The 288,358-nt window shown below is 39.6% G+C and overlaps 1 protein-coding gene across 1 annotated transcript; it reads right to left on the reverse strand.

Moving 5' to 3' along the window:
* Positions 1-53,571: 53,571 nt before the first annotated feature.
* Positions 53,572-221,975, reverse strand: ATP2B2 (ATPase plasma membrane Ca2+ transporting 2). The gene is given in 24 exon segments (XM_008506197.2): positions 53,572-53,883; positions 70,118-70,300; positions 73,968-74,075; positions 76,210-76,421; positions 79,466-79,679; positions 87,584-87,775; positions 88,476-88,582; positions 95,527-95,614; positions 96,639-96,818; positions 101,467-101,573; positions 101,576-101,700; positions 102,597-102,780; positions 102,783-102,837; positions 122,842-123,084; positions 124,490-124,704; positions 126,904-127,068; positions 128,754-128,795; positions 134,782-134,841; positions 136,326-136,358; positions 138,062-138,187; positions 144,575-144,700; positions 146,034-146,291; positions 168,491-168,688; positions 221,777-221,975. Coding segments are annotated over 24 exon segments (3,732 nt in total).
* Positions 221,976-288,358: the final 66,383 nt, after the last annotated feature.

Raw genomic sequence — 288,358 nt, forward strand, 5'->3', positions numbered from 1 at the left:
AGCCTTTCCTGTTCTTATTAGTACCAACACAGCACATGTCAAACCTATATTGTGAGTTGAAAAACCTCCAGAGGTAAAACTATGATAAAACTGCAGAATTCTCATTTTATTTTTAAAAAGCATGATCCACAGATACCATTACCAGAGCTGGGCTTAGTTTTGGCTGGTCTGTTTTGTTGTTTTATTTGTAACGCAGCTGGTATTCATTATCTGAGGATGGAATACATTAATTTTTCCCAACCTGGCTTTGTACAAACCAAACTTAACTTTGAGGGGTTTTGTTGTTTTATTTCCCCAGCCATTTTCAGCAGGGATCAACACAGGCATTGTTTTTCTATATCTCTGCCAGGCTGAGCAGGCTCAACAGGAAACATTTAAACATCAAAGCTGAAACAGAATTCTCATTTCATTCCTGAAAGTAATTCTAAAAATGGAGGGAAGCTAAGGGACAGTAAATATTTGTCAGATGATTCAATACATGAGAGACACCAGTTTTACTAAACTAGATTTATGATACCAAAGTGAAGGGGTATGCTCCAAAGAAGAGTCTTTAGAACAATGGGCAGATGCAAAAGATGGTTAATCACTACTGATTTGGTCAGTGCTTGAAATGATTCATTTCTAAGGTCAAGTATTTTATCCACTGCTGTATTCTTGCACTGATGCCCATTCAGTCTCCACCCACTAGAAGGGTTTATGAAAGTAACTGGTAGCTGCTAATCTTTGTGAACACTTTACTGAAAAGCAGCCCAGTGCTTGTGACATAAAACTTCCCAAAATTTAGAACAGGTTGAGAACCTGGAGGCTCCTCCACTGCAATGAAAACAAATTCTCAGATCAGACACTAACCTAGCATACCTCATGCTCCTCATTGTGAATTCATGCTTCTGTCAGTCTGTTGGGACATCCACATGCAACCAGAGCTCAGCTCAGGGATGGGGATGAGAGCAAACCTTGCAACATGGCTGCACTGTAAGAAAAGACCCATGTAGTTACCAGTATGAACAGGCTGTGACTAGAAAAAACAGTATCTACTACTAAAACATTAGTTAATTAACTAAAACATTAGTGCATATTCTGTAAAAGAGCTGGCAGCATCACATATCTAGTAATCTAGTTATGTCCAAGTAGATTTCTTCTGCATTGTCTACTCCATTCCTGACGGAATAGCACCAGTTCTTCAGAATCCTCCAGCCCACTCATAACCAGAAGTTTCCTGGCCATTCCTCTCAAGTCCCATATTAAAATGATGTGACCTAACAGAGCAGTTTAGGTTCTGCCTTTTCCAGATTTATCTCCACACTCTCGAGAAAACCACTAAAACTCTGTAGAAAGCTGACAAGGATGGGAGTGGAAACTAGACATTTCTGCTAGCCAAAGGATGATGCTGAGAAGTACCAAACACTTTAAGGGAACATTTATTTAGATTTATAAACTAAAGGTAATAAAGATAAGGAACTGATATACAGAGTAACTTGAGGGGAAAAAACCTCCAAGAAAAAGCCCTGTGCCCACTGGAATCTGCCAGGATGCTGAAATACATGTCCAGGGAATACACACTGTACCCAAGCTGCTCTGGTTGCCACCAGAACCCCCTTCCAGCCTATACTTCCCTTTATTCTGTCCTGAGACTGTCACCCCCTCCATACTCCAAGACACAGATACACAGAGCATTAAGATATACCAACACACGTGGAGTATTAACTCTTTCTTCCCCCCCTAGTGCACCCCTACACACTCCAGCAGGCACATGAAGAAAACTGCATGACACAGTCAGTTTCCTTTTCCTGCTTTGAATGTATGACTTTTCTTGGAAATCAGGACATTTTCCTTATTCTGCACTTTGGATCTTTGTTAGGATGCTTTATGTTTTGTAGAACTACAGTTAGACAAGACTGAAGCCTCTGCTACACTACGTAATCTTTTGGCCCATGCATATGCCTGATTTTTTTTGCATTTTTCCTGACTAAAGCAAACAAGCAGGCAATAAATAGCTGTCCAAAAAAGAAAGAATTCTCATTAGGATTAGAGCTACCATGAACATAGGTGATTTCTTAAAACATGCATGTGAGTGTTGAATGTGAGCAAGAGTCATGTTATCTAACTTGGGGAATAAAAAGGCTTGTGCTTGGCTCCGTTTCTTCATAATAAACCACAGTAACTCTCTGGATTTGTGTTCTTTCAACCATACAGAAATCTGGGTAAGTATAATTGAAGGGACTAAATGGATGAGGAACTAAAAGGCCTCTCCAGATTTAGAAGCTTTCATTTAGATTTGGTGTAAAGCAAAATCTGCACAAACTGTGTGTAAAGATTTCCCAAAGTCAGGCTCTTTGTGGGTAAATAGCTACACAAAAGAAGAAATACAATAAGAATTCCATTAGTGATAGTGATCTGACACAAAATTTTGGATCAAAAACCTAAGCTCATGAAGCAATGAAGCAATTTGTGAGCAAGTAAAATACCTTATGCTATGCTATTATACACTTGGACTTAAGTTAAACAGCAACAGGCTGTCAGATCTGTCAGATTTGTGCCTCATCAGTTTTCTGAAGAAAAAAAAAAAAGAATTTATTTGTTGCAGGTAAGAGCTTAAGCTTAAGCAGCAATTGGTTGTTGGGATTCTATTTAAAAAGAAAGGCTTAGAAATTATCCAATGTACCTATCTCTCAAATTTATTGCTCATGGCTCACAATGGTTGAGATGCTGAATTTCAGAGTTCAAAAGAGCTCTGAAAACCACTTTTTCATCTATTGACATTGCCCCTTGGTGGCCTTCTCTAGTCTCTTGCTATCATCCAAGATCCATGTTATCTTTCTGTTACATGCATTTTACCTTCCAGTCCATCTTCTCTTCTAAAGAGGGGTGGGTGATACACTCCACATCATAGGTTTTCTGCTCTAGATGTGCTAATGTGGCCCTCCTCTGAGGCATCCCACTGTGAAAGGATCTACTTCAGTTCCCTTACAGGGTTCCTCAGGGCCTTTTGTCAGACAGAATTTTGTGGTAGTTATTCAATGACTGCTTGTATTTTAATCTATGACAAAGGTGAGCAGATGTCTCATGAAAAAGCTGGTACACATCAGGGGCTCCTCCTGTTGCCTCACACATGTAAGCACCACTCCCATTGATTCATGGAGCTACTCCTCTGCTCATGTGGCTAAATATATCTAGAGCTTCCTAAAATATGAGTTTTACAGACAGACAGACAGCACTTGGAAGGAACCTGCAAGTGGGGCTTAAAACACAGCTTCCAAGAGTCAGCAGTCACCTATCTGAACAGAAGAGGCCCTTTATGTTGTGTCAATCTACTGACCTAGCTAACACAAAGCATGTTTGCTAGTACTTGCAGCAGCAAGGAAATAAACAGTAAGCAAGAAGTTATTTTTATAAAATACATCTGCATGCCTCTGATAGTAAACCCAGAGGCACTGTACTTCTGAGAATAAGACCACATGAAGTCTATTTCTACACATTGACAAAAAATAACCACCCTGTGTGGTGGGCTCAGCAAATGTATGCAGCCAAGGTGTCCAACAAGACAAGAGTGAAAAATGCACAACTTTTCAAATGAAGAGGAAAATATCTATGCATAAAACCAGCAGCACTACAAGAGAAGATTCCTATGGAATGATGCTTTAATGTGACTTACAAGTGAGACCAAATAGAAGCAGTATCAAATAAAGATTTCAGAAGAACATAACAGCACAACTGCCTTACTACCAGCAGTTAGCACTCGAGAATTCTTCCAGATCCAAACCTGCACCTCCAGTTTTCCTGTAGCTATGTACATCACCAGTATGGCCAACCCATACTGGCTGAGAAGTACTAAAGTCTTGGAAAGGAATGCACTCTGAGGAAACTCCTGCTCAGATCCTCTGTATGTGTTTTCTACTCTATTAAATTTCCAGAATTTCTATTATTAAGTATACTCAGTGAATATTACAACAGAGGCAGAACTGAATTGAGATTATAGATGTCCTCTGCAGGCCCCTGAAGTCCTTTGTCTTATCCCAGACATTGTCTTGCTGTAGAGGAAAGAGTAGGGCAAAGAGCTGCTTCATGCACTGCATGCACCAGGTTTATGTGGGGAGAGTATTAGGATTGACCAAGCTCAAAGAATTTAACAAAACTCTACATCCTGGGTGAACCTGATAGCAAGCAGCATCTCCCCCAGCCCCTACATTGGGGTCCTATTGCTTTTTTTTTTTTTTTCCCCCCCCACACACACATACAGCCCATCTAGCCAGGCTTTGTGTTAAACCACTAATTTTAACACAACTCAGCTTTCAGGCTTTAGATTGAGCCTACAGAACAGTAATTCAAAAAAGATTTTCCACCTTATTAATGAAGGTGATCATCAACAGTTGAAGTAAATAACCACACAAATGTTAATATCTTGCAATTCCACACCTTCATAATCTTTTTTTAATGTAAAGGAACACAAACATTTCTCAATTCAACACCTCAGTATGCTCACCTAGCTTTCCTACTGCACTGGCTTGGGCTGAAACGGAGTTAATTTTCTTCAGAGCAGCTGGTATGGAACCATGTCCTGGATTTGGGATCAAAAGAGTGTTTATCATCAAGGACTCTTCTGTCTTTCAGGTTACCCCAACAACAAGTAGGCTGGAGCTGCAGAAGAAGTTGGGCCTGCTGACCCCAGCTGACCAAAGGGATATTCCATATCATGACATCATGCTCAGCAATAAAAGCTCAAAGTGAAGAGGGAGGAAGAGAGGACAATGATGTGAGTTGTCTTCCCAGTGACAATTCCACATGGTGAAGCCCTGCTTTCCTGGAAATGGCTTGACATCTACCTATTGATAGGAAGAGTGATTTCATTCCTTATTTTGCTTTGCTTCCACATGCAGCTTTGTGTTACCAAGCAAACTGCCTTTACCTCAAACCATCTTTTTCACTTTTGCCCTTCTGACTTTCTACTCCTCCTCCTCCTCCTCGGGAGCAGTGAGTGTGCAGCTGTGTGGCACTTAGCTGCCCACCACCATTAAACCAAAGGTCCTACCCAAAAGCAAAATAGCAGTGTTAAATCTTGAACACACAGTGGAGTCTCCAGCTGTCCCTCACAAACATGGTAACCTATGAAATACCCCTGCTGAGAAAAGGGTTGCAGCAACACAGCACACAGATTACCAAACGTTGCTTAAAATACATCAATACTAACAACTGCAAGTTAACATAAGAAATGCAGTCATAAGGTGTGAATGAGGCAGTGGTTTAGTTCAGATTCAGATCTCAAATAGGTGAAAAGCTCCAAAAGACAGATAAACCCACAGGGACTTAGTTTGTTCCAAGATACAAAACAGCAAGGACTACATATAGGGCAAATTACCCCCAAAATTCTGCTCAACTCAATCACATTTTTGGTATTTTATATCTTTGAAAATAGATTGCAACATCAGCATATTGATTCAAAATTTAACAGGCCCCTCCTGTTTTCAAAGGTTTTTCCTTTATTGAATTACATTTGGCTGGTACTGCATGTTATTAAAACAAAGTGATTATCTGAAAATTTTTGATGAGCTTTTATCAAACACACCCTATCATAATCCCTACTTGTTTACATTTTAACACCATAAGATTTTAAGCATTGGAATATCTAGTTTTAGACAAAGTGTTGTCTAAAGCAGACATAGTATATTCTTACAGACACTGCTACTGCAACTGCTCTATCATATAAACTACATATGACAACTTAGACTAACTCAGCAAACAGTTCTGTCTTGAGATGTCTGCTGGCACATTACTAAATAACAATTAATTGTCTCCAACAAGATTCCTGCAGAGCAGATGATGTGATACTGCAAATGTCTGAGCCAATCTGCACTTCCATGCTCTGCTGAGAAAGACCTAAACATTTTTACTGTTTTGCTTTTTGTCTTTATATTTTAAAATAGGAATATATTTATTTTGTTAAGGGTTGTTTTTTTCTTTTTAAAAAACATTGCAGTATTCGAACCCTGAAGAAACTCCTCTTCCTAAGGTATTTTCTTTACAGCTTTGAAGTATCATCTGTTAACTGACATCAAGCCAGCACCTGTAGATTTATATTCTGTAATTGGGTTAAAATGGAACTTAGATGGTGAAAAAAAACATTATGGCAAAACCCCCATCAAAGTGTGCCCTGCAAGAACAACATCTCTTTTTTAAGAGACCAAATACATAATACTCTCAAATTTTATTATATTTACTTACTGGAAACCACAGCTATGTGCAAATCCTGGTGCATGGACTGCTTTGTCTTTCACAGCTGAAGAGGGACTCTGGTCTAATGCACTGGAAAGGCAAATGGAGAAGACAGGAGGGCACTGGATTATACTCAACTCCCTATCTGATGAACAATTATTTTCAAAACAACGACAAGAAAATCAATGACAGAAGAACTTCACAGCAAACAGGCATACATCACATTTATGTACACAAAGCTATGTGCCTAGAGAAGGGAAGAACAGTAGGTAGCTTTGCTGGCACAGATTTCAGAAGCTGGATAATGGGTGGGGTGGGAGAACACAAGAAGGTGTGTATGAATTGCTACTGCACTCCAAGAAAAAGATGGGCTCTATTCGAGTGTTATGATTCAGATACAGAAGACAAAATGGGCAGATTCTTTTGAGTGTGAAAAAGCTTTCCAGAACATGGTGTTTAAAGCAGAGATGTGAAGAATATTATTTAAGTTGTTCAGAATATTTCTAATAGTTGCTGTTCTACCTCATCCTCTACTCCTATCCCATTTACAGGAAAGCTGGAACTGATCCTACAGTGTTTCATTACATTGAGAAGAGAAACTTTACATACACTTGTATCAAATTATTTTCCAAAAGTCTGGTACTGGGCAGAATTATACTACCAGAAATGCTGAGCCTAAGCCATAGAAAACCAACTGCATAAGAAGAAATTTTGCAGGTCATTTCATGCATAACTTGTGCCAAAACCTTACGTTTGACTTCCTTGGCATCTTAATGTTTAAAGGGCAAGTTACAGGCAAGGTATCATGCAGACAGGAGACAGTTCATATTGAGACATGTAGTTCTTCTGGTTTCAGAACTGGAGGAAGAATGAGAAGTCTGGCTCATTTCTCTTTGTAGTCTGTAATAAGAAAGGTGATAGAACTCAATGGAAGGGTAAGGGAATAATCAAGTTGGTATTCTGTGCATTATGCTTTAGTTTAGACACAACATCTGATGACTTCAATCTCCAAAGTAGTATCCTACTTAAAACTCCTTCTCTAAACTGTCACTGCAAATCTGTAGCCAAATGCATCTTTATTCATTATAATTTTTGGCAATGCTCACACTCTGAAAGCTCAGAAAAGCACAACAGCACCTCTTATTATTAGCAAGGTGCCCAAACTACAAATACAACCCTGATTTAACAAAAGGGGTTGAATCCTCACTGAAGCTACATCCATGCTTTATTCAACATCTTCTGAGAAATGGCTGTTAGCATGACATGGGCTAGCAGGTGATACTGTGATTCTCTAAACTCAGCTGAACAGATCCCTGCAGGGAATGTTTTCTGCTGTTGAAATGGAGAATAATGAGTGATTGATTTCTGGAATGAGGGAGCAATATAAATGTTAGAAACAATAATGCTCTATTTAGGATATAATATATCCTAAATTTAATAGACTTAACAAATCTGGGAAATCTTTGAGAAGAAGAAAGTCAGGAAATGGGTGGATCTTTTAAATATTTAATATATAAAAGGTTAAAAGTTTGGAATTTCAACTGACACAGAAATGTCTTGTGAGTTTGTAATTCATCCTGGACTATAATGTAACTCTGCTAGGGTCAGAAAAATTATGCCCTGAATTAATCTGCTCTAATAGCTATAAAAATAAAAATGTACTTCTCTTTTCCTATAGGAAAAAACTCCTTTATGCTGAGGAATGCTAGGCATCAATTTAAAAACCAATTTGTTAAAGTTTAAATTTTCCAGAATATTGTTCTAGTCATCATTTTTCAGTGACTTTCAGTGTCCAGTTAATTAAGATAGGATGAATACTTATAAAACTCTCACCAGCAGCTTAAGGTTGCCCTACTAGATGTCAGATTCTCTACCTGTCCTGCTCCAAAAGGAAGTCTTTGCTGGTGGAGCCAGTGCACACAGATTAATATTCTCTGAAGTTTAATAGCATGAGTGACAGAGTGACCTACTGACAAGTAACAGGTCTTCATTGGCCCTGGGATGCACCAGAATACAATTTCTAAGAGCATAATTTTTTTTTTTTCAATCAGCTTCTCCATCTGTGACTGAGATTGAATATAATTTAAGAGTAGAAAATTGCATACTGAGGACAAAACCAATTAGATCTGCAGAGGCTTCTGTATTCACAAATTTTCAACTTTTTACTACCTACAAAATATGCTGCAGGTAAATACTAAGAAGTTTTTGACAAAATTTACATCATTTACATTTACATCATTTACACCTTTCAGCCCATTTAAAATTTATTACCTGGAGTTAATTTATTAAGAGATACTTTGCAAATCTGAGGCCTGCAGATAAAGTTTTCAGGGGTTAAATTTACAAGATGCTAAAAAATCAGGAAAGGGTTCGTTTTGAGGTTTCTTTTAAAAAAAGAAATAGGAGTTTGTAGCAGCCATTAATGTAACTAATCGGAGGTCCTAGTTATAGTAACAAGAAAGTATTATATTTCAGACACTTATATTAAAGGATTTACAATTTCAAGTTTATTTCTATTTTAAGGCTGTTTAGCTTATTAAGAGTTAGCCAGTTCAATCCAGGGTTTGACAAGAATCTTGAATAAGGATGAAAGAATATTTCCCTGAGCTAATGCACCCGTGCAGACAGAGTGATGGTTCCACCTGCTTTCAAGAGAAAAATTCTCTTTGGAGTTTCCAAAGCAGTTGCTTTCTACTGTGCTGCTTGCACATTCAACTCAAAGGAGTAACAACATTCAGTCACTTGCTGTATGCACAAGAAATGTGCATCACAGCCTGGACCTATTACACATGGACTTTGTGCCCTGTAACACCCATCACTGTACAGCAACACTATCCCTATGTACTGAGGAGCATACTGGGTTTTCTGCACTGACTTTTATTGCAGAACTATGCCACAGCATATTCACTGGTTAAGTGAAGTGACATCCTCCAGCAAGACCTTGATTTTGTGGTGATTGCTACACAAAAATGTTCATACAGTATGCTCTCTTCTATGCCTAATTTTTTAAACACAGTTGCCCCACAAGATTTCTTGCATTTTTTGTTTCAGTGCTTGCTAACAACATCCTGAAGTTCTAAGTCCCCTTTTCTGTTTGCAAATCAGAATCCTGGCCAGACACAGAAAACAACCCATCTATGAGTCCATTTGATTAAAACAAAATTTGGCTGCTGCCTAAGGGCTTGCTCAGGAAGCATTTGGGTTGCATTAAAATGAAGAGGCCAAAGAAAGCTCCTGAGCTGCATTCCAAATCTGATGTTAAAGGTCAAAATACCATAGCCAATGGCACCTAATGCTTATAATAGCAAAGCAGAAGCCTTCAGGAACTCCTTTCACTGCCTTCAAACTTAACCACTCCACCTTATTACTAGTTTTATATTATCACAAATTAGACATTCAAGAAACTTATTTGAAGAAATGGTAGTAGCCAAGTGCAATAAACTTAAAACACACTTAAGCTCTGCAGTTTGTTTTCATTCTCCCAGGATAGTTTGCTCTTAATGAGGACTATTGTTTTGCAAGACATTTTCCTTTCAAATCTTATCAGCTCTTGTCTGGTAGGCCAAAATATATGAAAATCTGTCCCAGTCTACAATTTCCACAAACATCTTCCCCGTTCCAATTCCTGGCTGAAAGTTAAGTCTCATTCTGCTTTTACAACTGTGAAAGAATTAAAATAATTAACAGCAACAGTGCTAAAGCTTCATTCTCAAATTTTGAAAAAAACCCCTCCAACCTAACAAAAGTATTTAAACCTCCTTCATTCTACGTTTTAACTTAGATCTTTAAGAAGTAGATACATGACACCTATGATTATTAAATCCCCCCAAAAGGTCACATTACAGTGTATTCTGTTTAGTTCCTTCGTCTCTCCCTCTTACATTTTTAGTCTCAAGATATTTCTCAAATAATGCCTCATCAGTTGTTCTTTACCCTGCAATAGCCACCCTCCAAACCCTGCATAGCAGAGACTTGTTCCAAATACCTTCAAAACCCACACATTTTCTATTAAAAATAAAAATTCATAGAAAATTTGTTCGAGTGCTATCAGACCAACCCAACAGTTTAAAACAGCACTTTAGAAGTGGCTAACATAGTGTTATGTTGCATAGTACAAGGTTTGGGTTTCAAGGTTTTTTGTGTGTTTCTGAATTTTGTGAGTAATTGGTTTGTTGTTGGCTTTTTGGGTTTGTTTGCTTTGTTTTTTTGGTTGTTCTTTTTTAAAGAGGCACATTCTTAAGAGGCAGCAATGATACATAATGATCTCTAAGTCAGCTTTCTCAGGCTGAATTGTGCTGTCAGCATTTTACCTTCATTTTAGCTTCCCCGTGATCAACCATAGCATTACAATTATATTAATAAAATAAATAATATAAATAATATTATATTAATGAAATTCATTGTTAAAGTAACTTTCAGTATTAAGGATGAAATCGTGTTATTCTTTATATTACTTTGCTTATTGGCCTGATGGCAATACTCTTGACAGAAAAGATATGTTAGACAATGAAGACTAGAAAATACCTGGAATCTGGTCAAAACCTTGCACTTTCCATTAGAAGAGCAGTACTTCTTTTTGTCAGATGGATAATCAAGCTCCTACTGAAAAAAAGACAAAGTTAAATCCTGGAGAAATTAAATTAAAGCCTGGACTTGAATTTCATTCAGTTTCTTCACTTGAGATTAGCTCATACATTAAAATAAAAAAAAATCTGCTTTGTGGGCAGGGGAACCAATGTTAGTATCCAGGGTCTATTTCTAGGCAGGATTAATTATGTAGCTTGTGGTTTAAAATGATCCTCCAATTTAAAATGTTTTAGGCTTTTGTTTTTTAAATTATTACTGACTGACTTATTACAATATATTCCAGATCAGGCTGTGTATTTGCACCACTTTCTAAAAGTAATATATAAGTATATGTATATAGAGTAGCTCAGTATTTGCTCAGGTTTCTGCACTATTTCACACTATTTCTACAGGTGTTTTCTTAAAAACCTGTTACAAATAGGAAGTTCATTCCTTGTCACCAATATTCTGTTATGTTTATTTACGTTGCTAGCTTGGGAGCACGATGCCTAATTGCTGTGAGAAGTGATTCATAGAGCTGAACAAAATCTTGGCAGTTAAAAAAGCAACGAAGCCAAAGCTGTCCGTTTCCATTACCAGCTATGTACTCTGACCAGCTGTGCTCTGATCTAATAAACCTTACAAGGGAACCTGTGCAGTCAGTAAATTCTGTGCCAAAACCAGACACACCTTAGTGGCTGAAGCGGAGTTTTCACATCAGTGTTTGGATGCCAGCAGATATGAAAATTAAAATACTTTTAAAACCTTACATAGACAGAAAACAAACGTAGAAAAAGAATTCTTATTTCATCAAGGACAAGCAATGTGCAACAACAGATAAAGACAGAGGTAGCAGCAAGGAAGCTCAGGAGAGAGAACTTCCTCACCCACAAGGATTCTTTACCTGGGTGAATCCTAAATAAATCAATGTTACTTCCCTACCACCTTTTCCAAATAGTTGGTCAGAACTCCAACTAAATTTTCTAAGCTTTACCATTCTGATGTGTTCTCTTAAAGAGTTGAGATCTATGATTTTAAACTAAATTTTTAGGTAAGTTTGTTGTGTCTTTTTTAAAAAAATAAATCATATTTACAAATTGTTGTGTCTTGGCAGAATGGAAAGGTACACTTGTTTTTAAGGATGTTGGTTTGCAGCAGTTAAAGTTAACACTAGAAAAATGTCACGGCACATAGTTCCTGAAGAGCACTTGCTGCAATACTAACAGATCCGATGCAGCAGAAGTTACTGCTGCATGCTACTCTTTACTCCAGCGATTAGACCTTTCTAAAGAGCAGCCTTCCTCTATCCCTCAGCTACACTTGACTGGTCACTCTATTATCCAGAAAATGGGTTTCTCAGCAGGAGGCGTACTGACAACAAAACAGGCCCTTGGCTCAGCAGCCCAATGTTGTCAGAGCTGAGTATCTGCTGACAGGACTTGATATTCTTAAAAAAAGTTCATTAACTGTTTGACCTTTCTACTTCCTAGGAAGATAAAAGTATCAATGCAAACCAAAACAACACCAGACCACCTAGGATGCCGCTACATCCGTTTATATAGGGAAATGCGTGCAAAAAGCAGAAACCACCCTCCTATTCCACATTGCCCAGAAAGTACATCGAATTGAAGGGAAACCAACTAAAAGTCATTAACATTCTCAAACATTCCTGGTAGGTACACTGCTACGGAAATGCAGTTGTCTGCTGATTACAGATCAGACTGTCCCTTTACACAACCTCCAGCTCAATTCCCAAGCTAACAAATTTAGTGCTGTGATCATCCCTTTTACAATAATAAAATTACTGGGAAAAAGGTTAATTCTGCTTGTGCTCTAAGACTGCACATGTTGTTGCTCCTGTTCATTCTCGGTAACATCCTAAACTGAAGCAACTACATAGCCATGGCCTTCCATGAACTGGAATATCAGTTTTCCCAGTGCTTTACATTCCTACAACTTTAACACATTTCAGAGCTAAATATGTGATGGATAAATGAGGAGAAAATTATTAAGAAAAAAATACAGTCACCCCTGCCTGCTTGAATTATTTTCCAAAGGCTTTTCAGGAAGACATCATGAACTTTAAGTAGTCTAGAAACCAAAATTACTTTGTGGCTCGTTCAGTATAAATCCACCTTTGCTTTGTTCACTAACACTGTCAAGACAGTACAACTGCAGCCTCAGGCGTCCAAGCCCAAAAGATATTCCTTTAAACATTAAAAAAAAAATTGCTATCTATTAACTAAAACCAAACAAAACCCAATTCTTCTGTTTTATAATTACTATAGTGTATATAGAGCTTTATATATTACAGTGATTTATAATTAATAGATGTGACCTATTCTGAAAGCACACAGACCTACTGTCACATCTGGAATCACAAACAGAAAATGACTTTTTACTGGTAGCCAATCTGTGCCATTTTCTTCTTAAATTGAGGGAGAAACTATCTGCTTTGTCCTGTATCAGATATCAATGATCAAACATTTACACAATACCAGAAAAAAACCCTCAAAATAACTTCTTCTGGCATAACCAAAACCAATCCCAAGTTTCTGAGTATGTGTCAGTTCAAATAACAACCAAAGGAATCCTTATATTACAATTAATTTGCATACAAATATGGAACTCATAATACACCTTCACTTTTCATATCACTCTAGCCTTTGATCTACCACCTATGGCAAATTTTATATTAAAAAAAAAAGCAAAAAACCAACCTGTTACTTTTAATTTCAAATGCAATTTTACAAAGATAAATTCAGACCAGAAGTTAGGAAGTTCAAATCTAGACAAAACAACTTTAGGAAGAGGTCAGCTGTGTAAAGCTGTAATGCCCTAAAGTGATTTCATCTCCAGTGCAAGGGAAATTTTACAGCACGTGACATCAACTGTCAGGTAACAGTTAAAATACCACTACAGTAACAGGGAACAAAATTATAAGAACATACTTACGTGTAAGAAAAAGTTAAAGATTCTAACTCTGCTCCCAGACGTTTTATATAAAAATGCAAAAGAAAAAAAACAACCCCCAAAACCAATTTAAACTATCTTGAAGACTAGACACTAATTTGGCAGCACCAAGTATTACATTACTAAATAACCTTGTTAAAAGTCATTTGCATGTCAAAGAAACAACACACTACTACAGAAATTACATTTCTATAAATACTACAGAAATTACATTTCTATAAACACATTTAAACTGACTTCATGATGTCCTGGTTTATGGATAAACAAATTACAGCTATTTTACCGCCAGCAGGGTAAAATATATTCTTTCCATCATAAGACAAAATAGCCATAAAACTTACTTCTCAACCAGAAAATTGCTAGATTAAAAATGTCAAAGAAGACCAACACTCAGATCATTGCTCATAAACATCTTCTGATGGGTGTCTGGGGATTTATACCCTCTACTAATTTTTCCCGGTTTACTTTCAGTTTGAAGTGTCTTATTTTCATTTGGTTTGGAAAGCAAAGAAAGCTCAAAATTGTTACACTAGAAATATGTTAACTCTCTTAAGAGTGGCTGGGTCAAGCAACTAGTTTTATTGCTACTTTTGTGAACTTCTACATCAACTTTTCCAGCCTGTTTCTGACAGACAGGTTACCCCATGCAGGTTACAAAGCAGCTACGTGGGATGTGAAATGGCAAAAGCAAACAGGCTGTAAGGCAAGAAACAACCACAGACTAAAAGACACAAGAACTAATGGTAGGATTGAAAATCTGGCCAAAATCATTGTGGCTACTAGGACACAGATTTTTCACATACTTGGAGGAAGAATTTTATCACAACAAACTGCTTAGAAAAAATTTAGCTGGGGTCTATTAAGCCAGTAGGGTTGTATCACTTGGAAGATAAACACTTCATGAGAGATACTGACCCTTGGCTATAACAGAATCCAGTCTAGATTTGCAATATATCTGCTAAGATGCAGGAAAGATTTTTAGTAATTCATCTGTAATCTTATATCACTAGAGAAATATTTCTAAATTCTACTGCTGGCAAGTTTGAATTTTCCTTGCAGCCAGTAAGCAGTGGCTGCAATAAATAGTAGGTCACTGGAAAACAGATACACCTATTCAGATTTTTTTAAAGCACTGTTTAGACAGCAATTACATCAAATCAGAAGAGTATAACTCAGTAAGGACAATACCCTACCACAGATAAACATTTCTGGGAGAAAGATGATGCTCCCCATGAGTCAAAAAACATGTACACTGAATCTGGTGATACTGCAAAATTTCAAGATGGGAAATCAACATTAATTGCTTTGGAAATGCATGACACTCCATTGTAGTAATAGCATTAGAAAACCCACTGGTGGAGGTGCAGTAAATGTTAGTAAGAAAGAACAGTGACTGCAAAAACACAGAGGTAAATCAAAATATTATAAGCCAAAACCTAGTTAAATGTTTGCACAACGAAGGGAACCATCAGTCACATTTCATACTGTTTCTTTTGAACATATGTATGTGTTGTCTAAAATGTTCATCATATTATGATTTCACCTGCTATGGATGCAAAATAACCCTTACGTCAACTTGGGTTTGAGTGATCAAATTTCTAGTCCACATTTTAATTGTCTCTTAAAATAAAAGTTCTCATATTTCCTGACTAAAAAGAGCCTCTTCCCTCTGTGTATTGTTTCTAAAACTGTTGTTGCTCCTTTTAGGCATCCAACTTACAGTAACATTGCAAACTCTTCCAATTGCATGGAACAGGGTTATTTTGTACACTGCAACCTGAGGAAAGAACCCCCTGTCTCCTGAGCAATATCCAGACTTACGCAGACTATTTGTATGCAATGGTTTGCAAATTTGTTAAAGATTTTTTCTGACTGTTTGCATTTTGCTTAGTTATTTTCCAAGTCTGTAGACCTTTTCATGGAGAGTTCTCAGTGTGCCCAAGGAAGAGCAGAACTTGCTTATGAGATCTACTCTAGTAGTTCTTTGAACTCTAGTCTACCATGCAGACTAACTTTTGCAGAGATATAAATGTTAGCATTTCTTTTCCAGTTTTTTTTCACACATGTATGGGAAGACTACTATACAGATGCAGGTAGATATCAACATGGGTCAGTCAGATCTTAGATTCTGAGCACCAGAAACCCAAAAGACCCAGAGACTCTCCAGAAGTAAAAACAAGAGGTGAAGAACATTGTGCAACTATAAAATCAAGACTGCATTTGAATATAGACCAGGAAACTAAATACTGTGTTTCATAAAAGTCTTCTCTGGATGAGCAAAGCAATGTGCAGACAGTTGAAAAACAATTTAAGTACACCCATGGACTGGAAAAGATTTGCAAATAAAAATTAGGGATATAAACACAGCTGGTAGCCTTCGGAGGAAAATACACACATCTAACACAAAATAAATATCTTGCAATATTCTTTGTGGAATAATCTGACCTTTGAATGTGGAAGACATGGCAATCAAAAGTAATAGGCTTTAAAAAAAAATATATAAAAAAATAATCTTATAAATCAGGAATCACCAAGACAGGAAAAGAAAAGTTTGAGAGTGTGCACTGACAGAAAAGGAAATTATTGCCTACTCTTCTGGAAGGCCAGACTACAGAAACATCCAGTCTCAGCATTTTAAAAGCAGCATTAAGTCTTACTACTTCTCAGTAATTAGAGAATGTGTAGATAACTTGTATTACCAGGTAATAAAAATAAGCAAAGACTTATGTTTTTTGTCTTGAACAGACCAGCGAAAGAATGATCAGACAATTAAAAACATCCATTCAATGCTGAAAAATACAGATTATTAGCATAGTTCATAATTTCTAGACTTTTGTTCCTACATTGGTCAGCAGTTTCTTTTACAGAGATGAGATATAGGAGGCAATCTAGTATTATATTAATTGCAGTCATTTAATTAAAAATAAATTGAGCCACAGAGTTCATAAATACCTGTTAAAAATTAAGTGCCTTGTAGGAAATGGTTTGAAGTTAAACAAAGTCACTCTTTGTCAAGATGATAAAACTATATTTTTCTTCACAACTATATTTAAATACATATATATATTTTAATTTATATATTTAAATATAGTAATATATTTCTCTTCATAATTTTTTCTTAAGCACATCACTGTTTTTTTATGACAAGAAATGGAATAGCTTTATAGAGAGACAGTACATCTTATTACTACGTTGTAGAGGTAGGCCTTAGGAAAAAAAAAGGTAGTTACCTGATGTGTAGTTATTTTTAGGAGCTGAGCATATCATCACAAAAGTCTGTTCTGCATTCCCAGAGCCAAGATGACATGTCACACACAGCAGATGGATGAGTTTCTGAAGCCTGCAGGCAGGGATCTGCTAGTGACAGTGCAGATCAGCACTGAAACTCGACGGGAGGCCCACAGTGCAAACTACAAAATTACTTCAGGCAGCCAGAACACACGCTGGAGAGAAAATAAAAAAAAAAAAGTTGAAATGGCTTTCCTGTCTTTCTCTACCAAGAAGGGTGGAATGGGTACATGCTGCTTGTAGCTAGATCACTAGCTACAGTAGAGAAGCTTAATGTGGCTTATTATAGGATCAGAAACTTAAATGCAGTTTGTCCTCTTTAGCAAGAGAAGCAATCACCCAGAAGATAAACAGCTATCATTGAAAAGACATAAGGTTAAAAGAAAATTACCTAACTATTGAAAGGCCTTGCATTCACATTGCAAGTAAGGCACTCAAAATGATGCCCAGGGTGCAGTTTCAATCTTGGTTATGAAAGGAGCAGAACTGCTTCAAGTGGAACAGTAACACATCTGAGGGCTACCATAAAGACACTACTCATAGCTCTGCCTAAATATTTGCAACTCAAAAAGTCCTCCAACACACTGACTGCTTAATATAAACACACTCAAGTCTCCCATTTAGAACCCTTAGAAAGTTTCCTTTTTCTTTCATCCCTATGTTTTTTGGCCCTGTTCTGAGCAAAGCCTTTCCCTCTGTAGGAACCTCCCAGGCTGACAGGGCTTGCTTCTCAAACCCAGCACACCAGCTATGAGGCATATAGTTGTTTTTGAAGAGGAATCATCTGGCTTTCCTAGCAGTTCTAGAAGGCTTCTGCCCTCTAGGGTAGAAGATGAGGCTATATGAACATGCATCCAGTGCAACTGTATTTGAACTGCTTACTGAAAACAAGCACACTAAAGTTGTATATCTTACAAGATAAAAATAGGAAACATTCCAGTATAAAATATGGGTATTTAACAATACCTAACCACAGCACTGATGAACATGAATTGTTCAACTATCCTACCCACAATATGAGCAGTCTTGGAGAAGATGCAAGGGAATTGTTCTTGTTGCTTTGACACAAACACCTCCCTGGACCTCCCATCCCCTCATTTACTTCAGTGATTCACAGCCATCTTTGAGCCACTTAAGTTACACACACAGAGCTCTGCAGCTCTATGTACAATAGTCTAGCCTTCTATCTTCCATTTGTTCTTGATATGTTTACAAAACCAAGGTATTTTAACTTTTTACCTCAAAGTGAAATTTGTTTTATTTGATATGTTTAAAAACCAAGGTATTTTAACTTTTTACCTCAAGTGAAATTTGTTTGAATTCAGTAAACTGGTTTAAAACTACTGAGAAAAACTGAAAAACTATCATGATGTCTCTCAGTGGCAGCTTCCAAGTGATTGATCATTTCTGTAGTAAGCTCTTTGCTAGCTATGGACCCCTCTTAGTATGCAAAGGTAGAAGCAGAAAAATTAGAAATTAATTTTGAGTTAATGAGGTAGTAAATGTAGGACTTGCAGACTCATTTATGGAAGCCAACCTATTGATAAAGCCAGTATTTTCCCATTCAGACAGAATACCAAAGAACAACAGACAAGACCAGCAAAAAAAATTTTTAAAACTGCTTTCCCAATCAGGGTAGTTCACTTTGTGTGCTGACAGGAATACTTCTGCTCAGATCTGGTTCTGGATCAGTTGCTGACACAGTGAAGTTGCCAGTGCATTAAAAAGAAACTAAATTAACAATCATGCCACTACACTTCCAAATACCAGTGGGTTTTGTCAGGTGCTTGTGATGTTTAGCTCTAAATTTGTGACCTATTTATTATGCAGTCCTGATGGACAGGATCAGCTTCCACTTTATACCTAAGAAACCAAGGCCAAACCCATTATCAGAGGAACTGTGCATTATGAAATTGCCAGTCTCTCAAATTCTAAAAATATTATAAAGAACAAAAGATCTCTTACTCACAAAAAGATAGAGTCCCTGGCAGTCCTCACCATCATTTATGGCAGCAGCAGAATTTCAGTGACCATGCTTAGAAAATTGTGCACTGAATTTATCAAGGAGATCAAGCATTACTTAAAATTACTATGAAAGTGGAAGAAATTTATTAGCCTCACTTATAGATGCAGTGGAGCCTCTGCAGTCCTTTCTGGAAGATTATACCTGAACTTTGCCAGCATAAAAGGCCCAGAATTGCCTCTCCATCCTTTCTTAGACATTTGCAGAGGAGTATCAGCCTAGTAGATTCAACATTTTGAGTTTCAGAGCTCCAGAGACATGACCCATTGTTTATCTATTCAGACCAGGGTTTTTGTTTGGTTTTGATGAATTGCATAATAACCATAATAAAACGTTGAGGATGTATCATAGACAAGAAAACACAGGCATAAGGTTTTGTGTAGCAGTAACTGCTGGTAATTGTGACCCATTCTTCCCTTTATTGGATAAAGCTGTACACAAAATCTCAATTTAAATTGCCAAAGTAACCATCACAGGATTCAGTCCTCCTCATTTAAACAAAGTTTACCTCATTTGACTCATCTCTTACCACAGTTCTATGGATATAGCCTCAACAGTGCAATCAAAACCATACTACAAATAGGATACAAAAAGCATTTAAAACTTCCAGACACGAATGTGTAATAAATCCAAACATACACGAGGCACTCACTTGTCTTTTCTTCAGCTGAATTCGGGGAGGAAGCTTACTTACACAATTCGCGAAAGTTACACTTACAGGGCAAGTTAAAGATGCCTGAGGAGCTGCTTGCCAAATGTAAAGCAGATTTCTAGAAGTCTTCACATCCCCCACATCCTCCCCTCAGGTGAACTACTCTGAGGTAAAATACCCCCAGCCCTACATAACGAGAGCTCATCGCTGCAAACCACCCAGCGCAGGTGAGGGAACTCTACAAAAAAGAGAACTCTCATATTTGTTATATTTTTATCTCTAAGAGGTGCTGCTCCCCCCGCGCCAAGGCAGCCGCAGCGTGGGGCAGAGGCAGCCGCCGCCATCTTAGGAGCGAACTGCAGCCTTCGGAGGGCGGGAAACGCCTCAGGGGACCACGGAGACTGTGCGAGCTGCTACAAGGAAGGCCGTGGCAGAGAGAGGGGGGAAATGCAAGTTGTCAGGAAAATATTGTTCAGGTAAGTTTTTTTTATAGGATAGCAGGGGAAAAAAAAACAGGTTATACTTAAAAGTGTACCGTGGAAAACACCTCGGGCCTGCGGGCATGAAAGACTGCTGTGGCTTGAATGTTTCCCCAGCGCTAAATCCAGAGGTAATATCCTGAAAGCAGGCCTGGGGAGCAGCAGAACGTTGCCTTGTTCCTGATATAAAGATTCTCTGTGGTAATATCTTCTGATGGCCTCTTCAGTCCTTTTTTTCTTGGTGGCTGGTTGTCTGCAAAATGGCTCCACTCTGAACGTGGCGGGGTGGGGTCTTCTTCCCGTGGTGATCTGAGGGCGGGAAAGGAGGAACAAGAGCCCAAAACTTCAGGTTTTATCTTCTCGTTGCTTTGGTTTTTTAACATGTGCTGTGTGTTAATAAAGAGTTAGCCCTGTGCTTCTATTTGATGGTCCCCTCTGGTACTCCATTATCAGGACTTTAATTTCAATTGACTAATTAAGGAATGGTGAGAAAGAGGATGAAGGGTTGGTGGTTTTGGGTCTTATCCTAAAGCCGTAGCGTATAAACTCTGATAGTCTTTAATAGCTGAGGTTTACTTCTGTTTTCTTGGAATTTAACAACGTAGCAGCACAGCAGTTTTGAGTAGCCTTGCTGTATGGGGAACAAACTGGATCATAGATACAGCACCTCTTTTAAAAAAGCTTCTGAGTTGAACTTCTTTTGCTTTAGTTTTCTTTTTACTTAAATATAACCTGTCTAGCCTCTGCCCTGGCTCTGTCAAGGCATTCCTACAGCGTTCGCTTTCCTGCTATCTAAACCTGCCTTAGAAAGGGGGAGAAGTTTTCCCAAATGCTTGCTGGCAAAGGGCACTTGTTCTCAGATGGTTTCCCAGGCCAGTTTTGAGCTGCTGTTTAGGGTACTAAGCATGAGCAGCCCTGCACATAGAGGGCATCCAGCTTTCTGCTCAGGGTGGAAGCCAGAGGTATATGAAGAACTATGGATTATGGCCAATTTTCAGTATTTGGTTTACCAGCAGAGATGGGTGAAAGTCTAAATTAGAAATAGAAAGAAGGATTATCTATTTACCTTTTTTACAAAGACACAAATAGGCTGTGGCTGAAGTTGTCAGCTTGTAGCATAACTGTACAGTTTAGCATGTTAAAGCACATTAACACAAATGAGTCTTGACAACAAATCAATTTTTTTTTTTTTCGTCAATAGTGACACTTCTGTACCAGATCAGCAATGCCGGCTCCCTCTGGTGGCTAATTTCCATAAATGACAAATTTTTCCCCTCGGAGTGTAGTCAACTGATTTGAGTTAGTTTGATAAGGCAGAACCTGTGTTTGGGAGCATGTTTGGTTCAGGCAGATATAAGTTTTCTGTAAAATCGCTTCTCAATAAATGTTTTTTACTACGAGTAACTTTTAAGACTCAGAGTTGTATAGTTTTATGTTGTTGCTGTGCAAACTGGAAAAGCATATAGAAATGTTCAGGTTTTAATTAAAGCCTTTTAAAAATGAGTATATTATGAAATGCCATTTTTATTTCATACTGTTAAAAAAGTGCTGAACTTTCATTCCAACCCTGCTACATTTGGAAAATAATAATTTTGTACTTACTTCAAAGGTGCTTTGAAAGTTTGTCACTTATGGACATACAGGAATAAAGTAAGGCTTGGAATACAAGATCAAAATACTTCTCAAGCAAACAAACAAGCATAAAATATTTGCAAAAGCTGATCTTGCACATGCATCTACTTTGAGCACATCTTTGTAGCTCAACAAGATCTCTAAAAATGCAAAGAAACAAAAAACCCCAAAGCAGATGATTGTATAACTAAAAATGACTATGCAGCTTCCCGCAGCTGTGTGCTAGGCTATTCAGCCTTAATCCCCATGTGGACATACCCAAGACCTACTGAATTTGACTCATGGAATTTAAAATTTTATAAGTGGCTAAATAGAGCCTCCTAGTTAGGAAATGCATTTGTTTTAGAATGTTCTACCAGGTCAGAGGAAACATTTGGTTGAAATAGCTAACTTGAGTATATCTGGTACATTTTATTTCAGGCTGCAGTTTAACACTAGTGATAACAACTTAGTCTGACAGCTCCCGGTGCCTACACTGAAAGAAGTGAGGCTAGACAAGGAAACGGTACTTGTTAATGTCATCCAAATATTATGTTACTGATGTAAATCCTATCAGAAACTGCAGAAGCAAGGAGGACTTTGATAGTACCTCTTCAGGGCTGCAAATATTTTACTACAGCAGAACAAATTCTAGCTTTCAATTTTTCTAGTTTCAATTTTTCTCTCTTTCAAGTTTTCATCTTGCCAAATACTATATTAAAGGACTTTTGTAGGGAATATTTCCTAGTTTTGAGATAACCCTTTGTGAAGCTTACATTCTCATTAAGTCGAATATGTTAGAAACTGTTTGAAAGTTATTTCAGGATCGTTTCTCTGATTCTTGTCTCCTCTACCTTAAATGTGTTGGAATTGTCAGAATATAATTTAAGCAAGTTGTCCCTTTAAGTAATGTTTCTTCTGTCAGTTTGTTTTATATTTTAGGCCAGTCTCTCTAGATCCTCACCTAACCTTTACCGTAATGGAAAAAAAGAGGGGAAAATGGGTTGCTAGGATACTTGCAAAAAAGGCAAATTTAGCTTGCACTAGAAATAAAACAAAAGAATTTAAAATCTAGCCTTTCGAGTTAAGCATCCAGTTTCAACTCTGCCAAATTTTGTGGTTCTTTCTCGCTGAGAGGAATGCAAAGTATTAATACAACCCCATATTCAAAGGCATATGGATTTTAAAGCATTGTCCTAATGAAATCAAGTTTGAGATATGCCAGACTATGTGGGAAGTTGCTATTAAGTTTTCAGAAGATTTGATAATTATTTTATAGCTCTTCATATTTTTTTTTTCTACCCATGTTGGATGTGAACTTTGGAGTTCTAGATCTCAATAAACACTAATCTGCCAGCTGAGCAAAGCAGTGTGCCTGAAACCAGTAGAATCTAAGACCCAATGAAATATTTTAGCTTTTTTACAGTGATGTTTAATTCTCATTTTCCATCATTTTAGTCCTGAGCTTTCTCCATTTATAGCTTTGTCAGCAAAAATTCAACCAAAACAAAGCTGAAGGTCTGGATGCTTTTCCTTCTCTGAAATACACATTGTCTTTGTTCAAACTCTGACAGTAAGTCAGTCCTTGAATGTTATTCTGTATCATTAGCATAGCAAAATCACTGCTTATTTCAAGAATATATCTTTCCAGATAGTCACATCCATTCCAAAAGAAAGCTGTCTGTAATTTTGCATTAGAGGAGGGACTTTTAAGAAAACTATTAGAATTATTAAAACATGTCAGTTTTAGGGCTCCCTTTTCCACTGAAACATTCAGGTTTTGATTAGGTGAATACAAAGAATGAAACCATCATTACTCTATCAAGTGATCTACCACCACTTTGCATGTTGTCATGCTTTGTGGACTAGCAAGTACATCTGTGTTAATGGTCCTCTCTTTTCTAACTGTGAAGAATGCCTGAAGCATTGCTCCTGCCTTTACTATGTACATGGGACATCTTCCAGAACATGAGGCACCTCAGTTATTTTCTGTGTCTAGCTCCAGAGAAATGACTATACAATATTTATTACAAAGATGTTAATGGTCAGCTAGAGGAAACAGAAGAAAGAGTAGCATTAAGCTTCAGTTAATTAATTATTCTTCATGAAAATGTAGCAGGAAGAGCTCATTGCTGTAAGTCCCAGATGGGAAGAATTGCTGGCCTCAGTGCATAATCAGAGAGATGAATGCATGCCAGCTGTCTACACTGCAGATGCTATATAAAAAAATGCACCTCTGCTTCTTCATGTTGTCAAGAATTGTCAGAATTCACTTTTCTTGAACAGCTAAGGATAACTTTGAAAACTTAAAAGGTAGAAGAGTACTGCCAGTTTCATAATCAATTCCCAGGACTCTTCCATTCTTATGTCTGATGCCAGTAAGAATTTGTTCTGCATGGCTTCTGGTGTCATGTAAGTCACAAATGAAAGATAAAGAATTCCTTACTTGTATAAAGAATTGTGGATTATATTGCTCTGGAGCTCTGGGCTCTTTATAATCTGAGATGGCAGACTGGTAAGAATCCAAATGGAGCTGCATAAAGACAGCAAACAGTAAGTTGGAATGGAAACACATTAAGATAATGACCAACATGCCAAGTCAGGGAATGTAAATCTGGTAGAGGGAGGGAAAGGAGCAGCAGTTCCTTTTTGCAGTACCTGCTGAATTAAAAACACAGAGGCTATCATACTACAAAGCTCAAGATTTACAAAGGAAAGTAGGTTGTATGAATTAAGTACTGTGGTCTAACAGGTATGCAATTTAAAATAACTCCAGAAATCAAATGTCAGGCCATGATAAGGGCGTCCTACTCCCTAAGGGATGGGAGGCAACAATATGACCCACATGGACAGCCTTATGAGGCAGGGCACTGTCCCACAGCACTCAAGTAAGGCAAGCAGACCCAGAGAAGGTAGTCAGAGTCAGCCAGAATCTCAGATCTTAAGACAAGTGTATGGTGATGATGTGTGTTCAGGCTCAATCCAGGAAAAACAAGTCCCAAGTCAGGAATAGAATCAGAACTAATGATGGTAAGCAGGGTCAGGAATAAGCAGGAATTACCTGGTATATACATAGTACATCTTAGGTCAGCAGAAGAAGTCAGTCTGCAGGTATGAGGGTAAATCTGCAACATCTGTGGTTAGGCACAATTACAACAGTGCTGGAGAGACACACTCACTACAGCACAGCTCTGTGTGAGACCCAACAGCCAGGCCTGAGCTCAAATGGACCTCCCAAGCCCACTGATGGGGTGTAAAGAGAGGCTGGTTTGGGCAGTTAAGGCATACTTGAAATTCAAACTGAAGAGCTCTGGATCATTCCATATTATTAAGTTTATTTTAGGAGTGAGCAAGAATGCTGAAGAAGACATAATTGGGAGCTAGTGATACCATAGCCTTGATCATCCCAATGCGAGTGAAATACTGGGAATAAAGCTTGGCTGACAGTACATTTCCAGTATAGCAGATTGTGGATGGACACACTATTTTAAAAGTACAACCACAGATAACTGAGGTTAAAAAAAAATCAGTCTATATGGGTTTTATACTCTCAAATGAATGACATTTTCCTCAGCACTGAATCAGGTGTTCAGATTCTGCCACCATCTAAACTTGAATTTCAGAACTAGCAAAAGGTTTCCAGAATTACTGAAATTACTGTATTTTTTAGTCTGCTTGAAATTGTGACTAATGCATGGCAGCTTTATTTTTTTAAGAAAATAATGCTAAAATAAAAGCTTAAGACATTTAACAAACTGTATTCTACCTCAGGAACTCAACAGGCTTAGGAGAAATACTAAGACTGTTTAGAAACTACTATGTTTAAAGGAAAATGTCATTAAATTTTCTATTCTAAAATCTATTAAATGCTTTTTTCTTAAAGGATTATGTATCATATATAATTATAATATATATTATATATATAATGTATATATAAATACAATATATGTGTATGACTAAAATAAACATGTATTTAAATATATATAAATATATAATTGTGTATATATATATAAAAATACATATACTTAAATATGTATAAACATATATTTTATATATATAAAGGTTATCTGTGCAAGGAGCTGGTTCCTGAAATACTGTGCTGTTTAATTTTCTGTACTGATCTTCATTTCATTTAGCATGCATTTTAGGAGGTATTAAATAGAATACATACTCTTTACAGGGCAACAAGACTTTTGATATGCAGACTGGTTTGTAAAATTAACAATTCAAGTCATCATGGTACTTGATTAGGCTTTTATGAATTTCAAATTATTTGTTAGGTAATTTGAGTAGTTTTCAGAGTATTTATTTCTGTCTTAGACTATTAAGGTTCAAATGACTGGTATCTATTCAGTCAGAAAGGTAAACTGTTCATAATAGTTTCTGTTTGGTAGAAATACTTTGAAGCATGATTGGAGGAAAAATGCATTTCTAGTGTAAACCTCTTCACAAGAATTGAACTCCTGGTGCTACAGTTCTATGATACAAGTTGTTACAGTGAAGTCTATCATAGTTATGTTGTACTGTAGACACCTGAAATGTGGGAGTATCTAACAGTTTGCAGCCAGGTAACCCATTTCAGTATAAACGAAAAAACTCTAAACTTACTAGGAAACATTACTTGGAAACCTGGGATTTTTCTGTTGAAGGGTCTTCATTTTTTAATCACACTATAAATCTTTTCCAAGCAGTATTAGCAATGAATGTTCTTAACTGTAAGGGAGGTAGATTGCAGTCAGCTTGAATATGTATATTCAGAGGTATAGTAATTCCCAGTGATTATTTGCTGTGGTATTCACAGTTTCCATGTTTAACCATAGTCTTAATACAGGTTTAGGTTTAATAAGAATTGAAGAATGAAACTAATTTACACATAATTAGTTTGTTAGGTCATTAATTTCTGTTACCTAAAAAAGGTGTGCAGTGCAGATACTAAGACTCATGTAACTTACAAACCATAGTCAAAGAATTTTAGGTTCAGCCTCATGAGAAAGCTTCACATGTTAATAATAGGAGTACATCCTCAAGAAAGTTCTAACAGTTTTCATGTTGTTGAAATTCTCTTGGTTCACACTCAAGTATAGCAAAGTAATTATGTGAATTTCTCTGTAGAGTGGATACTCTGAGGCAGAAAACAGCACGTGCAGAATCTGTGCATTAGACCACTTAAGGGTATGCTGCAATGCCAACACCACTGTACCTTACCAAGTGCTGTTCATCTGTCCTCTGACTATGATGCAAAAGATCAGTTTTGGTGATACTGTTGAAGGGTTCAGTTTACTGGCAGAAATTGAAGAGATGCTGATAAACCATTTCCTAAAGATCCAGTGATCTGCTGACACAGTTTAGAGTCACAGTGAAAGGGGGAAGTGTTTGCTGTGATTTTAGAATTTGTATCGTAATTTTAAAAAAATCTTGTACAAAATCTCTGAAAGAGTCAATTGTGGTATTGCTATTAAGATGATACTTTCCCATTCCTCAGAACATAGCTAAGATACTAAACATAAAACATTGCAGAACCAGGGCCAAGAGTACTAATAATGTAATCTGGCTTCACAGTGTTCCATGTTTCCAGCAGAAATCTGCTACATTTTTATGCTATTTAGAAGCTGGCTTTATAATGTTACAAAGGTCTGAAAAAGGCCTTTAACACTGAGATGTTCTGGGGGGGGTGGACAAATAGGGGGTTTCTCTACTTTTGTTTCCTGAAACAGGACCACTGTAATATGCAAATGCATTGAGGCTGTCACTTGACCTGCTGCTCCATCTGTCCTGTCCACTTACCAAAAAAAAAAAAAAAAAAAAAAAAAGTGCACTTTAAGAAGTCTGTGCAGCCGTTTTGTTGGGATACCTGTCACTGCCTACACCTGCTAAGGCTTTGCTCCCCTGGGCTCCTAAGACCTCTCCTGAATTCCTCTAAGTTTCCTCACAGGACATGTTTCCATGCTAAAGAACCCCTTGCTAAAATATCATGCTTACATGATGTTTCTTATCTCACTGTAAGCACACACCAGCACCAGAATAAAAAGATTAATACCTGCCTTGGTTAAGAGATGGAACTACACAAGCAAAAAAAAATTTCAGAGGTGCAGTTAAGAGGAAGAACGTGTAAAAACTGAAATTTCCATTGAGCTCATTCCAGAGACTTCTAAAAACATCCTTCTTCCTTTAACAACATATTGAACTTGTTCCTCCTCCTCTATTTGTTGAAGATTTTACATAATGCAGTGTCACTAGAAACTTTTGTCTATCTGAATTAAGAACGGCCAAAAGTCTCTCTATTCTAGAGTTTGAGTGAACCTGAAAGGACCAAGTGGCTGAACAATAACTTGAAAAAAGAGGATATGGTCACTTGCTTTGGAAAAAAAGTCTATTCAGTTGCCAGAGGACTTGGAGATGTTAAGACCACCCAGAAGACAGGTAGCCTGCCAAATCAAAATGGAAAGTCCATTCTGCATAAAGGGCTGCAGTTCCCTTTGAGAACTCTCAAGGACTATTGCGATTTTAATTTTTATGCTTCAGTATTTGAAGCCATAGAGGAGACCCTGCAAGTGAAATTTTTTATTTTGCACATTAGTCAATCCCATCTGTTTGAAACAGTAATAGATAATTAGAGAAAATACAGAGATTACTATGAGTAATCTGACTCAAGTGCCTGAGTTTCACAGTGGAGGTATTTCTCACCTCTTCTCTGTTTCTCCTGTAAAGTCATTACTCAGCCTGTATTTCCCCTGAACTGGACACTATTCAAACAAAGGAAATTATTAATATCTTCCACTATTTAGAGACATTTGCTCTGAAATGTCTTAGTTGTATGTGGCAATAAATAGGGGGATAGCAAAACCAGAAATGTTGCAAGATAGGTAGTGGTAGCAGTAGCATTTGATCTGCTTGGGATCGTCTTCAAAATTCCCATTCTGTTTTTATATTGTAATTTTTAAATTGAGGAATATAAAAACATAATTCACACTTGCTGTTAAAAGTCATTTGTTGGGGAGTTCTGTTATGTTTATAAATGAGCTATACCTTACAGGTAGCAGCTTCCATTCATGTACTGTGCTAGTGGAAACAACAGGGTTACCAGAGGCTGGCTTCTCAATGAGTTGTTGATTAGGCAGCAGCACCTGCTTAGTGGCACAAACCTGCCAAATGCCAGTGACAATTCATGTCATGTGCCTGAATCTAACTACTGATAAGAATACCACTAGAAATGCAGTTACCAATTTGTAGGGTGCTGATAATAACTCAGATTTAAAAATGATTTTATAATAATTAAAAATGTAACTGCATATTAACTGGGAGCATGATAAGGTCATGGCAACAAAATACATTACTGTGATGGATGACTGTATCCTTCACCGTCTGCACAGTACCCCAGTCAGTCATACTAGGAGCAGGGCCAGGTACAGACCAAGTTAAAATTATAATCTTTACAAAATATATCTGGAAGTTTTCCAAGAATGAAAACATTCCTCCCCCTTGTTTGTTATTTAAATACTGTATTTATATCGTAAAATGTTAAAATAATAGATTCTTTGCTAGAGTATAATAATATATTCTGGCAATTTAAGTGGGTAGCACAGCTATATATTTTTCCTGGTAATTATTGCATCCAAGTGAATCAATGCTAGGCCAGCTTTGGGGAAAAAAAATCCTATGCCAGTTAAAATATGCAATTGTAAAAGAGGTAGAATTTCATCAGTGTCACAGGTTGGCTCATATGTCATTGAAAAATTGTTCCTTGATTAGAATGTGATTTTTGCACACCAAGTTTAAGTTTTTAGTTAGTTAGTTAGTTTCTTATATAGCACTAGGTTCCAATTTGAGTTCAGTTTGAGTTCAAAGAGAGGCCACTCTACAAAGACCAAAATGGAGGGAAAGATTAAGTCTCTACGTCAAATAGATAGGAGATAGCCTAAATATATTAAAAAACCTTATTTTAGGGGGGTTTATAATTTTTCTCACTACATACACAAATCAGAGTTTTGGTCACCAACCCTGTCAAGGTTATTTTCACTAGTTTTGACCCCAAATTCTTACCTTTAGTCTGACCATTCAGTGAAATAACCATTCTGCAACATGCAGAAATACTTATACTTTGCCATGCATAAGGCTTTTTTTTTTTTTTTTAAGAAACAGAGAAGCATATGTTTGAAAAATTGAGCAAAAAGGAGAAAATCTCACATGAAGCAGAATATAGTCATAAACCGGGGAAAATGGAGAAGGCAGATCTATACCATTTCCAGCAGTGCTCCTAAGTTTAATTCCTGCATTTCATGTCGTGCTGCTCTGCAAGATTGAAAAGTGAATAACTGCAAAAGTGACTGTCCCATCTCTTTTTTACAGAGAAGAGAAGCAGAGGCTTTAAAGACAGGGTCTCAAAAGTTAATGTATCATGTAGGAACCTCTGGCTTTTGTTTGGCTGTGATACATACAGAAATTATAATTCCATCATGAAATAAATGTGTATTCTCCTTCTGCACATTAGGTTTTAAGCTTGCTAATACAAATACTTGGGGAATCTCTCTCTGTATTTGCCAGCCATAAATGTATGTATTGTATGGCTGTATTTGCTAGCTATAAATTTGATATTGGTCACTGTGACTATTGTCTGACTTGTGTCTGTTTTATTAAACTCTCTTGACTAGAAACTCATGCTATTTGTAGCTGACAGCAATGCTCCTATTCCCATAAAATTCCTTTTCCAATCATTCAAATTTAGAAATTTTAGGATCATGCCCATACTTCATGAGATTACTCAGACCATATTAAACTATTTAGAATCCCCACCCCTTTTTAACAGTTTTGTCAGTAATAAGTAGCAGAAATAAATTCTTCAGATGTTTACAAGAATATTCCTACAATCCTAAATCAAGTAAATTCCTGTCCTGGAAATTTACTTTAATTTAGGTAATGTCAGCTGTGATCCAGTACTAACCAGTGGCAGATCTGTCTGGCACTGGAAAAACTGAGTCCAGTGAAGCCTACAAGCAGGGAAGAGCAGTCTGATTTGCCACCATTCAAACCCTCACCCCTGGGACCCCCTAAAAACTTAATGACTGAAAAACTTGGTATTAAAGATATTGCACAAGCTACAAAACTGTATCAGAATTACAAAAAGGTTGGCTTTATATCAGCAGTAGGGTGAAGCAACTTAACAGAAAAAAGATTGTTGCAGAAATGGCTATCAACTTGTACAAAACTTGTACAAGCTTTAAAATATATTAGCTTTATTTATGTAGGTACTAATTCCATTGTTACTAAGTGCAAAACTAGGTATTTTGGGCAAGACCAACTAAAGAAATGTCACTTATCTTAAACAGCTGCCTATTTTTTAAACACTTGATTAAAAACGTCTAAAAGACTGCTGAAAATTTTTGATTCTTCTCTTGGATAAATTATGCTGAGGCAAGACTTAAATTAACTGCAGATTACACTAAAATTCATTGACAGAAGGCTGTGACTGTTTCATTAACCAAACTGTTGTTGTTTATTTTAGACAATCTGTTTAATTTTCCTTTGCTTCATTTTGATGTGTTGCAGATCACAACCCTCCAATACATGCAATTTAAGTTTTCGTTGCTGATGACAAGTTTAAATTGAAAATAGTTTTGGAAAATTATGGGTGTCAGTAGAGATGGAACAATGTCATTATCTACAGAGCGAATCCTTAAAGCTAGAGGAGAAATGAAACTGAAAATTAGCAGCAAACACAGACATGATTTTTGAGCTTTGCAGACTCATGAATAGCTTCATATTTAGAACTGAGATGTAGCATCACAAATTGTTAGTTCATTATTAACATTGCTGTTTCCAGTCCTTACAGATTTTGTGACTAGTCAGTATAGCAGTGGGGCTTTTTGAGTTTAAGAAACTCAAAGCAACTGCAAGACTAAGTTTTCTTTTTGATTACTTTGTGGTGGTGTCCCAGGTAGGGTTTTTCAATCCTGGTCCTCTCAAACCAGGACATGGATACAGGGCTGGATACCCACTGAGTTGCACCCTTTGGGCAATCTGTTTTGCAGAACCACTGCATAAATTCACAGAAAGCAGCTGTTGAAAACTGCATGTAGCAAATCCAGAAATATGGCAGGGAAGTGGCTCAAGCCATCATGGGTGGAAATTTTTTAAAGCAATTAGAATTTCTATTTAGAGTTAAGTGATTGAATAACTAGAGCAGTACTTTATTTTTTTTTTCTCTCAGAAGTGAATGGACAGAAAACAAACCAAATTAAAAATCAGGCTCCTCATTGCAAAAAGAAAAAAAATAAATATCTGGGTTTGAGTCCACATTGTTCATGTCAATAAGATACTTCAACAGTGGCCAATAAGGAAGTGATGGGATTTATGGGTTTTGCTTCACAGTGCTTACAGAATTTCCAAGGCTGGTTGCAAGTGTCTCTGTCAGAGAGGGATTATATTTGTATATTGCTTGCACATAGACCCTGATCTGTAGGCTAGTGTGCATTCTGAAGGGCTAGGAAGAAAATAATAAGTCATTTGTTGACATTATGGTATAGAAACAAACATATACTGCATTTAAGATCAGAAAACAGGCAGATTTCACGTCCTAGCTGGAAGAGCTTTCTTGCATTTACTTGTGGCCAAGATAGTTTTAAATATTTCACACAATGTGAGATTGCTCCAGTAGAAAGAATTTCAGAGGTTTTTCCTCTCAACATCCAAGCCTGCCTGATAACCAGAAAAGGTACAAATTAGAGCACTTGTGACAGGAGGTGGTGGTGGAATTTGTGTATTCACATTTGCAATGAATATTCTTATTACTCTCTTACTCACAAATTCTAGGATACTATTTTATTTCCTCTTTCTGCTCTCCAGGAAGGAGCAGGTAGTACAGCCTGCTTCTGAAATTTATTAGAGAAGCCTGAAAAAAGTAGTAGAATAAGTATTTTTTTCCTCGTAGACATTATTCTAGCTCCATTTTTAGTTTTGAGATATTTTTGGCCACGTTTTGGGAAATGCTAGTCAGTATAGGATATGTAAACAGTCAAAGTTATTCTGGACATTTCTAGTATGCACTTAGCAGTTACCAGACTGCAGTATACCAGCTGCCTTTACCTTGCCTAACTTGAAATAAGAAAATGGCAGAGTCAATTTTGATGAGACACAGCTCCTTCAATCAAATCTATGTTACACCTACTTACAGGCTAGAGAGAACTCCATGACAACATCTGTGATGCACTTTTTGTATGTCTTTAGGTGTGACAAATCTAAAGCTATTCCCTTCCATTCAATCCATTTGCATGTCTCCTTGGCCCACCAATGAGTTGGACTGATGGAGCAACATGGTTCATGGAGTTGGGAATAGAATGTCAGACAAAAAAAAAGGAACTGCTATTTGTGTTGGCCATTCCTGGTGTGCCCCAATTTAAACTATACACTTACTGTGCTGTAAATAGCAATGGCTGTTTAGCTTGTGCTACAAATAGGGACCCCCACAAGGCAAGTCCAGAGATACCTGATGACTTGTCACTACATTGAGCCTTGTAACCTTGTAACTCTTTCCCTTGTAAGCATTACACAATACAAAACTTCTGATTTTCTTTCTCAGCATGGTGAATAGCTTTTGAAAATGAAAGCACTGGTGGTTAGGTTACTGGGGATAAAAAGAAGGGCACAGTTTTCCCTGATTACTTCTGATGTCTAGTTTATCTATAAAGCTATGCACTTTGCATGTCATTGGATAGCATGCTTTCAAGCTCTAAGCAAGAGTAAAATCCCAGAAGTTCAGGAAAAGGGGTAATTAGTTTTCAAGTAAAACAAAACTTCTTCAGGAGTTCCTTCATTGTTTCCTTAGTATGATCCAAGCATATCCCATGGCAGTGGTGAGAGTTATGAAACACCACTAGCCATGAGACAGGGACAAACACATTCTAGCCTCAATCCTATAGGTTTTTAATACATGTTTATATATGTATATATAAGACTATATATGTGTGTATATATATATGTAAAATTTATATGCAAGGTCCCAGTTTTGGCTATTTCTAAAGGAATTTCAAAATATCTACATCAGTTCAGCAATGAAAAACAAGTATGATTTAAATGAGCTCCAACAGAGGTCTTTATTCTTTGGGAAATCAGATTGGGTATGGACCTGAATAAATTCAGATTTAAACTCCATCACCCTGTGGGAGTCTGTGAATGGCTCATTATGTATTCAAGACACACTGTTAGGTACAAATGCCAAACAGAGCTGCAGCACAGAAATCAGATTCTTTTTCCATCTTAAAGCAGGGATTTATCTAAAAATATACTTCAAAATCCTGCAAAGACAGAGTATTTTGTAAATTTTTCCTCATTTAATGGTTAGCTTTCTTTTATGTAACATCCTGTCAAAATATTAAGTCTAATGAACAAAGAAGAAGCAGCTCATAAATAAAATCAAAGTGATAGAGAAAATTTTTAGTTTCCAGATTTTGACAAATAATAGCTTGCTGCTGTGATCTCTTGTTTGGCTAATTTTTTTCTTCTGTGTGAATTCAATTTTGCTGAGGTTGCTTTTGAAAGCCTGCGTGCAGGGAGGCTGAACTTTCCCACAGGAAAAAAGTACATGCTCTTTTGCTCCACATTAATCAATATTTTAGCATTAGCAGTACACAACAATGCCAATCACCTGTACTGTATTCAACATATGAGGGAAATAAAGCATCTCTCAGTGCTGCAGTCCACAGCAGGAAAACTGGGGTAGGTTTCAGAACAAAAGAAGAAAAATTAGCCTGATTTATTTATGCATTGAGCATGCTCCACCAATACTGCTCAGCACGTGATTCCTTGTTCCTAAGGAAACAACTATGATGCTGAGCACAAACTTCATCATGAAATGCAGGATTTTTTTTTTCTGTCTTTGGAGAATTATTTTTAAGACATCTGAAATAGTTTGCTGCACTGGACTAGCATTGATTTATGTTTTCAAATATATAATTCTTAATCCCTTCTACTCTCACTCACATACTATACATCTGTGATGAAATTAACTACAATAAATACGTAGCAGGGTCAAGTTAATGTATTTGGGCTGGAATTGCCCTGGTTTACAGGGGAACAAAGATGTTACACAATAGTTGCCCAGAGATGGTATTTTTACTTTGATTCTTTGCATTGCTTTGAAGGAATAATTTGCATTATGGCTGACTTATCATTTAAAAAATAAAAATATCAGGAGTAACTGTTCAGATTCTTCTGCTTTCATCGGTAGCTGCTTCCAGCAAACAAGTCTGTATCACCTTGATATTGCACCTGGGGGAGGAGGAAATGGTAGCAATGTGGTAATGTTGAAAACATAGGAATAAACTTGAGAGAAAGGATGACACACCTGAAGGAAATTATGCTTTTATCTCTCAGTTGGTGTGGATTGCTAAAGTAAAGAGATTTGCTGATACACAGCATCTGCACAGAACATTACAGTGCAATGATTAAGGGGATTGTTGGAGATGCTTTTCCTCTGCTAGCAAGATGACCACTAAGCAGCTGTAAAGTCTTTGGGCTTGCAGTCTAACTCAAAGGTTAGTTTTTGTAGTGTTAAAACTTGTTTAAGAATGATTTAGAGTTGCAGTAATAAAGTTGGGTAAGTTGCCTATTGAGTTACTCTAATCTATGGAATGCATTTTCATTTGTTTCTAGCTTTTTTTTTTTTTTTAATTTCCTGTGTGTGAGTGAGCGTCACAATAAATGACATCATTAAATTCTCCACAGAGTATCAAATTAAATTGTAATTAAGGTGAAGAAATCCGTTGAAACAAATAAATGTAAAGTGCAAATAAACCTTAGTAAATCTATAAATCTGAAACATGAAATCTTTTTAAGAGAGGATGTGTTTACATTCTGGAAACAAATATTCAGGAGATGGCCAAGACAGAAGGAGACAGTCACCATATAACTAGGAATTTTTCTGTGCAGAGATAGATAGAAATGAGGATGCCTTTTGCCATACTTTCCTTCTCAATGTAACTGTTTTGGCTTAAAGAAGTTTTTACCCAAACAGTGGTTTTATTCACCTCATAACCCACAGTTCTGACAGCTGTTCATGTGGCCCTAGTAGTAAAGATACTCCTAATAGTAAACATCATCTGACAAAGAATCTGGTTGGAGCACTAGAGGCAGGAAGCTGTTCTTAGGTGTTACGAGATGTGGTCAGCAAGTCCCATCATTAGATGTAACAGCTACTGTACCTTATAAGAGAAATGGAGTCAAATGATCATATTCAGATCTAGGTATATTCTTGCCTGTCCTGTTAGGTTAACTCTAAAGCAAGTGTACTGTATTTTTCCTAATCCACCTGGGTTTAGAGAGTTAGTGGAGAGCCCCATCTGAATGGATGATTACCACTGAGAATTAAATGCAAAAAGGATTTACTACAGATTGGAAATCTTCAGGTCTTTGACTCGTCTTAAACTGGCAACAGAACAAACAGTAAAGTGTGCAGTCAGCTACATTGCAAAACCAGTCTACTATCTCCATGTGAGGGGACAGATAAAATCCAGACAATTTATTTCTGCTCAGCCTCTGCTTCGTTGAAGCCATTTGGGTTTCACCAAACTCTGCAATACTTGGGCAGCATACAGGAGGTGGCCACAGTGAAAAGATGGGTTGAGCCTTTGGATGTAACGTAGCATTAAGGCAACTCATTTCTATGTTAGCCCTGAAATCAGAAATGTCTCCTTTTAGGGAGTCTCACAAGCATAAAATTACCAAGATTAGAATGAATTACCAAGAATTAGAATAACCATTACAACATACACAGAAAACTTATTGCAATTCATGGAGCAGGCTGATGACATACATTTAATTTTTAAAGGCAGGACTATATCCACTTGAAGACAGTTTATCTTTGTACTTCACATCTATACTAAAATATACCTGGTTAGATTTCCAGGAGATAGTGGTTTTCCTAGTTTAATCAGAAGGGGGTTTTGCCAACTCTGAATCTGCTTTTCTTTCCCCCCTGTCTTTAGAGAATACTTCCTGGTAATGTGTTTTATAGCAGCAGGGATTTTAATAGGCTAAGCTGGTTATGTTTGCACACAATGAAAAGGAACATAATTTCTTCTGACACGTTAAAAATTGAGCAAGACACCGCACAGCTTGCAGGCATATTTAGTTTTTATTTTTCAATGCTTGTAGCCTTTAGCCCTAAATTATCTCTCTCTTTTTTTATTTCTCTAAGGATTATGAATACTGCACAAGAGGCTATTAAATAAGTTAATATCTGTCAAGCCTTAGAGTGAATTTCCATTTTCATAAGTGGCATTACTATTGAATATCACAGTTCACTGCGAATGTTCCCTGGCTTATGTCCAATCCAAAAGCTGATACCTGCAGTCGATATTTATTGGCCCCTATTAACTGGCAGTCAAGGAAGGAGAGAATTATGTCTGTGCTTTAGGAAAGGACATAAAAGTTCTAGGACTTAGGCAGTTAATTCACTTTAAACACTTCATTTGTCATTCTGAGTAAAGATGATTGAATCAGGATCCAAGTTGGCTATCTAATTAAATATATTCCTACTCCAAGAGAAGAATACCTAAGCAAGTTCCTTCCTTGTTTATTTTACTGGAGGTTGAAAGTGGGAGTGAGCAGTAAGAGTAGAGACACCCCAAAATTCAGTTGAGTGGCAAAATGCCAGAGTTCATCCCTTTTTGTGGAGTTGTGTGCTGTCTTTGGATTGGTCAGTCCATTAGGAAGGGTAGTGTTGATGGGCTTTTGCTATGAATTTTCATATTTCTTGCAATTTAAAATATAATTAAAAGGTATCATCTCTTACTACATTTATATTTCACGTATAAAAGTTTAATTGAAAGAGAAGAATGGTTTTATACAGTGGCACAGAAATCAGAAAACTGAAGTTCAGAACTACAGCTTTCGTTCTGCTTGCAAACATTTGGCAAGTTGATAACTTCATGGATAGCTTTGGGGTTTTAGGATACAGTGTTTCTGCTCAAAACAGATTTTGTGGGCAAATGTAAACATCACCTTTCTGTGTTCAGTGTAGTAATAAAAAAAAATCTCACTTCCTTCAGAAAATCTTATGCATAGATGTTACACAATGAAGATGGAACCTGATAAATGGAAGCTTCTCTTCCTTCTAGGACATAAATTTTGTTTTGTCTTCCCCTTCTTTCTGATATTTACTAACTATACTTTAAGTTAGTAAGAACATAATGCTGTCTTGTGCATCTGTAATCAGAGTTGAGTCTTATTAAGCAACAAACCAAGAACTGCTACAAAAATGAACATTCTAAAACAATATCTGTACTTAGAAGCTGTGATCAGTTTTATTAAGTACCGCACAGTTCGTTTTTCTCTACTGGACCATAAAACTAATCCAAGTTTACAGTATTACCAACAGCAAGCTATTCTGTTTTGCAAAAATTCTCTGTCAAAAAAGTTACTCTGTTGAGTTATCTTGAATGGGGCCTAGGTCTAAGCCTGCTCACTTTTAAAAAAATACACTCAACCTCGATTGACTTCAAAACACAAGATGGTCAAACTGGCAGGAAAACAGTTCTCTAAAGCAATCTTCCCTTTAATAGTCTACAACTTGTTGATATTGATCTCGCCAGAGAGTTGCTGATCCATTTTTGTGTGTGTTTAATGTTTTTTTCTTCTAGCTAAATAAGACATAAAAGAAAAAAAAAAAAATCATGCCTCATCTTTTGTCATTAAAGCCTAGCTTTTCCTGCTTGGGTGGAGTGCTGTTGCTTACAAAGAAAGATTTCAGGATGTGTTTTGGTAATACTTGTCTCTTGTTTGGTACTTGTCTCTCAAAGCTTTTGTTGCTCAATTTCACTAATTATATACAATAATTAATTCATAATTAACATTCATTAATGTCCATTTATGTTTATTTTCCCATACTACTGTCTCCAAAATACAAGCATGGGGGTTGTTAGCATTTGTAGTGACTCCCCCTTATTATCTGCTGGCCTTTCCTAAAACCCCTGCAACGTTTAACCTGTCTTCAGATTGATTTGATTCTTTCGTAGCCTGTCCAGACAAGTAGACTGAACAGCCCTGATCTGTTATTAATAGACAAACCAAGAAGAGTAGAAAACCTCACTTCTGGGAGAAAATTCTGAAAAAAGGAGTCTCAAAATGGTTGTCCAAAATAGCTGAAACTGCTAAACTGAAATATTTTTGTATGAAGAGTAAAATGTTCTCCTCCTCCTCTGATCATTTATTTTTAGTTGTGGCTGAAGCCTCTAATAAGAGAAACAATTAATAATAGGAGAAAAGCTTGAAAATTATCTACTTTAATTAAAATATATCTTAAAAGAACATGGGCACACATAGAAAACCAGAATAGCTATATGAAGAGTAAGGTATTCTTTACCTTTCTTTCAGTACTTAAGGAAAACAGGCAGCCCAAACATTTCTGTTCTTATCTAGAAGAACATACAGCAGGCCTGGTGCCTACAGAACTAAGTGATTCCTGTCTTACAGGATATTTGATTTGAGGGGGATTGGGAAGTAATCAGAGCTCCCAGCTGGTGCTTTCTCAGGTGCTTCTGGTAAATCATAACCAGTTCTAGGGATCCTCATCACAGTCAATATACAAGAGAAAATAAAGCAGAAAATCTGCAATATGAGGTTTGGCTTATTTGGGTTATTGGAAAGGTGCAAGAAGAACAGCAAATAAGTTCCAAAAGTTTGGGTTTTTTTTAACATGCAATCACTAGAAATACAACACACTCGTGTTAGCACTCCCTTTTTAAATCCCAGGAGCATAGGTGCTGTTATCTCAAGCTGAGAGGAACTAGCAGAAAGCACTTAGCTGGTTACAATTAGCATTAAGCACTGCAGATGGCTCTTGTTCCAAATTTCAGGAACACCTGTAGATGGCTAGATTCTGGCTACAGCTAGGTCATAAAGGATGAAAGATTCCCCTGACAACATTTTAAATTTATTTATAAGTAATAACATACCTCCAGACTGTCTCCAGTACAACTTCTCAAAGGTTGTGATTAAGCAAATGTCTTTTTATTAGATTTTTGTGATGGTCTAGGGTGACACTATGTGGCTAATCTGAGCACTGAAATATCCATTGCAAGTTATCCCTTGGAATAACTCAAAGTGAAACTGATCTAACCTCTTAGTGCTGAGCAGGCAAGGTGAGAGCATGGCAGGTTTTATGAATATGCCACATGAAGTAGAGAGCTTTTCTGAACTTTTTGTTCTGTAACCTCCACAGAGAAGCAGTTGGCAGAAATACATGCAACAGTCAAAGACATTATCACCCTGGAAATATATATACTCTGCTTGAAAGAGGCATGATTAGGCTGTGGTGTAACCCTTTGATAAAGAGAAAAAATATTTACATAAAGTCTTTGATACTGCCCTCTTTATCTGTCATCAGCTGTGCTTTCCTAAGGCTCTTAGGAAACAAAGATCAGGCAATATTTCTACAAGAACATCTTAATGTCTGTCCAGGTAGCTTGATTTTTTAAATTATTTATTTATTCATTTAATTTTTTGGTATCTGTCTCCCCACCCCCAGAACAGATGTTTACATTCACAATCTAGATCTGTACTGGACCTTTATATTTACATGGATGCTTGTTAAACTAAATCTCCACAGTTCATGGATGGCCTCACATATTTAGGTGGCAGTCTGTTTCAGCTCATGTATATTGAATGAAACATAGCTTGGAATTCCACACATTTCAAAAAGGTTTCATCAGTTCTGCCTCTTATCTGAGGAAAAACCCCTTTATATGAATCAATGCTGAATGCAGAGTGGCAGCCATAAGCTTTTAATATTCTAAATACATCATACGTTCTGTTTAAAGCTTTTCAGCATGCACTAGCCTATCATCTGAGAAAAAGTCTGTGTGTGACCCTGCACAAGGAAGTGTCACAGCCTGGCACATAACCATCACTTGAAATTGGCTCAGTAAGCTATTTAAATAGCTTACTATGAAAGCAAATCTTTCTGATACCTGTTCAGGTATCCACTTCTAAAATTTAGGATAGAAAACAGCTTGAACCTGCTACAAAGCCTAGGTACAATCTGTTTCAGCAGAAAGGACTTCCCTAATCAGTTCAGGCTTAACCTACTCTCTACAGAATTAGACCCTGCTCCTCCTTCACATCCACCCCTTCTCTTGAACTAAACTATGAGGGAGGCAGTTACAATAACATTTATATTTCTTTGGTGCAATTTCTCTGAAGGGTTGTTTAGCCCTCGTCCCAGTTTGCTGTAGTGTTTCCCTTAGACCAGTGTAAGTCTGTTTGGATTCAGGGACTGTCCTAAGCCAGACTGTGTCATCAGCTACTTTACTCATCCCACATTTAAACCTACAGCAGGAGTAACTCTAATGCTTCTGGAAATAGACCTCCCTTGTTGTCCAGAAGTTTTTTTGGATACCACCATTTACCAGACTCACTATTTGTGCCCATAGATCACTGTGTTCTCTTTTCAGCTTGCCAGATACACTCAATACACACAAGTTTATCCATCCCTTCTTCAGAGCCAGGGAAGTACCTCTGGTTAAGGATCACCTGAAATGTTGGGTCTCAAACCACATTTCAGTCCCTTCCATACCTGTAACTACTGCTACTAGCATTTCTATCCCTAGGCAAGATTTTCACAACAGAACAGTTCCTTTTCAAACTGTTTATCAAATGTTGCATTTCTGCAGTTAGTTTTCTAGACAGCTTTCCTTCTGTTTATTACAAAGTAAAAGCCAACCTGACTGCTTTGAATGTCCATAACTCTCACTTGAATTTGAATACTGCCCCCCCCAACATTAAATTTTAAATGCTGCAAGTCATCATCATATTACAATCAGTTTAAGACAACAAAGCTATTTCTAATAGGAGTTGCAAAAAAGGGGCAAGTAGAAGTCATGCCTTATGTTTTTTTGAAGTCGGTCTGCTCTCATGCTTTCTTAGCTGGCTCAAAACATTTCTATGTATTTCATTGATTGAGGCATAAAATAAAAATTAAAAAATTTAAAAAATTTTAAAAGGCAGACCTCCCAAGTCTGAAGTTTAAAGAGATTCAGCAAAATAACAAAATTAGCACAAACACCAACATAAAATATAAAAACTTATCCTATTCCTGGAGAGTAGCAGAGAGAGTAGCAAGCCAAAAGGGAGGAGCAACAGGAAACGAGATTTCCCCCTCTCAGCACATCTGCCCCTTTATGAGGAGCTGAGGTGAGAGGGTGGGACAGCCAGGGGGGACAGCTGGGGCAGATGCATGCCTTGGCAGCAGCTCCCAGCTGACCTGGGGCTTCTAACTGCTTGGTCTCCACAGCTGACCTGTGATCATGTCTCAGGGAAACCAGGACAGCTAGCCAGTTGGCTACCTAGAATTATTTCATCTATTTCTGCAGTCAGTGAAGGGTACTTTACAGAGCCTATAGTGTTCAGTTTCTGTCTTCCCCACAAACAAGACACTTTTACTAATGTAAGGAGGGATCCATGTTCTGACACAATTCTGACAGATTCTTGGAATGTTACTGATCTTGAAGCTCTCTGCTGATCGTCATAGATAAATCATAGGCCAAGTAAATAGATCAGCTGCTAATTTGGCTTTCAGGTCATTATTATCTTGTTGCCAGTCTCTCCTAGATATTTTTATCCCAGCAATCTACAGCCAATCCAGATACTCACCACCTGTGCTGATGGCAGCCTCCTCAACAACATTCCAGCTCCCAGAACTAAATGCATCTAATTCAGGCCCTTTTCTGGATACGTGGTTCACTGCATTTTTAGAGCTTCAACAAGCTCAACAATTCATTCTCCTAAATTGTCATACGGATGATATCACTAATGAGACTAGTAATTATCCTACTGAGTTTTCCACTAGAAGGAAGCTGTATTGGCCCTCTGTTTTCTTGTCAAAATGGTTTCAGGAGACTATTCTGCAGAGCACTCTGATTGCTTTTTTTAAAGGTGTGAAATCAGAAGCATAGCTGTTAAATGAAGCTTGGACCATTGGCATAGCTCAGGCGTGGATTGGAAGGTCTGCATTTAAAAACAAGATAAGAAACTACAATGAAAAGATGATCAGAAGAGAGCTAGTCTGTTTAAATTATTAGAAATTAATTCACACCTGCTGGAGGGTATGCTCTTCCCCTACTTTTAAAGAGATCAGAAGAGTACCCACTCTTGAGCTTACAGCTGCATTTATATGATACACAGAAACATTGCATTCTTATACCTGGGGCAAAATCTTCTGGCTCTAGGAACCCAATTCACAGTCTCAGGCCCTGTACACTGCACAAGCATATAAAGAATTCTCCATCTTGACAAAAATCCTTTGCCTCAAAAATGTACAGCCTCCCAAACTTCTTAGTCCATCCTCCTTGTCATCCCTCTGAATGTTCTTCTGTCATTTGTCCTATACATTCAGTGGGGGAACAACAGAATTCCCTCCACTGGACTGATATTTGTGATGTGCATTGTGCTTGTCTGTGCTGCCAGCACAAGTGAATCACACACGAATTGCTGGACTTGAAGAAGAACAGTCTTTCAGTGGAAAAATAAGGATGGCCTGGTGAACTAGTTAGTCTGTGTATCTTTCTTATCCTTAAGATGGATGATCTAATTAATTTTTATGGAGAAAAGTTAAGTATTATTCCTAAAGATTTAAAAATAGATTACTATTACCAGCCTTTTCTGCAGCTGTATTTAAATCAAATGGAAAAGAAGAATCCCAAAAAAGAACAAAATTCTAAAAATATTTGTATTACCATCTGCATTGCTGTTGAGCATGGTTTGCTTGGGTTTTACTTTGTTGGTTTTGGGTTTTTTTAAACAAAGCAACCCTCCAAAACCTCCTGAATGCATTCATAATTCAATGGTATAAATTCCTGGTAGTTTTGTTTTCATAAACCTGCTGCCAAAACCAAAATAACCACTCATAGCAGTTTCATTAAAAAAGTAAAACAACACAAAGCCAAACAAAGAACAAAAAACAGGTAAAAGGCAAAAAAGAAAAACTTACCAGAAACCAAAAGCAATCCTTAGAAAAATTTCATCCTTTTGATCAGAACAGTTTAGCATATAAAGAACTGCTTCAAAGCTCAGCAATTTTCTGGGAATTACTGAAGCTTGAAAAAAGTGTTTCAAGTGATAATCTGCTATTTTTGTGGTGGTGGTGGAGGACTGAAGCTAATGAGATTCAGTTCTTATGTCATATGTCTTTTATAGTTACATTTTTATCTATGCTGAGGGCATCCAGGCAGGGTGAATGAACACAATTTCTATTCTATAGGAATAAAAAAATTCATTATGAAGTTTAAATGATTTGTCAGGTACTCATACTCTAGACAAAACTGCTGACATTTTTGATGTGTAGGATACCCATTAAACCTGTGGAGGAATATACAGAGATATTTGCACTTTGATGGCGCTGTGCAGTAGCGTGGGTCAGTGGGGGCTGTAGGACCAGTGGAGAATTTAGGCCCTGTTGACTTTACACTCGGGGCCTCTATTGTTATTCATAACCCAATCTTCAGATCTGCACTGGATCAGTGGTGTTTTCAACTCCATTTGAAAAAGAGTAATTCTTATAGAATGGACACATCTGAGGACTGTATCTATATCATAAAAACTGAGTATGGGGACTCACTACTGTTACTACCATATGGATTACCACAGCTCCTAGATCCTGAAGATTTGAGCTGTGTTATACTGTACAACACTTAAAACAAAGCAGTGTGATATTTTTCTCCTGGGACTCTCAGATATGCAGCACGACCTTCCTGTAGCATTAGAAACTAATGCAATAATGCAATAGTTGCATAGTTGCAATAGTTGCAATAATGCAACTAATAATGAGTTTCTAAGTGATCCTGTTCTAATTCATACTCTGTCCAGTGTCCCTTTTGTCGTCCTTCTGTGGCAGCTGTTCCTCACTATAGATGTGTTCTGAAGGTTAATGTGTATAGTACAAATCTGGCAGGTTTACAAACTTTTGTGCATCTCTGGACATGCACAGTATCTGTTTTTTCAATCACAAACCTCCAAGGGTTTGTCAGAGATCAAAGGGACAAGCACAGATCACCATAGTTCTTGGGAATGTAACACTGCTGTTTATTTTTTCACCTTTCCATATCAACAAGTACATCTTTGCACTGGCTGGAAATTAGCAATTATTTTTTAAAAATCCTGTTCCTGTCATTTCTCTGTGTCCAAAATCAAAACATTCTAGATCTGTGGCAACAATTCACTTAACTGACAGTGTTACCTCAGCCTTTAATGCCATAAAAAGCACATAAAAATGAGTTGCATACTTTCTTTATTTCAGTAGTAATGTAAAGAATGGGTTGAAAAGCTTCAGACAGAAGTTGTACAAAGATATAGAGTATCACTTGATTAAAATTGAAAATTATTACTTCAGGGAAATGGAGATCTGCAAGGTAAGAGTTTTTAAAAAACAAATAAAACCCACCCCCCAAAACAAAACAGAAATCTTCCTTAGAGCCAAACCAGTTCATTAGTGTCTTTTCTCTGCTTTAACAGTTTTTAAAATATTCAGGATCAGTACAAACTCACTACTGCTTTCATTGTCATTTACTGAGACTGGCAAATAACATTAAGTGCAGGAATGGGCAGAAGGAAAATCTGATGCAGTTTAGTTTTTCAGTGACTTTTAGGATTTATCAGAAGAATATTTCCAATGTAGGGAATTCCTGTCTGAATTCTGCCTCCCAATTTAGATGGCAGTACATCACAACATTTAATTTATGCCTTGCTTATAGTCAAATGTTGTTTTTAATTACAGAACATAGCTTCTCACTCTGAGCTACTCTGTGCTTCTGTATCATTGAAAAAAAAGCCCTACAAATCACACAGCTACAAAATTAAAAGTACAAGTTCATAGTTCTCCTGCATTGTTACTTGGCCTTTTGTCTGTCAAGCAACATACAAACCACTCTGATAGCCACTGGGAGTACCAATGGGAAGGCTCATGCTCAGCTGAACTCACAGCAGAGAAGAGATGGCTACTGAAAAAAAAGTAAAAAATATCTGTGATCTATCAGCTGAAATGTGAAATAAAAAGTAATAGTAACTGGGAGGTACTGGAGGCTGGAGAACAATGTGTTCAAATTTGGAACACTAATTCTTCATTACCTATAGGAATCACTTAAATTATTTCTGTCCAAAATGCAATTTCAAAAAACCAGATTAGAACAGAAATGAGAAGCAATGACAACGAATGAATTCACGTTCCAACGAAGGGAAATATTTTTGTGGGTCCAGACAAATAGGCTGCAAACACCCCTCACTGCCATCAAAGACAGCCATGGTTTGGGATGAGAGAATAAAAGCAGCATTTCCTCTTGGAGCTTTGCTGCACTGTTCTGCCTCATAAAAGCCCAGGAAATATCTGAAAGTCTCTAAGGAAAAGCAGCAGAGTAAGAGACAAAAAGAACAGGAGGCTGATTGGTTGTGAACCAGAGCAAGGGTAGAGTGAGGCAAGCATCTACTGGTGCACTAGACAGCACTTACTAACTTTACCAGGAACACCAGTCTCTTCCAAACTTGATTAGTAACACATTGCAGGTCAAAGTAATCTTGAAAGATTTAATATTTAAACAGAAGTGAGTTACTTCTCTGAGCCTTTCCAAGAAATCAGATGGTGGACATTCTCCTTTACCACATTCTTGTTAACTCTGTTTTCAGCAACCAAGTGCATAGCTGTTATTGCAGTTTGTCCCTTAACACCATCCCACTGCAGAATTTTTCTCCCTTTAAAAGTCTTCTCTTCTGACAATGTGTTTGTTTGCAGTTACATCAAAGCTTGATCTCCAGTAACTCACACACCTGCAATACTACCTTCAGGTTTTGGTGGTTTTTGATGCCCCATATATCTGGGAATTAGATAAATCTATGATAGTACTAGAATTAATAGGGCTCAGAGAGTTGATCTTAGTAATTGCATAGCTATGCAGGGCTGTTTACATCTTATTTACTGGATACTTGGTACTTACACAGAAAAGCACTTCAAGATACTTCCCTTTTTGCACCTGCTGTTCTTGTTGGTTTGCAGGTGACAACATTCCCTCTCCTCAAAGCATTTCAGACACTTGTACCTTTTGACTTCACCTGTAATTGTGTCAGCCATTTAAGTCTTGGAAAAAGTTCTCAGAGATGTTAGCTATATTTGTCTTTTTTAAAAAAAAAGGGAGCCTTCTTTCTATGTTTAAATTATCTTGATCAGTGTTTGAGCTTAAGTGGCTTTGAAATAACGCAGGACTGAATGAGGAGACCACTGTTTAGACCAGAGAAAGAATTGGCTTTTCAATGTTTTAAAAAATAATAAATCTGTTCTATCAGCTATTTTTAGTGTCTGGTGTTTGGAGGGATGGCAGATTTCCACTCTGCTGTACTAGCTCACAGTTAGCATAAGGATGCTCTGCCAGTGGCATATCACAGACAAGCTTGCAGATTTTCAGGAACAAAATGTACTCCCAGCATCAGATGGGCAGGAACACTGAGGAGACAAAATGCTTTGTCATTATCAGGGAGTGCCTCCATCCTTAAGCATGAAAATGAAATGAAAGGTAATGGAATCAACCCTACAGCATACTCAACCCATTTGTTTTTCTGTGTTTTCGTAGGCAGCGCAAATAGAATTTACATCCAGGAGTTGTGGGACATAGGAGGCTATTGAAATTCATACAAGAAAATAGGTAAAAAGGCATATTTCTTTAAGACCAGTTTTATAACTTCAGGTTTATAAGCAGTATCATACAAAATGTAATAGAAAAGTAGTGAAAATACCCAGACCCCTTGTAAGTGGCGAAAATAGGATTATAAAACCAACTAGAAGTGATTTTAATTCTTGATGTTAGCTTAAACTTCACCAGAAAGTTACACCTGTAGCAGCAATGGCTTCCCTAGACACAACCCATTAGATTGTACATCCCATATCTCTGTAAAGAGGTCAGTTGCCTCAGCATTGCTCATACTTCCAGCAAGAATGACAGCTAATGTGAAGTGTGATGACATTTTGTCAGATGCAAACATCTGTCTTGGCAGAAAATCATCTGGCTTTCTTGCAGCCACAGAGCAGACACTGGTGACTCTGCATTCTTGCTTCTGTAACTAATTATCTGTGATAGGCTTGATACCTTAAAAGCACCCAATGCTCTGTCTTTGGGGGGATGGAGAGCTTTAGAAGCATCTGTTCAGTCACTTTTGCTGTAGGATTGGTGTTGGTGAAGAAAGCTGAGCATTACATAAATGCATTTCATGGACTGATAAAATCAGAAACCTTGGATTTGTAGTTTATAATCCAGGGCAATTTACATGTAGATCCTAGTTCTGAGCTGGGCCATGAATAAATTTTATTAGATGCTTTTTAATACTGTATATTACTAGCTCAATATCTCATACTGTTGCAGGAATGCAAACATAAATAGGAAATGTCTATTTCTTACCTTCTTGTGGTTTCTCAAAAGCATCTCTAATTAACAACAGGGAGCTGGAAGTGTTGAACCCAGAACCTCTAACAGCTCATAAGTAGTGTGCTACTACATTGAAGTAAACCAATACCACAAGCTAATTTTTCACATCACAAAATGATAGAAAAAGTTAAGTTGGAAGGTAATGCTGGAATCTGTCTGCTTTTTGTCAGCCTTCTGGTCAGACAAAAAGGGTTTGTCTGGGGGTAAAAGCTTTTTTTTTTTTTTTCTCCTTAAAATGAGTTTTGTAAACCAGTCTTTTCCAGCAAAAGGTCAAGACCTCAAGGCCAAGGCTGGTAGAACTGTTAGAACTCAATGTGTAGATCAAGCCAGTAATAAACAACTAGAATTTTATTTCATTTCAGAATATGGTGAACTATATATGTACCTGCATTTTTTTCCTTCTTCTCCCAGCTTTTCTCTTTTTGCATACTGAGGAACCATTTCCCCCCCTCTGTATCAGGACATCATCTCATGACAAATATATTCAGTGGCACATAGCATACACAATCAGCACCTGATTTTCCTCTTGAGGCATGCATGACTACCCTTGATTTCTTACCAGTATATTGAGTTTGGATAAAAGAAGAAATGCAAGAATAAAGCCTGGCATTCTTGTTTTGAATCAGGGTATCAGTCTGAGTTTACCATGATGGATTATTAACATCAAATACCGTGTGTCTTTCTGAATCTGCAATTTGATGCCCAGAATAGCAAGTTAGGGTAGCAAAATTTCATCCCCCACACGTACAGGTATTTACTGACATCCAGGCAGGGCTAAGGAAGCACATCACAAACACTCTTGGAAAGGCACAACTCATAAAGAACCATCCCAGTCCTCTTTCTTACCAACACCTCAACACATGCACACTACTTTTTTTTTTTTTTTTTGCAGAGGTGAAGGATCCTGTCAAAAGCACTAAAACTAAAGCTGTAAATAAAGCTATCTGTGTAGGATAAGAATGACTGATAGAGAATGAAAAGGAAAATATTTCCAGATCATTACCTAGACTGAGCTCACTAAATTAAAGCCTAAACCAGTTTAATTTAAAAGTTGTAAAGCTCAATTAATTCAATAAATCTGCTATCTAACAACTGTTTTCTGGAGGGGTTTTGTTGAACTTACTATGAACTTTCTTCTCCCAGTGCAGTACCATTTCATTGTAGTTTTGGCCTCTTAAATATTTCTTGTACAGAATTTGTAGATAAGAGCTTGAAATCAAGGTGAGAAGACAGGAAAATCTGTAATTTGAAGCATTTTACCTTTAGAAAAAGAGATTATATGACAGTTACTTTCCACACACCTTGTGTGAGAAGCTCAACCCTGCATATCTGTTGGGCTAACACCTAAACCTTGCTATTCTGGTGCAGTAATACTGTCTGATAACAGGCTCAGTTGTGGCTTAGGAAACAACTGCATTAGTTCAAGATGAAAATTTTTAAAAAAGGAGGAATTTCTGGGCTGAGGGTCTGAGCATCAGAAGAGGAATTCCTTCATTTTTTGCTGTTTATGCAACAATTTTTAAGGTTTTAAGTTGAAGGTCACGAGTCCTGGGCTGAATTCCCCAGTTCTGTCAGGCCTCATTTCCCAAGTTCTGTCAGGTTTCAGAGGTCATTTCTCTGCTCATGACAGAAGGGGAAAGAGATGAAAAAGATACATACAAATGGAGGGATATGTCGTGTGGGCCAAAGTGGCAGGAAAACAGACTTCCATGTCTGCTGGTCTTAGGACCAGGATTAAACTAATAGTTTCATATGCATATTCTCAGGGCCTTCATCCATTTTACTTACTTTTATACTTAGTAATCTCAGCTGACTTCTCTGCAGCATTCAGATCAGCCATCCCACCACTTGGCATCACCACAGCACGGACCAGGTTACCCAGCCATTGCACCAACCCATCCTCAGACAGAAATGAAAAGCACCCTGGGCTGATTTATTGCCTGGCTGTAACAGAAGTGTAACCACTGACTGGCAAGCAGGCTCCTTACTGTCAGTCCAGCAGATTTACATACACCTTTACATTAAGAAAATCCCAGTGGGAATCCAGAGCTAGATCTCATGACTTCAGGTGAAAATAAAGAAAGCTGTTACGGTCAGACCATTATTGTTCATGCTGCTTTGTGAATTTATTTCTTTAAATTTTCCACTTGTGCTCCTGCCAAGAGAGATCTATTAGACAGAAAGCAGCAAGAGTAAAACTTTATCATTTTGTTTCAAACTATAAAATAATTTACATCACATATTTTACTTACTTTTGTCTTTTTTTTTTTTTTTTTTTTTTTTTGAAACCACAAACATTCCAGCATCACACTGTAGGAATAAGAATAACAATAGAAAGCATAACCTTTTGCATAGTATTAAATGAACAGACAGAGTAAGTTCTTTATTTACAATTATTGTCTAGATAAAAAAATTCATAAAAACAGATGAATGAACATATATTAATAACCCCTAGTGGGATGGATTGCCAATGTACCACTGTATTGTTGTCCACAAATCTCATGCTGCTAAGTACAGTACGTAGAGAGCGAGCATTTATATATTGCAGGGAATTTTAACAAACTGATCATTTTGGTTTTTGATCCATTGTTCCCATCACAGAGAGGTAAAGCAATAAAAGAAAGGAATTGTGATGCACAACTTGTAGTTAAAAGGTCATAGCTATTCTGCTTAAAAAAAAAAGTCTATCATTTATCATATACATAAAGCACAGTCTCTGCTCACAAAAGCCCAAGTTTTCTATGCATCTCAATTTATATATGTTTTGCTGTATATACACAGAATGCAGTGTTCATTTTCTTAACAGTTTTCAAGTCTGTAAATGGTACCTTAGGGAGGAGGGGTACTCCTACAGGAAATTTAAAAAAAAATGAAACCAAGAAAAATTATGAAGAGTGTATGAAAATAAAAAGGCAAACAGTCAGTGTTAAATGCTGAAAATAAATTGTTCCAGTATTAATAGCTTCTGTAGATGTTCAAGTCCAAAGCTAGAGGCTTCCTTGTAAATAGGTAACACTTTTTTTCTTCTGAATACGATATCCCAAATAGGCCATATAAACCCAATACATGTTATACAAAGGTTAATCACCATATTTACAGAGCAAACAATCCTGACTGAGTTTCAATCACTTTGTTGCCAAGAGTTAGCTAAAATAATTATGTTTTCATGCTAGCTTTTTACTGTTAAGAAACGGGTCACACTACCTGTTGAAAAGAGACTTGTATGTGCCTTCAAAGACCTGTTCTGTTGTTCAGTGAGAAGCTGGGGTCAGATCTAAGCCTTGGAGCCAAAAGCATTCAAGCTTCTACACAAAAGTCCGGAAGCTGGCAATTAGAGCTTTACCTGGCTGAATAGTCTTGATGCACCCTGAAAACATTTTAGTCAGTTCAGTCTGCAGTTTGGCCATGAGTCTAAACTTGTTTTGGAGAGTTCTGGCTTGGTTTAGTTCTTGTGACTGCAGAGATGCACCACTTTCTGAGCCAACTTTTACACAAACAGCAATCCCTTAACAAATCAATTTATCAAGCTAGTTGAAGAGTGTCTGTCAACACATCTGGCATAATCAGTTGTGTAGTTCAAAATGTCTTTTGTACAGTTATGGAAAAGATCATATGCTGAAAAGTCTCTGAGCAAACTTTATATTAAATACAAAAATTATTTATGAAAAATCTGTGATCCACAAAGTGCTTAGCATTCAAGTGGTTGACATAGCAATTGTATAAGCTCATAAATTCTAAGTTATCAGGGCTGTTACCATCTTGAAAAATACTCTTCACCCTCCATACTGCAGGTTTTCAAAACGGCTTTCTTTGCAGAAAGCTCAAGGTAAAATAATGTACTGTGTTTCAGTATACCTTATGACTACAGGAAGACAAGCTTGGTAAAAAAAAAAACAAACACACAGAGCACATCTCAATATACAATTAATAATTTTGTTCAGACCTAATAGTGCAGAAATTATATTTCTTTTTAAAAAAAAAAAATTGAAGCAACAACCTACAGTGATTTTCATCCAAAATGCCAACAGCCCATACTCTGCAAGTAATAAGGAAATAAATGCCTAAATTACTAACTGAAAAGGATTAACACAATATATCACAATATTTTAACATTAGTTTTGTCTCCATATAGACAAACCAAATATAACTTATTTTAAATTACATTTATAAACTCAACTCAGTTTTGTATAATAACTCTCTAAAAATATTGTTTGAAGTCATTGCTGTGTTTAAAGAATGAATTAGCCTCCGTTACTGTGTGCTGCACCAAAACAAATTCAAGCAGATTATCAGAGGGGAAAAAAAAAAAAGAGAGAACCTGATCATTTTGATTTTTATTTGAAACAAAGGAAGCCTGTTTTACCTCCCTGTATATAGGATCACAATGCTACATCCAATGAGTTATATTTTGGCTTCTTTTGTTATTTACTAGCAGTATCTACATTATTTAACAAAAAATAAAATCAGGCAGAAATCAGAACACGGTTGTAATAAAATATCCAGGGTGCAATATTACAGACGGTTTCAATGAGCTGAGCTGAGCCATTTGTATACTACTTCGGCAGGAAGTGCTTTCTTAACCCTACAAATAGTTAAGGATATTATCTACAGGTTTGTAAACAAATTACATTCTTTTTTAGGACATAAATAAGTTAAAATAGTCAGAGCAATTTGAGCAGAAACAAGGCAACATGCCAACAAAGAAACTTTATATATATATAACTATATATATATAGATAGATATATACATATATATAATTAATTCTGTATATACTTATATGTATATATCTCTATATATAGTCTCATAAATGTTTAAGTTCCTCTGTCCAACTGGTGCAAATCTACTGTGCAAGTTAAGCTTTGCAACTTCAAAAAGTTATTTAAATTAATCTATACAATTGAGTCCATGCCACACAAGCATTTCAAAAAAACTCACAGACCAGTGAATTGGATAAATAGCCTCAGAAAGAAGTCCTCTGCAGTTCCTGCTTAAGGAGGAAGAAAAAAAAGAAAAGGAAATAAAAGGAAACAAAAAGAGAGAAAGGGCCAGAAGTGTACAGTACATTCATGCAGGAAGATTTTTTTTGTTTTTGTTTTTCTGAGAGGGAACAAGGGGGGGAGGGAGTATGTAAATCAGCCATTCATTCTTTCCCCAAAACCATTGTGATCAACAATTCATTCACTTGTCTCAGAGTGAATAAAAGTTCAAACAGCTTTTCAGCCAGCAATGTTTTTAATATATATATTTATATATTTCGGTTGCTGTGGGGTTTTTTACTTGATTTTAATTTAATTTATTTTTTTTTTTTGCAGTGACCTTTTCAGCTAAAGTGATGTCTCCAGGCTATGTATTGGGCTTCCTGGACTAGAAGAGGTAGCTGATTTACTTGTATCAGTTGTAAGATTTATTCCACTGTCGATAGCACTGTTGTTCTTGTTCAGCGAAGACGGTGGACTTGAGTTTTTCTTGAGAGCAGGGTCTTCTTCTAGGTCTGTGTCATCAATGAGTGGGATGTGGGGCTGGGAATCTTCTATCCTAAATTCAGGATGAGTCATAAAGTTGTGAATAGAGGTTCTAGATTCTGGTTTTTCTAAACCTTCATAGAGAGAGCTACGGAATGCCTTCACGACGCGGATCTGGGGGGGAAGAAAGGAAAGAGGTGTCAGAGGCAGCACCTGCGGAGGGCAGCACCGTGTTAGAGAATACTTTGTGAAAAATGTAGCATATGGTTAGGGCAGTGCAGGCAGCTGGAAGTCCATAGTCTCTGGATGTTATATGCATAAACGAGTGGCTCAGTTATGTGCATTTTGAATATCTGTATCAACTGCAATATTAAAACAAATCAAGTTTAAAGCCATCAAAGAACTGATGGGAAGTACTGGTTAAAGAAAGCGAACGTCCACTCGTGTGGTACATCCCTAGTAAAAGACAAGCCATGTTAATTGTAATGCAAATGTAAAACCATGCATGTTGATAGTTTTGCAGTGAGTAAGTAGGAGGGCTTTTTTAATTAAAAAAGTCTCTTTTGTATTGTTAAAAAAAAACCAAAGGAAAACATTACACATAACATATCACACTTCACAAACAGAAAAGCACAGAACACAGACACGGTTGGATGGGTACGTATGAGACACACACAGGAGCCAAGTGTAAAAACTGTAAGTCATATCAATGATTTAAAGCAAAACCTAAATGAATGCAGCCAAGAGCACAAAAAGCCAAGCAGACAAAGTACTAAGCATAATCATGCTACCACGGGGGAATAAAAAAAAAATAAAAATCACAGTTACCACATGAACAGAGATAACTTGCACACAACAACTACACTTGGAAGCCTGGATAATGTGAACATAGTATTGTTGAACCAACTTTTATTTTTCCTTCATGCATATGTGAGGTAAACACTCGAGTATAGACCCACTGTTCTAGCCATTTAACTTTTTAATATATATAAAACATGTAGCAGAATAAGGTATTGATTGTTGGGTTGAATTGAACTATGTGGTTAAACAGCAAGCTTTCATTTTCTGTGTCTCAGTTGTAAATCTGTACAGTTAAATGCTGAAAGTGACACAATTTATGCCATATATGCAGTCTTTAAATTAGGCCAGCTGACTGATGCCAGGGTCAATCTAATGTCATTAACCAGCTGACAGTAAGAACACAGGTGAAAATTAGCTACAGGTCTCAGCCCATGGGACTGGGGGGACAGTGCATATTGCTTTCTCAGGAGGAAGGGAGAGGAACAGAGTGAGGAGCATTGTAGAGTGGGGACACAAAGGCCCTCCAGGAGTGGGCAAAGAGGGGGAAATGCTGTCTTCAGGGACCTACAAGCTCTGAAAAGAAGTGAAGGTTTGTGCTAGTTTTCTGCTGAATAAACATAACTTTTTGAAAGGTAGGAGGGAAAAGGAGTTGGGGGAGGGGGGCAGAGAGGAAAAAACAGAATGGGAAAACGTGATCTGTTGGCAAATGTTTTATGACTAAGTATGAGTTCTATCCTTCTACTTCCATGTAGTCCATGAGCGAATTCTTAGCATTTCTTAGGGGGGAGACCAAAACACAGGCAGAGGCAGAAAAGGTGCAAGCAGGCATTCTCCACACACATTTGAAATGGTTTGGGGTGGGTGATGTGTATCTTTTTACATGAAATATGCTGCCTTAATTTACATGAAACGTTGCCTTAATAAACCACGAATTGATAAGGCTTCAATTCCTCTTCTAAGTGGCAGAGATCATTTTAGTGATGACATGAGATCACAGTGCTACGGCTGTGGGATCTGGCTGATCCTGTGGTTGGAGTTGTCTAGAATTACAGCACAAAGCAGCTAACTTGGATTTTGATCTCTTTTGACACCGGTCCTAGATTATATTCTCTAAATTTGGTTGTTTGGTCAGTCCAAATACTCTTCCTTCTCTTCAGACATACATTTGGTAACAGAAGGGCACAGTACAGAAGGTCATTCATGTGACTGCTTATGCTCAAAAATAAGAGGATTGGAGTGGTACGGAACAGCTTGTCCAGATCTGGGCACACTGCAAGGTTTTAGGAGGTTGGCAGAGGTGCAAGGCAAGAGGAAGATAAGAATAAAAAATCCTACACACTAGAATTGTATGGTGTACCTAACACCTCTGTGACAGAGGACCTGGAATTAAAAACCAGGGGTTTCTGAGAGCTGGATCTCCGAGTTGTGCTGCACTATGTGATGGTTCTGTATAGTGAGCAAATAAGACTGGAATAATTGATTCAGATGCATTACTAAAGACTGGATTTGAACTCAGGAAAGAGAGATGACATACTGATTCCCTCATCTATGCCTCTCTATCTTGTACTTTAAAAGCACAAACTAATTAGTCTGAACAATGTGAAAAATGGTGGTTCTTTTCAAGGCAGTCTTGTCTTATTTTAAATCAGAAAAGTTTTTTGTAACATTTTCTGTGAAGCTACCTGGTATTTCTGCTCTCTAAATAAAAACATCATCTCAGTTGCAGTTGTTCACTGTATCTTACCTGTATCATACAGGTTCTGTTTGCCAGGTGTATTCTTATTAATAAAGGTAAATTTGTTCTTAAATTTAAAAGTAATTTGCCTGGACAGATTCAGCAGAATCCAATGAAAATAAAGCTTTTCTTGAAGTTGCACAAACTGTATTTAAGCCTCTGCAAGTTAGCAAGGGAGGAACTCATTTCAATATAGAAGGCTCCAAGTTCCATAGTAGGTAGGTAAAGCACCTACATTGCTTTTAATATCAAAATCTGGCATCTGAGGTCTCTGGCAAAGTTTTGGCATGGATGTTTGAGTCTTGCAGGAACGTTTAGATATTACTAGGATAGCTTCTACTTCTTTGTAGTGATTTTTACTGGAAATACTAACTTAGAAGTAGTTCAGATGGGCTGAAGTAACCTGAAGTAGTTAATCTTCTGAATGAAGTGGTAATGGTAAGGGCCACACTTGGGCAAATCCCTAAAGCTGAGAATACATACGTTAGCTTGCTAGTAAGTCTTCTTCACTAAGGAGCTGTAGAAAGCTATCTTCTCTTAACACTACTCTGCAGTTTCAGAGATGTATACATTTTTCCAATGGTCATTCACCTAAGGACAAACTCCCTCCTGAACTTTAGATTTTGCATATTTAGCTTAGTATCTAGAAGAAAACATTTACTTCTTTAGAGTCACACCTCATTCAGTGACAGAATTTCTGCATTACAATATAATTAAAAATCTTATTCATACCCCAAGGTATCCAATTACTGCTTACAGGCACAAAACTTGCTTCTTTCATTATGTTAGTAGAAACAAAGGTGGCATTTTAATGTTCATATAATATTACTACCAAACTTAAGCAAAGAACTGGATAAATCTTATTTAGCCAGAGTTACATGGCCTAGCAGCAACAAATTCGTGTAATATTCTTTCATGCTTAGGTTCAAGATTGGAAGTATTATCTGGTGTAAAAATGCTAAGGGACTCTGCTGAAGCAAAGCCCACACTGCTTTTTTTTTTTTTTTTTTAAGATCCAGTAAAGCAGATGAACTTCATATAATGGTGTTATGGTTGTACAGCATGTAAAAGCAGGGACATACCCATGATGGATAGAACCTAGAAAGTGTTGGTTTATTATGAACTGTGTAGAGTTCATGTAATGATGTTTCTTTATGATGCTGACAATGCCAAGGGAAGACAAACAGTGTGATACAGCTCCCTTTTCTCACAGTAATGGAGACAACATAAAAAAATGAACTGCTTTTAAACAAAAGACTGTGGGGACAACACTTCAGGACAATTTTGACATTGCTATAAGTTTCCACTTCTTTCTTCTCTGTAGCTGTAACAGAAAAAAACTCTTCAGTTTCATCCCACCTTGAAAGTTATATTATACTGCATCAGGCAAGAAAAATAAAAGAAATAGAATTTTAGGTAACTACAAATTTTTCCATCAGAAGAAAAAAAGATGAAGTTCAGAATCTCACTCCTAAGTACAGCAATCTAGGCAAAATACAGACAGCCTGGTAAGCACCAACAGATGTATTATGGTTGATAGTGTGTGGGCTTATACTCGAATGTTTACCTGGCTTCATACAAGCCAAGTATCTTGAGTTTGGTTCACATTCATTTCAGGCTCAAGGTTAAAGACTCACAACCTCTTTTTATTTCACTCTCTCCTGCTGAACCCTTTTGTCCAATGTTCTCTAGCCCTCTGGGAAAACAAACACATTTAATATTCAGACAGTAGAGAGCAGGGTACTGCAAAAGCAAGTCAATTCAATACTGAGAGATCAGTAGGGTGATTAGTATAAAATTGTGAACAAGAGGTCAGTTTTGCAAAGAGATGCCAACTCTTATGTTTAACTGATACTATTCTATATCAAGACTATAGCTATACAAAGGTAAATGAGCTTAGCCAACTACTATTTCATATGTAAAGCCTGGAAATAGAAAGCCTATCTTCAGTGTATTTGTGTTTAGTTTTTTAATCCTCTCAGGTTCTGGTCAGTAAAATCAGATTAGGTATTCACAGGAGGTGGTATTTCATGTGTTGGAGTCACCTGTAAATGTTGTGGATTGTATGAGTCAGAATTGGAGCAAAGTCACAGCTAAAGTAAAATCCCAATAAATTTAAGAAAAGTTATAATTTCTAGGTTTCTCCTTCAGTGAGTGAAACATTTATAACATTATGCATACTACTTTCTTTCTACATAAAGATGCAGTAAATGCTGAAAAGTCAAACCACATGCAGCAGAGGAAAATAGAATACCTACATATTCTGTGAAATCCTCAGGCCTGATTCTCATTTCCCAAAACCTTCACATGGTTGTTATCCCACTGAATTTATGGGTATGAGATCAGAACCATATGTAGGGCTTCCACTTCCCATTGCATATCTCCTTTACTGTAGGACTGTTGCAGAATTATGGAGTTGGGCATTTTTTGTATTCGATTAGGAAAAGCTTAATTCTACAACCCTTTGAAAGAAAGTATTTCTGCTTTAGGAGTCTAAACCTTCTTGCCAGGCTCTATCTCCAGTTGAGGACTTGGGTTTTCATTTAGACTTTGAATCTAATAAGTTTCCCTACAGGGAAGACACACAGTTGTTTAATTTGATGTTGCATATCTCAGCAAGATTGTGAAATCTTAATCACAGCCAGCCAGAACTTCTAAGCTTTAGTGTAGTATCTCTGTCTCCAGTTTAAGGATGTTCTCAAATGATGCAGCTTTTATAAATATAATTTAAGAAGTGGACTTCATTTAAGTTCTGCTTGTTCCACTTCCTCATGTGATAGTTACACCAATTTGCCACAGAAAGCAACTGATGTGTTCACTATGGCTGGTGAGCCCACTGGACTTGGGGCTGGACTGTAACTTTCTCTAACTTTTATAAAAAGAGAAGATTTTGGGAGGAAGAAATTTGTTCCTATGTTTCTTCTTGAGAAAATCTGATCCAAAGTTAAGTTTTCATATTCCTGGTTTGTTACAAAGTCTGTCCAACTGAACAAAAATTCTATCTATAGAAAACTAAATACCTAAGAAATAAAGAAAAGCAAAAGCTATTGGAACAGTAATACTTTTTCTTGATACAAAAGAATCTGTTTTCATACATGACAAATTATAAGAAGCTGAGCTAAGCTCACACTTTAGAGTCACTTATCAGTAAAAGGACTGCAATTTGCAGAAGAATTCAGTTTGCTAAATGTCTCTTGGCACAGTTTGCAGATCCTTATGTCCTTGTGTCACTCCAAAGCACAGGTTACATGTGAAATGGTGGTACCTATAAATGACAGTTTCTTGGCAAGTCTGAAAAAAATCAGCTATTTTATTCAATTAGAAGGAGAGTGGAAAACTTTGTCTCTCCATGCAAATTAGCCCTACTTTTGCTTCTTACAGCCCTCCAAAATATCAAGCTGAGCAAAACCACAGCACTGAGGAAGCTATGCTTTTCATTTTCTTGAAAACACTTGAAAACCCTCAAAATGTTTAGAGATCTGTATCCTGGAAAAATACTTCTCCGACTGTATTGTGCTTTTTTGGTAAGATTTTGACTGGCTGCTATAAGAGATAAAGTCCTCACAGTGTATTTTTTCCTGTCATCCTTACAAGTGCCTTGGAGCCACTAATGCTGGAGTTTTTATAAAACAAAAGTTCCAAGTGATCCTGTGGAATACTTCTTAAAATCTCAGACAAAAATGACAGACCTCAAGACAACAAAGCAAAAGGAACTTGCAAATTCAGGAACTACTGCAGATTCATGATCTGGGAGTTTTGTTTTGGTTTGTTATTACCTCACTATTTCCTACACTTAACAATTATTTTTTAATTATAACCTTTTATGAAAGAAAGGAGGTTTTGTTGTAACGGACTTGAAGTTTCTGGCTGCTTCCACTTAGGAACAGTATTAACTAAATATGTGAATGAGAGGAAGGAGGAAGGGCAAGTACAAAGGAACATTAACTTTTGTTTGAAGGGATTACCTACTGATAATATAAAAACCATCTGAGAAGCAGAGGTAAACAGATTAGGATAAAGAGTAACTTGTTTACTTTGTGTACAGTTAAATCTACTCATCCTCTACCTAATTAAGCAGTGTAGTAGCAAAGGCTTTAAGCATATATGTAATGTTAAGCACCAGCTAAGATTCTGTATAACTGATTCTGAGTTTCAAAAGTGAAAATATGCTCTGCTGTCCAACTGGATGTGATTTTATTTTCCCAAAAGTAAAAAGAAATGCATATAAAATACATGTCCACCCAAGGTGTTAAGGGATTAGCCTGATATCTAAAATGAGTTTTAACTCTGTAGTGTAACAGCTTTCCATTGGCAGGAGGGTTCTGTGTGTGTGTATGTATGTGTGTGTCTTTTTGTGCACAACAGAACCTGGTAACTTGGCTGAAACCATCCTGCATACAGAGCCTTTTTTGTCCCATTTTCATTTTCTGTAGCCTAAATGTGTGCATATTAAATACGTTTGCATATTTAGTTTTCATTTAAATAATTTCTGTAGTAATTTTTTATCAGGATATAAAATCCCAGGTTTCACATTGTAGGAATTTTCACTGTGCATATTTTAAAACTGCAACATTTTTCTAAAGAGACCAGACACATAATATGAACCTCATTGTTACCAATTAATGCTGACATCCAACAATCTGTAATTTGTTACTGGCAAAACCAAAACAGCTAAAAACTATCAGCATAACTAGGGAAACTTAAATACTGCAGTAAACATTTCCTTGTGTAATGAATTGCTTTCAATTAAGGTGTTCCATAACCTTATGAAAGACTAGAATGTGCCAGATTTATAAGTAGCTGAAAAACTCAGGTAATAACTGACTAAATCTCTTTCACGAAGTATTGTAGATATGTCTGCACCTAGCAGGCATGTTGGTTTGAGAGCATGCCCTACACTTTGAGTTGAACCTTAGTCTGCCCCAAAATACTATAAAAAAAGATGTTTTTTTAAAACGTTGTTAAAATTCTGCCGAAGAAATGTCACAGATCAGTGTCACAGTGAACTGTGTATTTAAAAGCTATACAGTTAGTAAAGAACTGCATAAATCATCTAGTAAATTGGTTTACATATTCTTATTGATGCAGCATCATGTGGTTCTTTTTTTTTTTTTTTAAATTAGTGATATCAGAACCTCTGCACTTAGGGAACCCAAAATGACATTTGAAACATCCCAGTTGTTGCAACATGCTGAGCTGAAAACAAATCTTCCTGACCATATCTCATATTTGCTGCACCCCTGAGGTTTTCCCTTGATATTCTTCACAGTATATCTACATATACACAGTTTTAAAATTCCTGAAGAGAGGGAAAGGTTTCAAAATTACACGTACAAATATTCTGTTATTCCCTTCTGCCCCACATTTGGAAGGTAATGATTTAGGGTTCAGTGTATTCTGAGCAGCTAAGAGGAAAGCAGTCAGTCCTGTCCCACCGTATACATTTTAAGCAGGGAGCTAAAAAGCAGACCTAGGTGTGCCTTTTGCACGTGAAATTTTCTCAGGAAATGCCAATTCACAAAACCAAACCCCATGTTAGGAAAGGATTTCTAGGTTCTGCAGTATGAACAGCCAACTATAAATAGCCAATTTAAAAATGAAACAATGTTTTTGTTTGTTTCATTTTCCACTGTCATTCATTAAGTTTGTATCACTGTATTAATGGAAATTTTACTTAAGGGTTATCATGGGAAGCACACACTGGTTTAATACTAAACAGATATTATACTGTGGTAAGAAAATACTAACATCAGAATAACCACTTAAAAAGGTGCAGTCTCTAACTGTCCTCTGAGTAGCTTAACAAATCAGTCACAGGTTTTCATTTTACTGATGAAGTGTGTGACTATAACTGCAGAGCTCTACAGACCTGTTTTGTATTTCCAAATTAAGACAGAATGTAGCAGATGATGCTTTCTCCTTTAATTAACTTCAGCTCATAACCTAGTAAAGCCTTTGTCAAGGCACAAAACTATTCAGTTCTTAGTTGTTTTGCTGCAATGGGGAAAAGAGGGAAGATAAATTGTCTATTTTACTAGATCTCTCCTTTCTGCCTGCTGGCTACAGGATGTTACTGAAACATGTGGCACAGCAGAATGAGTTGCTTTGTTTTCTGCTCAGATGTAGAAATCCTCTTGTGGAGAATGGTTCCCTGGGTGAAAGGCTGGTTAGAGTGTGTTTGTGTCCTGCTCAGTCTGGGAATGAGGGCAGATGGGTTCTGCCTTCTCAGCAGCAGGTTACAGTGCCTGGGGCACACCAGTGGCACCCAGCTCCGTGACTCTGACTCCCCCAGCACCCCCCATGGCAGCACAATCAAGAGATGCAAAGCTTCCAGGCTCCCTGGAAAAGACAGATTTTCCTGAGGGAACAACTACCAAAGTTGGGACTTGAATTTGCTCTTGAGGTTCCTAGCAAAATCAACGTTTCTCCTTTGACTTGTAATTCCAACAAAACTACATGTATGTCTCAGATACTTAAACTGAATGGAAAGGTCAAGATTCCCTTTTTTTTCTGCAAGAGTTCTGGAACTTTATTTCCTTCTCTTGTTTGCCTTGTCTCTGCCTGCCTTCCCTCTCTCTGTTGGCCTAACAGGCAAGACTGGCTTCTTGTCTGTTTGGCCAACTTTTAATGAAACTCACATAAGCTGCATTAGTCTGTAGGTGAAAAGCTTGTACACTTAGTTCTAAAAATATTTTTTTCAGTGCTAGCTATGCTGTAAAACAAAGTAGCTACTTACAGTCCTGTATAAATTAGAGTGTAAGACCAAAGTTAGATCTCTAAAAGTCTGGAATTTTAGTGTTAGTGAGGCAGCCCTCTCTTGGTTTGGTTCAGTGCCTCCTCACTTGATGCTTTGCATACAGAAGAAAGCTGCATCAGGATTTCAGCATGTAGAAACCTGCTGCTTCTACCAAATTTCTTACCACTTCTGTTGTTGCACTGCTGCCCTTTAACATTACCTGGCTCCTTCCTTCCTTCCTACTACCTCCCAGTGAATTTAGAAGTAACAGATCTCTCACCATTCAGGTAAAGCATAATCCCTGAACCTTGTATCATCAATTAGACTCTCTACTTCCTTGCTCCTTCCTGTACCTGTGCTAATTAGAATACATCTTTCTTGGACACGAGTGCCATGGATTGTACAGTTCCAGATGGAATGAGCTTTGCTCTTGACAAGCTGTCTTGCTTTACATAAGATATTCACACAGTCATTTAAAGAATATACTTGATAAGCAGTAGAAAGTATGTCTGGTGAGACTGAGAAAACATGACACAGATGTCTCAGAGAAAAACAGCATCTCCATGACTAGAAATCCCTGTCTTAAAAGTGAGATAAAAAAACCAGTGAATCCTGGAGAGTATCTACTGTACACAAAGTAACCAGGTTACGTGTTTCTGGGGAGGAGGAAGCTAAGAGACACGAGAGGGCAGAACGGGAAAGGGCAAAGTAGCTCAGTCTCAACTGACTGCTACCCCAAGTTGGCATCTCTGTAGGTCTGATGCAGTAAGAATACACACTCACGCCCAGCTGCAGCAGCAGATGTGCTGGTAGGAGAGGAAAGAGCATTGGATAACGATACGTGACTAGGGCTAGAAATATTGGTTACATCCTGGGTCTGGCTTGTGACGGAGGACTGTCTCCTTAGAGCCCCCTGAAAGGAAGTGCCACTCTTGAAAGTATTGACTACTTCGATCTGTAATGGAGGAAAGAATGAGACAAGTTGCTTAAAGTATGGATACAGCATAACTGACAGGAATAATAACGTAAAACAACAAATCAACCGCGCACACAGTTTTACTTCAGTTGAAATAAACACTTCTGAGTGCTCCTTTTCATGTTTGGGAGCTATGGAGTGATCCAAATTTGTTGCTGAGATAAATTGAAACAGCTCCATAGGAGGCAGTGGAACTGCATCAGTTTAAACAACTTCAAGATTTGAAATAACAGTCTTTAAAATATAAAACATCTTATTTATATGTAGCTAAAGTAAATAAACTGGAATATTTGATAGAGCTAATCACTACTTTTTTCCTACTGAGAATAAAATTACTTTGTTATTGTTCTCCAGGTGTTCTTCCAGAGGGAGGAAATTCAGCCACTTATCTAGAATTTTTTTTTTCGGGGGGGGGGACAGGGACAACACAAAACCAAACAAAAAAACACCTTTAAAATAATCAAAATACGACTCTATGTTGTCTATAAAACCAGGGTTTGTCACTATCCTACCTTGGTAAGAGAAAATGCTTCAGATTTTAATCTTTTTTTTAATGAAAGTTTGTATAAAATAAGCATACTGACAATTAATGTTTATCTTTTATAACTACAGATTTTGAAATATTATTAATATTTCATCCTTACACAGAGCATTGCAATCATCCAGAAAATGAGATGGAACTAGACTGACTACTGCAGCAGGGAACATTACAATTTTCTATTATTTCCATGTCTGTTGTATGCACTGTTTGATATATCCATTCTAAATGCCTTCCTGAGTGCTTAATTCACCACAGATGATCAAGTTAAGAAAGCTGAGTTTATCAAGGCATTCTTTGTCACCAGTATAACCCAATAATGAAGCAGTCACTGGGCAAATGTAAAGCCAGGGATTGGCAGCAAGTAATATCAGAGTAAAATATCTGCCTGCAAATCTCTAGGCAGCAAAATGTTTCTTTCATGACATCAGCACAGCCACAGTGTGATGAAGTAACAGTCTAACCAACTAGAATTCAACCAGCTACTTATTTCATGTGACCCACTTTTCTCAGACTTGTTCCCAATCTTGCAGCCCAGATTCCTGAAGATACACAGCTTATAAAGAAGTTGGGGGGAGGTAAAGTGGTGTATTTCTCAATTAAACCAGCATTAAATCTTGGTGCAAGCCCTCCTAAATTTTCCACATTGAAAGCATTAAAAGCAATTGGCTAGCATTGTCTGTTCTGGTCAGTTGTAGGAATAAATTCAGTATGGCTTCATCTTTACTAGGAATGGATGTATGCCCTCCAATCATCTTATCTTTGGACATCACAGTTTGTTTTCCTGCATGTTTTTATAGAAATAATCATATGACAGCCAGCTGTAAAAGGGACCAAAGGTTACTGGTGTAAAAAGATACCACTGAAATTTTACTAGAAAACCATGAAACATCTGATTTGTTCCCTGACCCTCTGTTTACCAATGAGAGTCCTATTTACAACAGATGTGTAATATTAAGCAGTCAGCACAACATTTTACAGCTTTGCTCTCAAGGTTTTCTGCAGCAGACTTATTTTGAATCCCTTTTCCAGTACAAATATCCCAGTAAAAAGATACAGTATGAGATGAGTTAGCATATGGAACAGGGGTGCAAGTGAATCATTAGCTAAGGGTCACATGGGCATCTAGAAAAAAAACCCCAAATGGCTCAAACCACTGGTTAGGTATGAAGATGTATTAACTACTCACCTGCAGTGCTCACTGTATAAAAATAGAATTAAATACAGATCTTGGGTTTTCATGATCTAACACAGGTGACAGAGCACTCTTCAAAAGAGACCATTCAAAAAGATTTTTTTAAATACTCTTATTGTGAGAATGAAGTGCAAACCATTGTGGAAGACACAGATGATGAATCCTAAGCCAAAGGGCATTTCTAGATGTACAAATGTCTTCCCAATAAACTGAAAGGCCTTAGTGTGAGAGTGAAAAGGTAAGGGAATCTGTATTTCAGACTTTCTTCAGAGAACATGAATTACAGGCATGTGCTTTGCTTGTTCTCCTGAAGAAAGTAACTACAGAGCTTCAGAGATGGAGTTCCTAGAGGGAGGTTGACAACCTTTGCAAAATCTTAAGAGCTGAACATACAGGGCTGTGCTTTGCCTGAAGCCAAGAACTAAGAGAAGCATTTGCCCCAAAAGTTTATCTTTTACCAAAAAAAGCAAACAACAGAGTTCATCTAAAAAAAAAAAAAAAAAATCACATTTTAAATTAAAGATGTTATTTTCTAATTACATCAGGATGCATTTATTTAGAAAAAGTCAAATTGCCAAGAAGGGAGAAAGTAAATGATAAATCACACATCCTGAAAAGGCTGAAAAAACTCCCAACAGAATTCAGGATGCCATCATGTTTTGATTACAGGTCCTGAGTTAGAGAAAAATATACTGTCCTACAAATGATGCTGATATGGAAGGCTGGAATTTTTCACCTCTCTCATTTTTCTCTGTCTCTAGAAGATACCTATTTTTCAGGTACACACAGCTAATAAAAATACCATGATTAGCAGTGAAGGAAATGAATATATCATATGCAAGCAGAACAGTCCTGGCAGAACAAATTCTTTTCTGATTCTGTTGCCATGAAGAGGACCCTGCTATCACTCAGCTCATGTCCTACCAGGATATTTTTTTAATAAAGTAACACTTCTGCATGAGCAAAACCAGTTTCCCCTCCACTGACACTGGGCTACTGCAGTGTTTTCTATATTGAAAAGGCCTAAAACAAGGAGCTAGCCTTTTATCTGACCTTCACAAGCACTTGCCAGGAGACATGCTCAGTGCTACAGGTTTTGCATTTCATGAGAACAGCTTTAATTGGAAAGAAAATGCAGTGCAGCAACTCTTATCTATCTTTTTAGTACCTAGAGAGGAATAATCTCTTTTCAGTAGCAGTTAACATGGAACCTATATATTTTTCAGTTCCTGCTTTTATTCTCAGAACATTTCTAAACAGCTTACTGCCCACCTTTAGCAGGTAAAGCAACTTGAATTACAGGAAGCAGGGGAGAAAAGAATCAGGCCCAGGGCTGTCAAAATCTGACATGTCACTTGAAAAGTTTTCAGTCCTCCACACTTCACCATTTTTCCATACTCAAATGTGAGGCTACTAAAGAAACTTTGCAGTATTCAATCAGAAAAGATGCAATTATTTTCATTTGCTACTCAGATTGCAGAGTTTTGCCCAAAGGCAAACTTGCTGGACTTCCCACACGCTGTGAGATCTGCCAGGATGGCACAGGCAGTCTTGTCTCAAGAGTTTTACTCCTTCACAATGAAGAATTTTTGAGAATTGCAACAGAGACTTGGAAAAAACTGCTGCTCAACAGCAGAGGTTGACAAGTCCTGTCTTTTATGCAGTCTGAGACCAGTTTCATATCAGTGGTTTTTAGAGAGAGCTATCCAGTAAGGAAACTTCCACTCAGAAAACAAAAATCCATCCCAGAAAGCCCTATGGTAAATTTATAAGACAACAAAATAACGAAATGAACAAGAGTAGACAAAAAGAAAAGCAGAAGTAGACAGTCTCCTCTACTTTATTGAAATTCATCCATGTCTTCATAGATACATATCTGACATTTCAGTAGGAAGAATCAACTCTGGAGGTCCTTTCCCTGGTTCCCTCTGTTCTGAGAGAGGGTGTAGAAAAGAAAAAATGCCTTTAGCACCATGAAGCTTGTGTCAATTTGGTTGGGTTCTGTTGGAGTGTTACAAGGGAGATCTGTCAGCTAACTGAACAGAAAATCACCACTAGGGTAGAGTGTTGGTAATTGTTTTGGGAGTGCAGGCTTTTGTTGAGTGCTGTGGCTATCTGTCCAGTAATGACTGAACAGAAAATAAGCAAAATAAAGATATACAGCACGAGCATATGATGGGGGAAACGGGTCTTATTTGGATGAATGATCAATCTAGTCATGAAAGAGTCTATAGAATTTATTCCTAATCTTATTGTCATCCTCTATAGATATAAAGTGAGGGGATGCTCTACCTTCTTCTGCATCTCCAGAAGTGCATTAGACAGCAGAGGATTCTTGCAAATCCCCCAGCTTCATAAGGATGCTACATACATCCTCATCTTCTTCCATCAACTCTTCTTTAGCTGGCTTCCTGAGAAATGCAGTACCAGGGCCTTCCAACACTGCATCTCATTTCACCTGCATACAGATTAATCTCTTTCCAGTGTACACCTTGGAACCCTGGTTGAATCTTTTGGACCATTTCATTTTTTCATGATCATTCCACAGATGTGAAATGGATGTAAAAATCAAAGTAACAGAATAAACAATATATATATATATATATATATATATATATATAAATAATCACAGAGGCCTCTTGGCAGGAGAGAAACACTATATCCTACCAAAGGAACTTCTACAACTAAGAGCAGGAAGAGAACTAATAAGATGGATGTTAGCAAAGAAATATAATTAACATTCATTTTGTTTTAAGTAGTATTAAGAATAATAATTTGTCTGTGAATTAAGTGGATCAAGATATGCAGAACTAAAAGCTACCTCTCAGACTTGAAAAAAAGAATGGGAAGGATGTAATTGGCTTTTTTGTGCTTGTTGTTTACACTCACCACAACCAGAAAGACATCCTGACAGAAATGCCAACAGACAACATTCCTCCTACAACCATCAGGAAGAAAAGAATGCAAGTTTAGAGGTCATCTTTGCATAAAGATCACCATTACCTGGGCACCTGCTTGTCATCCTCAGGCTGGGACAATTTGAATTTTCTCTAATGATGAGTGCTCCTGACTCAGAGGCAAGACACACAACCCCAGAGCTGAAGATCCATATTTAATTACTTACCCAGGGCCTTGGGAATTTCCTCAGACCCTTCCCCTTTCTAACAGCAGTTTATACTCTCTTTTTTTGCTCTGCAGATGCACAAGAGAGACCTAGCTGTGCTCATTTCAGCTTCCTGCTTTTCCCCAGATTTTCCAAATGCATTGCTGCATCTGTATCTTCAGAGAGAAGCATACTGACTTGTAGATGGGAAAAGGGAGAAGTAACTGCTTATCTTCAAAGAAGACAAAAATGAAAGTCTTCTCAGAGAGAAGATTTTCTTTAAGAGATTCTTTAAAAAAAAATGTTTCCTAATTATTCACCTCTTTTTCTTGTAAGCATCACGTAAAACATTCACACCTGATGTGGCAAGTGCATTATCTGTCTGTCAGGGCTGCTCTCTTCTGCAAGCTGGCACCACAAATACTTGATCTTAGAAAGATCAAGTAGAGAGCACTAGGATGCTATAAAACATGCTACTTCACTGCAATGAAAAATGAAACAGGCGAAATAATTCACAACTTGTGTAGCACTACAGGACAGATTTGACTAGGTATCAGAATCTGTACTATATTTAGCACCATGACTCAGTGCAAATATTCAGTGTATTAAAAATGCTGTGGATTCCTGTTTTCAGCAAAAGTAGGTTTTGTTTTGTTTTTTTAAAATAAAAAGACAGATATTTCTGAAGAATTATTCATAGCAGCCAACACATACATTTCAACATTAAATGGATGCTTAGGCCCTTACTACTAAAAATAAACCCAGAACTACATTTTTCATTTCCTAATAGAAAATTCCTTTTAATCATGTTCTATATATAATAGTAACAAAACAGAAATTATTTTTTTAATCAAATGGTCTTTTCATGTTAGACTCAATAATTTAAATTATTCTGTTATTGCAGAGGTGGCACCAGCCCTTTTTTTTTTCTTTTTTTTTTTTTTACAAAATAAACCAGTATGTTTTCCAAAGCCTTAATAACATTTTGCTAGACACTGTCACTTCCCATGAAGCACCATTGCATGAGCTGTCATCACTGAGGTAGTAAAAGGATTTCCCTTCAGGAGTCTTCAACAAGCATTCCTATTTTTGCATGTTACAATCTTAGAATCTTTTCACTTCATCTCTTCTGCTACACACACCTTTGTTCAGCTCACCTACTTGACTCTGTCATGTGTTCCTCCTTTGCAAACAGTGACAAGTAACAAGGACCATCCTGCACACATATAAAGACTCTGTGCCTTTCCTTATAATCTTATCTCGCCCTGGTCAAATATTAAGCATTTTTTTTTCCATCCCATGTGGGCATTTACATTTAGCATACCTGGGTCTGGATTCGGTTGAGCCCTCTGAACCAGAGAATTTGTCCACGTCGAAGTTCTCTCTCTGCATGATCAATTTCTTCAACATCTTCATTGAGCTCTTCTTCAGGGGCCTCCTCTTTCTCAGTGAGCCTCCCTGCCTCCTTTAAAAACTTTAGCCTACTTGTTGGGATGGTTGCAATGACCTAAAAGTATAAAAAAGCACTGAAAACAAGCCTCCTTCAGTAACACCAGTATAACAACCTGCTAATTACAAAAGAACACTGAGAGTGTTTTAATGAGATCTGTAATCTTTCAGGAAAGCTAAGATAAACTTATTCATAATATACTTCACACTTCTACAACTCCACTTTAGTCCATAAATACTTAGTTTACTGTGTAGTTAATTAACATGTCTTGTATCATTAAACCACATTAGCAATTCTCACCTTTGGATCAAGTTTAAGGCTGGGAAAAACTATGTCCTTTCTCAAAAAACGAAGAGGATGCAAGTGTTGGAATGTAATTATTGAACCTTATCCAGACTGAAGCTTCTGCAGTTAGAGTTTGGGTATTGCTAATGACTGATAATCATCTTGTGTATTCATAGGAGCCACAAATTAGTTACATCTCGTGCTAATAAATCTCATACTTTGTAGCTTCCTGTTTTGTTTCCCTTTGTTGCAAGAATTTGAAATGCTTTTCTCGGCATTTATCAAAAATGAAGTTTCTGAAAGGGGTGGGTTTGACTGTCTCTGACTTCTCACAGGGCTCTCTTGTATTGTGTTCTAAATTACTGATAAACTCTTAGTGACTCATCCCTCAGCTTATTCTGATTGTCCACCAGAGTGGTCCTTGGGAATAACTATTCAGGACATGGCTAACAATATTAAACATTTGGAAACACCGTGGTTAGACAATATTATAACACAGTTATTTAACGTACATTTCAGTACTTATATACTCTCTTAGGCAGTAATTTCCTCTGTTTGATTTCTTTTGTCAGCTTGAATAAAAATGAGGAGATGGTTATTTAAACAAGGCATTACCTGGAGCATATTGAACATCTAAAAAAAAAGTTTCTGTAAGTTAACTATTAGACTAATTTACCAAGCAAGTGCTGCAATTTCCTTTTTTTGTTTGTCTTTGTTTCAGCAGTGAGCAGTTTCTGAAGCCCAAATGTGTAAAAGATGGAGCTTGAATCAGGCAGTTGCAGCAAAGTTGGTGAGGATATATTTTACAGTTTTGGAAAACTGGAATGGATATAGTGAGGACACATGAAAAGGCATCAAACATTTTCAGGATGAAAAAAATAAGTTTGCTGAGGGTCTCCTTCAACTTCTTGATCCACCTTCACTTCTATTATTTTTAAAGACAGACAGCTTAAAAAACAACCCAACTCAGTTCCTATGCTTCTACTACAGAACCTTTTTAAAATGCATCTTGAGGTTTAAAAAACAAGATGTAGACTTGGATAATCAATGAACTGGTGTGACACAAGCAGTGACAGAACAGAAGCAAAAAAAGGTAAGTGCTAATCATTTAAATACTTACTGAACCTCCTTCAGCTTCCCAGGTTTCAAAATACTCTAATGCCATCACTCTACAGCAAGAAGCTACTTGAGATTGTTTGATGAAGTACTTGGAAGACAGTACATGTAGAAACAACTGTATTTGGTAGTGATTTTGTGTGACAGAACAGGCTGACAGATCATGCTCTAATTCTTTTCTTAGGGTGTTCACATCTCTTTGTTTGTTTATTTTGCATATTTGCAGACACCTGCCCAGTTCAGGGTACAGCAGACTCAACAGGTTATAGATGAAGGAACTAAATATTATTCCCAGGAAAATGATTCTAGTTTTCAAAAGTGATCAATAATTCTGGGAATGTAATGGGAAATCTTTTAGAAAGACTTTAGAAAGACAGAAGTGACAAGGGCCACCTTTTAGAAAACTGTCCTCAAAAGCAGCTGAGATTGGCTTCCTAGAAATGACACCTTAAGTCACTTCAAATGCCAGTGTTAACACCTGAACTTGAAAACCTTCATTGCTTTACATAGTTCACAAGAACAGCAGGTTCAGGAGACTGTGATAAAACAAAGGAATAACAAATCTGGTTTGTGCTGAACTAGAATTTGTCACAGTAGGAGAGAAAAGGCTGAGAAAAGAAGAAGCACCTCTTCTAAAGCAAAAGATTTCTTTTACAGTAGAGCTCTGTGAAGAGAGGACTTGCCATAGACAGTAAATTATGCATTATTTTTTTTTAGCTTGTGTTTTTCTTTTCTTGTCACTAAATAAATCCTGACCACAAGAGTCAGGTTTTTTTTACCTGCATTTGCTTAATGTAAAATTTCAATCATTTCAGAAATATGCTTGTTTAGGTCTTCCAGTCCCTGTTTTAATTTAATGGCCATCATTAAATTGAAACCAGACATTGATATTATTCTTAGTTTTCATTGACTATATAACAACCACATAGAACAAAATTTAGAAGCCAAATAGTACATTGACCAAAGGCTGTAGGAAATTCTTCACAGCTGAATGATCTAATGAAACTGCTAGAATTCTGCTTCCTTTTTCTCTTCTCTTCCCCACTCTCATAGCTGGTGTTTTCTGATCTGTTGAAAACGGATCTTTTCTTTTCAAGAATTATCAAAGTGATGTGAGGTTTTCCCCCTGCAAGGTCATAAATGAAATCCCATCTTCAGGTGATAGTTCCACTAGAAAAAGCTAGTGGGGGTCTGCAGTGACACATGCATTAAAAACTGTCATGCCTCTGAGCTTTCCAAATCTGAGGCCCAATTGCCTGAAACGTTCATTTTTTCCATAAGATACAAATAATCACTTCTGAAAGCTACCATCTAGTCCTTACAATTTTATTAGAACCATTTCAGTAATCAGCTGCAGTTGGAAATTTCTTGCCTGTTTCTTCCTAGTGGCAAACTAGTTCATCTAGAGATATATCCACATCTGAGAGGTAAAATACAACCACATTGTTCACATTTTCCACTGTGTCAGATGGTATCAATTCAAGTGTATACATATAATGCATTCAAAGATGAAAAAAATTCACATTATTAACTTTGTAATATGATTTTATATATAAAAGAATAATGTATTTTAACAATACTGATTGTTACTGCTTCTAGATAATCACACAACTTATATAAGGATCTCACTGAACTGGTTTCTATATGTATATTTATATAAATTTCAGATTAGCTAATGATTATACAGGTTCATTTAACTGCACTGCTTTGCAACTATTCTAGGAAAATAATTCCTTTTCTTTTATCCTCTCTTCCATCCTTCACACACAGAAGTAGATGGATGGAGGGTCCCTGTGGGTGTATGCAAAATGCAGTGGACTTTATCCTGTGCCAGTAAACCAAATAGAATGGCAGTTTCAGCCAGGGAGTGGGTTGGCACAGAACTGGAACCACTTCTCACTTGCAAAAATTCTGCAAGGCTGAATGCACAGAGGCTGCATTGGGTTCCATCCCTACCATGCTGCTGCCCTTAATGGACTACTATTTTGTGGTTTGGTTTGGTTTTGTGAGTAGAGGATTAGGCTATGAATCAAATGTCTTTCACAAAAAAGCCTAACTGAAGAAGACCTTGGAGATAGCACACCCTGCTTAGAGAAAGCAAAGATATGAAAATTAACAAAAAATCAAAAGGAACTGTGGGATCAATTATCCTTAGTACTGTGTCTATTCTTGAAGTACTTAAAGAGCACCCTCTGTTTCCATGTGTGCTAAATATGACACTGAGAGATCAAGGAAACAACAGTTTAGCAGGATTATGAACAGCATCATCTTCATTGGTTTATAACAACAAAAGAAAGGAATCTGCACGTTCCTGAATGCTTACCTGACCCCATACAAGTTCTCCTAATCCAATAAATACACACCACATCCACTGGTCAAGCTGCAGGGGAGAACAGCTAAAAGGTTTTCCTCCAAACTGGACAATCACTATCTACAAGGACAAGCAGAAAAGAGAGGGGTAAATATTTTCTGGGTAAAAAACCAAAGCAAAACACTACCCTTAAAAAACTCCCAGCCTCCTTCCAAAAAAAAAACAACAACCAAACATACCAATAACTTTTTGTCACATTTTACTTGAAATCTTACTTTGTCTCTTACATATTACAGCTCTGCTGGTTTGATTCCAACATACTTTATCAGTAGGCTAGTGAAATGTCTAGTCTGCTGCTGTTTTTAGTGGATTGAATGTAAAGAGCACCCAAAATCAAAATACTATTTGATACTCCAAATACATCATTTGACACTCTTAGGGGGCACTAAGCTTCCAGAAGTACATTTTTGGGACCCATTCAGCAGAAGCTGCAGAGTCCTGGTCATTGATTTGTATCAAACCACACAAATTTTTGTTCCCTGAATCAGAACAAGACACACTGAGACTTCTAACAACAGCCATACATGAATTCCCTGGAAGAAAGGCATGACTGTCCCCATGTGTGCTCCCAGCTTCTGGGCATATTCAGCTAGGAATGTATTGACCCTGATGTGTTTTGTTATGGAATTTCCACTGCCTGACAGATTTTTTTCCCCTCTGGTTAAGATTTTATGGTGCACATTATAGATATCATACTGTAGCTAGACTGACAGTATACCAAGGTGTGGTTCTGCTGGAGAAAGAGTGGGAAAACCACACACCTTGCAGCAGGATAACCAACACAGAGAGAATCTGAAGTCTCTTAAACCTGGTTAGATTGAGAAGGTTTGGCTAACTGAAAAGCAGATATTATTGGTAGTTTTGGTTAAGTAGTGCTGCTGTAAACCCGGGGACCTGAAATCACAAGCCAGAGATTTAAACTGTCAAGGGCTGAAAAATGCAAGTTGCAAGTAATTTGTCCCATTTAAGATACAAAATAACACTAATAAAAAGAGCAGTTGCTTTCCTGCTTTTGTGAGTAAAACACCAACTAGGAACACAGACTGAGTCCATGTGAGCCACAGGAAGAAGGAAGGGGATGGAGAATGGAAGGCAGTGGACTGGAAGTGGGAAAACGATTGGAGAGAGTAAGGAAAAAGGTAACAAAAATAGTGAATCTGATGCTAAAATTGCAGGACATGACAACTCCACACGGAGACAGTTCTAGTTGCTGCACTGTAGGTATGGCATATTTTAATCCATCTCCCTTCACTGTGAAAAAAACTTCTTTCTGAAAGCAGGGGAAGGAATTTTGAAGATAAAAGGCAGCTTTTGCTTGTCCAAGGACAGGAGCATTGACAGCTCTTTTACTTCTGATCCTTATCAAGGGTGCATTGCAATAATCTCTGTATTTTTCACTTTAAAAATTTACCCACTGTTGCTGGTTTTAGTTACTGCAACTGTTGCATTCAGAGATGAAATACCAGAGCCAGTTAGTCTGTACTTCACAGAAAGTGTAGGAAATACGTTTGGACTTAAGAAAGTTTTTAATAGGAAATAAAAAGAGTTCTGTATAGTCTCCCATGTCCCTCTATGTAACCCAAGCTCCTGGAGACAGTAATTTTCTCTTTTGAATAAAATGCTTGGCTCACAAACCCAGCTATTAGCACACAACGCCAAAATAATAAGTACTTTTCTGACTCTGCATTATGCAAAGCTCTGTTTCCACAACAAAATAAACAAAGTGGAAAATTAATAGAAAGATTAACCTTCTTCTGTCCCAAGAACATTACCTCATTTTAAAAAGACACTTAAAAGCAAGTGAGAGTCACAGCCTAAGCACTCTTACACTACAATGACCTTTTGATTCAGAGGGTAAACCTCATGTTTTCAGCTGTGCACCTGAACGTTTCAGCTGCTGGGAAGGCAGTGAAGAGTGAGTAAAATCAGCAGGGTAGAACAGGTAATATCATTGTTACTTGTGTACATGTGCAAACTAAGATCTGACTCAGTTACAATGATCAAAATTTAGGCTGTATTAGCACAGCTACATAACATTTTCCATTATTGATGCTGTATTGATTGAGAAGATATGGGAAACCAGATGGTTTACTATGAAGTGTGTGTCCAACAGTATTTAAAACCCAAAACCATACAGAAAAACCCTAAGGTGAATTTCTAAGTAAGAGTTATTCATTCTTGCCTAAGTCATTACCTGAATAGCAAATGTACCCAGTACAATAGTGCAAAAAATGGGATTTCTGAAGATGCCATCAAAGACATTTCTTTCACCGTGGATTTTCCGTGCGTTGATTTCATTGAAAAGCTGCATCATGACAAAGGTGTTGAAGATAATGGTGTAATGCTCTGAAGGAGGAGAGTGAAGTGGAGCATTCCTCCCACTGTCAATCTTAAACATCTTTTCACCTAAGTGTAAGACAAAAACAAAGGTTTCCACACAAGAACAAAGTTGTATTTCTCTTGTTCACTTCATCTAGTTGCCTCCTGTGCTGTGCTTTAACAGTTTTCTCTGCACTTACTGTAGTACAGGCAGAATCTGTGACACCAGTAATTAGAAGCAAACACTCTTCAGCAGTTTTCACCCACTAGCTAATCCAGTATGGCTATAACTCTTCACAGGTATTCAAAGAAATCAATTATGAAATACTCCAGGCATTCCTGGCTTTAAATAGATTTGGTTTTGATCATTCTCCTAGTCTGTTTTGAAAGCACATCACCATCACATCACATCATTTTCACTATCACTTTTACATCTGACCATTAAAAAAAAAAAAAAGCAAGATACAACTTCTGATGAATAGCTATAAAAATAATACTTTCACCTGATTGATCACTTTTCTTATAGCATCACAGAATGGTTTGGGTTAGGAGGGACCTTTAAAGGTCATTTTGTCCAATCCCCTTGCCCTGGGCAGGGACATCTTTCCCTAGATCATGTTGCTCAAAGCCCCTTCCAACCTGACCTTCAACACCTGCAACGACAGAGCATCCACAGTTTCTCTGGCCAACCTGTTCCTGTGTCTCACCACTCTCCCTGTAAGAAAATGAATTCCTTATGTCCAATGAAACCTCCCCTCTTGCAGTTTAAAACTTAAAGAGCCTTAAAAAGGCTCCTCTTGTTCTGGCACTAAAGGCCTTGGTAAAAAAGTCTCTTTCTTATATATTGGAAGGCTGCAGTAAGGTCTCCCCAGAGATTTCTTTTGTCCAGGCTGAACAACTCCAACTCTCCCACAGCCTTTCTTCACATCAGAACTGCTCCAGCCCTCTGATCAGTTTTGTGGTTCCTCCTCTGGACCTCCTTTAACAGGTCCATGTCTTTTTTTGTACTGAGGACCCCAGAATGGGACACAGTACTCCAGGTGGAGTCTCACCAGAGTGCAGTAGATTGGGAGAATCACTCCCCTCAACCTATTGGCCACACTTCTTTTGGTGCAGCCCAAGGGACAGTTAGCTTTCTGGGCTGCAAGGGCACGTTGCCAGCTCACATCTGATTTTTTATCCACTTTATTACATGCTAAGTTTACAGATAACATCAGGTTACTGAAGGAAGTACTGTCTTAAAGCAAGGATGGGGCATTCACATGACAGTTTGAATAATAAATGAAGAAAAGAGCAGAAAAGATTATCACAATACTACTCATTTTCATAACCAGTGTTTTGTTAATCAAAGCAATTAAAATGTGAACATTCTTCTGCTATTGCAGTAGCATTATATTCAGAATTTCTGAAGAAAGAAGAAAGGTTTCCTCAGGTTCTCTCCTGAGGTCGTTAACTCCATCACTTAAGTTGACACTGTGAGCATTTTTTTGCCGTGGGATATTTGAGCAGTTCATGTTCAAGTCACTGGGAATAATGAGTATGTTTCCATGGACTTGGCTCCTAGCCTTTTGACAGAAAGTGAATTACACTATCACAAATATATCAGTGAAACAACATGAGGCCACAAAACTGTCAGAGAGCAGAGATTTTTAGGAAGGTTATACATCTCCAGAGAAATAATTAAGGATAGGAAATCATTCCCCTTACTACATACAAATGATAAAGGAAAATATTCATGAAAGAAACCAGATATAATTGTATAGATACACACATAGAGGCACATCAGATCTATCTGCATTCATTCAATACACACAAATATAAATAATACTTTCCTCAGTGAGAGTACCTGTCCTCAAGTCTCTGTTACTGCACTGCACCAGAACATGCTGCCATAGTGGAATGGCATTGGTTAAACTCATTAGTTTTTATTTCCCAACATGTTCCAAAAGGGATTATAGTACCTAAACTTTCTTATGTGTAGTTGCTGAGGTTCAAGATTCCTGCCACATGAATTACCAAGAACTTCTCAGACCTATTTTAGAGAATCTGAAGCTACACTTTCCTTAGACTTGCCAGACATTCTCAAAATACACTGTAAGCCTAACAGTATTACAAACCATCTCTCTTCAAAAACCTGGCAACTGTTCTGGTTTAAACAGCTCCACTGTAAACAGACCATCACCTCCTCTGAGAATTCCAAATAAGCTGGCAAGCTGTTGGGAAGGTGGAGCACGACTTTGAAAACAGAGCTCAAAAAGCTCCCAAGAATCATAAATCTATATTTAGAGCTTAAAGTCTGTATATAAAGAAAAAAACCTGGAGGACAACACATGTGTTTTAACAGTGGGGACAGTAACAAGAACACAATACCCAATCAATAAAATTATCAGTCCTTCGAGCAAATATACTCACTGTGGAGCAACAGAATCTATTATTAGCTTCTCCTGTTCCCTGCAGCAACAAACAGCCCTCCTCCTTCCCCTCCCCTCTTCAAAGTATAACCTAAAAAAGCATCCATTGCTGGCAAGGCCTGAAGGAGAGTCCAGTAATCTAATAAACTAGATTTTTAAAATCTATATTCTTTTAATATCCATTCTTGATATTAAGTGTCCAAATGGTGTTATTTATATCATTTAATGCTGATTACTTGCTTATCTGCTCTGCTTAAGATCAGCATTACTTCTTGATTATGGCACACACATTGCTTCCAATCAGAGCTTCTCCAGATACTGATAAAATCGTTCCTGATTTCTGTTCTGTTTTTCCTTTTGTTTATTGCTAGCAGCCTGGTAAAGATGACAAGTCTCAAAATGAAGTGTCAGTATGGAAGCAGCAGCCTAGGTACCCTTATTAAATGTAACCTTCTATAATATATTTTAACATAAGCTTTTGCCAAAGCCAAAACTGCATTTTGTCAGGAGGGAAAAAGGGTCACTGAGGCCCTCTGCACAGCAAACGAGACAAAAGAGGACTCAGTCCTTCTGTTACATCTCTTCTGTTTCCCCTGCTCGCTCCTGTTAGCCAGCTACAACAAACCCAATAGATGTGCTTACATTTAAAGCATTCTGATGCATCGAGCCCAAGACCCAGATGCTTCTAAACGAAGCACCAAGCCTATCAAACTTCCTTACCAACAAAAAGAAGTGTGAATATAAGAGTAAGCTGGTAAACAGCATGGCCCAGGATGTTCTTCATCATGGTCCGGGATATGAGAGGTTTGTTCCTGCCATAGGGCTTCCTTAGCAACAGAGCCTCTGTTGGGGGCTCAGTGGCCAAAGCCAGGGAGGCAAAGGTGTCCATAATGAGATTGACCCACAACATCTGCACAGCTTTTAGAGGAGAGTCCTGTGGAGACAAATTAGAAAGTTACATCTTTTCTGGAACAATATTTTGTTGTCAGGTCATTCATTTCTTCCTGTGGGACTGCAAGCACTGGTAGAGAGGAGGAACAGGGAAATAACACCACCCTTTCTTATGAAGACCAGAGTCACAGGACACTGAGCAAACAGAAATTCTTTCTCTCCAGTCATTTAAGTCAGGAATATTCACACAGTTCTTATGAAATCACAGTCACACAATTCTTATGGAACACAAAATGAAGAGTTTAGAACACATTTCCCACTGCCCTCTGTTATTTCATGCCTCATGCTTAGATTTTCATCTGAATTTAGGTAACTAGGTAATACAAGTTGGAGATTCTTTCCTAGAAGAAAAATTATTCTGAAACAGTTTTAAAGGTACTGTTTTCTTATACTAGAACGTACCTGGTTTTTTTTTCAGAAATAACTGATTAAAGAGCTATGAAAGTTACTGAGATATTTTACATACATCTTACCTTAAAAATGCCTGATACTTTTCAAAAAATATTACAAAACATAGTCATTAAACCATATCAGATGTGCAAAAGTAAGAAAATATTTACTATTTTACTTGGTAGGAAGATAGAATATTTGAAACTATGCAACTGCAAAGGAAAAAAGCCCATATTGCAAGTTGTCAGGATGAAGCAGGTCTTCCCTGAAGCAGATCACCAGCCACTAGAAGGAGCTCTCTCCTCACTTAATAGAAGAGAATCTATGGTCCTATTACAGAGAACTTCGGATCATGTTTAAAAAAACCCCAAAAGTAAATAAATAAAGCAAACAGCACAGCTCTCAGAAGAGCTCTGGGTGGCTGTTATAAGGTTCTGATCTGTAATTCACTGGGGCAGCTGCAATGACAGATGCAATTGCTTTAATGAACCGTATCAGGAAAAAAGAAGTTGGTTCTCTTTTGTATGTGAGAACCTCCTGTGCCTTTAGACTGAATACAAAATGGGCAGCATTAGTGAGGTTTGCTTTGTGTTTCAAATAGATGGCTTGTATTAAAAAAACAGATCTCAAAAGTAAAACACTATCAATATGACAAACTTTATAACGGAATAGAGTTTATTTACAGAGTGGAAGGTCAAAAAGATCAGAGTGCTAGTTTTCTCCATTACATTACCATGGTGAAGCAGTAGTGAAGCAGAAAAATTTATGGAACAGCATACAAGCCATATCAAAGCCAATGAAAACACCTTCTGAGCTCTGCCCTTCTTTATAAAGAGTTAAATGTTCACTTAAAATGTAGTATTATTGAACGACTGTCCCAGGGACACACTGAGAACAAGAGTAAATGGTTTGGTCTCATGTGGATCTGGTTTGCATTTCAACTCTCCTTTGAGAGAAAATATTATTTCCCCTTGAAAACGTATTCTTAACACCCTTAGATTCACAGAAACGTTTATTTAAAAATACTCATTTTTGGCTTATTCCAAAGGATGGAGAAAAGCAATCTCAAAGTCTTACAGGTTGGCAAAAACAGGGAAGGGAGAAAGAGCAGCATAAATGACTCTTGACCTCTTGGGTTCAGGGTTGCTTTACTGGGATCATCTGGAGGGTTCAGCTCACTCATTTGCTATGCAGCTGCAGGAACAGGAAACATCTTTGTCTTTAGAGGTGGCTGAAAACCTAAAAGCAATCAGGACAAACTTCTGTCCAAGCCGAGACCTCATTTGTTTTTATTAAGAGTAGCAGCTCAAACAGAGTACTTGCACTAAAAGCAGTTTGTTGCTAGGGCTCAGAGACCCTGGCCTCAGACACAGGATCTAGAGAAAAAGGAGAACATGATTTCTACTGCACAATTTCCTTTGTCTAATATTTACCTGTCTAGTTAATAAGTTTTCTTGAGGAAGATTCTCTACTTCGAGGTATTACAATAGCTGCATTTCTGCTTCATGCACTGACTTCTATAGCAATAAAACTGAATTTGTCTGTTATGCTTAATAAATAAGAGTGAAATATCCAGGTGTCTGTCAGAGTCTGACGTATTCCTAGCATAACAACAAGTCAGAGCCTTTCAGTCTCCAAATCACACAACTGTAATTGGCAAGCCATCAGTTTTGGCAACAAGGTGTTCTCGCCATTTCTCACTGCCAGTCACCTTGGGTGGCTGTGGTGCCTCTAATAATCATCTATTATTGGCAGTGCTGCACTGCTCAGTCAAGTGTGAAAGCTCATTCTAAGCTGAAGCCAAAACATTAAATACACATTAGTCTGGGCAGGCAGTGGAATGAAATTTCCACTGCAACTCTATCTGACTTCTGATTAGTTGGTGGAAACTGAGGAAAATACACATCAGTCCAGATTTGAGTCACTTATGCAAGTGGGATGCAAACGGAATGTTCTTTTCACTGCCTTTTAGCCACTAAAGGTCCAGCTACTAATTCTTAATTCACTTTCTGAAAACCTTGGGGATGAGAGCTGTTCAAACCACAGACTAGCTAAAATCACCACTTATTTGTCAAATTCCTTTCCACTTGACCTTGCAATAGGTTAGCATTGGCCTAGAGGTAAAAGGAAAATGTCCCTTAAATCAAGTGATGCTACACTTCATTTTGGAAACATTTAAAAGTACAAATCACCAAAGGCTGGAAATAAACTACAGATCTTTTGTGACGTGCAGAGCCTCACCAATTTTGGTGCTTGTTACTTTTGATTTGGATGACAAGCTGCAAGGGAAGAAAAAGGTATTTTCACCTTCACCTCTTTAACTTGCCACAGAACACATGCATGGATTCATAAAAATGAACATTTCTGAGAAGTTAACTTTATATACATTAAAGCAAAAAAGTGCCTGGCTTTTGCTGCTAGATCCCACTGCCTGCTAATTGTATGGCAGCAGCATCCTCCATTCTATTTCCCTGCCTCTAAGCCTTCCCAAAACAAAAGACAAATGGAATGTACTTTGATTTTATATTATAGCTTTTTCATATTTGCCAATGCTATTATTTTAGGGTTTCCCAAACAGAGTTCTGCAGCAAAACATTATAAACATGTAAATCACTGCCTTATACACGGGAAGTATAGATCAGCCTCATTCTGGGAGATCTGTAACAAGAAGTGATTCATGCAGTGGTTCATTGCTACTGTGCTTTTTAATTAACATTTAATTTCCCAAACATCATGTCCTATAGAGTCACTGTTTTCAGTTCCTAATGTCTGCTAAAACATTAAGTCTTTCTCAAAGTAGGGGAATAATAATTTGTAAAATGCTGAAACACAGCCTTTGTCTTCCCTTTCCTTACTGCAGCCTTTCTGGATGCTTGCATTGCCTCAACAGTTGGAGACACAGACAAAAACTGGCACAGATTTAAACCTGCTAGCTTTGCAGTTCTAGTAAAAAAAACCTGTTTCCATTTGACAGAACTGCATTTTAAAATCTTTATGCTGTACATAGCCAGATTATTTTTAACAGCTCCAAACACAGCGACCTACTGTTTCCTTGATACTTAGTATTTGCTGGGGCCAGGAAAGAGGATGAACCTCCTGGCTTTGTAAGGCACATGCAGAACTCTACATGAGAACTAGAGAAATTAAAAATTCACAATAATTATAAAAAATAATTCCAAAGAATAATTCCTCACCGTGTCAATCAAAGGGTCTGCAAAAATAGTATTCACAGAATGAATAATATACAAGTTTGTATCTCATAAATCCATAAATAAAGGTTAACCTTTATTTAAACAGAAAAGCCAGTTCAGTGCAAACTGGGCAGGATAAGCAGACTCTGGTAACTCAGAAAGTATGCACTGGGCAACACAGAGCATAGAAAGCAAGAGGTAAAGGAGTTAGATTAACTGAAAGATAAGGGGAATTAATGCAGCTCAGCTGTACTGTGCCACCCAAACTGCACAGCCATGGGACCAGCAGGAACAAGAGCTGGGGCTCCTCAGGGGGGCTGTGTGGAGCTGGAGGGGTCCCAGCAGAGCTCTTAATCAGACTCCAGCCTGATTTTCTTGTCTGACCCGGACCTCACAGTGCTTTATGTAATGACAGAATCCCAGCACAACACTTCACTACCAGTTGAAAGTTTAGAACTCTTGGCCTGTATATGGAGCCCTATGAGACCCCCATGAGTGGCAGCTCGGTTTTGGCAGCAGTCACACTAACCCTGCCAAGAGGTGACACTGTACCTGTCATCCCTGTGCAGCTCAGAATGGCATTTCTGTCACCTCAACAGGACTTTGTGCAGGGACTCAGGATGGGGAATAGCAAAAGACCACCATCACTGGTCATGGTTAATCTGCATATCAGTTTCTGTAATAGTCCACTGCTACTCCCTCATAATCCCTGTTTAACCCTGGAATTGCATGTAGGGTCACACAGACTTTGTACCTGTAGTTAACCATCTGTCAAAACACCAAACCAGGACAAAGTAAAAACAGTAGGCATGACAGAGACTTGCTCCAACAGCAGCATCTTGCTGAAAAAGGCATTGGCTTGACAATTAATAAAATATTTGCCTAGAACTGACAGAATTAAGGTAGTTCCCTGAAGTGGAATTAGCAAGGACACTGCTTTCATTTAAGTACTGGAGAAAAAAAGGAAGCAGATTCTTAAAATGACCACAGATGGTCACAGGTTCTGCACAAGCCTCTGCACATCACTCCTAAGATGCTCGGAACCAAACAAATCAGCTCCTACTTGCAGTGTGTTCTCTGGGTGCTCCTTGGAGGGCTCAGTTTCCCTCACAATAGTACAGTGTCAAATCCTTTCATTAATCCAGAGTTGCTGCTGTTTCACTGGCACCCCAGCAGTGAGGGGTATGACTACATACACAGATTTAGAAGCACACTGATGGATCTGCAGATTAGAGACTGAATAAAATGAAGTCTATTCAGCTGCAACACAGAGGGCGAGTGTTAAAACAAAATTAGTCAAGAAGAGGGTTTTATTATCGTTGCACTTCCTTTAAGCACAAATGGTAGAAATACCAAAACCAGCAGGAAAGTGTCAAGGAAGCTGCATTCTCAGAGTATCCCAGGATGCTGGTTCTGAATTGCAGGACAGATTTTTTTGAGAGCTGACATTAAGAAGCATGAAAGACATGTTACCACCTACAAAGAATTTTCTTCATTCTGGATTTGATGAAACATCACCCCAAAAAGGTAGACTGTGTAATAATCATTAACCTGAATAATGACTGTGGATGAAAATTATATTCTGTGTGACAACAAATAAAAGCAAAGTAGTTTAATAAGTTTAATCTTTAACAAAATACTTCAAATTTAAACAAAATATTAATTTTGAAGGCCGCAGAAAGCTATGTTGCCTTTTGGAAACTACAGATTTTTAGCTTGTTTGTTTGTTAACTAAGTCAGTGTTTCAGTCAACCGAGTAACTTAAGACCTGTGTAGAGTTTTGCAGACTTGAATCTGCCTGTGTGCACCTAGCCTGTTATGTGCAGGAGTTTTCAGCACAGGCATGCATTTTGTGCTGGAGCTATTTTTGTAGCAACCAGAGGGTACAGTATGTTCTCCAATGTAATTTTTAGTAAAGCTTCTGAGCCAAACAAACATAATGCCCTTTCACTGGCTCCGAGTCTTTGAGTCAAAGCCTAACATAATGTTCAGTCCTAATGCAAGATCATTCTTGAATGAGACAGAACTGAGAGCTACTTGAGATGATCAGCAGCCAGGCCACTGAGTGTCCACAAAGCTACAGTGGAAAAAGCCCCTGCCTTTTTGCTACAAATTCAGTTTTAGCTCCTTTCAGACCTCTTCCTTTGGATTGCCATTTTACTAACAAATTACAAACTGCTTAAGGATCTATTTGGGCAGAAATGCAAGAGTTGAAGGTGTACATTAAAACCTAGTAACAAGGACAGACTTGAGAGGCTCAGGGATGGTCTTACAGACCACTGGGGGAGGATAAATCCACTGGGCCTGATTCAGATCCATCTAGAGCCAAGGGAATGACTCAAAGGATAAAGAGAGCTCTGGAATTAGCCAGGGGAATATGCTTGTGCATTGATTATGCACTGCATGTGCACTTAGGCTTGCTTTAAAATAGGCTTTGCACTGTTTCAGTAATATTTAACCTCTTCCAGAATAAAACAGAAATCCCTTAGTTAACAAATAGAACAGGTTTCCCTTCATGCTTTCACAAAAAAGAATGAAAAAATGCTGGACATTAATCACAAAATGCTCACCTCCAATAAATGTTTGTAAGAAGTCTCTATAAAACAAGGTCCTAAAAGGAAGCAGAGGCCTCATTTCCAGTGATGTATGCTCACCTCATTGCCATTGCTGCTACCATTTTGAGTACACAGTTTTGTACCACTGGTAAACCTCCAGGAGGACTGACCTTCAGACTTTCAGTCCTGATTCACATCTGATGTCAGCAACAGTCAGTTCACAGCCAAACATTTTCTCAGTGTGCTTGGAAAGAACTCCCAGGGGAAAAGGAAAAATCATCCAACTTCTGACACAGCATCAACAACTCTGTCCCATAGCACAGGGGCAGCTGTGACACCCAGGCACCATCAAGACCTCTGGGGGCAGGGTGGTAGGAACCTGGCACTTAGTATCTTGCAATTTGAACTTCTCAGAAAAGGAGTGTATGAGTCCTTTGTACACAAAACAATAGTTATTTCATTTGTTAAGATCATGTCTGCTTGCTTTAAAACCAGCCCTTTCTGGTTTCTCTGAGAACACCAACCCTAGCACCAGCCTTTTGCTCAGAGGAGCTGAATGAGGACAAGAGGATCTACCCAGCTGTTGGTGTGGTGCTGGCAGACTCCTCACAGGCAGTACAAAAAAGGCCTCTAAATGCCAGTCAAGGCTTAGAAGTTTGACCTCCTGGTTCTGTAAAGGTACCTGGGTTTCTAGTTTCAGGGATCTGGTGTCATGATTACAAATTAAGTTTACCCTGGAGCAGAGCTAATGACTTATTCATTGCTCAGGTGTGCAGGAGGTGAAATCTACCTGCTGAAACAGGTCTGGGCATGGGTATGATGCACAACAGAGGGAAGCATCAGCTTTCCCACACTGTGTCTCAGTCAGGCATTTTGTGAAAGCACCTGTCTGCAGCATCTGAAATATACATTATTGTAGTGAGTGACAGAACTAAAAACTTCATGTTTTGCTATTTTCTAATGAAGGACATACAGAAACCTCATACTGGACTAAATACATCCTGATTTCTTTCTAGCAAAAAGGAAGCTTAACTTTATTAATTAATTAACTTTATTAATCTAGCTTTACAAATCTAACCCTTTTTTTAAGGTTAAAAAAAAGTGGTTTGCTTTCATGTAAGCTTTTTTTAAAAGACCAAAATTTATCATGTGTACACCAGGACTGCAGTGAGGGATTAATGCAGGGGGAGAAAAAGAGATTGAAATCCAAGTACATGTGTCATTTAATTGGTTTGTCATTTGCATCTAGAATTAGTAAGAATTGCCTGAAAGTAAAGAAATAATATCATTCAAAAGCTCCCCTGCTGGGATTATTTCTGTGTGTCAGTACTGCTCTTTTGAAAATTCTAATCCCATTCCATAAACCATCAAGAAATACATATTTAATAGTGAAATATGCTGAGAGGAAAAGGCAAAGTCACATAACCTCTTCATTCTCCCAACCCCTGATATTTCCTGTCCTATCATCCCGGGCTCAGTCATGACAGTAACCTATAAACAAACCCAAGGAGCTCTATTTGAGGAAGCCCCCAAATTAGCAGCTCTTAAAAGCCATTTACTTCCAGGAGAAGATGGATTAGTACACCTCCTTTTGTCAACAGCTACTTAACATGTAGCAGCTTGAACCTAATACCTTTTCCCTCAGAAGAATTAAAAAAAAAAATACTTTGTGGTCTATGAAATAATCACCAACTGTGGCCCTTGAGGAGCCAAGTTGGTAGCCCCTGGCCCCATCCTGAGGCTCCCCATACCTGGGTAATGCACGCTCCAGTGAAAGCCACAATCACAGCCACGATGTTGACAGTGAGCTGGAACTGCAGGAACTTGGAGATGCTGTCATAGACATTACGGCCCCACATTACAGCCTTGACAATGCTGCTGAAATTGTCATCTGTTAGGATGATGTCTGAGGCTTCCTTTGCAACGTCTGTTCCAGCAATACCCTGGAAAAATTCAGTGTGATTAAAATTACCTGCTTGGTAGTAGAGACAGTTGAAACACAAGGCTTCAGACTCAGAGTCCACAGCTATAAAGAGACTTTCCAGCAGAGTTACAGTGACATGCTGAGTATATTCTGCATTTTTTTATTTGCTAGGAAAATAGTTAATTTGGCAGCTTTGGAAAGTGAAGAAGGATGCATAAAAAGGGAACTTATAGATATGTGATGATGACAGTTTTGAGTGCTTTACATTACCAGTTTAATGGCTACCAATCTTCTGAGTTACTTTTACCATTGAGAGTATTGTTTTTAAATACATGAACAGAATTGCTAACAAAATTTAGATTACATATCTTAATATGTAGTCTAGTGTATTAATGTCTTCAAAGTACATTGTGAAGACATCTTTACAGTTAGTGATGGATTTTACCAAAGTAAAGTAGTACTCCACTGTTGTGAACAGGCAAAGGATTCTGCCAAGAGTTACTGCAGACAAAATTTTGAAAAAGCATCAAAATAAGCAATACCAGTGAATCAAGCATAATAAATCACAGAATTCTGAAGCAACATCACTCACCCCCTCCAATACATTGCTTCATCGAGTTAGTAAAACTAAGCAATTTTCTCAACACTTAATGAATGAAAAACCTCTTGCAGCAAATGTATAGTGACACAAACATCAATCAATATGCTGGAGATCATACCATTGCAAAGCCAACATCAGCTTTTTTAAGTGCTGGTCCATCATTGGTTCCATCCCCAGTCACAGCTACAACCTGCCTCTGCTCCACCTGCGTGCTGTCAATAATACCTGCAAGAAACGTGTATGTGTCTGCATTGATACAGATACATGGCATCACCAGCAAAAACCAGCAGGGGCTGTGTCATACAGACTGCACAATACCACACAAGTCTAGCAGAGTTGATTTGTAAGGAAAATAAGAGATGAAAGCAGTGTCAGCACCACTGTAACACTGCTAGACATCACTACTAGAAATTTATACAGAAATTTCTGATCCCACATCATCAAAACATCAAGAAAAGTTGCACTGACTTAGAAGGGAATGAGATCAGGTCACTGTGCTCTTCTGGAAGATTTCTACTATGTAAAATTACGTGTCACAGTAGCGTATTTCAGCTCAGCCCTCTGATGAAACATCAATGGAAAGGATTTGCCAAAGACTTGAGTTCATGCTTAAAACTCTCCTAGACTGGGACTGAACTGTAACCTCTGCTTCATTGGGATGCCTTCTGGCAGTCAGTATAAACTAAAGATAACAAGTGCCATTAAGGAATTCTATTGAGCTGGAGCCAAATCAGCATTTTAACTGACATGTTCAGCTCTGCCAAACCATGACTAGGATGATATTCTTTGAATTCTGGAGCAAAACATTATAATAAAGAGACACAACTAAATAATTCCTACTTTCATTTTAGAACCATTTGAGAAATGCAAGCACTTTCACTTGGTGAGCCAGGTTTCAGACAACTTGCCTGCTGGGAAGTATTTTCTACATAGGCAGATGGAGAAAGTAGGGAAAAGAAAGAAGAGTTTTTCTAAGGTTACAGAAGCAACCTTGTTTATTAACATGGTGGGGCTCATTCACCACGCCCTGTTTTTATTTCTGTGTCATAGTCTATTTGAATATGAATCCAGAATACAGCCTTTCGAGTGGGATAGATTAACACCTCTCCATATTAGGGAGGACAAATGACAACTTTCTTTCACTAAGACATCTGGCAGAACATCATAGCAGCTAAAAACAATTATCAAAACCTACCCAGAATGGAACGCTTTCATTCTACCCTGGAAAAAAATTAAGTCACCTATCAGATAACTAACCAGAAATAGGAAATTGCAGATCACGGAGCAATAGCTGCCTCCTGGCAAGGTTCAGGCTTACCAGGCACCCAGAAGATTGCAGTCCAGTATGGAAGCAGTTAAGTGTCCTGTATTTTTCAGTCTTTCAAAATATCAGGGAGAAAAAAACCCCTATTCACTTTCCATTGGGAGTATAAACTCAGATAAAGGGCACATTATTCTGATACGATCTTATAATTAGAGCTTTCAATTTGTTGAGGTCATTTGCCTTTAGTATTACTAAATAAACAGGACCATCACATGCCATTACTGTTAAAAGCATTTATCTTGGTCTTCCCTTCTTGTAATTAACACATGCTTTGATGTTAAATTAATAGTTTTCACTTCTGGGGGAAAAAAATAAATACATCATTAACGTCTCTGCCACATTATGGCATCAGCTGCTCCAAACAGGTAGAAAGCATCCTCTCCCAACTGGGCTCAAAATGGGAGCACAACCTAAATCAAGTTGCAGTGGCTCTAACAAATGACCTCCTGATAGATACAAAGAGTGCTGTAATGTCAGACTGTACTACCAACTGCCTGGGTGCAGAGAAGTCATTTATGAGGTTTAGTGGCTGTTCACAAGCTGTCATTTATCCCCGAGAGAAACTGGGATAAACCCAACACCCTCCAGCCCATCAGACTGCATAAGCAGGCATGGAAAAACAGAGATAAAATGATCTCAGTTACCACCAGCATCTCAGCCACACACCTGCATCAGGGTGTCCACTGCTGGTACCATCAGATACCTGTCAGGATAGATGGACTACTCTGCTGCTCACAGAGAGAGCAACTTGGCACAACTGTCATTTGTACATGAAATTTCTAAGCTGGAGCAGAGGTGATTACTTGGGATTCAGCTGTTCACCACAGCTCCCTGACTTCTACATCCTCTTTTAATCTGTCCCTCCTTCCTCACGTTTTGGGATGCTTGCCTTCTTCCCAGCACTGCCCTCCTCCCTAACCCTATTTATTTTTTGTTTTCTTTCTTTTTTGGGGATCTGATAATAGTTGTGTTAAGTTTTCACAGCAAGAATTTTCTCCCGAGTCGGGTATATATCAGTATAGGTTTCACAGCCCTGCCAGAAGCAGACTGCCTGGCAGGGTTCTCCCTCTGCAATTCCCAAGCTTCAGTGGGGAGAGAAAAAAGGTAAATAAAGGCATAACCTGACAGACTGCAAGAGAATGCCCAGTTCTTTGACATTCACTGCAAACTCACTCAAAACAGCTAAAAAGAAGTGTCACTATTAATCAGTCCTATCTAACAGCCAGAAAACTTCTTCAAAATTAACTACTTTACTCCAATCAAATGCTCACATACGGGACTTTAATTAAAATGGCTCTGTAAGACACAGCAGGGGAATTCCTAAACCTCAGCAAAGCTTCCTCCCAGAACAGCCTTTGCTGTGTCATTGGTCTGTTCCTTCATCTTAAGCTGTCTGGCCACAACTTTGCTTTGTCAAAGTGAATTTTATTCAACAGCCAGAGGAATACAGCTAGAGCCTAACATGAGGGTGTTCCATACAGAGATTCTGCTGATGCTGCAGGGGTTCTGGGAGCAGTCATGTAGCTTGTGAAAGGCCTGAGTTTTTCAGAGTGAGCAGCTTGCTTCTGATGAGGAAAAAGATTCTATTTAAAGGATGACATAAACCAGTCAAGGGGGGCACTACATGCACAAGCTGGCAGTAAAAGCTGCCAGCACTGCATCCCCAGATTAATGGGAAATATGTCCTGTGACCCACACCTTCCTCCCATCTAACATGAAGCAAGAACTACATCAGAGCCACTCAGAATAATAATATAAAGAATATTAATTCACAGTGTGCCTTCCATTTCTTTGACAAGGAGCTGTCTGTACCTGTGGCTCAGATCAAACCCAGCAAGCACAGCCTCAGGCTCTCACTTTATTGCTGTATTTAAACAATTCTTATTTGCATTGTCACCCTTCGAGTAAGAAACCCTTGGCTCTGGGAGAAAAAGATTTCTCCTTTAGATGATTTCTTTGTGTCTCAGCTGATGAAATCAGAACAGGCAGACAGGAAAAGCTGAGCCAGAGAAGAGCAATTCAAAGCTGCACACCAGTTCAGGTGGTTCTCCTGCTGCAAAGCAAGCCTCATTTTTAAGCATCCCACATGCTTCCACATACTTAGATTTCTTTGACAAGCTAAACATGGAAAAATGCAGTAATAAATAGTAGTTCTTAGTACTTCCAAAGTTTCAGAAGCTCCCTGTTAATTTAACAAGAATTTAGAAATTCTGCAGGAGCAAATGGAAATTCCTGTCAGTTTCATGGGTAAGGGTGTGTAGGAACAGAGCTTTAAAGGTTCATGTAGAAGTGTTCCATGATAACACTGCAGCCCTGGAACTTGTTTAGAGAACAGTGCTCCTGAAATTGATGAGATCAGCCCGGCAGAGAAAAAGGGGACTAAAAAATGCTCAGATTTCTGTGCTAAGCACGACCCATCAAAGTGCTGCAGATGAAGACTGAAGCACGACAGAGGATCCTTGAAGGTATCAGTGCCTCCCACAGTTACTGATAACACAGACCTGAGATCTGCCTGCTGTCTACTGAGTATAAACTCCATCCAAACGCAGGAACTTCCTGCTCCCTTCTAACTATTTTAATGTTCTTGGCTTCAGGGAAGAGTTGATTGAAGCTGTGTTTTTACACTGTAGAACAGGTCCTTTTTCTGAGCATTTCTTCATATAAATTCGAATAAAAAGAAATGTTAAAATTTTCTCTCAAATGGAAATGGCAGCAATTTGCAATATGCTGACATTTAATGTCAGAATTTTAATTAATGCACTTTTCTGTATTTTTATGATTCCTCCTACTTTCATGAAATGTCCACATTAATGAGGTCGTGAATATAATAATACAACCTTATGTGGCAGTATTTGAAGTATTTTTATTAAATTATCCTTAATTAAAGAAATGACTAAAAATAACTTTTCTTTAGCATTCCCTTTCTGCTTGTTAATGAAGCAACTTTACGTGAGAATAGTTGCTTTTAATATCTGAGAAAAATAATTCCACTTCATTTTAAACATATTGGAAATCACAGCTTCTTTAACTGGCAAACAGTATTTATTTGATCTCCTCTGTACTTTTTGGTAAGAAGATATTTCCTCTCAGTATTGAACAGTTGCTTCCCAAAGTATTTTAAAAAGCAACATGATTCTGTGATCCTGTGACAATATTAAAGTATTTCAGCAATAGCAGAAGGGCACATCTGCAGAAATGAAGGACCAAAAATGAAGTACTACCTATGGATGTCATAAAATCTGTAACAAATTGTGTTGCAGTTGGATTGAGATATTTAACATTTCTGTTTCACTGAAGCAGTTTGTGATGTTAAACCACTTTGACTTTTCCTTTTCTTTAAATCTACCTCTATTACAAAGCCATAAATATTTGAAAGAAACTGTCTGCCCAGCCCGAAACGCTGAACCATGTCGTTCTCTAGTCCCCTAGCAGTAGTAGAAACAAAAAAGCAAAATAAAACCCATCCTTTTGCTGGGTGGGATTGTACTATGTTAAGGCAAAAAAATATTCCCTCAAGCAGCTGTATGTCATTAAAAATTAAATATCAAAGAAGTATATTTTGTGATGTGTGTTTTTATCCTAGAGCAGATAGAATACATCAAAGACAAAATCCTCTTGATCCCTCAAGTGTCTGAGAAAAACATAACATTTTAACAAGAGGCCCAAAACTAGGGAACATTAAAATAGTTTCTTGTAACTTTCAATGGCCATTGGAGTATTGCTAGCCAAAAAATCCCATCAGGATTTGCCATAGACTTGTTCTTAAACTTCATTAGATACTTGATTGCTCTATCATTATACCTTGTCACATCTTTAAAACATTCATTACATTAGTTACTTCTGACATTTAATAGAAGGAAGTATCTCTTGGATTGGCAAAGTGCATCTGCGATAAAACATGTAATCATTTCTTGCTTATTTTTCTTTGGCTCTTTATTGATTTTATTTTCTCTTAAGGGAAAATCCTGAACGATTCAAATGAGCACTCCCAAGGGACTTATTCAATGCACTTAATGAAAAACAAATTGTTGTGTGTTTCTAAAACAAACTATTGGGCTCTGCGGTTCCTGTCCTTTAGGAGCTGTGAGGATCTGACATGCCCAGGGAAGCAAGGAGACTGCTGCTAACCTTGGGCTCTTCTGATACTGACCTATGGAGCTAAGAACCATGCTGGTCAAACCAAGGGTCTCTACATCTTTCCAATCATGAACATCTATTGGTAAAACCTTTCTGAGTACATACCCTCAAAATATGTGTATTATTTACAAATTATACATAGGTACTACTGTTGTATGTGAATTATAAAACATACATTAGAAATGGCTGAGATAGAGATGAAACAAACAGTAGTTAAAAACTGTTCTCCTATTCTGTACTAGTAAAAAATGTCTTTTCCCTGAGGAAAAATGTCTTTTTCTCTGAGGTGTGTGCACCTCATTTTGGAGACCTCTGGGCTACCCAGCAGCTGGAGAGTGTGAGTAACAGCATCAGTTCTCCAGCTGCCCCATCTCAGGCACTCTGTCAGGTTCTCCATGTCAGGTTCTCCTGCATGATCCATGTTTCCAGAGCTCTTCACAAACACTATTCCTAATTCCAGAGGACCCAAATGATCCTGTCTTTAAATTCACAATGGAACTTCAGTTTAAATGTAATTCAGGCATTCTAAAAATTACATACTGCTCAAAAGACTTTGTAATCAGTCATGGCTGAAGCCACCTCAATAAAATCTTGCCATATCAAAAGGGAAGATCCAGAAATTACTTGCTACCTAACTGTGAATTATTATTTAAGTAGCCAGCCAGCTGAAAACCAACTGACCAGCTGGATCTTACCTGGAACTTTAGATGTTCTAAGAATCATTACAGAGAGTCTCTCTCTAGACTTTCTAGGGCTTTAGCAACATAATCCAGGTCTTTTTTCATCAGGAAGCCAGCAAAACCCTATCCACCAACAGGGCTTCTGCCTGTGCTGGCCCCCCACTTAGCTTCATCAGAAATGTTTTCACATCTGCTCAGAAAATTTCTGATTTCATCAGCTGTCTCTTAAGTGTGAGCTTCAAAATCAACAGAGTAAGATTATAAAATCAGCAAGTGTGAGTTACAGATAGGAAAAAGGCTTTATAAAGAAAACAGTAAAGAAGTCCTCCTTTACAGACTGTTCCATCTGCAGACAACATGGGAAGAGAACATAATTTGAATGGTGTGGTTTTTATAGCACAAAACCAGACTCCAAAAGTACAAGCAGAAATCTAAAGAAAGCCAGTGCAAATCGTACAGTTGGAAGCTACAGGAAAATGGAACTGGCTTAAAATCGGTATCTTCAGTCATGTAATGCTGATCAGGGCAGTTCCTGGCTACAGGATCCCCAGGAGCTGCTGTTAGAACAGGAAATGGTTTGCATCTTGGGATCCTCTTTAAAAACAACTGTGGGACACCAGATGCACGTGAGTGACTTGATTTACTCAAAACAAGTTCTTGTTATCTTCATAAAGAGGCACATGCAAACCTCCAGGATCTATGTCCCTTCTTGTTGATATGAAGAACAAACTATTTCTCAAGAGTATTTCCTTTCTGACCAGCAAACACACACTCTCCCTCCCCAGCTTAGAGCTTCTTTCTCCTCTAATTAGACGTCACAAGGACAATACGAGATTGCCTACATCTACCTGCCAGACATCTTATCAGTACTGCAGCTAGTCCTGCCAGCCTCTTCCCTACTGTTTTCCATTTGAAGGCTCAGACAGAACAGGATCAGCAGAGACTTGGTAACTGAGAAAACTCCCTTGCATTATGCATAGACAGGCATTTAAAGGGAACAACTCAAATGTATTTTAAACAGCACATACCTTTTACCAGAGTGTGCTTGTCTGTGGGAGATGAGCGAGCAAGCACTCGAAGCTTGGGCCAGATTTTGTCAATCCTCTCTTGCTCAATCTGGAAGGGGGGAACACACGGACACAAAAAAAAAAAAAAAAAAAAAAAAAAAAAAGGAAAAAAACCAAATCAAAACAGGACAGTAAAACTGTTAACCCATGATCAGCAAAATACATTTTTATCCATGTGCCAGATGATTCACTTCTCTCCTTAGATCTGCAGCTTGGCTCCAAAAGCACAGAAAAATTGTAACAGCCACCAACACTGCAAATGAAAGCAAGGTGGGAAATGGCCAGAGCTCAGCTGGTGCCTAACACAGGTTAAAATTGCCACAGTATCTCATCAGCCTTTCTTAGCATCTCTAGGCAGCATCATGACTAGATACAGGATAGTGGAGTTTCTCAAAGCTAAACTAAACCAGTCTGAAGTGAAAGTATGTTGTTCTATATTTGACTCCAGGATCTTCATTTTGGCACCAGTAGTGGCAGAATTTTATCTGTAAACCATCAGCCACAAGGTTAAACAATTCCATTCATCACTGCAAGGAACCTCTTCTTAATGGTGGACACAAAGGCACAACAGAGAGTTTACTTTTCAGAGGTTAACTTCAGCAGCCTGGGTGTTAGCTCTGTCTTTAACAAGGAGTTCACAATCTTCTGAAGAGTACATGAAGTCACTGAAATCATTAGAGTGAGTGGATACAGCAGTACTTCAGATAAATGGTATAAAACCAAGAAATGAGAGGAGCTGGTTCTCAGCACAGATTGCATTTAATGCAGCAGACCTGCACACTGCTGTTGAGACTGTTCTCTTTGCTGACAAACCTGCTTTAATGTGCTGCAGTTCCACGTCTTGTAGACTAGGGCTCCAGTTCTAAAACCTGCTGAGTTAGGTTAATACTAAACTGACAGTGGCTCTGTATTATGAGAAGTAAAGAGTGCACTTTGAGTGGTATTAGGAACTACAGAAAGGTAGTGACAGAAAGAAGCAGCCATCTCTTCCAGTAGGTTTGAATGATCAGAGGTAGGTATCAGCAGAGGAGAAACACCATGAATACATCTGGGTAATTTAGCACATGGATTACCTCTCCCTTCTCATTTCGGATCCTTCTGTTGAACTCTTTCCCTTCAAGGCAGAGGAAGTCTTCTCCTGGATGGATGATCCCACACTTGATGGCAATGGCACGTGCTGTGTTGATGTTGTCTCCAGTGACCATGCGGACTGTGATTCCAGCTCGCTGGCACTTTCTTATGGCTTCTGGGACCTGCAAAAATAATGTAACAGGAAAGAAAGTTCTTAGAGAAGAGGGAAAATAAAAGTCAGGTATTCCCATTCAGAATATTTTGAGGCTAAGAAATGAGTGAAGTAAAAAGAGGAATCATATATTATGTCATATTATAGCTACCTGACTACTGTGGAATTGAGGTTACATGACAGGCAGGACAAATCTTGTATCAAGAAGCACACAAATTTTTTTTTTAATGTGAGTTGCCTAAAACTCCTCCTGACTTGTTTGAGTGCTCTGCAGCCTTTATCATCAAGGTACAACATGAACCTAACAGACTCACCATGCATGTAAACAGGAACTGACAATAGACCTGTTTTGTACAGAAAATTATAGAACTTCTGATCCAAACTCTCCTTTCAGTAAGTATGTCTGAAAGGCTGCTGTAATTGAGCACTGTTAGCAATTCATGCATCTCAACCTTCAGTACCCCACCTCTTCTCTAAATTCCATTTTTACCTAGAAGACACTAAAGGCATCCCTGGCCTCCTTGTGAAGACAGAAACCCTTCACAAAGCTACAAGAAACTGCGAAGGGCAGGTAGAAAACAGTTACAGGTTGCACTGGTTCTTACGTGTGGGACAGCAGAGAGGTGCTTGTAGAGCAGTGACAATCACAGAGGAAAAAGGTCCCCAGAAATGAGCAGGACTCCAGTAAGCATTTGAATGTCAGGCACTGATCCTAAGGAAACCTTCTCAGGATACTATCTGAAGGTTATCTCCAAAACCTGGCCCTAGATGCTTGCTCTGCAACACTGCCTAACACTCTCAAGATATGCAACGTACACATAAACCATATTTGAATAAATTCCCCCAAAACCCTGACCACTGACTGCAGATTGGTGCCATCTTGTCAGCTGAGCTTCTTCAGATAACACGTTTAGGTAAAGCAGCTCTCTGGGATAAATTATGGCAGCAGTCCTGCATATAGAGTTGGTAATTTCCTACAGAAACTAGTAAGGAAGGGTACAACTATGAAAAGAATTCTAGATCTTAAATAATTGTCAAAAAAACCCAAAAAAGAATTAAGAAATGGTACCAAAATGGGTATTACTGGCTACAGCAGCAAAGCCTCACTCTGTTCAAAGCCTCTTCGGTGCAGTTTGCTGACCACAACCCATCACAGACAGAAGTGGACTGTAGGACTCAATGCCAACCAGAGTGGATCAACTTCATCCACTAGCACAGAAAATCTTAGAAAATCTTAGAAAGGGACTGCAACATTACACAGGTGATTTTGTGCATTTCTAGATAGTTTCATTTCCTCTGCAGCTGCCAGGATGGGACACTGCTGAGGGGAGGACATTGCCTGTTTCATGACAACCCCTGCCCTGATCCAGGGTGGCACATGCTGGGCATGTCACAACTTCATGGGGCCTGAAGGGCTGCACATTGGGCTGGGATTATACACCCTAAACCATACTGTAGGTAGTGCTTGTTCTGGTCAGTGACTGCAATTTCACACCATGCTTCTGCCTCTTCACTTAAGGCACTTGGAGAAGCCTCCATTTTGCAAAATGCCTCACTAAACTAAAACCTGGCTGAGGACCAGACCTGCACTTTTCCCATGACTGGGAAGAAAATCCCTGAACTCTCAGAGTGCATCCCCAGAATGTGCTGCTCCCAGAGTGACTCTGCCAATCCAGATGACAGAACCATGAGAAAAACACAGGGACAGAGATTTATCTGCCTCATCTTGACCAGCTGAGAATACTCTTCCCGCAAGTTGTTTCCTGGAAGCATTATTTGGACCTCAAGTTTTTTAACATTACAAAACAGACTTTTCTGGGGGGGATGTACAATCTGATTCTATTTATTACTTAAGCAAATGATTCCTGATTTACACAGTTTCCACATGATTAATCCTGACTTTATCCCATTCACCAGTCTGGAATGCCCTTGGTGTCCACTTTAGCTGTGGTGACTCCATGCCTAGGATGGGACAGATTTAGATGGCTATCTGTAAAACCAGCACAGTGTATGAACCATGAAGGAGAAAAATAAATTACAGAGCACCCAGGAAAAGAAGGTCTCTTCACATTAAGTGCCAGTCCTATTAAACAAGGTCATGGGAGGACAACCTAGTTTCAAATGCATCTAGAACTCACATATAACTAGAGAAATAACTCTGTTTTCCAACTCATTTTTTGGACAGCTGGTGGGTGGTATCTCATTTAACACTGTGTACAGTAATTACAGTAAAAATATTGTTCATATTTTTTTCTTGCTGTAAGGAAGAAAGAGTGTTGGCAGACTGAGTGGGCAGTGGAAAAAGATAATTTTCCATCAGTTTTGCAGAGCTTAAGAACACATTTTAAAACTTTCTGGATTATTTTCTCTCTGCAAAGAAAACCTTCCACTGGATCCATGCATGCATCCATAAATTATGGAATGCAGGAATATCTGTCAGAATTTGGGTGACAAACAAATAGGTGACACTCAGAAATGATTTATGTTCATGTCCCAGAAATAACAGACTGGCAAATCAGCATAAATGCAGACAGATGAAAACCAAACCCGAGAGTGCCTTGTAGTGAGGCAAAAGATGTTGCTGCACGTTCTGGTGTTGAACTACAAGAAATTCAGTATGTTATTCAGATAATTCTTCAGAAATAAAAAGTCTTTATGCCTTCCTCTTCTTTGATCCTTTACACAGAAATCAGCTTTGGCATCTTTATTTTTAGTGGCACTGTTCCTTTTTACCTCAAGCTCCCAAGAAATTATTCCCTACAAGCTGAGAGCAGTTTTCTTATAAAACACACTCATAATACCCACATGAAAAGATAGTTTGCAGCTATTTTCAGTAATAACTGCAAATCCCACTGCCACCCATTCCCTCACTCTGTCACACTACACATAACCTAACTTAAAGCTATTTTCTGACATGCATATGAACCAGTTTTTGGAGGGAAAGAGGAATGATTCATGGCTCCAGTGGGCACTGACAGTTAAAAGCTTTCTGACTTTGTGTGAGGCAGAGCATTAAGGGATCATTGCAAACAGGACATTTTAAGAATTTTTTAAAATATTTTTAAGGACTTGCAATGTCAACATTTGACAGATGGTGAAGCAGCAAGACACCATGTGATGACAGATAAAGTGAATGTGGTTTAGCTCATGTTGCAGGGAAAAGAAGTTACCATACAATTTTCACCTAAGCAAGATCTGCTTTATATTATAACCTTCTTGGTACTGAAAAATGCCTCCAATAAAATCCATTATCCTGCACAGCACAGTAATGCAGTTAGCACCTGTATTTATAATTATAGCATGCTGATTTCCAAAGTTACAAGAGTCAGAAATATGTAAAATCCTACTTTAGAAAGGACTTAGGGAAAGATTTGTGATTAATTTATACTTTTGATGTTTTAGTAAGGAAAAAAAATAAATTTTCTCAGACATCTAGCATTGCCACCAATCCTCAGTGGGATCAGATACAAAAGATGACATGATCAGAAAAAGACCCAGCAAAATGAGAACTGAACGAAAAGGACAGAGATTGGCACCAACCACCTCCTCCTGCAGCACCAGAACCCACTCTTTGTGTAAGAGAAATGGGAGTGATCTTTAGACCTTACTGAAAGCAAAGCAGTCACTGGTTATCTGCTGAGATGGCAGCAGAACTAGAGAGATTTCTTGAAGGGAAGGAGAGCAGCAACTGCTCCCCCTTGCAGGAGGAGCTGGGGCTCTCACATCCCCCCACTCAGCTGCAGCCAGGGCCACACAGACACCTGAGTCAGTCAGAAAACCAGAAGAAAGACACTGAAACAGCTGCAGTTTATGCACAGCTCTTTCAGCTTCAGGACTTACATTCTGTCACTGCTCCTGAACTATTCACTTGAATTCATGTCCCATGGTGATCATGTGTTTGGAAGTGGTGCTGCCAAGCACCATCTGCAGAGGTCAGAACAAAGTGTCCAACCCTTAATCTTCATATTTCTTACAATAAGCAGAGTAGCTGGTACATGCTTCCAGCATGCACATCCACCACTGATCTTCTCAGTTTAGCTGAGCTGAAATTTAGCCCTATTTTCACTAGCCATTGAAGTACAGTACCAAAGAAGTCTGCAGCTTTCCATGGGTAAAGCTTTTCCTTGAATAAACACAGCATTAAGCACAGTTTTCTAATCAGTAAAGTGACAGCTGCCCCTGGAAAACACAAATCTCCAAGACCAGGTGCTGTTTCTGTGGGCAGGGAACACACTGCAGTTCTGATCCTGGCAATCACAACCACTGCACATCTTCCCTCTGCTTCCAGAGTTGCACATTCCTGCAGTGCTTACAGGAAAACTCTTTGATACCTGGAAGCAGAACAGAACTGCTTATGACTTGTCCTGTACACTGCTCTGGTGGGAAAGTTAAGCCATCTCAGTCCTGTAGTTCAAAAGCTCTATTTTGCTATATTTATATAGCAGTTGATTAATAGTTGATTTTTATCAAGTTAATGCTATGGCTTTTTATAAAGTAGAGGCTATTTCTAAAGTTCACTTCCACCTCATTTTGATGGAGTTAATTAAAAAAAAAAAAAAAAGAAACAAAAAAAAGCATAAAACCTGCAAGAAAACCTGCAGCTGAGTTTTATGTTCAGTTCTTTGAGACAAGCTTTACAACCTAAGAATCTGCTTTACCTCTGGCCTTACTGGGTCTTCAATGCCCACCACACAGATGCAGGTCAGGTCGGATAAGATGTCGTTCTCATTGTCCCAGTCGGGCTCGGGGCTGCTGCTGAAGTCCGGAAAGCAACACAGATGGTTCTCAGCCCATCACAGGCCATGGGCTCAATCACTTTCTTCACCATTTCATCTCGGTCGCGTGGTCTGAAGACACGAGGTTCACCAGCAGCATTAAGGATCCTGGAACATCTGTTATTTAGAAAAAAGAAAAACAGAAAGGTTGATGGTGTATTTGTGTGACTGCTGAGAAGTATTTCCTCCTGTCAGCTTGTTTCACTCAAAGTTTCCCTTTCTGATGCCAAGTTTTACATTTCTAGATAAAACAGGAAGATGCAGTAGTAAAAAAATCTGGTTTTCATAGAATCACAGAATTGGCTGGGCTGGAAGGGACCTCAGAGATCATCAAGTCCAACCCTTGATCACTCCTGCTGCAGTTCCCAGCCCATGGCACTCAGTGCCACATCCAGGCTCTTTGGAAAGATCTCCAGACACGGAGAATCCACTCCTTCCCTGGGCAGCCCATTCCAGGGTCTGATCACCCCTATGTTTTAGCACAAAACAGAAAATCTGTTTGTAGCATATTACCTGGTTCCCTCCATCCATAGTTTTCTCAGTACCCATGTAACTAATGAGCTGACAGCTTACAATGAAATTGAAAAAATATTTATTTTCCAATGCAAAGAATTCATTTGTAAACTACTGGATGTAGAGCCAGATTAATGTGATTTCTTTTTCAGAGATGTATCTGTGGTGAGCAATACATATTAATCTAAAAATTCTGTCTTCAAGAGATGCATCCTTTCAGACCTGTACCATCTTTCTGCTATGTGAGTTAGCATTTTTGCTGAATTGTATGAGCTTGAATTTTTGTCTAGCCAGTGGTAAGAAAAAATAAGCCAGTTTTGCAAGAGTGAGCACTTTTAAAAACTATTTTAGAAAAGAACAGTGACAGCTTACACTAGTGAAGTGTGTCATGCTTCTACTTGTAACTAGGAAATTCCAACTAGCAAAATCCAACAAATGTCTTATAACTGCTCAATGTTTTGTACTGTGGACAAACACACTGAGTAATCCACTGCACTCACTTCTTCAGCACAATTTCAGAAGCTCCTTTGCTGTACATGCCGGAAACTCCCACTGGCATTTTAATGACAGTGCTCATGGACTTCCTGACAGAGTTGAATGTATAAACTTTGTAAAGTTTCTCCTCAGGGATGAGGCTCCGAACAGGCTCATAATCCTGCTTCAGGTCCAGGACAAACCCAAGAGACCACACTCTGTCTTGTTGCCCACCTGGCGAGGCAGCCCACCCTCTTTCTCTGGTGGCTGAAGAGAAGAAAAGAATCAGATGTTAATTTCTCTCATCACAAGCTGTATACAATAGTTTCTGAACAACTAATAGTGCAGGGTACAGTTTAAGGTCTAAAAAAATCCACAGAGCTCCAACAGACTTAAAAAGCTGTTCTCAACAATGAGGAGGATTTCTCTAACAAGTTATCTACATGTGATCTCTCTCTTTTCTTTTAAATTAGCCACTGGCAGCCCCATAGCTTGTTGATGGTCCGCCAGTACATCATTAAAAGTCAGGTAACTTTCTTTAAGCTCACAATTAATTAACTTTCCTTTGTCATTAGCCACAGTAATATAACCTTTTTGCAGCATGCTAGACTTACATAGTTTTTGGCTGACTGTGGTGGTTATCATGTTGAGCTGAAGAAAGATTGGTCCTTTTTTTTCCTATCAGGCATTTTAAAATGAAAACTAAAATCTGCATCTCATCACAACAGGAATCTCAGTGCCAGAAGTCTGACAATCTATAGAACAGCAGCTTTTACATGTAAAAGTAACTGCTTGTAGAATTACCATACTGCTCCCCCAGACAATAACTGCTTTATATAGTTGAAAAAGGATGGAATAGGCTAAACATTTTGCAGCTCTGACAACTCTCAGTCCCTCCAGGGGCAAGGAAGGCTTTAATGGCCCATTCAAATATAAACAAATAAACACACACACTCTGGATTTATTTATTGACCTTTCTGGAGGTTTAATACACACCTCCAGCAAAGAGTTCCTATGTTGCCAAGACTCTAGATTGACTTGAAGTGACCCAGTTATATATCCACTGCTGACAAGTGAACGATGAGGGGTAACGTAGGGAACAGTTTAAAAGTTGCAAACCAATAATCCTACTTAGATTTGAATTTGTGCAACTATTACAGGCACAGGAAGGGCAAAGGGGTGTTCACAGTAAGCAGTACAGTAGTCCAGATGACCACCAATTGCAGCTGGCTTAAAAAAGTGAAAGGTCAGATGGATAATAACAGACTGGTCCCCAACTTAAATAAGCAAAATACAGAGTTTCCATAAGAATAATTTTTCTGTCAGCAGGAAAATACATACCTGGTGACAGATTAATGTGATTTCTTTTTCAGAGATGTATCTGTGGTGAGCAATACATATTAATCTCAAAATTCTGTCTTCAAGAGATGCATCCTTTCAAGAACTGTACCATCTTTCTGCTATGTGAGCTAGCATTTTTACTGAATTGTATGAGTCACATTAATGTTGTTGTGACATTTTAGCATTACTCCAGGGTCAATGTAAAACACTGCCACTCAGCAAAAATGCTAATATATTAATTTGATTGTATGCCATTATGGCTTGCCCTACTATAATCTCATTATAATGTGATGTAACTTTCCCCTGGATTCTCAAATTCACTTAAGAATCCCTAATTTAAATCCCAAGAGCTTGGAGTTAGGTGTATCTGGATGCATTGTTACATTCTGTGGATAAGAAAATCTCAGAAGAATTCCAAAAACCACTCCTTAATGTACAGATTTGTTTAATAACTTCAGTTCATTGTCATGACACTGCAGGCACACAGCTCCTGAAACAAGCCAAGAACTTCAGGCTTCTCAAAGCAACACAGCTCAACTCCACTGCCTGGGCAGAGACAGCAGCAAAGGCCTCTTCTCATTTTAGATCTAAATCCTCAAAATGCTTTGGGGTTCCCTCTGCCACTGAAATCACTGGAATGGGAATGTGATCAAGACACTGGCAAACACACACTGGGAACCAACAAGAAACAGATTTTTTCCATCCAGGACATACACCCATACTATTAACCAGTTAATTCACACGTGTGATTTCTGCCTGACCTGATGGGAATGGATATTGAGAGAAATCTACCCACATCTCACAATTACCAGAGCCCTCCTAAATGTTTTCTTATTTCAACAGAAAGTAAAAGAACACTTTCCTGTTCCTACGACTGAGGTCTAAAAATAGATTTCTTTTAGTGAACGTCTTTTGAATGCAAATATATTAAGCAAAGGGGAAAAAAAACGGTGAAAAGAAAAAGAACAGACATTTCAGAGAGGTTTCAAAGTCTAACAAGTGGCCACCTCCCTCTAGAGCAGCTGCTGTCTCCATATTCTTTGTGCATTACATTATAATGAAGCATATGGTGGTGAGAGCTGGCAAGGAGCACTTCCTTTCCTCTGCTGCTTCAGCTCAGAATCTCTATGCCAAAACCACTCTCCTTGCAGATTGTTCTTGACAATCCTTTGCAGAAGCTGTTGGCTTTTCAGACTTCCTACTGTGCTGTCTAAATTCATTCCTTGCTCAAATCTGCAGTTTCTGGCACCTGGAAAACAACTAAAAGGACAGTCCAAAGGGGTAATTTCTGATGAATTAAGTAGGAACAGTTTCATTGAGTCCTTGTAGAATGAGCAGCCTTGCACAACGTGTGTCTTTGGGTTGTGATTTGCACAAAGGAACTTGAGTCTTTCTCAAGAGCTCAATGGGAGCTCCCTGCTGTGGCATCTTCCACAAGGAAGAGCCTGATCCAGTACCTTCCTCCAGCAATGACTTTCACCTGGAGCCTCATCAAATGTTTCTTTCATATGTTTGTATCATTTATGTAATAATAATTAAGTATAAGTAAATACTTGCATGTAAAATAAACTGACAGATGTTAAAAAGAGTTGTTACAAATCAAAATAGGTTTCTTGGGCAAAGTACAGCTCTGTTATTACAGCTTAAAAACAGCAACCCAAAAGCTAGCACCGACCTAATACTGAGTTGGGCTTACAAAAAGAATTGTCAGAATTATTTCACTGAAAAATAATTTACAAGTAAGACTTAAGAAGGAAAAAAAGACAGAATTGTGGGTGTAGCATAAAGGAGGTGCTTTGGCTTTCTAAATTAAATTGGGAAATTACAATACTTCCATTTGTACCATAACACACACTGAACTTCAGGTTTTTCTCATTGCCACTTTTGATGTGGAAAAGAAAGGACTTGGTAAGAAGATCCAAGTAAAAACATCAGGATTTCATGTATTATCTGAGGGCTTCGATTGTTTGATGTTCTGTGTTATAAAGATTGAGCTACTCCTTTAGACTAATGATGCCCTTAAATATACCAGTTTTATTAAGATCAAACCTAACTTTGCTAGAATAATGACTGTTCCACTATGAGTATTCCATGTTCCAATTATAAATGCTCCGTTTTGACTCAGTTCACAAAAGGCAAAGAGGCAGAGGAAAATACATTAACTTAAATTGCAGATCTCCATCCTTTATATTATTTACTCAAAAAAAGAGAAGTTACCAGGATATGGGGGACCTCTGTGTATTTAAACACACCAGATGCAAAATTAAAAACAATCATGGGGTATACTTTAATTCCTAATACTAAAATTCTTAAAAGGAGAACTACTAAAAATACATCCATAGTACTGTCAGGTTCAGAGATGCTCCTGCATTACATTACTCGAGTCACTGATTTAATGGAAGACATCTAAGGCATTATTAAACCACATTATTTTTTTTATTATATGTATTATCAGCTTTCTGAACATAGGGGTTTGTACAGTTGGCTTCAAGAAACCCAGAAAGATTTTAAGTTGACTATTTCTCTTAGAGAAAAATTCTAAAATGCAAGGAGTGAGTTCCTGTTAGTCAAAGACTGAGAATCCAAACTTCTGCCTACGTAAAACTTTCAATTATGAAATGGGAAATGGTTTCAGTGTATGTGTTGAAAACAAGAAAGCAGTCATAGGGACATCAGCTGCTCCAGGTCTTGTGTCTGGATTCTCTGGGATCCTGGTGACTCCAGGAGTTCAACAGCAGCCCTGCTGTTCTGTCTTCACAGTGTGACCACTTCCACAGGTCCTTCACCCCACCTGCAGCCTGGATTCTGGTTGCCAAACACCACAAAGTTGCTTCATTGTCTTTTTTTACTCTTTGTTCTAGGAGTGTTTTTAGTTTTCCAGCTGTATCCCCCCTGCACAACTCCCCAGGATTGCATCTCCCTGTGGCAGAATGCAGCAGCAACTTTGTTGGGCATTGTCTGGAAACAGTATGGGATTGATAAGCTAAAACTTTCTTGTGTGTTTATTTTTTCCACGTCCTGTTCAGAAAGCTCACTTACTCTGGTCTGACTTTTCTCTCCCCAGCCAATACTGTGGAACTTGCCTTTGCTTTTACTGAACTTCTGCCCATGTTAGACTTTGAAGACTGTCTCAGCACACTGCTGGCTTTCCAGGCAGACCACAACTGCCATATTAATTATACACACAACTAGGATAACACTAATTAACCAGGCTCCAAACATTTTATTAAGTGGTCTTGAAAAGTATTTTTTTAGGTTAAAACAAAGAAAACAAAGAAAAACAAAACAGCATCCTAAAGATAAAGTTCAATCTGAATATCTGGCATCAGACCCACACTGTTAAGCTATGTATTAACTTTCCTAAGGTCTGCATTTAGGGATAACAGTCTGCACATATCTGCAGAGTTTGATCTTTGCTGAGGACAGATCTACAATAATATTATTGACTTGGCTGATGAAGAAGGGCACAATTTCTCCTCAATTGGTTTATAATTTTAAGTAGTTTCTCGTGATAATGATGAGGAGGTCCCTGTGTTTTGTGCAAGGCACAGGAAGCACCATGCTTTCTGAGAACATACTGAGTATTTTGCAGCTCAGAACCAACACTGCAAGGTAAAATGCTGCTGAACTTCAGTTAAATTAAACTCACAGTCAGGTTGAATTGGGGTCAGCATAAGGGACTGAAACACCAGTTCACTTGGAGCTGACTGTGCAAGCATTTTGGCAGCAGAGTGCACGAACCTCACATCCTGGTCTGATCTCCCACACTGGATTGGAAAAGCCCAATGTTTAAAGGTTTGAAGGGGCTTTTTATTCTTACGCACACTGCAGAGACCAGCAGAGGGGTTCCAGTCACTGGCATTTCACCTGCTCACCAGAAAGCAAAATTTACCTTTTTGTACGTTGAACTTACACAGATCTCTTCCTTTACTCAAGCTCAAGCAAAGCATTTCTGTTCCAAAGAACTTCCCTTAAGGATGGTGAGCTTCTCACTTCCTGACTCTGATCACTTTGATCCAGAATGCTATTTTTGAGTCCTGGTTTTGGACCCATTTTTTGGGGTCCAGTGTTTACATACTCACCCCATTTCAGAGACTTATGGTGCATACATTTGGAGTTTGGCTCTAAACCATGCAACAAAACATGTCTGGAAACGTGTCTGTGCAAACTGAGAACCAGAGAAACCAGAGAGTGCCCAGATTTTCTACATGTAAGATTTGTGTTTCACACAAATAATTTGTAATTCATGAAAGTTCATAATGCTGTTACACAGGAGCCAAGAAGAGTGTGTAGGGGGGCATCTGGTATGTCTTTGAGGAATGCCTATACACCTCACCCCAAATTAAAAAGTGAGAGGCTTACACAAGGAATTTGAGTCTGACAAAGAGAGGACTTGTGGGAATAAAATAAGATGGAGGCTTGGGGATCATCAGAGTTTGTAGTAAAAAGAATCAGGACATGAACATTCAAACAGGGAGTGCTGGGAGAAGGAAAAGTGTTTTCAGTAAATGCTCCTTCACTGCCAAGTCTCTCCCTTTGTCTTAAACACTTCCTATGTAATTTGGAGATGTAAAGCTGGAGGATGGGGAGTATTTAATTCAGAATCAGTGGAAGGAACGGGATTTGGAGGCAAAAATGGGTTTACACAGACAAGTATTGGTAATCAAGCACAACAGTGTTCCCTGGCATCTAATACAACTAAACCAAAGGAGAAAGAGAAGGAAATAAATCCATAGCTGAAATTTCACCATCACTGCCCTGTATTGATGTGTCCCATATGTCTATTTTGAAAAGACAGGAAAAGGGGATGTGGCAGCTAATTCTTTTTGCTTCCAGTTATCCAGAAGATGCTAATATCCCATGGCAACTCCAGTTCTTGGGAAACATGCACCAAATAAGTCACCTGAAGTTCTCCCTGCTTCCTCTTGGCACCAGCAGCCACCATCAGGAGCTTGTCAGAATCAAGGCAGCTTCTTCCCCATGTGGCCTGATGGGCACTGCTGACAGCCAGCCTGCCACGAACCCCAGAGCTGGACAACCCAAACCAAAAGCCTTTCAACCACGTTTCCAGTACTCAGGAGATACAAAATCTGGAAAGTCTAAAACCAGAAATGTACCAAACAGCACAGTTTAGTAAGAAAGCTACACATTTCCCAGTGTAAATTTCCCATTTACCAGTGGCCAGGGAGGTGTCTCCTCACTGAACCAGCAGCTTCCATCACCCCAGGCTGAATGCAGGCAGCAGCCTCACAGCACTCCCCGGGCAAAGCTCAGCTCTTGGGGTACATTCCTGGGGCACGTCAGGACCCCAGCTGACTGGCAGATAGACTGTGAAAGACCCAGGAGAACCTTCACATGGCTCATGGACCAGCACAGCCCGAGAGCTCCGTGCTGCAGCCTCAGCACAAGTTGAGGAGTGACAGAGCTGCAGGCAAACAGCTTCCCTGTGGCTGCACCAAGCAGGGTCCTCAGAGAGGTGACAGCAGTGTCACTTGGCACTGCTCCCCAGCACAGGCCCCCATCTTCTCATTTAACAACCATCACAGCTGCTCAGACTTGCCAGGACACAGGTAACAGGGATTTTTGACTCATTACTATGTAGGGTATAAGAAACAATAGATCTGTACAGTAGCCATAATTAAATCTGCCACAGCAGTTAGGGGATATGAAAATCCATGTTTCCTGGCTCAGATCAGCTCTTATGCAGGTAATTATTAATTCTTAAGAAGATAATTATTTAAGATTTTTTTCTGTGATCTGAAAACCCTGAAAACGATGCAGTGATCTGTTTAATTAATGCAATGCTGGGGTATCATCTAATTCCTACTGCTAGCACTCGAGATGGATACAAATTTATTCAGATATTATATTACATAAAACCAGTGTATTTCAACATCTCCTGCTGCTTCAAATAACAGCAAGGCAATATTCATACAAAAGGGGCCAGCTGTCATTATGTAAATGCATCTGTGTGATTTCCTATCAGTGTGGCAAAGTGAAGAGAGCAGCAGTGAGTGGCTCACTGAGTACAGCCTCATGCTTGCTTCAGCTCACGTAACAGCTACAAGGAAAAAAATGATACTATCCATAAATTCCCCCAGAGTGATTATGAAAGAAATGAAATCATGCATGAAGAACAGTCCCAAAAGGCTGGTGTGACAGTCTCTGCTCCCTCTCTCACAGGCTGCTGCCTGTTTTTGCATTCAAAGAGAGCTGATACCCTGACCTTAATTTTATTAGCAAGTAATTAATTTAACCTTTTTTGCTTGAAGGACAAATTTACCTTTGATTAATTTGAATAATAAAAGGATAAGGCAAAAAAATAATAGCACAAACACAAAAACTTTCTTCTTGTCACCAGTTACAGATGGGACATCAGTCCCAGTTTTTCACAGAATTGCAGTGCAGCTGAGGCTGGCAGGCACCAGCCTCCCTCTTTTGAAAGACCACCTGAGCCCAGAGCAGGTCCAGCTACAGCAGGTTGCTCAGGACTGTGTCCAGTTGGATTCAGGAGCTCCAGGGAGGGAGACTCACAGCCTCTCCAGGCAGCCTGTGCCAGTGTATTACCACCTGCACAGTAAAACAAATTTTATGTTTCAGTGGAATTCCCTGGGTTGCTCTTTGTTCTGGTTTCCTTCTTGTCTTTCCTTGGGCACTGCTGCTAAGAGCCCAGCTCCCATCCTTCTTATTCCCTCCCATCAGGTGTTTTACACACACTGGGGAGGTCCCCCTGAGCCTTTACTCCAGGCAGATTTCCCAACTTCCAAGCTGCAATGCCAAGCAGGGAGTTCCCATCATCCAGCTCAGGAATGCCATGGAACAGGACTGGCAGCAGGGACTGACCTCTGGGATACAACTGGAGTGACTGATCAGCTTCCAGCTGGACTGAGCTGCCACAGCTCCCCGAGACCAGCTCAGGTCAGCCAGGTTTCCATCCACCTCACTGTCCACTTTCCTGCTCCATACTTCACAGTTTCTCAGTTCACTCTCCAAACCAGAGGATGCAAGTTAAACATACAGATTTATACTCCCTGCACGGTGAATTTCCCACATGCCAAATGCCTGGCACATACAACAGCATTCTGCACTGTTCATATGAGAATATCACTCCTGGATATAAACAACTTGTTACAACTAATTAGAATTATTTCCTTCAAATTCACAGCTAGAGAAAAGTGGGATAGCTATAGGAGAAGCAATATTTGAGGCAGTTAACAAAACTAAATTTAGCAACATTTCTCTATGTAATTAATTTAATTGGGCCCAGAACAAGGATTTATGATTTCAAATTGTTGAAAACATTTACTGATAACTTTGTAAAGTAATAATACCTTTTCATTGAGTCCTGAACATCCAGCTGATGAATATTTATTCTAAGGAACTAAACCTGACACCTATGTTATATATCACAACTCATTAGCAAACTTCATCAGCAAAAGCTTGTGCCACGTGAGTTATTCCCTCTCACCTCCCAACCCACTTTAGTTCTCTAATTTGAACTTTCTCCTTTGTAACAGAAAAATCTACACTGCAAGATACAAATAGCTAAATAAGAAGCTTGGAGTCTTCAAATTAAAAAAATACCAATAATTAAAGGGAAAAAATCTCAGCTCCTGATGACAACGACTCCTGGCTGAATTTGAGCAGAGGGGCACTAATGGAGCCCATCCCATGGTGAGGAATACCTCTGCCTTGCTGTGCCATTACTGATTAATCAGACTTGTATCAGGGTGCTCCAGCCTCAGTGTTTCCAGATTAGATTTAACTCAATTTTACAGACACAGATTTTTTCCACATGCTGCCCACAATAATATTTATTTATATTTTAAGAGGTTATTCATCTCTGTTTGGGGCATTTCCTGTTATTGATCAAACCCCTTCAGGTATTCTGGGATAATTTTGTTTTTTTTAATGTCAGTTCAGCTCTCAGACTTTGAAAGCAATGTATTCCATTTCCAAGTTGTGGACACAAAAATCTCAAAATTGTAAACAAAAAACCAAAAATGTAAATCTTGTCCTTTTGCACAGTAACATTCATGGGGATCTGCCAAGTGTTAGATGTACACTAGTGCCATTCTAGCTTTAAGTGCAACAAGAACTGTTGAAAAGCAACCTATATAATCAAAATAATTAGACACAACAATTGTTATTAACTTACTTCATTAACAACCAATTTACTTTAAATATAGCCCTGGCACAAGGTTTCAGATGAAGCTATAAAGAAGCAAGAGCATGTTTCTCCCCTATTACCAACATCCATCAGAAAAACCAGAGTGACAAATGTGCCATTTCAAAACCAAATGGATTAAAATTAAGAACTGATTAAAAGAATTTATAACCTGCTAATAATTTGTTCCAATACTTGGCAAAAGCTTGCTGTACTTCCATGAATGACAACGAGCTGAACATTTTTTCTTGAAGTGCAGAGAGAAATTGCACTTAATTGCAGAAACTGTAAGTTGGTAACCTCCATAATGACAACCCAGACATCTGCTACCTTGCTTTAGTGAGCTGATGTTTTACTGTGTGCTGCAGGCACAGAAAACAGAGAGGAGACAAAGAGCATAATTTGAGCTCATCAGGTCGTGAAAATTCAATTTCAAGGCAACATCTGCATTTTAGAAAGTGTGTTTTTCTAATTCAGAACCATATGAGGTTTTACCAACATGAAGAGCATTAATGCATCTGTTTGGGGGCTGAAACCTCATCTCTTAGCTTTGAAGAAAGGAGATAGATTTTTCTTTAGCTACAGCAGTGATCTAAGAAGAGTGACTGTACAATTGAAAAATCTCCCTTGAGTCCCTGGAACACGTTTCAGTGAATCTACCAAGAGTTTCCCTCCCTGCCATTTCAAGACTTTTTCTCATCAAGGTTCACTATGAAAACTTTACTCAGTGTTTGCTGAGCATGTCACCATCAAAATTCCAGTGACATAACCTTCCTCACTTTTATTTAACGTACTTAATTATCTTAATTAATCCCACTCTTTAAAAGCATCTCCACTAAGTAGTCTGAAGTGTTTTCTACGAGCTGTTGTGCATAGATTTCATCCTGAATTTCAAGAAAAGAAATACTTACAGGTGGCTGACTTGTGCATAACCAAACTTATCTCCACAAAACTTATCACCACGTTGGACTTTTCTACTAAACATAAGCTCAGATGGGAAAGTAGATTTCTAGAACACCAAACTTAAAGTAAAAAAATCAGTCTTAAATACTCACTGCCTTTCTGCTTGAGCACAATCACAAACAATGTGTATACTTTCTGGAGCTGAAGTTAAGGAGTACCAAGCAAATCGAGCCACATCTAACAGCAAAGTTTTTTTCACTTGACTTAAGCTTCTGATTACAGCTCATTATAATTACAGATCAGCTCTGTTACCAGTACTCATTTCCACAGAAAGGCAAAGGGTTCTTCAAGTACCCACTGCTCAAGGACTCTAAAATCACCCAAGCAGCTATTTCACTTGTCACACAAAATGTGCTCCTCTTCAAACCAATGCTAGTACATATCAAATAAAATTCTTTATTAAATTGGTTTTGGTTAGCTAGAGGTTGATTTTTGGGAGGCAAATGCATGAGTTGAAGTTATGTAATATGTTAGAGCAATGGTTTTTTCTAGTATTTTCTCAGAGGGATTTTTTTTTTGCATGATTGGTGTGGGTAATGTTTGAGATGTGTTGTGTTCAGACCTCTGGCCAGCCCCTCTCCTTGTCAGGATACTAAGAATGATGCTTTTGCTGGGCAGGATAACAGACTCTGAGACTGCAGCCAGTTTTCTCTGATTATACATTCAGAAAGAAAATGGACAGGAATGATGGAGAGGTTGAACATCCAGTTGTTTACAGGAAAATTCTCCCAGAAGAACTTGTCTCTCCCCTCCTCCAAATATACAGCCCTAGCAAACCAGCTCTGAGCACTGCCAATCCTTCTCCTCTGGAGTGAAGGGAAGTGAGGTGACTTCATCCTCTGTTCAGCTGAACGTGAAAAGCACAGAAACATAAAGATGGCAGAAGAAACGGGCAGTGGAGCTTTTTAAACATGGTCAGTGCTTTGATTCAGTATATGGAACACTGAGCTGCATCTGCTGCCCAACACTCCTTTTCATGAGATGTGCCAGTGCCTCCAGCAGAGATGCCAGCAGCCAGCCAGCCCCCTCTGGAGTCTGTTTGTGGGTACACACAGCTTTGCAGTAGTACTTACTAAAAGTGGGCCAAAACTTTAAAAGCTTTCTTTTAGAAGCTTAATTTTTCAACATAAGGTGTCTGCCCAGACAGGTCTCATTTCTTCAGTGATGCCCAGGAACACTGTCACTCTGACTGTGTAAAAATACTCTGGCTTTGAACGCTTCCCCATTCTGCTGCTAATTTCTCCAGCTGGGAAAAGGGTTTCTCTGTGGCAGATGCCTTCTGCCCATCCGAGTCCCCTGAGATGCCTGTGAGGAGCCAGTGCCCCTTTGCAGTTTCCTCAGGATCTGTGTTACAATCCCTTCAGAATCCCATCCACTCCAGAGGCTTTTCCACCTCTCTGGCACCGTCTCTAAAAGCAGAAAGCCACTGGTTTTGGACACATTCCCCACATGTGATCGACTGGAATGCAGAGGAACCAAGAGCTTTCAATCACAAGAAGAGAAAACGGGAAGCTTGAAAGAAAATCAGTAATTTTGAAATAAATTAGATCTTGAAAGAAAAGTAAGTGGGGTCTACTGGCAGAAGAAAGCAGGAACTAGAACTGGAATGTGTAGTTTCTTTGCTTTATTGTAGATTTAATCGTTTCTAGACTAGCTGTGACTCAAAGGAAAAAATAATATTTTGCTTACATTTACAAATATATAATAAATCTTGTAGTGCAATTTCATTCACAAAGAACAGCAATGGCTGAGCCATCTGAAGTCTTTTTAAGTCTGCAAAGTCCTGCACATTTATTGCTCTGAAAGTTAGCAGGATATTTTCTGTCATACCCATTTCCTGCTGGCCAGTTCTATGTCAGGCAGTGTGAGTTGGGGGTTTTTGGGGTTTGAGTTGGTTTGCTTTTCCCAGAGGGATAAAACATGTAGGAGTTCTAAGAGTACAAGACAACTTACTAAACCTATACATTCTGTTGTTATGTAACATGTTATCTGAATGAAGATAAATGTCATGTTTCATTGTGATTCACCTACTCTATTGTTTTTCCTAAATAACCCTGTTGGTGTATCTTTGTTTGATTATAAGAGCATACCATTTTTCTGTAAGGTGGTATTAATTGGTCACATTTGAAATTATCATCTTCCTGTTCCTGATGATAGGGAACACAAAGAAAATCTAACATTAAAACAGATGTGCCTGAAGTAAGTGCTTTACACCCACTCACATAAAACAACAGCTCCCATCAGGAACCACAAAGCTCCCCAGTAACCTCCCCTACCAATTATTAACTCTTCATTCTAACCAGCAACATCAATCAGTTCCAAAGTGTGATGACTTCAACTCAGTAGGGCATCATAGACATGAAAAGATGTATTAAGAGCATCACTTGTGCCAACCTATTTTATTTAAAAAAAAAAAAAATAATAATAATAATAAAGGTAAGAGGTCCTAAAAAATGATCAGAGAAAAATAAGCAATATTTATGTGTCACAGTGAAAACACTCTGGAATACCTTGCAGGAAACACTGACTTGTAAAGCCTGCCTTCATCACCAGGGATATGTATTAAAACACTTGGCACTTATCCCTGTAAGTGAATTATCCTATGCCAGTACAGGATGAGTGGGAACCAAGAATATGAAATAACATAAAAGAAAATCCTACAGAAGCTAATAGGAAATACAGTTGTTGCATCATAGCAAGTTGAAAATCTAATTTACTCATTTTCATACAAGGAAGTAGGAAAAAAACCACAACAACTATTGTGGTAAAATGATATTATGGTAACAAAAAGCTTCCAAGTGACTGTCAGTCCTCTTTATAGTCCTGCAGTCATTATTTATTCCAACAGGAATAAATGGAGTCAGCCTTCACAGGTTGGTAATTACAAAGAAGGCAGTATGAAGGAGCTTATGATTACCTTGCCTTCTGTCACATGAACAAAGGAAATAAATATAATTGAACTCAATCAGGAACTTCTAGGTAGCATGGCAGTAGTTTGTCATGCTACACTCTACAGTTCAGGATTATTTTATTTATCCATCTTCTCTTCCAGTGCTCCCTAGCTGCTGAGGCAGGGCTGTCTGCCCTCTCTTTGGCATAAAAGGAAATCAGGGGCCAAGGGAAAGAGCTGGTAGGAGCTGCAGCCCTCCCCTTGCCAAGGTCAGCTACCACTGCATTTAGTGCTTAATGGTAACTGCAGTGGAAGAAGGAGTTCTGAGCACCTTTATCTGCCCTCCTCTGCCTGTCTCTGTCTCTGCCATGTCGTGGGGATCCTTCCATTAACAGCAGCAGATCCAGAGGTTGGCCCTGGCCTGACCTCTGCTCACTAATCCCCCTGCACTCTGCTAAATCCACCCCACAGACAATTGCTGAAATGCTTTCTGGGCAGCTGATGCCATTCTGCTCCTCACATAAAATTCTCAAAAAAGGAGGATTTATTAGGAATTAAAAAAAAAAAAAAAAGGTTTTTACTAGCAAGACAAAGCCCCTTTACCCTGACAGTAGGAAACAGGGATAAATACATGGTTTACACATGCTTTACACATTCAAGTAGTCTTTTCTGAACACAGTTATTTCAGTTATTAACACAGTAGCTAATTTGGTGAAAAAAGCTGTATTTCTAGCTTTTATTACATAAAACTTCAATGACAAGTGATGTGTGAAGATCACTATTCTCTGCTAATTACCATGCTGAGAAGTAGAGACAATTAATTACATGAACTATTATCTCTAATAATCATTATTTACACAAGAAATAATACTCAGACTATAGGTTGTTTTTTTCCTGCCTAACTTCTGTGAAAATGTGTAGCAAGGACTTCATGAACAAGGTCTAGGTAAAATATTGCTGAGGTTGGTTTTTTGGGAGGTGATGATTGTTTTGCTTACATATGAAAAGATATTTTTGACCAGCATTGTCTGGCTCCATCTAGAATGTATACCTACATTATACTGTTTGTGTAGCACTCTGGGAAAAATATACAGAAATTGAGATAGAGAGACACATTTACCTATAATGGCAATGATTTTACCTATGCAGTAAAAAAAAAAATAAATATATATATATATATATACACAGCTTTTTAGAAAATTTTTTAGTTCAATCAGATTTCAATCAAGTAATTTTTAAATTTTCAATGGACCAAATGCACCATTTAGCTGGAGACTCAAACGCTTCAGGCATTTTAATGCCATCACCTGAGCACTTCTAAAACAAGAGCATATACAATTTTCAGAAATCTTCATTACCAAACTAACATGCTGAGAGCAGCCAGTAAGACTTCCACTACCATCCTCAGGGTATGCCTCAAGGTACTTGACTCATAAGAAAGCTTTAGTAACCTGAAAAGAACCCCAGTGGGCTGGAAGATGCCACCCTGAATTTCTGCAAACTAGATCTTCCTCTGTGTTTTTCCTGCTATCATATATTTAGTAACTCACTGTACCCCTAAAGTTGCAGAGCACCAACTGTACACATGGAGCAACCTTCACGAGTCCACTAAAATCCACTTATTCTTTTTCTGACATGGAAAAAAATTAATGTATTTGAATTCCAAATCCAGATGACACTGACAGCAACCCAGCCCAGTGTCATCACATGGGGTAAGTTGCAAAAATTCATCCCTTTTCTGTTTCTCACTGTTTACTGATTGTAAGGACATAATGTACAACATGAAAGGGCTGACATAGCACCACTCCTCGCCCCCCTCCTTCTCAACCTTAACACAATAGTTACTAAAATCTCAACACATTCCCTAAAGTTGGAATTCTTGAGCACTGCCTGCAGCAGAGGTAACAAACCACCAGAAAGGAGGAGCTCTGCTTAGAGCATCACCAGAACTGACTCAAACCCTCCCCCATTACAGAACGAGGTTTGCAAACCTCCCTCTGGATAAAGCTGGCAAAGCTGTGGGGAAAATGTCAGGCAGTGAAACAGGGAAGCTGCACAGCCCTAAAGGAGATGTGCAAGCTCTGCTCCTCCCAGCTCATCATCATCCTCACCTTTCCTCCTTACATTCCAGTTTTCCCTCTTTGCCCTCCATGTGACCTCATGGCACCATTCTGCTCTCCTGAGTTCTGACCCAATCCACTGCTGTCTCTTCCCCAGAGCTGATTTGCTTTCCTGTGTGTCCCAGAAATGACTGCTGTTTCTCATAGGCTTTGAGGCAACAACTGGAGCTGCCAGTTGTATTTGCAGCTTAACATTAATGGTAGGGACTACAGAAGGAATGAAGCACAACTGAGGCCAGGCAGTTAACTGGGGTTGTCATTTTATGTATCCTAAGTAAGAGCTTTCCCAAATCTGTCCTTATTAATTATTTTTTCCCCCACTTCTGTCCCTGTTTCTGCCCCCATTTTTTGTGTGCATTTTTGATTTGTTTTTTTTTTTTAAGTTATCTTAGAACATTGCTAATATATTCCTCACAAATAAGAGCCCTTTCCCTGACTACTACATCCATGTTTTCAATACCCACAGTAAGTTTTAATCTATTCCTTCAAAGCAGCTATTGTGCTAAAATCTTGCTTTCTATTACTTTTACAATTTCACTCTGGTAGAGTGTAATTTTTTCTTATTGTTCTCATATATTACAGGTTACCTACCTGCTCTGCCAGCTTCCCTCCACCCCTTTTCTCCAAGAAAGTCTGAAGTGCATTCATGCCTGTATTCTGCAGCAATCAGTCAAAAGAACTATTTATTTGTAACAATGAAATTCTGTGACAAAATCTTGTGAACTGCTTTCTGTATAAAGACATTGGAACTTTTGTGCCACTTAGGAAAATTAGGTCTTTTATGCTATATTCAGGAAAAAGTAATGACACAAAGCAAGAAGGTGAATTGACACAACTTTCTTTCCCTCCTAGAAAACCTTGATGGCTGAGCTGAGGTTGCAGCTCCATCCCACTGCTGTGTCCTCAGCAGCTTTCTCCCAGGGAGCAGAACCACTGCTCTCTTCTCCCAGGGGAAGACTCCTCTCAGGGAACTCGTGGGGAAGCCCTGCTCCTCCCTGGGGGGGTTACTGGGTCTCTCTCAGCCATCCCTACAGCCTGGCTAGGAAAGGTTTGGCAGAGACCCTTCCCTCTAGGGCTGTGGTAGGAATGTGGTTGGAATTTGGGTGCTGGCAGCAACCTTGGCTATTTCACTGTTATCTTTGGGAGATCTTCCAGTATGACATGCAGGTGTTATTCTGCCATCCATAAACAGGAATCATTGCTTTCTCTGGTCTGGCTGCCATAAAATTGTCTGTTGGTTTTTTTGTTGTTTTTTTTCTACTCACCCTTTTTGTTTATCAGACCAAAGGACTTTTTATTCCCCAAACTTCTACAAGGTCACATTCATTACTTGACTGTCATTCCTAACATACAGACTAACATGTTTACTTCATTTCCTAATTTGGCAGAGGGTACAGAGAGAGTGTTTTGCACTTTGCTGGGATGTCTCTCTTCTCCTTCCAGATCCTTGGTTTTAGGGTGCAGCTACACTGTGCCACATGCTGTGCAAATGCAGATAAGGATGCTGCTGATTGCTGGAGCTGAAAGCAGTGCTCCTGATGCAGATCCAGAGGCTCACCCAGCACAGGCATCAGGAGCTTTTCTGCTCCCTGGGCACCTACCAAGCACCAAGTGAAACACCTGTGAAGAGCCTGACAATAATGGGTTCAGATGGGTCTTTTCCACTGGTGCTGAAAATCACTCAATTAAATACTAATTGTGATCTCTTCTTAATAAGAACACATTATACCCATCCAGCAAGCATTTCATCTACACCCTCTGCCAGTTTTCAGGAAATTAGAAGAAGAAATACTTTTCTAATTAAAGCTGGATTTATGCAAGCAAGAGCCCAGCAGAAGAGTTCCAATCCCTGCTTTTGGTACTTTGAGTCTCTGTGTCATTATTGCTTCATGATGTTCAAGATCACTTGACTTCTCCAAATGCATTTAAAGTATTCCCAAAGAGCAGATTTCACTTTCAGAGTAAGAGATGCTTTGCACCCCTCACGGCAGCTCACATGCAAAAATGTATCAAGTCTCGTTTTTCCTTCTGTGGGGGAAAGCTTTCTAAAACAGGAATACTGGAAAAGTAAGGTTTTCTGGAGAACACTTGCACATAAACAGCATAAAAGCTGAATTAATGTTGCTCTGAAGCTAATGGCATGCAAAAGCAGCTCAACCAGTAACTTAATCCTTGGAAAGCATTAAAATGAACTCCGTTTAATGATGCTATTGTTCAGATGGAATAATTTGTGTTTAATTTCTCAGGAAAATTCAAATCTTTTATCCCAAGCAGTTATATTATTTTCTTTTTATATTTTTATCAATGGTTCAATTGCCCCTTAATCAAGAGACAATGCAAGAGGGAATATTTCTCATTCAGCAGAGCGTCTTGACTAATTTTATGGTCCCACATGTGATCACTCTGAACAGAAGTTCATACAAAGCCCAATTTACAGCATATGCATAACCAGATAACTAAAAACAGAACACGTAAAATCCAATCTTAGTGATAAAACACTTCTATGCCCTTTGGGTTTGAGCTGATATTCACAGTTTGATTAAATATGCTTTAAGAATGGGCACACTATTATGTGCTCAGTATTAGCAGCTAGAAAAGTAATTCTATACACTTCATCTGGAAAATAACTCCCTTACATATTTTTACTGTATTTATTTAGGAATTAAAATGAATGAGGGCTTTGGAACAATACCTTGTATCTTAAACTTTAGCTTCAGCTTGTCATAAACACTGAATAAATGGAGTCCTCTGATACTGCAGTTGTTATTCCTGTGCAAAGCTTGATCTGTGATGCTGTTGCAATAGCTAAAAATTCATCTGATATGCAGCCAGAGCAAAGGTGATTTCCAGAGGATTTCACCCATTTATGGATTTTACAGAGAATCTGTCTCTGTGCAAAGCTAAAGAAGAGCTGAATTGGTGAAATATTGACTAATTTTAATAGACACCCATTTCAACAAGAAGAAATGAAGTAAAACCAGAGAAAAAGCCACCCAAAATTATACTGAAATTGAAATGAACTTTCAGAACTACCATTGGCCAGAAATGTTCCAGTCAAATAAAACTGTTTCCAGAAGAGAAAGGCACAACATTAAACTCAGTATTACAGATGCATCACTCAGGAAAGTCTGATGTCTCCCCATGCCTTCCTCATAAACCTGAAACCATCCCGAGATTCAGAGGGGTCCAGCGGGTGTGCAAGTTGAACACTTTGTTACTGTGTTTCATTTCAAGCCTTCCAAATAAAAAGGCAAAACCTGCACCAAAGGAAGCTCAGCTGACACTGAGTTTGGCTCTGCCAGTTACTCCTGACTTCCCTACCAACCCAGTCTGCCTGCCCCCTGCCACTCTGCTGCTTAGGAAGGAGGAAAACTCCTCCAGTAGGACTGATGCTGGTGTCTGGCACCAGCACTGCAGCAGTTGTACAAACCCAAATTACTGCATTCCTCTCTCCCAATTTGTCTGTATTCCCCTGTCTTGAGCCCAGCCTGCGTGCTGAGGATGTTGGGTTCTCTTCCTACAAAAGTACTTGACCTTACTTAGGCTGTAATGTTAAAATAAATACAATCTCTGTTTCTTCCCCCAAGAATCAAAAGCTCTGCTCATTTTTTTAACTCCCGACATAGCCAGCAATAGTAAAATATTCTTGCTAATTCACAAGATGCAATCTAGATTCCATGAAGCCACTATCATAAATACTCATTCTGAGCTATTCCACAGCTTTGGCACTGAACCACCTGAGAATGCAAGGCCCATCCTTCACTGCAGCCAGCCTCAACCTGTCCTGGGGCTGGTTGTCCTCCCATTTTCCTTTCCAGAGAACAGAATTCCCATTTTCCTTTCAGTGAGAACAGAAGGGGGAATGCAGCCCAGCCCAGGGGACTGTCTGAAGGGTGCCTGAGCTGGATGTGACTTCAGACATTAACCTTGGTAAAACAATCCTTGAGACCAGTCATGGCTAAAGCACCTTTACCACACACAGTTTGCACATCTGCATCAGGTGTCACTAAACATTCTTCCACATGTTGATTATTTCTGATATCCAGACACTTAGCAGGAACTGAAGGAATATATACTCTAGCACTCACCAAGTTTTCTGGGACCGTACTTTAAAAGACTACTTTTAAAACAAACATGAAGTTCAAGCAAGACTGTTCAGCAGCTGAGCACAGAGCTACAAAAAGGACAATACATAAATTCACAAATTAAAAAAACCCTGCATTTGTTCTGCAACATTAAGATTAAGCTTGACCTTTGAAAGAACACATCTATTGAAACTGCAGAAGTTTTCAGCCTCTTAATTAGCTCTATACAGAAGAATGTAATACCACAAAAGCAAAGGCTCTATTTCCATCTTGCCCTCCTCTGCAGACTGAATAAATACTTCTGGATGTAATTCACTTAAAACCAAAATGAATAAAGATGATTAACTTCACCCATTTAGCCAAGGCAATTTGTCCTGCTTGAGAATTGAAAGTTCTCAGGCACATAATAATTTTCCACATCTGAAGTCTCAGTGAGTTGTGTTTGCACATGTACCTGCACCAAAACTGAGCCAACCCAACCTAACAACAGCAGTTCTTAAAATGCAACATAGTCTTGTACTTATTTATACATCCCTGTCCTTAAAGGAAAAACATAAAATACAGTTTGCACTGTTCTCATTTTGAGGATTTCAACAGTAGGTAAAGCTTTCTACCCAACACCAGGGTGTTAAGGAATTAACACTCAAAACCATTACAGCCCCTGTTGCTAAGTTTCATTTCACTGACAAGAACAAGGATGCTTACCAGGATTTTTGTAGTGTAAGCACTGTTGATAGCAATTGCATTAACCAGCAGCTCAAGGGTTTTGGCAGGTACAGAATCTGGGTCAGGGATCTCTTTGTAATGGACATCCCCAACGTAGGCTTGGACAACAGTCATCCTGTTGGTGGTCAGAGTCCCTGTCTTGTCTGAGCAGATGGCTGTGGCATTACCCATGGTTTCACAAGCATCTAAGTGGCGGACCAGGTTGTTGTCCCTCATCATTTTCTGAGAAAAAGCAAAAGAAAAAACCCTTCAAGATTTGCTCTCATTTTTAACATCACTTATAAGAAGGAAAAAAAAAAAAAAGCAAGTATTTAGTCTTGTTCATTAGACCATAATGTTCACTAAACTAGAACCCATGTCCTAGTAAAAGACAACCAAGCACTGATCATCCTTGAAATAATTTTGCTTTTGATAAACTTTGGTCATTTTTTGCAGTACACATACACTTCAAGGAGTAGCAAGAACAACAAAGATTACCTGAAGAAACTGAAGATTTTTTTTAAACAGAGTAATGACAGCAATTATTAGACTTCTTAAAAAATTCTTTCCAGTGCCAGGATATAACCTTGCAACACATAAAGGGACTGTACCCTTTGGGAAAGAAAGAAGCCCAACAATGGGAAAAAAACCAAGCCCACAGAAAACCACCAGAGTCCTCCGTTCATTCATCCTGGAAATAGGTTACCCTACTTTATATGGTTTAAACATTAAAAAATACTCTTTGCCCAATCACCTTGCCCTTAGACTTTCAGACAGTATTTTATCCTCAAAGGGCACAACATCACCAGCTGTACACCAAGCTGTACTGCAGTTTGATTCTGACACGTGTTGTCAGATGAAGAATATAAGGAGAACATGAAAATATTCTCAGAGCAGCTACAGACTTTATTAGCAAAATCCTGTGCATGAGATAAGCTCTTCTTATAATGATGCTTGACTACATGATAAATGTAGCTATTCCCTCCTCAAGTTTAGATGTTACTGTTTACATATTGAATGGAAATAAACTTCACAAATACATCATAAAAGATAACCAGAATATTTCAGTAAGGCCAATCTGACTAAACTGCTAAAATAACCTGAGAAAACTCCCAGATGAATAATCCATAAGTCCAGGATGTTATTGCTCTTTTGTTTCCTAATAGAATCATTTACATTGGCTACAGAAAAGTGCAACTGCATTTAAGTAGAGGAAGGCTCCAGTGAAACTTTTAATTTCTTTGAACAGTGCTCATGGATGCTTCAAGTTATTGTCAAAACTTTGAAATACTGCACAAGAGAATCTGAAGACACAGTTACTCTATCAAAAGACTGGACTATTCTCATGTAAATTCTGCTCAATAAATTCCTGGTAAACCTGCAAACTAAGCAGGTATTCCTATTGTTCAGTATTCCTGGAGCAGTTTTAAAGATACATATTAGAACACATTTATATTTGTATTTTTATCAGAAATACTTTCAATCCAAGGAAAGTTTCACTTCAAAGAAATATCATTCTCATCAACATTTTCTGCATGTTAATTTACAGGCCAACTTCCATTACACCTGAGAAAACCTGAGGAATAACTTCCTAGCAAACTCAACTGAACAGCATTTTTATCCCATGCCTCCTTTTAATGCTTCTTACCTTTACAGAGTAAGCCAGAGAAATAGTGACAGCGAGTGGAAGCCCCTCAGGAACAGCAACCACAAGTACAGTAACACCAATAATGAAGAATTTCACAAAATACTGAACATAGACAGGAGTGCACTCAGGCAACCACTGCTTCTTGTTGACCACAAAGGTGTCAATGGCAAAATAGAGTACCAAAATGATGACAGTGATAGCAGACATCACCAAACCTGAAAACAGAGATAATCAATTAGTATAGAACAAAACACAATTAAAAAAATTCTCATTTGGATATGACATGCTATTTTCTTATACTATTTGACATTTTCTGCAGTACCACTAACTATGATAAAGAGAAATTTTACCATGTAGGAAAAACACTGCTGTAATGTATCACTGATTTCTACAGAAGAGCTGAATCACACTGCATTAATTTTTAAGCACCATCTTCCTGCTGCCCTTAAAACTTCTCAGCCTAGTTCAACATGAGTTCCCCTGTTGCTTAAGGTTCCCTTGTTGTTTTTTCTATTTAGTACATGACTTTGCCTGGGACAATGTTTATCTGCCTTTTAACCTCCATCTTCTAAATTCCTAGTCTATAGGTATTCAAACACTCATCTTCCTTTTAAGTAAGCTTATCTTAAGAGGCTTGAGAAAAAGAGTCTTCTGCAGAAAATATTTTTTCAAAGCTCTACTGATGAGTCTGGCTGAATACCACAAAGAAATCCTGCAGAATCATTCACAGAAGAATTCTTAATGTAGGGTTTTTTTTTCCTTGAAATTGTGAACACTGGTGTTTCTAGGATTCCCCTTTTCAAAGGGACATATGGAAACAGTGCAGAATTTTTTGAGAAGAGGCTTGAAAGAGGTACAGCACTGATGGTTTAGCACAAGAGACACTATTCACTATTCACAGAGACAGAATTCACAAAAAATCCCAAGGATTTAATGTGTTCTTCCCATGACACAGACTTTGCTAAGATGGCACTCCTCCTCACACCTTCTTCCTGGACTTAAACATACAAATGAAGGCTCCACTAGAAGATCTGTTTTGCCTTGCTATGATTACTGTACTTTGGAAGGTTTCTATGAAGCAGGTAAGCCTGCATATAAAAAAATAAATTAATTTTTCTCTAATGAGGTCAATATAGTAGAATGGGGAATGCTGTGAATTTCATGTCTTGATTGAAGTTAAAAAAAAAAAGAAAGAAAAAGTTTGGTAAATTGAAGGATGCTGAAGTTGACAGGAAACAGATGAGTCAGGGAGACAGCTAAATGCCAGAGGATAAAGGAAAATCCATAAAAATGGTGTACAGGCAAATACTGATGACAATGCCAGACATCCCCCTAAATTGCCCAATGACAAGGAAAAATCAAGTGAGGCAATAATGAATTAATTTAATTCATTTTATTTGGCAGGTTACAGTTAGAAATCCCTGTACAATTACTTTAAAGGTGATATTCACATGCCTGCTGAAATACCAAAGAGAGCAATAATCAGAAGGCAATGTAAAAAGGTCCTTAATCAAAGAAATTAATGATGATGAGAAATGAAGTGGGTTTGTATCACTTTACACTGCTGTAAAACTGGCACCAAAGCAGAGAAACTTGAGGAATCTGAAAGTGGGCACTCCCTGGAACTGGATATGGTAGAAAGAAGCACAGATTCCCAGTCATGCACTGTTCAGGCACTGTGGGGTTCTGTGATCAACTGAGTGTAATGAACTTAAAAAGGAATCAGAAGAAACAGCAGGGGTAAAAATCAGACTGGTAAAGCTGGAGAAGGAGACTGAAGAGAGGTAGTTAGGAATCTGTTGTAGGGCCTCAGCCAAGATTCTGGATAGAGATCAAGATCTCTTTCATACCACCAGAAAAATCAACTTAATGAGCTTTATGTCATGCTACGATTTTCACTTTCTGCCTACGTGCTGTAGAAGAAGTGCTACTGCTCCCAGATGGTACCAGATACAAGAGTTAACAGATGTGTCATATTTGGGTAGAAGGCAGAAATGTGGATTTTTAGAGAGAACAGAATGATTTCAGAATCCTGATTTCAGAAGAGGGAAATACTGCATGAGTGGTATTTTGAGATGATATTAGAGATGCTGAGACTGTGTACTCAGGAGTTCTAAGAGGAGAGGAAATTAAAGATGTAATTACTGCACTTGGGAATACTGCCTATGAGAAAAGCTGCCTTTCATTTTAATTCAAATATTCAATGCAATCCAAGTTGCCCAAAGTTTCTCGTTTCTTGACAGTCAAAGATGACTTCTAGAAGAATAAAAGATCTTTAATACCACATACTATCCTTGGAGAAGTACCATGATGACCTATTTCTAAAGATGCCTATCATTTTAAAGAACAATTTTTTTTCAACCTCTTTGTTGTTAGCATAACACGTTGGTATTTAGTCAGTTACCCAGTCATACCTGCTTTGCCTATCTGGACTGCCAGCTTGGTCAGCTTTCCCTGAAGAACAGATTTTTCTTTCTTGTGCATGTTGGATTTCTTCTTGTCTTTGTCATCTCCCTCTCCCCCTTCTGCACTCTTCAGTGGCTGCATCTCCATGGCAGCAGCCCCATCCTGCTGCTTGGCTAATAATGCAGAACAAAACTGTTACTCCAAAACTGTTATTTATTGATTTGATCTAAAGTACTGATACTTACTGAATTCAACCAGCAACAGCTGGGGCAGCAGCTGACTGCAACACAGAGGGCTGTGACTGGGCACAGAACTGACAGAGAGATGGCCCCATGAGCCCAGTGGGGTTCTGCAGGGGGACACCCACGTGCACTCCACACACATGGGGACATGTTAATGCAGTTTGTCAAATACCATGGAAACTTTTTAAAAATTCTTTGTTTATTAAACCACCAATGACCTTGTGCTACACACATATATACCACTTAATGTCTTGCAAATTACTTGGCAAGGAGCAGCATGTCAGCAGTGCAGGATTGCCTGGAATAGCAGCTCTCAAATGCTTGATGCTCTGCACAGCTCCACCTCTTGGTATGTCTCACAAGCTCACCATGCACCCTTATGACCATACCTCAGTGGAGACCTTTTAAAGACAAGGTGACTCGGGGGATGATCCATGCCTCACTTCTCTTGACTGCATGGGCACCTCAGGGACCATGGGCCAGACTTTGTGAGCTGCTATTCTAGACAATACCAGGCTTCCAAAGTTTCCTTAGCATTCAGTGTACAAGTAACTCAACCATCAAGTCAGATGGTGAGAGAATCACCACCCTCCCATTAAAAAATGTTACATGCAAACCATCCTTTCTTGGAAGAATGCTAATATAAGGAAACTTTAATTTTAGTATCCAAAAGAAAGGCATGTTTTTCAAAAGCAATGACATTCCAGTTTATATATGTGTATGTGTCTGGTTTGTATTGAACACAGACACAAGAAAATTAAACAGAATGAGATGAAACAGCTTTGTTCTGACATTCATGAACAGGTTGTAAGAAACCATGCTGCTTTGACCTGGAAATCTAACTCCTCTATCTAACCTTGAAAACTACTCATTTTCACATAGTTTTATTTAATAGTTTTGTACCATTAACAACTGAAATTCTGTATTCGATTTATGAACTACCACCTTTGCATTCTTTAACAGTATCTGAGATGGTTCTAAGTTTACTCACTTGGCAAAACCCAAAGAAATCACACAGCTGTGTCTCATATAACAAGAGAACCATGAGTTTGCTTCAGATAAAGCAAAATATTCAAATTTCTTCCTGAGAGTGCATATTAAATAAAAAACTACTAAGATTCTTGAGCTTCGTGTTCTTTATCCTTATTACACACTTCTACATTGCTAAATAACCTCTTGAATGTAAACTTTCTTTTTGTTATGGCTTTACCTTCTCCCTGCAAACAAATACATGTCCATACAATGCCATTAAACACCAAAGACAAGACATCCCAAAAGCAGAGCTGGGAATTCACTAACAATACATGGCATACAGAACTGGCACAAGAAAAATGAAATCAAATGAACTTTGGAACACAAAAATATCATCCAAAAAAAGATTATTAGGAAAACTGATCTTCTGCCCTTCTGAATATCTAATAGATACAATACCACAATTTCCTTGGTAGGGTATTTTGTTGGGTTTGGCTGCTTGGGGTTTTTTTGACATTCCATTTGAACAGTAGGGCCATTTTGACACACAGGGACAAACCACAGATTTTCATTTCATTTTTAACAGAATTTAACTACATGCTAAAAATAAAATCCACAACCTCCTTAATATGAAAGAAGATTACCTTTGTTCTGGCTGTTCTCCATATTCCCATCCTGCATTTTGCCTATATGATGAAAAATTCCAACAGACAACAGACAGTAAACAATCTTCACCCAAGACAGAACATGAAAATGGGAATTCAAATTAAAAGGGCAGACAAAAGTAATGAGCATGTTACAGATAATTATTTCTGTTCAGTAGCCATTGTTGTAACACCTTTACTGAGAAGCATGGACAACTTAGCTGGCCACATTCAAGGAACTACAGTCAAGTTCAATAGTGTAATGTAAAACATTAAATACCAGCACACGTTTTTGTGAGGGTGTAACTAATAAAAAGAATCCAGTGGGAAGCAGAATGGGAGTATTCCTAAACTGGAATTTCAGAGAGCTGGGACTTGAGAAAAACACAGGTATAATTCTGGGACGTGCCAGCATGCAGCAGGACTTTCCTAACATATTCCAGAATTAAATTAATTGTTGTAAATAAGAACAAAATATAAATATCAGTGTTAATAAATTAAAAAGTAAATCAGATTGATTTTAAAATTACATGTTCCTCACTTGATAGTATTATTTAGCAAGTTACTCCTATATATATAAGTGCCAAGTGATCATCTTATATTCAGATTTATCCTAAAGAAAGATTTGCCAAGTGCATCTGTAATTTCCATTTTAATATTTTAGCTAGATAGAGTCTTACCAAAATCCTTACTTGTTTTTGTTTTCTTTTAGACTGAAAATGTACCATTTCAAGTGTGTACAAAATACAAATGACAAAAGAGAAGCTAGGCAGTACAGAACCCTGGTATTCAGAACAGCCAGTAACCAATTCCAAATTTATTCAGAATTTCTTGGTGGAATCCCTGATGAAACCTTTCCAGGGATATATGTCTGCATCTCATGGAGAGAATCTATGACATTCTCTTCTTGTATTTATGTATTATTCACAATTAAGAAAATAATGCTAAGGACAATTAATAGGTAAGACACCTCTATAGGATTTTTGACACATTCCAATTGGGAATCTATCATTACAGTTCACAACAAAGGGTGACAATGGTCAAGCCTTGCTGCAGGAAGTCAGAAGAGCAGTACAGCTGATACTGACATGCACAAGAAAGCAGCAGCAAACGTGCTCCTACAGGTGCATTCATTTCTTCTCTCTTTGCTGTGAATGACAGTAGCAAAATTCAAGCCTAAGATACAATTCTTGCATTTTCAGTAACTGGACTATCACTGGAAACTTCCCTCTCAAAAAGAGCAAAAAAGGCTGAACCAGCCATAAATGTATCACCAGAATATTTCACCCCACACTGACAGGTCCTGAGAAATTCAGAGGCAGAGGGAAATCCCTTTCAATGCATATATTCTCTGGCAGATGGATTACTCAAGTGCTGAAGGAAACCATTTAGCATCTGTGTTTCTAACTCACCCTGGCTATAACCATGAGTTTTAAAAGCTGGTATCTATCTTACAAAGTCATTTTGCCATGACACATCAATTTCTGACCTGGAATAAAAAAAAAGTTCATTTTCATTAAGAAATCTGCTTAAAAGTTCTGTACAGACACTGCACAGTTGAACTTGCTATCTGCCTGATGGCTGTTTCTGCTACAAGAGCTTTTAATAGAGTTAGTGGAAGACAGAACATCTCTAAAGGTTCTGATTTCTGGCTGCTGGATAAAATCTTCCTTAAGAACTGGAAAATATTAATTTAGAGCAGACAGTCTGCTCCAGGTCCTGCTCTAAGGTTCCTTGTTCAGAATGCAATTCAAAACCTTAAAGGAGTTATTGAAACATGTTCATCCTAAACCAAAACAAAACCCAGAAAGCAAACAAACCCAGACCCATCCCTTTCAGAACTGGCAAGCAGAGAAGACACTGGTTTTCTGTGTAAATCAAAGTGTTTAACTTCATGATATATATTTGCTGTCTAATAAGGGTGTCATAATTGTTGCAATCAATTGCACCAACAACTCATCTACCCTGGCTACCTGAAAATATCAGTACATAAATCAGGCAATCATTAGCAACAACATAAATACTGCAGAAATATTTTGTAACCTCAGCAGCTCCAGCACTCAGGTTACTGGGGCAGATTGTTATAATATTGTTATATTCCAGTTATTTAGCTAGAACAACAGAGAACAGGCTATGCAGCTAACTATGAGAAAGGAATTCTGTAAAGGATTTATTTCCTCATGTTTCAAATAACTTTAAGCCTGCACTTGGCTGTAAATAATAAACAAACAAAGAAATTATGGAGGAAATTAAGATTCCAGAATTAGTACCCTGCTGAGAAATCTTTTTCCCTTTTCAGTTAGTGCTAGGCCACAAAACACTATCCCATCTTCCTGACCCATGTGAATTGTTTAGAAATGTTAAAAGGATGAGCATTTACTAGTATTCTGATAACATTCTTTCAAAATATCTTAATTTTGTACATAATTTTGCATATTTTTTCTTCTTTTCTGTTTGGAAATAAGTAAAAGGAACAGTGTTTGGCCCCTGAAATCTGGAGGAACTCAGATATTTGAGTTTATTTTTACCACTTTTCTAACAAAGGATTAAAAATCAGAAGGCACAGAAAAGAATAGAGCCTCCTGACACAAGCTGCCTTCTGCAGTTGTTCTGAAGGTTTCTAATTTAAATAGAAATTATTTTGCCTGATGCCTTTACCTTAGTAAAATTTCTGGCTTTTAGAACATACCCATGGCACCATTACTGTCCAAGTTCTCAGCCCAAAATCCAGTTACTTCTTTAAATAAGCTTTCCAAGACTCCCTTTTGCCTCCTCCAGCCTTTCCTGAAGAGGCAATAACAAAGACCTATTGCTGGCATTAGAAATTATTTGTTCCTTGGAGGAACTGTTTGGACTCGACTGAAGAAGCTAACAGAGTTATGTTCTCATGTATAATGGAGCAAAAAATATAAAATACCCTACTGATTTTCCAAAAATCTCTTCATCTAGCAACAGGAATGAGTTATAGGCCTCTTCTAACCAAATCAGGTATACTCTGTAGTGCCAGAAGGACACACACTGCAAATCTACAGAGAGGGGGAAAGTGACATCAAACACATCTGAAGTGAATCATGAGGAACTCTTTCATGCAGTGTGATACCAGGGCCAAACCATTAGTAAAACACAGGGTCACTATAAAAGAAAAAAAAATTACTCCACTGTATCAAATAGGAAGTTTTAAATAATTATTCAATGTGCTTAGTAAATGAGAAAATAAAACATGTTAAACCTGCAAACTGAGCTGTACTGTACATTCACCAGAACTGAGAGAATTAAGGGTGGGCATGAAGTATTCAAGCTGAGGCATTTCTCCGAGCCTGGTATGATGTTTCTGTATCAGAATGTTATAATTCTCTGAGTAACAAATGCCCAAAGAAATCAAACAACCCAGCATGGAAATCCTGAGCTAGGAATCAGGTAGTGCTCCATGGGGCAAAGGTAAGCACACCTTTCTCTAAGGAAATCAAATTTGGGATTAAACACTCTGTGCACAGTGATTGATGCTTTCCACATGTTCTTTTGAAAAAATTACCTATTATAAATACAATACTTGAATAAATTTTGATTATTTTCTACCTTTCAGCAGAATTGGTCATAAACTTAACTTGTAACCTTTTAAAAGCCAAACCTATTGTCTGCAGTTTTAACAAAGAGACCATGGAACAATGAGGTAATTTAATCTCAACAACCAGAAGCCAACAGTTCCTCCAGTACAGCAGGTAACAGGCTGTGTCCCAAGCCTATGTGAATTTAGCACTATAAACTGACTGAAAACAAAATACTTCTTTTCTGTCAAGTCTATGATAACTAAGACAATAGCAACATTTTAGTTGAAATGGTAATGAGTTCATTTCCAAGTTACAAGCAATAATATTTCCTGAGCTAATAAGGAAACTATATAATTGATTTTGGTTTCATTCTACAGTACTTTCTACACAGATATATATCACTTCAGGTAAAATGCTTGTTTTCAGTAACATCTCAGGGAGATTTCTCAGATGTTATTCATCCAAACTGAAAAAATATCCACATGAACTCGGTCTCCTTGCTTTAGGACTGATTTTTTTCCCTTCCTTTGTGCCCTCTAATACATACCTACATTTTAAGTACTCTCTAACTCATTGTCACTGCTGACTAGAAAAAGGCACAGCATAAACAGCACTCAGACCTGAGCAATTTCCCAGACAATTTCAGAGCACTCAGATCTAATGGTACTTGCCAAGTCTTGGCTCTCCTCTGAACACAGTGTCAGCTAAGTGGAACTGTGGGAACTATCTCCTTTCCATGTTAATGAAAGATCTACAGAATTAATTCAGCCACCTCTCCTCAGAAGAGTTCAAAGCAAAAACTTATTCAGCTGCACAAAACCCCTGCCTCCTGTCCTTTGTGACAATGCTGTTTGTTGACAGGAACTGTTGTTTCTGATGGCAGAGGAGATGATGGACAATCACATATTAAGTCAGTGATTTAATAACCCTTGGAACTCAATTTCTGTATTGAGTTCAGGCATTAGGATCAAATACAACAGATATTTACCAGGCAACTAAAATGTGTTAACAGAGAGCCTGAGATGGAACAATTTAGGACTCCTTTCTGCATCTTGCTGAGCAGCAGTTCTCATCCAGCAAAGCACTTCTGCAGATGCTTAACTTGGTGTGCAGCAACTTGCAGGACTGAGCATAAATATCACACTGCAGTCCCCAGTGGGACTGAAGGAGAGTATCTGCTAAGGCTGCTATGCACATGTTACTTCTGCCCACGACAGAAAATAATTACAGAGCATAAAAAATAGAGAATGAAATATTCACCATTAATTTCCTGGTTCTTGGTCTCTAAGGAATCTGAAATTGGGGTGCTGGAACCAGGATTAAAGAGCTTCTTGTCATGCAGGGAGATGTAGGGATTGTAAATCCTGGTTTTCCAGCAAACTTAGAATGTGCAGGAGTAAAATTTTATATCTAGTTATATGTTTTTTAAATGATAATAAAATTATTTTAAATCAGGCTCAAAGATTTCCTGTGTCATTGCTTTAAATAAGACATTAGACTAGTAAATCTCAGTACTTGTTAAGTACTTAATAATGCTATGTCAGAAACACTAATTTCACATACATAATGCAACGACTGCTGACCTGCATGGAACAAAAATTGTCACCAACACGATGAAAAGTAGAATTATTTTTGTCAGTATGACTGCTGCTGTGCAAGGGGGAAAGGTTTCTATGGCAAACAAAGGCTGGTGGATCTTATTATCAGCAAAACACAGCTGCTGCCTACACTAATACTGACCCACTCCATTTGATACTGGAATTAGGCTATTAAGAGAGATACTGAAACATCTGCACACTTAGCTGTGGAGTCAAGAATCTGTACTATGAGACAGCCAAAAGTGACTGTAGTAGTCTTGGTTTATTCCTTTTAGTAAGCTCAGGCAGGCTCAACACACTATCACTGTCAAAGTGCATACACAAATACCCACAAAATTAATGTTTCAAGCAGTCCTTTCCAAAAAAAGATGCTCAAAGCAGAGAAAGTAATCACCAAAGCACTGTTAGTTGAAATGCAGTCAGATTCCTGACCCCAGCATTGGTTCTTAGGACTACATGAGGACTTCTACAGGGATGCTTATGAGAGTGCCACATTGGAAGAAAAGATTTAATCCATTTGTCATGGTGTTCTTCAGATCTGACAACTGTATGCAGAAAAGCTTTGCAATGAAACTTTACATGAAGTCAACCCACAAGTTTTGAAGCTAACTTTGCCTATCTGTTTCTTCTAATTGCAGCTTTGATTAATGGCAAACACATCTCTAATTCCTCCTTCCTCTCCCACGCTTAATTCTGTGTGAATAAATCCCAGCATCTTTGTGGCATCTCTTATAAGCTACTACAGAGTTTATAGGGTAGGATCTCTCAGAGGGTAAACACAGGCACATACAACATCTGTGCAGTTCATAAAAGGAAGAGGAAATCTTACAGAGTCAGGAGAGAATTCTATCAATTAAAACACACTAGGTGTTCTTGACGTACCATTGACTAAGCTGGCATTTGCATTATCAGTGGCATTTGCACCTGCTGCACCATCTGTAGCTGCAGGAGGGTGGGAGGAGGGATGGGAAGAATCTACTGAGTAATAATGGATAAAAAAAAACAAAACACCAAAAAAAAAAATTAATAACAACAACATGAACAAATGCACATGACAAAAGAAAAAATACTTATGGAATACTACAGCTTTTTCTCCTCCACAATCAATGTGTTTTAAATTAATTAACATAAAGCCCAAACTCAAAATGTCATTACAAAGGTGTTACAAAATAAGGCAAAAACTCATACATGAAACAGTAAGAATAAAAAAATGTATAAAGACACTTAATAATGCTAACAGAGTTGGTGAGAGTTGACTGTACACAATAATATGTACATTTCTTTAGTCCTTTTATGTGTGTGTTGTTTCTTTTTTACTTTAATGCCTGCAAATAATCAGATGGTAGAAATATTTCCACTGAGTTAATGAATTTACACAATGTATGGTTAGCTTTAAAGTATGCAGCATCACATATTTTGTACTTCATGTAATGTTGCATGTATTCTGATATTGTTGCTGATATATCCCTGGGCTCAATCTATGTCCTGCCATAATCTAGTCCAAAGGCACATGGATCTGCAGAGAAACTAGAACTGACGAAATGGCTTGAGAATAATGAGTTATTTTAAACCCACACAGTAGGCACTATGCAATTGTCTGTTTTGTGGTAAAATGGAAAAAAAAAAGTATCAGAAAACCAAAAAAACCTACTCGTTGTTTTGAGCAATTATCTGTATATTAGAGGAAGAGGTCAAGAAATCTTTCCTAACAGGAAGGTGAATCACTCACAGAAGGCTTAATTGTTTCATCTTGTTTTGGTTTTTTTTCACACTAGCACTTAGCAAGTTAGTCTACAAATAACAGATAAAATAAGTTTTGTTTTGCTTCTGTCAGTTAATTGTTCAAAACAGATCACAGAAGTCCTACAACAAACCCTGGGTGAAAACTCTTGAACTTCCTCAGTACTTGAGCCACAGTGACTGCTTCACACTGTACTGGTTTGTTATTCAACAAAAAGGTCATGTTTTATTTACAAATGGTAAACTGTGAGAAGGAAACAAACAGCACACAGGATTTAAAAACACACCCTGGGTAACTATATTCATGAAAATTTCCATTGCAAATTTGATAACTGTGATGGTAATAACTTAAATTGTTTTGGTTATTCATGCTTATTTTTTATTCCATTTGGATACTCACAGTAACCAGCACAGCATGAACTGCAAGCAGCAATTTAATATACTATAATTTACTTCTGGAGAATAACTGATTACTCAAGCTTAACATTAAGATTTGCAACATCAACAACGCGTGCACACTTAAATGTTTGCCATGAACCACCCTGTTGATTTGAAATTATTCTTTAATTTAATTGGACTGAATCAAAGATAGTTATTTTGATCATTAGTTCAACCCTGATTTGCACCAAAGCTTGCTGGCTAAAAGCCTCCTCCTTTCATTTGATGCAACACAATTCTTACTCTACCTGGAAGCTGATGTCCATCCTCCTGTTTCACACCTGTATGATGATTTTTACAAGATGTTAATGAACAATAAAAGCATACACCCACATAAGACTGAAACAAACATTTATGACTGGCAGGGTTTCCAAAAAGTCGAGATTTATTTAGGAGAGAACATTATTTGAGTTGGGGCCTTGATCTGCAACCAGGCCTGCCCAGGCACTCCTCTGCAAAAGCACAAAGATGCCAGCAACTTTAGAAAATGGGCAGAAATTCTCTTGCTACCCAAGATTAGATTAGATTCAGTGCCTCCATAAAAAGTTCTTACACACTTCATGCTGCCCATGAGAGAATCCCCAGTGTCCTGAACAAACACACAGAGAAGCCAACCCTGTTAAACCAAGGAGCTCTGGGCAAACAGCTCTCACCTTCAAACAAGTACTGAAGTTGCTCCTTCTCACCTACATAATCTTTAGACACTGCCAAAACAGATGCTGCTCTCAAAAGGTCTGTGTCTTGGGGTATTTCTCATAAGGACAGAAAATAAACTCTAATATTCAAAACTGGTCTGATAGGAGACTTGGAGAAGTTTTGGTCATTCTCCTTTTAATGCTCCTAGAACTTACCAGGCCTTGCAGCTATTGGTGTGTAGAAATGAAACAATGAACATTTCATAAAGTGTTTCATAAAGTAAAAGGGGATTTCCTCAGGGACACGTGGAGTCAAGTGCAAACACTTGAGCATGGTCAGAAATGGAAACTGGAGGTCACAAAACCTATTTGAATTTGGCCTTCCTATCTGCAGCTTCAAATTAAAAGGATGGAAATGAAAAGAAAAACAAAAAGTGCAATTCACTGCCTGGGAGATGCTAAGCTAAATGTTTGGTAAGAGCTTAATCCCTATTTTTTATTAACAGTGAAAACCACTAAAAATCATGGAACTTTCTAAAATCTCTGTATTATTTGGCCCCTAATTATGTCTGAAAAATAAATATTCTTACAACAAACTTGGTAAGAAATCCTAATGTAGGTTGAACAATTTACAAGACTGCATGAACAAAAACTGGAAAGGACACATATCAAATGATGTTTCTGCTTAGCATGCAACCCATAAATTAGCAGTTGCTTAGGACATCACACTGTAATAAGGTTAAAAGTCTAAAGAGACTTCAGGATTTCATTAACTGATACAGGACATCAAAGTTAAACTCTCTGTTAATATTTATTGCTACTTCCTTCTCTTCTACTATTCTTAGCTTGACCTTTACTCCTTAAGAAATTAAAATGCCTCTAAAATCAGTCACTGATAATAAGCTAGGCTAGCAAACAGCCACATCTGATCCTTATTTCTGAAGCACAAAGAATGACACTATTTCCATGGTCAAGTGCTTTTTTTTTTTTTTTTTCTGAAAAAAAGAAAATAATTATATGAATGTAAATGCAGAAGAGCCAAACCTTAGCAAGTTTTAGGTGAATATGGATTTATGTAAAGAAGACAGGGTAATGGGAGTATGCCCGTGTAATCCCTTGCATTTCATTATGTACTGGGAGCCTGCAATTTCACACTGGAAAAACATCTTGTTATCCAATGTATTTATTGGTTAACAGCTTTTGCTGTTTTTCTGTGTGACAGATGATGACAAAATGTATACAAAAAAAGCAGTTTAAAAATTGTATTTATTTCTCAAGAACTGAGAAGAGCTCTGACTACACAATGCCCAAGTGCCTTCTTCAGAGCATCCTTGGGTTGTGAAATTTACCTTTCTTATCCTTCTTTTCTTCTTCTTCTCCTCCAGCACCCAGCAGAGTAAAGATGATCCCTGTCTGAGAATTCACACCCACAGCAGTCACAAGCATTCGGCCAGAGCCTTCCATGACATGAGTACCTGCAAACAGGCAAGGTGATTAAACATCTAATTAAACATCTGATTAAACAAAAATAAAAAGAACAACCATCAAGTATTTTGTGCAAGACTTATAGTACTGAGTGAGATATCTCACACTTTAAAAAGCTACAGTATATTGGTAATGACCAAAAAAATCCCTATGGTTGTATATTCTCAACCAAGATGGATGCAAATCTTAGCCTCCACATCCCATAACCACACACATCAAATTCCCTTTTTACAAGGCATCTTGTCACTAGCCAAGTTTCCATAACCACAGCAGATAATAGTATAGCATCACACAGGTAATTCTTGGAACTGAATGCATTTTTTCAGAGTTCTGCAAACATTCCTCTGTGACTCTTGTGAAGATTACACTGACTACACATGGAATACTGTTACATAAATTAAGTGAAAATGTGAGCAGTTTCTCTCACTTTCCTCAGGTATGGATGATTTACAGGCATTTAAAAATATATTTGAAGACAATTTCAAATCAACCCCAAGAAAAATCTTCAAGGAAAGGTTTCATTAAATCAGGAGACTCCCAAACAAGATGAACCTGATGTACACTTGAAAACACATTTCATATGAAAGACTTCTATTACCATTAAAAAAAAATCTCAATATACATTAAGTTCTGAGAAAGATCATTTATTCAACCAGGTAAGTCTATCACTTTATTAAGTAAATACCTTTAGCAAAACATTTCATGTTTTATTGTATAGAAATTGCTTATTTACTGCTCCTATTCCTATCTTGATCCAGATATTAGGTGCACCTAAGATCATAGCCTCTCAGGAACCTTTTACTCTGAGTTGTGGAAACGCACATGGAAATTTCCAGAAACTATCAAAAAGTAGTGGCTTGGGTTTTGGAAAAAAGTTGCAAGAGATTTATAACAGAGATCAGTGTATGAAACTGCACACTAGGTGTTTCTAACCAAAATTCTGAAATTGAGGAATGACCTATGGTCATTACATGCATTTAAGGACAGTTAGTAAAAGCTTATTAAAACAACCTGTGACTAAAGCTTAGAAACAAATGTTCCAAGGATGGCATCAAATTGTGACTTATCATTTCATAGTGTCTCATAGCCTGAATCTGGAAAACTCATTATTTAAGAAATATTTAAAACATTTAAAGAGAGGTATCCTCAGCAAGTAGTGAATTTTGAAAGATGTAAAGCAGATCAGTAGTGCTCCTATGAAACAGACAAAACCCAAACACATCATCTCCAGAAACTAGTGATAGATAAAGCTATTTCTTGAAATAGACTTTATATTTTATTCTTCAGTAGTAGAAAAATGTCAATTAAATGCATGTCTACAGGAGAACACAGAGAATAAGCAGTAACTTCTTAACACAAAGTTGACACAGCAGACTAGGTTTGAAGGTTTACAGGGCCTGAGCTTTTTAAAATACTCTTCACTGGTTTTGAAAGAAGAAAAAGTTTGGAAACTATTACAATAGACTGTAACACACACACTGTTAGCTTTGAGAAAAAGAATCACTATATAAGAAAGACAAATGTGTATTTATACCTCCAGGTGAACATGGACACATGATAAACTAGAATCTACTCAGAAAGTATTACATTATTTAACAATTCTTTTTAATCCTAGGTGCTGTATTACTAAGACCAGTCATTATTCCAGCCTTGCAGCTGTGGGACATCTTAAGGATGAGACCAGATGGAATCAGAACACAGCCCAGTAATTACATTTCCTGTGGGGATGAAGACTGAAGAGATAAAGAAGCTGTTTGTTGGTTAAAGCATGTTGAAGTCAACTAACCAGCCTGACTAATGTGTTAATAAACCAATGACCCTGCTAATAGTACACAATTGGCTTTTTGCCTTGTCACTGCAGTGTTTGTGACATCCCAGTATTCTTTGCTGGGTTTTACTCTGTTGCTGCCAAGACCCTCACCTCACTTCAGAAGCTGCACTGTACTGCTTTACAACCATCAATGTTGCCATTAGTGTAAGGTTCCTCATTTACCTCCCTTGAGACAACATCACAGTTTCATTCACTCTGTAACAGCATTCATTAGGTAGAGTCATTAACTGAGTTGTCCTAAACAATCCTGTGGCTAAGGAGGTAAAATTCTTGTTTAAAAAATTCTGGCTTATTCTCTTATTCTGTCTTAAATTTTTTAAAAATTTAAGTTGATCCCTGGTGCCTGTAGTTCTGAACTGTACCACAGTAAGACACAGCAGGAAAAGAAATCTTCAATCGAGTTTTCTGCAAAATGGCTTCTAACCAACTGAACTAATTTCTCATGGAGAAACTTATTGGGCATTCAAGTCTACTAAACCTGAGTGGCAATTGAAAGATTTCCTCTTTCCTCCCTTTAAAAAAACCCAAACAAACCACATTGAATTGGGTTCATCCTCATCTCTGTGTATACAGTTCACTGATTTATCTGAAAAGCTGAAAAGAGATATATATGTATGGACCTGTGCCCTCATATAGATCAGTATTTTAAACCAATACATATTTATACAACCCAGCTTTTACAAAGTCCCATTTTCTTACTACTGCTCATCCTGTTGCTGTCCTAGCACATACAAAGTAGTGAAACTATCTACTTATAATCAAAATCTCTCATGTTCTTAAAAAGAAAATAGAAACACTGAACAGAGAGAACATCTGTAAACACTAAGGCTAATTTGAGACCATAAGTATCTTGACAGAGCACCAAGGAATTTTCAGCAGAAATAAGCCAAATAAATAAAAAAATGCAGCAATGGTCAGATGTATTTAAAACAAACAAACAAATAAAAATCCAAACAGGCTTTCTCAGTGCATTGAGAGCTGCCCCTATGGCTTTCTGAGATAAAAATCTGATTCCTTGAAAAGGCATTTGCTTTCTTTAATATGACAGAGCAGAACATCACAAATATAAAACCCAGGACTGACACCCAAGCAATAAAAAAATAAGTTACATTCCATCCTAAAAGAGCAGAAAGTATCTTCAAAGCCAGAATAGCCTTGGCTGTACTGGTTCAGACAAAACAGAGAATGTCAACACAGAAATCTAGAGGACCCTCCTTAAAGATGTAACACCACTTAATATATAATTTAATTAAGAACTTGCTTTTAGTATTCCTATGTTTTGTTAAGAAAGAATCATGTTCTTGATTGGACTACAAAGGTGGGTAGAAATAACTCTCCAAAAACAGCAGGCACATGGCTGTTTCAAAGCCTGACTGCTTCATTAAGGAAACATGCACCCACCAGATTCCACATTTACCTCAGTGCACCTGGAAAGGGCAAAAATGTCTGAGCCTGAAATGCCTTTCTGAACCTTTTAGTTAACATTTGTCATGATGTTCAGAAACAAAAACCCTAAGGTGTATACAAAGGCATGTTTTGGGGCAGGTACAAATTTATCTTCAGATTCTTCAGCATCTAAGCTACATAAAAGAGCTGAACCTCTTTCCACATAACTCAGTTTAAACAGTCTGATAATACCATCATCTCTCCTAAAGAAATGGGCTATGTCACTTTGGTTATTGTTATAAGAAATGGAATTCTGGAACGAAGGCATGCTTTTCACTTCATCTGTACACAAAGCAAGTATTTCAACTTAACACTGAACAATTCCACTGACTTCTTCCCCTCCCAAGACTCATTTTCCATTATTAGTAAAACTCATTTTTTCACATGCTCAGTATTTAATTTGAAGCTGATAAATGGTGAATGTTCCAAAACAGAAAGGAAGAAGTCTGGTTTAGTAAGAAGAGAGGTTAGACAGTATAGCAAACTTTTCCAGACCAAATTGAGATTTGATCTGGAACATTAGCTCAGGAACCTCCAAATCTAATAATAATACTGGGGAAGTAGATTGGAAATAGACCTAAAAAACAAGAAACCAGAGCATGGCAGTTTGGGGGGTTTATACTGTTTGGCTACTTCCTGCAAACTTGTGGTGAACAAAAATTCTCTATCTGAATATCTAAACAGGTTCCAGTTACTGCAGTTATGGAGAGTTAAGTCATTAATAATAAAGTGAACCAACCATCAGAATATCTTCTGTGAAATGAAGAGAGTGTTACAGAATCCATTAATCTGCAAGCAATTCCAACATATCCCAGTAATTTGGAACATCTGAAGTTAGCTGCTCTGTTCTGAAAATGTCTGCTGTCTTAGAAGCCCAGCTTGGAATATTTTCTGGCAGGGAACCAAGACAGAATTTTCTTCAGGCAGTAAGTGACCTGATTCCTTAATCAAGCTTTCTTTTTATGTCCAGAACCTTACAGAGCACCATGACCAAGAGATTTCTTTTGTTTATTTATTCTCAAATAAGCTGGGTTGGTTTTTTTTTTTTGCTTTGTTGCACACAGATGGAAATAAGCATCTGGGAAAGTTAGGTTAGGATAAAGTAAAGCTCTGTCAGTCTCAGTCCAGTGACAACTACAGCACCTCCACTACCTAAGTCCTTCACACCTTAAACAATTTAATCTAAATCCCTAGAAAAAAAGGTTTACACCATAAACATACTTTTCAGAATGTTAACCAAGACATGGTACCCCAAAATACTCCACTGTGGGAGATAGTGGGGACAGATCTAGATTCAAAACTTGTGAATTTGGGAATCAAGGATTTCTCTGAACTTCATAGTTTAAAGAATTTATAGGGGACACAACAGCTGAGTAGCAGGCAGTTCAGATACCCACACTGTCTTCATCTGTTGGTCAACACATGACCCTGCATACTGCACAGAAATGTAACCTCACCACATTATGGTTTAAGCTGATGACTTTCACAGCAATGGCTTATACTACACATGCAAATCTCTGCTCCTGAACTAAAAGAAAGAAAATATTTTAGACAGAAGTACAGTGGAACTATAGCAGAGAAGCTGCTGCTTCTGATTTCATGTATATCAGAGTCTGTATTTCTATTTCTGCCTTCCTAGGTGGTACCAAATGTGCTACATACAGATGGAAATGAACCATCTGGTTTAGTCACTTGTACTATTAACATTGCTTCTCAAGTAGAGTAAATTACTATCTGGATGATTAAACAGGACATTAAGCACAGAAACTCGTTTAGTTTAATTATGTCATTGAAACTGATCGAATATTTAAAATGTTGTTTCAGGTACCAATGGTGAAAATAATACTCCCTGATTTGGGGTGTTTATCTTCCCCCTAATTCAGACTTGCAAAACCAACTGTGGCTGCAATTCAGACTTTTCTCAGTTATTCCTGTGGAAAACCTGGGCTGTTTTCATTTCCAAGAGATGATTAAGGGAGAACAGTGGCAAAAAATATATTGATAATATTTATCTAAATTCCAAAAGCCTATCTGGGGTTAACTTTCTGGTATCTCCAGGTGCAAATATAAGAGGAAAATTTAAAGGTGTGTTTCCTGCATTTTTTCACTGGGGGCTTACAACATGAAAGGTGAAAGTAATATAGTTGGTGGGGGACCAACCCCCAAAACACTTAAAAAAACCCCATTTAGTAAAAATCAGAGTATTTTTTAAGAAACCAAAAGATTTTTTTTTTCTCTCCTAAAAGAGCAAAAGAAGTTTGTTTTGTTCCTTTATTCTTAGATGCAAGAAATTATTTTTTTAAACTATTTTTAATATGCAATTTTAGGCAGAAAGATGCTTGCATCTTGATAAAGTTAAAATTAACATGGTCTTTTGTAAGATGAAGTCTGTGGCAATGGAAGTCAAAAAATAACACAAGCAATTTCTTCATCTTAAGTTAATGCAGCCACCTTTTGACTGAAAACCTGGTGTTTTTTCCCACACCACAACCTCATATTTTATGTAATAAACACTCATTCCTTCATAATCAGCGAATGAAATATCTGACTTTAAATTCTGATCCAGTTTTCACTGCAAGTTCAATAAAAATTGTCACTTCCTTACTTTCCTTAAAAATCATATTCTGTTTAACTGATTTACTGTCTAGAATTACATTATAAAATACAAGTATTACAAATAACTTGAATTTCCCACAGAAGTCAAGCTCACAATATTTTCGTATATCCATTTCCTTGTATGTACTTTGTTTCTTCTTCTGTTGTATTTAGTAAACATACAAATTGTATAAATAGGCTTTAAAAGGATTTGAAATGTAATGGTTAAATTAAAACTAGCATTACAATGAACTGAAACAATTGTTATTTCCCTAAGTGATACTTTCCTTTTCCTCTGAAAATGTTTCACTACTTTCCCACTTTATTATCATCAGAAATAATTGCACAATATCAGAAAACATCTTCTGTATGACAAACCCAAGTGTTTGTTTTGAAAAGATCAGTTGTAGTTAGGTTACCAAAACCTGATGGCACAGAAACCAAACCAAAGCATGAACAAAGCAGTGCATAAAACACAGCTCAGCAAGAATCCAGACAGCTTTACCTGACAGCAGCATTGGGTCCTTGTCAACAGATTTGCGGACTTGGTCAGACTCTCCAGTTAAAGAGCTTTCATCGATTTTAAGATCATTTCCTTGAATAAATATCCCATCGGCAGGTAGAAGATCACCTGTCAGTAAGAAAATGGCAATGGAAAACCACGGTGGTTTAGTAGGCTCATTTTTATAACTACATAATGATTTATAATAATATATATATAATATTATTAGCTTTATAATAATATTATAAATTACAATTAACAAGAATTGCATTGAAATGTAAACTGAAAGAGAAGTGAAAGAACTACCACTGGATCAGTCCTTAGCACAGAATCACAGAACGCTGCCAGGGACGGGGCAGCCACAGCCTCCCTGGGCCACTGCCTCACCATCCTCACAGAAAAGGATTTCTTCCTAATATTCAAATCTCTCCTCTTTCAGCTTGAAACCATTCCTCCTTGTCCTGTCACTCCATGCCCTTCTTCCTAGCCCTTGTGTCTCCCCGTGCTGAGGGCAGGGCACGGTCTGTCCCGGGGGCTTTGCCCTCCCGCCCTCCCCAGAGGCCTCAGCAGAGCCTTTGCCCTTCCCGCCCACAGCCCCGCTCTCCTCAGGGGAGGCCACAGACACCGCCGCTGTGTCCCCCCGCTCCTCCCTGCCGCGGTGCCCCCTCTCAAGCCACACCATTGTAATCCTCTCAGGAAGCCCCAAGCCAAGCCCAGGGGACACTTGGTGGCTGACAGAACAGACATTTTTTGCTGGAATTTGCCAGCTGACTCAGGCACTGAGTGCTCTTCCCCGGAGCTTTCCGGCGGTCTGAGGGGACTGACAGGATCTGTGAGGGGGCAATGGAGCAGCCGGGCGGGCGGGCTGAGCACACACACACACACACACGCACACACACATGCACACACACACATGCACACACACGCACAGCACTGCTGCCACAGAGCCTTTAAAAGCTCTGCTTCACCTTGGTCCTAAGTGGACTGAAACCAAAAACTCCAAATGGTGTAAACCATCATGAAAGCGAATTAATAGTATCGACAGTTCTTGTCCTTGACACCAAATGGAAGATTGCTAAAAATAATAAATAAATTAAAATAATTTAAAAATTATTAACTAGTGCAATTTCATAGCAAGTATAGAATCACAGAATCATAGAACCTGGTGAGTTGGAAAGGACCCATCAGGATCATCAAGCACAACTCCTGTGGCTGTGCAGGGCCACCCCAGGATCACACCACCAAATGCTTCTTGAACTCACACCTGGTGCTGTGACAACTTCCCTGGGGAATCTTAGGCCCTCCTTTTGCCCTAACAAACTGTTATCTTACCATGGACAACAAGAACACCACATAATTCTCTGTCTTTAAATGATTTTCAGTGAAGTGAGTCTACCCTGCTAGAAAGAGACAGGTGAATAAATGAGGTTCTGAAAGCAGTCATCTGGTTGACAAAACTTACCATATTTCACCTGTGCAATGTCACCAACTACTATCTCTGCCACTGGGATTTGGATAACTTGTCCACCTCGGACAACAGTAAATTTCTGTTCCTGCTCAATACGACTTTGAAGCCCTCGAAACTGCTTCTCCTTGCTCCAGTCATTGAAGGCAGTGACAAGGACAACACAGATAACAGAGAGTAGGATGGCAGCACCTTCAATCCAGCCAGCTTCAGCCTCACCCTCATCTTCAGCTCCTCCTGCTGCAGTACCACATCCTGCAAAAACAACAGTAAGAAAAAGTCAGTCAACCAAAGAGTGGGTTTATCATGTTTCAAGAACAACTTGCTGTGAAATGACAACAAGGCAAAGGAACTGTGGTGCTAAGAACTGCTCCACAAAATACTGCCTGGTAAATGAAACGTGGCAGAATAGAGAAAAAAAACAGAAGTAGAGATGTCTGAGGAAAAGAGAAAGAAAACAAATCAATAGACATTCCAGACATCTCAATTCCACTACTGAACAAGCTACCCTTGGTAAACCCAAACTGAACAAGCAGAAGGCACCAATTGTTATCTAACAGAAGGGCTGACAGCTTAACCTGAGACATCAAGCATTTGCAAAAATCAGGACTTACCAAGAGAGGCAAGGAGGACTAAAACAATGAGTAACATCAACCAATGCAAAGCAATGACATTAAGACTCAAGAAAACAGATCTAATTAAAACACATTTCAGAACTTACTTTCAATGGAATTTCTAGATGTTCTCAACTTGTTTAAAAATTGCCGAGATGAATTAAGTATGTTGGTATTTAAATGTGGTAACAAAATGTGTAAGGGGATACTGAGTAAAGAATAAAGTCTAATATTAATTCATCAGTCTTCTGATGAAATAGAAGAAATATACTTACAGAACTTATAGAGAAATATACTTACATAACTGTAAACACATTATTTTGGTCACCAGTAAAAGACTATTAAAAAAATACATTCCATATGCTAGTTCTCAGGTGTTAATTCTGAATTCTCTTATACACATCTGCTAATTAGTTATTTCAAAGTATTACACAATTAAAATTCAAATAAATTTCAAAGATAGCATTCACAAAATAAAAACAATACAGTTCTCCTTCTTAATGTGTAAGACCTTAAAGACAGTTTATCCTGGTAGACAGTGAAGTAAACACACCACAGTCACACAGCTCAAAGATATTCCAACAGACAAGAGAGAATAAAAAACCTTGGGCTGAACAACAGAGCCTCCTCTCCCAGGTGACTGAGGGAGAAACAGAATTGTTCCATTTTTCATGAAGAGCTGACCTAGGGAGGCATTTGACATCACTTTTCCATCTTTCTCAGGTACCAGGGAGTTTAGGAACTTAGCAGCCATGCTGCTTCCACCCATGACAGAAGTTTAATTCTGGTATATCCGTTGCCTGGCACTAGAGGAATTAACAAGCAATCTGACTTCTCTTTAAAGTTACAAAGACCGCCCTGTAACATAAGCATCATAATTAATTAACCAGCTGAGTTATTACTCTTGCATGTGAACAGCAACAAAATTTCCAAAAGTCAAAGGAGAAAAGATGAGACCAAACACCCACCAGGTGAACAGAAGTAAAATAAACTGGGCTTTTACCAATGTTCTCCATAGTTTGTTTTTGGGCATAACCTGAATGAAAGGCAAAGCACATGCAAGAGAAGGGTCTTTCCCTCAAGGATGGCCTAAGACAGACAGTCCACATGAACCCTTATCAACAATACAAGAAACTCCCTAAATAAACTATTTTTATCACTCCCAAGAAAATAAAGTAACATTCTGTAAGTTTTGTAGCTACTTAAACCCAGTAGCAAACAACCTACAAAGCACATCTTCAATTTCTTCCTTCAGCAGAACATGACTTGTATGAAGGACTAACTTGGCTCTGTTGAATATGTTAGATTTTAGGTTCCTTTTCTAGATCAGCAGATTCATTGCTGCCTTGCTTGGATTGAGTGGTTTCCTAGTACAAGTAACTCCATCTTGGTAAATGTAAAACAAAAAATTATTCATTTTTCATTAGCTAGGATTTAGCATTAAGTACCACGACAATCCTGTAACAGCACACCTCTGCTCCTCCTCTCCTGCTTCTCAGAAGAAACATGGCCTGCAAAGACTCATTTTCTTCTTTAGATTTTGAAAACCTCACTTGAAAGGGCTGAAATTTAGTCTTGCTTATCCAAAAGCACATCCAGGGGTTGTTTTCTAAGGTGATGCCCTGCTCCAGGTGAACCATGAGCAGGAAGAAGCAGACGGCCCCTCAGAGGGGCAGCTCAGCTCCCCAGCGACTGGGGTGAATATGAAACACTTTGATTCAGCCCTGCCTATGCCTCCACTGAAAATCTTCTGATTTCTGTATGGGGATCACGGATCATTTATAGTGTGGAATTTTCTACAAAATCAGGAATTAATATTATGTAATAAATAAACACAAGTTCTTCATTTGAGCTGTATCTGCATACCCTGAAATAAACTGAAAGCCACAAGTTGTGCTTTGCCCCTTCATTAGAGTGACAAGTGTTCAAACCAGAATTTAATCTTTTAGATGGATGCAGAAATCCTGAGTTTCTTCATGGATTTTAGAATCCTTCCTGGTCAAGATCCAATCTGCCTTCTATAAAACTCCAAGTGTTGCTTCTTACAGTCATCCATTGGTGCAGGGTATCTGACACACCAAGGGGGAAATTCACCCACCAAGGTGGACAGGTAGCATGAAGCAGACAGCTCCTGATGTTTGTGTTTGTCATGACTCAAACTGTCAACCATGACATGGGGGAGACAGATTCTCTTTCTCTCTTTCCCCCCTCTCAGGATCAGAACTCAGGACCACAATTTCAAACCCCACAAAAAGGTTGGTGTTACACAAGGGGAACCTTTCTCACCACCCTGCAGGCTGGCTAACCATGTCCTCTCCTAACCATCATGAATTCTAGCAATTTCCTCATTTAATCCCACGGATGAATGGTGCCATCAGAAGAAAACAAAGCTTCATTATCAGTATGTTTCACATCAAGAGGAAGCAAAATTTGAGCTCAATGAGGAATCTGAACAGAAAGGACAAGTATCTCCAAGTTCAAGCAGCAGCTGAGCAAGGCTCCTGGTATCTTTAGGGTTTGCAGGCAGACACCTAGAACAACAGTTCAGAAATTAATTTGCCCTTTTTCTGGATGAAACCTAAGTAAACCCAGGCTCTTTAAATGATTAACCAAGCTGAGAGGCAGACTATCCCAGAATTCTGTCTGCTTTTTACAGTCCTACAGAAATGGAATGGGATAAAAGTGCTTGATAAATTCAAGCAAAAGGTGGACGTCATTCTCACGAGAGGAATAAACTCTATCAATTTATGGTTGTTACAATAGTAAGATTTCAGAACAGATTTTTTTAAAACAGATTTACAGAGAAGCAGGATTTAAAGGCAACCTGCCCTTCAAGAGTTGACCTCTCTATCAGGAAGCATTTTCTTCAATTATGTTGCATTCTTGCTTCAGAACTATTCTAGAAGTATTCCCTTCTAGTAGAGAGGAAAAGAAAAAAGAAAAAGGGCTTGCATCTCCACTGGTATCATTTTGCAAAACACTTTATTATATACTTAAAGAAAATAATTTTCTTTTTCCTTTGCCATTGTCTCAGACAGGATTTTCTAGAAACTCCAAAAGGATTTAAATGAATATAGAGAAAGAACCTGTATGCATTTATAGGAGAAAACCATAAATTGTTAACTATCCACTTGTACTCTCTGCCCTCCTTGTTGCAGTATACAGAGTTGATTTTACAGATAGGGGAAACATAAGGAATATAAATAAGACACAGAAAAAATGTAACGATAATATGTCTAAATAGCAAAGTACAGTTTAAAGCATCTAATGTTTTTTAGAGATGCTCATGTAAGCTTTTAAAAAATGTGTTAATGTCTGAGATTGCTGTTATGCTTTCACAAGACAGCATTTGGTTCCCAATGTTACTGAAAAGTATGCCAGAGATTTTATTGAGAGGCAGACACTGAAAGCATCACAAAATCATTTTCAAAACGCACATGTGATTTGTGGTAGAGTTTTATTCCAAGACAGTGAATTGTGAAGTACTAATTTAAAATTACATTTAACACAGGTCCTATCTGTCAGAAAACTCATTTTCAAGAAAGTAAGCAAGTTTTTAATATGAAGCTATTTTCTACCGTAATTACTAACATATGCTGTGTCTGTGTCATTCCCCAGAGCCCCATCCTCATGAGGCAGAAAATGTGTATTCAATTTGGATCCAAGATTATAAAGATTTGACTGCAAGTCAAGAATGTAAAGGGCTGTGACTCCTTTGGCACAGAAAAAGCAGCTGGAGTCATAAAATGGATCAGATTATTCAAGAAGAGCAAGCAGGAACATACAGGTGGACCCAACCCCCCCCCAGAGCAGTGGAAGGACCTGATAGAGCAGCTTCAAAGAACATTTGGCAATACAAAAGGAGACCAATAGGAAATGTGTCCTGCACAAAATATCTCAGAAGTACATCACCAAAAAACTTGTGGGAGAGAATTTTAAAAGCTTAGAATTTGACCAGAAACAGGTCTTCAGAGACTGTTGAAGTATTCTATAGAATGGAGATGAAAGGAGGATGGAACTCAGAGTATTCAGGAAAAAAAAGGAGTAGGAAAGTAATTCAAACCAGCACATGAAGTCCCAGCAACCTGGGGTTCCACCTCATCAGACTGCAGGCAACTTGGGCCCAAGAGCTCTGGGCTACAGAACCTGATCAGGAACCTGCAAAGCTGAGCCTGTACCTGGGTACTCAGCCTGTGCTGGACCCTTTTAAGCACTTGAATTCATTACTAGTAATTTCAAAATTAGCAGTATTATACCAAATGTTTCAGAAAGAAAGAAAAAAATAATAAAGAAAAGCAAGGCCTAAGACATTAAAAGGGAATGGAAATGTATGATAGAAAAGGCCTTAAAACATTAATGCCAAAAGAGGAGGATGAAGAGTGGAATGTACAACAGCAGACTGCAGCATTTCAGGATGACAGTAAGCAAGGAACTTTGCTGTCAGGAGAAAAGCATCTGGTTGATGGTACTAACCATTAGGGTTTGGTGAAAGCCAGAAAGGGGGAGAAAAAGAAAAAAAGGAACAGGCCACAAACAGCCAGACAGCTTCACCTGACAGGGGGACCAGGCTCATGTCCCTCTTGGAAACTGGAATGCTTTTGAGGTCACAGACACGTTTTCAGTACGTTTCTCATAACAGCAACTGAATTTGGGGAAATAAATGAAGCATCCAAGGACTGTGCAGCCCAGAAGAGTATCTGTTTAAGAGTTCAAAGAGATATGAGGAGATTCTTAAAGCTGCTTTGAATAGGAAAACAATTATAATTACAAACCATTTAGTCTTGAGCTGCAGCATGGTAATTTTTATATCAAAAAAAGTGTATTTTTAAAAATCTGTGAACATCTGTATTCCTAAGTCCCAACCTACAGCACATACACCTCTAAGCTACTCATTTCAACCTACACATTTCTATTTTTAAGCTGAGAATACCTTGTGGCATTTAAATTCCCTAGGAAAATCTCATAACGCCTCCAGAGGTAATTTTTTTAGTCAGTCAAACTGGTTTTGTCATCAGAAAGACAACAGTTCCCATGATAAGAACTTTTTATTTAACTGCTTTCTCTAGAGACATTTTTCCTTTGCTGGGACTTCAGCCCTGATATTAAAGCACACTGAGCAGCTCTAAACCACAGCTTTTGCAGTAGCAGAGCTGGGCTCTTGTTGCTAACATCAAAAGGGATATTACTTATTTTATCAAGCTTAGTCAGTAGGGCAGGAAAAGGAAAAACAACAAAAAATTCTGCAATAAATGTCATAAACTACTCAACAAGCTTTTTAAGGTGCAAGAGACACTCTGGTATTTTTTTTTCTACAACTTTATTGTGCATCAGTTGCTATAAATCAGTCCAAAGGGCGACTGTCAGGTATTGAAGTACCAAGATTCCTTCCTAAAACCTCCATGTGATGCTGCATCCCCAGATGCTGGATCTCTTCCAACAAGGACACAGCACAGGGCAGTGATGCCTGAGGCTGGAAAAGCCCATGGGGCCATTGCAGAGCCAGAGCTTACAGCAAAGGGGGTAGAAATCACCAGAATTTCACAACTGCAGGTTCCTGTCTTTCTCTCAGACTCTACAAGGATTATTCAGTGGTGAAAAACATTTCCTGGGTACTTGTAGCAAGTCAGGCCCTGTACTCCAGAGACACATTCCTGTCTGTGAGCAGCCACATTTACTAACCTGAGATATTATACCTTGCACATTCCAGGTGTAGGGTGCTTGTCTTCCACTAAAAGTGGATTCTGGGTACTTCTTTTAAAGCAATATCAGAATTCTTTGCTTTGTTATATAAGGACTCCAGGAGGGGGTGGGGTTGGGGGGAGAAAAAAGAAAGGAAAAAACAGAAATGGTCCCTGTAGGTTAGTTATGTAACTGTCAACTTTAGCCTGCAATATTAAATATTTACACACTTTCAACATGTTCATGCAAGAAAACAAAACTGTAAGCCCTGGAAGCATATATATTCCCCCATTCCTCAGCCTGATCACGAACATTTGTGGGCAGAGAAATGTTAATTAAAATACTGGCTCAGCTTCAAGAGATGCAGTACATCAGGCAAGATTCTTCTGACTTGCACCTCCAAGGAAATGCATTTTGTAAGTAGCAATCAAAAGGATGAGGTCCTAACTCCAGCAGCAGCAATGGAAAGGAACAGGTCCATACAATGGTCTCTGTAACATTTCTAGTCTGCTTTGTTTCCTCACGCTGACACTTAGAGAAAACAGAATGGCCAGGATGGGAATTTTAACCACCAGTCCTGTTCTTAGGGACTGCAAGGGAGAACTTTGACATCCACAATTTCCAGATTCAGAAGTCAGACTTTGAAAGCTGTTCTCTGGATCAGTAAGAGTTTGAATGCAGTTACTCAGCAACTCTTGCAAGGCCAGAAGGCTGAGTTCTACTTACAGGATTCATGCTTCTGGAGAACCTCTTCCTGGAAAACACGAGAGATTTTATTTTTCATCCCATGGCTCTCAATCTCATTACCTCATGTCCCCAGCTGAGAGTTAAGTTGTGCTTGGCAACATGGAAATCTCTCTAATGAGCAATAACTAAAAGCAACCCAGTTTTGCTGATGATCTACACATCCCTAATGAAGGGAAGGTATGCATGGGACTTCAGTTTTTGCAATCCAACACAGATTTGTAGAAGAAACCAGATGTAGGTCACTTTACAGTATGAAACAATTACTTAATTTGCAGGTCCCACATGACACAATTTGCACATTTGGCACTTTACAAGTTCTTAAAGTGGTGTTTCTCAAGCCAGCTCAAGTCTTTAACTGATGCCATTTATCTGTATCACTGACATCCACTAATGAATCTGCTCCCTAAGCACCCTCTGTGCTGGTGAGCAGGCTGACACTGACTGCTTTGATACAGGTCAGCAAAACCAGGGGGAAACTATGCTTGGGGAAAATGCTGGGCTCCCTCAAACTGAGATACCACTTCATCCCATCTCTAATTTAGAAGTGAGCCATGGTTTTCTCTGAGTCCATGATGCACATAGTATCATTTCCTCAATTCTTGAAGAGTTACCTTGTTGACTCAGAGAATCTGTGAATAAAACACTATTTTCTTTCTTGTTGCTTCTCACAGAGACACCAAATGTACAGTATTTCCAGACTGCCACACTGCAATAAAAATCTCAACTAACAAAAAACCAAACCAATCACTATTGGATGAGCAGAACCTCACTCATTCTATTTCATGATGGGTTCAAAAGAAATCAGGGAAAGCAACAGTCAGACAGACACACAGACTGTCACAAGCAGGGAGTGTATGTACAGGAAGTCTGTCATTGGGAAGCCTCAGAAGAGACAGCATCTACTAAAGAAAATGTTAATGCAACCTTGAACAACCTAGAAGTCCACTTTTAAGAGTTACAGAATAAGGCAAAAAACAGGACAGCACACTATAAAACACAATGCAATATATTTCCATCAAAACACTTATTAAAGAGTAGTTAAATCACTTAATTATCTTCTCAGTGAATGGTTTCTGTACAACCCAGTAAGAATCTGGAAAAACAAGTGTTTTCACACATCACCAAACCCACTTACCCAATGACAATAAACAATCAGCTTCACAGACATTACTAAATGTATGAGACAATAAAAATTACTTCATTATTTTGTCCCTTTTGTAAATCAGTCTTCTCTCAAATTCTCTGGAGTAATTCACTGTTTAAGAGTTAACTGAGAGAAGTAAAGCCTGAGTCAAACAGTCAGGTTCCCAGGCAGGACTGGATATTCCACAGAGCAAGAGCTTTTCCTGTGCTGGGATAAATGAACAATCTCCAGCAATGACAGCATTTACAAACACCTTGCATAGCTGTTAGTGCAACCTATACTGTTCCATAAAGAGACAGAATTATTAATTAACTATCTGCATAGAGAGATTGAAAAAAATTATACCAAAAGGAAAAGAAATATTTATATTTGTCAAAGCAAAAAGGTTTCTGATGTAACTTTTGATTTCAGTACAAATATCAACATCCACACTGAATACTCTGGTTAAGACAAAATGTTTTTATTTATTACTTCAGGACATATAAAAATACTTCTATAAAACTCTCCAAACTTAATTCTCTGTTCCACGAATACAAGACCAGGTGTACCTGGTGTTCAATGCTCTTGCTCAGTCATTCAAGTTTAGGCTCTTTCCTCTGGGCTTTAAATTAAAAAGAAACAACAACCCCCAACCCAAACTGAAAGACTTTGGTACAGTTCCAGTCCAGAACAGAAATAAGTATCAATACTTGGCAGTAAAATTTGGTTTACTGGCCAGCCTTGATACCTCCAGTTGGGGTTTTTGAGGATAACTCAACTGATTTGAGTACACCAGAGAAGTATTTAAGTTGAGATTGCATCAAGTTGAGGGAAAACCAACTCAGAGCAATGCAGACAACACAGCACAAACATGGTGTTATTTAAAAGTAATAACTAGGACAGAACTGAATGTAAAAGACTAAGTCAGTTTGAAAGATCTATGTGCTAAATGGAATTAACAATGTAGGAGGCTGTGATCCCAGAGAACTGTCCAAGTTTTGAATCACTTACCTGGAGCCCTGCTAGAGATGGGACTGGCTGATCAGAATAAAACACTGAGGGAAAGGAATGGCTTTTTCACAATCAGATATTACAAGAACACACTTGGAATAGGCTCTTGTGTCAATGCAAGCAAAACACTGCAAATCAAGCTGACAGGAAGATATGAGAATTTCTGTTAGCTTGACATTAGTCCTTATGTTGACATTTTTTCTCTTGGCTAAGTTTAATTAAGTTTGGATTAGACTTCTAACTTTCCTATTTCCCCAGGAAACACTGCAGCTCCTGGGTTTTGCTTAGGAGCCTTTTACACACAAATGGCCCACTTAGGGCCTGAACACACAGTGATGAAGGAAAAACCCACACAATCTCAAGAAAATAAAGGGTATCTACAGCCCCAACTACCCAGGCACTCTGTACACAGATGCTGGGAAGCTAAAGCTGCATTTATTTAAGTTAGTTCCTAAGAAGAGGAAGAATGCCCCCACTTCTGATGTAGCAATCCCCTCTACTCCCTAAATACAGCTGGATGGGGAGAAGGATTTGTGTATTTCCTCACCTCCCATTCCCAAGGTCACTGAAAGCACCTGGAAACACAGAAGCCCATGAAAATAAACAAATCCTTAAGAGGAAAGTGAGTATCATCACAGCAGCTGACTTCAAACAGAGCTAAAAAATACTGAACATTAATATGGAGCAACAAGTATTTGATCATAAGATACCAACAGACATCATCAGATTGAGAGGTGTCCTTCCTGCTTTGGCTTCATCTACTGAAAACTTACAAAGCTCACTCTCTGTCTGAAGGAGACTAATCAGAAGAGCAAACCATTAAGGAAGGTTTTAGGGGTGGTACCTCACTAAGTAATGGATGCTTGTACTGCTCCATCACCCTTTGTGTTCTAATATAAACAAAATTTTCTTCCTTCCAAAAATACTCCCTCTTTTTTATATATATACTTTAAAACAAGACATTCTAACCGAGAGGGTTTTAGCAAAAGGTTGTGTTTAAAAGAAATACTACCAAGAATTTGCAAGGATATTGAAAAAAAGTTGACTTTGTCTGGAAATTTTTAGAGACATTTCATTGGAGCTCGTAAAAAACATCAAAGTGGAGACCTGCATGAAGGTAGGGTTGCTGACTGATGCACTTGATACATGGAAACCATTCAAAGAGTTTTTTGTCAGCTTCATCCACCCTACAGGCCCTGCAGAAGGAATCATGGAAATGATTTTATGAGAGCTCTTCTAAACAATTCATGAATTCTCAGAGGTCCCCAGACCACAGACTGAGTGCCACTGATTTAGAAACTTCACAGCTCAAGTAGCACCAGCAACACACTTGCAACACCAGCAACTCAAGTAACACCAGCAACAGGATACTACAAAACCAGAAAACTAAACCAGTGCTCTTTTGAGCTTAGGTTATGGCAGTGTCCTCTAGAGCCAGTTCTTGAAACACTTCACCCTCTTGTGATGCTGTTCCTCCCTCACTCATCTGTGATATTCATGAGAGCAAGAAAAACAGGTTGAGAAAGATACAGAAGGGTTTAAGGACCTCAGACACAAAACCAGGTCATAAACTGTAATGTTTATTACTTTCATTAAATTTCTCATCTGCATCACTTTCTGTTATAAAGCTTTAAGAGATGAAAATTATACCACTAAAAGCTTAAACATTATATCACAACATCTTCCACCAGAAGGCATTAAAAAGTTTTATCCACGTTAGCAAGCAGTATGGCCCCAGACAAGCAGTTTTACTGTGCAAATAAATCTGTGTGCTAAGGAAACATGTTATTAGTTTGGTTTCATCCCAAAGGATGAGATGAGATCCCTTCTCAGCAGCTCCCAGTTTGTGCACTCACTGATAGCACCCAGCAGTGTGAACCACAGCATGCTGACTGGGGACAAACCCCAGATGTGATCCCTGGAGTTTACCCTGGATCCAAACTAAAATGTCAGTGCAGATACATGCAAAGGTTTCTGTCCTTAGGATAACCTCTCATCAGCACATACATTTCACATATTCTGCATGTTAATTTTGGTTTAAACTCATCTAGTTAAGATTCTCAAGAGTTTATGCATACCTATGCAGGATGAGGGCATGGTCTGGGAAAGAAAAGGCAGAACTCAGGCAATGAGACACATAAATCAGAATAAAAAGTTTGACTTGCTACTTTTTTGACAGTAGATAAACATATATGGGTTTACACACATGGAAACATGCACCTAGATATATTAAACCACACAAATGTAGATGTGCACACACTTAAAGAGCAGTGTAATTCAGTGCCATCACACCTAAGTGTTAACTACTATCAGATGTGATAGATGGGGCTGCAACACCAACCAGCTACTTGGCCATGCCTTATTCCTGAGCTCAGCAGGGTGACAGCTTGTTCTGCTCTCTGTCTGATTAAATTCTAAAAAAACCAAACCTTCAATTGCATCTACACAGATTTGAAGTAGAGAGAATTTAAGATTCTTTTTGCCAGGTCCCAACTCAATACCAGCTTCCTTACACGAGTAGATATTTTGCTGACTTGTAGATATTTTGTCTCAAATGCCTGTTTTATCTTTACTGATCTCTCAGAAAACAAACCAAAAACCAGCAAAGGCAGCAAAGTGCTACACATCTGCCTTGTCATCACAGTTTTGGTGTTCAAAAAGGAAGTATCTAGCTTGTGTCCCTCATCTGTGCTTAAACATTTTTCCAGATAAGAATTCTCCATTCCATTCCAGACACAAAGCAGAAGCACACGTGGACTTTAGGGTTTTTTTATACAGTTGTTTGAGTTTATGCAGTCTGGCTGGCAATCAGAAGCCTCCTTTGGAACTGTAAAATAACCCTATACCTCAATCAAAAAATATATTGATTTTCATAAAGTTACACAATACACAGGTTTTCTGAATCTGAAAAACACTTGGGAGCTTAAAGCTGCTAAACTAGAACTGATTTTCCAATTTACAATCAACAATCAATATTCCTACATTTCATCTTGTTTTACTGCATCAGCTGTTGCTGTTGAATGTGTAGAATACAGATGTTTTCAGACCTTTTGGCTTTTCATTGGCTTGGGAAAATTTTGATTTTTTTGTTTTTTTAAATACATCAGGTAAATCATTTAAGGTAATATTTTGACTCACTTCCTCAGGGTCAGTGCAGTACTTGCACTCCTCTGCATTACTGAAACCTTGTGCAGATTTTAAATTTCTATTGAAAAAGCAGGGTAAGTTACCAGAAGCAGCAATACGACTGTCTTTACCATCAAGTTGTCCTCAAGTAGAGAGAATATAGCTGCAAATACAATGACAAATTGGTCTTCACAGTCATGTAAAAATATAACAAGGAATTGATGTATTTAAATTCTTCCAAGAGACATTCAGGATATGTATCAGGAATAGCTGTCTCTCTGCATAGACACTTCAGACAAATAATACAGGAAAGACACAATTTCCATCAGCAGAACCTTTTAGAAATAAGTATGATAAATTGCTGTCAAGAATGGCTTAAGTACTGGTGATAGGGCTTTTGAGGAGAGGGAAAGACTGAATGGCCTCCACGACCCCTTCAAGTAGGTTTTCTCTTATTTTGCCTCTTGTTTGCCCTTGGATGGTGTCACCAAGGGACAAGACCTCAGGTATAGACCCAGCAACCAGCTGAGCAGCAGGGGCTGAAAACTGGGAGTGCCAGGGAGCTCAGAGCAAACACAGCTCTGCTCTGCAGAGGGTGAAAGCCAGGCCAGCAAGGGCTGTTCCCTCTTGTCTGGTCACTGGCCTGCTCCTGCGCAGGTGGAGGGGACAGTCCTCAGGTGAGGACCTGTAACAGCTGGACACTCCAATCTGTTCTGTTACTTGCTCTTGTATTTTTAGTCCTTTTATTGAAGTATGATTTAGGGCAGGAACTAAAGAGTGATATACTTTCTGAAGTCAATTCTTAAAAGAACTTCATTTATTTTACAAAACAGATTGGGCTGCTGTCACTAGAAGCCATATGTTGCTTCACCTCATCCCATCCTTTGGGAGGAAGGAGGTTAAATGGTGGGATTCTGGCAGAACAAGCTGTTTTTAAGAGGGAAAATACTTCCATTTCTTCTATTTTTTTCCTCCTATTTTCTAGGATACCAACTGCTTCATGTCTTGTGCTTTCAGGTGGCTAAGACTGGTTTTAAAAATCCTTTGGGAATCTCATGGCTTCATTTTTATGAGGACATAGGAGCGTTTGAGTTTGTGCAACATCACCCTTCAACACAGCAACCTCAAAGCCTTCCCAACTGAGGACTTCATCTATACTTTGAGATTGAACTATTTTACATAAAAATTTTCTTTTCTAATTGCTGCATTTCCATTGTTTTAGCATCTCTTGCAATTTTTCCTCCTCAGAGAGGATGCTAAGCACCCCTCGTGCCGTGACAGCTGGATGGGTGTTATTTGTTCAGCAGATAAAGGATTCCTGTTAGGAAATATCAGCTTTTAGGGTCCTTATACCCTCTTTTAGACGACCTGTTTTTATCATTGATTCCCTATGCCAGCAGAGCCTTATGTAACATGCTCTTTAGAGACTTACAGAATAATACACACACTTTATAGAGGTTTTCACAGTCAAAACAAAGTCATTTCAAAGCGCCCCGAGACAGCTGGGGGTGTGCGTGGAATTCCAAACCTCTTCTAATTGAGGGCTAAAGTGAAATTCTGTTAGAAGCAAAATCCTCTGAAACAGTGCCTGGTGTGGTACCAGGTTTTGTCATCCTGGTTGACAGTCCTGCAAAATTCAAATCAGCTCTTAGAGCCTGCAAATAGCACAGATAAAGGGAAGCTGCAGCTACATTTCCCTGTCGTGCCAAGGGGTGATTAGTTGACACTGACAGTGAGGATTACAAGACAGTTCAGCTGTTCCCTTGACCTTTTGCAGCACACAGGAGATTTGAAGATGTTTGCCAATTATTGCTGTTTTCAGCATCTGCATCAAAATTCTGAAAATATTTTAAGACTGGTCAGGGCTGCTGGGTTGGGTTGGGTTGGGTTGGGTTGAGTTGGTTTCTTACCGACCTGCGTGAAGCAGGGTGTCAAGATTCAAATTAAGGGAAGATTCATGGGAAGTTAAGATTCAAATCATTGCCAAGTATTAAAAGGAATGACATTTAACTCATTTTATTTTAAAATAAGGCTTCACATTTCCTACAATACATTTTGCATTATGGAAAGGATGTAAAGATAACAGTTGATTTTCAGTGTACTAAGAGCACTACTTGATGACTTTTTTGCATATAAAGAGCACACACATATGTTGTGGAATCAGTTTTTCATCCTAATGTTGGCTTCATAACTGGGAGAGCTGGCAAAGGACTTACAGTTTATTATTATATACTGCCACGATTTTAGGAAGTTTGTAAAATAGCATTAATGTTGGTCTTACAAACTAGATATTTATGCTGCCTGAATTGACGAATTTCTAATGCAATCTATGTTATGAGATGTAAAATGCTTTTAAAAAAAAGCCAAAAACCAGAAAGATCTAAAACTGCCACAAAGAACAGAGAATTACCTTTGTTCAGTTGACTCATTTTTGACATTTCTGATTCTTACACTCACTAATCAAATATATTAAGTGAATTCTAATGAAATTCAGGGAGACAGATTTTTACAGACACTGAGACATGTGCAACACTCTGGTAATCTGTGTCCTAGGATCTCAAATTGGCCCTGCTAGACTTCCATGATGTTGAAGTCTGGCAAAAGACTTAAAAAAAATGGATGTGTTTCATCAACCACATAAATAGTCCTACAAATCCAAATGCTAAGGAAAATGTATAATGAGATCCTGGGTCTGGAGTGTATGGGTACAGAACAGGTAAATGCTGCAGTGAAACACTGAGTTTATATTCAATTATACTCACTGCATCTCACCAGGAAGGACATTTTTCAGAGGATGGCTCAAAATGTCATGCCAGTATTTACGTTAGGTTATTTCTAAATAAGTTGAATTAAATTTGGTTAAAGTTCCTCAGTAATTAGTGCTGTTGCTTTCCTTACCTTTTTCTGGAAACAACTGCTTAACCCCAGGGCCATTTAAGGGGACACATAAGTGCTTCTTGTTCAAACAAAATCTTGAGCCATGTACAGACTTGCTGCTGCTCCTTTCTACTATTAAGGTAACACAAATGACCAATATCAAAAGGTTAAAACCCATAAACACAGTATGTTTACATTTGGCAGGAAACCCTACCACCAAGTGCACTTTGTGAGGCCAGAGGAGGTGGCAGTGCTCCTGCAGAGCTAATCCTGCTCTTGCTTTTAGAGCCAACATTTGCTTCCTGCCCAAATGACACCTGTGTGTTTCTCCTCCCCCCATGTGTTTGCGTACATAAGAATCTATTTCCAGGTTTTCCCAGCAGGCATTTTGTATATTTGTATGTTCTTGAATTGTATAAATGTTGCCTCTTTATACAATTTATGAATAAGATGATTTCAGCAGAAAAAAAGTGTAAGGTTTCTTGAATCCCTAGTGAAAAACAGATTGGTCTACTGAGACATTACACTACCTGGAAAGAGAATGTAGGAATAACTCTAAAAAAGAAAAACACTTCTGTGAGAGTGGGAAGAAAATTGTTACAAATTGGATATTGAAGGAGCAAGAGCCATCAGCTTCCTTAAAACACTAAAATTCATGTAAGGTTTTTCACAACTAGTGGTAAACAGGGCAGAAAACAGATCCAAAACTGAGAAAAAGAGATTAATTTTATCAAATTTAAAGTTATGCATGGCAACACAAAGAGGGTCTGTTTCCTTTTTGTCCCCACCTTGCCTGCATTACAGAGACTGCCCAGCTCCTCCTGTGAGACCCAGCATTCAGCCAGAGAGTGATGCACAAGGTTCTCCTTCCAAGGAAACTCATCTCTTGCATCCCAATAAAGTGAAGAAATTGTCAAAAAACCCAAAGATTTGCTGGATATACAGAGAATCTGCCTCAACAGGGACACTCTGCAAGCAGCAATTGCCCTCCCAGGAGCTGTGGAGCAGCTCTACCTTCTCTCCAGCTACAGGGTCCCCCTTTGAGATTTAAACCTCCACGTCCCCATTGACCAGCGTGGTCAATAGAGAAATAACAAGGAAACAACTGAGTGGGGAACCCCAGGAAATAGTCTCTAGTGAGGAAAGGAACTCATCAGAGATCCACAGCCCCAAGCAGCACAGCACTGCCACAAACACCCTAAAGCAAGGGGCATGAGAGAACCAGAGTTTGGGGGGCCATGCCCTGTTTCTGTCTTATCCCCTGTTCAGTAACTTGTTGCATGGGTAAGGGGAAGGCTGACTCACCCAAACCTCAGCTGAGCAGTAATAAGCCATAAACCTGACCATTTAACTTGTTTTCTCACATGGAATTTTGCCCTGGAAATTTTAGCAGAAGCCACAGCAACCAAAACCACTTTTCCTTTTTGCCTCCCCCAATAGTGGAAAGAACTGTAACACCTGAACAGAGACACCATGCCTGCAGCTTCACACTGAGCACAGGGATGCTGAGGCATCTTCTTCATGCTGCTTTTCTCCACCTCTGTAATCTACAGAAGGGAACAGAATTCGGGGGAGGAAAGTTAGCAGGTTTGGTCCATTGATGTGAGCAGTAACTGACTGTCAGGTGTTGACACCAGTGCTCTCTGCAACAGGTGAACAAGGGCTGTGTGGGATACAAGGCCTGGAGATAGTAACAAGGGGGAGGCTTCAAGAAGGCTCAGAAATTGCTGGTGATGGTGTTAGCAGAAGACTTGAACATTTTTAACCAGGATTTAGATGGGGGATGTACCTGGGCTGTGCTGCTCATTTGCTCTGAGCTGCAGGGCAGATTGTCTGAAGAATTCTGCTCCTACTGCAGAACTGACCGCAGAGATCTAAGGGGGGAGAGAGAAACCCCCCCAAAGCAAAACCCAAGTGGGAGATTCCTGCAGATTTACAGCCCAAATGAGACAGAGATCTATTAGTGACTGAGATAAGCACTGCCATTTCTTCTTCCCCTGGTGGGTTTCTGAGTCTAAGCTCTATTTCCCAAAGGATGCTTCATTTTCCCAAGCAATTCAATGGTTTGACATGACATTCCAGGCACTGGATCTTAGGAGTCTTTCTGTTCCTGGAGGATAAAACTTGATGTTTCTTTACAAACCATATACAAAAATTATTTCACCCAAGACAAACATTTCAAATTTTTTCCTGAACTAACATGAGAAAAATTAAGCCAGGATGCCTTATAATCATTAAATCCTCTTTGGATATCACAGGTTCACTGTTCTGTTTTCTCAGGGAACAGAATCTGTATCAACCCAGGGCACAGAAGGAGGAATTTTATGTAGAAATACTTTGTTCTGAGGATCAAAGTAATTCTATCTTGCCTGTGTTTCACCCCAATGATCATCACTCTCGTTACGACTACATCTGCAGCAGGAATTTTCTCTCAAAATATAGTTTCTAAAATGCAGCAGCAGTTTTGCACTTTTTTTGAAAGAGTGGAAAAAGGATTCTGTGTGGATTAGTAATGAGAGCAGTAATTGCCACGGGGCTGACAATAATTTATGCAGAAGTTCTCAATTGCTCCTAATGGCCTGTCAGATGGTAAAAAGGAATGCAAAGCAGATCATAGGAACAACTTTGCATAGCTTCTGAGAACAAAACTCTTGAAACTTTCACTCTTGCAAAGAAATATGAAAATTCTGTACTCAAGTGGCTTTTGGAGGAGTACAAGAAAACAACACAATTATGTAGTTATTCCTGTAGATCTGAGTTTGTGATTCCAGCAGAAAATGAAATGTTTTCCAAGATTCACCTGTATCTTAAATGAAGAACTGAAGCAGAACAAAAACTTTGGGTACTAACAAACCCAGATCACTGCCTCTTCCAGTTAAGATTGGTTGATCAATGTCACTACTGATCCTTCAGAACTGTCAGCTCTTTCCAGCAGCACAGACTGAATGCACCTCAGGAAACAATCAGCTATTTACTTTTATCAAGATAATACCAAACTATCTTACAGATGTTTAGAAATGCAGTTATGCTACAAAGGACTAAACCTGGCAATGTAGCAACATTCATAGCTTAAAATGGGAAATAATAATAATCTAGAAACTGAATTTTCAAGCTTGTAACTAACAGCAAAATGCCCTACCATATACATGCATTAGGCTATACCCTCAGACAAGGCTTCTGAAGAAATTAATGCACTCTGACATCTTTTGGCTGTGTGGGTATTATCATGCATTCCTCCTTCAAAAGCCTCAAGAGGCAAATATTTTGCACTTAAAAGTGTGGGAACCAGTTAAATGCTAATTCTGATACAGCTTCAAAAATGCAAGTAGGTTTCAAGCGTCCAAAAAGAGTTATATCATTTCTTTGAAAAAAAACCACCATGATTTCAGCTTAACTTATATTAACTAATAAGGTCATTGGCAGATAAAAGTTTAGTGTATTTAAAAGGCAGGTATAAATATATTACATATAAAGGCAGTGAATAAATACACTCAATTTAAGAAATAGATCAGGTGGTGTTTCCCTGACACTGCCATAAAGTCCCTTATTCTCATGTTATCACTTATTCCTCCAAAGAAAGGCTGTCACCCTGAGATGGTCACAGCTTTCTGACTTCGTCCCAAGCCCTAGGCAAACGAAAGGCTCCGAGGAAGTTTCTTGTCAGCCAAAAATGCTGAAAGGAAACCAGCCAGTTCTACATTTCTGTGAAACTGAACTTCCATTATCCTTTTCTCAATTGAGATTTCATGTAAATTTAGTTTGTTTTGGGTTTTTTTGGTTTTGTTTTACATGCTGAATATCAGAATGTCCAGCATGAGAAAACTGCTGCAGGGCTGAGGGACACCCCTGGCTCAGCTCTACAGCACTGTCATCCCTTACTCAGCTCTCTGTGTATGTGACAATAAGAGAAAACAAGACACCCAGCTCTTGTCCAAACCCTTTTTTAGCATCTCCCCAAACACATCATCTTTTATTTCTTCAGCTACAAGACCCAACTGAAGTTGCTCCTCAAGACAGACCAAGGTCTTTCTGTCCAAAGGGGGAAAAAAAAGCATTAGGCTGATGCTTCTACCTTTGGCAAAGTTATTTCTGTGGAAACATCCACTTCACATGCTTCTGTCTCCAAGAGAAAGGCTCTGTTCTCCATCCTGGCCTAATCTTAAATGCATCAAGAAGCACAGGATGATCACAGGCACTTCTAGCTGGGACCAAAGAGTCAGCACAATCACCCCGAGCAACGTGAGGCCAATTCCAGTACAAACTTCTCTGAAGTCAAGAAAAACTCAGGGGCACTGGGTGGAAATTGGCTGTTCCCCTGCCATCCCACTTATAGAATCTCAACACCAGTCTGCTCATAAAGGAAATATAAAAATGGAAAAACCATTATGTCTTTTACAGTGCAGCAGTACTGAATTTATATTTCCATATGTTTTAAACCCTGAAATAGATGCTAGCAAGTTGAGGAGGTCAGATAATTAGCAGTGACAGCTGGGCAAATCAGCATGGGAAGGAGAACAGTCTTGTTGATTCATACTCAAAATGAAAACAAATTTCAGTTTGAAGAAAGCAAGGAGAAAAATTCCAGTTCAAAGGAGGAGGCTGTCACATATGATTTACCACACACCAAAAAAAGTAGAGTCCTGTTACACAAGGAGACTTCTTGTTGAGCTGTAAGCAAACTTGACTCCCACAAGCTTCATGTATTTCAACATTATTAATGTATTAATAATTAAACATTATTAATGTATTTCAACATTATCATCAACCAGCAAAATCAAACAACAGACTTCACAGCCAGGGAAAAAAGAAATAAAAAGAGCAACAACAACAAAATTTTACAAATATTAAGAATGCATCATCTAGAAAGAACATCTAAGCTGACCATTAGCTGGCCAGCCTCTGGACCAAGGTTCACTTCTAACTTCATCCAGAACCTGAGAAACATTTCAAGTAGGTGTGGAGAAACTGGGGAAGCTGATCCAGTTAGCAAGGAATGTCAGTTCTCCTTCCTAGTTTTTTGCTGTCTTTTCAGAAGAAAACAGACTTTTTTCAAGCAAATACATAAAGCTTGCAAATAAATGCACATTTCAATGAGTAGTTTTCATTCTGGGAAGAGCCAGCAAATGAAAATACAGGTTTTCAGGCTTCCCAAAGGAGCATTTGTCACAGCCCAGTCAGTGGGTAGGGACACCCTAGGACATCCCATAGGCAGCGTTACCCCACACCTCAACACCAGGCACCATGCAGTCTGCTGGGAGGATGGTACTGTAGTACAGGATATTTTTTCCATATTCTCTGTGACAACAGCAAGGCAGAGATGGACCCATCTAAAGCAGTGCAGAAGGAATATGAGATTTAGACAGTTCACAGGCATTTCACAATAGAAGTTGTTGCCCTTTCCTAGAACTACAGTCTCCTCAGACTGGCCCATGTTTGCTCTGAATCTAGGTTCACATTCAGGGAATACATTGAAGTGTTCAATGAACTGGCTTAAGCCAAACAGAATATTTTGTTTTCTCATAGACTTCATTTGACTTCCACTCAACTTTTTAATATACATATAATTTCATTTCACAATTGGTTACCAAAGGTTATGTAAAATCATCAATTCCAAGTATGACTACAGCCCTTTTTTTTTTTTTTTTTTTTAGGATTCTTCAAAATCAACACCAATAACCTGTACTTAGCAGTAGTTTACAAGGTGCTAATTTTAAAAAGAAAGAATCTCTCACATTCAAACAACTGCTCCAAGGAAGACTTAAAAAAACCTCAAAGAACTATTACAATGTTTTCAGAAAGTATAAAACCTGGCAAAACCTTTCCTGAAAACAACTCTAAAAACATGGATGAAAATGTGACCCTGGCTTAAAATACCATGTTGTGGGAAAACACAACCACTTCTTCCCAGGCTGTGTTGCTGAGCTTTTCAGAGTGTCTCAGAATCTCAGATGTGTCATACCTTCACATGGGAAAAGAAACATTTTTAAGGCTGTATGAAAAGAACAAGAACAGTAATTAAAGAAATTTTAAAAATAACAAAATTATGACACATCTCCTCTCTTCTTAAGGGGAGTAAAAATACTGGTTTCAAGATCTATCCCTACCAAATCAACTAAAAAATAAGAGGGCAGTCTGCACATTTATGTTCATGAAAAAGCTGCAGAACCAAAGTCTAATTTTGTAAAGCATCCGCCCGTGGTTCACAAAGCCCCCAAGGTATTCTGCTATGGCCAGCTATTTATGAGGAAATAACAATAAATAATATTTCCTTCAGTTAAAACCCAAATAATTCTGTACATTTTTTCATTCCTAAATCCAAAGCAAAGTCATGTGTTCACAATGCAGTGAGAAAGCAACAAAAGATTCCTGATTATGTATAAAAAGATTAAAGAATCATAACTCTGATAAAGAGCTCTGCATAGCTACGTGCTTATTCTGCTTGTGAATGGAAAAGGAAGGGTCTTTAAGGAAAGTAGCCAAAGGAAACTGAAGTGAATGTAAAAGGCATTTCGAGGCTATATTTAGAGGAAGACATTCTTCAGACATTTGCCAAGCTATGCACGTCATTTCACACAGCATGTTTTACCCAGCTTTATAAGTCTATGAGAGGACAGGGGAGGAAAAAAAAAAAAAAAAATCTGGATCAGTTGCCAGAAATGGAAATCTTGCATTTCTGTAGAGGAACAAATATTTTAAGCATGTGAATTCAAGAGCACTTTCCAAAGGGGGAGAACTTTTCACAGCAATCACAGAGGGATTCTGCAGGATATAAGCAACACGACCTGGCCTCTCACACTCCATTTTGAGCAAGGCTCACTGGTCCTAAATAGAGCACTAAAAATACTTAAATGCATGAATTTCCCCAAGTCTCCACCCAGTATAAACCAGTTGAAGATTTGTCCATGGAGACAGGAGACAATTTATACAAGCAATTATGTATTTCTCCTCTACAATGCAGTTAACAACCAGCTAAGGTTAATAAACAAACACCAAGTATGAGCTCACAGGTGAAAACAGAAATAAAAATACACCCATTTTATAAGAAAAATAAGTTTTTCTTTAACTCGTTCAGCATATGTCCCAAGGTTCAGATATTTGCATAAGGAAATGTCAAACATAACACAAAATATGTCAGTACCACATGTGATGGTACTGGGAACAAACCACATGAAAATTTCCTGTTAGCAACCTTCTGGGAGGTAGAGATAAAATCAATTTGAGGTACAAGACTGGTTTTACTTAAACTTACACAAATGACTTCTATAAAAAGTTTTTACCTTCATTCCCTTCTCCAGGTGGCTGGTAAAATGAAAGCCCCAAAGATATGATGGCTGCAATTTCCAAGATTATAAGAGTCACGTCCTGCAACGCTTCCCAGACTAGCTGTATGAATGTTTTTGGCTTCTTTGGAGGTATAAAATTTTTTCCAAAAATAAGCTTTCTTTTTTCTAGGTCTGCAGCAGTGCCAGCTAATCCTGTAAATAAAATAAAATAAAAATAAAATTATAGGAAATTGCAATGAAATAGAAAATACTCACTTGTACTGGCATTCTTACTAATTATTTCTGCAAGAGCAGCTACAAGCTCTACCACCTCTGGCATATTAACAAATAGGTAGATATTCCATTTAAATTTTGCTTTTGTAAGGTGACTTGTCCTTACCTTCTGAATATAATCCTTATGGATTCTAATACTAATTCCTGCCAGTTTTAATCAGAAAATAGTTTTTAAATTAATTTAACAGGATCTCTGTATACTCGGATATACATAACATACACAGTGACTTCTGAAAATAGATCATAAAGCACAAATAAACTATATTTGGAGTGACACTGGAATGGCTGTTGGCAGCTTTCAGTAACATCACAGATGTAGCAGACATATCTGTGCTCTGACCTCAGATCCATGATCTCAAGGTACAAATCAATAAACCCTCTCTTGTTCTACTTCAACCAGTCTCTCCTGCTGCACATCCCCCCTCTGCAATGAACCATATCAAACTCGTGCCAAGAAAAGAGACAGCCAAAGTGACAGGTTTTATGCAAAGAAATTGAAAAGGAAACTATATGGTTCCTTAGACAGAAAAAATACTTGATTTTGCATCATGCTTCAATTTAAGAATGTGTGGTTGCACCTTTAGGTGCTTCCCCCCCCCCCTCTTTTTGTTTGTTTGTTCATTTGTTTTTTCAGTGGATGCATATCTAGCACCCTTTTTGGGTAAAAAAAAAAACAAAACAAAAATTGCAAGTATAAGGGTAGAATAAGTGTGCCCATATACCATAAAGGACAGCAGTAAGACAAGAGCTTACACACATCTGCCAAGTAACACTCCCTGTCAGCTTATACACCTAGTTATACCCTTACAAACCTGTGGGGTTTGAGTGTGATGAGCAGGGAAGTTATTCACCCTAGCATGACACAACAAAAACACTTGAATTAAGAGCTGACCTTGGAGGAACACAAAGGTGACTGCAAAAGGAACTGCTTGATCCTCTGCTGTAAGGAGTCCTCTCCTCACACAGTTCAGAGTTAAGCCCCTGCCTCCTCCAGAGGTTACCAAAGCCAGGGGGTACTGCAGGAAGGGGATGTCCTACTGATGGCACCAAGGTGTCCAACAAATCAAAGCAGGATCCTCAAGTGCTAAGGGTGCTCAGCCTGACCAGTCCCTCATTCAGACTGCTGCAACTGTTCCAGGAGCCTGGGTGTCCCACCAGAAAGTCACCTCTTGGGGGGAAGCACCAGGCCCCAGGGTACTTTCCTCCTGATGAAAGTGAAGCTTTTCTGACCATCCCAATCCTGCCACGGTGCAGGCAAAGATGTGGACTCACCTTTCCCTTCAGGTATCTGATTACAGCTGTTGTGTACCTTCTGGCTCTTGGTTAACTCATCAAACTTTTATTTCACCTTCAGCTTCTAAGAAACACTATCCTTCCCTCCCAGATAAAGGCATGCTGTAGTTATTATTACCTCACTTCATTTAATTTTCAGTACCTAGTGCTCAGTGACACTGTGACAGATTCCAGCTATTATGAAATGTGTCTACGTTCATCTCCATCACTCAACCAAGAGCATGTCACACCTCCCTGCCCCTCCAGCACCTCCCAGATGCCACTGGGAGGGGAACACTGTTCCCTATAAAGGATGGATTGCAGGCCAGGTGCCCTTCTGTGAATCAATGGAGATGACAGGAGTTAGGACAGCCTGAGAGATGAGGGAGTCAGTGGTCCCTGATGGGATCTGACACAAGGAAAAGCCTTTAGCAGAGACCACACAAATCCACTTTGATTTGTTTACAGAGGGCTGCAAAGCCCTTCAGTACAAGGATGGATTTGCACTGAAAATGGCACACAAAATTTGCACAAGGCCCCCAAACCCATCCTACTCCAAATACTGCAGAGACTTCATACACAAGGGGAAAGTACAAGGACAGCATTGGCAGTGGTGAGGATTTGGATCTACAAGCAAGAACATGAAACTCTGAAACAGAAAAAAACCTCAAAAGCACATTGGGAAACAGAAGGAAGAGATACCTGAACCACCCCCATGTGTGCCCAGGGGTGGGTCAGGGCCAGCAGGTGAGCAGCTCAACAGGGATGGCCAAAACAGCCCAGGAAGTAGCAGCAGTGGTTTTCAACAACCTGAACTGTATTTACCTAGGTGTGATGAACTCACCACTTTGAAATGACACTATCTACTGTCAGGAGGCCATGTAAAGTACATGGATCCTGCCTTATGTTACTGATCATGTATAAATACATGTACATATCGAGAAGATTCCAGAGCAAAGTGAGATGCTGGAACTCAAAGAGATGCATAAAAAGCATAAAAACTAAGCATAAAAAACTAAGCATAAAAGCCTGTTCATTTAGAAATCACAGGAATTTAGACACCATAAGGCTGAGGACTAGCCTGGGTATAAAGCATTTACAGTCACCATTGTATTCCAGACTACAGTCTAAATAACTTTCTCTGGAATTTAGACATATTTAATTGTATGGTTTAATTTTTCAAAATAAATATTCTCCTCCTTATGACAAAGAAACAGAAATAAGTAAACCACATGTGTGATTTTGTTTTTCTCTATAAATCTATTTCTCAGTGAAATTGTTTACCAAGAAGTCAGTCTCAACTTAAAAAAAAGGAAAAAAAAAAAAAGAGAGCATATTCATCTTTAATTATGAAATTTATTTTCCTGTAAATCATCTAGAAGTACTGGAAAATGAAACTCAATGTTCAGCTCAAACCAAGAGAACCCATAAAAACATTCAGCAAAATTTTGTGGTGTTTCTTCTCTCCCACTGAAACTAAGAAACTCCTCTATTATTAGAGATAAAGGAAAGGCTGTAATGAAGAAATCTACAGACCAGCTGATGAAACCTCATCATAAAACTCCTAAGCATTACTGAAGTCAGGAAGAGGCAAAGTTACCCAAAGAGCTACAGCCAAGAGCAACAGCCCTGAGAGCCCAAGGTTCAGATCTGCACTTTGCAAAAGCTTCCATCAATTCTCTGCCCTACTGGTAGCAGAAGGTATCATAGGGATGCTCCTTTTCTTTTTCTAATCATCAGCTTTATTCAGAAACAGCATTTTAAATAGTCCCACAGGTGTTCTGAGCAAGCCTAAGAGAGCTGCTTGAAGAGGTCAGTGGTGCTGTGTGCGGCAGCGCTGCTGGACGCTGCTGCCCAGGCTGAGCCTGCTGAGGGGCAGTGCAGATGGTGAAAATGTCAGCTAGCACAGCAAGATCTGGGAGAGGACATCTGTCCTCACCAGTGCTTTTAACCAGGAGATGGCTTCCCTTCTGCTAGGCTGGTTTTTGGGTTTTTTTGTGGGCTTTTTGTATTACACGTGCTGACTTCATGACTGCTCCTGACTATTATTGGGATTTCTCGCTCATCCCTTTGGTGCTGAGGGCTGTGGGAAGAACAAAAGAGCACTGCAAATACAAGCTGAAAGATCATTTCTTGATGAATGTATAAAACACCTGAGGAAGTGAGAAGGAATGAGTGAGGACAAAAAAATAAAAAATAAATGAATGGAAGTATCAGTTCAATGTGATGTCAGACTTCATACGTTACTGGCAAAAGAAGCAGCCTTCCAACTTCTGTTGTGTGTGACACCAAGTCAGAGTGGCTGGTTTTGTGTTCACATGTCCACATAAGCAGAATACTTCATTATTTTTAAGTGCTTTTCTATGTTGAAGCCTTGCAATGCACCTCTTAGCTTGGCCCAAGTGATTTGGAATGATGATGAATGAGATCTGGGTTAAACTTCTATACCAGCAGTATACAGTGGTTTGGGAAACTTATCACTGATACTTCCAAGCAACTGAATAAGTTATTAAGATTTCAGTTTCCAAAACTTCTCCCCAACATTTAGTAGAAGCTTGTGGGAGAATGAACATGATTGAATAGAAAACATCTTCTGCAATGCATTGGAGTACATTAAATGCAGTTCTGACTTAATCTGGCACCTTTATACAGAAATTCTTTTAATTGTTTAGAGAGAGAAAAAAAATTTTAAACCAGAGAAATGACACCTAACGAATGTCCTCTGTTCCTTATCTGTATCTGCTGAATATAAAACCATCATTTCAATTAATGTTTCCTGGAAAATGGTCTTTCTCTGACATCATCCCCACTGCAGCCAAACAGAGCATGACAGACAATGATTTTGATGCTGCAAAAATAGCAAAAGCACATCACTACTAAAACAACAATTAAAAATAAAAAAAAAAGGCAGAACAACTATTTAAGGAATGTTTCACATCTGCTTATGTGAGATGAAGACCTTTCATTTGCACAAACTGTGCAAACCAATTATTCACTTACTTTCTTCTGTACATTTTCTGACGTATCCCGAAAGGCAGATTAAAAGCTCAAGTAGCAAACACTGTAAACAATGGAATTTAAACATTCCAGCCTAGATAGCCTCAAAAGCAAAAAGCCTTTTTCAACAAGGGCAGAAAAGGCTTCTCACCTGCTTAAATTTGTTTACATAAATTTTAAGATGTTTGTCCAAAAATTAAAAGCCTTTAGAATGACAAATCACCCAGCAGAAGTCCTGGAAGCTTTACTCTGCTGGTGCTGCTACTGCTGAGTCTCTCTGGCAGTGCTGTCAACAGCCCCTGACCCAAATGCTTCTCAGCTGGACCTTTACAGCCAACTCAGAGAAAGAGGAGCACACAAGTGGCAAGGAAATTAATTTACTCCCCATTTATTTCCTCATTAATCATCCTCCCTCATCAGGTCTGACAGCAAGAACTGGCCAAGCCCCCGTGTCCTGCTCTCCCCCTGGACTGGGATCACCCTTCAGCATCAGAAAGCATCAAGCTGAGTACAGAAACCCTTACATAAACCTTCCCTGTTCTAGGCTACAATCAAAACAATCACTCTGCAGTCATGCAAAGTACATAAATACATCTCTAAATCCATTACTTTTCATAAAAAAAAAAAAAAAGTAACCAAAGAGCTTAAAATTCTTTCTTTAGACTGATGCATCTAATGTACATGTTAGGAACAGATACACAGCAAATCTCTCATTCTCTCTGTAGCTGTAGAAATGCAGCACCAACTTTATCTCAATGTTATGAGGCAGCAAAAGGCTGAGATCCCTGCCCGAGACCATTTGATGGCAGTTGAGAGGACTAAATTCACATCTCCTGGGATTCCTGATTTACATTTGCCCGGGAGATACCCTGCAGGTTCACAACACATTTCATTCCTTCCACCATCTAAGTCATTTTGGTTTTAGTTCTTCTACCTTCTCCTCCTCATTTCTTTTTGCAAGAAAATGTCTTTGAAAAGAAGCTGTTAACCAGGAAACAATTCATTTACATAAGATGACGGGTAACAGCAGAACCAGATCCTGATATCCTGATAGTTACCATGACATAGCCAAAAAAAAAAAACAAAAAACCCAAAACAAACCCCCAAAACCCCACATGCTACACCTAAAAGACATGCTCCAATTTCCTTACACTCTAATGACTGGACTTGTGTGCATGTACAGCCAGGAGCCAGTATCAAAGCAACAGATGAAACATCAAAATATTAAAGGCAAGACATGTATTGTAACAGATAGCTGACTGATAGTTTTTCTTGTCTAAATAGAAAACAAAAACCTTTCTGCAAAGGCTGGCAACAAAGCATTCAATGAGAGCCAAAGATCCAGAATGAAAAAAAAAAAAAGAAATGAGAATTTCTTTTCTGAACGTGTTCTGCCATCAGTGGGGGTGCAGCTATTGAGAGGGAAGATAATCATCCCACCAGAAATCATTTTGTCGGCTCTGACTCCACAAAATAATTGCTACACCATATCCTTATGTCTCATCATGTGTACCACAGGCTCCTGGAGATGCTTTTCTTTTGCTCTGTCTTGATGTAATATCACATACAATAAAACCATTACTGATTCAGGGCACCAATAAATATTAATACCCATGTATGTTCCTCCACTATCCAGCTCCCAGTCACTACCAACCAGATAATAATGAGGTAATTGAAAATTCCTTAATTTCTATATAAACAACAGCACAGGCCTTCACCTGGCACTACCACTCAGACAACCCAGAAGTTACAGAAGCTCTTTTCCTGCAGCTGAGCACACCAAGCCCAAGCCATGGGGTACCCCACAGATGCTGGGTCCCATGGGTTTGTTGAGCATCACAGACCCACAGCAGCTGTCTGATATTGGGGCTTTTCTAAGAGATGGAGAGGGAACAGGGGAACATAATGGGGTTTTTTCCCCACATCTCCTCTTTCCAGGTAATCAGAACCTGGAGACAGTTTCTCCAAACATCTTTTTTCTTGGTTATTTAAACAAAGCTAGAATTTCACTCCCACTGAAGGTAATGCTACAATTTAGAGTGGACTGCCCAATGTGCAGCCTTAACTATCACCCACCAAACTCAGATCTCCTGCTGAAAAACTGACATCTTAGATGGGACCATTTCAACTGAGATGATGGAGTGGAAATGCTATAAAACCTGTGCTGTTACAATGCCAACTTATGATTGTTCCAGATAATTTGTAAGCTTTTTCTTGGCTTCAATTTTGAAATCCTATCAAGCTTCCCTGACTACAGGATAAGACACACTTATTGGCTGCCCTGTAGGAAGGAGAAGGCTTGCTAAGAACTTACTCAGGAATCAGGTAACAGCAACCACAGGAGTGTAATGGAGGAGATCCAAGGTCTCAGCCAATAAAAAGAGCAAGGATTAAATGAGCATATAATAAAGCCAAATTGGAAAGCATTCCTTAATTAACACACCTCCATAACCACTTACCATCACTCTCACTGGACCCTACAAAGAAATTCACCACTTCATATGTATTGCTAATGGCATCCACAGGGGGCAGAAGGGTAAAGAGGCCCTGACATCAATCTGCAATTCTCTGTTCCCAAAACAGAGTCTGGGGAGCACTGCTGACAAGCAAACCACTCTGGCTGCTGCAGAGGCAGCTGCTGCCTGTGTGGCTTCAGCACAGTCTGGGGAAATGCAAGTGCCCCAGCAGAACCATTCCCACCAGTCCTACTCCAGGGCTCAGAGTGCAGGCAAACAGGTAACCATCATCCACCCACCAGCAGGACCAGAGCTTGCAGTGGGCAGGGAATAGCACTGGGTCTATGCACGGGATCCTCCCCTGTCAAGAGAGAAAGAGAAAAAAATGGAGGGAGCCACACCTTCCACCTCCACACAGTCAGTAGCAAGGGAGAGGGACTAGTGGTGACACTGAGCCTGGGGACACCACAACAAAGAAACCCACAACTACCAAAATAGCTGCTAGGCTGTCTGCTGGTCACAATGACACAAAGCCTTCAGCTTCCATTTGCCTCACTTCTTATCCCAGTGCAACTTCATGCTACTTAATGTTTGGGAGTAAACATTATGTTTGAAGGACAAACATTGATTTCAATGAAATGTCCCCAAAGCTGAGCCCATTGGATTGAAATACAGACACTATGGAGAGCCTCGGCTTCTCCACACTATAATGTACTTTTAGGCTGATGTGGCCTTGGCTTGCTGAAGAGTTGTCATGACTTTCTGTTCAGTTCCACAGAGCCCCAGCCATCCACTCAGCATGACAGTCCCAGAAAGCTGAGAAAGCAAATGCCCAGGGAATAAAAGCACATCTGAGAGATGAAGACATTATGGCACTGAAGACACATGAGACTGACTTCTAAGTCAGTACAGCACGAGGCTTTTACACAGTATCCTGAAAGTCCCATGTACCTCTTTTTTGTAAGGAAGATCTTTACTATCACTACTATTTGTCACTGCAGCCACCATAGGTCCCTTAGTGTAAGCAGTTCCAAGGGTCTCATGTTTAGTTGATGAAGCCCACTGGGAAGGTTAAAAGTAACACAGCACAACAACATGTGCTCTAATAACAACAACAGCATGCAGAGGAGGTGGGTTTTTCCTAGATGAGGCCAGGAATTTTTTGGGTAAGGTAGTTAATTCCTCATGCAGATGTTTTAAAATAAATAACAGAAGAAACCTTATGCTCTGAAGAGAAACATTTTTGTGATGCATGTAGGAGTCAAAATGAAAACAGCTAAACCCTGATTGCCTCAGTTCTCGATTCTCCTCCACTCTGACTTAAGAAAAAACAACAAATAAACCAGAAAGCAATGAGCTGCATTTTTCTGAGGTGTCACCTCCAAGTGCTGCTACTTGGCAACTCTTCTTTATTTCATTGCTATCTTTGTGTCATCTGCTTTTCCTGTGAGTAATGTCAGCCTGTCAGCTACACAGCAAGTGTGCTCACACCAAGTGATGCCTTTGCATGAGGCAGAGCATTTGCTACAGCACAGCTGATGCTGCTGTCTGTGCAAGAGAATTATTCAAGGTATCTAAAGAAAAAATAAACCTGAGAGCACTGAGGAAAACAAAGCACTATGATCATTATGCCATCTGCAAGCAACATTAAATGCCACCATTGTTTCTGCAGGTGACAGTGATGTCCCTCAAGCCCACAATGCCCAGCTTGTGCAGAGACAGTGCTCAGGAGCATAATAAAAGCAGAGCAGAACCAGAGCACTGAAACCTGAAGCCCAGCACATGGGCTGTTGTGCTGACTGTTACCTGCACAGCACTGCTGCACTCAGCATTACCCATTTGCTCCAACTCTTCATAAACAAGTGGGACCCATCATTTAAACATCATCTGCCTTTCCTGTAGACCTAAGGAAGTATCAGAAGAGTAAAAGTGGAAGAAGCTGTGAAATTGAATCCAAAGGTGCCAACATGAGTATCATTACAGAGAGTGTCTCATAACTAACACAGATATATAGTAGAAGTTCAGAGTCACTGGGGCCTGATAATTTAGCAACTCAAACAAGCTCCCTGTTGCCCTGTTTTCTGGGTAAATGAAGAGGACAGCAAAGAGTATGAAGACTTTCAAGTCAGTCCACAGAAGGTGCCCAGGTATAAAAGAACAGCAGAGCAGAGCAGTAGCAGTGTTTCAGTTGGGATGATGGCACTCTTGGACCAGATGTAATGTTATTCCTCTAATATAAAGCATCATAAAAATAGGATAATACCAAGAGATGCCAGATGCCTTTTTTTTTAATACTGTGTAAAGCAACATTTTCTTGACACCTGTGTTAGTTTTTAATCATTAGAAAGTATAACCTACAGCCAAAACAATCCAAACATGTACTGTGGTATACAGTATTATTTTATTCTTATATCCACATGCAGCAGAACTCCATTAGGAACACAACACCCACTGATGTATTCTATTTTAGAGCTCTAAAAAGCCCAAAAGAATAGACTCTCTCTCACAGATGAGGCACATACTGTCAATCACCTTGATTAGACCTCAAAGTAACTAACCTCATCTGAATGCAGTTGGATGCACCACTGAAGTTCTCCACACTCTTTTCCAGTGCAAATCAAATACTAAATTATATTACACAGCAAGCACCTCCAAGGAAGGTGTTCCTAGTCACTAGGTTGTAGTAGGAGTGGTTAGAAATGCTTAGGGACACCATACACATTGAACTGGTCCCACAACTTAAATCAGATCTTAATAGAAACCTTCTAGAACATGTAAGACTCAGCCAAAGCTTGCCTTGAAGTTTTCTCCACAGATGAAAAGGGCACTTAATTAGCTCGTTTATTACTCTATTAAGTACATAGCTTCCATAGGATATTCTGTCAAAAACTTTCTGACTTGCACCTCACCTTGTATTCTATCTCTGGGCTAAGTGGTGACAGCTTCAGTCAGGTAGGGACATCCAAATAACTAAAGCTACTGCCCTTGGTGAGCTCAAATCTGTGAGTTTGCAGGGGCAACCACTACACAGAAGAAGGAAGGGTGTACAAGAGGACACCCTGGGAGGCTCCTGAGAGGAGGAGGCTTCAGACCCAAAATTGGCAAAAAAAAATGACCCAAAAATGGAAAAAAGTAGGAAAGAATTTTTTGGTTACAAAATAGGTTCTCTTTTCTTAAGAATGACTTCCACCTTACCAACTTTGTGGTCTACAGATTAAGAAGCTTGAAAACTTGCCTGTCCTTTGGCACATGCACCTTGAAGACACTGCAACAGAGCAGTTCTGCATCACAGCTCTAGCAGATGGATGCTCACTTTCATTTCTTTACAGGTCTGTGTTAAGACACATTAGTAGAAAACCCAGTAATATACTGTATCATAATATAAGCATCAAATTCAGATCAAAACCCATCCTTGGGCAGCTTCAGCTGTAAACAAAAATTTTTTTAGTGCCCCCCCCAAAAAACCCCCACAAAACTCCTGCAGTTATTAATTAACCTTCACTATGCAAACGGAAGCCTAAGTTTTTATTTTAAATGAGCTCTCAAATCAGAAGTCACTTAATAAGTTTATGGCTCAACCATTTCCCTTGCTCAGCAGTAACCTACATTTATATTGTGCTATTTCACTTTACTTCTCACCCACTATTTCATTGCTTTGCTTAATCCAGCTCAACTGGCAAGAGACACCCCATCCAAAAGAAGAACATCCATACAAAGAGTTAATCCATTCTGCTTAGACAGGAATGGATGTCCCAGAATAAATCCATAGGCTGAGAATAGGTAAATCCCTTAGATCAAGTCTGATTCAGATCACTTTCACCTCAGCTTCCCAAAGCTGCTGCTGGAGATGGCTGCATCCCCATCCCATCCCCCTGCTACAGCACTGCTGATGTCTGGAGCTGGAGCCACAGCTCATGGAACAAGAGAACAGAACAATGCACTTGTCAAACCAGAAACAAAATGTTCCATGGAGAGAAACAAAAAGCTGAAGAAACAAAAAAAGTAGCAAAAAGGTATTAAAGAAAAGCAACTAAGCCAGCTTCATTATTATATGAAAATGGAGCAGAATTCTGGGCACCTTTCCTCACCTAACACAGGGGCTTAGATTTAGGTAACCACTGCTTTACAACCTAATTTCATTCCTTACACTGAAAGAGATGGGAGAATTGAGTTATCCCTGGTATGCTCACCCCAAGAAAAGGAGCATTTAAAACACCTACATGAGTTAGCCTGGAGGCCTCAGTTTGCCCCATTATTTTGGGAACCTTATTTTGAATTCCAGATGCTTTGCTTTAGGCAGCAGAGCAGACTTTTCATTGCAGAGCTCCTTCAGCTTCCTTTTCCTGTGCAGTTCTTGCCTGGCAAAACTCTTTTGGGAAAACTCAGAACATACTCATGGAATATCCAAATTTGTATGCATGTTACTACTAGCCAAATACTATGGAACAGAAGCCTCCCCAAGTCCTTTGCAATGGCTGATGAGCAGAGCATGCTAAGTCACCTTATGTTTTCAGTGAGGCTCAGGTTTCCAAGTTCACAGAACCCACTGGAATAAACCTTTCTTAAATAGCAAAAGAAGATACCTTTCCCAAGAAAAAAATGTTTTGGGAAGCTGGCAATCTTCCTAAAAAACCAGAGTGTTCCAGAAATGCAGTCTATGATTCAAAAGTCTTTTGTCATCTGTGCAACCATTTTGCTTATAGCTGCAATGCAGCACTCTGTTCAGGACTCTTCATTGCACTTAAGGGATAAAATGACCCAAGTGCCTACTCTGTTCCATCATTATTCATTCATGAAGAGACTAGGCCTAGAGGATTGTCATTGCAAGATTAAAAAAAAGGTTCATTAATACATCCCTTAAGCATGACACACATTAACACTAAACTAGAGACAGAGACAGGAAAATCAGACACTTTCAGTGCATGCCCTAGCAATATTTAAAGAACATTTTCAGTTTAAACAGCACTGATAACATATTACATTGTGAAATAACTTTGATTAATACAGAAAGGGTGAGCACCTTGAAGTAACAGGGCTGAGGATGAAGCCATAGCTTCCAGGCAGACATCTTGAGCATGCATTTGTTTTCTACAGGTTACGTAAACAAGAAGCAGAGATGAACCAAATGGACATGCTGAAGTATTCAGGATACTAAAAGGCAGGCACTTTTTCTTTTTTTTTTTAGTGTTGCTCTCATTCTGCTATCCCTTCTGTTAAACAGATTTTTCCCTGCCTTCCTGTGTGCTTTCTATTTCTACATATCTTCCTTCTCTAAATATCCTTTTCCATATTCCTTATTTTCCCCTTCATTTAATCTCAAAGAAACCAGTGTTGCTGATAAATATCAGATAGCTTTGCCTTCTGAGTTTCTCCTGCTCAGCATAGTCCCCAACCTCTCCTTGAAACTTCCTAATCACTTCAGGGAAATTGTCTGTCCCCTGATTTCACAGCTGCTATTTAACCTTACACTTTCTGGGGTGGGGGGTGTTGGAATGTTGGGGTGGTGCTTGCTTGGTTTTTTAAAAGAGAAGCAGGAAGTAAAAGTGCAGGAGATCAGCATGTGGCAATATCCATTTACTGTCAGAATTATGTCTTCAAAGATGGCCATAAAATACCATCTACTTTGCAGGCTTGTGAATGACAATGAAGAAAGTCCCTTTTAAGAAAAACAAAATATCCTTCATGTTGCAAGACTTCAAAAACCTTGAGGAAAAAATGTATTTGTTTAATGATTATGAAAAACAGCAGTCAATAAAAAACTTCAGAAAGAATGAAGTGAGATTATTCATACCAAACACCAATACCACTTTCCATTTGTACCCTCAAGATTTGAGAACTTCCTGGGAAAATGAACAATTCCTCTTATTATGGAAACAGGCTTGCATAACATAAAAATACTTCAACAGCACTGATCTTTTAAATTCCTGAGCTCTGTTTGTGACACTGCCTTTATTTGCAATTAAGCTTAGTGCACATGGAGTTCACTGCCTGCCAAGGCTCTGAGGACTGATACAGCTCAGGATGGGTAATTCAAGCTCCTTTTACATTGACCCACCAAACTCTGACCTCTTAGACCTGCCTGGTAAAAGTGAGAAGGTATTACAATTTCATTCAGATCTTGATATCTGAGCAATTCATTCAGCAAGGGTACCAATTATGGTTGATCCCCTCACCTTTCCCCCTACTTCTGGACTGGCCTGATTTACCATGAAATGGTAATCCTGAGTCAAGCTGAATTTGATCCCACTGACCTGAGATGAAAGGTCCTGGGCCTTGAAAATTATCTGTAATTCATCCACTTTTTTTCATTTCCTGTAGTTCTAATGCTATAAAAATGCTGGCTCTTCATCTACAGATTTGTACCTGCTGGACTTGTTTACACACAGGCAGGATGATCCACACAAAGACCATCATGGAAAACATGCATGAGGACACTTCACAGAGCTTATGTATCCTCTCATCCTCATCTCTATCAAAACACTACAGCTGTAAAATGCAAAATGTTTCAGGAATGTGAGAGGTTGCAGAAGACAGGTGATACAACTACCTGATGCAAAGCCAGCAAGCCAGTTCACCTTCATTCCTAATATGTTCCTTATGAATTCAAGATTATTAAATAACATTATATCACAAACCAAAATACAGCAATCAACATCTCACCAGGACTAACACAGAACTACTTCCTTAAAAAATGGTGCCTGACAGTGTCCCTCTTGGATTCACCTTCTCCCTCCCCAGAAGGGCCTTCCCTCTGCCTGGCTGCAGCATCAGCCCTTAAAGCCTCCAGCTGCTCACACACACACAGAGCTCACATCAGCACCAAACTCATCCAAGCCTTGCAACCTCACAAGTGTTGGTAAAGCCACAGGACTTCAGCCACCAGCAGGATTCCATATGTGCTGGAACCTGTGGTTAACCAGCACAGAATCCAAGCTGGATGCAGCTGTCACCACATTTCCAGCTGCAATGAAAATGCTGATTTTTCCATGACTGCTTTACTTTTGAGGTGCTGGAGTGGGTCCAAAGAAGGGCAACCAGGCTGATGAAGGGACTCGAGCACAGATCCTACGAGGAGAGGCTGAGGGAGCTGGGGGTGTTGAGGCTGGAGAAGAGGAGGCCCAGGGGAGACCTCATCACTCTCTCCAACTCCCTGAAAGGAGGTTGGAGCCAGGGGGGGGTTGGGCTCTTTTCCCAGGCAACTCTCAGCAAGACAAGAGGGCAGGGTCTCAAGTTGTGCCAGGGGAGGTTTAGGTTGGAGATTCGAAAGAATTTCTTTCTGGAGAGGGTGATCAGGCATTGGAATGGGCTGCCCAGGGAAGTAGTGGATTCTCCGTGTCTGGAGATATTTCCAAAGAGCCTGGATGTGGCACTGAGTGCCATGGGCTGGGAACTGCAGCAGGAGTGGATCAAGGGTTGGACTTGATGATCTCTGAGGTCCCTTCCAACCCAGCCAATTCTATGATCCTATGATCACTTAATTAGAGGCTGATTCCACTTCTGAGGTTCTGCAGGGGTCAGCTGGGGGCTCAGAGCACAAGCACACTGCCCAGTGCTGGCTCCTGCCATGGTTCTGCCTGCCAGTGCCCCAGCCCCATGTGGGTGAGGCACAGACCCATCCTCCTGACACAGCACTTGCTAGGAACCACAGATTGCAGCATCCAGGTGGCAAGTGGCAAGCTGTAAGTCTTATTTAAAATCCTACTGAACATGAAAACCAGAAAAAGTCAATGCCAGGCAGAGGCAGTTACTAAGATTCCACATCAGCCCCTTGCTTGGAAATCTTTTTTCCTTTTAATGTATCTTTAAGATGTTTTCCTCTGCTATAGCACTCCCCGTGGGTTTTCATTACATCCCTTCCCTCTGCCCCTGAATCCAGACTGCATCTGCTGTGCTTTACGTAACACTGCTTTGTGCAGTGTCGCAGGACCTGAATGCAAAATTCCAGCAGGGAACTGCATCTAAAGATTTTGCTTTTCTTGATTTTAAGAAGGTCTGGCTTCACTACTGAGGCCCCAGCTTCTCAAAAGTCGAATTCCTTGAGGCTGAAAACAGCTGAACTGCTCCTGAATCCTGGCTTCATCAGACTGCAGCCTCCAACACCCTTGGCTTGTCCTTGAAGCAGCTTTCTGCAGCCATGACTCACTCTGCTACAGCACTCCCTTGGCTGTCAGAACAGAGCCGAGTGACAGAGAGTTAATCATGGGGGATGTCACCCTCTGAGGGACAACAGGGAGACTCCTGGAGCAGGAAGAAGGGATATTCTTGCTGTTTAAAACCCAAATGAAGTGGCACCTACAATCCATTTTTCATGGCTTTAAAAAAAAAAGCACTTTCTCAATTCACAATCTCCTTTATGCGTAGGAAAAAAGAGTCAAGCTTCCACCTCACAAGCAACCACTTGAAGGGGGAAAGGTGTGCAGCAAGAAGAATTGGAATCATACAAGTATTAGGAGAAAATAACAAATTGCAAACAGCCAGGTTATGAAGCTCTGATTTGCTCTTCACACACCACCACATCATCATTGGTAAGTAACTGACTGGGTATCTGCTCATCAGAAACAAACTCCTTTAGTACTGCATTGTATTTCTGGAAACTTTGGGATATAATCCTCCCAGGGGTAAAAAATAGAGGAATACATCTTCTAGTGCCACAGGAGGCCACAAGGATTTGTTTCAACAGTAAAACTGTCTGGAATTTGCCTACAGAAAAATGAAGCAAGATGTCTAAAAGCTGTAATTCCAGGAAGGACAACACAGGATGCTTCATGGAATCTATTTGTGTACCTGAAAACCATGTGGGGTCCTTAGGCTGTTTGCTTCCAAATAAATGTTAATAATCTGTGAGATATCCAAGCTTCTCCTTCTCTCTCCTCTCTTATGCCCACTCAATGCTTATAAATTATGATTAGAGATTAGTCCACTACCTGGCAAAGTAGGGATTTGATTATAACAGAAAACCATCAAAATACCTCAATGTGGCAGATCTCATGCTCCACACACATTATGGATATCTGAGTTCATTTGTTTCCATAAAATTCACATGCAAGAGTGGTACAAAAGCCAAGTATAAAACACCTCTTTTCCCCTGCCCATCCTACAGTCAGCTCCTAACCAAGCCAGACATTTCCCCAGGTCCATTTCCCAGCCCAAAAGCAGTGGCAACAAATTGCTGTGAACAGGGTGGCAACAGCCACAGCTTAAAACACCTAAACTGGGAAATAATACTTAAACATCAACATAAAAGTCTTGAAATACTATGTGCTTACAAGCTTCTATCTCAGTGCTAGGAAATTACTGCAATTCAAAGTACCAATTTGTAGCAGTCCTGTGGCAGCCATAGGTTCACATGGCAGTGGCCTGCACAAAAACCCAGGGATGGCCAAAAGGTTCTGTTTATCCTCACAGCAAGGATTGTTTATCCTCCCAGCAAAAGCAGCCACACATTTCTGCTTCTACAGTCCTCATGTTTGCATAACACAATGATCAAGCCATTAACAGCAGAATACTTCTTGACCCTTACATGCCTATGTAGTTCAAATGTTTGGATTTTCACCAATCTCGGGAAGTTTTATTTCTGTTAAAAAAAAAAGAAACAACCAATCTACGTGGATTACAAAGAGTTTGTACAACATATGTCATAACATAGATCAAAAGTGTTTATTCTTGCTTAACTCACATCTATCTTTCACATAATTATGCCTTTATGTACACAGAGACAGAAAGGATACACACAAATGTAGAAAAGATGTCAGGGATAGCACAGTGATGGTGCAAGGGGATGTGCAAATGAGAAATGTCAAGAGTAACATGAAACATAAAGCTGAGAATGAGGAGCTTTGCTTCAGACACACAGGTTATTTTTACATGTGGTAAAACCCACTGAAGTGCATTTAAGTTGGGTCTTCTTTTATTTATACTTACACAAAAAGCTAATGGTCTTTACAGGGAAGGACCAGTCCCTGGTAAAAGCACAGCCCCAGAGAATGGAACTGCCCTGTATGGCTTATGCTGGGAGAAATCACTTCTTTCCAACTTGTGTGGCTCACTGTCAGCAAACTGATGTAACACAGAACACCAGCCAGAATTCATGGATTAGGAGGAGAAGGATGTGCCTGCATGGTTTTTAAGGCTTTCATTTCTAACATGCAACAACATAAAATCAAGGATGAGTAAAGTTACTACTGCATGGACATGCTGAATTCAGCTTGGCATTTCTGTTGTTGATGGTTTGTTGGACAAAAAGGATGTAACTGCTTTTGAAACGTTCAGAAAATTAAATGTGATCTACCTTCCAGTGATTTCTAAAATTACACACAGCTGAGAGATGGCATTAAAGGTCTTTTATTCTAGATCTCTTCATGACATAAATCATCTGATCTGGAAAAAACGAGAGACCTCTAGGAATGATAAGTACAAACCCATTCTCTTTATATACTGTCAGAAAATAACCACTGACTGAGAACAGAAGATGAAAAAGTAACATGGGTGAAAAGAGGGCTGTAAGTAATTGGGGAACTATTTTACATGTTGAAGGGTTTTTGCATTAATTTATATCTCAGGGTAATTCCTAGTTCAGTCCTAATGCAGATTTCTCATGATTCTGCTATTTAGCAGATTGATTGCTCTTGCTCCCACTCCCTTCTACAACAGATAAAAATGTTATGCCAGGAAGCAAAATCTTTCAGAAGCAAGTGGCAGTATTTCTGCAAGCCACCTGGCCTTCCAAATATTTTTTTATTATCCAACTCATACAATGCATGAATCCCAAGCATTCTGGGCAATCTGCAACATAAAAAAGCCACAAGATACCACAGGGATGATTCTAGTTAGATTTAAACACTTCTCTACAAAACAAAAACCAGTATGGTACCAACCCTAAGCAAGCAAACATGCTTAGCTTAATGTGTTCCCCCAGATGATATTTTTTCCCCTGAGATGTTTCTGAATGTTGTTTCTTGTGATAATTTTTTCCCTTTTAGTTAACTATTACATGCTGATGTTTTTATGTTCAGTTTTAAGCAGTTTAATCAGAACTTGAGGTACCAGACAGGCTGTAGTGTCTCTCTTCCTGGACAGGGTTTCAGAGGAGTGCAAATACAACATTTTGCCAAACACAGAGCTTATGCCAAGATAGAAAGATTGTCTCCTTGCTCTCCCTCTGGAGTGCACATGGACCTAAGATGGACCACAGACACCAACATGAAGCAGGTACTGGAGAAGGGTTGCCTCAGATTGCCAGGAGGAGCCTTCAGGCATTGCTCTGACAGAGCCTGAGCTCAATACAAACAGAGCAAGGACAGCCCAGGCTGTCCCACCCAAAGGCTTCACAGAGATGTCGAACTAGGTAAAGTTATCATAATTCTTTGTGGGGTTTCTGTATCTCCAAACCATTATGAATAATACTTAAAATTAGAGCAGATTCCAAACTGTTACCTGAATGAGTGAAAGCCTCCACACAGTTACATTACAGAATAAACTCCACTAATTATTTGGGGGATCCAAGTATCATAAGCAGTAGGAACAAGACATGGAGCAACAATTCTACCTTGAAGTGAAACACCTCAGGATATTTCAGTGCTATTTCAACTATCTCCTTACAGAATCCAGTAAAAGTAAATTTGGAAAATACAGGATGCACTTACAAGTTACCCAACTGTCCTGACTAAGCTGACTCCTAAGCCATAAACATTATTTTCTTTTTCAGTAAAGGAAATTATATAGTTTTGTGTGTGTATATATATATACACACATGCTGCAACAAGCCAAGGAAATTATCAATCTATTCTGTCTAATTGCCTGCTAACAAAAATTAAATCATACAAATGGCTTGTGTAACAAAAACACTTTTACTTTTAAAGATCTGCAGTGTAAAGTTCATTTTAAACATTTCTTACCATTCAGTTTTGACCACAATATCTGGAGATACATTTGTAAGGCATTTCAAATTCTACTGCACAGGGTTTTAAAAGCTGGAAGCTCTGGCAAAAATCTCATTTCCTAAGATTTAACAAACTAGTATAACAGTAAAATCTAGAATGCCCTAAAAATGAGGCTGTAGAGTTCAGCAGCTGAGACTCTGATGCATTCAAACAACCAACACACAATCACTGCAAACTTTGAGGACATAAAACAACTCTGACCCAGCTCCCCTTGCCATAAATACACAGCAAATTGGAAATGAAATTGTGAAACACCAACTACTTCTGCTTGGCTCATTTACCATTCCAGCCAATGAACAGGATTTGAAATATTTTTGTCAAAACTCAGATTGATATTGGCTTTTATTTGGCTTCACAGCACTAAGTGTGGGAATCAAAGCTTGAAGGTTTCAAGAAAGGCCAAATTCTCCAGCACCTGAACACTCATAAACCTCCAAGTAGTCTTGAAATGGTGTGTGTGTGTGTGTGTGTGTGTGTGTGTGTGTGTGTGTGTTAAAATTCTGGCACTATGTTACACCAGCTGTTACTGCCACAAAATCTAGCTATACAAGATGTAGCAAAACAGCAACAAGCAAATATTTCTGCTTATAATGCATTTGGGTTCCTTGGAGTAGACAGCTGGGGTAAATTAAATATAAAGGAAATATAAATGAAGAAATAAAAAGACATTATTTATAGGGAAAAGAAATGCACTGTAGTAGGCCTGAGTTCCTAAGTTCCCATACAGATGTTATTCATCGATGGTTTTATCATTCAAGTTCAACATTTCCATTAAACGTCCAAGATAAGAAATTTACTGATACACTTTGATTTACAAACCTAGAGATGAAGCAAACAGGCATGAAGAGGTAGCAGTGCTGAGGAGCTAAGGTCAGAAAGCACTCTGAGATGCCAGGACAGGCAGGGGCAGAGGGAGCCATGTGGAACCGGAGGGGCAGAGCTCTGGGGCACAGCACCTGACAAACCAGACTGAAACCCTTGTAGAAAAATCACAGAATTTTCAGGGCTGGAAGGAACCTTTAAGCTCACCCAGTTCCACCCCCCTGCCATGAGCAGGGACACCTCCCACCAGCTCAGGTTGCTCAGAGCCCCATCCAGCCTGGCCTTAAAAACTTCCAGGGATGGATGGGGCTTCCAGCACCTCTCTGGGCAACCTGTGCCAGGGTCTCACCACCCTCATGGGGAAGAACTTCTTCCTCACATCCAATCTAAATCCCCCCTCCTCTTGTTTGCATCCATCCCCCCATGTCCTATCACTTCCTGACATCCTAAAAATTCCCTCCCCAGCTTTCTTGTAGCCCCTTCAGACTCTGGAAGGCTCCAATAAGGTCTCCTCAGAGCCTTCTCCTCTCCAGACTGAACAATCCCAACTCTCTCAGTGTCTTCCCAGCAGAGCTGCTCCAGCCCTCTGAGCATCCTCCTGGCCCTTCTCTGGACACCCTCCAGCACATCCATGTCTTTCTTGGAATAGGAAATAGAGCCCCAGGGATGTGCTGCAGGTGAGAGGCACATCTGCTGGGCTTCAGGGCCACGTGTGGGTGGGACCCCAATGACAAGGGGTCCTATGGAAGTTGGGACTGAACTACCATGCTCTGAAGTGACAGAGCTGACTCCTCAGTCCCAGAAAACCCCCAAAAACTTGCACTTCCAAAGCTTTTACCATTATTAAAGGTATTCCCCTTCATTCAACCCCCGAAGAGCTGATGGAAGGGTGGAAACCAATCCCTGGATATCCAAGCAGGTAAGTTACACCTGCTTCCCATGACAGAAACACTCTGTTATCAACACATTGGCACAGTTCATGCAAGTTCCTTCAATGTTTCACAGTCCTGAGTGTGCTGAAAAATAGATTCCTCCTACTACTAAGATCCCACTCATACACCACCCCGTTCCCCTGGATGTAAACCCAATACTCTTTTCTCTCAAGGGAAGGGAATGATGGACAGTTCAAACAAATAGTGTAGGATTGGCCACAGTCAAGAACAACAGTGTGCCCATACACTAGAGAACAACATGAAAGCTCTCTGGGACTTGCTTGGCATCAATCTTGATACACTGTCAAGCAATCATTTCATCTCTGTTGGCTTTAATTAGTGATAAGTAACTTGCAAATAACAAGAAGCAGCTTGTCAACAACACTTCATTGCTCTCAGAACTGCCATGTGAGGTGAAACCTGGCAAGTAACCACACAAAGCACACACTTATTTGTACATACACACACACACATTGAGTTTCAAAACCAAAATCCCTCCCAATACCAGAAGGAAGATTTCAACTGATGTGAACATGATCTTTCTCTGCATATCCATTTATATTCCTACAAACCTAAACTGGGGAGGAAATGCAAACCCATCAGGAATATGTACATCCCATACAGCACTGACAGGTCAGATTGAAGTGTTATATACTGAACGTGGTGCTCAATTTCCAAGTTAGAGCTCTAGCAACGGATGCCAAAACCTGTGGATGTCTCAGAGGACCACTAGGGAGCTCAATAGCTGTGTGGGATGGGAGAGAACCACAGCTTGAGCTGGGAGGTGGAAGCAGGAAAGCAGCTCCAGCTCAGAGTCAGACACCAACTCCATTCAAACACCTCCACATCCCTTTGGAAAGGACGCAAAAAGATAGGGACAGTTGGAAGTGGAAGTAATTCATCAGCTGAACCTGATGCCCCAGTTTTCCATCCTACTGAGATAGCAGCTGGAGTCCACAGGCAGCCTGCAGAAGTTCAAGGAGGTCAACTGTCAGTGGAGAACATCACCAGCTCCAGCCTCTATCCCAGCCAGCCATGGACTCCTCTCATCATTTCTCAGGGAAAATTACATTACAGAGATTACATCTTTAACTGAGGAGACAGTGGCAAGCAGGTAAGAAACTCTGCAGTTCTGATGGCAGGGGCTGGGAGCAGTGTTTGATAAGCTTGCAATGAGCAGTCAGCTCACCTTACAGCTGGGCTCCAGGGCTGGTAAACATAGACAGGACTGGAACCTGAGCTCTGTGGAAATTCCTCCTGGCTCCTTTAACTGGACAGGTTTGGCTAGGGAAGAGAAGTGGCACTGCTCTTTTCTGAGGCACTATGTCACTGAAGTTTAATGCTTCAAATTCCAGCAAAACTTTACAAAACTCTGTGTAGGTATTCAAAGCTTTGGGTGGCTTTGGAAGATGAGGAGCACATGAAGCAAGATGGTGCAGATGGTGCAAGCTGCAGGGACAGAGCCCACTGCTCCCCAAGCAGAGGACTCCCACTTCTGTTTGCAGTACAGGTCTTGAGAAGAATTTGTGCAGTTTTAATTCCTTCCAGTGGAGGACAGTGGTTTACAACATTTCACCTGGCAAGTTCTGTCTCCAGCCCCGGGTGGGCAGTGCAGAAGTTCACCTTTCCCAGGTTTGATGGGAGCAAAGTATGGTAAAGCCCAAGTTTACCTCAAATTGACCTGCAGCTTCAGAAAATGCAATGCAGGGGCTTAAAAAAGGGAGTTTCTGTCAAAATCACAACATACTGTCACACTGCTATGCAGAGGCAATTTAAACCAGTATAAGGAATGCTGAAATATTTTCATAACTTTTTTGAACTATTCATAAGATTCAGGATGTGTCAATATATCTGTTCAATACAGTGATTTTCTGGCCAGGTCTGCACCACTTTAAAGGCTTGATTTCCACAGAGAAAAATCTCTTAAGTAATATTTAATATTTGATATAAAATGCTGAGAAGGCATGGATCTTAATTATTTAGCTTCTGACACATACCCTCCCTTTAAAAATTCAGTGTCTGGCTGCAGATGTAAAGCACTTCCCTATGAATAAGTTATCTTCTCTGAAGCTGCAACAAATTCCAAAAAGTATTACAATGGTTCTTAGCTGATCAGCAAAAGCATAGTACTACTGAAATGAAAAAACCACTTATTTGAATATTATTTTAAGGCACCAAACCATTCCAAGGTGCTGGATTTCTTAAAAAAAAAGTCTTAGAGAGAACAGCTTTACCAGAATGAGGTGACTCTCTCTGCTCCAGGTACTTTCTTTGCAACAAGTCAGGCACAAGATTGAGGGAATAGTTTCTCTTCTCTGCAGCAGCCCTGTTTCTGCAGTAACCATCTTCTCAATGGAAAGCATTCTAAATTAATTAAATAAACCTCAAGAGACAGTAAACTAATTATTCTGGGCATACATAAGATGCTGTTGAGTTAATCTCTGAGAACACAAGTGAGTTACATTTGTATTGACATATTGGGCCAAATTTATTGTCAGAGAAATTAACTTCAGTGGAGTTAAACCCTGAGTGAGTTTTTCCTCATTAAATAGAAATAGTTCTATGATCTGAACTGTGAAGATTTATTGCCTCTTAGGAAAATCACGTTGCACTCTGGTTTTACAAATGACTACTCTTGCACACTCATGTTATAAAATGCACAGAATTTTTTCTTTATCCACCACTGGATTGTTACCTGACCCTTTGCAGGGAGCACTGACTTCAGCCCAGAGGACCTAAGGATGTTATGCTATATAAACAGCTTATTCCTGTCTACCTGAGACCTTCCCACAGTGTTCCAATGCCATGCAAGGGCAGGAACACACAATCCTCATATCCCAATCTACCATGACTATCACAAGAAGTCTCCACTGGCTACATTTACCCCAAAAGAGCTACCTTTCAAAGAGCATCTCAGAAAAATTTTCATCTACTGAATGGATTCCACAATTCTTCCTACTTAAAACCCCACTATTATCCAAGTTCTCTACAGACTGTGTTATACACAGTGGTTACAGAATGTCACAGATTCATTTCCCTATTTTTTTTTGTCTTTTTACTCAAAGCAGTAATTGCTACAACTACAAATTAGAAAAGAGCCATACTAAGACCCAAGCTAGCAGCAAGCTAAGTGATCCATCAGTGTCTCTGTCTGAGCACTGAAGGTCCCACAGGATAAGGAGATGATGTCTCCAAAGTCCTGCGGCTCTTTAGCAGAAAACTTCGTACACATTGGCCTGAACATCTTAATCTAGACATCACTGAATCTTGTTTTGAGCTTTCCTAAGCAATCTGTCTAGAAATTCAGGAATGCATCATGTAACTACTCAACACTGTACACTAAAGGTAAAACTTTGTTCTTTTATAATTAGTCTTCTACTTTCCAGTAACCTCGGATTCACATAAGCATCTTAAACAGCAATCTGTTTCTGGAATGGCCAAAGAACACGAGAAAAGCACCTGAGAGCAAACTGAAACAGGCTGTGACTCTTTGGAAAGAGGATTGGAGAAATGGCAAAGCTCTCTTGAAGCCAAGGAAACTTCCTTGACACAAAGCAAAGGCTTCATATTAACATCTTCTGAAATGTTAGTACCTCAGTTACCCCACCTCCTCTTATGGAAATAATTCTTAATAGATTTGTACTTCTCAGTGCTATTAATGTTATCACATCAACATGTTTTTTTTTCAAGAGTCCTTCCTTCAATGTGAATGTAAGAAGGCTGCAGCACAGACAGATTAATGGGAAGCCAGCCTGTGGGACACCAGGAGCCCTGGAAATTACCACCACTGCAACTTAGTTAATAAGCAAGAGGGAGAAGAGATGAGGCAGGGAGGTTAATCCCTTGGGCCTCTGGGATCACAGCCTGGCATCTGCACCTACTCTGTCCCCACAACAGCTAGAGTTTGCTTAATAGTAGCAAGGATGTAAAGTTTAAATCTTATTTAGGCTATTCTCATCACTATCTTGGCAAATGTAGACTCTGAATGGGAATTTAAATACCTCTGTGAAAAAGAGCAAGTCAAATTACATTAGGGAAACATTCAAAACTACTTTTAACATCAGAAAGCCTGCTGCAGAATATTATGGTGATCACTGAGAAAACTGCTATGAAAGCTAGGAAGGTATTTTTTTAGCAATACCAAGAGGATCTTTTCCATTGTTCTGCCAAGATTCACAGCAGTCAGAGATGCTAAGCTTTGTCTGAAGTTCATCACCACAATACAGCTACTGTTTCAGCCACAGAAAAGCATCAGACTCCTGGAGAGCCTTAATTAAATAAAAGGCAACTTTAGAGGGTGAAGGGAGTATCTTTACAAAGTGAAGCCTCACTAGCTGGATGACAGTTTGCATAAAGCTATATTGCTCTTTGATTCTGTTCATAGAATCACAGAATGGTTTGGGTTGAAAGGGACCTTGAAGATGAGCTGGTTTCAGCTGCCATGGGTTATACATTTCACTAAACCAGGCTGCTCAAAGCCCCATCCTTAGGAGTTGCATTTAAACGAAAAGCAGAATTATTGCTGAGAGCTGCTGTTAACCTTGGACACCAGCAGAACTGAAGCAGCCTTTAAGTTGTGTTCTTTTTCAGCATGTATTCTCTAAGGAAAAGCAAATCCCAACATTTCAAGCACAGGAGTCCTTCCTTCTTAGACCAATCCCTGATGTTCTCTGATCTTCACATCATGGTGAGGATGAAGCAGGGGCGTGCCCATTTTCTAGAGACATGGAAGCAGGAACTGTGAGCTGCTACAGCTCACCAGGAGTAACCAAGAGGCAGGGAATGGTAACCCTCAGCTGAGAAGTACCAGTTTCCTAATTGCAGCCTGTTAAGAGAAACCTTCCCTGGTAAAAACCACTGAGCACCAGTACTGAAACCTTTCCTCTATCTAATACCAAATTGCTGTCAGCACTGCAAGTGCCAGTTGACTGTACAAAATGACAAGTATCCAGGCACATCCCTTGCAACAACTGGCATCTGCTTTGGAGTCATTTGAGTTGGTTTGAATGGCACTAATTAGAAGCAGTTACATATAAATGACATCCCAAAGACTTGACACAATAAACATTGCTATCTACTGCCATTCATTTGCTCTTCCCATTCCAGCATACACAGTAGTTACGATAATTTCCATGTTCACTGCCACCTTTGTCCCACAAATAAGGTCAGGAGACAGACAAACAACAAATACACGAAGCACCACATGGAAGTGGAATACTTATTAAGTTATCAAATGCTCTTGAAAGCATCTGGGCCAGGGTTTTCACTGCTTCTGAAAGTGGTCAATGTACCTCTAGCAACGCAGGCTAGAAAGCTCACTCATCATTTTGCAAAGACAACGTTAAGGGCTCTTCACAAGAACCTCTCAGAGGGTTCCAGCTGCCCAGGCAGCTCTATGAGCACTATCACTATTTCCTATCTATTCCCACCTTCTACACACACAAAATGGCACTAGTGAAAAATTAAGAAGGTTCTGTTCTCACATGGGTGTAGACTACTAGGAAGGATAACCAAGATCTGAGCAACCAACATCAAACTTCTAAACTTTTGCTTTGCTGCTAGGATGCCCTCTGTTCCTGGGCATGCAGCAGTCAGGGCCATTGGCATATCCCAACAAGTTTCATGTGCTCAAAGAGCAGATAAAAAGCCAAGAACATGCTGAAGGTTATCACAGTCATTTCTGGGTTTTAGCATAAATCTTACAGCTGGGAATTTCCTACTGGGCAAGTCTAAAACATCAACACACAGATGGGGTTGACATACTCAGCAGTAAGCAAAGCAGCTGACTGTGTAGAACCTGGATGGATGGAAAAGTCTGGGGCTGAGCATCAGAAGGTCTGTGGCCACAACTAACATCAGTGGTACCTGTACCTGCCCCAAGGAAAGGCACCAACCAGCCAGTGACTTGCTTTGATCTCCATCTTTCTACATTGTTAGCATCCTACTGCCCTTTTTGAACTTACAGCTTTTTTAATTAACTATTCTACTGCACAATGTCTTTAACACCTCACACCAACTCTCACAAATGTAGTGCCACATTGATTTAAAACACCTTAAAACAGTGCTGTTGATTAAATAACTCATCACTAATGGGATTTCAGGAACCTGGAGTGTCTTCTAAGGTGTAATATTACCACCAATTGCAGATATAGAATAGAAAGTGAAATCAAGATGACAAAATTAGAACAGTAACTTTCCATGCAATGTCAAATTTATACCAAATTGCATGTTACCAAAGAATAAACTACTAAGTTGTTATCATTTTACCTTTTCTCAATGATGTTTTGGGGCATAACATTTTGTTTACAGCTTTGAAGAAAGTGCAAAGAGTACAATCCTAATGGCTCACATCTAAAACACGAGAGATTACTGGAACCCCACAAAATTCTGACTCCCACTGCCTTTTGCACATGCAGCTTTATCCTCATGGTTTCAGACCTCGAACAAAAAATGCAGAGCTGTTTTTTTCTGAAATACTCCTAATCCTAGCTTTAAAGGTATATGTACTTCAAACAGCTTGACAGGAAGGCTTTGGAGTCCTCATTCACTGCAGTCACAGCTAACAGCAAACTCCCTATATGCTAAGCAATGTCCCCTTGTAACAGAGCAGGATGAATAGAATCTTGATTTTTATGCCCCCGCCAGTACCACAGAGTACACAGGGCTTTAACAAAACAATGGCAGATGAAACATCTCTTAGGCTTTAATTAATTCTTTTCCAGAGCAGAGCCAGTTAACATGCAGCCTTCTTTCTACTTAACACCCAGTTTAGCTCTGTGTATAGATAACTCAGTTCCAAATTCAATTACTAGAGCACACTTGTCTATGCTTTAAATTAGACAAATGCCCACAAACTTTCTGAAGGTCTGGTAAGGCTTGCCTAATGCAAACCACGCACAGGACCTGCTAAACTTCCTAGGCACTGCCCAGGTCTGTGCTATGCCCAGTACAATTTTAGAGATCTCAGAAACAGCCAGACCAGCAGCCACAATTTTGAAAAGCTTCCATGGCTCCGTTTGATGTTTGGGCTGAGCACAGAGCCTTGGACCAGGAACAAACAGGGAGGTGGGTACAGAAGTAAAGGAGACTCCAGAACCCCCCTGGGCTTTGCTCAGAGCTCTACCAGCTCTCCCCTAGGATGGAGACATTTCTGTGTTGCCAACTCCATGTCCAACACTGGGCAAGTAAATTGCCCTGAAGAGGCAACCATTTATATGCTGTGCTTTTTGGAGAGATTGATGAGCAGGCAGCTGTAAGAGCATGAGCCCATTATGCTGGCAAGTAAAACAATTTAAATCAAATTTTGCTTTTCCTACCAGGTATTTAGAGTAACTGTTATTCTGCAACAAGTTCTCACCAAAATAAGCAAACAGAAGAAAAAGTAAACAAGTCCCTCTGCCGTTTAGTTTATGTAACATGCAGGCCAGGCCTGTGCTCTCTGGCTATGTTTTATTTAGAAGTCAACTGCTCACAAGGGACTTTCTGAATTCACTTTCACCAATAAAAGTGTAACCTTCAGAGAATAAAATTTATGAAATCTCAGAAGAGTCATTCAGTGGCAAGCTTTGTCCTGCTAGGGCAGTGTGAGGTGAAGCCCCATTTTATAAACTCACTATTGCAAATAACTATCAGACAATACTGCTGCTTTGGAAGCTATGCAGGTACTGGGCTACTGACTCCACACTACTATAATAACTCTGGTCTATTTTACCAAATCAGAAGTTAAAGCATAATGTGAATGACAAAATAATTAATTGTCTTTAAACCTGATCAGCCAGGTGCTTTTCAGCACCCTAACTGTATACAGGTGTATGGGTCATTGGAAGAGAGATTCTCAGCCTGTGTCTTGCTCACAGCATCTGATTTTTCTTGCCTTCCCTTAAAAGAGCAGTCTTGGGAAAATGGATCCATCTTTTTACCTCAAGGTTCTTGGTTCTGGCAGAACAAAGCCATTCCCCAGGACTGGCATGGCTCCCTGTGGCTGTTAGCATCATTATTTCATTAAAACAACTGTTGGGTTGATATCTAATAAGTAGGCTGTTTCCTTCTTTAAACCTGTTGCCTTAATAATTCTCATTCAGGAACTAGCAAGTTCTTGATGACAAAGGCACAAATATTACATTCAATATATGCAACAATATCTGTAGTTGCAGTGGTAAGATACAGGGTCAACAAGAATTCCTACCTCACAGAGTTGTCTCTGCTCAGTAACTTGTACAAAAAGACAGATTTTTACTTCAGAAATGCATTTGTTCACTCCTTCATTTTTAACATTCTAGCTCTTAGGAATTATATTAAGATACATTCATTCCAAAATCATTTGGCTTTGTTTGAGACTGCCAGATCAGCAAGTGAATCAAAAAGTATGTTGGAGTACTCTTAAGGATGAAAATGCTGAAGAAATACTGTAAAGTGTCAAAAGACAGGGTAGAAGGATTATTCACTTATTTTTATCATTATGAAATACACAGATGTTCCATATTAATCCTTGCTAATATGAAGAGAATTCACAAAACTTACTTGCACAGCAATCTTTCCATATCCTACAGGTCATAACATAATGTCTGCTCCCAGAATTGCTCTGTACTGGGGAGAATCAGATTTTTATTCCATGACAGAAAATTTTGAATCAGTTAAAGAGTATTCTGTTTCACACTGATTATTCATTAACATAAATCAGATAGATGCTAAAGAATGGCCCAATGCAAATCACTCTACCATGAATTTTTTAATTGCACTTCAAGATGTGAAGCTGCTAAAAAAGAAGGATAAAAATACAGTGCTTGAAGTTCTAGCCACCATATTCTTAACAGCAGCCTCCAGGTGGATACATGGTATGCTTTTCCAAAGAGTCCATCTTTAAGAGATAGACACACCCACAAAACTTCAGTGATTTTCAAAAAATGCCAGCATTTCTACAGACAAATTGGCTGGTTATTCTGATAATCCCTGACACAGTGGACTCTGGAATAATCAAATTCTAAGGGAAAACATAGATGCCCTATGAAGAGTTCCAAAGAGGAGGCAAAGCACGTCCCAATACTTCCAGGCACCAGTATCCATCTTAAAACAGTGCCTTTTTTGTTTCTTTTTTTCTTGGTTGGGGCTGTGGGTTTTCTGGGGTGGTTTATTCATTTGTTTGGTTTTTTAAATCAGAATCTCTGAAGCTTCTATCTGAATAACTATGCAAATGTTTTCTCTAGAGAGCTTGGAAAGAACTTTTACACGTAGCTTCTCTTTCCTACTCAGAAAACCAGCTCAGTTCACAAGGCCTGTATCTTCCTGTATCTTTCTGAAGAGCTGCAGCTGGGACCTATGGTAAAATACTTGGGCCCTTCTGCATTCTGCATGCAGAACAGGGAACAAGGCATTAACCTTGCCACTGCACTGGATAAATTCTAAATTTAGCATGATTTCTAAATATCCCAATGTTCTTTTACCAGTTAACTGTTAACTCATGACAACAAGCAAGCTTTGACCTGAGGCACAGGATTTTCCCTTGCTGGTGAGAAGAAATTTGGTAAGCAGTCAGGATGACATTCAAGCTTATTTCTCTAGGTGTTTGGTTAGTTGCATTATGAGGAAAGGTAAAATACACTCAGGACAAGCAGTGCAGTCAACAGTTTTAATTTTTGCAAGTCAGATCTTATTTCTCTTATTTCTGATTTGTTTTCAGAAGTCTACTCACTACATACAGCCTTGGGGGATTTTACTTACAGCTGTATCAATGTTTGTGATGTTGCCTCTCTGAAGCTAAGTGGTGGCAAAAAAAGACCTGCAAAATAGATTGTGTACTCTGCCTTAAAAATCCAAATGGCAAGGAGACAGGAGGAGGGAGAAGTAAGAGTTGCCAAAGCCTCCTCCTTAAAAGATCCATATGAGGATATGTCTAGAAGAGCTTTGGATGTGTTGAGTCAAATGTTAAGTGACATAGGATTTCCAGAGTGCATGTAATGTTACCATACAATAACAGCTGGTGCTAAAAGGAATAAATATAAGTATCACTTTCCCCCTTCCTTATTTTATTAGTTTTGTAAGAATCTCAACCTCTGCTTTAAGAAGTTTTAATACTTCCTCCTCTATCGGTAAGAGCTGGGGACAGTGAAGTCAAACTGGTTTCCCTGCAGCTCTTGCAGAAAATGCTTTGAATGCTGCAAACAGCTAAAGCAGTCAAATTTAAAATACTGGCCAGCTTTCTAGACAGTTATTCTTCCCCACATAACTAACAAGAGAGCTCAAGTGAGAAAAACTACCTCCTTCACCATTTTGCAACACTTAATTCCCCCATGCAAACAGCTCCTCTTTGAGGCCCAACCCTACCCCCATTTTCCCTTCATGAGTACCCCCAAAACAGCACAATGAGGCACAGCTTCCCAGTGCAGCCACCTCTCCCCACAGCTGTTTTCAGCCTCTTGGGCAGGATTTCTCTGTGCTCACCTGGACTTCTGTTGCCTCCTGGGAACTCTGCATTTGTGTTGTTCATTTTGCATCCAAACCTGAATTGCTCTGGAACACCTGAGCATCAGCACCAATTGATTTCAGATAAAGACTACAGTAGCAATACAACTTCTTCCCTTCATGAAGACACTCAGTCGGGACCTTCCTTCCACCTGTTAAACCCTTCTGAGTGCATCAGGATTTAGAGCAGCCCCAGCACACCTGAGCTGCCTTTCTTTAACCAGCTCAGGTATTTCTAGTAGCATGGCATGAGAGCAGACCCCAAGGTTAATTCTCCAAGTACTTCTTTTGTAGCTGGTGATGGGAGTCACAGGTCTTGTGCAAGATTAAATACACCCTCTCCAGATGCTGCCCTAAACACCCCACACAAGGAAGAGCAGAATCTGAACTGGATGGGTCTTGGCCTGAAACTCTCACTTGTTCTGAAGATTGCTTTTCCATCTAAACACAAAAGTCTGAAAGGAAAGAACAATTATACAGTCCTAGAATACTAAAAACCTGCAAAACATTGTCAGCAAATGCTGTGCTGCACATTTGATATGGAAAATTTCCATTTCCTATGATTCAGGTTTACAACTGTAATTTTCCATTATTTTATCCCATATTTTACTATCAGTATTGGAACACCTGAAATACTAGGATCATAGGTTGCTTTAAAATGAGGCTTTAATGAGGGCTATAAATCAAAAGGTGCCAGGAAATGAAGAGACATTTTTATCAAATGTACTTAAAATTCTGATACACAAAGATGAATTACTTTTCCACACAGAAGCCTTTCAGCAGGAATTCTGCACACAATCTGAGGCTAAGGGCAGAAGAAAAGAAAGTTGATCTTGGAAATGAATTTAAAAAATAAACTTCTGTAGAAAACACAAGTATCCATGTAATGCACTGGAGTTTTTAGCTATATCCAGCACTGTCCCACATTGCTGGTGTATTGCTTTGCCTCTTCCCTATAACTAGAACTTTGGAATACAACACAAAACGAAGAACTGTGTCTTACAGATGTGTGCAGAACTAAGCCATCTGGGGTGAGTTCTGTGGCAAGAACAGGAGCAGAACTTGCATCTGATTCTGTCTGTAATGCTCTTAAGCTTCTAGTTTCACCTTTGCTGCTGGTGCCATACCATACATGAATAATGCACAGGGGTTCAGCATCATCCACTCCTTACTTGTTTCTTAAAAATACTTCTACATTTGGTAGTAAAATGTATACCTATGATTTTTCTCTTCTAACTGAATGACTTAAAGATTTGTGTGAAAGAAAGCAACATTTATTTTATACTTGAGATGAAAGGCATTACTGCTTTAATGGCAAATAGGATGTGTGTGCTGGCCCTTCAACCCAACCCAATGGCTGAGTTTAAGGCAAGAACATAATATATACATTTGTCTACTCTGATCTCCCCAAATTCAGTGTTATTGGAGGAATATAACTACTCACTACTTGACTAACAAAATGCTCAAACAAAAGAGCTATGGACGATCTTGAGTGGCACTGAAACTGTTCTTCTGTTTATCACTGCAGTACTCAATTCCAGAGCAATCTCTGTTGGGTCACACACTGTGTATCATCTCTCTCCAGTTTCCAGAACAAATAGGCTGCAATAGGTGGATATTTTGAACAAATACAGAAAACTAGTTTTTGTCTTTTCCCAGATGAGTACTGCAGCTTCCTCAGGTGTATTCAAGTTGAAATTGTCACAGACTGTCTGACACAAAGCAATAATATTGATGCTATGAATGTCAAGGACACCTCACACCAAGCCCAGGCTTCTAAATTATTAAAGGCACGATTTTCTTCAGGCACCTTTTTCATCATAAAATTCTGGGAACAGTCACCTCGGCCCTCTCAGCTGCATTTATCTGTAATTCACCAGCCAGAATTGCAGCTGACTGAACATTTACAGTGAAAACCAGGCCTTACCACAGCCTTTGTACAGGCAAGGTAGTGGACAGAATGTAGAGGGCAGCACATTATGTGCAATTCTGGGTAAGCAGAGGCAGCTGATGGCCAGAAAAAGAGTACATTTAAATGTACAGTTCCTGAAACTCACAAAGAGTTCCCTTTGTAAATTTGTAATTCTGAGTGCACAGCAAATAAACAGTTATTTGGAACGAAGAAGCAAGTAAAAATGCTTTAATTTTCAAAACTACAGATGAAAAACATTGTTTCCAACATGCTCTGGACAAAACAGTCACAATGTAAGATTCTTCTTCTAGGAAAATCTCTTGAGAGTAATTCCAAATCACCACATCACTGAGTTTGCTCATGGTAACAATCAGCATCTATGAAAGATGGGAAACTACAAAGTTTTCCAGTACATTTCTTATTCCCTATAAAACCACAAAGTAAAAATGACATCATCTTGGAAACCTACCACCACGTGGTTGGGCAGAGATCAAATTTGATCATTTTTCCTTTGAAGCCATTTCACACACAATGCATTTAACCTAGCACTAGACAGCTGGTGTGACTTTAAAGAAGTCACTAAAAAAAAGCCTTTCTGAAGGCCCATACCTGAAGTGGGTTTTTGCAGACCTTACCAATACAACTCATCTGTCCCTACTGATCCCATGTGTTGAAAATCTGATCTCTAAATGGAAGATGGTCCCTTTTTTCTGCCTAGAAGCAGAATATCCATACCTAGATCTATGGTTGTTCCTACCCACCAAGGCCAAGCACTACCCCAAGTAGCATTGGTTTGAGACCTGGGACCATTTCAAAGATCTGTGTTGCTCTGCAATTTACAGCAGAGTCAATTTGGACTGCTATGGGTTTTGTGAGTCTAACTTCCATTTTACAGGTCAATAAAAGTGCACATGAAAATAAATCCATCCCAGCCAGCCATCAATGGGTTGCTCAGCAATGCAGGGCAGCTCCCATCCATCAGACATCTATACCATACCTCTATTTGATCTTTCCCAAAAAATTCTTTCAGAATTTATGCCAATACACCCTATGCTAGCCAGAGCTCTGAAGTGTAGATATGGAAAATCCTGGTTCAAAAGTTTGAACTAACTCATTGATCTAATTCTCAGCTCACATTCAGAATTCTTTCTTACCTTCACACTAATGTTTTGATCTCGTGGCTGATGCAAGTTTATATATATTAAAAAAACAGATCCCATAGCAGTGGAAAAGGTACAGCTTAAACACTGCATTACTTCTATTTTAAATAAATCATATTTCATATCACTATCCAAGTGTTACCCACTGCTCTGATATGGAATATATGAAATGGATCTGCTGATGCAAGGGGGAGATGCTCTCCAACCCCTGCCCCTTGCCTCACTGTGCATGAACCAGAACCCTCCTCCAGGCTCTGATCTGCTGCCCAAAATCTGCTCTGCTGTGACCAGGCTGGAGGTGAGGGGCTGTTCACTCAGCAATAAGACAGCACTACCATTTTTCTGACCTAAACTAGAATCAGCTGTTTCTAACACAGACAGCAGCAAGCTCAGAGCTAAAGCAGGGAGTTGATATTGTGCTTCAAAGCACACTGCCCACTTCATTTCATTCCAGTCTTCTCCTCAAGGCTTGCTTGTTAAGGCTGCTGCTAACTTCACTGACACAGCTCAACTTTTCTGTACAAACACTTCATAGTTAACTGAATATTAATGTTGCCTGCAAGTAATCTTGCAGCTTTTGCTAGGAGGTTTCCAGATGTTGGGTTAACTCTCTTAAAACTTACAGCTGTTTCAGGTTTTGTTTTCCTGTTACAAAATCTCCAACTCTTGTTTTAATTCCCTTCAGCCTATTTTGAATTGCAGGAACACTTCCCAGTACTTCCAGAGAGAAAAGCTCACTCAGAACCTTGTTCAAGGAACCTGCATTCTGTCAAACTGAAAAATGTAAGAGTCACAGTAAAATACTTTGCTCTCTGTATAAAGAAGACAGAGCTTATGAAAAAGTAGTACTTCTGCTACCTTATAAAATCAGGCCAATATTTTTCCTATCTGAAATGTTCACAGCTGTCTCATTTAGGCAGACACAGCACTGCAGTGTCCAAAACCAAATTCACTGCCAGCACTGAACACGGTGAGATTTAAAATCAAGTTGAAATCTACCTGTTTCTTTGCACATCTGTACTTCTGGAGACAATTCCTTCAAATCTGGTATTCCACAAACACAGCTGATTTTATTAAGTACTCTTCTAAATACCCCATTTCCTTCAGAAGAGCTGGGGTCCATGTTAAGCATTGAAGAAAACACTTTGGGAATCCCACTTGTCCTTCACAGGTTCTGTCTGTCTTTTTCTCCTCCTTGTGCAAGTTTTGAAATAAAATCACTCCCAGGGTTTTAGTTAAGTGGAAACGGTCTGTCTTCTACTCTTTGCCTTCTTTTCTTTTTAATGTATGTTTTAATAAAATTTCTTTTTAATTTTGGTTCCTAGAAGCTCCTGAGATTCTTAAGCATTTCAGTAATTTTATTTCACAAGAGCATTATTGCTACTTACAAAGATTCTGGGGTTTGTCAAATGATGGAGGGCAAGAGAAGAGTAACTGTGGTCATACTCTAAAATGATGCTTTTCAGAGCCAGATACTGTAGCAACATCACATATACAAACTCATTAGTAGCATCAGTATTTACACAAGATATTGTGAAATAAATTTTCATTAGACCTAAATATGGACCTCTAAATATACACACCTGAATTGAAGGGAGTAAAAAAAAAAGGATATTTATCCTGGGACATCAGAGGTCAAACTGCAAGTAACATTGGTGAGGATGGCTGCTACCCTAGGAAACTGCACTGAGTACACAAAACTAAGGATATGTGGCACAGAGGAGGATCCATGTTACCACTACCAGCCATCTTTTGATACCATTTACCCATAGCTAAAGATTTTCCTCAAAGTCTGCTAGCCTAGCATTATTAGTGCTTTCTTTAGGTGATGGCCATTTAGGATTCTTTTATTAGAATGACTGAAAAAAAGCTGTCAGCTCCTTCAGGTAATCTCAAGGTAGCAAGCTATCAGCTGCTGCTTCAGGCTTACAGAATACTCAAATTGCTGTTTCTGCAGACTGAAGCTTCTGCATTTTCCCTCTTCCCAAAAGGATTAAGAGTAAAACTCGAGTACACTGCTCAGAAGGATGAGTATGAACAGCAGAATCAAGCAGAAAATTGCAACAGCTTCCCAGCTGAAAAGTAGATCCAAGTGCACTAACTCTGGATAGCAACTTCACACAACGTTGTGTGTTTTGATGGCAAACACAGTTGTTTGTATTGCATCTTCTTATTTGACAGATAAACCCTTTTGGAGAAGCATCTCTTTCTCTTCTCTCTGGTGAGCCACTGGCACCTTGGATCCACCTGCTGTTGTACAGCAGATTTGATCTGAAAAAATCCTGGGCAATACCAGTGGCTATTAGGAAGAGCATTGAGTACTGGATCATGACTGGTTCCAAGAAGTCTACAGCGTGACAAGGACCCTGCTATCAAATCCACTGTTAGTTCCATCAGCTTAGTCAACTGTATTTAGGAATGCAATTTTGTCTTAAAAAAACAAAAAAAAACCCAAAAAAACCCCTCCAAACACAAGCAATTTTTCTTATATTAATGACACTTAGTCTAAAGAAGATCATGCTACCAGTGGACTGTTCTAGCATCAACTGGGGTCCTTCTACCCACTGTAAAATAACAGCCAAAAACTGCTGCAGCATAAAATCTGCCACCACTATTCCTGTTAAACATCTCCCAGCTCAGCACCAGCTACCTAAGGCTGCAGCCTGTGATAAACTAAGTGAATGTAGTATTTCATTTTGCCTGCCAGCTCACCTTACTTCCCCACACTGACTGAGTCAATACCCAGGTGTTCACCTCTGAAAAGATAAGGACGTGCTTATTAATTAGCTTTGCTTGCCAGCTCCCTTCCAGTTGTTGGATTATTGAATAAACCAGTATTTGACTTTTCAGTGAGGTTACTTAGTACTAACTTAACAGTTCACTGCTAGACTATAACCTGGTTTTTACTCTGGCCAACACGTGCTACAAAAGCTCAGGCACTTCATGGAAACCTATAGGAATGTGTTGGAGTCCTCAGACCACCAACAAACTTGAGGGTGCTGCTGTACCCCACACTTTCTTCTCTAGTTTCCCAGTTTTTACAACACGTCCAATGGAGCACAGCCTGTGATATTTTAAAATACATTCATCTACTCTAAAGCTATTATTTTGTCCCTTAATTTTATGCCTATAGATGTCTGAGGATTACATGTGATTAGTCCTTTATGATGCTGGGCACTGAATGGCAGAGCAAGAGCACTGCTGTGCAGGCAGAAACAAAAGAACTCTGGGTGAGGCTGCTGGGCACCAGCAATGCTCTCTGCCTTGCTGAGCCTTACACTCAGTACACTTAATTACAGTCCTAAAATATCACTCTTCCAGAGTTCTTCCTGGTGCTCAAAACCAAAATGATCTTGAGCACTTTTCAGAATTTTGATGAAGCCTTAAGTAGGAAATGGCTGACCTTAAGCAGAGGTATTTTAAGTAGGAAAGTACCTCCTCATATCACTATACCTTACCACCTTCAACCTTTTCCTATCAAAAACAAGCAGCATAGTCACATCTTTCCACAATTATTTAAAAAAATTAATTACACCTTGACTTCTTGAAGGTTTAAGTTGTTAGTGCACATTAACAAGTCAAAGCACCACAATCAACTAACTTTAACAATATTATAACATTTTACCAGTTAAAATTTCTTTGCCATATATATATTCAATGCCAAATTAATATCTATGCTACAAAACACTTAAAATTCTTGTGATATTTCAAAAATCAAAATTTAAATTATCTTGCTTAAGGAATAAAGAGAAATTTCAACACTGACTTCAATAAAATAAGGCTTAAGTACATTTAAAAAAAACTTAATTCTTGTCTGTCTGAAAACATGAAAACAAGTAGCCCATCATTTAGAACACTCAACTTCAGCCTCTAAGCTTTAGCATAAGTTACCTGATGCAGAAGTTTTGAAAATACATTTTCTGCAACAATATTTTTCTTGAAAGCCCTCCCAGCAAGAACTTTGTTATTTTAAAACAGTTCCAACTGGCAGCTAGTACCCACTTTTACTGAAGAGCATCCAGTTACTCACTGGATACACCCAGCTCAATGGCATCAACTCTATTTAATATCTCAAGTATATCTCAATATCAAGAGATACCTCAATATCTCAAGACTCAGAGTCTTGCTGAAGTACTTGCCTTTCATAGTCACCATTACATCTGCTGCCAAGATTTAATACCTAATGCAGTCTTAATCAACTAGTTGTACAATATCCAATTGACCACCACTGTTCTACAGAGCAACTAAATAAGATCAAAAGATTTAGTTTAGCACCAGAAGGCCCAAGTTCAAACAGGCCCCAGCAGATAAAGAGGAATCAGTTCTGCCAAAAGGCCCAAGTTCAAAGAGGACAAATGCCCAACACACGACCTGAGCAACATCAGGAAGCACAGAGGCTTCCCTAAAGACTTTGGGTTGAAGAGGTATCTCTTTTAATAAAAGGAACTGCCTGAGGCCACAAAGATGATTTCACTCCAATTCAAAAGGAAAGAGCTTTGAGAAAGATCTTCAGGAAAAAGTAAAATAGAAAAAGAAGAAAAAAATACCAGATACAGAACAAAAAGCAAGTGAGCAATAGAAGAAATATTGATCAGGAAAAAACTGATATAGTCAAAGGATGATGGAAGAACATGAAGGAATCTGGACTAAGAATGGTTTGATATGAAACCATGACAGAAGAGAACTTTGGCATTAATTGTTTCAGTTCATATGGATATTCTCAAGTAAGGAAAAGTCCACAAGTATATATACTGGAAAGTCCACAAGCAATATACTGAATCTTAACTATGGAAAATACAGGTGCTCAGAGCAGGCCATCTATTTGCTTAGCAATTTAAGTCTTACATACTAAAGAACACAGCAATGTTTCACAGCTCCTTCCAGCTCTCCGTAACTTACTAGAGATCCCCCAGAATAAATGCTGCTACTTACATGTAGCAAACTAATGGATACCCAAATTTGCCTCCAAGATTGAAAGAATCACATTTGGGTAACGAGATTATTTATTTTAACATTTCTATCCTTACTGACCACCCACACCAACATCTGCAACTCTCCAGTAACACCAGAAAACACGGATACTTTCCAACATGAATCAATGCCCCCTAGAGACTGCATTTACATGAGCAGATATTCCATGTTTGCTGCTTACCATCAGCTGGAGTGCAGTTCTCTCAGAGCTGAACTGAGCTCCCATCTCCCCTAACCTGCACTGCATTCTCCTAAGGGTTGAGCTCAGAATCCAGGATTCATCAACAGCTTTTCCTCAAGCTGTGCTCTCTGTGTCTTTTGCTGTCCCCAGAAGGTTTCCAGGCCTTCTCAGGAAGATCTGACCCTCTTCCTGGAGTAAAACTAAGCAACTTATCAGAAAGTTTCTGTCCATACAAGAATTTTCCCCCCCCCCCCCCCCGACTTCTACCAGGCTAGAAGCAATTCAGGAGACTATTTTATAACATATACTCAGTGAATGGAAAAAGACTCCCTAACTAATGACCTAAATAACATAATGCTGGCACACTGGGAAGCTCCCTTCTGATGGAGGATTCTTCTGGTTTGAGGGACGACAACTTGAGCAACTGGAGCTTAAACCTGTTCCCTCAGCAGACAGAAAGTAGCAGTCGAAGGTCACTCTTCCTGTATAACTACAGACACACCAGGGATTTTGCTTACAGTGCAACATCAGTGAGAAGCACAGTATTATGTCAGTTGGTAATCCAAGGAGGCTACAAAAGCTTTCATGGACAGTCTATCCATTTTTAACAATAGAACATTTTTTTTTCTATACGTTTCAAAATGAAAACAGTGTCAATTCTATGCCTCTCCTTCTGTCTTCCAAATTCAAATGAAGCTGGACAATTTTTTTCTTAAAAATATCATGACAACCTCATGTAACTGAATCTCTTAAGACTGAATAAGTCCTCCAAATAAAAGTTCAGGACTTCTAAGCAAAACTGAAAACCAGAAGTAGCAGAGCAGCGAGGTCTCACTAAATTGTGTGACCCATGATGATGAAACAGTGACCCAAAGGAGTAATCTAGGGGATTCTACACTGGGTCCCAGATTCAGGACATTAATTTCAGAGCATTTAAAACTCAGTTTGCTGTCACTCCATGAACATGACTAGATAGAAAGATGACAAGTGCTGGGTTGATTCTCCAGGGCAGAGTGCCAGCACTCCCCCTCGCACTGGCTGCAAGTGACTCATGAGAGCAGGGCTGGCATCATCCCTGGAGGGACATTCCATCATCCCTGGAGGGACATTCCATGGCCACACAGCAAGGTGAGGTGCACCTTGCAGCAGCTGCTGAGCATGGGGAGATTTATAGGAGAGAAGAGCAGGGCTGGAGAGCTGGAAAGGCTCTTACACGCAAGGAAATTATATTGATTGCCACTGCAGAGCAAGAACTATTATCTTTTTCTCCATAATTTTAAGCAGTTAGCTGCAGAAATGTTCATGTCAGCATCAATACTGACAGGGCAGGGCAGCACTGCCAGCATGCCATGGAAAAACATGTCACACTGATACCCTTGTTAAATAGGATTAACATCAGGAATTTAAAATAACATCTAGGTTTTGGGGGGAACCAACGCTGATTTCACTTTAAGAGTTTTTTGCACGTTGGTAATGCTGAAATAGCTATGGTTAGAGGAGTCATTTTTAAAGAATATCAAACTCTCCAGATCTTTTGCCATGTTTACTCTTCAGGCAAAAAAAAAACCCGTTTCTTCCCAGACATCCATTTAACACTCAACACAAACATGAAGGCAGACTCACTCTCAGCTTGTGCATGGTGCTTTGGAGCTGTAGTGTCCATTCACACCAACAAACTGGGTGAATCCTTTGTCATCTACACCAAGAGGTCACTTTAAAACAGTCAGCAAGACAATTTGGGCTTCATGACTTTTGCCATCTGATATTTCATATTTAAACAAATAACTTCACCTAAGCTAAAGCACTACACAAAAATGAGCCAGTGGAAACAAACCTTGAAGAAATCAGAACTGATTTTTTGCACAGCCAATACACTTACTCAGCTAAAACTGTTTTAATTTCTCTGGAAATAAAACACAGAAGTCATCCCCATCCTGTGATCCAGTGCACATGATGGGTTTGGAGGTTACAACTTTCACTTTGGGTTGAAGTAAATAAGCCTTCTTGTTTATAAGCAGGCAGAGTAGCAGGTGGAATAAAACCCCAAAGGACAAAAGAACAGCAACACGTTTATACCCTTCTCCTTAGCCATCTTGTCAATTTTTAAATTTATTTGTAGAGTCCTTCAGCAACTATAGCTTTGAAGCATGGAGGACTAAAAAGCACCAGAAATAAGCAAATTAAACTTCCAAGGGCCAGCTTCAGCTCTCAAGCAGCACATTATTGCTCGTGTTTGATGTGCACAGAACACTGGTAAACACCACTAATTTACTTCTACGCTCTCTTTCAGTGTATTCTGTCTGAAGTCTAAAAAGCAATTGTTCTCCAAGCAGTCTGTTCTGCAGGCAGTCCCACATCTACTCCATGTACAACAATGAACCAGGAGCTGGGGTCAGCTCTGTCAGCCTGCCCTTGCTCCTGCTCAGCAACTGCACAAACTCACTGGCTTGAGAAAACAATAGAACAAAGGAAAAGCCCAAGGCCCTCACCAGCATCACCTGAGATGTCACCAGGTGAGATGTCACATCTTAACACTTTGACAGTGTTCCAAATTCAGACCCTACTTTAGTAGGAAATATGGGCAGCTGTGAAGCCTGCTATGTTTTTTTCGTTAAGCAAAAAGGAGGCAATTTATACAAAGCAAATAATAGGTTCTGACTTCAGCCAAGCTCTTTGCTGCTGCTTTATGATTTTAATTGATTATCACTCAGTAACAGGCTGTGATTTTCACCAGTGATCTTTATGTACTCCAAGACTTCCATGGTCCCACTTGTCAACTGTGGGACAAGAGCTCAAGAAAAGGGGTATGTTTTGGGTGCAGAACCACAAGAAGACACGTGTCAAGCAGGATGACCTCCCCTGTCCATGCAAAACCACACAGCAGTCATGACCCTACTGGCAAAGTGCAATGATGATGTAATGAAGCAATTTTCTACGTCTGCTTGGGTTTTAATGAATGTAAAAACCACTTCAGTATAATTAAAAAACAAACAAACAAAACCAAAACCCCAAACAAAAACAGCACACAAACAAACAAAAAACCCCACACCCTTCCCCAGAGAAACACCTACCAGTGGCTCAGAAAAGAATCATCATTCCTCCAAAAATCAGGGAAAGGGTGGGGGCTAAGACATGATTAAAGTGAGGAAAGCACAAGGAACTCCATGGTGCTCCAATTCATCACTCAAAACTTTCAAACTAGGGCAATGACTTGAAAGTGCTAGAAAAATATTGGAAAAAAAGCAGAAGCAGATTTTTTTGTACTGATTAAGAATTAACCAAGGTGTCTAAAAAAATTCTTATGCAAAGTGCTAAGGTTATAACTAGATGGTTGCACTGTAATTTCAGAGCATTACCATACATTCACCTTCCTGCATCAATGCTGCCCTGATCCTGAACAATCAGTATTCACCCTAAAGCACAGAATCATAGAACTGGCTGGGTTGGAAGGGACCTCAGAGATCATCAAGTCCAACCCTTGATCCACTCCCCCCGTGGTTCCCAGCCCATGGCACTCAGTGCCACATCCAGGCTCTTTGGAAATATCTCCAGACACGGAGAATCCACTACTTCCCTGGGCAGCCCATTCCAATGCCTGATCACCCTCTCCAGAAAGAAATTCTTTCTCATCTCCAACCTAAACCTCCCCTGGCACAACTTGAGACCCTGCCCTCTTGTCTTGCTGAGAGTTGCCTGGGAAAAGAGCCCAACCCCCCCCTGGCTCCAACCTCCTTTCAGGGAGTTGCAGAGAGTGATGAGGTCTCCCCTGAGCCTCCTCTTCTCCAGCCTCAACACCCCCAGCTCCCTCAGCCCTTCCTCACAGGACTTCTGCTGGATCCCTTCACAGCCTCCTTGCTCTTCTCTGGACCTGCTCCAGCACCTCAATCTCCTTCCTGAGCTGAGGGGCCCAGAACTGGACACAGGACTCAAGCTGTGGCCTCACCAGAGCTGAGCACAGGGGCAGAATCCCTTCCTTCTGCATCTGCAGAGCTATGTCCTCATTCACCAGAAGTGGAAACCTGCTGCAGTCAATAGTCACTTTCTGAGTGCTTGAAGAACATTGTCCTCTCTTCTTCCTCTGTACCTACTTCAAGGGCAAGCTCTCCTTTCAAGCACACTGGTAAAGGAGTGGGCTATTCCCTATTTTCCCACATCTCCAATGCTAATCAGAAAAAAGAATCATGACAGCTTTTGAAGCATGCTATAAATTTGCTCCATTTTCCTTCCTCCTATTCATTTTTTTTTTCAGTCTTTTTGTACCTCAGAGGACTACACATAAACTGCCCTCATACCTAAAGGCAGCTCCTCTGTGGGAAGTGGGAGGGAGGAGAGACTGACACAAAATGCAAAAGGAATAATCAAGAGAGTAGCACAGCCCATGGAAGCAGAGGGTATTGAGTCTTTTAACAGAACTGACTCAGCTCACAATTGACACAAGAAAAAAGTATCTGCAGTCCCTAAAGAATTTCATTTGAAAGCAAATAGGAAACAAGGGCCAGTAAATGCTATTGTTACAGAAATAGCAGCTACAGACACACAGCTATTTCTATTATGCAACAGAAATACTCTGCATTTAACATAATCTGTGGTTGCATTGCCAAGTTCTGGACTGGCAGTAAGGGACATTAAAATGCATTGTTTTACCAGCTCTGAGGCAAGGGCAAGGAACGAGATTCCTAATAAGCATTCAGAAAGAGATTTTTTTTATTTTTTTTTAAAGCTAGAAGTTACTATACCATGCTGCAAGCTAATGCAGACTGTGCCATTCATTACCAGTGAAAATAGTTTCTTTATGTCCAGTTAAAGAACACAAATTTTTCAAGATGTGTGGAGAGACCTTCTTGGTCCTTAGACCTTTCAGGATCTGCAACTGTAAGCATGTTTTCCAGAACACCTAGATAGATGTGGAAAAACATTACTGTAGGAAAAGTAGAAATTTAGAAGGCAAGTCAGTAACTGAATACATGAAAGGAAATCAGTATTGAGGAAACACAGTTATCTTTGCCTTGGAAGCACACTGACTGCCAAAAATACATCTTTGGCTTTATTTTACATCCACCTCACCTTTATAAATAAACATGCCCAATACCACCAGCCTTTGACTTCTTGAAAAACAGATGGAAACTGTAAATTTGATCAGGCTGGATTTGAGGGATAAGTAGCAATTGCAGAAGGGAACAGAAGGCAGAAAATTATTCCTTCATCTGATATCATTCTTATCCCAGGTCTGTTCATACTAGTTACTGTCAAAAGAAAAATTATTCATTATTCAGTCATGCTAAATCCACTTGAAGGCTACTGAACTTAGGCTTCCCTATTGAATGCCACTGCCCCAGTGGTAAGATGTTTCAATATTTTATCCAACTGCCCTGTTCTCTTTCAACAAGTAACACAAAAGTCTTTCTTGAAGAAAATATAAACGCAATGCTGAAGGAAAAAATAAAAACCAAAAATCCACACATTTAGAAATTTTAATTATTGCAAGGATCAGCACTGGCATAATCTCTCTGATCTGCACATGATCCTTACAAAAATTTTGGTAGCCAAGTTTTCCACTCCCGTTGGCTCAGCTGTAAACAGCATCATTACTAGCAGTGAGACCTGGCACAAAGTTTGGGAATGCTTAACACAGGTCCAGGAAATTGGTTTAGATTTTAAGGTGGCATTTTAAAGGGAGAACCTTTTGCACTTGCGAAAGTGTCAGATGAAACAAGCAATTAAGGGCTGTGCTCTTATGCTTCCTCTACCAGAGCCAACCACAAAAGGATAAAACCACTGCATGTTTTCTTTCATAGGACTCAGGCAAAATAAAGCAAACAAGCCCTTCACTCTCCCTGATACACTGCAAAGACAAAGCTTAATTTTATCAAGGGCAAACTGGGTACATCGATTGGATTCTTCATTTGGCATAATGGACTTTGCTTTCTTCCTGCAGCTTTCTCAAAACACGAATAAAACGAAGACAAATCAGCTCTCACTCAAGGCTGATGCATCATATATATATGGATTTCTGAGCCCAGCAATACAACAGAAGCAAGGTATTCATTTCACAGTTGGTTTTTTCTCTCTGCAGTACTGCTACCCTTCTGCAGGCTCCACAGAACCCAGGCATGCCTTGCAAAGCAAAGGCTGCAACATGGCTCAGCAGCAGCTCCTGGCTTCTCTCTGCCCTTCAGGTCTTGCTCCGTTCCTGATAAAAGGAAACGCTTTTCCTTTCCCAGTGCAGAAGCCACTTCGATACACGTGCATGGAAGTGGCCACACCAAAACACCTGTTTGATCCCCCAAGCAAAGGAGTAATTGCCTTTCTCTGAGGGAGCACCACTAACGCAAGTGGGGTTTGCAATGGTGACAACTGACGTGAACAGCCAGAGCTTTTATGAAATCTCAAAATTACTTCCCCCATTCCCTATGTACTTAGTTGCAATTATGTGAAAGATCTGGCTTCGTCCTTTTTTCAGGCAATAAACCAGCTAGTTATGCCTACAAACTCGAGTCCCTACTTCTAAGAACTGGATTACACATCTATCAACACCACTCTATAATGGAGACACTTTCCATCATTTATTATTTTCTGAAAAGGGAATGGCATATTGGATTGCATCACTCCACTTAGATCAAGGAGAAACCTGAGGCACAATACACTATGGTAAATGCTAACCTACAATAACCTTTATAAAAAGAGGGAAAGAATTACTTCAAGTTGCTGAGCCAGACTTTCTTTTGACTTACAACACATTGTAGCTGTAATTGAGCTGATTACAATGAACAAATGTTAAACCTGTGCAAAACAGGTACAAATTTCACACATTTATTATTCTGTTAATCTAAATCTGAGGTGCAAAAGCAGAATGTACCTCTCTGGTCAGCAAACACCACTGGCATATATTTAATGTACTGTCTTAAAGGTAAGGGGAATCCAGTTTGCATGAAAACAGCCTGCTTTCTGAAAGCATTTCACCTGCTGAAGTGAGATAATCACTGAAAGGAAGATCACATTAATAAATCAGCAGTGGCCTAAGAAAATCTCTGATGAAGCCTCATACCACAAGCAGAAAACATTCACTTGCTTTTCTTTCCCAAACTCACTTTATAGCCATGTCGGTTTCACATAGAGAAGCTTTCTGAAAACCATTTGGGATTCTCAAAGGAGCAGAGATCTATCTTTTTTTATTTTAAGAGCTTCACAGGGAAAATGCAGCATGCAAAATTTCTCTAGTTTTCCACAAGTAAGTGAACAAAGCCAAAGTAAATCAGCAAGTGGCATGACATGCCAAAACCCAGAAACAAAACCAGCAATGAAATTGCTCTTATCACTCAGAAAAATCTAAGCCATTCATTTGAGATGCTTGTGTTTAGGTAACCTTTGGATGAATGTTTGCTGTTCCATTACACAAACAATGGAAATATTAGATAAGGAAAAAGCTGCAGCTGCCAAGAATGCTCCATGCACTCCACCGAAACCATTAAGCAGGCAGAGATTATTTTCTGGATGCACCACATGCTGCGTACAGCAGGAACGTCAAAGGCTCAGAACCACCTCAGCTGCCACAGACACAACCTCAGCCTGGCCAAAGCCAACGACCACAACTTGAACAGGCACATCACAGAGGATTCTGAGGCAGCGCTGTGTGCCAAAGCAGAACTCCTTCCCTCACATGAGTTAGTAATTCACAACCATCTTGCCTAGATTTCCCTCCCCCTCCATCTGCTGACAATCTTGAAAAGCTCTTCTATAGCCATGTTTAATGTGCACTTGGGTCAGACCCCACAGAACGCAGCTGCAAAGAGCCAGATACCCAGGAACTGCTGCAGGCTTTTCCTCTGCCCTCAGAGAAGGGGCTGGAGGGGAGGCCCTGGGTGCCCACCCTGTGTCCCTCACCACAGCCTTTGGGCTTCCCCCAGCAGAACAAATCCCAATCTGTGGTACCTGTCAGGGATTCAACAGCAGCTTCAGAAAGAGCTTCTGGAGCCCGCCTTCCCCTGCCTGGAGAGGCTCCCCAGGGCTGGGCCTTTGGGGAGGCCTCAGGAGCCACCATGGGCAGCCAAGCCTCACCCCATGGCTACAGGAAAATGCTGGGTTGTCCCCAGCTCTCACCAGCTCAGCCAGGCTGCCTGCTGCACCAATAACTATGTGAAACACAAGTTCATGCAAGGGTAGAGGGGGCAAAAAGGCAGCACAAATCCCAATCTGTGGTACCTGTCAGGGATTCAACAGCAGCTTCAGAAAGAGCTTCTGGAGCAGCTCCCCAGGAGCAGCCATGCAGAGCCTCTGGGGAGGCCTCAGGAGCCACCACGGGCAGCCAAGCCTCACCCCATGGCTACAGGAAAATGCTGGGTTGTCCCCAGCTCTCACCAGCTCAGCCAGGCTGCCTGCTGCACCAATAACTATGTGAAACACAAGTTGAAAGTTTGGCAGTGGATTTTTTTCTGTCATGCGAGGGTAGGGGGGGAAAAAAAGCAGCACAAATCCCAATCTGTGGTACCTGCCAGGGATTCAACAGCAGCTTCAGAAAGAGCTTCTGGAGCCCGCCTTCCCCTGCCTGGAGAGGCTCCCCAGGGCTGGGCCTTTGGGCTGCAAACCTCACCCCCTGGCTACAGGAAAATACTGGGTTCTCCCCAGCTCTTACCAGCTCAGCCAGGCTGCCTGCTGCACCAATAACTATGTGAAACACGAGCTGAAAGTTTGGTGTGGATTTTTTTCTCTCATGCGAGGGTAGGGGGGGAAAAAAACAGCAGCACGAAACGCAGCACTTGGAGGCCTTGGCCCTGAGAATGCTGACGGCTTTCTTCCCAGGAAAGGCCCTTTTGCTTCTCTGAACCAATCCTTCCATCTGGAGTGAACACGGACAAAGAAGGACAAGACATGAAGTGCTGGCAAGCTGTCCTGAAGCACAGCTGTGCTCTGACATCCCCACCAAGGAGCAGGGCCCAGGCGTGGGGTGATCTGAGGGATGAGCAGGGAGCCTTTCACACACCTTGTAAGAATTTCCAGAGTACCTCAGTTCAACCTCACTACCAAGTTCTTAAAACTCACTGTAAGGCAGCTGGCAGCACAGCTTTAAAAAAAGAAATCATTTCATGAGGAAAATAATATTCATCCTAGCCCTAAATTTTAAATAATTTAAGAAAATCTTGAACTTCCATACTATTTGATGGTTTATGTATGATGAAGTGTATTCTTTTAACAACAGCTAAAATGATGCTGTTATCAATGCCTTTATTTTCATTATCTATTTTTCACAGTGAGGTTTTACAAACCTCAATCTCTGTCATTGCACTATTTTATAGTCTTATTTTTAACTGATATTTGTCTGAATCAAGCATCTTTCATTCCTTCCTCAATTTCTAAATTCTTCTCATACCTGTAGTTAATTTAACATACAACAACACAGTGGTACACCTCACTAATTCAGTATGTAGCAGCAAGATGAGCTTCAAAAAAGAACACCAAGTTAGTAACAGTCTATTTTTATAGAAGCAAGCTTTAGGAACCAAAGCTAACGAGTACTAAAAGCAACTGGTTAATTTTGTTGCATTCAGTCTTCCTTCAACTCTTACCTCATAGTTAAAATCATAAAAGGCTTTTTAAATGGCAATAATGAAAAATGAGTAACACCCACACAGCTGGTTTAATTGATACTCAGTACATTTCTGCTGTACAACAGACATGCATTGGAAAAGAAAAAGTACCTTATCTTGCATCTATCTTAACTAATGGTAGAAGTTACAATGATTAAAAAGTCAACTTCTACACTAGAAATATTATCATTTAACTGCTAAATTTATACTTTCTCTCACCATGAACCCTTTTTACAGTATCCCAAGAGAACTACAGATGAAGAAAGCCCCAAACTTTCATTTTGCATATTAAAGTTGCATCAGCTCACTTAACATCACAGATGAAGTGTTCCTGCACTCCACAGGACCATTTCTAGAAGCTCAGCCTATTGGGTATCCACTAAACATGAGCAGAAAAACTCCTCCTGAAGTGCTGTAATGTTATCACCTAAGTGTAACACCTTGGAGCTGCTGTTTCAGGCCTGATCACACAGATACAACCACTGGAAAACTGCATAAAGAAATGAGAGCATCATCATTTTGCACAGTTTCACTTGTCATGCTCCTTGGAATTTACTGCATCGAAGTATTCTCAGCAAGAAATCAAGCAGGATAATTTGATAATGCATCCTTACAAGAAATAAACATATTTTTTTTTTAATACAAAGGGAATGTAGATGAAAAATTTAGGAAACTGGTGGATACTGTATAAAATTGTGGGTAAAACCCAGTTAAGTGTTGGGAAGAGTGGATTCCAGTGTCATTTGGCATTCATCCATCTACCTCATCAGGTTTTGCCAGCTATCCTTTATAAGGTACCACTAATGCCTGAGTGGGCCCCTGAGACTCCCCCTGCACAGAAAATTATTCAGCTGTCATCACAGCTCTGCCCAATGGGGGATTCAGTGCTGCTCTGCAAAATGACAGCTACACCCTGCTTTTTCCCTCTGTTTTTAGAATATTAAAAGTGAAACTAATCTGAATAAAAATATTTAAAAAGAAAATTCAATGGGACACACATTTATGTTTTTCATATAAAATATTTCCATAGATTTGGGGGAGGCTTTTTTTTATAGGTGCTTAAGTGGCAGCTTTTCTTTACAGTATAATGACTTTAATGCAGGAAATCCCTTGGGCATAACTGAGGGCTGGGTTCCACAATGCATCTATGGTTAGAAAAGTGATCAAAGAAAACATAAAAAAGGGACTGAACCCTTGTAATTCATAACAGTGTTAAGAATTCATTTAGCATGCAAATACTATTTTACTCAACACTCAAACAACTTTTAAAGCTCCACATTGATTAATATGCAAGTTCAGAAAACACTGGTATGTGTAGCTTCACAACAGGATAAATAACATTTGAGTTATGCATAAAATGTCCTTACCTCACACCTCCAAGACCTTTAATGCCTTCCAAAAGGCATTTCTAGGATAAGTGATTGATTCCACGAGTCCACAGTTGGTACATCAAATGTTGACATGATAAATTAATTGCTGAGTAAAGTCTGAGCTAATTGCTAGTTCTTATTTTCTAAATACTAAGCCAGTAAATTCAGATTAGAACACCAAATTATAATGTCCCTGTTTCTACGATATTTTCTTTCCTCTCTTCCAGTAGCTACCTAGGCCATATCCTGCAGAATGACAAACTATATGAAAATAAATTCTGGAGGAGCTTACAAGCCTGGGAAGAACAAAATTCTTCCCTGATATTTCTTCCATATTGACCCAGAACTCTTGCTCAGCAAGAGTTTATTTGGTTTATAGAAAGAAGTGCCCTGCAGTAATGCTTATTGTTATTCCTCATAAAACTATGTAAAATGTGCAGGACCCCAAACTATAAAAAAATAACAGAAGTTCAGTTAACTGTGAGAGACTGGTTAGAAAAATTATTTTCATGCATATTGGCATAATTTTATGAGATTCCATAAAGATATCCCATGGTTTTTCTGCAAATACCAGAAAATAAAACTGTTTGGGGGTCCTCCATAATATATTTTAATATTTTACTGTAAACCACATGTACTTAATGTTGAAAACCCATTTCCATACAGGGAACCATGATATGACTTTCCTATAAGAACGGTCGTATCTTCAAAAACACCCTCCTCACCATACTTTAACATCCTTTGCTGTGCTTGCATACAAGAAAAGCAATGTCTAGAAACTTATGTCTAGACCTATGCTTCTGTTTGACATAAGCCTTTAATGTTTTTCAGCTGAATTCTTATGAATATTTTCTCTCAAACGTAAATTGCTGAGTTTGACATCCTGCAGACACATTCCTTCCTAAAACAATTCTTTCAAGTGAAACAATTCAAAATAAGGCCAAAACTTAGCATGACTGGGAATTCCTCTGATGTCATCTCCTTTAAATTTCAAACCCAGCAGTGTCCTCATGATTCCAAGGCTATGCTGATTGCCATTTGAAGCTGGAAACGTTTTTCCCTAATGCACAAGTGATGAAGTGCACGTAAGCCTTAGAGGAAAGTTACCTTATCTGCAGTATCAGATATAGATTACTGCTGGAGTCAGCATGCCACACGAGTTGGATCCATACACCCTGTTCCAATATGAGGAATTAAGTTTCCCTGATGTCATAAACTGAGCAGATAATGTAATTAGCATTTCCTTTGAAGTTCACGTTGACCAGGTAACCGCTAGAATGAGTTGGCAGAACTTTACAGAAGTCACTGAAGTGGTCTGGGTTCACCCAGACTGAGCCTTCATCTCTGACACTCAACAAACTGCTGAGGGGTGTTCAAACTGCTAAGGGAGAGATTTAAAAAATCAGTTTTCACTCTGTCCTGTAAACACAGAGATCCTGCACTTCTGTCTGGAATTCCCCAGATGTGTCAGGGATTTGTCAGAACCACTGCAGATTCTCTCGTGCAACAGCTATTGGGCCCCCTCTCTGAAAGGCTCAGACATCCAGAAATCCCAGGAAAGTGGCAGGGTCTCATTTTTTCACCTCAGCACTCCTACTGGGAGCAGGTATGAAGAGAGGTCCTGCCTGAAGGATCAGCTATTTGGGCTACACCAGAAAACGGGAGCCAGACTCCTTTAGCCACTAGTTAGAATGCAAGATTGCACACAAATGCTGGGCCACTGCTTGAGACTGCTGCTCATTTTAATACAGAATTAGGCAACTAATCCTATGATGAAAAGGTTGTGTTCACAGCTTTATAGTTTATAATGTTTATAACAATACTTAGACTGTCTACAATTAAGTGTAGGACCACGGTGACTTTAATTGCAGATGAGGCATTGATAGCTGCTCCTTTGGGACTCTTCAAGTAGTGCAATTTAAAGCATCACTCTCTGTGATGCCACAATTGATGTATTCATGATTACACCAATAATTCAAGACTTCCAAGCACTGGAACAGAGGAGGTAACTAAATGATTTAAGTTTTTATTTAAAAGGGGAGAATGGAACAAAGCCAACACTTCTAACTTAAAATTAGCATCTTGGCTACTTTACAAGACAAGATAAATAGTACAAGCTCAAAGACTAAAACCTCCAGAAGCGTTAGGATGCCTTGGAGATGAAAATACAGTGATGAAAATAGAATTGTTAGAATTAAATAGAATTTTACTTGCAGTAATAGAGGAGGCATTGGTGAAGAGGAAAACTGCATGAGGAGAAGTAATCATCCCACCATTATCAGTATTTGATGGGGAAATATTTGGAAGGAGAGTTGAAAACCAGACTAGAGGCTGATAATCAGGTAGAGAACTCCAAAAACACTTAGAAGAACAGATACTGAAGAGTTATGATTGGCATTATTCAACATAAGAAAGGAGTATAATCTTATAAAGAAGTCAAAACTGTAAAAATACTGAGACAGTCACATATACCTACAATTCAAGCACAACTACCTATGGTAATACAGCAAGTCAAGATCACTAACCACAAAATAATACATGTTTTATGCTTGATCTACAAAGTAACAATGTGTATCTCAAAAGGTCATTTTCCACTCTCAAGTCTAAATACCTGGATTTTTTTTCTGAAGCAACTAATCTGCACTTTCTTACCTCCAAGAATATGTTAAGGCCTCTTTATAATGCCACAAAACAGGTGCTGGCTTTTTCTGTCTGCCCTTTAAGGAATAATTAGTGCATCTGGATAAATAGCACCTCTTGCTCTCGTGCTAGCCTTAGCTATAGCTGGATTGGTTTTATCTTCTGTCTCTGAAGACTCTTCTTGTTTTATTATTGCTGAGATTAATGGCAGCACCCTAAGAATCGTGTTCAGGTTTGAAAGAAGAACTCTTTCTTTCCCTACCTGGAGAGCTGTTATGCCAAGTCCCCTGACTCAACTAAAGGGCAATCTGCTTACCTTCTGTTGGTGATGTCTTCAGGTGTCTGCAGAGCCCCTCTGTTTCCCCATACGTCTCTTTAATTTTTACTACTGCTTCTGTTCCTCGGAGTTCCATGAGGGAGCGCAGTTCCTGCAGCGTGCACCCAAACTCTCCTGCATGGTTGGCCTCATTTCTTTGGTTCTTGGAATAAAAATCGCTATTTGTCATGTCTCCCATTGTTGCTGATTATATTGCTCCACTCCTTAAGAGTTGATACAATCTTAAAACTGTTTAAAAACCGAAGGAAAGGAGTCTGGAATCCCAACCTAAGAATTAAAAAGAATCCAGTGTGTGTCCAGCGAGCGATGAGGAGAGTGCCTCTGGTGGGGAAGGTGTCCCTGGCTGAACTGCTGCTTTCAGGGCTGCAGACCAGCTCCACTCCATTCACCACTGCCCATTATGCTGCACCCAAGCTGTAGAATCTACATGGTCATTTCTTCCTCTGGACCTTTGGGGAAAAAAACAGAAAGGACTCATTACAAGAGTGTGTAATAACGCTTTACCAAGGGGATTTCCAATTTATTCTCTCCATCGCTGCAGACTGACTTGCCATGTGGGAACAGCTCTGCAGAAACACAGTACAGATGTCCTGTGAAATGCTGCAGGTAGTCAGAGCTAGCATCTATAACCAGGATAACACCAGCTCTGCCTCAGATAAAGCTCTCTACAGCCACAGCACCAATAGCAGTGTTGCTTACTCTAAGAGCACGCACTAAATGAGCTGACTCATGAATATTAATAAGTAAGCGATTAGTCCAGCATGCTGGATGCACCTCCAGTGTGTGCTCTGGCTCACACAGCCACATCAGCCTTGCACCTGACAGGAACAAAGACTCTCCCATAAAGGCTACCAGGTAAGAAAAATCAGTTCAACACTAACAGTTTCCATAATGGCTTAAAGTACAATTGGTTTTTTGAGCACAAAGACAGTAAAACGGGCAGAAAAACTAGAGTTACCATTACCAATTCTGAATACATTTAAATACATTACATCTTGCAGCCTCGCCTTCTGTGAAAGTGAAGCTCAGCCCAGAAAAGACACCCAACACTTGTGGATGTTGGTGTGGTCAGGCAGAGCCATGCCTGTTCCAAGGCAGGTGGTGGGCACAGAGCAGACACACACCAACCAGGGTCTGGTGGTGGGATTTTTCTGATTTTTCTTTTTCTTTTTTTTTTTTTTTTTCCCCCCCACCATGTGCAGTGTTGAATAAGTCACATTTGGACCATCTGGTAGACAGTAGCTAAAACCAGCCTTTAAAACCTGTTTCTCCTTCCCATACTCTAAGGAAGCTGGCTTAAGCACTGCTGAAACCACCTTTTACATTTGGCAGAGTTTTAAGAGAGATTAAAGGTTTCTTTTTCTGCCTCAAGAGGGTGAGTGTATGCACACTGCCTAATCTATAGGTCTCAGAATAGGTTTCTCTTAATACAAAAGATCTTTTGATCCCACTGTCAGCCTGAAGAGTGACAACCCTGCTGCAGCCAAAGTGCACATTTTGTACTGTCTGGGTACAGCAACACACAGTGGAATTAAGTACAAGCACAATTCCAAGCACCAATTTTGTACCTCAGCAACAATTTTCATCTCCTGTCCGTGTGTATTTAACATAAAAACCCAGGTTTGGCATTTCCCCAGATCTGAGAGCACTGCCACTGCTCCAACACGTGGAAGACCAGGCAAACTGCACCCACTAACACCCACAGTGGCATTACCTGCTTTGGAGCTCTCTACTGCACCCTCCTCAGTTAGGCAAACAGAACCTGTACCCTCTCATTTACAGATAAAAAAGCAACCTGCCTTTGAGTTCTGTGGAGGGGAAAAGAAAGGTAGTACCAGAGTTTCCCTACAATATTAGAGACTGCAATTAAACCAGCAGCCAGCTGCTACACACTGCTTCTGCTCATCCTGTTTATTGACACATCCTACTGCTAAGAACTTCTGCCAACCTTCATTTCACACGCTGCTTTTCAAGTTCACAGGAGAGGAATTTCAGCACAAAATGCTTCATACAGTTAAAGAGAAACTGGAAGTCATTATTAAAAAGGGCATTTATTTGCCAAGCAATAGCCAGGGAGGAGATTTATTCTGCTGTCAAAACCACTCAGCTTTCCCTGACTGCATGCTGGACAGTGGTCACAGGATCAATTCACTTCTAAATAATTGCTTATGCATAGCATGCAGAAAAGACCCTACTCACTATTGCTTAGTTTTTAAGCAGGATGGATCAGAGTGCTGAATAAAAATAACATCAGCCTGTAGCACTATTCTGAAAAAAAATGCAGGATAGAAATGTCACAGATGTCCAGTAAAACAGACTTTATCCCAAGAGGCACTGAATCACCACAACCTCCACTGATTTTATGCCCCCCTTACCTGAAATCAGCAGTCCAGACTCTGGTTTCATCTATGAGAAGTTGCTACTGACAGCCACATCAAAACACATACCCAGAAAAAACATCGTGAAAAACGAGGCATCAGTAATAATAATGAATAGTTAAAATGACAGAGTGCTGTTTACTTCCAGTGGGCAAAAAAAAGAATCTATTTCTGAGGTAAGCACTCTGCAAGGGTTTGGACACTGGATAGCTAAAACAGCCAGGATGTTAGAAAACAAAGGGAAAAACCCCAAACTAATACACCATTCACACGACATACAAAGCTCTGCTGGTCCTGCGGGCTTTTAAAACACCTCTCTAATAAAATATATTTCTTCTTAAACTATTCACAAGAACACACTGAAAAGGCAAATACTAGTATGTTCTGAGGAGAACCATCTACTGATATAATTATTAATGATGCCAAAGGTACCACACTCAGTATAGAAAATGTCTTCTGCATGATTTTCCTGTGGAATGTCCCCACCACACTGAAGCAAAGCATCTCCTTTGGCTCACTGTGCCATCACTACACATTAATGTGTTTACTCCTGTTCTTAGAAATTCATTGTCCTTTTCCAGCCACATCCAGACAGTGCTGTTGCTACTTAGCATGCTTGAGTCATTTGCCTGCTTAATTTTTTATTTCACCTTCAACTAAATATTAATCAACAAATAGGAATTTTATGATTCCTTCAGTGATTTTAAGACAAATCACTCAGAATTTCTGCTTGTCACGATCCACCCCATGTGACAGTGCCTGGGAAACACCACCTCAGGTTTCTGAAAGGCAGATGGTAAATACAGAAAGCACAGAGCATCACTAACATTATTCACTGGGAAGGCACCTCTCTCATCCTCTGGCTCCCCTCAAGCCTTGAATCTCTTTTTGGAGAAGCCCAGCATCCCTGCCCAGTGCAGACCTGGTTAGATACTGACACATGACAGCCTCACCCTTCTCCAGTGGTCCCTGTTCCTTCAACAAGTGCTGAGGAACAGAAAACCTGAGACTGGCATGTGGGACCCCCCTATCAGTGAGGGTCCAGGCTTTGCATCTCCAAAATGGATCAGGTTATGAGAAGTGGGTGGAAATCAGTGTCTCCTCTACAAGAAATCCAAATATTTCACCAGGTGTGGGGGGGGCTGGGTTTTTTGACTGCTTGTTTGCTGGTTTTGGGGAAGGTTAGGGAAAGGGTTGTTTTATAAAACCCATTCAAACCACTGATATGTTTGATATATGGATGCCATCTGTGTGAACTACTGAGAAAGCCTGATCTTAAAAAACCTGTAGGTTTGTAACCAAACTGACTGCCATGACTGAGGGACAGTGTCACTGCCCTCAGTGCCTCCATGACCAAACCTTCTTTTGCCTCTTAAGAACTGCAGATCCAGACACAGCCTCAAGAGGAAGAGGCACTTCTAAACTTGAAACTGATCTCTAACTAATATGGGTGTGTAAATTCGGTGAAAAAAATGCCACCAGCCGAGCAAACGCCAAGTTTTAGCAGCAGAAAGTGCTGCTGGGGGAGGGAAATCGCCAGGGAACTCTATGACTTCTCCTTTTCAGAGGAGTCCTGAGTCCCTTCCATGCCAAAATTTCTCAACCTCTTGAGCCCAAGGTCTGTTCAAGCTCTTTCAGTCTGAAGAGCATCATCTACAGTGTGCTTCAATGGTTTTGATTTGGAACCAAATGCTTCCCAGGCCACACAGAGCCAACCCCTGAGAGCACAGCTTCTGACACCACTCCAGGAGACCACCAGTTACCCCTCAAACTTCTGCACATTTGGTCTCACCACTTCCAGTGACGACTTCTGGAGGAACAAGTCCTCCACGGGCATCTTCAGCAGAGAGAAATAAAGAACTTCAGTAACTGAATAACACAAAGTTCTGTGGTCCTTCCAGACAAAAGCACCAACTTTTAATGCAGGTTATTTATTTTTATTGGTTCTTAGCAATGCTTCTGGAACAAGCTTTGGAAACCAGAAATTTGGGTTAAAAAGTTTGAAAAAAAAGTTTGAAAAAAGCAGTATAGTGTGGTCAAAAGACAAGAGGGGCCTACCTAGATGCACTGCAGGTAGCAAAGATTTCACATCCTAGAAAAATCCAAGCAAAATATTAACCCGAAAAGTCAGAATGTAAGTCTTCACCTTGCTCTGGAATTTGTTCTGTTTTTTTAAAGATCCCATGGATTTTTCTTATGCTAGTGCACTATAAACTTGAATCATTTAGGGTTTTTCTTGTTTTTGTTTTTTTTTTTTTCCAGAGTGGCTGTGTCCTGGGGAACAGGCTTCCATTCCTCTAGAGCTGTAGAGCCCAAGTGAAATATTTTTCATTTAGCTGCTTAAAGGAAATGCCTGCCAACTAAAACACAAGCATTTTGGATGAGCTAACCACAGGCCTGCTGGGAAAACTATTTTTTGATTTCCCTAATCAGGAAAAGTCTCATCTTGGAAGCCTGTAAATATTGTCACAGGGTGTTAGAATGATTTCTAAGTAGGTATCACCACCATGTATTCTGACACCTGATTCCATTTGGCCTTTTGTTGGCAGAAAAATCTGTAGCAAGGTAACAAACCAGATTTCACCAGATCAGAATCACGGGGCTTGCATTTCATGGCCCTGAAAGGTCCAGACAAAGAACAACTCCAAAAATTCAGGATATGTTCATAATTTTGCTGTTTCCTCTTAACTCTTAAGATGATGATAACTCTGCTCTCAGAATCTGCCTGCTTTGCAGGAGGAAGGACAAGAAGGGAGCAACTTCTTAGTGGGCTGGAGGAGGCTGAGCAGCAGCACCCAGGAACCACTCACTCAGCAAGCAACTGGGAAACAGGGACACAGATCTGGGTCCCCCTGAATTAGCAGAGGGAAATTAATTAATTAACTCCCCTAAGGGAATGAGCAGTTCCCACCATTCTGTATGAAGTATTACTGTTCCACTGGGATTATCATCCGGCTGTAGATATAATGCTAGCTGGTTTCTTGGGACCTACAGAGAATTAAGGGAGGGAAATAGTGCTGGAAGCATCACATTTTAGTGAGCAGTAGGTATTTAGTCAGATGGATCTGTATTTGTTACCGTTCCTTGATAAAATGGGATAAGAAGCAGACTGAAGGGACCTTCCCCTTAGGCCTGAGCAAAATCATCCAAGAGATGGGGTTTTTTGAGTTTCTCAAACTCTGCCATGAGGTGTGGGTAACAACAGGCTGACAGCATCCTGCAGAGGATGAAAAACTCAGAGCAGCAAGGTGAGAGCAGTCAAGAAAGAATCATAGAATCATAGAACTGGCTGGGTTGGAAGGGACCTCAGAGATCATCAAGTCCAACCCTTGATCCACTCCCCCCGTGGTTCCCAGCCCATGGCACTCAGTGCCACATCCAGGCTCTTTGGAAAGATCTCCAGACACGGAGAATCCACTACTTCCCTGGGCAGCCCATTCCAATGCCTGATCACCCTCTCCAGAAAGAAATTCTTTCTCATCTCCAACCTAAACCTCCCCTGGCACAACTTGAGACCCTGCCCTCTTGTCTTGCTGAGAGTTGCCTGGGAAAAAGAGCCCAACCCCCCCTGGCTCCAACCTCCTTTCAGGGAGTTGGAGAGAGTGATGAGGTCTCCCCTGAGCCTCCTCTTCTCCAGCCTCAACACCCCCAGCTCCCTCAGCCCTTCCTCACAGGAATTCTGCTGGATCCCTTCACAACCTCCTTGCTCTTCTCTGGACCTGCTCCAGCACCTCAATCTCCTTCCTGAGCTGAGGGGCCCAGAACTGGACACAGGACTCAAGCTGTGGCCTCACCAGGGCTGAGCACAGGGGCAGAATGACAGAAACCCATAATCTGCTCTGCACAAGTCTCCAGATGGATGAAATACATGGAGTGTGGCCCAGCTGCACCACGTTATCCAATTCCTTGTTCTCTCCATCCATTTGGGAATTCATTTTTTGGGAACTCTCTACCCAAGCAGGCAACCAAGCTAATCTAACACACCCAAAGATGCTCAAACTCACACTCTCTTAACATAAACACTGACTTTGAAGTTTAATTGTCAGGAATGCACAGAACAGAGGAGGCACTAAGGAAAAACACCATTCAAATAAAAGCAGGTTGGCACCTTCAGAAGTGTGAAATTTTCATTTAATACCAAGACACCAAGATGAACAAAGAGAAATGGAACTTTGTTAGCTTAGTGTTGTCTGAAAATAATTCTGACTTCATCACTTCATTTCTTAATGAATTTCAAATTGCATTATTTTAACTTGTGCATAATTTACTCAGGATGAGCACACAAGAAAGAGACATTTGCACAGCCCACCTACAGAAAAAAGTAAGAATTTCTTCTGTGATGCTTCATTCAGTTGTCACTCTCAGAGAGAAATATATTTCCCCTTATAAAATGACAACATAAAGGCAATAAAGTTAAATTATAATACAGAATTAGAAATAAAAAAGAAGAAGAAAAAAATAAAATAAGATCACAGGCAACTAACCTCTAAAGAAACTTTATTTTTTCCCCAGTCTGTTCAGTATTACTCCAGTAATCAGGCCACCAATCAGGCTGGCCTTGTACCACTTTTGTTATCAGGCAGGATAAATAAAAATTATTCCAAGCCTCCTGTTAAGATAGGGTTGATTACTTGAAGGCAAAAAAGGCACTGTCACAAAAAAATCTTCCTTCAAAGAGGCAGAAGGTATCATTAACTTCACTTATGCAACGAGCCTATTTACTTCCAACTTTCAACAAACAGACTGAAACTTCAGAAACTGGCTGAAATCCTTCTCCAGCACGCCGAGGGAAACCCAAAAATAACCCTAGTGAAACAAACCCCTTCCAGTGCCCTGCTGCAGTTCCTCAGCAGACAACTTGATCCCGTTACTCGTGTAAACGCTCCCAGCCAAGCCAAACAAACCAACTCCCGACGGGCACAAAAACCCTGTTCAAGGGATCAATTCGCCCCCATTAAAGCCAACCAAAGGACTCCATCGATGGCTTCTGGGGGGCCGGATCAGGCCCTGCAGATGAAACCCTTCCTCCTCTGACACCACAGCTCCCTCTCTTTACCGCTGCTCCCCGGAGCGGGGCTGCCATAGCAAACCCAACCCCCTTTATTCCGCCCATCGCAAGGATCCGGGCAGGATCAGCCCCAAGGGCAGGGAAAGCTGGAAAAGCTGCTCCCAGCACCCTCCCTCCCAGCTTCTAAAACCCCTCTCTCCTTGCTTGCTCCTACTAACGAGGATGTATCTTGTTCTGTCAGTGCTATAGCAAAGGTTATTTTGCATTAGGGGTTTGTTCTCCCTCGGCTCTCAACTGCAAAGAGGTTATTTGGTTTCTCTCATTCACTCCATCCCAACACAACTCGTATTCTGCACTTCTGGCACTGAACCTTTAGGGACCCGTTCTGCATGCACATGAGCTTCAGAAAATTCAGGTGTAGCTGCCAGGATTTCAGACAGACCCCCAGCACAGCACAGGCAAGGCCAGCTCCCAAACTATGGGATCAATTTAATCAAAAACACAGCTGGGAAAAAAAAGCTACTCAGACATCATTAAGTGAAACAGATGTGGAAAAAAATAATCTAAATCTAAAAAAAAAAAATCTAAATCAGCTAAGATGCAGGGTCCAGCAGAGATTATTGCATCAGTTATGGAGCTGGGAGCACATCCAGGCTGAGATCTCCTGAGCTGCCTTTTCTGGGTCTCCACCCACCCCCTGTTTCGTTTCGGGGTGTGTTTTTTTGGCAAAAATGATGTTGTACCATTCTCCATTACAGTACTGTTAACCCAGGGGACAAGGATAAGAACTCAGTATATTAAAAAAAAAAAAAAAATTAAATTCAGACTCCAATTCAGATGTTTTTTAGCAGCTTCATAAAAGCAAATTATTAAAAGCAAATACTAAATATTATATTACAAGCAAATCATAAGACTGGCTGAAGCTGGAAGGGATTTCTTCAGTCTAGAAACTGAATTACCACGTGAGCTTCAGCATCCAGAAGATACCAGCTTGAAGCATGCAAGTTCTAGGGATTTTGAGAAGTCTGTGCTTCTACAGTCTGGGAGCCTGGTATCTGATTATGTCTCATTTTAATCAGCAAATTCTCCAGAATATCTTAAAAGAAACAGGTTATCTAACTTCATTCCAGAAAAGCATCTTCAGCTTGCTAGAGACTGATTAAATATAGCTGACAGTCCTACTCCACCTCACACTTCCAAGATTTGACTTTTATCCACTCTCATTTCAGAAGGGACACTGAATTTGGTTCTTCATTTATTTTTTTAATCCATTAGTAACTGATTCATTATAGAAATATTAAGCAGCCTCTCTATCTCCCCACCGTAAGACAAGCACAAGGTTATAATACTAAGGTAGAAGCAGCCATTTTTCCTGCTAGGTACATATTTTTTTCCCCACAATGCTTCACAGAAACTTCTAATATTAAAAATCGAGATTAATTAAGCAAATCCTATCTAGAGCTGACATCTGCCCTCCTCAAACCCAACACCTTGGGGGTTCCATCAACTGTTCTGAGAGTTCTGATGTGGTAGCAGAAATACTTCCAGTACTGGTTGGAATTTTGGCAGAACAGGAGTCTCAGATACTGTGAGGAAGCCAGAGTTTTAATATTCTTTTAATGAGGTGGAGATAAATGGAAGCCTTTTCCTGATTTAGATGGAAGCAAGAAGAGCTCATCCATGCTTGCAAGGAAGCAAAGTGGAAGAGCACAAATTGACATGAATTGTAATTTTGATGGTTTCATTTTACTGAAACGTTGACTGTTGTCATGGTTTTTGTAAGTATGGATCTGTAGGATAACAGGGAATAAAAGCAGGAGATCCAGAACCTGCTAGCTGCAGCAAAACACATTTTATTGTGTTCTGTTATGAATTCTAGAGGTTAAAGGACCAAACCAAACTTCGCTTGCTCAGCTGGAATCTCTCTTTGCATTATGTCAAACTGCAGCAAGGAAACCAGAGTCAAAAAATAAACATGGCATACAGGTCGATGGGTTTTCTAGCTGAGAAAAAGTTAGCAATTCCTAAAGGAAAAAGAGGACAAAAGTTACATCCAGCATATCAAAGTCCCAGTGGGTGATGACTTTGCTCAAAGCACCTGTTCCACCAGCAGCTTTCCTGGAATGGATGATTACTTAGGAGGTGCCATGGTTTCTTCCAGAACAGACCAGGGATATTTTGCAACATGTGCACACCATGGACAACATCAAATCCAAACATTCTTCATAAAAAAGACCTTCCCCTTTTTTAACATCTCATTCCAAACCACGGTGGAATGATCAGTGTTGACACCAGCATCCCTAAGAAAGTTCCAGAGTCTACGCAGCAACCCAAGGGAAACTACTCAGAGAAAAGAAAAACCAGGGCTTGCTATCCTAGTTTTTCTGTCATTTGCCAGCACCTCCCATGTCACTCAACCAACCATCAGCAGGAAAGAGGATGAGCTGAGCACTGCTGGCCACGTCCCTCTTTGTAAGAAGAAAATTCAGAGCATATTCACAGAACTCCAGACAAAAGACAGGAGAGCCACAGCACTGCCATACCCAAATGGGAGCAGATTGCTGTAGTTACCCAAAAATGCTCTATTTGAGACTCCCATGGATAACAATGTCTTTTACTTAAGAGTGGCTTCAAAACTGAGGGCAAGGAGTCCATTTCTGCAGGGGGAGATGCTCTCTCCTTATATTTTTCAGGTGTTACTCTAGGCACAATTGGGCCAGGCAGTCAGGAGAAGCAGCAAACACAGCTGCAGCTGAAGTCAGAGATCAGTGTTGTCATTCAGCTGCTGGCTGTTGAGCAGATGAAATGCTGGAGCATGATCCAGATCTCCATGAGAAACAGCTGGGCCATGGGGAGGAGAGGAAAAAAATGAAAAAAACAAAAAACCACCCAAACCAGACTTCAGTTGCAGTCTGCATGTGCAGCCCAACCTTCAGCCCCCAGAGGCAGCTGATTTTACTAGTAAGACATAAAAATAAATATTGAGGGTTTCAGTGCAGCACTGTTGGTTGTTAATGAGTTTCAGAAAATGCAACTTTCATAAGCAGAATTATGAAATATGAAGAACAAAACATGAAACAGTATTACCTGGTTAAAAAAAATACAAAATACAATACATTGTTATTTAATGATCTCATAGAAATATATACTAGTAGAACTGAAACAGAGACATTTTTCACATGCACTATTCTCCATAATGGCTGTAAATGAAAACTGGGTGCTAGAATCTATTTTTCTGAGTATGTATTTTCTTTTAGTTAACAGTAAGAAGAACTGTTTCATGTGTTTCTTAAAGAAAAAAAAATTCTTTTGGCTTTTTTTTTTTTATTATTTTCACATAAGACCAGGCTATTTTCGTTTTTTGGTAGCATGCAGCTCCCCAAAACAAGAGCAAAGAGACCTAATTGTAACTAAATCTGCATTTGATGCAATTAAGGAGTATCAAAGGCAGATTTTGTTGGTCTTCCTGCCTGTGTGCTTCAAGGCAAGGGACCATTTCCACTTTGCTTGGATAGAGCCAGAGAATGGTTATACACAGCAGAAGGCCATCAGCCATCTGAGTATTTCCATTTTGGCAGGCAGGGTTTTTAAGCAAGCAGCTATTCTCACCCAGCAGGGCACAGACATCAGCAGATCCCAGCTCCACATCCCCACCAGTCAGTCCCACACAGACCTGTTAAAACTGCCCAAGCTATGAAAGCTTTGTCTTCCCCTGACACTGCTCTTCCATTCCCTCTGCTTCCTCCCCAGTTCCATCAGTGCCTTCAGCTCTGCTCCTCACACTCCCACCATCACCAGCATCCTGGATTTCTCGCTTCCCAGCTGCTGCCTCCCTTCCCCTTCCCCTTCCCCAGGGGACCAGCACTTCCCTGCAGAGAACACAATGTCCCTGCCACCCTGGCCACAGCCTCTCTTTATCCTCTCCACTTCTAAGGGAGGTTTTTCACTTCCCTTTGCCTTACCCCAGCACTTCCCACAGACACCCATTTCCTCTCTGGTTTCACAGCAATCCCTAAGAAAATCCCCAGCAATTCCTGTCCCACTACTGACAATACCACAGGATTTTTTTTTTCTTCAAGCCTCTACATCTCAAAAGGAACTATGTCAAAATAAATCCCATGAGCACTTTACCTGCCTCTAAAAACAGTTAAAATGTATAAAAAGCCAAGCCTGTATATTACATGGCATGCCTGAACATACCCATCAATGACTCAGGATTCAAAGGCAGCCTGTAAAAGTATAACAAAATAAAATCAAACTTTAAGAGATTCCACATTACTGAAAAATGAAGTTACCAGTAACCATAACAGTATGCTTATTAGAATTAAGTTCCTACAAAACTTGCATCTGTTTCCATCTCCTTTATGCCACAATAATGCAAGGACTGGAATTAAAAGAAAAATAACCCTTCAGCTTTGCTACATCTTGTAGAAAACGAGTTCTGTGGTAGAACCCAAAAGCTATCTTTCTTCAAAATCATGGCTTTGTATTCTGGTCAGAAAAAATCCACCTGATAAAATTCTATAGTCACACCAAAACACCCAGCATTATAAGAACTCTCTTTAAAAAGATGAAATTACCTCTTTGTTACTAAACATAGATCCAAACCTTGACAGCACCGAATTCCAGCTTCAAAGGCAAACCTCTCAGCTGTGAGCAGAGGCAGATGTTGCAGGTAATATCAAGCTGAAAATATTATTTAGTTAAAGTCCATTTTTTAGGTTTTGAAGAGCTGGAAGAGAATGAAGAACCCTGTGCTCCACTCCCTACCCAAAAGAGAAGCTCAGATCCCCTCCAGCTCATCCAGCCTGCAGGTCATTAGCTGGTTTATTCCTGTCACCTGCCATGAAAACCAGATGTGATTGTCCTGCAATCAGGGGCAAGGTAAGGAAAACATTCACACACCAGTAAATCTAACATCTACCATGATTTTTCTAATCTAGAAGAAAATCAAATACAAACATATGTCCTCCAAAGTGATTTAGAACTATGAACGTCTTAACTGCACTGAAATAAAAGCAGAGCTACTGGAGAGATAAGTCAGCACCACGTAAATCCATGTGAAAGGATCAGAGAGAAAAAAAGAAAGCCCCCCAGGACTTAGTTGTACAATAGGAACTGTCAGCCAAGGTCACTCTTGAGAAAGAGAGCAGTCAAAAAGGAGGTTTTAAACCTCAGAGGGCATTATCTGAAAGACATCCAGTGATGTTCTGCGGTGGTTTTAAATAGGACATTCAGCAAGGAATAAAAGTATCCGTGGATCAGTCAGCTCTGGCAAAATACACAGTTTTTGCTGCTTTCATAAATTGTTCTCATAAACAGAGAATAAAGAAGCTCTTCTGGAAATGAAATCACAAAACTGCAGAAATCACAGATCCTCGGTGTGTGAATCCATCGACCACAACAACAGCATCACCCCTTTCCACTGGAAAAATCTGAGAAAGATCAGACACATTTAACACCATTAGAGGAAAAAATAAAGGAAGGGACTGAAGTGACTGCATGAGAGGTGAGAGATTGGGGAGAGGGCAACCAGCACCATTTGACTGCAATTCCTTCCAAGTGGCACAGCCCATGCCAGCCATCCCAGAGGAAGCCAGGCAGATGTATACACAAAAGCCACCTCATACCAGGGCTCATTTATTCTAACAATTCATCAGAAAGAAGAAAAAGAGTAGAGGGAGAGAAATAGCAAAACCACTCTGTTCTTGCCATGCAGCTTGAAAGAAAGCATTCATTTCAGCAAGCAGTTTTGAAAGGGGAAGAACAAAATAAACCACTCTTCCCTCAAAAGTATATATGGTACAGACACTACTCTTTTTCTGCTTCACAGCAGCAACATTTGGAATACTACTTAACCTTTCTATTTTTAGCTGGGTGCATTCAAATTACCAATAATGTACAACATGCTGCAACAAAACCACTGATGTAGGGTATAATTTTCCCTCCAGCACATTATCCTAGCTGGTGGCTCAGAAAAATAAGCTGATAAAACAGCAGCAGACATCAATTGATGGATAAAAAGTGATCACAGCTATGTCAAATGTTGCTGCCCAACCTAAAAATCAAACAATTAGCCAAAAAAAACCCACAAAAAACCCAACCCTGTTAGGACAGGACATACTAACAACCATACATTTCTATGAGGGCCATCAGAAAAATCCTCCTATACACACATTTTAAAATAGCCCATCAGATTATCACCTCATCATTTAGCTATTAACACACAGATTTATTTTAAAGCCATCATCATGCCTGGTACTTTTATTAAATATCTTCTTCCTTGTCAACTTCAATTGGGATCTCATCCTAACCATGATGAGCTTTTAATTTTCTCTGCTATTAATAGCAACTTAAAAAGAAAATTTTCTCTTTTCAAACTAGAAAGCTGTAGCTTCTTCATTAGGAGATGTGAGGGGGAAGAAAGATTAATCTTCCCACTCTGCATCTATTAAACTCTGCATATATGGGGGGGAAAAAATCAGCTGAACAAGTAAGAAATAGGACTTTTCTCTAAGAATACCTTAATTGTAACTCTATAGATGGGCTCCTCGTGGCTACAGAGTAATTATAAGGAGTTATCAGAATCCAGTAAACAAATACTTTAAGAATATCCACGTAGGTTCTGAATCATTCTCAGCAATTCTCTTGTTGGTCATCACTAGATAATAAATTAATGACATAATTAGCTGCAGGATACACAGACTCCTACCCAGCAAAGCCCTTCAGCAGATACTCAAATTTCAGCACAACTGGGGTCCTCATTAATTCCCTGGCAAATGAGGGGAGATGGAAAGTAAGAGATGAGTAACATGGCACTCAGTGGCCATCTGACACATGGATCAGATCATCCCAGCTGCTTTTCTTTTCTCTCCTTTTCCAGCTGATGGCAGGAAGAGAAGGTGCAGATGCTCTCTTGGGTCTCCCAGGAGCAGCATTAACTCCAAGGACACCTCCTGCAGCACTCACTTGGATCCTCACCCTGCAGTGAGGAGGGTGCAAGAAATTTTATCAGGAGCACAGCAGTCAAACTGGAGAGTCCAAGTAGCTGCAGGAAGGCAAAAAGTCTGTGCCTGCAGCTGATGGCCACGTACACCAGTGCAAGGCACCAAGAGCCTCTGGAACATCAAAAGGGCAGGGAAAGACCTGTCCTGAGGGCTCTCCCTCAGACCTGCCCAGTTTCCCAGTTTGCAAACTGGGGTACAAGCCCCACAAAGGGGTGCTCTGAGGTGCATTTTCTGTGATGCCTAAATGCCTGTGACCTTTCTTTTAGGATATGGGCCCTGCCGGAGCTATTCAAGCCTATCTTTATCTAAAGATTGGAACACTGAAATGTGTTTTAATGAGGGATAAACTGAGACCATCTGGATGTCTCAGCTGCTACAGAGCATGATTGTTTGCTGATTTTAACCATGTCTCTTGCAGAGAACACAGACCTGGGTTGCACAGAGTGCACTAGCTCAGCTTGATTTCTCCTTGTAATCAAATGTGTGGATCTCAAATCTATTTCCAGCAAATTACTTGCCTGTTTTGGGAGCAACTCCCTCCTCATCTCTTTACCACAGTGATGGAGATCAGCAGAGACAACTGAGTTGGGAAAGGTGTTTTTGTAAAGAGGCTGACAGCAAGCATTGTCAGTGAGATCTTCCCTTGGAGAATATGACCACCATTTATTCACTAACTACATAACAGATGTAAATTTTCTGGATGTTGTAGTAAGATCTTGAATTTTCCTTTTTTTCTTTTTTTTCTTTTTTTTCTTTTTTTTCCCTTTTTGAAACAAAAAAATAAAACAAACACATCCTTGGTGTAAAAAAAAAAAAATCTGATAATTAATGTCAGTTTTGTCTGGTGTTAGCCTTAGGTCAATCTGCATTTCTCTATGTACCTTTTTCAGCTGTAAATATATACTGAGTAATGGATACCAGACAGAAATACATAATCTGCTGACCCTCTATTTAACCTGCAGACTACATGGAGCCTATTTGGAGAGGCAAAGTAAGGAAAGTACACTTTTTTTTGGAAGTTTAACATCAGAGCAGCCTGGTCACACAAGCAGCAGCAGCACAGCACAAGTGGAGCAGCAAAAGCCTCTTCCCCCAGCTCCAGGCTCTGCCTTTCTCACTAGTACCTTGCTGTTAGATTAGCATCTTAGTTTTAAGTCCCTCAACCAAACCACACCATTTGTCTGCAATTACCCAGCAATTTTAGCTCAGCATAAATCTACCCTGCTACCAAAGGGGGGGCTTCCCATGCTACCTGCTGCTCCTTTCAGCCAGCAATTCCAGCAAGAGGCCAGTGGTGGGGTGAAAATGTCAAATTGCACTTTTATTTCCCAGCCCAGGCCTACACCTGGTCATCCAGACCATAATGCTGGATTTTTATTACTTTCTCAAATGGAGCCTGTTCCACTTTGTAGGGAAAAAACCCACCCACCCAACCTCACTATATAATTAATGATGAGCAAAACAAAGTGTGAAAATAATTCTATAGACTAAGAATATACTTCTAGACAGAGAAAAGACCTGCTCGATTCTCAAATTAAATCAAACTAATAGAGGGCTTAACCCAAACTTTCTGTTTCCACAGGTTTTTCCACATCAGAAGACCCCAACTCTGAAATGCTCCAAAACCTAACATCTTCAGGAAACTTCACAACTGCTCTTGAAGAGACCATAACCAGGTCTGGGGGTGGGGTGTATGCAATGACTTCCACCAAAATAACTCAGCCCACAGGCACCATGAACCATTTTAGATTTAAACATTCTGTTTCAATCAGTTTATGCTGTTGTTAATTAGGCATTCACCAGGCACGACACCTTTCACTTCAGATTCCCAGCAGATTTGAAAATTACAAGACTAAAACCAACAACTGTTCTTGTCAGTAGAACTACTTCAGGGATATGGAAATCTGAAGAAATTTTACATATTTTCAGCACTTTTTTTTCTTCACCTTTCTTCACTTAGATAAAGCAATCAGCATTCTGTTGGTTATACCTCTCAAAAAGTGATACAACACAGAATTATCTGGGTTTTTACTATAAATTTTTTATTTGAAAATGAAATCAAGTCTTATGTTCATTTCCTACCAACCTATCAGTAATTGTCTAGGGGAGAACTTCTGGAAGAACTATCTTGAGACATTTGGAAGAAATACCCCCACAATGCCAAGACAGATTGATTACTGCCATTTTTCAAACTAGTTCCATGGTACTTTGCTTTATTGATCTCTTGGCTTGTAATTCTTTCAGGAATAAACACTGCTACAGAAAAATCAGACACTTACTACAATATTTTCATTCCCTCTTCTACATCAAATTGGTTTGGGGAAGCCTCTAAATTTTGGGGGTACAACTGAACTTCTGGAAATCAGCAAGCACAAATTATCATCACATCTGTACTAGAGAGCCACGTGGCTCAACCTGACACCAGGCTCACAAGTTTTAGACAAGCAAAAGATTCCAAAAGACATTCATTACATCTTCATAGATGTGGATACATCTAGAAATGAGCCAGTAAAATTGAACCTCTCCCTCTACTGGTTGAAATGGGATCATAAAACTGCCCAAGTTTTTGTCAGAAGTTGTACAAAAACCTGTGCTGTTGTTGAGCAGGCCTGTGTAACACAGCCAAATTCACTAACTCTACTAAGCAGTTCTCTAGCATGTTGTGCACAAGGTGCAATAATCTGAACACAATCAAATCTTATACACTGGGATTTGCCAAAGATGATTAATCTTGGGGAACTATTACATCAAAATCCCTGCACTTACTTGACATATGAAATCTGCCAGGAAACAAAAACTGCAATCCAGTTGTTTCCAAGATTCTAATACAAATCAACTCCTTTATACTTCCAAGAGAAGCCAATTGCCACCTCCTGCACAAGAGAATTGGCTTTCTTGGTTATTTTTTGTGGAGCCATCTGAAATAATTCACACAGTAGAGACTTGAAATTGCTGTGCTTCTGAAAACTTATGTAATCTCTAAACCTATTTTTAAAATCAGAAATCTTACAAGGATAATTCTCCCCAGAACAATCTCCAGACTAACTACAGGAAATCACTGACGATTTGCCAACAACAATCTTTGCATGTTTGAATATAACCCTTACAAATAAAAATACAAAGTTTATCTCAGAAAATTAAGCAAAACCAATCAAAACATAAGCGAGGTCTCTGATTTGCATGCACCTAAACCCACATGCTACCACAAAATGAGAAATCCAAGTCTGCTCTTGATTTCAGTGAGCAGCTCAGCCAGGTTGGGGATTAACAAGATGCTGCCTCTTGCTCCAGCCTATTTAAACCTGGTGCTCTCTATGTAAATCACTGCAGGTTTTAGAGCTGAGCGTTTGAAATAAACACAGATTACTCACATATGTTCCTATGTCTATTGTGTTGCCTTCTTTGAAAAGGAACAGAAATTACTTCCTCAGATGTGTTCCTGCATAACCCGGTGTTTATCTTCCTTTTTGTAACTTCTTACAAGAACAAAACCTACCAAGTCCTAGCATAACCATTAATAAAATATCTACATTGCCCTTATTGAAAAGGAGGTTTAACACTTGGGAGTCTGCACTTGTGGGAAGACAAAACACCTCGTTTTACCAGGCTGGAAAACCTTCTCGCCTCACTCTGCGCACCCGTGCTCTTCATTTACATCACAGTCAAAAGGCAAGGACACAAGAAAATCTGTGTGTGTGCTCCTGTTCAGCTGCTTCTCTGGCTGACCTGATCTGCCTCTTGCCAGCACACAGAATGACAGCTGATTTGCTGAGTCTGTTTACCCCACTGTCACTCAAGATGTGGTGTGATGAGGCAACAGTCAGATTCCCAGAGCTGAGGATGCAGCTCAGAGGAGACAGAAGTCATGCTGGAACTGCAAAGCACTTCTCTGATGACTAAAAGATCCCTGGGGTTACATCACTATAAAGAAGCACCCAAACTAGAGATGCACAGAAGACCTAAAGATGCCAGCTTTTGCTTTACAGAGTAAAGCAGTCTGGGAGCTAAAAACAGGAATACTGTACAGATAAGTTGCCATTTTAATTGCACAAACCCCACTGGTGGATTTGTCATTTCCTTTATAGGTTTGGTTTGGTTTTTTTCCCAGAGTCGGGTTATAACTAGGGCTGTATTTCTATTGCATAAGACATTCCATGTACCCCAGACTCACAGAATGTCAGGAGTTGGAAGGGACCTCTGAAGATCATTGAGTCCAACTCCCCTGCCAGAGCAGGACCAAAACTGGGGCAGGTCACTCAGAAATGCAGCCAGGCAGGGCTTGAAAGTCTCCAGAGAAGAAGACTCCACATCCTCTCTGGGGAGCCTGTTCCAGGGCTCTGTAACACAGTAAAGAAATTCTTTCTCATGTTGAGGTGGAACTTCCTGTGCTCTCTCTTGACTCCATTGCCCCTCATCTTATCACAAGGCACAAGTGAGAAGAGTCCCTTCCTTCTTTATGCCCAGCCCTCAGATATTTATGATCATTAATTAGATCATTAGATCATTAATTAGATCCCCTCTCAGTCTTCTCTTCTCCAGACTAAAAAGCCCCAGGTCTCTCAGCCTTTCCAGATGGAAAGCACACAGATACAGCAAGCCTTGTAATAGCCTTTTTTCTTTCACCCCCATGATATAACCTTCTGTCCTATTCCAGAACAGATACACAACATGCATAAAGCAAATACGAAGAAAATCAGTGACTGAAAAGGAGTTGAATTCCTCAACACCACATGACTGATTAGCAAAACACATTTCTCTGTACTGGCATCACAATTCACAGTACAAGAGAAACCAGACATGCAGCTTACCAGGGGCATCCTCCTGTAGAGTTGTGACACTGATAACACATGGGTGGCACAGTCAGAAGTCAAGTCATAGAGCTGATCTATGTCCATTTGCTGAAGCATTTCAGTCCACTTTCACATAAGCTATTTAGTGATTACAACTCACAAGTTGCCAAGAAAGCCTCAAGAACAGTTACATGCAGAGGAAAGTTTCAGTGCTCAAGGAGGGCTTACCAAAATACCCCTGTCAGGCAATGTTTTGCCACTCTAACAATCTCTGAAAGCAAAATGTTGACTGCCAGAAACGCTGTGCTGCAGCTAGGACAGCTGCATCCCACCAGCTGAGAGCCACTAACTGGGTGTCAACATTTGGTACAAGGATTTAAGTGGCATTTGTCCCAGAAAGGAGCCCTCCAACTCATACTAAAGCACACAGGAGTAACCAGAGGAATAACACACAGAAACTATTTCTGTATTTGTGCAGAGTTGATCTTTGCCTTCTCTCTAGCCTAGATTTTTATCTCCCTTAAGTGATCAGTGTTGGCCTAATTCTACTCCCATTTACATCAGGTGAAGCTTTACCATCAACTTCAAAGAAAATGGATTTAACCCAATATTGTTCTTTTTGATAAATTCTACTTGGAGAAGAACCTCTGCTTCTCCATCAGAGGGGAAGATGATGTATTTTCACAAGAGACTGCCCAGCAGATGACAGGCCTGTGCCCTGCATCCACATGTGGGATGTGAGCAGTGCTGCAGAGTTTTGCAGCAGCTCCTACCAGCATCCCTCCTGTGAGCATCCCTCAGCTCTGGGGCTCAGGAACTGAACTTCTTTTGGAGGAAGCAGAGCAGAAGAGCTGCTGAGAGCATCCAGCACACATCCATCTGAAACAACCAGAGCTCTCTGGAAAGCTGCCACTCACATGGACCGAGGCTCAGACTAAATCCAGTTCAACATAAAACCTGCACAGGAGCAGGGGCCTCAATGCTGATTGCTTCAATCTATTGATCTGCTTCTAATGCACCAAATGACTTGCTGATGTAGACACCTTTCAAACTCTACTTCTACTTCTTATCTCTATAATCTTTTTATTTCCCATGCCATCCTGAATAATTCACTCTGCATTACTGATGTTCACAACCTTCTGTATCTTATCTGCAGATTCTTATTTAAATTACATAGATTTCCCTTTTGAATTATAGCCTCAGAGCTTTGCTTCCTTCTCACAGGGAATTGACTCTAATTGTTTAAAACTCCCTCCCAGAATTAACCTTTCAAGAAACTTTTAGACAAGAGATCATTTGCTTAGCAGTGCATTAACCAGCAACCTTCCATTAGGAAAGCTTCTATTCGTAAACAAGAGTTCTGTAGCAGCAGAAGAAACACAGTCAAACTTAGGTATCTGCAAATTCACTATCAGAACAAAACCCTGAAAAGGAACACTACAAAAATAGCCCTTTTAAAGAAGAGTCAACATTTCAAATTCAAACCACTGAACTAGCAGGAACACCAGTATCAATTTTAGGGGTTTCAATTTTTACAGAAGGAAGGACATTTATGTAAGGTGCATTTGCAAACACTACAGTGGTACTAAAAGAAGTTGTTCTAAAAGATTCATTAAAAAAAAAAAATAGCTCTTGTCAGATAAGGAGTAACCCCAACACAGTCAGTCCCAGGTATTTAACAGGAAGGTAAGTCAGCAATTACTGTTCATGCAGTTTAAGTATTTCAGGCTTTATCCAGCTAAAATTCCCTTCACCATCTGTATCCTAAAAGTCTTGGAAACTTCCTGTTTGAAGGAGTATCTCCCTCTGCCACCGAGCTGCCTCTGTGTACAATGATTTTAATCCCACTTTTTTTTTTTTTTTCCCCTCTTTACCCCCCAAGATTAGAACAGAAGGCTATGGGGCAGTCAGATCTCCAGCTTCAGAACCAACCAGCTCTGCCCTGGGCTTGCTGATCTCTACCTCTGCTCCAGCTGACAACCCAACCCTCTGAAGGATGAAGTGGGCATCTGTAAGCACAGTGAGACCCCACCTGTTTTCCCTTTAACACAGGAGGGAATAGCAGTCACCTGTGAGTTTTTATCCCTGGAACTTCCATCAGCCCACACAGCACTGTGGCAGTGCCACCCCCATGATAATTGGGTGTAAGTTTTACGAAAGCTCATTGTCATCTTTTTCTGCACTTCCTCCTCAGATAGAGGCCATTATCAAGATGATTATCAGGCATTATGTTCACTATTTTATGGTGCATCTCTCATTAATCCCACTGCAGCATAATTCACCTCATGAAAGGTGACACTTCCAGGAAAGGTGCTTTAACAACAGAAAAACAATGAAGAAGCACTGGAGTAATGCTGAAGAAACAACTAGGCAAGAAGTACATGGTCTCAGGCAGTCAAGATTAAGTCATTTTTTTCCTTACTTACTTTTACATAATTTCCCACAATTAGTGGAAAATTGACCTAGAAATCTGGGGCAGATCACCCATCACTGTTGCAACTCCATAATAATTTCTAAGATGGAAGAACTTGGAGGCTACAACTGTAATGTTTTTTTAATTCCCTATGCTGGACAAGACTGTGCTGCTTTCACTCCTCCTCTCCTGTTTCTGCACCTTCCCTTCACTAGCTGGAACTAAATAAAGAGAACAACAGAAAACCACAAATCTGTTGTGTAAAAATCCAAACCCATCACAAAGGATGGCAAGTTGGACACACTGAAAGCAAAACCTCCCACAGCAACTGCTATGCATGAACTGCCAGTTTCAAATCATTGTTCCAAGACTGCCAGAGGACCCTCTGACCCCAAAGCACATCACTCACAGAGGTCTCACCAGCTGTATGTGACTCCCTGAAATGCAAGCTCAGACTTCCATGCAGCTCTCCTCTGAAACTTGACTGCATAGCAAACATCACTCATAAAAATAATATCTTAACAAAAACTTAGAATAATTTAGGTTGGAAAGGATCTTTGAAGGTCATCTAGTCAACTCACTGTCAGCTTCAAATGTGGAATAGATTGCTCTGGGCCATGCCCAGTTGAGCTCAGAATATCATGAGGATGGAGATTCCCAACCCTGTCCGGGCCACTGTTCCCACCCTGGAACATCCTCCTGCTGAGAAAGCTCTTGACATTTCACTAGAACTTCCCTTGCTGTAACTTGTATCTATTAACTCATATTCTTTTTGCTGTGTGCCTCAGAGATGAGCCTGGCTCTGTCCTTTTATAACCCTCCACTGGGAAAGTGAACAAAGCAGTAAGAATAAAATCAAGTAAATTCACCCCAGCCATCTCCTCTCCTGACTGAACCACCCCACCTCTCAGCCTCTCTCTGTGCTTCCCACCTCCTCACAGCACTCCAGGTGCAACCTTGCAAGTTTTAAACAGAGGGAGGCAGTTCAAAAGAGTGGAGATGACATTTACTAAAAGCTTAATGATTTCAGTTCAACCATCACAGACTTTTAAATTCTACCTTCTGTACCAAATTGCTTTCCTTGCTTGTACAATGCCATCATTTATACTACACTGCTGGGAGGAAATGAAGAGTCTGGATATAATTTGCCAAAGTCACTGGGAACAGAACTTCATCTTCACAATGAAGGATAAATTTTCATAACAGGCACTGGGGAAGAAAAAAAAAAAAAAAAGAAAAAGAAAAAATAATAAAGCACATCCATTTGATCAAAAAACTAAACCTCAAGTACATTCTCAGAAACACATTTGAACCTCAAGGTCACACATTGCAAATGACATTTAAGTGTACTTCTTACACATAGGACTGGCCACTTCAGAGAGATTCTTTTAAAAAATGTTTTCCTCCAGTCCACAAAGTACTGGAATTAAGGGATTTCGCTCCCACCAATGAAGGAGTTTACTACATTTACAAATCTCCAATCACACAGCTACCAAGCCAGGCTTATCCAAGAGAATGCAATACCTAAAACTGAGCATGAATATTTAGGGATACAGGAAGACACTATCAGATTATTAGTTTTATCAGCTATACCTCTGTTTCATAAACACAGTTTGAAAAATGAGACCTTGGTAAAGGAATACTGACAAAACAAAAGCAAATCAGAACAGCACTCAGAGAGTTACAACCAGCTTTTCAAAGACTGAAATTTATCCAGAAGGACACTGCTGGGGGAAAGGTCTGGATATGCACTCAGAGGTAGGGAGTAATTATGTTAAGTGGTGGAAAAACAAAGGACCACACCAATTAGTACTTCAGTGGAGCCACAATATTAACAAAGAGAGAACTTGTGCATTCAGGCTCTTTGATGTTTGACCAAAATAAAATCATCCCACAGCTAGGAAAAGCCATACAGAAGCAGTTGGCAGCACAGATAACAAGTGGAAGCATCTCTTAGCATGGGAAAGGATGTTAATTTAGCACTTAAATGTCTTACAGCATTATCTGAACCCCAGCAGCAGGAATGATGCAGCACTAGAGCAACCTTTGGAGTGGCAACTTGTGGAGAAGAGAAGAGAGGGACTGGCACCAGGGGAGGCACTGCTGTCATGCAGACAAGCTGAAAAAATTGGAGAATGAAGAAAAGTGTCCAAACAGAGCAGAAGCCCTGCTTATCTTTTAGAAGTAACTGTGACCCAATCAAGACAATAGGGAAATACCAGTACTGGTATTCAGATGAAAGAAAATGTATTGATCCTGCTTTGCAGCCCAGCTGTCTCCTGCCACCTGATGTTACAAACATCCTCACTTCTTCTCAGCTCCCAACGCACTGGCAACACTTGCCAGGCCCAGAGAAGTTTGGCTGTGCTGCCCACATATCAGCACCCATTCACATCTTGCCCTGCCAGTTTCACACAACAGAAGCTGCAAACATGGCACAGGTATTTGTTACAGGGAACCCAGCTGTCACCATGTGCTGTGATTCAGGAGCACTGAGAGCATTTTAAATCTGAGCCAGGTACGTGTGTATATTCAGATAAAGAAATGCTGTGAACAAAGCATGTTGCATTCAGCTGAAACGACTGGGCAGCAAACTTCTTTAGAAGGCAAATGCAAGTACGACTGGATCTGGGCAACTTCAAGTCACTCCAAGTTTCAGAAACAGGGACTGAACAGCTTTGTAAGGCACTCAATCACATTTTCTGTTATGATGCATATGGATTTTGCAACACTTACAAATGCCATTAGCAGCAATGAGAACTGGAGGTCCTGATCCACACGGTGCATTATCGCTAAAATGTTCCCTCTTTAATTAATAAAGAAAATGCAAACGCCCTTCTGTTGATTTTTACAAGGCTAAATAGCTCACAAATTGTGCTTTGGATGCTTTTACTGATGCACACTGCTCCAACACTTAACAAAAATCATTTCTTCACCTCCTCTGAAACCTCGGCCATTAATTATCAGCAACTGTTCAGAACTGACATTTCCCCTGACACCACCAGGATAGTTCCCCACAAAGACTGCCACAATTCTTTGGGAGTTTCGTACCTGCACTTAAGAAACCAGGCAATTACAGTTTGTTCTATTCTGTGGTTCCAGCAGTTTTCTTAACCTTGAGGAAATTTTGCATCGTTACTCTTAATGACAAGAAGTGGGAGTGCACGAAATCTTTCCAGCAAAGAGAAGAAACTGAGATGGGAGCTGCATGAAATCCTATCCTGCCAAATGCCAGGAGGGGAAGTCATGAAACACTAGAACTGTCACTTACCCAGGTAGCACTCAGCTGGTGTAAATAAAAAACTCCATTCTTTTAATCTCATTCAAGTGTTGATACACTGACACCGAGTATTTATGCTGTTACAAAATAAAGCCTCAGGAACTACAATTGTTTATTTTTAAAAACAATTGTCATTGTAGTAAAGAGCCAAGCAGCCTGTCTGCCTTTGTGATCCCTTTTACAACACCAAAGGAAAGTTTTCCCAGGTGTCCTGACACACCACCATCCATGAAAAATGCATGCAGTTTCCTATTTGGTTTACACATTGGATTGCAAGGCTGAACGTGGCATTTAAATACCCCAATAAGCCATGTTCATTTACAAGAGAGGTGCTACCTAGGCACCTGGGGGACCCAAGGTGCAGAAATCCTGGATGCCAGAAAGACCACAGAGCAACCAACTCCCCAGAACTCTGAGGGGAGGGGAGTTTAGCACTTTAACAGCTTCCTGTTTAAGCCCTCACACTGATTGGGGTCTTTGTGATAGGAAAACCAGAGTTTTAATTTAAAAAAAAAATTCAAAAATAATAATTTTAATTTATTTTGATAAAAATTTAATTTAGTTCAAAAAATAATTACACAGGATTTTCACAAGTATAGGAAGCCCAGGGAGGACCTTCCCCAGATACCTCCTGCAGAGAGGCAGATCTGAGGTATCCCACCCATCTCTTCCACAGAAGAAACCTTCAGATATATTTGCAACCTCATGTGGAAAATAAAAAGTAATTTCAGGTTTCAGTCTTTCCTCCAGAAGGCAGAGATTTCTCTGTCTTGGAATTGGGTAACCCCTTACACAATCCCAGGGTTTCCTTATTTTAAGATATATCTAAAATATTCTGAGTTTGATAAGGAAGTAGTCAAATAAATCTAAATGCTTCTTAAAGCCACTTTTTTGACAACCACCTGGGAGCAGAGTGCAGTGAGCTGTTCCTCCTTTTCATTTAGCTTCAACCTCTGTGGAAATTCCTCCAGTATTTGCTGCCTGCTCTTTCCAGACGTGTGGGACAAGGAACCCCCCTTGGCTGCCCCATTCTCCTGTGTGCTGTTTGGCTTTGCAGCTCTAGGGAAAGGAAAAACTCAACATATTTTATAGCAGGAGAAGCAAACGTACAAAAACCAACTAAAAACCATTTATTTGGCTGAGATCTAAGACAAGGAAGATTTTTATATCCCCAGAAACAGGACATCTGACTGCTGGGTTTCACATCTCAGAGCAGCACTGGTACCACCCAGCCAGCCAGGGAGCCCTCAGAGTCCACGTGAGGCTCTGGACTTGCTCAGGTACCTGGCTGACATGGGATTTTTCTGAAATTAGAACATTGCCCCATTTTCAATAAAGCCTCCAAGACTGTAGGGTTGTCCCTGTTAGCAAGGACACTCCTTGAAAATTAGGACACCTGATAACCTTAAAGAAGGAGGGTAATTAGTCACATCCCTGCAACCTTTTCTCCTAAAGAAACAGAGATAAAAGTAAACTCCTATCAGAATAGCATTAAATGCATTATTATGCAATGCTAGTTACATAATCATGTCTTGCCAGATTTGGGCATTTTCAGGCAGAATTGACTTTCACAGGCTTGCCCACACATGAGCAGTTTAAAAATTATAGATTGTTCCTCTCAGGGGGGGTGAGAAAAAGCTTTGGGCTGAGAGAAATTTGGAGCTACATTGATGAATGGCAGATTGTCTGCCAATACTGCAGATGTAATTGGAAGCCTTAAAATAAAAAAAATCTTTTTAAAGAGAATTTTTTTCCCAGCTAGTTCTTTTCAGAGATATTACACATTTCATATAGGCATTTGCAAATCCAAATATATCACCCTTTCCAGATATTCTCTCTGATCTGAATGTCAGCTAGAACTGCACTGTGAATGTACTCAACTCTAAGCAATACTGGACTACATCAAGCATGAAAACTTGTAAAATGCAGCTGTATTTTACAAAAAATTATTCTGCAATCTATTTTCCTCTACCCTACTTCCAATGAAGAGAAGAAATAGTGATGCATTTATTATTCTACTAAAGTATTTAGCCGTAATTCAGTCATTTAACAGGTTTAGTTGGTTCAGGAGCAAATACTAAAATACTGTAATCTCCAAAATAATTATTTGAGTACCGTGCTTTTTGATGTTTAACCTCGAGTTAAATGCAAATAGCAATTATACAGGTCTGGAAGAAAGACTGAAACAACACTGCTCATGAAATTCTGACAGGACATCATCTGGTTTGGAATATATTTTTCAAAGACCACGTTTAGATAGAAAGGATGCAAGTTTTCAACATAGAGATGTGTGCAAAGCACCACCAGTATTTGATGCAGCACATCAGCGAGCTCTTTCTAAATGTTTTACCTTCCATTTCATGTAACATTAGACTTTTATTGTAACCCATGAAATTCATCCCAAAACACTGCATTGGTAATGAGCTAAAAAGTATGCTGTGTGCCAATTGTCAGTGAGAATATAAACAGCTGATTAATATTTCAGGTACACAATCATCACTCAGCACTAAATCCTGCAAGCCCAGTAATAGTTTAGCTTTTCTTTTACACACATGGCTCCATTATAATGAATCATTTATACTATCATACTTTCTAAAATTAAAACATAGGGGACATCTTCAAAGCAATTATCGTTTGCCTTCTGGCTGTGCAAACTACTAATGGCCATCCTCCCTCTCTCTGAAAAGCCCACAGATCTGCCCTAGGACTTCAGAAGTGACTCCAGTTGCTACTCATTACTCCCAGCACTTGTGTACCCTCCCTCAGAACACCAAAAACCAGCCAGACAGCAGAAAATGACCCCGGAGGAGAGCAAAGGATGGCGAGGAAGTTGCCATTAAAAGCATCCGTACCTGAAACCCTCGGAGCACTGGGGTTGTGTTACTGAACCAGGATGAATTATGCAAGGCAGGCAGAGCTCCCCATAGCAGAGAGAAGGCACAAATGCCCATAATGGGATGTACTTACCTAAGCTATAGCCAGAGCTGTCTGCACAAGTGTCAGAGCACACCTACCTTCCCTGCAAGGCAGCACTTTCTCTCCACCCCCTCTGGATTTCTGTCCTCTCCCTCTCTCCCAGCTGCTGCTCGGTGCCTTGAGGAAGCCAGGAGCAGCCCTGAGCCCCTGGATGCAAAACACACAGAGGAGGGCAACCCAAAACCCAGAGGAGGGGATGGGAGTAGGTCATTGCTTTCCTTTATTAACAAATCCCGGAAAATAAAATGACATTTCTAAAGTTCTCCATTCTAGATTATTATTTTCGTGCAGAATTCCCTCGTTTGCAGCACAAGAGAGCAAAGAAAGGGGCTTCAGCTGCCCTGTCAGTTCCTGTGCTCCTCATTCCTTAATGCACCGTGCCCACTCAGGAAAATCAAGCCCAGGCTGTGCACACACCTCAGGCTATAGAGCCCAAGAGAAGAGAGTCCTGCACCCAAGCCATGGGCAGGATTAAGCAAAACAAGAGCCACTGAAGTTAGGAGCACTTAAACCAGAAATCATGGCTCTTAAAACCCACTATTAGGAAATCTTGCTGAAAAGACAGGGAACTATTAGAGTTGCAGCCACTGCCTCTGATTCTCACTTCAGTTGGTGAAGTGTTTTATATGCCATGGGAGACTAATAGCAAAGAAAGTCTTCCCACCAAACCCAGAACACTAACGCAAGGTATTTGCTAGGGAAGTATTCTGGAAAATAAAAGGCAGTGGATTAAATGTGATCAAGCAGGAGATTAAACTGAATCCCAGCCTCTCTCGCCCTGAATCTGTCAACCACTAACATACTACAAAAAGAGGAGAAGCAACTAAGCCACTGCTCCCAGGTCCCACCTGCTCTGCAGAGGTCTTGACACCATGTGTAAGCCTACCTCTATTTCTGTAACACCTCCTGTATTGAATTGCAAGAGGTATTTTCTGTGATGAATACAAATATACTGAGCTACTACTCTCTAAGCTTGGGGAAAGAAGCAAAAAGGAAAGTTCTTACTTTATTTTTTAAAAACGTGCAGACAAAAGCAAGCCAAGGAGTAGCAACCCACATTTAAAAAATCCAAACCAATTATTTTTATGGGGGGAGGGATCATAGAGACAGAGATTTGGGCACACAGATAAAGTTGATACTGGTTATATGTCTGTTCTGAACATCCATCAGTCATCCCCTGTTTCTCATTGCATTAGAATGGGCCTGAACAAGAAGCTGGGGAATGCATCTGCAGCAGCCAGGAGAGGTTCTGTCCTGCAGAACAATCCCATCAAAGTGCCTGAACATTACCCACTGAGCTTTCAGTACTCAATGATTTCTCATGGATAAACATTTTATCTCATCAATACACGACAGATGTGTGATAAGGAAAAAAGAATTCAAAAATATTTAAAAGAAAGTAAGCTTTTAGAACAGCTTTTTTAAATCAACCTCAAATGATCTCAGTATATTTACTGGTTTTTAATGGTACAAATTATGTTTATTGCTCTCATACTATGAAAAGGGAATGAAATTAATGGCTGATTCCTTTGCATTACAGATCTTTGTAAAATGTAACACTTTCTCCTGTGGTCTTAAATAAATATTTCCACGACAGTCTAGAATTATACTTTTGTGTTTTAAAATAAGCATTGATGGACTTTTACCTTAGAAGATCAAATTCTTTGAGTTAATGGGATCAGAATTTAAAGTAGTATTTTACACATACAGAATCTCCAGAGCAGCACAGCTGAGGTGAAGAACTGAGTCTTCGTTTTGTGAGTGCTAAAAAAGGTGCCAAAAATTCTAGTAATAGATCTAGCCAACTATTAAAGCAAATCGTTAAAATGTACGTAATTAAAACAAAATGCAGCAGTACACGCCCTGTTAAAAAAGTGCAGTTGAAGCATGCCAGTGATCCAAAATAAAACAAATATACCTCTAAAATTACATCCTTAAATCTACAACATCCATAAAATATTTTGAAGCACTGAAAAGAGATTTTTGTTAGTAAGATGCCCAGTTTATAAGGCCAAAGTGATAAATGTGATAAAGATCCATTTGCTAGGACACAGCCCTAAGAATGTATTTAAAAATCATGGACTTTTATTCATATTTCATGTCTATACAAGAACTGGAGCAAGAAATCATTGAAACTGTAATAAATTGCTGGTTTTCATGTTCTTATTGAACCAGGATGTTCCAGCAAGTCTGCCTGCTGAATGGCAGAATTGAAATATACCTTAAGCACAGCTTTTACTGGGGTCCTGCAAATATTGTACACTGGAATTCCAGGTGTACCATGAAATATACTTACAATTCTGTCTCAGAGCTACTCACACTCCAATCCAGCTTCTAAAATTACTGCATTTTCAGTAAAATCAAAGCTGTTTGCTCAGCAATGCATTCCGTGCATCCACCTGAAGCTCTGCTCACTCCAGCTGTACACAGCCAGACTTTCAGTTCATTTCTAACTGGGTTTTGCTGAAAAGAAAACTCTTTGATTTATCAAGGATTTGCACGTATTGTACAGCAGGCTGTGGAGCTTATTTAGAGCAGACAAAAAGTAACCAATAAATACACTACACAATTCTTGAAAGCCCAAATGGCACCGTGACCTGCAAGAAGTACAACGTGCCCCAAGCCCAGGCAGCCAAAACTGCCCCTGTGTCCATACAGATGAACAATGAGCTTGGGAAACAGGGGGGGGGAGTGTGTCAGGAGGTGCTCTCACAAAGGCAAAAGGTAAAACTGACTGCAAAGCAAACCCTGTTGGCACTCAGTTTAGTGGAATTTGTGTTTTCAAGATGTTTACTAGCAGCCAAGAAGAGTATGTGAGATAAGATCCAGTAAGTCTATAGAACATGAGAAACCATTGCATTAATTGGTAGAGAAAAGGTAAAAGGAGAGTGGAACTTCAAGGAACAAATAAAGAAGAATGGAGATGATGGAAGGTCAGTGGAAGGGTTCAAGCACTGCTTGTTTCCCAAGCCATTAAACACTTGGAGCTGTTGGACTGGATTTTTCTCTACAGGCAATTGAATTTTATAATCTGAAATCTCATTCAAAGAAATAAGAATTAAAGCAATCACAAAACTGAGAAGCAATGAGTCTGACAAAGGGTAATAGAAAATTGAGCCCACCTGAACTTGTATTTCCATAAATTAAGTAATATAGTTTCAAACTTAAGTATAAAGCTGCTCATTTAAAACAGCTTTCAGAAGCAACTTGGGTTTCTAAAGAAAACCTGCCTACTGAAAGCCTAAAATAAGTGTTTTTATTACATCAATATGATTTATCCATTACAGTTTCAGAGGTGACCTTTAGATCAGACCTTCCATTTCTCATCTTCCAAACAGTTTTGCTTATACCCATTCTCTGCAGGCTGAACTATAGTAAAAACTATGAATTCTGAAAAAAGCTTCAAGGTAGACACCACATAAGGTACCAACTGCACGAAAAATCACCTCCCAACTCTGTATTTAATTAAATTAAAAATAATTACCCCAGTATTCCACCAACATCTCTCCTGAAGGGTTACAGAATCTGCACATCCAAAGGCAATTTGACCTCATCTACAGAAAGTTAAAAACAAACTCAAGAATTTCTCAGTTCCTGCAGCACTGCTATGGAAGACACACCACTGCAGGACAGTTTTAAGCTGTACAGATAGCAATGGAGCAGTAATATTTTATTTATGCAGGTGTCAGGTTACTGCCCCCAAAGGTAAGTGGGAAGTACAAGCCAGCCATTAGGTCTCCAAATTTTCAAGACAACTGCAAAAACCTCTAACACAGCAGTGACTATCAGTAGAACATCAACTAACAGCCAAGCACAGATGTTGAAATCCTGCATCTTTGTGCATCTCACATCCTGGGGGACATCCCCAAGAGGAGGTCCTCAGGTCTGCACCCCCAGGAGCTGCTTGGCTGCAGGGGGGAGACCTGGAGCAGAGACCTCCCCTTCTCCCTGGGCCACCTGGGATGAGAGCCAACACATGCTACAGGAAAACAAGGCATGAGGAGAAAGATTTATTTTTTATTTTGCTGTAAACTGAGGTGCAAGACTAAACAGTCCTGCTCCACTGATTCCTAGAGATGTAGCAACCTGAACCTGTCAAGGGTCCAAAATTTCACCCAACAATATGTTTGTTACATTTCATTAATCACTCAGCATTAGCAATTTTCAAGCCAGAGTAACATAAAGGAATACAATGGGAACAAACTGAATTTATTTCAGAGTTTCTACAACCAACAGACATTTCTTCTATCCAACCTTCATGCTGATGCTTGGTTAGGATCAATCAAACATTCTCTCAAGCAACTTCATTACTCTAAATTCATCCAAAGGCATCTGTTGTGACAGACCTTCCTCTGATGGAACAGATTTTCTGCTTGAGGATAAAGTTTCAAAAGTAAATGTTTTCTACTTTTTAAGGCTCTGTAGAGGATTTTTGTCAGAAGAACCACACAGTCTTTTCAGGTAATTCATCTTTTTAAGTAGGTACAGCAGAGGCCTAAGTTGCAAAAACCCTTTCAACCTCTGCAAAGTTATCATTTAATTGCAGACTGTGTTAAATCTCAAAAATTAAGACAACAGGATTTAAATGTTATATTTGTGTATATTTGAGCCTAGACTGTTATCAGTCTTAATTCATTCCCCACCGTGGTCTTTATGACAGTGAAATTGCACAAGTTATACTAAGAATGCCCCAAAGGTTTGACCAAAACATAAAGACAGCTTTAAAAACCTGCTCCTCTCACTTCAGGACTACTTACCCCAGAGAACACACCTTCTCCAGGATGAGGTCAGTGGGAAGTTCCCTTTACATGTTAGAACTGTTTCTGCTCTACAGAATCACAGGATGGTTTGGGTTGGAAGAGACAGAAAGATCACCTGGCTCCAACCCCCCTGCCTGGGCAGAGCCACAAAACCAGGAGCCCAGGTACATTATCTGCTCCTACACCAGAAAATTCCAAGTGAAACCATCTTCAGAATCCAGCCAGGAGCAGGGCTCAGGGTTGAATCAAGGACACCCAGGACAAATCCTCAAGCTCTGGCACCTGGGAAGTGGGAAGAGCAACACGTTGGGAGCAGCTCATCCCACCTTCAGCTACAGGAATAGCTGGAGCTCTGGGAGCTGCTGAGAGCTTTCAGGTTCCCCTCAAAGCTTTTAGCAGATGAGAAAAGCTGGAAAACCCCAGAATGCTGACTCAGAAAGAAGCATCTCCTGAGAAATTAAACAGTCAGGCAGTCGGGTCAGGTAAAGGGACCCAGAAAAGAAGTCTGTGCTTTTTGACCTTTGCTGGGGCTTTGATATGAAGTGTCAGTTGTAGGATAAGAAAGAAATCCTGACCCTTTTAATGAGGGGGAGGAGAAAAAAGAAAAAAAACCACAAAGCACCATCCCACACAAAATAAAAAACCAAGGCAAAATTTTAATAAGTCATTTAGCAAAAGAGAGTTTCCAACTGGCTGCAGTACTGGAAATCACACATCTCAATGGATGCAATTGCTGGAAAAGTCTATTTCCCAGTTACTGGAGTGGTGCAGCTCTTCTGTTTCCAATATTTCTATTTAATTGATCAAGGAGCCCACTGGCTGCTTACCCTTTAGGAAGTGTAGTACAGCTGCTTCTTCAGCTCCCCCCAGTCTGTGTGTGGAAATACTGGATATTGGGCACTTTAGTTGCAACACCAGATAAAACCAAGGCTCACAGTGCCCCTAACTCTGGTCCTTGGTATTTTACAGATTCAAAGTGATTGCTGTTCAATAAACTGAAATGCAGGCACATCACTAAAATCATTAAATAGAAGCCATCAAAATAGAAATTTCTCTTTTCTTTTCTTTTTTTTCTTCTTCTTTTTTCTTCTTTCTTTTTTTTCTTTTTTCTCATGAGTGCCAAGGGCCAGAGAGCTCACAAAGGCTACACCATCTTCACAGACTGTCATCTGAATTTATGTAGAAACTATCCTGGAAGTGTAAGAACAGCCAGAAGAGCTTGCATAACCACCATCAGCACAAGCATTTTCTGAAGAGAAATGGATGCTTCAGAACTCTCCTTTCAGACTAAAAAAAAAACTACACACATTCCCACAGATTTTTTCAGATGATCAAACAGGAAAATAAAGGAAATAGGAAAAAGGAAGATAAAGATTATTTTCCCTTACCCAGATGACAAAATCTATCAGGTTAAGTATACACCAACACAGCCATTACTGCATCAACCTGTGACTGTTTCATAGGGAAAAAGGCAGTCAAGCAGTGCTTTCTCATGGTACCATTATGCCACAATTCCAAAAGCCCAGAATGTTTTTCAAATCACTTCTTGTTTACAAGAAGTGATCTGAGGAATGGATAATGGGCCAGGGGAAAACACTCTGCCCCAGTGCCAAGTTAATGCCAATGGGTAGAGGGATCTTTATTCTTCATTCCTCACCAGTGTCTCATCTTCCAACAAATCCTTTGCTCCAGTGGAAGGTGTAGCCTGAAAACGTGAGTGTTATTGGGCCATCAGAATCTGAATTATAGATATTAACAGATTATATATAACTGAGTTATAGATATTAACAGATATATTACCTCTCCTAAATTCCAAACAGCACAAAGAAAAATCATTCTTCAAATTTTGGGCTGACTTCAGGAAAACATCCGTGTTTTCCTACACCACTGTGCATCTGTAAAAATCCCACTAACCTCTTCTCCTCGTGCCTGCTCCTCAGTCTGAGCTTGAGACCAAGCAGTCTGTGTAATAAGGTTTCAGTAAGTGAACTCTGAACAACAGAATTCATTTTCGCTTTACCAGGTGGAATTTAGAAACGCTCAAGATGATAATTTCTTGCTGAGATTTGAGATTAATAGGAATAAAATCATTGCATATTAATGGCTAAAAATTCAGTATGTTAGTAAGACACAGAGTTTATTTTGCTCCTACTTATCCTCATAGATTAAACTTAATCTGTAGCTTTATTAGGTGCCTGAGCATGTCAGGAAAATTCAGAAATGGAAAAAATGCTGACCAACGTTATTTAAAAATAATTTTCAGTCTCCACATCAGTCCCCAGAAGAAAAATTAATACTTACAAACATTACAAAAACACAAGCCAGCAACTCTCAAAAACCCACTTTACTCTTTGCACAGCATTTTGTATTTCTGTACATTTGTGGGAATTATTTGTAGAACTGCTTAAACAATCATAAAATTGAAAATACATATCCAGCTTATAGCATGGCATAGTGGAAAGTCATACTGCAACAAAGCTCTATACCATTAGCAGGAAGACTTGGGCATAAAACACTTGCAAATATCTTTATATTTATTTATAAATCATGAGTGGGTGAGTTTGATGGGGAAAGCTTTTGCAAACATTGAAGAACTGTATTCATGTTTTTCATATTTAATCATATGCACCAGGACAAAACTAAAGAAGGATAGTGGGGAACAGGAAAATCTAAAGAGATTCTAATCTTTGAATCACAAGCTCAGCATGAGAAGCAGTCCCAGACAATTCATACAGGGCTGTATCACTTCCACAGAGGAAAACTGACATAAATCCTCTTACAATGGCCAAAGGAACTCTCTCCACAATTCTATTATGTACTGGGGTGGATTTTTCTTCACTGAAAGAACATTTCAGCACAGAGAAAAAAAAATAAAAACTCTGCTGAAAAGAGATGCTATTTTTACCCCAAGACAGAAAATTGTTATTTTGAAAACTATTGAGTTTGTCTGGGTAAAAATAATCTTTATTAAAACAATAGCAAAAAATATCCTAACACATCACTTCAAAATTAGTTACAATGGTCATGGGACAGATTTTTGTTTCTGGACATAGGATTCAAATTTTATTACTCAGGCTCCTGTCCAGCAATTTGCCTCCAATTGAGAAGAAAAGCAATACAAAACTATTCTCTGTTGCATCCTCAGGAAATTCAGAATATTCACCCCTAAGCCTACACCTCAAAAGTGAAATGCAGACCTGCATCACTGACAGATGGCAACAGTGTTTTTTTCCCAAAACTGAACTCGTGCCTCAACTGTTTATGAAACAGACCCCCAAATTTGTCATATTTGGCCCTTCTCATTCTATACTGCCAGGAAGAAAACAGACAAAGGTGCAACTGCCACTTCCTAACTTAGTGCAAAAAATCATGGGTTTGAGCACATGGATAAATGCTGAGTGCTCTTTATGTGTAATGTTGTACATACCTCTGTTTTTCAGGAAGATAAAAGCAATATTTTGAATAAATAAACATGAAAAGAAATATTCTGCATTTACTTCATTTGATTTTAAGTATTTTCATTGCATTTCTCCTTCCTGGTTGATTCTGCCCCCATTCTTAATGAAAATCTTGAAACTTGTCAGGTTCAGTGATCTCACTGCTGAAAAGTCCTTGAAGTATGACAACCATGAGGAGGTTTTTTAACCTCTTTTCAAACCCTGCAGGTACCAATCTATTTCTGCTTCTGTAATTTCAAGATGAGAGTTGGCTTTCCCCAAACAAACAGAATGTAACCCACCACATTACTTGAGAAATCCAAACTATTTTGGGTGCTCTGGAAGGAAATGCTGCAAATCCGTGAGGAGAAATTTCTACTTGCTGTTAAGAAATAACTCTGCTGTGTAAAAGAGATGAAAATGGGAGGTGACTGAAATGGCACAAGGACTCTGGGGTCTGGTCAGATGCCTTTCACACCAAGCAGAAGCAGATCTTCTCACCATGCTGCTCTGCTTTGCCATATTGCCTGCTACCCTGATCCACATTTTCATACCCCAAAGCCCCAGCCAAGAGGGAGCAGGAGGCTCCTAAGAGCTGGCAATGGTGTAATCTGTGCCTTCTCTTCAGCTAGGAGTGAGAGAGACCCCAGGAACTTGTTTTTCAAGAGACTGAGTGTTACCTGGGGATGTGTCTTCCAGCCACACCTCCCTGCTCCTCAGTATCACCCTGGGACTGGCTTTGGCATGGGGAGAAGGAGATGTTGGGAATCAGCTATTTAAAACTCATTACAACATCAATGTCAAGCTGCCAAGCCCACTTAATACTTCATGTTGAGAACACAACTTCCAAACTGGAAGCATATTTGCCTCCCTCGCTGACTGTTCTGTTTTCCTCTCCTTAGAGGAATTTCTGGAGTTGTTGCTCAGTTAACTTGCACAGCACCTCTTCCTGTCACCCTATTTATCCACCACTTCATGCTTCCTTTCCATCCCACACCAGAAGGAACTGCCAATGCACGATGCCCCAGTCTGCCTCCTGCTCATCCAGTTCAGGCTGTACGAAGCATCTGTAACACCTCAGGCATTTTCTTTATGCAGAATGCCTGGGACACCAAGATTTTCCATGTACAACTGCACAGAAGCCTAGAACTGGACTTCCACAATTCACAACCCACATTCCACTTGAGCTTCATTTGTATTTTCACTTAAGAAGATTTAATACTTCTATGTAGGGGACACATATTCCATGTGTTTGCCACTGAGAGTACTGTTCTTCCAGGAGGAATCATAAAACATACCTTTTCTTTCTGTTTTTGCAGCTTCATTGTAGTATTGAGTTTCAATCTTTCTTTGAAAGAGCCTCAGTAAAACCAGAATGAACACACAGTAATAGATCTTGTGTCTGGCTAGAGAAGCTGTTCAGTCCTTGTTGTTTATTGTTCCAAGAAATTTGTAGTCATAGACAAGGTATCTTCAAAGAACTGTTGGCAGTACTCAGAGAGGTAGATTTATTGAAAGAATAAAGAAGCAGATTTAATACATTTTTCTTGGGTATAATATTTTTGTAATTTGCAATGCCCACGTGAGGTATTCACTGAGCAGTTCAGTTTGAAAAACCATCTTGGTGCCTGTACTCCCAAGCACTTCTAATGTAGACTCTATTCACTTTAAAAAATAACAGCTTGGGGCTTGGGGTGTGTGTTTCTAGGAGTAAGGATTCTACACTTCAACTAAACACCACACTCTGACCCCAGGAAGGCCTTTCAGTACAGGAAGGGTCTTTGCAAGAAAGACAGAGAGAAACTTTCTACTAAGGCCTGTGGTGACAGGGCAATGGGAAGCAGCTTTAAATTAAAACAGAGTCAATTTAGATTGGGCATAAAGAAGGAATTGTTGGGCATAAAGAAGGAATTGTTGACAGTGAGGATGGGGAGACAGAGGAAGAGGTTGGCCAGGACAGCTGTGACTGCCCCATCACTGGAACTGAGCAACATGACCTAGGGAAAGGTGTCCCTGTCCAGGACAGGGGGATTGGACCAGATGATGATCTAAGATCCCTTCCAGCCCCAATCATTCTGTGATTCTCTCAAGAGATTTTCATACTGCTCAGAAAACAAAAAAAGAAAAGCCAAACAAAATTAATTTTGGAAAAACTGAGGCATGAAGTCATGGTTAACACAGGGCTACTGCATTTGGAACCCCCCAAACAACAACACACTGTTAAACCTCTGACTGAAGTGTCACCACACACCCAGAGTGGAACACACAGAAAAGTGACTACAGTAACAAGCTACAGTAGCTGCCACTCCTCTCTGAGGAACCCCTCACTTGACAAATCTTCAGAAAATAACGTCAGAAGAGAAAGAAAATCACTCAGGAGAAAACAATTCTAAAGACTGAAACCTCTCTAAACCCTCATAAATTATGCCACTCCTTGCAAAAATATTCCAGTAATAAGCTTGGAAAGACAAAAGATAATCTTTGTTAGGTCAGTCTTCCAAGCCCAATCATGCTGATTATATGGGCAGTTATATTTCTGAATATTTTACATATATTGTACTGAGGAGCACAGCAATTCAACAGCTTTTGATGAGAAGACAGGTGACCATTTTACTTCTTTACACTTTCTTCTGCCACACTGACTTCTGCTTGCAAATCAGAAAAGTACAGATTTTAAACCTAAAAAAAATCTTATCCGTTCAGTTCACTTGTTTGGTTTTGTTTGGTTTTTTTTTAACATAAAATCTGCATGGAGTTCACTATGTATTTTTAGCATCTTTAATAAATCATGAGACCTAAAAAGTCATGAGCCTAAAAAACCTGATAATTCCATTATTATCAATTCAATTACAACCAGGTAATCAAGGCAAAGCTTGGAAGCAGCAATGTCTGATGTGAGGGTAAAACTCAAAAAAGAAATTGGGCAGGGAAGCTGGCCAACAAGAGAGAAAAATAATAAATACATCATGTTGTCAGAAACTGGAATCTTTCAGACAGACTCCAAAAGGGAACCATGAAAAAAAGGAGCACATAGAGAACACCATTGCTGAGGAAATCAATCATCAGAAGTAGGACTTCCATTTCTCACCCTATGCTGATTTTTGTACAGCTGTTGCACAGAACAGAACATCAGCAGGAGCATATTCCTCTTCCTTTGGGTTTCACACCCAAATCTGGGATGTTACTCAATGATTCCTTCCCATCCCTCCCCATCCAGCTGCAAAGGGAAGAATCAAACTGACAGGACAGGGAAGACTCAAAATGAATCCGGGCCAATCACACACTTTAGGAATTAAAAATCTGTAAATGGGGATGGGCTTTTTTTCATAAAACAAGGGGTCTCCAAAGAACTGTCTGGTAAACCTTGATGCCCAAGTATTGCTAATTCTGCTGCCTGCCACACAGCTGCAGGTAGTGGCAGGAACCAAGGGAAAAGACAAGAAGGTAGCTGAGTGGCATCTGTCCATGTAGCATTCATCTCAACAGACACCCCTTTACTCCACATCTGGGGGAAAAAACCAAAAAAAGAGGTCTTTAAAGCCCTTCCACCTCCTGCACTTCTTATTTTTGCTGTCAGGTGCCAATTTTGGCTGTGAATTACCTGATGGCCTGCTTCACAGAAGTTCAGCAAAAAAACCCCTGTCCTGGCTGCAGTAGCCTCGGTGACATGGGGTGACAGGGTCACTTGTATTCTCTCTACATAACTGTTAAGCTTTGTACCTGGGGGTGTCATGCAGTTGAGAAAGGCAGCTGGTTTCAAAGAAGAGGAAGGAGCCAGCACATCCATGTTCTCTTCTCTTTTTCTCTACCTGGCAGTTAAACTGAGCTGCAGGTTTCCATTTACAGAGTCAAAGGAGATGTTATGAGTCCTCCTCCCAAGCCAAGCTCCTTCCCACTCCCCAGGTCAATGCAGGAACACAGGATGGGTGCTCTGAAATTCAGCTTTCCCACCAGCAGCTCCCTGGGTTAACCCCCTGCAGTCAGCACTCACAAGCCAGCCCCTAAAGGCTTGCTTTTCAGTTCTATATTGGTTCATCTATTCAGCAAAAGTAATTGGAAAGGAAAACACACCAAACTAGAAAGATGTGGAAGAAGAATTGTTATTATACACCATGCTTGGTGGTACTAAAGATTATTTACCCCTGAAAGCAACTCCCCAAAACCGTCACCGTTAACAAAGCTTCATTGTCAACTCCATGCATATGGATTTTCTTCCCCATTGGCAGGTGGCATCTTTTTCACTTAAAACAGACACCCAGCCCAAGAACTTATGCCTCCACAACTTGTTTTCCAACTGCATCACAACTGAGGTTTAAAATTTCTCATGTCAGTTAAAAAGCTGAAAAACTTTTACTAGGTCAGGGGGGGAAATACTACATCTCACTCACAGTTTATTTCTGGTGTACTTGAAATCAGCACATTTTCCTCTACTGGTTTTAGGGAGAAACCTCCCCAGGTTCAGTGTAACAGAACATGGCCCTGCAGTGCCTGCACTCAGGACTCATTTGAGGGCTTCACAAGGGCAGCTGTACCCTCATTTCAGAGCTGAACTCCCACTGGGTTGAGTTCAGCACAACTAAAACCTTAAAAAGTGGTATTGTTGGCAAGAAAACAGGAGATAAGGATTTTATTGAATCTTAAGTAATGCCCTCATTGAAGCAGACAATCGTTTCATTTTTCATGCTATTATTGCAGAAGATCACTCTGCATCTGATGAATAGGACCATGTCAACACAGGTCAGGCCTAAGCAGATTTGTAATCTGCTCAAGTACAGCAATTCTCCTGTTCCTGTATCTTTTTCCAAACCAAACACACTCACTGAAGTGACTTCCAGTTAGACCTCACGTGTATTAATAAATACACAGAGTAAATTCAGTACAAAACATGAGGTAAAGTCAAATTTATGCTGTGGAGTCAGTTATTTCTCAGAATGCTCAAGGTTAATGACATCAAGCAGACATGTACAGAAATCATATCATTGAGGGGCCTTAAGAACTCATTACTCACAGATGTAATCCATTTTCCTAATCCAATGATTGGTATTGAGCAATAAAACATTCTGGTCATCTGCTGCAAAAATGGTTCATAAATAATTATTTTATTCACTGACACTGTAACAAGAGAAGTAATTGTGCGATTAAATTAAATTATTTTTGGCCTAGTATAACTAGCATAATGTGGAGTAATTGCTAATTTTAGCATATTATAATATACATGGTATATGTGTTTCTGAAAGCATTATTCTGCATTGAACACACTACAATGAAGTATAGAATGCTTGCATTAACACAGATCTTCTGAAACACAGTACTGATGGCTTTGTTGTTGAATATGCTTCATGTTCTTGCTGGTTTTATTATTTAGACACTGGCAAAATCCAAGGTCACTGCCAAAACAAGGGGTTTTCCCCATAATTTTATCACTCTCCCTTGCAGGAACACTCTCCCCAGGAAAAGGAGGCTCTTGTTATGCTGCCAACCCCCAGCTCCCCTCACCAGTTCTGAACTCATTTCCCAGTCACAACCAGTGCAACAGAGGAGAGAGAACCCACAAATGTTTGCCTTCCCCAGCTTTCCTCAATTTTTAAGATCTCTCTGGGTCTCATCAGAAGGAGGAAACCCAGTAAGTGCAGATCCTGATGGAAAAGCTGTAACTTAGCAGTTCTCCTCAGCTGACCAACTGGTCAGTCCTGGCACTTCCAGTAGCCAAGTGCTGGTCCCAGAAGCAGCCAGGGGAGGTGAGGAGGGGTAGGGAGAGAAGGGAAAGGAGGCTGTGAAGGTATCACAGAAAGATGCAGATACCAGAAGGGTGGCTTAGAGACTGATCAAAGGTGAAAGACTTGGAGGTAAGCACACAGCAACACCTGCAAGGGAATGGGGACACTGTGGTACAGGAATTTCGGGAGGTGGTAGGAGATGAGCAGGCAGACAGGGCTTTGCCATCCAGGGGTTTGTGTGCCAGGAGAGTGCTGTCATACAGCTATCATCTGCCATGCTGAAAATAAAGCACAGACAGGAGGCAGAAAAGAAACAGAACTGCTATTACAACGTGCTTAATGCCTCTTACATGATTTAAAAGATGACAATATGCCTGTCAACAGGTAAAACCTGGGCAGGGCTTCAGGAAGTTCATTTAAGAAGTACAGCTCCTTTAGATCTGACTTCCATTTGGAAGAGTTCTGCTTAGCTTCAGTCTGGAGCACTCTCTGCTTAAATCTTCCAGGCTGGCTTACCCATCCCTAATGCAAGATGTATTTCTCTAACTAGCCTTCCATCCCTGCTCTGAAGACACAGTTGGCACGAGCCTTATGAATAAACTACAAGACCAAGAGCTCCAACAAAACACATGGCATTACCTGCTTCCTCCCCAGCCAGCAAGTACAAGTACAGTTTACAGCTGAAAATCAACAGGAATTAAAATACAAAACCAATCCATCCCCAAACCACCACTGCTCATCAAGACAAAGCAGAGGAAGAAAAAATGCTGAGCAGCAGCTGACACAGAGTGGGACAACAAAGACTGAAATGAGAAAAGAAACTGCCAATACCTTTTAAAGTATTCTTGAAAGAACTGAATCTCTTCTCTCAGCCATTCTCCCAGGCTTTTCAACTGCTCCAAATAACCAAAGACTATTTATTATGGTATTTTCACATATTTTCACACATTCTTCCCAAGAAATCTTGTCAAAAGGTTTTCATGAAAAAACTTCTCAGCCTCTGTAGACAGAGTAATCCCATGGCTACCTTGAAAACCACTCCTGCACAAATACAGACTTGTACATAAACATGCATATAAAAACAACTGCATATTCAGAACACAATACACGAGCTTGAAGTTCTCCTCCAGAGACTTAAAGATATGTTCAGATGACAGCAGAAAAGCCAGAAACACTCCTGTTTATAACCCCATTCCTTTCTCTCTCTTTCAAAAAAAATAAAATAAAATAAAATGAGGTGTAATTCATTCACGCCCCTTTGCCACTGTAACTAGCAAAGCTTTAACTGAAGTCATTATGTTTTATCTAATATATTTTATTCACAGATATAAAAATACATATCTACACCTGCACACACAGAGTGGCCGTGTGCACACAGAGGAAAAAATGTCCTGGGAATCTTAAGAGAAGAAAACTGAGTGGTCAAAAGAAAAAAATCTGTCAGTATAGTTTCTGCTGGAATTTACTGCATCTTTTGCAGGGCCTAATCCAAGGCACCCTCCCATGGCCCTGCTGGGCTTTAGAACAGCACACTTCCTGGCAGATGTGCTCATCCCAACACTTGGAAGGTTAGTTGGCCCAAGAGGTTTCTTTTCAAATATTATGCTTTAATCCTGACCATGTTCAACACTTGAGTCAAAATCTGCTGTACTGTAATGGTGACAGCCAAAGGAGCCAGGAATTCTGTGACCTTCCAGAAAAGGAGTTTGGCTTCAGCAACACAGCCTGTAAGAGACATAAGGTGTCACCAAAGCACAGTTATTTAACACTGCCTTTATATGTCATCTGATGCCTTGTGCTCAGATCATCATAAGCTGTCTTATACTTTCTTCAGCCTATTTTAAAAGCAGCCTGATTACATAAAAACATACTTTAAAAAAAAAAATTAAAAAACCTTTTAAAACGTAGCTTTACAGAACCCCTGACATACCCAGTGTTTTACCTTTTGGCCGTGCCAAAAAAAGTGCCTTTAACTTTAATTCTGACAATTATTCTATATTTTAAATATAAATTTCTAGTTAAATCTTCGCAAGCATGAGGAGAGATTGATTGATTGATTGATTGATTTTTTAAAAAGGAAAATAAAAATAAACCACGAGATTAAATGCAATTTTGGAATAACACATAACTGAAGAGGCCCAGGGTTTTTCCAGAGAACAGAAATAAAACTAGGGTCAAAGAAAAGAGAAAACATTCATCTGCTACCTCTATAACAGACCACAGCCTTCCCAGGAAACCAAAAGGGACCAAAAGAGATAATCAGAAACTGCAAATAGCTTCTGTGATTCTATGGACCAAGTGATGAGAATGGTCCTGTGAAAGCACAGACATGTCCAGGCAGGCAGCACTGCTGCATGTTCAAATGAAAAGAAGACAGAACAATAAGGGCATTTCGAAGTAGTAAAGAAAACACATCAAGCTTTTAGGTTATATTCCTGTGGTTTGCACATTTAAAAATGAAGAACTCAGTAGATATATTATGGTCATGTACTTTATGTACACCATAGCCCTGAATTTGCATTAAATTAAATGTCTCATCTGGAGAATGATCTGACTGATAGCCCACTGTGGTGGTGTTTGTTTGTCTGCTTGTTTTGCTTTCCACAGGGCTTTTTCCATTGTAGAAACACATGTGGTAGTTACACTATCTTCACCAGAAAATAATATTTAGAAGAACTGTAAAAGAGATATCTGATTGGCAACTTCTGTAAACCAGAGATTTTCCTGTCCTCTGGGAAAATTCTACACATTTCAAGCTATGTGAAAAAAGCCAAGAACAGATACATGCAAAGGCCTGGATTGATTTCAAATGGTACAGAGAGCTCTGAAGTGTTTCTCTGATGCAGAGAAGTGTCCCCTATAAGCACATATCAGTATTCTTTATCACAATTCTATTTCACAAAAAGAAAACCCCAAAAAACCAGCTTTCAATCAACTGCTTCAAAAGGAAAAGGGAAACCAAGGAGTCCTTCAGTATCTGAAAGAGAGGTTACAATAAACCAGAAACTTCTGGTAATTGCAAATGCATCCCCAAGGTGAAAGCTCTGCTCATTTCAATAGCTACACAACACTTCACCCCCCAATCCCTTTCTTAACACTCTGAGATCTGGTGTTCTGTGCTTCATCCAGGCTTCACACCCTGGACTACCAGGGGCTTTGCTGTGGTGTTGGCTCCACTAGGGCACATTTCTTGGTCTGTATTTACATGCAGTATTTATTTAATATACAGACTGCACGTGTCACACACTTAAAATAGGTTTCTAAACAGCACAGTGGGGTTTGTAACAATATCCATATATGCAAGTACCATTCATTCAAATACAAATTTTAATAAAATGATGATGATGAGAACTCTGCAAGGACAGTCTGTTGCAGGGAGTAACAAAGACATCACAAGAGGACTTTCTAGGAAGCACGTGAAACGAAATCCAGCTGTGTCAACCCAAGTTATTTCTCTTCAGCCTAGAGATGTGCCTAAAATACAGCCTGAGTTATTTCCCACTCTCTTCATCAAGTTTCTTCAACACAGATATTTATTTTTTTTTATGGACAACCTGCAAATCATTCACTCAGAATTATTCTGATGCATATGTGTGGGGTGCTTCATCTAGTGGAGCTCCACTAGAAAGAAATAATTAAGGTTAAAACTGTTTAACATGGATGTGATCAAAGAACAGGCCATAACAAACAGCATACAACATAGTTGCTTATACATGACAATAACATGTTGTTATACATGAGAACACAGGTTGAAATGCTTTAAATAGACCTGAAGTAAAAAATCATATAAAAATAAGAAATTATAATTCATTAAGGTACTTGGTTTTTTCTTTAACATCCTGGCCCAGACCAGGCCAGCTGTGAATATTTTCCTGGTCATAATGTGAATTGCTATGCTGATGCCAGCTGATGTCAATGGTATCTATCTGTATTCACCACAGATTACTTTTCAAAATGTAAGATAGTGTATCTCAGAACCAGAGGATGCTTTGGGGAGGCCAGGAGCTTAATGGGACCTTTTAAGAAAAGGATACTGACTCAGCTTATATTCAGGACTTCCACTTTTACACAGCTTCATTTTCCCTGAGAGCAAGCAGGGTGAATTACACAGCCTCCCCAGGCCTGCTATTCAATATTTCTCTCCAGAGAAGGCTGCTGCTGACAATTCTCAGCCACAACCCCTCATCTTGCAGGCATTTCTCCCCCACGACCAACACCCAGGATGAATCCTGGCCTTGGGTTCTCCAGGATTTTAGGCACACACATCCCAGGCTCAGCCAGGAAAGGCACCCGGCAGGGACTGCTGAGCTCCAATCTTGCCCAGCTTCAATTTTGTCACCTCTGCTCCAGGAAGCCCACTAATTCCTGCCAGCACACAGCTAAAAATGTTCTTTACACAACACCAGCAAACAATTCTGCAGCATCATACCAGGCTCCTTGCCCTTGTTTAGAAACAGTTGCTGGAAGGAGGTTATTCTGAGTGAGTTGCAACCAAGTACCTTACCTTGTGTTTCTGTGATTCGTGCATACTGATTTTTATATAAAATTTCATATCTTGTGCAGAAGAGAATATTTAATGGTTTAGACTAAATCAGACTTTTGTCTGAATGCTGCACAGTACCACACTTCCCATTATTCAAATATTAAATCTTTAATAAATGAAAGAAATAAATTTTAAAAAAGCTTTTTGAGAGGGCTCAGGTTTGAAGATATTAATATCCTGGTTATATCTAAAGGTGGCTGAACCACTAAAGGTCAGATTGAATTTCACCTATTAAAAAAAAAGAGGGGATTTTTTTAATCCCCTATTTTTTTTATCAGTCATTTTTAATTGCAAGGAGTATGTTCAGAAGATTGGAATACAACAGTTGCAACAACAGATACTTGAAATAAAGGATAGAATCTAATAATGTCCAAAATGCAGGCATATTCATAAAGACTGGAATATATCCAGGAGTTGACTGGCAAGGGAACTATTAAAGTTCACAGGAGAAAAGTCAAAATAATCCTTTGAAAAACTGCATTAAATTATCACAGAATCATTTGGGTTGGAAAAGATCTTTAGGATGATCAAGTTCAACTATTATGCTTTGATCTTGCTCTCTCTGCAGGCAGATGTACTATCAAAAAATACCAAAGCTATTACACCTTTTTTTTTTTTTTTTTTTTTTGTATCAGGCTTTGCAAGAATTGTCAAAAATCTAGTAACTGCTATTTGCCCAAAACATCAATAGTTTTCCTGGGTTTTTTTTGTATTATTATTATTACATGAGCTGTATCCTGAATAGCACATGCCTCTCAATGATGCATCATTTAGGGACCAGTACTTCTGCATTAGTGATACATTTCTGAAATGTAGGACTAGGAAAATATTTCACCGAATATGTTTATCTAGCTCTCCAGCTGTGTTCATCCCCAATGCAAACATCCTCAAGGGCACCCTGCACATCCAAACTACCAGTGCAGCAGCACCACAAATCTTCCTTGATACCAAACAAATACATTGGCTGCACATTTCAGTGGAGAACTGGCAAACTGCTTGGATTTCAGATAAAAACCACGTGCATTTAGTAACCCAGAGGATCATATTTTTTCACCACCATGTCATAAAATTCCTAGCCAGGAGACCTGCCCAGAACTCCTGTCTGAGGAGGACGAACGACCCACCAGAACCAGCCTCTTGCTGCTGGGCGCTGCTTTGCCTTTCAGGTGAAGAAGAAACTCAGCAGTTCCTGTGCTCACCTTCTGTGCCCTTTGCTTTCCAGGTGACTCCTGGCCCTGCCCTGCCTAGGGCAGCTCTTTTCCTGCTGGGACCAGCACCTCCCTGCTCAAAAAAACCAGATTGCCAACAGCTTCACTGCCAGCAAGACCTCCCTGAGTCGCAGCGCCCTTGCGGTGCTCCTGCTCCCATCCCTTGGCACAGCAGCTCAAACACACAGCAAAAAACAGTCCTAGGACTCCAACAGCTGCATTTCTAACAGGGCTTCTCTGCCCTCAGAGCTGCTGCAAAGCTGTGTCCTCAACAGCCCAAGAAAAGCAAAAATCTGAGTGTGCAGCAAGTATTCCTTCAAGGTGCATTTTCCCCGTGCTAATCACTGCTCTAGGATGCTTCCAAATCAGGGTAGGGAAGTAGGAAGCTCTACTCTACTGTTACTACATACAGCAAACACTCTTCAAATCCTGGAAAAAAATTAGATTTGGTTATTACCAAAAAAATCTAACAGTGGTAATGAAATAGCAGCTTTGCTGTAACTAGAAATATTAGTGATAAATGAGAAAAAAATCTCACATATAAGAGTCTTGTTCTACTGTTGGAGAGAAATTGCTGTGTTAGGATGTAAATAAATGGCTTAAATTTAAAAACAGAAAAAAAAAAAAAACCTGCTGAAGTTTGAGCCACTTCTCTTGCTTTATTTGATCTTCAAGATATTAGACCAAAAAAAAAAAAAAAAAAAAAAATATCCATGAATCTGATTTACTTGGAAATTAAGTATTTTTGAAACCACTGTCAACTCCTTTCAGCCACTGAAGTCTTTAGACAGGTCAGTCCTGCAACCTGGATGCAACAATTTCATGAACATGGAGGGGGAAAAAATTTCATTTAAATCTGTTTCTGGAGAATGGCTTTTGATTATGGTTTTTAGACTGAACATAGGGTGGACTAAAACAGTATTTTAGCTTTACGAACACTCTGAACCATTTAACAAGAATTTTTGAGCCCTTTTACCATGTATTTTTTTTTAAAAGTTTCTTTCTTGTCTAAAGAAAAGATTGTTAAACTGCATTTCCAAACCAAAAGTAACATATTTGGAGAATTGCAGTTCTAAGAATTAGTTATGCAGTAAAGCTTCTCTTCCACCTCTGAACAAGGATCAGTTCAACTCGCAGACCATCTGTGTAATCCCTGCACCACCCGAGGTTCTGCATGTTATTTTCCCTGGGGAAATTTATAGATTTCTAACCATCTACTGCTTCTTTTTGACCTATGCATAAGGGATTTATGGAAAGGGTTTTTCAGACTTGCCATCAGACAAATAGCTTTAGAGAGAGAGATCTGGTTCTCAATGACATTTTTCAGACTGCCATTTGGATGCTCACACAAGCAATCACCTCCTCCTGCCAGCTCTCAGATAATATACCTGAGCTTTTGCATTCAGCATAAACAACTGTGGTTCACTTTGGCACATTTTTGGGTTTTTAAATATGTATAAGTATGCTTCAAAGAATAAAACCGAGTTGGGAAATATTTATATGAGAAGCTGAGTATGGATTGAAATTACTTGGCTTCAAAAGTAAAATTAGATGATGTTTAATTTAGTTTATTTATGAAGTTGTATTTGTTCAATTTAAATATGTAATCTCCTTTGAGAGAGCTCGGCTTTGCAAAATGATAATCTGTTCCTATATTTCTATTAGTTACCATTTATTCTGATTCATTCCTTTGTTTGAAAATGCAAATGAAAGCAGATGATGCTGAAGAAGCTCAACAAGCACCGGGTACAACCACCAGTCTGAAAAAAAAAAGGGGAAAGACTGCACATTGCACTCAGGCAAGGAATCTGAGTCAAAGATTTCTAAGGAAACATTGGTTATGGAGAAAACCAAGCACTGGGGCTCAGCTGCCAGGCTGAACTAGCATGACCTCAATTCTCAATAACTCATCTCAAAAAGTCTCACAAAGACACGCAGCAAATTACATCCCTCCTCTGGGTATATATTTAAGAGAGATGAAGAGCTAAAATCAACCTTGCTGGGCTTTGATGATGAGGCTCAAGGGAGCCACGTGGTCTCTGAAGGCTTTTGGGACATGCAGATTGTATGGATATATGAAGGACAGATTGATGGCAGCTGTGCTGTGCTGCACTGCATGCACGGGGAGAGTGCATGCAAGACATTTTAAAAGCTTTTTAGGTTTTTTTTTTTTTTTTTTTTTTAACCCTAAAACCAGGCTTTTTAGTTACTTCCATTTCTCTGCCCCTCCTTGTTGATGTATTTACCCTACTCCTTGGGCAGGATCCTCACAACTACTGTCATGTCTAAGCACTGGAATCAGAGAGCTGTGCCACAAAAGCCTTTTTCCATACAGCACCAGCATCCCACAGCTGCAGTCAGGAATTGCTATTGGAAAGAGCTGTGAGGTTTTCTGGAGCCCTTAGTTTGCAGCAAGACAGACCACACAAATTGCCACCAGGAGCAGAGACCTTCAGAGACACCTTCATCAGATCAGGAATTTATCCATCCTCTAAGCAGCTCAAAGAACCTCCCAACAGCTGTATCCGTCCTATGTGTTTGTTCCATATGAGCCTGTCTGGACAAGCACAGAACCTGACATACCTGCCCTTCCCATGGCAGCTGATCAATCTTTGCTTTAAGGGACATAATAATAGGTTCTTAATAATAGGTTCAGGGGAGAGTCCCTGTTTCTGGATTTCTAGTGGGTCCTTTCACCTCACAGATTTAAATAAGGAGCAGAACATATTCGCTTTTTCTTCCTCAACTGAAATACAAATGGCTTCATCCTTCATGTCTTTGTGGGCATCACCAGGGATGGTTTGTGTTGTGTGATTTCATTAAGTGGGTGATTCCCTGCTCTGTCCAGTCTTTTGCAGGAAGCTCCCAAGATTTTTTTTATCTCAAGCAATCACAAGTGTTCCCATATTTGTCTTTTAATTACTGTGGTGGGACTTGGTTGCTATAAAAAGGCAGAAGCATGGGAGAGAAAGTCAAGTCCATATAAAATCTGGAGTTAACCAAAACCTGGGACTTTGAGGCTCTCTGTTCAGCACAGAACAAATGCAGAAAGGAGCCCAAGAGGGTGATGTGTTGCTAGCACTGCTAAACAGAAATACCTGGCAGCTGGAATGAAAGTTTCTAAAGAACTAGAGGTAAGGTCAAACAAGAATTACTGAGGAAGGGAGTGGGGGTCTTGTCCGTGGGAAGGAGTTCAACACTTATTGTTTGCAAGGGAACCCCTGAAGGAGTAACTTTGAATGGAATTAAACTACACAGTAGACTAAATCCCAAAAAGGGTTTTACAGCCAACAGCTCCCTATCTGGGGTGTTTATGTGTTTGTATACGTACTCACAGACATAAATATGCACACCTATGTGTTTTCTGTGTTGAAGCATTCATCCCTTTCCCAACCCAGGACAGTCAGAACTCCGATCAAGCAAGCTTCAAAATGAGAACTGTCCCAGTTAACAAACTCTTTTGCAGTTCCCAGCTCCAGTGTTACCAGTTTCAGCACTGAGAGCACCACTTCCATTTTTATGCCAGTGCCCCAAAACCTGGGTCACGCCTCTGCCTCAGGAGAGCAGAGTTAGGCATTATATTTCCATAAACCCTGCACAGGGGCTTTATGCAGACTCACAGCCCCTAATCTTTTTTTAATTCCCACTTATCACAAGCAAGAGGATGTCAGGAGTGAGATCAGTGGTACTGTTTCCCAGTATGAAACGCCTTGTTTTAAAGGAATAAAACACATGCATGTTTCTAGTTACTCTGTAATTTTTCTTTCATAGCAATCTCAGTCAGTTTCATTTTACATATCATCACGATCCTTCTCTCTGGGTTTGGCATTTAAAGCTCAAAAGCACTGCTACTTACCTTACTGATAATAAAAATTTTAAAATTAACACGTCCTGCTATATGCAGCTTTCATCTGCTCCAGATAAGATAAGGAAGAGGAACAAGATTTCCTCAGAAGGAAACTGGACCCACTGAAAAAAACTGTATTTTCGTTTCCTCTAACAATTAAAAAAAATTATCCCCCAAAATACTTTCCTAGCAACACTTTTAAGATACCCTTTCAGTCCAAAAGCAGATACGTAAATGAGACTTATATGTTAAGACCTCATATACTGAATTTTAATGTTTCAAAAGGCTAGGAAAAAACACTACAGATGTCTTCCCTTTACTCCTTTCATTACTTTCCATCCCTAGTTCTGGTATCAGAGTCATGTTTTCAGGCTTGAACTTCTAAGTAAATACCTAAACTAGGAAAAGGAGGACAAGGGCAGGGAAGAGGACACAATTTATTATCTTTTCACATTAGAGTTACTGGGAACCTTAATGATACACCAAGCTATAAACCCTGTAGCTGGTACTATATTAATCTTCCGTCTGCATGAGAAGTCAGAAAAATATATAATCCTGTTTCTGCATTGCAGATGTTTTATGTCCCTTCCTCAGGCTGTTGGCTTTTTTCATGTTGTAAACACTGCTTTGGGCTGGGGGGGTGAGGGGGTGGGGTGCCCACGACAAGGTAGGGGATGGCATCTGAACTAGTTTCTTGGCATGAACGGTTATAATAAGGTTCAGATGAAGATAATTAAAGAAACAGGCAGCAATTTCATCATTGCAGCAAAGAGCTCCTTTTTGATCAGTCTGAGCACAACTTGTCTCTCCCAACACACTGTCCCTTCACCAAGGTCAATTCTGTCACCAGGCACAGATGGCCCACCCAGGCTTCCCCCCAGCCTGGGCACCAGCCAGGTCCCACCCGCACACTGACAGAGCTCCACTTGGGACAGACCCCTGTGGTCTGCACCTCCGTGTCACCCACTGCCATACACACATCCCTGGAAAAGATGATTTTCCCCTCTTTTGCCTTCCCGTGCCAGCCCAAACATCTCAGCAGATTCCACTTGCTGTACCTGTCTCTGATAAGGAAGCTCTGCACAGAACAGCCAGAAACACCCAGTGCTCTTTTCCATGAACCAAGAACAAGATTTAAAAATCAAATGAACAGAAGATTCTGCAAGCAGCAGTGCACACACCTAAATTCAGTGCCCTGGGGACTAACAGCTCCCCACATATGCTCAGCAATAAAACAGCAGCACAAAACCCCTGTGCCCTGCAGGGGAATTATCAATGCTGCAAGAGAAATATTAGGGCAGTCCTTTCGTGTTCTTTCAGGTCAATCCAAGGCAGGGAAGGCAGCCTCCCTGCTTTACCCCTCAGTGACAAGGAGCTCTGTCTTGCCCAAAGCAGAAAAACGCCGTAAGGGGATGCGAGAGGCATCAAACATTTAGGAGGAAGCAAAGAAAATCACCTGCAAAGCTAAGTTTGCCCCCAAGCCTACCTGGAGAGCTGGGAGGTACCTGGCACGGCAATTAGGCATATCAGGACTTCTGTAACCCTACTGTTTCAAGAGCTTGTTCTCCTGGCACTTTCAGCCATCTTCTTCAGCACTGCTGGCTCAGCAGTACCATTTTATCCTGCAGTTCTCTGCAGAACCATCTCCCACTACAGCATTCCAGAGGCAACCAGTCCCCCCAGTCCCCAAATACCCTTCCTGAGTAGTGCAACAATCTGCACTGCAACCAAGCAGCTGCATGCAACCCTTCCTTGAATCTCCCAGGTTAGCTCAGCTGGTGATAAAGAGGTATTCCTTTAAGTACTGGGGGGAGGGAGGAGGATGATCTCATTTCATCGTGAAAAGCTACAAGACATCATTATTTCATTGCAATTGCATTTCACTGGTCCCTTATTATCAAACATCAGTTGATATATTTTTAGAACAACATGCAAAATCTTCATTATCATTCAAGCAGAGCAGAGGAATGTGGTAAGAAGGCAGTGTAAAATGAAATAGGTGTCCTCAGCCAGGACAACCATTTCTTCCCAAACTGCCTTACAAAGGAGACAAATCAATGCTGCCTCCTGACATTGGGGATCACACATTTCCCAAGGAGCCTGGAACAGTTTATTGGGAACACTGCTCTCTTTAATTACCTGTGTGACACAAGGTGTACCTATTCTGAAAGACAAGTTGCAATGGTAGCAGGGGATTTTTATTGTGCTTCATCAGCATCAGTGTTTGTGTCAAGGTTAGTTAGATGCTGAGCACGACCATCCTGGAAGACAAATGATACCTATTGCACACACCAAAATAAACACTCACCATGCTTCTGGAAAGCCTTAACTCTTTTTCTCAAGGTCCACTAAGGCACAGAAACCTACAGCCACTCAGCCTGTAGATGGCTTTTGAAAGGCAATGGCCCCAGGCAATCGAGGCAAGTCCTCCCCACTCCTATCTGGGGAGAAGCCCACTCAAGTTGGAGATGAAAAATGGCTCAAAGACAACTGCAGCAGATGACTGATATGTGGGAGGGTATAAACACATCAGAACTGTTCAACTCCCATGCAGAAACCTGCTTCTCACTGGCCACAACCCAAGTGGGCTGGTTGCAAATCTTTGCCAATACCTGAACTAAGTAACAGTGGGACATCCAATTACTGAAGGGACATGAGACAGCAGCAGCAAAGAGGCTGGTGGCATGCTGTGCTTCTGCTCAGAGCCTGGGGTTTGGAAAACTCCAGCCCCCAAGTTCTACAAGAAAGAGGAGGCTGAACAGAAGTGCTCCTTAAAGAAGTGGTCTCAGAGAAAAGGAGGGCACCTGGGATAAAAAGTGCAGGCTGGATGAAAGACTTAACTTTCACCTAAGGAACTGTTAATCCAGCGCAGCTGAGAGATGTAACCACTTCTTTTGAACTGTGCTAAGCTGAAGGTTGTCTCCAGCAAGGTGGGAATTGTCTCACCAGGCTCTGGCTGGGTATAGACAGGGGGGAATTCCTGAAGGCAATTCCACAGAATGCTGTATCTCCTCCTAACTGAGCTACCAGCTCTGCACTGAATTGGAGCACAATTCAGATAAGGGCATGGAAGATAACTTATAATTAAGACACCTCTTGTCAAAGTAAAAATCTTCTCAAATAAAGTGTATATATGAGCTGTCTCATGGACTTCAAGTCCTTATCTGATTTCCAGAGGTCAGGAAGGAGGAAGGCCAGTGAGCTGGAGAAGACATTACCATACCAAAATATCTCCCTGCCCAAAACCCAACAGCAAAGTGTCTCCTCCCTTCTCCTATTTCCTCTTTTTGTGTGAGATTTTCAGCAAGATCCAAGTCATACCAGACTAATAACTCATCTTATTTTTAATTCATTTCATATGGTTTTCTATTTAGCTCACTTTAATTGAAACGCAGTGAATGAAATTATCAATTGAAATTACTTCATCAGCTGTGAGTTTTCATTCTTTAACACATAAAATAACTTTCAGTAAACCTAAATCAATTCTTTTCCTTTTCAATTCTAAAAAAAAGTTTACATATGTTCAAACTGGATCCAGGATGCTGAGACATTGTATTGGGCTTGAACATTGCAATTCCCACACTCCTAATTGTAAACATATCCAGGATATTGACCAGATTTTGGCATTTTTTTAGTACGTGGTGCTTCAGTTCTAGGCTAAATCTTGAAAGTGCAGTTCCAAGTCCTATCCTCTCTTTCCAAGTGACTTCTTGTGATGCAACAGCCAAACATCTTTACCAATAACCCAGATCATCCAACTGAGTGAACCTTCTGCAAGTTCACAGGTGATTCAAAACAGGGAGGTGTGGTTGGTACCTAAGCACCTGGGTGGGATGGAACAACAAACTGAGAAGAACTTGAGGATGTCCAACAAAGGGAAGTGCAACCTTCTGCCTCTGGGGAGGAATATTGGCAGGCAGGGCAGGCTGGGGGCCAACGGGCTGGAAAGCAGCTCTGCAGAAAAGGGTTTGGGGTTCCTGGTGGATCCAAGGTTAACCACGAGCCAGCAATGTGTCTCTGGCAGCTAAAAAGGCAATCACCTCCTGGGCTGCATCAGCCAGAGCACTGCCAGCATGCCAAGGGGGGTGGCATCCCCCTCCCCCCAGCCTTGCCGAGACATCTGGGCTGCTGTAACCACAGCTGGGCTACCCCAACAAGAGGGACATGGATTTCCTGGAGAGAGAACGCAGTTAAGAGAGAAAAAGAAGATGAAAGGACTGGTGAACATCTGACATGCAAGTTGAAGGTTGAGAAAATCAGGACTGTTCAGGCTGGAGAAGGCAAGGCTCAGGGGAGACCTGACCAATGTGTAGAAACCCTTATGGGAGGGATTAAAGATTCAGTGAAAGGCAAGAGAGCCAACAAACATGGAAAATTCCATATAAACATGAAAAAGCTGTGAGATTGGTCAAACACTGGCAAAGGCTGCCCAGAGAAGTTGTGGAGTCTCCATCCTCATGATGATCAAAACCTGTCTGGACACAGCCCTGAGCAGCCTGCTCTAGGTGACTCCACTTGGAGCAAGGGGAACTTGAACTGGATGATCTCCAAAGGTGCCTCCCAACATCATCTGTTCTGGGATGCTGTGACTCTGAGACCAGCTAGCTCATCCACCCATTTCACCTGTGCCACGTGTGGAAAGGAGGCAGCATGTAAAAAATTCACAAGCCCTTTCAAATAAATCAAAATTATTACTGTTGGTCCTCCTCTAGGTTTTCATATGGAATGCCTCTAGGATTTCTCTGGTAGCACAGTGCACCATGCAGGGGTTACTTTAAAACAAGGAAAAGCATCTTACCAACGGATGAACTTGTTCATACAAAACGGGGAGAAGGGAAGGGTTTTGTAACCAGGTTATCATTTCTCAACTGTGCAAAGTCATGTATTTAAGCAGGAATCCCACATCATTTCATGGTCTCATATTCCCCTGATCTGCAGTGTTACAAAGGAACATATCCTGCATTTCTGTGATGCCAGCCTCTTAGAACTATTTCCCTGTTACTGGGCTATTTTAAAATACATTTCATACCCAGCCCTTTGGTTATAAATTGATTCTTTTTCTTCAACTGCCCATCTCCAATTTTAACACAGAAACAAGATCATCTATCACGTAAAGTAACATAAAAAGCAGGCGTTTTAACCCTAGACATGAATAAAACCTGTAAAACTTCAACCAACCAACCCACAGCTCTAAAGATTGTACCAGAGGTTTATGCTCTGTACAAAACGGCACCAAACTTGAAAATAAAAATTACAGAAAAATGCTGCTAATCATCTTAATTGCTTTACTTAGGAAATTAAAGCCTGTATGCTTCTATAAGCTGTGGAAGCCTATCTATCCTTTATTTATACATGCTGGCATATGAAAAAAAAAATCTAGCACCCAAAACATAACCTACCTAGCAGGAACTATCATTCCATTACGCAACCTCTCCGCTACGGATATTTCCTTTTTGAACACAACGTGTGTAAAGGTGATGGCCAAGGGTAAATTCTGTACAGTCTTACAGTGCTGAACATCCCTGCTGTGCATGATAAAGCCCTGGTAAGTTGAATCCAAGCTGAGGTTTCCTAATGGCAAGGGTGACGCCTGGACTGCAGGTGCTGCAGAGGCGGCAGAACTATCCCGGGCACTGACTGCTGTTGCTCTGAGCCACTCAGAGGGGATTCACTGCTCCTCCTTGGCTCAACAAGAAAAGAATCTCAGTGAGAGCAGGAGAGAGACTCTCTCAAGCTTTAGCAACACGGTTTAATACATGAATTCAACAAACAAACCTCTCCTCGAGCAGGTGATTCAATCGCAACCCTCATTAGCCTGGGCTTTTTTAGCCTCTTTGCTATTGACTTATTGAAATTGTGTCACTGGGAGGGGGGGGATTTTTTTTTTTTCTGTGGATCAGATAATGTCTAATATTAACATAATTGTTTTTGTTCACTTTCATCCGTCAGCCAGAAAAGCACAGCAAGAGCTGCTGAATTCCAGAGAACAGTAATATCCTTCTTTGTCTCTCCTTGAAAACATAATGAAAAATCTGGCAAAAGGCAAAGCTGATTCTCTTACAAGGTTCCACAGTCAGGTGAATCAAATAAGCTGCTGTCTTTCCTTCAGAACATGATTTTACCTGTGAAAGTATTTCTATTTATCAGAAAGACGTGGGTTCAATTTACAGAACTATCAGCTGTTGGAGTCCTACTGCAGTAGAATGAGGTTTCCAGTGAATGTGAGAGAGAGTTGCAAGGTCACGACTTCTAAATTTATTTCAAAATGTAACAAGGAATTACTACATATACAGCTGACAGCTGAAATACAAACTGCAGGATGAAAATTGAAAGGGAAAAACACTTGTAACATTCATATATTAGCAGAATGTATGCTCAAGTTATTAGTCTTCAGACGGGGATTTTTTTTTAATGGGTTTTTTTTTTTTTAGCATGATTTAAAAAATGTTTGCATCCCAGATTCAACAGCACTGGAAAAGAGAATCTGTGTCTTCTAAATGCTAGGAGAAGAGGGAAAAAATAATCTTTTAAAACTGTTTCCTGGGTACATGATATTAAATTTAAAAGGAAAAAAAAAAAAAAAAAAAAAGCACTCACAAAATCCACTTCACGGAAGCTCTTAAAGAACAGTAGGAGACCTAGTTCATCATTACCATGTAACATGTAATCTGACTGAGAAAACTGACACTCTTCCAAGCTATTTCAACATACATGCATGAAACCTTTTTAGAGATGCAGAAACCATGAGAAATTTCATTCAGTTTGGATTTGCAACAAGAAAAAAAAAAAAAACGACCTTTTCCATGAAAATGTGAGTGTATTTACCACTGACATGCTGGACCAAAATCAATTCTTCACAGAAAGGTAGATACATGAAAAGGATGAAAAGGGGGGCACACAGACACAAAAAAAAAGGGGGTGGGAGGGTGTATTCATGCTGCATTACTATACACAACTTATAGATAAGCCTTATTTAAAAACCTCTTCATTTTCCCAGCACTAAAGGGAAAATAAGAAACACTTCTTCACAGGTAGCAGTTTTGATTAAAATGAGAGGAAGATGAACAAAGTAAAAGATGTATGTGATCAAAGAGCTGCTGGATACCTGAGTCAAACAGTTATTTATTTCAGAGCAAGGTACAAGAGCTAGTCATGCATATGGATGTCCCTCACAAATTAAATGCTAATCAGGAATGCATCTCAACATAAAAAAGTGGACTATGAAGTAGATCTCTAACCTCCTATTACTAAGCAAAGACTAAAAAAACCCCTAATTATCAATTTCATACTGCAGCTATGTAATACTAACCAGAAATCCCAGCAAGAAAATCATCTTTTTTTAGCATGAATCCTGCCAGCTACCTTTCTAAGATCCTCATTTGTGTCATATCCCTGCAATCCCTTAACAGAGCAGCTAAGAGAATGTAATCAGCAGGTCCAATGACCAGAAGCCCTCCCAAGCATGCAGCTCTCTGGAAAACCCATTCCCCTTCACCAACTTCAGTACTTACCTTCCAGAAGATCTGGGAAGCAGCAGGCTAAGCATCTGCTCCTGGCTGCACCAGTGCTCCTGGGCTGCCTACACCCATCATCCCCGAGTCCTCAGAACCTGGGTGCCAGGCTGAAGCTCCTGCCCCAGCTGGTGTAGGACAAGTTAAAGTCAAGGAGCTGGAGCTGGGGAAGCAGAGCTCAGCTGCTGCCCGGCCTGCTGGGCAGAGGAGCTGCCAGCGCCGCAGGCAGGGACCCGGCGCACAGCATCTCCCTTTACATAAGAGGCAATGACTCCTCTAATCTCAGGCTTCCTGCTAAAGGGCTGGATGCTTCAGGAACAGCCAAAAGGCTTTTCCGTACAGCATGCAGGGATTTGGAGCTGATTCCTCTTTTAAAAAACAAGTCAATAAATAAATATTAATTAAAAAAAAAAAAAAAAAAAAGATACCCCATCAGAATGTTCAGTGCTGTACATCACAGAAACCTTTCCCCACCTTACCATAGGAAACATCATGCATGCTCCAAACTACATAAAATCCCCTGTTTCCTTAACAGTATTTTCTAATCCATTTCAATAGAAAGGCAATGCTCACGCTGTCATTTTCTTTTGAATCTGTGCCCTCTTACTTTCAAACATGCACGTTGAAAAAATATAAGCAGCTCTATAAATAAACCTGGCTGAGGATTACACGTTTTCCTAACAAGAAATGTCTTTGCCTATCATAAGAGAATATTACTTAAAGGAAGGTTAAAAAAGGAAAAGAAAAGAAAAAAAGAAAGAGAGTCACATCTGAGTGCCTTTTCTGCACTTCACTTCTGGTAGAAAAAAGGTACATCCAGTCCTTACCAGCAATGATAAAAGCAAAATCTCATCCACGTGTTTTCCTCCTCACTAAATAACAGATTTAGTCAAAATCAAGCCCATACATTTCAACAGCAACGAGACCATACTGAATTTTCAACCTAGAAAATCCCAGTGAATGGTTTCTGATGCAAGAGTGCCTTTTGGCAATGCAGTTTCTCTTTGACCTTACAGAATAATCTACAGAAGTTGCAGCATTACCTTCCCAGAGATTCACAAGGCAGGAACCCAGACCCAATGCATCCCTCAGACCCAGTCTCCACACCATTTTCTCATCACCCTGCACCTTCTCCAGAAGCAAATTGCCGAATAAACAAGCTCAGAACGGGAAGGGGAAGGGGGGGGGGGACGACGAGAAATTATTCTCTTTTTTTTTTTTTTTTTTTTTTTCCTTTTGTATTCTCATTATCATCATCGTTATTCTCATGCTGTGGCCGTCGCTACTTACTTGGCTAAGATATCATCACAGATCCAAAATGATTTCAATTACACAGCGGAGTAATCACGGTTCGGCATCTGTGCGGGGCTGGCTGAGCGGAGCGGCGCGGAGAGGCGCGGAGCTGCCTGCGCGGGGTCCCTCTGCAGACTGTACCACCCCGGCGGGCAGGTGGGGAGGGGGCAGCCGCGGAACCGGGCGCAGCATCCCCGGCCCCGCCGCAGCCCGGGGGATGAGGTTTCACCGCCCGCAGCCGCGGGTGCCTGCGGGGGGAAAAGCGAGCGGCAGGCGCGGGGAGGGGAAGAAGGGGAAGGGAAAGGGAAAGGTTTCTCTGAGAGAAAAATGGACTGAACCACCATGTTGTTGTTTGTGATTTTTTTTTTTTTTTAATACTTCCCCGGGGATAATGACAAAAACGGAAGATGGCAAACTCCCAGGAATATGCCACTGACTCAGAAACGGGAGAAACCTTCAAGGACAAGGACTGTCGAGCCCGATCGAGATCGTTTGAGAGGGAAAAGATGGGAGGGGGAGTGGGGGGGGGGGAACACGCAGGAAAGGTTGGGTGTAAAAGGGGGGCAAGGGGACAGAGGGAAGGATCAAACCCCCCGCATCCCTCCAGCTGGGAGGGCTCGGCTGAGCTCTGGACCGCAGGGTACCAAATGCCTCCCCAGCCCCGCAAACGAGGGATGCATCTGACAGCAAAGGAAACAAATATGTCTCTCCTACAAATTACTCCATGATCACCTTTTGCAAAGGTTCAGCTTGCTCTCCCTCCCTTGCTCTCCTCTTGCTTGAGAGCAATGTTCAGTATAATAAAGCATCTGCAGGGCTGCAATGATTTTGTTGTGTTTGTGTTCCTGTCATGCCATCCAGAAATCTACATCTAAAATCCTACAGGAGAAGCACACAAAATAACCTCCTTTTTAATCTCCTCTGGTCACGTCAGCATAGGCTGTAGAACCCTACATGCATTCCAGAGCAGATTTCTGCCCCTTTTTTGTTTTCTTTTGAACTATATGAAATAAAGCCTCTGCCTCATGAAAAGGACAGCCTTGCACTTGGAAGAATCAGTCTGTTTTAATTAAGAGTTTTTTACCATCTACTCTGGGTTATTCCTCTAAAAAAATAAATCTACCTGTTACATTGCATTATTGCATTATATGCAGGATTCCAAGATGTAAAAGCCTGTTTTCAGTAGAATACCCTGCTATGGCTATGGAAAAAAACCAACCAAACAACAAAACACAAAAAAACTCTAAAAACCAAAACCGAGACAGAGATATAAATCCTTTAAAAAAGCACATTTTCTGTGCTGTATTTTACTTTTTTTCAAAGCCAGTTTTGATCAGTATATGTACCCTGCTCAAACTGCAACTTCAAATTCCCTGCCTCGAGCCATTTAAACCTGACACTGAGCAGCACAGAAAAACGTCAGGTATTTCATGGGGTATGGATAAAGCAGTGTATATAAAAGTTGGAACCTTTTCCATAGGATCCTGGGACAGCAGTGGTTCGTGACTTCCCTCTGTCTTGGACAGAGTGGGCAATTGCAAGCAAGCATCCTTCCCTCAGCACTAATAGGAGTAGCTGTGCTGATGCTCTGTCATCCTGCCTTACTTGCTGCTCAGAATATCAATTCAGCCAGTTAAACCAAAAGTCTGTACTGCACTGCACCAAAATGGAAGCTATTTAAAAAAAAAAAAAAAAAAAAGCCCAGGATCATTGATCAGGGAGTCTTATCTATGCTGAGCAATTTTTTCTTTCAATGAAGGAAAATGTAAAACAGTTCTGGGATCAATGCAGATTTTTCTCGTGTGAAGCTGCCTTTAGCACTGGAAAGCTACAGGCAATCACACACATGCCAGGACACTCTATGCAGTGACTTTGGGTTATATTAAGCACAGAGACGTGTCCCCTTTTCCTTAGCAAATCCTTGGTACAAACTGCAGCTTTAAGGAGCATGGAGTGCAGGCTCAAAACTGAATTCAAGCTTTGAACAAAACAGTAACAGAACAAAAAAGTGCTATATTTAAGAGGTGTCATGCTTATGTCCGAGACCCATAAATGCTGGTGACCTCTACTGCTCTGTCAGAAAAGCAGGAAGATACTAAGAAAATCTGCAATTCTTTGGCAACTGAATTTTTTTTTTTTTTAATTTGGTACAAATTTTAAGGATAATTTGAAATACAATAGAAGGTTGATTGGCACAGTAACAAAATACATTAAGGAAGATTTTTTTATCGCTGTCTTCCCTAGATGAAGGGAAGACTAGTTTAAAAGAATTAAGTACATTATAAAAACTTGTTTTATACATTTGGCTACTGCCAGTTTGAGAACTGCTGCTCTCAGAGATCATGTCTCATAAAACTGAAACTTCAGTCCAGACAGAGAACCAGAATGCCTTCATCAGAAACCACTCTGATTCTTACTCTTGATTAACAGAATGGGCGAGAGAATAAGAAGAAGAAAATAACAACAGAAAAGTTCAAATGGAAAAAAAACCTAAATCCTAGTTTGGACACATTATTATTATTATTAGAGACCCAATCCAACAGAACCATTTATCACATGAATATTCCCTTTTAAGAGAGGGCCTCAAATGTACTCTACCAGAGCAGAAGATGGCCAAGCTCTTAATTAACCTTTGTGTGAGGAGGCCATTCCCAGGGAGGTGTCTCCTGGTGTGACTCCTGGGGTTGGCACCCTCAGGACAAGGCTGTTAGGAGGAGCAAAACCACTGCTGCTGAGCTCCAGCCCAGGAGATGGAGCTTCTGGAATAAGAACTGAACTACTGTGTCATGGCACCTCAGCACAACACAGGGAGCTCGCCCTGCTTTCCAGGCAAGAAGGTACAAAGGAAGGGTCACATCCTACCTGTCCTTCTTTAAAGCCACCAAGTGCAACCTCTGCAGAACTGCTCCAGATCTTTTCACCAGCACCACTGCAGGTCAGTGCCACCACCATCACCTGGGTCCTGCACCAAGACTGAGGGTTCCTTGGGGTGCACCCACCAGCTCCCATGCTACAGACCACTTCCCACAGGGAATTCCTGCTACCTGTAGTTGGACAAAAATACCAATCCTCCCCCTGCCATCCAGTAAACAGCAGCAGTAGTAACACTCCAGCCTCAGGGACTGAAGGGGGCTTTGGGGTGGGTTTTGGGTTTTTTTTTGCTTTTTTCAGCACAACAGTGAGGAAAGTCACATTTTCCCATTTGCTTGGCTTTCAGCACGTGCAACTCAAAATGGCCACGGTGTTAGCAGGCACTTTTCCTAGCTATTCCATCATAAAATTTAATAGCAAAGGATTGCAAAAGAAGATAACATCTGTGCCTCTCCTGAAATGAAGATTGTCAGTGCATCTCTGTGCCTATTAAAGCACCCAGTAGCATATTATTTAGCTCTGACACAAGAACAATTTAACACCTTAACTTGGGGGGAAGGAAAGAAAATGGAGTAAAAAAGGAGCAGAACACTAGGAGAAAAATAAATATATTCTTCTTGGGACTAAGCTTAAAAAACACAACAATGTTAATGGGATGCAAAGGGAATGAGACTTCAGCTGCTGAGCTTGAAATGTGACTTGAAAAACTGTTTTGCCAGTGGAATATCAACTGGTAATTCAGAAAATATTCATATTCACAGGCAAAAGCAGGAGACTACCTGATTTCTTTGGAGAAAAACTTAATTCCATATGTGCTAGAGAGAGACATCATAAGCACATTTCAAGGTCTTTATGACATAATTAATGACAGAAAACACAGGAACATAATTTTAATTCCTCTTTCAGGATCTTGGGGACCAAGACCTCCTTTTCAGCAAGGTTGTCCAATCAGAGGAACAGCACTGGAAATCTGCAGCAGATTTTTAGTATTTTTCTAATCACAACCCAGATACTTAAACTAGAACAGCAGACTGGCAGCCTTTCATATTTTTAAACCTCATTTGCTACATTTTAAAAACAAGAATTAAATATGTTTTCAGACTCGGTGTTTCTCCAGTTTTGCAACATTCTGCAGTAACATTTCTGCAAAGAAACAGCTTGCATTTCCAAACTGTGCAAACACATTGTGATCCTAGGAAACAACATGACCTAATAAAAGAAGCAGAGGAGAGGGATCACAGAACACTCAAATTCAAGGACTTGTCCTGCTGCTTCTTGACTGAGATGTTAGTAGGTCACTTGATCCCACTGTGCTTCAATTTCCCTAACTTTAAAATAAGTATATTCACTAGTTTAAATTGCAGTGGTTACACCTTGCTTCATTGCTGTACTCATTCCTGTCTTTGGGAAAAGGGCACTGGACATACCTGAGTCTGCCTGGGGAAGTACTGAAAGTTAGGAGGCAAGACAAGTGCATTTAAAACACGTAAGCACAGAGCTGCCTTACACCCACATTTAATTAGTTGTACAAATTACTACTTTTTTTCTGGCTGATAAATTATTGTGGACCCCAACACCTCATTTCCTGGATCAGAATCCCAGCTTTCCCATTATCTGGAAGGAAACCCACCAGCCAGCCAACACTGCATCCAACAACCAACTCCCAACCTCCCATATCTACCATCAGGTATCTGTGTTGACACAGATTTTATTTCTTCCATCCCCTAACAGCCATGCTCAAAAGGAGCAGATGACTACAAAGTTGAGCTGCCATTGCTGTGCCCAGAAAACAAAACCAAACTCTCAGCATCACCCAAGCAGGAAGAAAAGTCATTAGCTCCTTTAAAGAAGAACAAAACCTAAGGAGAGCAAAAGCAGCTGGAAGAAGGGTTAATAAGCCTGAGCTTCCCAATAAAGTTGAAGTAAACCTGGCTGACTGCCACTGCCTAACCACAGCTATGACAGAGAAGCATCTTCACAGGCTCCAAAGTAATCTGTATTTGGCAAAGTGAGCACCTGCACCATCTGATACAGGTAAGCCTAAAGCCACATTGAAACCAGCAGCTCAGCAGCCTGGGAATATGAGAACAGTATTCTACATATTACACAAGCACCCCACTTCCCTTTTACTACACAGACTGAGTCTTCTGTATCACAGGCTGATGAGAAAAACTGCATTTTGACACTCAGAACAAACCTTACCAACAAACTGGCCTGACAGGAGCTTTAAAGAACAATCTTCTGAGGGTGCCACAACCTTCAGGAAGTGAAGAATGAGGCTTGGGAATCACCCTTTCATTTAGTGCTCATTTAATCCCCATAGCTGTGCCAGTCTTTGAAGCAGGACTTGTGCCAGCAGCCTTCTAGCATTAATCTGTTACTTAACATACTATCTTGGTACTAGCAGGGGGACTCAGAGGTAACTCCTGGCTTCCTCTGGTATGAGTTGTCTTCTGTTCTGGAAGGGGCTGTTACACTTCCCCTTGAGTCTGGTAGCACTGCTTTTCTGGTCCTCATGGAAATCCCAGGGCCTTGGAGGCACCAGCAGGAGACTGATGTTTAAATTCAAATGGCAGAATCCCATGAATTCGTATCAAAACTACAGGTTTCAAACTTTCTAACTTTCAACCCTATTTCCAAAGATCCCTGAAACTTCATATGTAGAGTTGGTTTACATGGACCCATCTCTCCATATCCTCAAAATTATTCTCCCAGAAAAAATAGAGAAGTTTAGAACTGAGTTCAGAACCTTCTCCTGATATCACCCACTTAAACTACTACCACAATTTTACAGAGATTGTTTTTCCTTCTTACTGGTTAATGATCCATACAGGAAAACACTTCAATCTGACAAATCAATGCAAACCCCGGAAGCACCTGAAGGAGCATCCTTTACTGTGAAACTCTACATAGCTGTGACACAGATATGGATCTCCAGGTAAGCACCACCTTTACACAGCCAGGTCACAATCTGGCCTTAGACTGCACCGTAAAAAGGGAACCCAACATTATTCTATTTAATTAATTAACTGTTAAAGAGTCATCTATCAGACAAATGAGACAGCAATAAATAACAGCCAACTAAAGGACAAATGTGACATGTTAATAATATCACTTTAAAAATGCATGCCTCTTTTAGGGCATTCTTTAAGCTTTCATTTCACAATATACAGAATTTCCATACACACCTTGATATCCCTCCTGTCAAACTCATTAGGACTGATACAACAGCAACCACTGGAGTCTTTTCTTCAGACTTTATCAAATGGCTCTGAATTGAAGCCTCTATCAGCATTATTTGATATATTACTCTACTAAAAGCAAATGATTAACATAAATGGAAATAACAGTGGGACAAGGTTCAATCACTCTTAGCAATTAAAGAGGGGTAACAAAATTCTAACAAAGTATTAAAGACTTCTGATAGCTTAGCAAATGGTACAAGTAGGATACATATTTCCTAGCAATAAATCTTCTTGAGGGATTTCCTTCTGTTAAGGGGCTTTTAACAGCACAGATAAA

The sequence above is a fragment of the Calypte anna genome, chromosome 12 (assembly GCF_003957555.1).
Source record: "Calypte anna isolate BGI_N300 chromosome 12, bCalAnn1_v1.p, whole genome shotgun sequence".
In the NCBI taxonomy this organism is placed as follows: domain Eukaryota; kingdom Metazoa; phylum Chordata; class Aves; order Apodiformes; family Trochilidae; genus Calypte; species Calypte anna.